The sequence below is a fragment of the Mastigoproctus giganteus genome, chromosome 8 (genome assembly GCF_048544385.1).
Source record: "Mastigoproctus giganteus isolate SK-2022 chromosome 8, ASM4854438v1, whole genome shotgun sequence".
Classification (NCBI taxonomy): Eukaryota; Metazoa; Arthropoda; class Arachnida; order Uropygi; family Thelyphonidae; genus Mastigoproctus; species Mastigoproctus giganteus.
In genome coordinates, this window is record NC_143582.1 from 197,414,866 (window position 1) to 197,703,223 (window position 288,358).

A 288,358-nucleotide genomic window follows, 5' to 3' on the forward strand; every position below is an offset into this window, starting at 1 on the left:
CAATAACAGTGTGATGCTCCATATTATTCGAGGGTCATACAGGATTGGCTTGCAGGTAATGATAAAGTTGGAGTCATAAGCTTAAAGCCTGGTCCCCAACCCTGTTGCAGTGCTGGATTAAGTTGCAGCCAAAACAACCTCCTTCCAAACCAGTGCTAACAGTTGCTCTGCAAGAGTGAAGGCAAATTACAGTTGGCACCTCCAAGATTAAATTTTTATTTTTTGAACCTAAACAAAAGGTGTTAGAACCTATAATACTTAATATTTCTCATAGGCTAAAATATACTTTTTGACATTAGACTTGAATTTCTACAGATTGTAATTTTTGGGAAATACATGTGAAGGAAGGGTGTAAAAAGGAAAAAGTGGTGCTGTGAGTTTGGTGTTGCACAATTAATTGATGCTACTGCTTGTTGCATATGTTTGGTTTGGCTTGGAAGAGAGTGGAGGAATAGATCTTAATTCAAAAAACGGCCTGTGGAGGTCTAGAAAAGGCATGCAGCAGAAACAATGTCTGACATTGGAGAGACTGGGTAAGTAATTAATCCAATCACCCTCTTTAGAATGGAGGCTAGAAACTTGAGGGAGGTGAAGGGTACTATCTCAGATGTGGGAACAATGTTCCATGGTAGGGGCAGTTTGAGATTTCTATACAGTGAATAGTTGTTTTAGAAGAAAATTGCTGGAAGCAAAAAAGAAAATTGAGCTTTTCTGATGAACAGGGAAAACTGAGATAACTGAACCTTGAGGGACACCAGCATTAGTGGAGAAAAAACAGTCTGCAGTACGTTAAAAAAGAAAACTGGGTGCTGAGTTTTCTTTCTGATGGGAACTTGCTTAGAAAACCTTCATGCCAAATACATCCTTGCAATGGAATCAAATGATGATGAGTAATTATAGACCGGTTAGCTTGACTTATGATCCAGGGAAAATAATAGAGTTACTAGTTAAGGAAATAAGCAGGGCCATATCTAGGAAGCCAATTATACTGCAATCACAGCATGGATTTGTTAAAGATAAGCTTTATCTTACCAATGTGGTTGGACACTATCATGCAGTCACAAAGGAACTGGAGGCACAAAAATAATTTTTACAATATATACTTAGATTTCAGAAAAGATTTGATACTGGTGCATATAAAAGATTTCTGTACAAATTGGAGCAGAATAGCATTAAGGGCAAGTTGTTGCTATGGGTAAAACAATTGAGAGAGAGAAGACAGCCACTGTTCTTCTTAGACTAATGTCCTTCATTGGGCACTTTTCTTGGATTAATGTTATTAGGCAAGTTCCTCTGGGCTCAGTGCTGGCCTCACTTATACTTTTGGTTCAATATGGTCTAAGCTGCTAAAGTGCCTAAAACCCTACAAACAACCATCCATTGTTTTCAGTACTGATATTGAAGGCATATCAGGTATATAATGTCTAAGATTGTAGATGATACAAAGTTTGGCAGTGTGGTTAATGACAGTAATCAGGACATTGCTGTTGGATATCAGGCACATCAGAAACTTAGGCCATATGGTGCCGTTTATAAGAATTAGCATTAGCAGTGACAAATAATGCAAGAAAGCAAGCTTATACAGCATCAGCCAAAAAAAAAAAAAAAAATGCCTCTCACTTATTCATTCCCTCCAATAGTTTCTCTTGTTCTTCCTTGAATTGCTTTAAGTTATCAACTTCAACATCAGATGGAAGTTTGTTCCAGCAACCAACCACCTGCTGACTACAGGCAACCTTCTGCACATCAATTCTGCAACCCTTCTTCCTCAATGGAATTTGTGCCCCCTTGTGTGTGTTGGCTGAGCAAAAGGAAGAATTCCATTCAAAGCCTTAAAAACACCCCAATCAAATCACCCTGCAGGTACCTAGTCTCCACATGCTGCAATTTGCAAAACTGAAGCCATTCTTGGTAAGAACACCCCTTTGTTTCCTTCACGAATCTTGTTGCTCTTCTCTGTACTCGTTCCAGCAGCTCCACATTCTTCCTAAAATGAGACCTCTGAGATGTATGCAGTATCTAAGATGTGGACTGATTATTGCCTTATACAATGAGATAATTGTTTTCTTAGTAGTTCGACTAGTGCATTCTTCCAGAGATGGAAAAGTACCACAGAGAAGACAGTTGAAGAGATTTAACAGGATGTTAGGATAAGTTTCTCCGAACTTCTTAATGACAGTATTCTCCAGCAAGTCAGGTCCGGGACATTTTTGGACATTGATTTTATTTAAAGCTGTTTGAAGCTCTTGTTGAATAAACAGGTCAGTATCCACAGTGGAGGAGTATTGAAGATTGGGGGTTCTTGTTATGGATTGAGTGGGAGAGTGTTGAGTGATCATCCTAAGGGAAAAGTTTATCCAGAATCATTGTGACAGTATCATGCCAAGTCGTGGTTTCAGAGTCATTGGTCACTATGGAGTTGTAAATATTGGTTGGCACTTTATCTCTGCTAAGTTTATAGAGTAGTTCCCATGGGTTCGAGTTGCCCACAGTGGAGACGAAAGACTGCCAGGTAGCGATTTTTTGCTTTGAGATTTCAAGATTATACTGTTGTTTTATGGTTCTGTATTCATTTATGAATCTTTGTACTCATTGGGAGGCCGAGAGCGTTGTCTTTGATACAGTTTCCTTGCCCTGTGAACACATATTCTTAAAACCGTTAGATGGGGATTCCACCAGGGAACATGAGTTTTTGGAGCTATTCTCTTAGTCGAGCGTTCAGTTGCTCGTAGTAAGGCAGTTTGGATATAGAAGGCTTGTTCTTCGGCATTAAGCTGATTAAATGAATATAAAATTTCATCATGGAAGTCATGTTTAACTGATTCCGAGAACAGTGGCCATTTTATATGCTTTATAGCAAATCTAAAGTCCTGAGGAGGTAACCTCCGATTCTGAAAATTTGTGGTTGGTTTAAATGAAATTGCACGGTGGTCGCTACATGTTAGATCCTCAGTCCAGTTTGATATTTTGTTAGTGATGTTTGCAGTTGTGAGAGTCAGGTCAATGTTAGACTCACCATTTACTGTGAAGAAGGTACTGGGTTGATTGGATTTTTTTAGGATGTGCAGGTTATGTGCTAGTATGAAGTTCTGCAGTTGTCGTCCTCTGACCGTGGAGTTGTATGCTCAGATGATAAGTTCTAGAGGCCTAATGGGTCGGGCAATAATTTTGGTGTTAATTTTAATTTGGATGTGTGGGACTTCCAGTCAGTGGAACATGCCCATGCCCCACCAGAGGGAAATGGGGGGTAGCAGGAGGGGAAGAAGACAGCGAGCCATCTTTCCCCCTGCCAAGGAATAGGAGTGAAAGCAGGCTGGTCGAGGTATCCAGCCCAGATCGCCATATGGCTAGGTGGTAGCAATGTGCAGCAGTCATTTCTCTGAGTCTTTGCATGGTAGTCTTGTCTTGATCAGGTTGTCAAATGCATGTGCTGGACGAAGTTGTCTAATCGGATTGTCACAGTGTGATTTTTTTATTTTTTTTATTTAGTCACATCCAGTTATCCATGTCATGTTCGTGTGTTGAATGAGATTGTCAAGTCAGGTGGATACCGCTGTGATGGGGTTGTCACGTCAGTTTGTCATAGAGATTACCACTTCAGGCAGACTACGTTGTGATGTTTGATTCCATAGTTGTTTTACCCTGGTCAAGTCCAGTTCATCATCTGGGTAGATTTCTGTGCTGGTGTAGACTTTCTGCTGGTCTGCACGGCATCGTTGTTTAATGCAGTGGCTGAGGCTGTGGCAGTGTCTTTCTTGTCAAGAGGTCATGGGCTAACAGCGCGAACGCCTTGTATGTGTCAACTTCAGTTATGGCGAGGTCTTGATTACGGAGGTTAAGATGTGTCCTAGTGATGAACCTCATATAGTGGGCAACTGTACAATCGGTGCTCCCACGTTTCACGTTCACAATAGAGGCAGAAAGGCGTTTCACTCAGTCGAAATGCTTGTAGTTTGTCTCTAATGGTCCGTGTCCCATTAGCAGGTAAGTGGTGTAAAGTCCTGGTGAGAGCCATGGCAGATAACCCAAATATACTGGCCGTATGTTGGATAGAAATCTGGTTATTGCACCTTTGCTGGAGGTCTCCCAGCGGGCCTGCCAAGTTTGTTCCAGGTAAGCGGAAAGAGTTCCTTTCTACTTTGGGATCATTTGTCAGGTCTATGGCGTAGTCGACGCATGTTGCCGTTCTGCCTTTTGTCAGTTGATAGAGTAGCCCATGCTTAACAATCTCCAGGTCCAGGGGGAGGGATCCCGTTAGGGCGTGGAGTGCTTGGGTACTTTCAGTGTTATATGCTCTCGAGATGGTTATGAGTATGTGTCGCTGCATAGTCTCCACTTTTTTGCACTGGTGGCCTTGCGATACCATATTCCAGCAGCATATGTAATTTTCGCTAGTAGGAAAATAACTATAATAGAGGCTGAGGATTTTTTCCTCCTCAAGCCCCCATTCCTTGCATATGATTTGTGCAAAAAACGTGGAGTATCCTCATTTTCTTCCGTAAGTACACTACGTGGTGTAAAGCTCAGGTTCTTGTCTAATACGACTTCAAGGTGCTTTAGTTCGTTAATAAGCTTAATTATATTACCGTGTATCTGGATTTGAGGGGATCGTCTTGTATCTAGGGTTCCTTTTAATAATATAGATCTTGTCTTCGAGGATGAGATCTTCAAGTTATTGCTGTTAGCTCAGCACTCTAGAGTTTCTCTTCCTCTGGTGCGGTGTTCTCCAGTTGCACCCTAGACCCTCCAGGCAGTATCAGGAGCAAATCGTCCGCATAGGCTACCGGGATGACGTCGCCTACTTCCAGATCAAAAAGCCGTCTAAAACCAGGTTCCATAGGAATGGACCCAGGACAGCCCTGTCAGCATCCTCTGAATACTTCGCTTGTTACTGAAGCATACAGTGCTCTGACTGTCACTAACCTATTCAGCCGACCGGGAGTGCCTGCCTGGCAATCTAAAGGTCATGGGTTCGATTCCTGCCTGGGGCTTGGATCAAAGTACTGCAAAAACCTTGGGAGGTGCATTATGGCCACAGAAGCCTATGTGCCAACAAATACTACCAAAAAAAAAAATCTAACCTATTCGACAGGTAGAATTTTATGACAATACAGATTTGACGGAAGGTTGGCCTTCGCAGTCGGGCCAGGATACTTGGCCACCACAGTGGTAGATGTCAGAGTGCCCGGCACATGACTGACTGGACCCAGGGTATCCCAGCAGAACATTGCCCAAAGCATGACACCGCTGCCACTGGCCTGTTTTCATCCCACGGTGCATTCAGGCACCATCACTTCCCTAGGTAAATGACTCACATGTACCCGGCCGTCCACATGGTGCTAAAAAAAAAAAACAAAACTTATTTTTAGGCCACCCGAATAATTAAATTCAACTGCCATGCTGTGTCTTATATCTGTTAATTGCGTGTGGTCTATGGTCGATTTGTCTGTTTTGCTGTACGGAAAACCTTGCTGTCTATGCCTGAGACTGATTAACTCAGCCACGGAGAGAAAAAAGCCCATTAAAGTTCCTCATGTCGTCGACGGATTTGAACCCGGGCCTTGTCTACCAATTGTGGGGAGGACGGTGACGATACCACTGTGCTACCCACGCAGACGTTCACATGGTGCAACAGGAAACGCAATTCATCGGACCAGACTACATTCTTCCAATCACTCAGGGTCCAGTTTCGATGCTCGCGTGCCGATTGTTGGCGCTGTCGCTGGTGAACCGTATTTAGCATGGGCACGCAGAGGGGCCTGCAGCTACGCAGCCCCATTTTCAGCAGGGTTTGATGTACTGTTTATTGTGACACATTACTCCCATCACCAGCATTCCAATTACCAGCGAGTTGTGCCACAATTGCCCATCTGTTGCCACATACCATCCGGGCAATCTTCGTTCACCTCGAGCATGGATGAGCCATGGTCGTCCAACATCTCGCCGACAGTTCGTGGATTTCCCCTCCTCGGACCACTTTCGGTAGGTACTTACGGCTTACTATGAGCATCCCATCAGCTGTGCCGTTTCGGATATGCTCTGACCCAGTCGTCTGGCCATTACAATTTGGCCTTTGACAAACTTGCTTAAGTCCGCTGCCTTTCTCATCTGAAGAACAAGAGTAACACTGATTAACGGACCTCAGTATCAGGTGTTTTTTATGTCCCGACCTGCGCAGGCGTCGTAGTTCACCCGCAGTTGCTTCGATTTTCATAACCACTCGCTGGTCAACGTTTTGGCTCATCGTTTGGGAACCACTGACTTAAGGAAAGGTTCGTGCAATTGCATCATGATTTTTCGTAAGTGAATTACCAAATTGGTAAAACGGCATCGTTTTTATCATATCTTATATTGTGAAAACCTTCACAACGAGTTGCCTGATAATGCACTACCTTGAATAAGTACGCTTCACCAGTGGAGAAGATTACTGTTACTTAATCTCGGTGGATACCACTACCCAGACGGCCGTTCCAAAGCTATTTGGCCTATCATCGGTCGGTGGGTAGGTAGGTACCCTGGTGTTGCAATAGCGACAACCCAGTTATGAAGTATTACTCCACAATATGAGATATGCCAAATGTTGTCTAACAGTTTAAATTGAAAGGATTTAGCACGGCTATAGCCTCAACCTACATAAAAATTCACTTATGAAAAGTAGTGCAATTGTATCATGTTTTTTCGTAAGTCATCATCATCAGCCATTTTCAATCCACTGCAGGATGAAGGCCTCTCCAGCAACTTTCCAGTTCCTTCTGTTTTGAGTACTGGCCATCCATTTACTACCCAAAAGCTCATGAATTTCATCTATCCATCTCCGCCTTTGTCTTCCAGGTTTTCTTCTAGCTCCTCTTGGGTACCATTCTGTTATTTTCTTAGTCCATCTGTCATCATGTCTTCGAGCTATGTGTCCTGCCCAAGACCATTTTAGTTCTTTAGTTTTGATAAGAATGTCCTTTACTTGAGTTTGCTGCCTAATCCATGTGTTTCCCTTCTTATCTAACAGTCTGATTCCCAATATAATTCGTTCCATTCTTCGCTGTGTAGTTCTCAGCTTCTCTTCCATTCTTTTGGTGAGTGCCCAAGTTTCACTTCCATAAGTCATGGTGGGGAGTATACATTGATTCATTATTTTACGTTTCAGACAAACTGGGATATTGCTCTTCGGTATGTGACTATATTTCCTGAATGCTATCCATCCAAAATTTATTCTTCTCTTGACTTCCAGCCATTTATCATTATTACAGCTAATAACTTGTCCCAGATAAGTATATGACTCCTCCTTTTCAATTACTGCTCCTTCAATCATTATTTCCCTTTCTGTGGCATACTTGTTCATCATTACTTTTGTTTTAGCCATATTCATCTTTAGTCCAAAATCCTTACTACTAACTGTGCATAACTGATTAAGATTTTCCTCTAATTCTTTGGGATCGTGGCTTATGACCACAATGTCATTTGCAAATCGTAAATGGTTTAGGTACTCTCCGTTCACATTGACTCCTTTCTGCGACCAGTCTAATCTTCTGAAAGCTTCCTCAAGGGCAGCAGTAAACAACTTTGGAGATATTGTGTCTCCTTGTCGAACTCCTTTCTCGATTTTAAATTTGCTACTGTCTTTGTCTAGTCTAATAAAGGAGGTAGCACTCTCATATATTTTCTTCAAAATCACAATATATATGGTGTATCTATGCCTTGTCTTTCCAGTGCCCGAAACATTGCCTTATGCTGTATGGAGTCAAATGCCTTTTCATAATCCACAAATGCCAGGCATAATGGTGTTTTATATTCATTTGCTTTCTCCATTAGCTGTGATATTACGTGAAGGTGATCCATAGTTGAGAATCCTATCCTAAAGCCAGCTTGCTCTTTCGGTTGATTCTCATCAAGTATTCTTTCTAATCTGTTAGTAATGACCCTTGTTAACAACTTGTAGATGTGGGATAACAAGTTAATTGGTCTATTATTTCCAATTTCTGATTTATCTCCTTTCTTATGCAGCAAAACTATGATTGCATTATTCCACTGCTTAGGCGTCACACCTTTTCTAATGCACTTTGTGAAGATCCTTGCCAGTTTTTGTGTTATGTCTCTTCCTCCCAATTTTAACAACTCTACAGTAACTTCATCTTCCCACGGGGCTTTCCGATTCTTCATTTTCTGCAATGCATGTTCTACCTCATCAGGAAGAATATCGGGTACGTCGTATGTGTTGCTACTTTGCAATCCATCTTCCCCACTGCTGGTATCATTCCCTCGCTCCTTGTATAATTCTCTATAGTGGTCTTCTGCTATTTGAATTATGTCTTCTCTGCTGTTTATAAGTACACCATTGCTATTCTTCAGTTTCAGTATCATTTGTCTTTCTGTATTACTGCTCATGGCTGCGGATTTAAATCCTTTGTTTTCCCTTAATGCTTGTTCTACATTTCTTGTGTTAAATCTTCTTATGTCCTCTCTGAGTCTCTTTCTAATGGCTTTGCATAACTCAGTATACTCAATTTTTTCCTTGTCAGTGTTTTTCTTGCTCTTCATTTGTCGTTTTCGTAAGTGCTATTTACCAAATAGGTAAATGGTATCGTTAGCGCAATTGCATCAAACATGATGTAATTTCACTAACCTTTTGGATCGAAATTATTATACTAATGTGTTTGAAAATACTTAAATAATGCATAATAAGTAATATATTCATTCTTCAAGTAAAAAGGCCAAACGGATATGGACATGGAAGGGCCGGGCCCTCTTGGAAATACTAGTGAACTTGATTTCATACCGATAAAAAATAAAAAGATGTTCACTGACTGCTTAGTTTTGAACCATTTTAATGTTGGAAGTGGCCGTCGGTTACTCAGAGCAAAAATCAAGCCGATTAAAATGAAGAAGATAGACACCGACTAACTATTGAAAAATCGTCAAAACTTTGAAGTAGAATAGTCCAATCATTTTCGTGTGCTGCAACACCTTCCTGATACAGATATTTCATCCGATAATGACAAAGTCATTGAGACTATTGTAGATACTGCCTGAGCTCTTGCATATATTGTTAAACAAGAAAAAGCAACCTGAATATCAAAAGAAACAATTGCAATGTTGAAAAGGCGACTCGAAATTAAGAAAAGTGGTAACTTAAACTCAAGGTGGAATATGTAGAAATGTGCAAGACCATAGGAAAGCACATAAAGAAGAAAAGCACGAGTTCACTGTTGATCTGGTCAGAAGAACACTAGAAGAAAATCAAGGGTTAAAGAAAACAAAACGAAAAATGGTTACACACAAGAGACAAATGCTTGCTTTGAAGCTTCAGGATAACACAACGATTAAAACCCAACAACAAATACTAAAAGGAGTGGAAGAATGTTTTATATAAATCTTTATATGGGTAAAGGAAACTGACGTGTAAGTTCATGATTTCTACACGCAGCCATCTACTAAGTAACTAGGAATTGGCATCATTAAAAAACTGGAACTAACACCTGATGCAGAAACTGTAGCAGAAATTTTGGGTTAAGAAGTAGAAGATGCTATAAAATCAATGAGAAATGGCAAAGAATCAGTACCTGGTAAAGTCGCTGTTGAAATCTGGAGGCCAGCTGGCATGTAAAGCTTTACCCAAAGTATTTTCAAAATGCCTCCTGCTTAACAAAGTATATGGGGCATGTTGCCATTCTACATCACAATAAAGGTGATATGGCAGACTTTAAAAAACTACCGACCAATCAGCATATTGCTAGTGGTCTACAAGGTTTTCCCACAGCTTGCATCAATATTCTTCAATCAACATATGAAAAGACGACCGCTTCAAAACGGGTCAATAATAATAAAGTTCAGATAAACATAGAAAAGGGCGTCCTGTTTAGAAAAAAAAATATTTCCAAATTAAATTGGGAATAAGGGACTCAAGATAAATCGAGATTACCTGAATCACTTGCCAATTGCAGATGATATGATGCTCTTTGCCAATGATCCGGAAGAATTACAGCCAAACATGGTAATGTGGGGTCCAGGGGTGGCTCCTTTTGTTTTTGTTCCGCGATATCATATTGTATGCCGGTGCCATCTGGCATTTTCTGACACTTCAATCCTCTCGAGGAGCTCTCTGGATATTAGGAGGCCACCGCAGATAAAAATCCGCGGAACAACCATAAAGCGAAAAATCGAACAAAAATATCTCGGAATAGTCCTGGATAAGAACATGTCATTCACCCTACATCTGAATTACCTACGTACCAAAATAAGGAATTACTCAGCTTTGATTTCCAGATTTAACAGAAGGTACTGGGGATTGAAGAAGAGGACACTCCCTTTTCTAAAGGTTATTTTCATTCCGTCTCTCTCTCTCTCATATGCCGCAGGTGTGTGGTACAACAAAGCAATCACTGCAGTAAACAGGAGAAAACTAGACACCATACAGCGGTCTATCCTGACTATCTCCAAAGCATGTTGTACGGTTAGCACCCATGCTCCAGGTGACTCTATTGTCAGGGAAACGGGGAACATGCTTTGTAAAAAGGATAGGTGGAACAGGACCAGGGTATGTCTGCCAGGGGCAAAGGTTGATGACGTTGTAGAGCAGATATCATCTTTTAAGGGCACAAAAGGTGATACAGTTGTACACGTTGGCACTAATGATATCAAGAGTAGGAGACCTACTCTTGCAGAATTGCTTAACAAGTACAGGTCACTGTTGAAAAAAAGCCATGAAATAGGGTTGATTTTGAAAGTGTCTGCAATTCTGCCCAGACACGATAGGAGGGAGTATATGATGAGAGCCTTGTCGATCAATTCGGCCCTGGAAAGATTGTGCAAGGCTCAAGGGGTAGAAGTTTTTTCAGCCTGGACTGTACTTGTTAACAGGAGAGATTGCTTCTACACGGATGGGATACACTTAGCAGAGGTGAAAGAGATTCTTGCACTGCTTCTATTGGAATGAGCAGAAGCCTGAAAAACAAGATGCAGGATATTTCAGAGACTGCTGGGAGTCATTGCAGTACAAGTAAACACATGGGTTGTGTTAGGGTAACTAAGAATAGAAATAGGAGCATGTATCCTTGCGTGTACACCAATGCTAGGAGTTTAGTAAATAAATTTGATGAATTTGAGGTATTGCATTGTTGGGATATCAGAGACGTGGTGTCACACAGATATAAGGAATGCAGAACTGGAATTTGGGGAGTACAACGTCTACAGAAAGGATAGACTGGATAAGAAGGTAGGAGGGTTATGCTATTAGTTAAGAAATACATAAAATCCAAGGAAGTGAAGCCAGTGGACATCGCTGGACAGTGCAGTGTCGAGTCAGGTTGGTGTGACATAAGCATTGGGAGATCAAAATTGAGAGTAGGAGTGTGCTATAGGCCTAATGACTCTGATGAGTATAATAAGAAACTGTACAGGGAAATAGAGTGGGCCAGTAAATCAGAGAGTCTTATAATGGGAGATTTTAATTTCCCAGATATTGACTGGAATTTGGGGGCTGGTCACTCACACACTAGCAAGGCTTTTGTGGATTTATTGGATGATTGTTTTCTACATCAGCATGTTCGGGAGGCAACTAGAGGGAGGAATACTCTTGATTTGATTATCAGCAGTGATTCTTCATGCATTAAGAATCTGCAGATAAATGAACCACTAGGTGTCAGTGATCACAATGTGCTTAAGTAGGATTTACTCAAAGAGGTAACTACCATTAGGGGTAAAGGGAAGGGTTATTGCTTTCGTAAAGGCGACTACGATGGACTGAGACAGTATTTAAATTCTATACAGTGGGACCAACTGATGATGTTACCAACAGCAAATGCAAAATGGGAAACATTCAAAGAACTTATCTTGGAAGCTACTAGGCTTTACATACCAACTAAGAAATATTGTTCAAGGTTTAGGCCTAAATGGATATCAGATGAACTAATGAGGCATATGGCAGAGAAGAAAAATGCATGGGATACATATAAATTAACACTTGACACAGAAGCCTATGGCAGATATAAGCTGGTCTGTAATCAGGTCACAAAGGAGGTTAGACAGGCGAAGGCAGATTATGAGAAATCTTTGGCAAGGGATGCAAAGAAAAACAGCAAAGAGTCCTTTACTTATGTAAACTCTAGAAGGAAGGGGATGAATCAGATTGGTCCACTTGATATCGATGGGTCAACTGTTGATGATTCTGCTCAGGTAGCTAACAAACTAAATGAATATTTTGCATCGACATTCACACATGAGGAGTTATTTAGCGAGGGGAATGCCAGAGGTGTAATCAACTCTAGCAGTAAGCTAGAGAATCTTGTAATAACTGAGAGTAAAGTGGAGGAGAAATTGTTGAAGATAAACACAAGAAAGGCACCCGGGGTGGATGGGATCTATCCAGTTATATTAAAGGAGGCAGCAGAGGAAGAAGCAAACCCTTAGCCATAATTATGAGAGCTTCCCTGGACTCAGGGGGAGGTACCCATAGACTGTAGATGTGCAAATGTGGCCCCAATTCACAAAGGAGGATCAAAGGCTGACACAAGTAATTATAGACCTGTGAGTTTAACTCCTGTTCCATGAAAATTAATGGAGGCTCTAGTTAAAGAAGCACTGTAGGATCATTTAGACAAGACTTCAGTTATAGATCGGACACAGCATGGTTTTGTTAAGGGGAAGTCTTGCCTGACCAATTTGATTGGATACTATGATCCAGTCACAAAGGAACTGGATGCATGGAATAACTTTGATATTATATACTTGGATCTTATAAAGGCTTTTGATACTGTTGCACATGGAAGACTGCTGCACAAATTGGAGCAGTGTGACATCGGAGGCAAATTGCTGCTGTGGATAAAGGGGTGGCTGAGGGGGAGAAGACAGAGAGTGGTAATCAATGGACACTGCTCATCGTGGACTAGTGTTATTAGTGGAGTCCCTGAGGGCTCAGTGTTGGGTCCATTATTGTTTTCTGTATTTATAAATGATATTGATGATGGTATATCAAGCTTAATGTCGAAGTTTGCGGACGATACAAAGGTAGGCAGGGTTGTCAAGAACACTACTGACACTATGCTGCTGCAACAGGATCTGGAAGGGTTGAGCAGATGGGCTGAGAGGTGGCAAATGAAGTTTAACATTGACAAATGTAAAGTACTACACATGGGAAACAGCAACCCCAGAGCAACGTATCAACTCTGTGGTACTACACTGACAGTGGTAGAGAATGAAAAGGACCTGGGGGTAATTGTGCAGGCAGATATGAAGTTCTCTGAGCAGTACAGACGAGCTGCAAGTGTAGCTCATGGTGTATTGTCAATGATATATAGGAATTTTTCTAGCAGGGTTAAGGAGGTGATTATTCCCTTGTATAAGGCAATGTTCAGGCCACACCTAGAGTACTGTATACAGGTTTGGAGGCCTCATTTCAAGAAGGATGAAGAGCTGCTGGAACGAGTACAGAGAACGGCAACAAGATTAGCGAATGGAACAAAGGGGTGCTCTTACGAAGAAAGGCTTAAGTTTTGCAAATTACAGTGTCTGGAGACTAGGCACCAGCGAGGTGATCTGATGGAGGTGTATAAAGCCTTGAATGGTTTGACCATGCTCAATGCTGATGGGATTCTTCCTCTCGCTTAGAATAATCACCTGAGAGGGCATAAATTCAAATTGAGGAAAGACAGATGTAGGATAGACGTGAGGAAATTTGCTGGCCAGCGGGTGGTTGGTTGGTGGAACAGACTTCCATCCCTTGTCGTGGAAGTTTATAGCCTAAATAAGTTTAAGGCTCAGCGGGACAGGTATTTCGAATGAACAGAGGGGTGAAGTGGAAGTGGTTTTTTTTTTTTTTTTTTTTGACTGATGCTGCATAAGCTTGCTTTCTTGCATCAAATGCCTCTACTAGTGCTAATGCTAATGCTAATGCTAATCTTCTGAAGTCAGGTCCTCGTTGGTTCCCTTTCCCTGGACCTGGAAATTGTGGGCTGTGGGCTGCTTTATCAACTGTCCAAAGGGAGAGCGGCCACCTACATTGACTTCAGCACCGATTCAGCAAACAACACAAGTGCTGAAAAGAGGCATCTAATGACACACTTGTTGCAAACCTGTGAGGCCCGATGGTCCGACTCCCACAGAGGAGCCATAACACGGAAATTCTAACCGGATGTACATGAATGAAATTCTTCCCGGATGAATAGCTGAAGTGGAAAGAGACGAAGTCATGATATCTAGAATAGAAGACGAGTAGAAGAAGACCCTAAGAGAATTCGAAGGAATGGACCCCATAAGAACCTATGTGATACCTAAGCAGAGGCCAAATAAAATCCTGTGGAGAGTAACAGTCCACTTCAATCGGCAAATAATGCCACATTACCTTGACAACAATGGTACAACGCTGCAGGCTATCCACACAGCCGTATACTGTGCTGCCATAGCAACTACGAGGATTAATTTAAAAGAAACGAGAGACCAGCAGCAGAAGAACCGAAAACAGAAGGAACCACCAGCTTGGGAAAGAAGACTTCAGCAGAAGGTTGAAGAATTAAGAGTCAAGATAGGTCAGTTTACCCATTACCAACAGGGTAATAGAACTAAGAAATTGATTGGAAAAGTGAAGAGCACCTCAAGAGAGACAGCGTCCACAGCAAACACGAGACCACCAATCACAGAATAGGAGAATACTTGGACACACTGAAGCAGAATCTCCTCGCACTCAGCAAGAGACTATGCAGATAAAAAGAGATCTCCCAGAGGAAAATAAACAATCGAATCCTCGATGAGGACCAAAGAGCCTTCTACAGGAAACTGGGTGAAGATGAGAAAGCAGGAAATGGACCACCCGAGAAGAAGACGTTCGAGGAGTTCTGGGGAAACATCTGGAGCAGTGAAGTAAAACACAACAACAGACCACCCTGGATAGAAGTAGAACGAAAGAAAACCAAGGACATACCAGAGATGAGAGAGTGGGAGATTCGAGAAGAAAAAGTAAAACAGTCGATCAGGAACACCCACTACTGGCGAAACGCAGGAATTGATAACATCCACAATTACTGGTACAAGAAGCTCACCTGCACACACAAGCACCTAGCAGAGCAATTCACTCGAATGATAAGGCACCCGGAGACAATCCCGAAGTTTTTCACCGAAGGAGTCACATATCTGAAGCCTAAAGACGAAACAAGAAACCCAGCGAAATACAGGCCAATCACCTGCCTCCCAGCGATGTACAAGATCCTGACCATCTGCATAACGAAGAAGATATCAGACCACATAGAGAGTCAGAACGTAATGGTCGAAGAGCAGAAAGAATGCAAGCGTAGGAGCAAAGGATGCAAGGAGCAATTAACCATAGAAGCCGGAGTTATGGAGCAAACCTACAAGAAGCACCGCAATCTATACATGGCTTACATCGATTACCGCAAGGCCGTCGACTCCGTACCTCGTAGCTGGCTAATAGAGACCCTGAAGATCTACAAGGTCAATCCGATAGTAACAAACTTTCTAGGAGCAACAATGGCGAAATGAAGTACCACCATTAAGGTCGAGAACATCACAACCACGCCAATCCCCATTAGAAGAGGAATCTTTCAGGGAGATGCTCTGAGCCCTCCGTGGTTCTGTCTAGCACTCAACCAGCTATCCACCATGTTTAACGGCAGCAAGTATGGATATAATCTTTAAGAAGGAAGAAAGAACCTGTACACCCTCACCCACCTGATGTACATGGATGACATCAAGCTCTATGCGGCAACCGAGAAGCAACTCCAGCAACTACTACGAATCACTGAAGAAAGACAAAAATATTCGCCGCTTTATGGGCTACTAGGCATGAACTGGTAGGAATTAGGGATCCTCAGCTAGCGACCAAGTACATTTTAATGTGTGTCCTGCCAATTGCAATGTATGCCTCTCAAATCTGGTCTTCAGCTCCAGATTCACATTATAAGTCCGTCCTTGGGATCGAGTACTGGTTCTTGCGATGGCTTAACAGAGTTGCTGGCCACCCTTTTACTATCTCAAGGGCCATTCTCTACTCAAACCTTAACATCACACCCTGGATGCAGCGGACAATTAACAGGAACATACACACTCTCGCAGAAATGCTCACAGGCAGAGTGGATGCTCCAGTCCTGGATAATATTCTAGTTAAACCGCGTGCCACTGCTAGACGTTGCGGAGAACTAAATAATCCACTGCGTTCAGTCCTGAACAATCTTAGTAGCCTGCAAAGATTCTTCCCATCAAATGCAGCGAGAATATTTAACTCACTACAGATAGATGCCGAAAAACTGTGTGAGGATGCAACATACCGGAAAGAGATCTTCCAGGATTCGTACAGACTTACCGAAATATGAATCGGCTGCAAAGTACTAAAGAATTGTGAATAAAAGTGAAGCTTTCTGCTTTAAGAACAATAATAATCTGTTGACTGTAAAAATATACCTTCTGTAACAGTTATGGTAATATGTAAGTTATATGTGGAATTATTAATGAATTGTAAATATATGAGCTGTATAATGTTTGTACACAATCATAAATGTGTAAATACTGTATGTATTAAACATAAAATGTGTATATAATATTTCGGGACGAGACTACGTGTTCAGTATATGTAACCCACTGCACGTAGTATCTCGTGCCCTGATATGTACTTAGCACCCTCCTGGCACTTTGCCGTCCCGGGGTGGTTTCCTTATGGAAATAAACAGATAATAATAATAATAATAATAATAAAAAATCAGCAAGGACATCAGGATGGAATTTGGTCTAGACAAATGCAAGACCCGCACACTGCACCAGGGAAAATTAGTTGGCGATAACTACCAGCTGCTGACTGGTAAAGAGATGGAAGCTATGACAGAAGGAGAGACCTACTAATACCTAGGGATGATGCAGGCTCAGCAGTTGGAGCACAAAGAAATCAAGAAGTGCCTGACCGAAAAATGTCATCAGAGACTCAGAAGCCTGCTGAGAGCAAAATTGAATGGAGGGTACATAGTTTAAGCCAGAAACACCTATGTAGCTCCAGTACTAACATACACCTTTGGGGCATAAATTGGACTAACACCAAGCTAGAAGATATCATGCGAAAGACAAGGACAATGATGACCAAGAGTCGCAAACACCACCCGAAATCAGCAGTGGAGAGACTAATAATAGCTCGGAAAGAGGGAGGAAGGGGCCTGATAGACCTGATAGAGCAACAGAAAGCAGCGACAGTTAACCTGAAGAACTACTTCGAGAACAACTCAGCACAGCACCACTCCCCCAGGCCGTAAGGAAGATAGATAAGTAGTATACCCCACTCAACCTAAGCGAGGAACACCCACCCACCCACCCACCCAGACGGCACAAGAAACGAGGTTAGAAAGATGGGCAAAGAAGACACTCCATGGCAGACACTACAATGACCTCCATCAAGATCATATTGATAACACTGCTTTCAATGCATGGTTCATAAGCGGAATGCTCTTCCCCAAGACTGAAGGATTCATGCTGGCCATCCAAGACCAGGTAATCAACACCAGAAACTATAGAAAATACATCGCAAAGGAGCCCGGAATGTCAGATGACACATGTCGACGATGCCACATGGCCTCAGAAACGATCCAACACATCACCGCGGGTTGCAAGGTGATCACTCAGACTGAGTACACTCATAGACACGACCAGGTAGCCAGGATAATACATCAGAAGCTAGGGAAGAAATACCAGTTGACCAAAGAAAGTGTTCCATACTACAATTACGAACCCTAGGCAGTGCTAGAGACCCGAACCCACAAGCTGTACTGGAACTACGCCATAATAACGGATAAGAGCATCCCCTACAACAGACCAGACATAACCCTTGTGGACAAAATGGAAAAGGCTACCTGCCTGATTGACATAGTGGTGCCAAACACTAGCAATGTCCAGAAAACCCATGAGGAAAAAAATAGGAAGTACACGAACCTGAGACATGAAATCAAGGAGATGTGGCATATTCAAGAAGTATCTACCATCCTGATCATCGTGTCACCCACCGGTATGGTGCCAAAGACTCTACATAGCAGCAATAGGTCTCCCAGAGAACACCTACAAGGAACTCCAGAAAGTCGCAATCCTGAACACCTATAAGATAGTCAGAGATTTCCTCGACCAACAGTAACACCAGACATTGCAACCACCCTGTGTACTTGGTAGCAGTACCCGTCATGGAGTGGAATCCCCCAATCAGGAAGAAATAATATAAGAGAAACAATAATAATAATAATAATGTGCCATGCCACACCACCTGAATTGTTCGAGACTGGTTTGCGGAACATGAGGAAGAATTCCAGGTATTGCCCTGGCCTCCAAATTCCCTAGACATATCAATCCCATTGAGTATCTGTGGTTTGTGTTGGAACAGCAACTCCGATCTACGGCTTCACAACTACAGACCTTCAGGAGTTAAAGGAACTTCTGGTTACATGTTAGTACCAGATACGACAAGACACATTTAAAAATCTTGTAGCATCCATGCCTCGCAGAGTATGAGCTGTTTTGGCTGCAGGTGGAGAACCAACATCATATTAGGTAGGTGGTCATAATGATTTGTGTGTGTGTGTGTGTGTGTGTGTGTGTGTGTGTGTGTGCCCTTAGTTTTCTGAAAGAAAATTCAAAGTTTTATGTTTAAAAGAACTCAACTTTATTTTTATTATTATCATTAGCCGTATGGTTCAAGAAAGCCTGAGGTTTATGCTGCACCAAAAATTTCCGAATTACCCCGAGAGAGAGAGAGAGAGAGAGAGAGAGAGAGAGAGAGAGAGAGAGAGAGAGAGAGAGAGAGAGAGAGAGGAATCACCAAGAAAAAGAAGAATGATGATATTCAGCTCAGAACCCTGGGTGTGCCAAGCCCATACTCACCAGATGTGAGCCCATGTGGTTAAAAATTAGTCCATGAGCCATAGTTATTTTTACATAAATGTATAATAATAACTTTATCTATCATCAATTTGCTATAAATAGAATGAATAATTTGACCAGACAAGTTCCAGATGATCGTTTCGTGGACCCCTTGAACTGGTCTACGACCCCCAATGGTCCGCTTACCCCATTTGGGAATCTCTGTGGTACGTAAATCTTTACGTAGTTGAGGCTAAATCCTTGCCAAATTCTTTCAATAATTTCTATCATAAAGTCTTCCTGTTTGCCATTGTAATGCCATCGTGTAATTTAAATTATAGAATAAAATTTCGAAATATTAAAAAATATATATACAGTATATCATAGATACATGCTATTTATTTTTATTATTTTTTTCTTTTTGAATTCATTTACATGTACCATATTCTTTTCACTCTAGATCCCAGTAACTGTGTTGCTTATGACAGATAATCAGGTGTATTATGATGTTATTAGAAATGAGATTGTTATTTTGTTTATAATCGTTTCGTAACTTTGAAGTATATATAATTTTTTTAGTTTAGTTTTAAATCGGCTTTAAAACTTAAGTATTGCTTAAAATATTTTAGTGTTATGTGAAATACGAAACGAACCGTGTATAGTAACACCATTTTTTGCGTTTTGGAAGTAGTCTGTACTGATTATTCTTTGTTCTGTACATGATTGTGTACTGAGAATATAGCTATTGCGTACGCGTAGTTAATCAGTTTAAGAGTTGTCTATTTGGTTGTGTCGTAACCTTTGAGATAAACAGTTAAAAATTATTTGAAGAAGAAAATTGTTAATATGTCCGGCCGTGCCCAACTATTTGTGGGTCGTCTTCCTTTGGATGTGAGAGAAAGAGAAGTAGAACAAGTGTTTGAGAGATATGGTCGACTTCTGCGATGTGATGTTAAATATGGTAAGTACGTTTCCTCATATTTAATTCAGAAAATTAATTTATTTATGCACATATTGCTAGATTATATAGATAATCTTCTAACTGTTTGTGCACATACTGTTGGAATATACAGAGAATCTTCTGTCTGTTTTAGGAAAGCAGTCAGGGAGAAGTGAGTATGATTTCAGTTGATCAGAGTTAATCCTAGCTGTCCGTTAGTATACTTATTATAATTTAGTAATTTTTATTTTTTCAGAAATAATAAAATGATGCGATTCTTTATGACGAAATTTGTAATTTGCTTTGTTTCGTGATATTTTTTGTATAATAAACGAATATTTATTTGATTTTACATGTTCAGCTTTTTTTTTTTTCAATCATGTTTTATTTTGATTATCTCATTTCATAATTATGCACTTTGCATAGGTATGAAATGGAGCAGTGCTGATGTAGTGAAATTAAAATATAAAGTGAAATTAAAAGAGAAACAATTGCCATCACTAACACAGTAGAACAAAAATTCCAGATTCCAATTAAAGGAACATGAAAAGTTTCCAAAATATGCAACTTACAAAAGTTAAGCTAGTTAGATATATTGCATCATATTATATATATATATTTATATATATGCATATATATATATATATATGTATATTGTAATAAATATGATAGATAAAAATATGTATATATATATATATATTTATTTATTTGTATACACACAACATTGTAATTATGGCACAGATCAATGAAAATGGGATAAAAGCAAGTAAAATCAAATTATTATAAAACCATAAATACTATGATAGTCAAGATTATTTTAAAGTAATAGCATTGTATGACTGATCAAAATAATTTTAACAGCCATATGGCTATGGCTGTTGGCCATTTTTCTTTCTAAGAATTCTATTGCTTATTATTATTATTATTATTTTTTTTTTTTTAGAAGCAGCTTGTTGCTTCAGGTTATATATATGCAGCTTTTATTCAACATGTCTATCAATAACAAAAATTGTGTTAGGATGTATTCCAATGTATTTTTAGCATGTCATGAATTTGCTATTTTATTTGGTATATTTTATTTCATTTTCTTCAAAAGTGAAGAAAATGTTTCAAAAATTTGTATGTTGGTGTCATGCAGTAGCATCACAGTACCTATTTCAAAAATGGAAATATAAGTATCTGACTTCTTAAAAAGTTTATATACCAGACATGTTATGTTTTGAAGAAAAAAAAAAAAAAAGAGAGCTCCTTGTTTAAAAGATAAGTAGATTATAAACAGAAATCACAGAAATGTGCCCGTGTGAATCTATGAAAATGAATGAGCTTCGGATTACATGTATGCTGCCAGATGTGTTGACAAAGCTGGTTGCAAGATGGCTAGTTCCATCTATTCTCACAATTATAAAATGATAGATGTACGTGCACAGCATCTTCTATTCATATTTATAGATGATTGCATAGCATCATGTGTTAATCATGTTTTAAATATATAATTTCCATTTAATTTGTAAGCATGATGTGGTGTATGCTTCATCTCTGATTTTTTTTTAAGTTCTTTTGTACTCTAAAGGCAGATTTATACTAAGAACAGGACATTTCATATTACTGTGTACTGACAAAAATCTTACTGTTAGTTCATATAGTCTAGCAACACAACAGTGTGCAGTGATGTACTAGACATCACTGCATCTAGGGAGTATTTATTCAGTTTTTTTGCAAATTGTTGCTGAAGTAAAGAACAAATGCAAATGGGACTTATTTTTGAATAGAATATCCAAAAATATTTGACTCAACTGACACGAGTATGCTTAACATTAATAATATGGAACTAAAAGTGCACCAAATAATTCATACAGATAAAGGCAATAAAATATATAATGATTATTATATATTGATACCAAAATACAGCAATGAAGCTTTTAAAGCCAGTTGCCTCCTTTATCAACAGTTGCTTATAGTAAATGAGAGGTCTGCAAATACTATGGGAAGGGGCATTGTTTGTGTTTGGAGAGCAAATGGTTTTGATTGTTTTATTGCATTTATGTTTTAGTTACTTTATCATTTGGTATATTTTATTTCATTTTAAGGTAAAATTCAGTTAAGGGTCCATCCTCCAAAATGGCAGTGAGGAGAAGAGGGGGAAAGCAGTGATTGTCTAGTGTGACTGCACTCACTGCTTTCCCCCTATTTTCCTTGACTGCACATTACAGGTGAATGTCACATGACATTGCATTACGTCTGAGCTGAGTATTCATTATATTTTTGAATAATTATGTATTTTCTTAATTGATGTGCAGTATTTAATTTAGTGTTCATGCTGTCTGTTGCCATAGCCACTGCACAGATATGCAAATTATTCTCTTTTGAATGTTGGTCATGTGATCCTTGTGTTGCTGTGTATCATTGGCGGACAGTGAATACTACACTAAAAATCCATTCAAGAAGTTTTTGTGTTGCCAGTACAAGTGCAGTAACATGTTGTGCTGTGTCTTTAGTGTGAATCTGCTTAAAAACTGTTCTGTTTGCCCAGAGATAATTTGAAATATCTTTCAAGAAATTTTTTTTGTCACAGGTGTGTCTCTATTAAAAATTCAAGAAATCTCATTAAATAGGACCGAAATGACATGACTAGGTGCAACTAGTGCCTGCTTACGATTAATCACAATTTTTCAGTTAAAGTTCCATTAATTTATTAACAGTTCATCTGTCAAATGAAACAAAGTCAAGACCTAATACTGTTTTTAAAAGATATTCTTGTGTGGTACATTAAGAGTATTCTTTGGGAAAGCATTGAACTGTGTGTTGAAGTTAGTAATTATCATTTTTATCCTTCTGATTTTGTGTTCCTGAACCTGTAGTCGTAGTTATAGAGCAGATTAATGATAATTCCTTTAAGTAAATCTGACATGTTTTGGGAGATCTGTGCTTTATTTCATCAGTGTTGGTAGTTTATTAAAAGAGATATTGGTTATTAATCAAGTTGATACATTAATAGCATTTATAGTTAAATCATGCTTTAATGGACTATGTGGAGTTAAGATCTGTCTGCAAAATCTGATTTTCTCGTTAAAGTTGAAAGAAATACATCATCATCAGAGTTACTAGAATATTATGAAAAAGTTCTGCATTATGAAATAGAAATACTGTACTTTATACTTAACTGTTTGGAGTAGAAGAGCTTCAAATTTTGCTCTGTATATATGACAATGGAAATGCTGACTAAAGCTTATTCATTCTGAAGAGCTCTTGACTACCTTTGCAAAAGATTAAGATGACTCCTGCTGATGTCTGGTGTGCTCAACAGGTAATAGCAGGAAATGTGAAGAAAAATCATGGCCCTCTACTTTATTGTGAAAATATTTTAAATGATGGTAAATATTGTCAGAGTGAGGCATTTATCATCATCAGGGCCAGTATGGATGGAAAGCTTGATTTAGTGGATGCTATTCATTATAACCAAAGCCCATTAAAGCAAGGGTTTAATGTACCTTCAGTAAACAGTAGTGTTTAATAATTAGCAATAAATGTACCCGAGTACATTTTCACACAGATGAGTACCAGCTGTGTGAAAGTCTGCTGAGAAAGTGACCAGTCGTGGGAACTGTGTTAAGATTAATCATGTGGATTCCTGTAAATCTAGTTCAAGGGTTGTGTCATGTTGGGAATTCTATCAGTTTCTAAAGTTTGCAGTCAATCAATGAAATTGAAAAAACACTTCCAGGGTAATAAGGATAATTGCCAACTATAACTTGCATTTGAGTGCTTTTCCATGGAATTCATTTAATCAAGAGCACAAGCACGTTATGCTTTTAAAAGTGATACATTACTTGGTGTTTTTTTAATTTATTTATTGAACCATTTCAGTTGTATAACAATGAATTTTTAAAATAAATGGCTTATATTCAACTGCAATGAACTGTGGCCACATTATGCTTGTGTATATAATACAGCTCATTTTTACTTATCTGTAAAAATGAGCTGTATTATATACACAAGCATAATGGGAAATTCTTCAAGTTTCTGAATCCAAGGTTTCTCTACCAATAACACTATGTAACAAATTTTCAACAAAGTTCTAATAACACTATGTAACAAATTTTCAACAAAGTTCTGTTTATCTGCATTTCTTGTTTTATTAATTTGAGTATGCTGATTCCAAGCATGACACTAGTTTTTGCATCAGTGGTTTGCCTGGAAATGGAAGAAAAGTGAATATGCAATAATATCTATCAGATTTATTAAGATTGTTTAACTGCTGTACAGAATAGAATATTAACCTTTGCAAATTTGTAATTTTTTTTTTTTTTTTTTTTTTAGCTTGGTGCAAGTAAACAACAAATTAAGAACAAATTAACAACATTAATTAAAATCTGAATTAACAACAAATTAATTCAAATTTTAATTAATCTGAGGAGGGTCTCCTCCTTAAATTAATTTTAAAAAATCCCTTTAAAGTATATGTTTTTGTCTTTTGTATTCAGTGTGATCATCCTGAACAAAAAACCAGATATAGTCTTCCATCATAGCTTCATCCCACCTTTCTTTGTACTGTTTTTTATTCACTTGTATATCCTCATGGAATCTCCTCTCATGCTTTTCGCTAACTATGCAGAGTAATGGAGATTGATTGACATTCTGCATCTTATTTTTCAGTAATTGTCAGTCGGTTCTTTTTTATAATTTTCATTCTGAATGTTATCAAGAAAGCTATTTGCTACAAGGCGAAATGGTTTTCTTGGTAAAGGAATTTTTTGTTTTCTAGTCCTTGTGAAGCCAACATCTGCTTTACTTTAATGTTTGTATTGATGATTTATTGTAAACTCCTCTGACCTGGTGGTCATGCCGGAGTATAAACAAGAACATTTTTTTTTTTTTTTTTTTTTTTTAACTGGTGGACCAATAAATATATCACCTTTCACTCTTGCACCAGACAATCTTGGAAACATTGATTGTATATGCTTGATGATACGCTGCATTAAGGAATTGTTTGGCCAGTCCTACCCTCATATGGAATGGTGGAAGTAAGACTATTTCTTGGAACTACAAGATTGTTTACTGCATGTTGTATGCCAAGGGACAACCTAATTCTGGAAGACTATTCTCTTTTCAGTAGTGCTATCCCACAGGCAAGCATCCTATTTACACTGGTCTTATGTGATCCTCTGTTAACACACGCTTAACATTTTCTTAATATGAGCGGTGCGTACTGTTTTGAAGCAACACAGTTTTCAAAATTTTATTCAGCACCTCTGAAAAGATGCCACTCTTTTGTCATCTTCTTTCCATACCAGTTTCTTTATAAAGGCCAATCAAATAAAACAAAAACACAGAAATTCTGCACCTTGTAAAAACATGCATAAGTGATTACTACTATCAATACTATCTGGTTAAACCCAAAGCCCCTCACTAAACCATCTAATTCTTGCTGATTAGGAAATGTGGCATATTACTTGAACAGGCATATCCCATATATTTATGAAGAATTACAATATTTTGTTTCTTATATCAATTATTTCTTGGTCACAGCTCAAGGAACAAGTTCCCCCTGCCAATGAATTTTTTTTAACAGCAAGAGGTAGGGAGAAAGTAGTAGAAAATGAGACAGTGCAGAATAATTGGGCATCTTGTGTTAGTTCTCTCCCTCCCTTCCCATTTTAATCTCTCTATTGGATGAGCATTGCCATGGCAGAAAATATTTTTGCAAATAGAATCTATTTCATGTTGAGGGTCGTGTCAGGTAGCCCAGATAATCTAAGTGATGATTTAACATACAAGATCAGATTCCTAAAGCTCTGTAGATCACAGGATAAAAGGTGGAAAGTCTATATACACCTTTCAGCATCTCATCTTGTTAGTCATCACTGAGGGGCGGCATTGCATTTTATGTTTAGAAGAGTTGTGTATTCATAGTAAAAACAGTTCCTTTTGATGGCTTTGTAATTTTAGGGATTGTCTTATAAAGGACTTCTCAGCAGTGAACTTTGATTTGCAGTAGCCTTGTCACTTATAAAAAGTCTGCATAAGTGTTACTATCAAGCTGAAGTTGTAATCCCCCAGCTTACACAATTAATTTGTTCCAGAGATTTCTGTGTAAGTTAAAAATTGGGGAAGTCCAACAGTGCCTAAATGCAATATGTTTTTTGACATGCTTAAATGCAGTATGTTTTTTGACATGTACGTTCATTCCAGTGGATAGTTAAAGCTAAAAAAAAGTAGTGCTTATAAAAGCAAAATAGTATACAGTAAACCAAGGGTGGGCAACTTTTTTCGTCAGCGGGCCGAATGAAATTTTCGTATCATGATGCGGGCCGGAATAGATTGAACGATTTAATAAAAAAAATCAGAACCTAAAAAATGTTATATTACTTGAATTACCAAATTATTAAGATATTTTTAAAAAAAAAATATCTGAATGTCCAATTATCATTGAAAATGTGGCATTCGGCATCAATTTTCTTTTTTTTTTTAATTGGCTCATTTTATGGGCTATAAATTATATTAAATTAAAAATTGTAATAATTAGAAAAGGCATAAAACATAAAATATCTAGCACCAATATTATTTTTTTCAATAAGAAGTCAAACCCAAAGGAACTTCGTTCGATCGATGCTACAATAATAATTAGGAAATAACTCTTTGACGCTGCGTAGAATCACTTGGTTACTGTTGTACTGGCCGCGATTCCCGATTGAACCGAATTAAGCCAAACGTTTACGGCGGTGTAGTCAGGTATGGATTTTATATATTTATGCATTTACCGAGGGGGCCGGATTCAACATCGTCGCAGGCCGGATGTTGCCCACCCCTGCAGTAAACCCTCGATTTAACGGACTAATAGGGGAGAAGGGGTGTCCGTTAAATCGGATGTAACCTGGAGGGCATTTTTTATTGTTCTTAATCTAAAAAAAAAAAAGCTTTAATACAATATAGTGTACTGTACAATATAAAATTATGTTGCAATTTGACCTTTGATTTATGGATATTCGAAACTTTTTTTTACGCTGTAAATTTCACAAACATGTGCTACTGAGACGCCTTGTTCTAATTTCTCAGTTAGCTAATTTCTAAGCCACATTTAAGTTCACATGCTTTCTTTTAACTCCTCTATCACTTGATGCCATTTTAAATTGTAAGAATTGCAAAATTATTTAATAAATAAAGTCAGAAATCACAGAAACACTGTATACAACCTGACCACACGATAGCTTAAATTAGACTGTTGTTTGTTTGTTTGTTATTTGGTTTTTAGGAGCATTAGCAACTAAGGCCATATTGTTCCGGGGATATGTGGTGGTCATTCCCTGACCTTTCCGCATCCTCCGTATTTGGTGGTGACGGGCTCGAACCCCGGTCTAAATCAAGAAGCGTGTGATACGCACTGCTGCTTCTTCCCACTTGGCTACGGAGGCGCCAGTCAGACTGAGACCGAAACAAAGTGAGTCGGTAGACCTGCAGTTTAGTGTCCTGAGCACCGTTCAGCTCGCAAGTCACTGCCTGCTCTTATCTGTAATCTGGGAAAACAGCTATTTGAACACGTTTTCAGAAAGAATACAAAACAATTTCCTGAATTTGATTATAAAAATAAAAGTAGGTAATTATCAAAACAATAATGGAAATAGGTAATTATTATTAATTAAAAATTAATAATAACACTGAAGTTTTGTATAACTTAAAAAAAAATATGGTCGAGATTAATATGTACATTACTGTATTATTATTTGTCCGGTCCGTTATATCGAGGGCTTACTGTAGTCATAAAGCATTATAATAGATAAAGCCTTTATACTCAGAAATAATGACAACAGAAGTTGAAGTACCTAAACTGTTTTAAGTTAAAAAAAAAAGTGTGTATGGATCCCTGTAACCTTCGAACACATGTAAGTTGGGGACTTGCTGTACAATAAATATAGATTATTTGAAGTCATTAAAGTATACTGATAAAAGGATAAAAGTTAAAATATAGAGTGTGTACTATAAGATTAAGAACCCATGAAATCTTTATAACAAATTCTATATATGTTCTTCATGTTCTCTATATATAGAAATATATAGAGAACATGCTGAGCTTATCTCAGACTGAAATAGACCCAGCAGTTAATGTGGGTACTGCAAGTGTCATTGGCGCCTCCGTAGTCAGGTGGGAAGGAGCAGCAGTGCATAGCACATGCTTCTTGATTAGACCGGAGTTCGAGCCCGTCATCACCAAATACGGAGGATGCGGAAAGGTCAGGGAATGACCACCGCATATTCTGGAGCAATATGGCCTTAGTTGCTAATGCTCCTAAAAACCAAACAACAAACAAGCAAGTGTCATCAGCCAATATCAAACACATTTATCCCTTCAGAACTCTAATTCTATGAGGCTTATTTCTGAATATTTTCTCCTTCAAATAATGCTCATTAGGAAAAACTTTAGAGGGGTTAAATAATGGTGACTTCGGCTTATAAGTCATACAGTATAATTTCCAGTCTGTAAGTATTTTTCATTGTTTGAGAATTGTTGGTACATCAGTAACGTTGGTCATAGTACACTGCTTTATATAGTTCCCCAGTTCATATGGTTTATTATGTATTATTCCTGTACAGTTGTGCTAACTGACTGATTTGCACATTGTGTGTCCAGGTCTGTGGATATTGTTTTTTGAAACTTTTATCGTATGAGCATTAGATTTATTTAAAATAGTCTGGTATGTCTCTTGTGTTTTCTTATATTTCCAACATTTATGGAGATATTGTACAAGAAGGGTATAATCTCATTTATGACATGTTCATCAGATCAGACATTGCATAGTCTAACATCTGTCTGTTAGATTTGATACATCCATTCACTGCTCGACACAAGGTTGCTGTTAGGGCTACTTGGTGTCTGGTGATGAAACCTACAAGTTTCGAAACCAGTCCCAACAATGCTTTGAATTTTTGATGATTAATGGATTCACCTAAATGGGTGATGTTATTCAATTAAAAATGATATTAGTTGCTTTAAGTTGATTACATGGACAGTTATAGTAATTTCTAAAGAGCACGTGCCTTAGTGCTCTCATTGTCACTAGAGAGTCTCCCCTGACATTTGACTGCAAAAGTTAATGCAAAAGAAGTGTTGTTTTTCCAAATATTACAGTAACCACCTGCTTTTGAAACAGTTCCCCTTTTATTAATTATATATTTTATGGCTCTTTGGCACAGGACTTTTTTATGCTAAATATACTTTGGTATGGAGATATTGACTGTGGGTTTCTCTATTTATGATGTACTCTATGTACACTCAAAAAGTGATGTTAAAATAATGATTTAAAATAGTTAATATACCATATTTTCCAACAATAAAACATACCAGACTATAAGGTGCACCCATGTTTTAAAAACAAAAATTTGGTCACATTTTGTATATTTTATTGCACATATTTGGAATTCTGTAGATTCTCAGTTGCTTACTGAACAAAATGCCAGTGTAGAATGAAACTTTCACTTTGTCATAAAATACCAAACACTTTGTTGGTACTGTTAGACTCATTACATAATGTTATGGTCTGAACTTCCACTTTCTTCAATTGTCATCAGTCTCATTTAGGGCATTGCTAGCTAAGTCTACATTCTTGAAAGACATCAACTCTCTCTCTCTCTCTCTGTGTTTCACCGACTCCCACAAAATTTTCATTATCACTCACTCACATACACTATTGAGATTATCTAGGAAATAAACTCACACACCGACCATTGAACAAAATTTACTGTAACTAAAATTTTTACAAATAGTATAAAAACAAATTATTTACAATAAACTAATAATTGTATATTGCGGAATACTAAAAACTGTAATAAAAGATCGTTTACCATAAAATAAGCTAAAAATATAAAATTAAAAGCGCTAAAAACCTGGAGCTTTCGAGAGCGTCAGCTCTCTTCTTTGTTTCCCCCACATAACACTCCCCGGATTGCGGGGAGTGTTATGTGGGGGAAACAAAACGACAACTTAGGGATCGTCTGGGGGAACATTTAAATGCCATAAGAACCACTGATTACAGTAAGTCTGCCGTGGCCGAACATTTTTGGGAGAAGCAGCATCAAATCTCCCCAGAGGACGCTATTATTTTGGATCGTGCACATGGATACTGGGAGCGTAAATGGCTCTAGGGTTTATGGATTGGTTCATCCAGTAAGAATACCATGAATAGAGATAGAGGCATGCGTATTCATCCTATTTTTGAAACTATTGTATTAAGTTCGGATGAACGATTTTATTTGCCACGTACCCTAGACATTTCCGCTTCCGGTTCTGACCATGTGCCGATTGAATCACGTGTGGAGGTACCGTGAACCTGCTATTTAAGGAGATGTTGCAGAAAGTCATATTACTGTTGAAGAAGAGAGCTGACGCTCTCGAAAGCTCCAGGTTTTTAGCGCTTTTAATTTTATATTTTTAGCTTATTTTATGGTAAACGATCTTTTATTACAGTTTTTAGTATTCCGCAATATACAATTATTAGTTTATTGTAAATAATTTGTTTTTATACTATTTGTAAAAATTTTAGTTACAGTAAATTTTGTTCAATGGTCGGTGTATGAGTTTATTTCCTAGATATAGGATAGACGTGCGGAAGTTTGCCTTTAGCCGGCGGGTGGTTGGTTGGTGGAACAGACTTCCATCCCTTGTAGTGGAAGTTGATAGCCTAAATAAGTTTAAGGCTCAGCTGGACAGGTATTTTGAACGAACAGAGGGGTGAAGTGGAAGTGGGTTTTTTTTTTTTTTTTGGCTGATGCTGCATAAGCTTGCTTTCTTGCATCAAATGCCTCTGCTAATGCTAATATGAGTTTTCCTGACCTCAGAGGCCTCTTTCAGGATACTATTGAGATTGTTAGTCATTTCATTTTGCCCTTATGATGTTGAATCGTGATTTGGTACAGTCTTCTTGCATTAATGCTTTTTAGTCATTTGTTAAATGAGATGTTCATTAGAAGCAGTTGGTTACAGTCTTCTGGAATTACAGCAACTTAGCAGTCATTCTTTTTGCTGCTTCTACTGTATGATCTGAACTGATTCCATACTAGATAAACAATTAGCTTTTTCTAAAGGCCCCTTGGATGTTTTGACTATACTTTCTCTAGTCATAGCTAGAGTTTAAATCATCTCTGCATGCACATAGTATTCCTTATGAGGCATTTGGTGTTAATAAACACACAAATGCGGGAATTTATTATTCAAACAACAAATATTCACTATTTGATTCCTGTGCATCCATGACCATTTGCAAATATCAATCAAAGTTTATTAAAACTGAGGCCAGTATTTCCTTGTAAATGTCTTCCACAGAGCTGTGATTTCACCTTTCAGTTCTTTGATGGTAGTGGATTATTCTTGTAGGTAGTGTCCTTCCACATTAACTTCCGTACCTTGAGCCAGAACAAGTTGCCTTGAAGGAGTTTCAGGTGGTGTTTCATATTAACTGTGTCATCTAGGAAGACTGGTCTGATAATTCCAGCTGATGAAATTATTCATTGAATACATTGTTCATGATGCAAAGCATCTCCATGACTTCATTGGGTTCTCAGTACATATGTGTATGTTGTTTATTGATGTATTAAGAGGGAATCATGCTTTCTCAGTGTAATGTATGTGGTGAATATTCTTACACCTTGTCACAAGACTAGACTGTTCATGTTTCTTTATCTTGCAGTTGATCTTTCTGGACATTTTCTTTGGCCAAATTGCATGCTTCACTGCCAAAGTGATAAAACCTTTTCACACAAAAAGTGTACTACTCAGGTGTGTACTCCATCTTGCTTACTGAATTTTCCCACTAGGAAGCATCGCTAACTAGTAAAAAAAAAAAAAAAAAAAAACCCTCTTGTATTGCATGTTTAATGACACCAAACCGATAAATGTACATTTTTGATGATCATTTTTGATAAATGTGGATTTTTGATGAATATATATATGGTATTAGTAGTAGCAAAGAAGCAAGTTTACACATTCACACACGCACACAAACACACAAGTTTGTATATATACACTGAAAGGACAGAATTCGTTGAATACCTGGTTCCTGGGCAACGTGACACTCTCACTACAATATAAATCCACTGCTTGGCAGGTATATTGCATTCATGTAAATGGTAATTTGATGTCAGTATGGATAAACGTCATGAGTTAACCGACTGAAAGAGGAATGATAGTGGGTGCCCAAGGCATGGGTCATTCTATTGTGGAGGTGGTACAGAAATTGCACCACCCCCATTCAACAGTATCGGGAATACGGTATTTCCGGAATAACATCTCATCATGGACAGCGCTGTGGGCGGAGAAAGGTGGTGGATGAACGTGGCCGTTGACATCTGTCTCGCATTGTTTGCCAACCGGAGAGTGACAGTGGCACAAATCACTGTTGACTTCAACGGGGAAGGGAAGTTATGTACCCATCATGTCAACAAGGAACTGTTCAGGAAGGTGGATGGTCGGTAATGGTCTGGGGCGTGTTCAACTGTCACACATTGGGACCTCTGGTAAGTCTAGATGCATCTCTGAACAGTCCTGGCCCTGGTCGTGCCCATCGTTGCAGACCATCTGCATCCCTTCATGGTCATGTGCATGCACAGGGCAATGGACTCTTCCAGCAAAAGAGTGCTCCTCCCCACAGAGCCGTGGCGACTAGAAAATGGTTTGAAGAGCATTCCGCAGATTTTGCCACTGTGGAATGGCCTCCCCGTTCACCGGACATGAACCTATGGAGCATCTCTGAGATGCTGTGGAAAGGTCCGTTCGAGCTTTGGATCCTCCACCCAGGAATGCAATGGAATTATGGACAGCCTTGCTGCAAGCATGGATGGAAATATCTGCGGAACGCTTTCATGAACTAGTGGACTCGATGCCTCGCCGAGTGACTGCCCTCATTCAGGCAGAAGGTGAGCCTACCGATTACTAGGTAGGTATCCCATGATTTCTGTCCACTTAGTGTATAAACTGAAGCATTGGAAAGCAGTGGGCTTTCTCTTAATTGTGACTTTAAATGAGTCGTTACCTTTGTGGGCTATTTCTTTTAAGAGGTAGCTACAATTTAAACTACTATGTTACTCTGTGATATGTTACCTTCATAAAGAGGATCACATTCCAGAACTTATACTGGACCCTTGATCACATGCATAACTCCACTCATTGGTCACTATGTCCAGGCAAGTAAGAGAAGGGAGATGACTCCGGATTCTTCAATCAGAGAGACCAAGTAATCACTTCTCTTATATTTGTGTACATGGACTTCAAACGCAGAATAAAAAAAAGTTATGAATTAATATTTTGTTTCTGAAAAGAGGCATCTATATCCTTTCCCACATTTCTGTTGTTTATTATCTTGTCTTTAAATTTTCTTATATATATAGTTTCTTTAAGTTTTTGTTTGATAACACTCCCCTCCCCAAACAATTTTGAAATTTTTATTAAAGCAAAAGAACACCCATAAGCATCTTCAGCAATCTCGGATTTCCTGGATTCTCCTTTTCTACACGTTTACAATGCTCTTCCACCCTCATTTCACATAAACTTTCCGTCTCTTCTTCTAATGAGGGAAATTTCATTGCCTAAAAAACTACCACTTTTGATTATTTTCAAAAATTTGAGTCTACTTTTTTTTTTCTTTTTTTTTATGAAAATTTTCCAAACACGAGAGGTATTAGAACCTATAGTACTTAGTACCGTGTTTGAGTTGGAGGTTGAGAAGATGAAAGAAGATATTTGTTGACATTAGACTTGAACTTCTTAGACTGTAATTTTCAGGAAATACGAATGAAGGAAGGTTATTCCAGAAAATGGCAGTTGAATGAATAAACGAGGAAGATGAAAAGTTGGACAGTAAATAGATGTTGGCTGGTGGCGGGACGTTCGGACTGTTTTGAAAGGGAGAGTGGGAATTATAGATGCCAATTCAGAAGAACAGTGTCCATAGAAGTATCTGTAGAAAAGGCATGCATCAGAAACAATACGTCTGAGAGACAGAGAACAGAGAGACTCTGTTAGAGATGAATCTTTAATTAACCAACTGCCCTCTTCTGAATGGAATGTAGAAGCCTGTTTTCCTCTCAGTTATCAGAAAATCATTCAGCTCCTTATTAGTGCTTGATAAACTTCTGGCATCTGCCTCCTTAAAGAATTTCTTGTGTGTGAATGTAGATGCAAAATACCTATTTAGCCTGTCAGCAACCCAAACAGATTCATCAACAGTTAAACCATACAACACCACTGCTGCAGATGTGAGAACAATATTCCATGGTAGGATGGATTTGTGATTTGTACCGAGCAAACAGCTGTTTGGAAGAAAAGTAACGCCGAGAGCAAAAGAGAAAACAGTTTTTTAGATGCAGAGGAAGCAATATTTATAATTTGCTTGTACCAAGAGAGATTAGAAGTCAGTGTAATCCCCAAAAGAGATATATCATCTTGCCTAAAAATTGGAGTGTCATCAAACATAAGCATAGGACCAGAGGAATCCTTTTTGCAGGATATAAGACAGAACTGAGTTTTAGAAGGATTGAAATCAACTAAGTCGTGTTTCCCCACTGCAGAATTACCTGGAGATTGGTATTTAAGGAACTGGTAGCGGATATTCGAGAAGTTGAAGCTGATTGAGCAGGGCGAGGTTGCTCAAACTGGAAAGTGGAATGCAATGTGCTAGCATCAGCAAAACTATGGATAGGATTTCCGGTCAATGGAAGACGGTCATTAATATACAAGAGGAAAAGAGTGGGAGAAAAAAACTGAACTTTGAGAGACACCAGCATTAGTGGAGAAGATGGAAGCTTGTTTAGAAGACCTTTGTGCCAAACACGATCAAAAGCCTTTGAGATGTCAAGAGCAACTGCTTGTGCTTCACCGAACTTTTCCATTGAATTTGTCCATAAATGGGTAACATAAGCCAGAATATCACCAGTGGATCGACACTGACTGAATCCATACTGGCAATCGTTGATCAGATGGAAGGTTTCTAGGTAGTTTAAGAGTTGGCGGTTAATTGATTTCTCCATTACTTTAGAAAGTGTAGAAGTAATTGGATGGGAGGTATTTGTCACCCTTTTTACGAACTGGCTGGTTATGAGCAAATTTCCAAGCAGAAAGAAAAACACCTTTGTAATAAGAAAGTGAAAAAAAGGTGGCCAAGAACAGGAGTAAGTTCAGGAGCACAGATTTTGAGAACAAGTGGAGAAATACCATTAGAACCTGGAGCTTTCTTAGCATCAAGATTCGTCATAATCCTTTTGAAGGAAGACCACAGGAGGAATTGAAGGAGTGTGTTGAGAATGGTGGGAGGTGTTTTACCAAGCTCATTAATACATGAGTTGGGAGTATTAGTATTAGCCACATGGTGCAAGGAAGCACATGGCCTATGCTGCACCAGCCAAAAAAAAAAATAATAATAAAATAAAATATTAAAAAATAAAATAATAATAAAAAATTAAAAAAAAAAAATAATAACAGAAAAGGAAATAGCCTATACGCTTCCCTCCTCCTGTAGGTAATTATCCAGCTGACCTTTGATTTTTCCCCAAGCTGTCAGCCTTCTATCACCCATGTAGGTAACTTATTCCAGTAATTTATAACTCACTGACTAAAATAAAATTTCTTGCAATCCAGTCTAAATATCTCCCCCCATAACTTGAAATTATGTCCCCTCATTCTAGAATCATTTATAACTGAAAATTTCGACCTCATTTATTTTACTTATGCCTCTTAGAGCCATAAACACTTCAATCGCCTAGTTTCCAAGCTGTGCAACCCACATATTTGAAGTCTTCTCTCATATGGACACCCATTTGCTGATCTCACCAGGCGAGTTACCTGTCTTTGGACCCTTTCAAGAAGCACAATGTCTTTCTTTAGGGGTGGTCTCCATACCTGAACACAATATTCCTAGTGTGGTCTAACAGTAGCCTTATATAATGGGATTATGACGTCCTTATCTCTACTTTTAAGGCATTTTTCACTATGCTTATACATGTATTGTCTTCACCACATCTGTCTGTCCATTGGCCTGCATGTAACTTGACTCTCAATGGATTTTCATGAAATTTTATATTTGGATGTTTTGTTGTTGAGCCATTACAAATTTCATTAAAATGGACAAATTTAAATCCCGAAATTATTATTTCTTTTTTCTGTACAAATTGTATGGTAAAAGAAATTAACAGATTAAATTTAGTTTAATTGCAGTATTGTTAGCTTCAGGCAGTAGTTCACACTTTGTGTGTATTATTGTGTAAGACTCTTGAAGAGGTATGTGTGTATATATATATATATATATCTCTGAATACATCATAAATAGTTAGACTGATAAACTTATCAGCGAAAATATCTAAAATTTTCAAATATTTCCTTGTTAATTTCAAAAATATGTGGTTTCAGTTTCAATCTCAAGGATTTCCACTTACAGTCTGCCAAGCCCCATTTACTCTTTCTGATAGAAACAGATTTATTAGTTATTCAACCACTACTGATTTCAGTTGTCTAAATCAGCGTTTCTCAACCTTTATGCTGTGTGACCCAACGTATTTGTAATTGTACCGCGACCCAAATGTTTATAATATAAAATTTTTAAAAACCTGGTAGACTGGAATCACTGTATATTACATAAATAAATAAAATTATGCATATTTGACAATAACTTCTACATGTGAAAAGTAATGTTCAGTACATTTTTGCTGAGAGTGGTTCAGATGAATTTCAATTTATTACGAATACTTCAGTTTCATTTTTTATTATTTAAATTCAATTAAGGAAAAATGTAAGACTAACGATTTTAAAAAACTAAAAAAACTAGAAATTTAATATAGCGAAATACAAAATATGCTAATATCATTGAACGCATATTGCAATGGACCGCGGGCAGTGTACCACACTAACTACATAACAGGACGGTAAAGTAAATAAACATGTACATAAAAAAATAATTCTTGCCTTTGAACTGTTTGAACTAGTCGCGATCATGTTGTTTGTTTCACGCTGAGACCATTTCACTTCAGTTTTAAACTTTTAGGTTAGAAAATTAATTTGTCTTTCTGTCATAAGATTGAATATCAACGGATGATACTCTGGCATGATACAATTTGTATCGTGCTCTGGGCTTCTCGCTTCAGCACAAGGTAGCAGCTATCATTTCACGACCTATTAAAAATTTAACGCGACCCAATATTAGGTCATCTGTTGCCTCTATCATTCTCCCAATTCCACTATTCACTTAACTTTTTGACTTCCTTTCTTAACTCTACTTTCTCCAGCCCAACTTTCCTAACAGTGGGATAATTTTCCTTGGTGATTTTAACATTCCCAACTCCAGCTGGCTTCCGTTTTCTAGTTACATGGACCCTGCTGGTCGAGATGCTGAGGCTTTTGCAATTACTAATGACCTTGCACAGATTGTTTGTTTGCCTACCAGAATACCAGACAATCCTAACTACACAGTGAACGCCTGATCTTTTTCTCACAAACAACCCTTCCAAGTTCACAGTCAGTGAGTGGTCCTCAATACACCTCAGATTCAACTTGGTGATGATCTCTTCTTCAGTGGAGCCTTCTCTAGTGGTCATTTTAAACCTCTTGTCTGTCATTACAAGAATGCAAAATGGGATGATCTGCAAAATTTGTTCTTTTTTCCTTTGTTTGAATCACTCTTTTAAATTTTCTGATGTTAATTTTTTCTCATATGGTGTCAGTGAAATTATTCTTATAGGGATAAAATCCTTTATTCCACACTCCACTTTAAAATCTCATCCTTTATCTAAACCTTGTTTTTTCAATAAATGTGCTAAGGCTGTTCAATATAAGAATATTGTATATCACAATTGGCTTGTATCTAAATCTCCAGCTTCATTTTCTGCCTACACCAAACAAGGCTTGCAACAATTTTAAGGCAATTATTAATCAGTCCAAACTAGATTTTGAACAGGTCAGGCTAAGAGTAGAAAACTTGCTTCCTGTCCAAATGGTAGTCCAGCATTCTTGTCACTTGCCAAAGCTATTGGCTAGAGACAAGAATGTCCATGCAACTTTTGCCCATCTCTGTCAAAACCAGGTGGTATTATTGCCACTTCAGCCAAAGATAAAGCTGACTTGCTAGCATCCTACTTTTCTTCTAACTGATGATCTTGGTAAACCTCCTGCCATTCCCAGTATTCTCTATGCCTCCTGTGGTCTTCTGTTAAAACGACGTCAGAAGAATTTTGAACAATCTTCATGCCCAGAAAGTTCTACGTTCTGATGGTTATTTCTCCACTTGTTCTCAAAACTTATGCTCCTAAGTTTACTCCTGTTTTGTGTCAGCTTTTTACATTTTCTTATTCCATTGGCATTTTCCCTTCTGCTTGAATGTTTGCTCATATCCAGCCAGTTCCTAAAAAGGGTGACAAATCCCTCCCATCCAGTTATTGTCCCATTGCACTTCTACTTTTTCTAAAGTAATGGAGAAATCCATTAACCGCAACTCTTAAATTCTCTAGAAACTTTCCATCTGATCAATGATCACCAATGTGGATTCTAGCAGTGTCGACTGATCTATAGACAAATTCATTGGAAAAGTTTGGTGAAATTCAATCGGTTGTTCTTGATATTTCAAACGTTTCTGATCATGGTTGGCGTAAAAGTCTTCTAAATAACCTTCCATCTTATGGTTTGCCCAACTTTTTTTTTTTTTTTTTATTCTTTTTGATTACTAACTGCAGACAATGGTAGACATCTGGGTGTTCTAACTTCCCCACTTGTGCTGGTGTTCCCCAAGGTTCAGTTTTTTCTCACAATCTTTTCCTCTTGTGTATTAATGACTTTCGATTGATCGGAAATCCTATCCATAATTTTGCTGATGGTAGCATGTTGCATTCCACCTTCCAATTTGAGAAACCTGTCCTGCACAAACAGCTTCAACTTTTTGAATATCCACTACCAATTCCTAAAAATGTCAATCTCCAGTTTGGCAAAGATAACTTAGTTAATTTCAATCATTCTAAAACTTAGTCATGTCTATATCTTGCTAAAAGAATTCTTCTACTCCTATGCTATCTTTGATGACACTCAGATTTCTCACATATCTCTATTTGGGATTACCCTGATTTCTAATCTCTCTTGCCATAAGCACATCACAAATATTTCTTCTTCTGCATCTAAAAAAACTGGATTTTTGCTCTCGGTCGGCATTACTTTTCTTCTAAGCTACTTACTCTGTACAAATCTCATATCTGACCTACCATGAAATATTTTTCCTGCATCTGGGACAGTGCCCCCCCCCCCTCTCTCACACACACAAGGCGCCTCCGTAGCCAGGTGGGAAGGAGCAGCAGTGCGTAGCACACGCTTCTTGATTAGACCAGGGTTCGAGCCCGTCACCACCAAATACGGAGGATGCGGAAAGGTCAAGGGAATGACCACCGCATATCCCGGAGCAATATGGCCTTAGTTGCTAATGCTCCTAAAAACCAAATAACAAACATCTCTCACACACACACTCAGGCCTTTAGACTATTTAGAAGAGGGCAATTAGGTTAATTAATGCATTTCCAACAAATTTCTCTTCTCTCTTTCACATAGACATTCTGTTTCTGCTTCATGTCTTTTCTGTAAATACGTCCATGGGCTGTTCTGAATTGGCTTCTATAATTCCCCCTCTCTCTTTCAAACTAGTCTGAATGTGTGCCACAACTTGTCAGCATCCTGTTTACTGTATAATTTCAAACTCACAGAACCAACTTTTCTTCATTCTCATTTATGCCTTCAACTTCTGGTTTCAGGAACAATGTCCCTTCACACATATTTCTTGAAAATTACAATCTACAGAAATTGAAGTCAACAAGTACCTTCTTTCATCTTCACAGCCTTTACCCACACACTGTACCTGTTACTACTATAGGTTCCAATACCTTTTGTGTTTGGGTTTTTATTTAAAAAAATTCAAAGAATATAAAACTACGCAGTCTTCCATTAAGTTATAATTTTAGTAATTAGTTGACAAGGATTTAACTATACAGTATTTACTTTTTACTTCTATTAATCATAGAAAAAGAGAAAAAATTCATTAATTTTAGAAAACAAAATTGAATGTGCCTGAAATGTAATGCACTGCATACATTAATTAACTTGTTACATATTTTCATGGTTTTTTTTCTCCTTTTTTTATTTATAGTGTCAGTCGTCAATGCTTTTTTTTGAATTTCCCTTTCTGTATTTCATTGTGTTTTTAAGAGTTCCTCAACAAATTTTTGTGGATTTCTAAACTGATTACTCTACATATTAGTGTCTTTAAAAATTAAATAAAATCTTAAAAGATAAGACAATAAATAGAAATGTGTGGAGGGATATAAATGCAACTTTTTTGGTTACAGAATATAAATTTAGATTAAAAATTAATTTTTTTCTTTACTTGGTGTTTAAAATTCATGTACATAAATATGAGAACTAATCTTTAGATGTTAGGATAGGTTACTCGATCTCTACAATTGACTAATTGGCTATTTGCTTTCCTATGATGTCATCTCCCTTATTTTACTTGCACAGACCTCCTAACAACTGAGAGAAGTTGTGCATGCAATCAAGGGACTGGTGTAGGTTCTGAAATGTGATCTTTATAAAGGTAAATGTTGTGGAGTACCAATGGTTTCAATTATAATTATCTTTTAGTGTGTGTTCTCTTTCAACATCAAGGTTTGTTTAATGAACAGCTTTATTGTACATAAAATTGTACATTTATGTTATCAGCTAGCCACATGACACTGATATTCTGAAATGACCCTATCCCCATATGCAGTTCTGAGAAAATGATTGAAGATTGTAACCTATCCAGAGTTATATTGTGGATGATAAATAATGGAAATATGAGGTTAGAAAGATACAAAAAAGAATAACTCTTTTAAGCTTTCTGTATTATTAATTTATATATTTTAGTTTTCAAGTGTCTCTTCTGTGCCATTTAGTATTAAAATCTCACTGTGTTAAAATGACACTATTAAAGTTTAGAATCACACACAATGGGTTTACCTGGAATAAAATTTAAATATAGTGGACTGAATCATTGTAGCCATTTATTAATAAACATCAGGATGGTGGTCCTTTTGTTATTTAAGAAGCTAGGATTTGTACAGACTAATAGTTTCTGATATTGGTAACTTATGAATACAGATTGTTAATCTATTATGACAGTGAGTGAACTTTTGAGTACTAATTTTAAAAAACGCATGCTTCTCAGTTCAGAGGCACTATTTCATTTTGCCAAAATATTTTTCATGCTATTCTAAGCATTTAATAGAGGTGCTTCTCTTAGATCCCAAAAGTCTCATTCAATGTACCTTCAGTTGTAATTCAGTTTGGCTGGGGTCTTATTTAAAAAAAATGCTTGGCAAATATATATTTAGCAAAACAAAATAGTGCCTCTGAATTGATGGCACTGTGTTCTTGAAAATAATTTCATGCAAATTTCACATGCCATAATTTGATTGTCAGTCTGTACTTACACAAAGTTATTAAGGACTGCAGTCCTTTTTATATGCAGTGTCACCAATTCTTCATTTACAGAAGACCAGTGTCACTTTCAAGATACTTAGAATTTTTCAAACATAAAAAACAGAAGTGCTTATCTTACACTTTCCCCCAATTAATGACTACTGTGGTTCCAGTGGTTTGGTCCACTGTTTTTTTAGCAAGTTTTTTTTTTGTTTTGTTTTGTTTGTTTCAGTTTTATTGTACTATAGTATGGTAAGCCTATTGTGTGTTTTTTAACCTTCATAATATCATTTTAACATTTTGAGGTCTTTAACAATAAATTTCATTTTAGAAGAGGAGCTCCTTAAAATATCAAGTTTTCTTTGAGAACTAACATGCAAAAATACAAGGTTAATGCCAGTTTTCATATCTGCTTAATGTGCTTATTCATCTGATGTGAAAACTTAGTCATTTCCTCTTTAGTGATTTATGGATGCTCTCAGTAATCAGCCACTCACAGTGGAATCTGTGGTTCCCCATCCAGTTCAACTGACTTCCCATTTTTATTTCTTTTTCTGTGCATAATTTTCAGAACACGCAACTTTTTAATGTGAAGTACAAATAACGCTAATTAAACCACATGAACTGCCATCAAGCAAATTTTGTGTACAGAATGTTATAGTTTACAATAAGTAAGCTAAACTTATTAGAAATTTTTCTGGATTCTTTATTGAATCCTGTCATCAGGCTTAATTAAAAAAGAATGAAAGCTGCAACAAACTGTATGGAGAGGGGTTCCACAGGAACAATCTTGGTTCTATTGCTAATTATCAGTTCCCTATCCATTACTTAACAAAAACAAAGCAAAATTGTAGAATATTAAATGGTATCAATTTCTCAGCTAAACAGAATTTGATTAAATATTCTGTGTTGTTTTATATTCCTGGGCAGCATTTGAAAAATAGGTGATAACTTTAAAATACACAATATATTGTGAAATGTCATGTATGGGTATGTAACAATTATTTATTACTCTAAAAAACATTGTTATTATTATAGTTCAAGTATTAATACAGAAATTGTTCAATGAAATATTTTGTTCAGAGTTCAGATTTTTTTATCAGTTAAATACTATGATTATTTGATGGTGCATGTTTTGAACACACTTAATTTAAATCAGAGAAATTAAACTCTTACTAAATTGTGATGTATGAAAAAAACAGTTACAACTTTCATAACGTTAGGATTCATAGACAATAGCTATAACCTTGGTGGGGGTGAACATTAAATAGAGAAGTAATAAATTGTGGCTAAATTTTCAAATGTCAGTCCTTCAATTACTACTAAATGCGGGTAATATATTAGCAGTTTTGTAGATGTTTTTACATTCTTCACCTTTTATAAAAATAAAAATAGTATTTGAAATTTTTCAAGAGAAAAAAAAAGTGAAAGATAAGCTTTTGGGATGATGATTGATAATAATACAAGTCATTGTCAAAACAAAGACTATAATAAGAATAATTTCAACATTGTCTCTTTTTTTTTTTAGAAAAGAAAGAAAAGCAATATCGCACTACTTTTTATGTTATACTCTAACTCTATTTCGCCGACCGGGCTAGCCGGGTGGGTAAAGTGCGTGCCTGGCAACCCAAAGGTCGCGGGTTTGAATCCCGCCTCAGGCTTGGATCAAAGTACTGCAAAACCCTTGGGAGGTGCATTATGGCCACAGAAGCCGATGCGCCAACAACTACCAAAAAAAAAAAAAAAAAAAAACTCTAATATTTCTCCTAGAATTAGAGATCATTATTATAAATTATACAATATTATAATAGTAAAATTAAGCTTAAATTCATATGTTTTTTAATCAATAAAATACAAGTTTTTTTAATATTTCCTAGTTTTTTTTTTTTTTACCTAGAAGAAATTCGTGGAATTGCCTATCCATGAAACAAACAATTAATTTCAAGAAATCTGAATTCATCAGACTGGAGGAATTCTACAAGGCCTCTTGGCCCTGAGTGCCAGGCATTTCCTAGTGATCACAATTCCAAGTGACACTTGGGATTTATAGATAGATGTATATAGTTTGAACTTGAGTATGCTTAAAATGTTAATTAACTTTGTAAAGAAACTCTTTGAAAGATTGTTTCGGTGAGCTGGACACAAGAAGCAAAATACAGTGAGAAATATTAAAAATTAGTGCTGTTTACATCTGGGATGCAAGCTGGAATGAAGTTAAGCGGAATACAATACCAAATGCACGGAAATTGATATTAAATTATGACAATGTTCTGATTGGTTTAGATGTAATCAGAGATGAAGTGTCAAAATCTGTTGCACAATTATGGCAAAAGTGGTATTAATTTGGTATGTAATTTGGCTAGAAGAACATGAAGCTGTTTATCATATAGTAATGGAAGAAGAAATAGCAAAAGCAATTTTTGGGGGGAAGGGGGGATCTGTATATGAAGCAGGAAATTAATAAGTTAAATTACTTGAAGCCAGAAGCTACATGAATACTATTATTAAATTGTTAATTCTGATGAGAAATTCCGAAATTATTTTTACGCTCTAAGGGATTTTAAAAGACATTATGAAACAATGTAATGAGACCTTTACTCAATAGAAAATTTCAGATTTCTTCAAATCAGATAATACACCTTAGAAGGAAACATTTGCACATGATAATCTGTAGATAATTTTAAAAAAATTACAATTTTTTTTTATTTGATTTGAACTCTTAATATTCAGTTTTTTTTAACATTTTTTTAAAAGTACTTTTCCTTTCATCACATTTGTGTTCCAGTACCATCTATATTAACATATATTTATGGATGAAGAAATTTGCTGTTTTTATGAACTATTTTCTTCAAAAAAGATGATATAATTAGGGAGGGGATCCTAATCTGAATATGGTTAAATTGATAGTTAACATTTAACACACAAAAAAAAATTTATTGTTTAAAAAGTTGTATTATTAATGTTCTATATAATTTGAATTCTTCATATTCAGTTTTGTTTTTACATCTTATTTTATTTTTTTATTTTTTTTTTATTTTCATCATATTTGTGTCCTAAATTGTACCAACTAAATTGATAATATTTTGCTGGTTGTGAAAAAAAATGCATATTTTCATGAACTGTGACTCGATAATTTTACATATACAGTAGTTATATTCAATAATTTGGACCCCTTCCCCCTACAACTCCAAATTACTGAGTTTTTACTGTTATAATTCTGTTTGGCACTCATACTAGATTTTGTTCCAAATAGAGGGTTGGGCTGCCAAGAATTAAAGAAAATCTTAGCTAAGGATATTGTGATAGCCAAGGAGAGGCTATCATAAAATGCACTTTGCCAGTAACAACATCTCCCCCTCTCCATACACACACACGTATTGGCTCAGATATACCAATATAAATCTCATGGATCTGCCTGCGCAGCAAAAATATCACCTTAGAAACCAGTATGGGTCAGATATCAGGACTTGTTGATTCTGAACATGGTGGTTGGTTGCTACACAATTCAATTTTCTGTACATGCAGGTGAGACTCATCTGGACCTTCCAAAATGCATTACAGCAGATATTATTTAGAAATGGAAGACTGTTAAATGACATCTCAGTGAAAAAAGATCTGAACAGATGCAGAAATTCACAGAATGTGTTTGATGAGTAGTAAAGAAGGTAGTTTGTGTTATCTGTGGTAAAGAGCAGATCAAGAGGCCACAGGAATAACATTCTCAGTACAGCAGCTATCTGTAGGGAGCTTACCTAGCCTTGAATTCATTGATGGGGCAACTGCTTACAAGCCTAAAACTATGGTCACCAATGTTAAACAATGTTGGTGTGGTGTTATTCCCAGTGTGCATGATGTACTCTAGAACATAGCTGAAAAAATGTGCATAAAGTGCTAATGCCTCAAACTTTGTTTAGACCATGAATATGGATTCTAGAACAGTGACAGAAGCCAATAATGATCGACAAAACTCATTACACGTTTTATTTTGATGATGAATAATATCATTGTATTTTATTCAACCCATTTAGAAATAATGTTTCGGTGTGGGCAACAGCAGCAAGGCATTGTTAGTCAGTAAAACTATACTTACATGCATAAACACTACCCAGGCTACAGGTTTGTACAGTATTGTGTGGTGTGCATGTAAATGTGGTTTTATTGATTTGTAGCACTTTGTTGCCATTATTGGTCATTCTGAGACATTATTTCTGAACAAGGTAAAACTGAATTTCGGCTGACGAAGCTATCTAAATGCACACCTTTTTTAGGAACCACTAAGTGGAACTTTCTTTATTACTTAAAATTTTTTTTTTTTTTTTTTGTAGTTTTTGATTTAAAATCAGTAGTGTAGTTGTGATTCTCTGATTAAGTTGGTGAATTTGTTTGTTACTTGGTGTTTGTAATTACTAATAAAATCACAGTTGACCTGCTGTCTTTGTGTTTTATCGATAAGAATGTTAAAATTTTGCCACCATCGATATAAGCAATACTTGTAGGTTGTCTGCATAGTTTTGTAGCAGTGTAATTAATGTTATAAGAGGCCTACAAATGTGTTTTAATGTGACTTTATCATGAGTATGTAATGTAATCTAAAAGAGCATTGTTTGTACTGCTGATAAATAATCTGGATTAATGTGGTGTTATTCTTTTTGATCTCTTAGTTTGGTGTTTTTTAATTAAATTTAGGCTAAAATCATGCCTCAGAGTAGAGCAGCAAAGCTTAGGGCTCAAAGTAGCAGGAATGCTTTAATTTTGGGAAGAACTTCTGAAGGCAGTTCTGCCAATCAACATGTTGTGCGCTTTTTGTGAAGCTACCTCTAGCAGGGTATGACACAGCCATAAGGGATGCCTCCGTGTGTGGTCATTGCAAAGAGCATGAGGAGGTTTAAGTGCAAACTTGACTTTTTGATAGGATTATATGAGGGCTTGAAGAATGGAGTTGATGTCCTTGAAGGATTAAATGAGGAAGACCTATCAAGCACTCAACTGCTCAGCCCAAAGCTTGAGCTCATGTATCAGCATCAAACAACACAAAGACATCCTGCATGGCAGATTTCCACAGGAATTAGCTATAGTTTGTGAATCAATTGTCAGGGAAGTGGGAAATATATTCTGCAAAAAGAACAGGTGGAATAGGACCAGGGTATGTCTGCCAGGAAACAAAAGTAGATGATGTTTAAGCAGCTATCATTTTTTTAAGGGCACAAAAGGTGATATTGTGCACATTATTGGGCACAAGTGATATTAACAGTTGGAGATCTGAGGCCTTATTAACAAGTATAGGCCAGTGTTGGGAAAACAACTCAAGTTAGATTGAATGTGTTAGATAGACTAATCCTGCATGGACATGATAGGAGTACACGATGAGAGTCTTGTCAATCAACCTGAAGAGACTATGGAAAGTTCATGAGGTAGAATTTTTCTGTATGGTGTGTGCTTGTTAGCAGGAGCGACTGTTTATAGAGAGATGGGATATGCTTTTAAATAGAAGCACAAGAATATTTGTTGTGGCAGTGTTAGGTGAATCGGAAAACAGACTAATGGATTAGCTGCAGGCAGAGGTGAAATGCTTATTGTACATGTTTTATTAGAACATGTAGCAGCCTATAAAGCAAGGCGTCAAATATTTGAAGACCTGAGGTCCTCATGGAACAATGCTAGGAGCATGGTAAATAAATTCTGAATTTGAAGTACTGATCAAATCAAATGATGACATTGTAGCGATATCAGAGACATCGTGCCACTCAGATATATGGAATTCAGAATTTGCATATGGAAGTAAAATGTGTACAGACAGGACAGAAGGAGGAGGGGGAACTAGGCACCTGCAAGGAGGTCTGATTGAGCTGTTTAAGACCTTGAATGATAGTAAGCTTACTGCCAACGGAATCGTTCCTCTTGCCCAGACTACACACAAGAGGGAAATAAATGAAAATTGAGGAAGGATGGTTGCACGTGGGATGTGTGGAAATATACCAGCAGCCAGAGGGTGGTTGAGTGTTGAAACAAACTCCCATCTCGTGTTGTGGAGATGCGTAGTTCGAATAAATTCAAGGAGGAACTAGAATTAGGGGGGGGGGGCTGGACGGGTGAAATGGGAAGTGTTGGATTTTTTTTTTTTTTTTTTTTTTGCTGAGGTATAAGTTTGCTTTCTTGCATCATTTTGCCACTACTACTAAAATAATGTTTTCATTCATGGTTATGTGATAGCAATATGAAATTTTGTTGCCAAATCAAAGTGGTATTATTACCTGTACATCTCAATATTGATATGATTATTAGGATGAGCCATTTTGCTAGTGTTCTTAATGGCTTGTCCATGATTTGAAATAAACATTTTCTTTTTCACTTTGATATTTTGTTCAAATAATCAACAACTTGTGTGGAAGCAGAGCTGTCTTATATTTTCCATTATTAAAGGTGCTATTGAACGTGTGTGTGTGTATATATATATGTCCATAATCCTACCCTCCCTTGATTTTGCATATACAAAGACATATCTTAACAAAGAATGAAGTTAATAATATTAACCAGAATTAAATTAATTTTTAATTAAAAATTGTATAATTTTTTCATGCTTGCTAAGTTAAACAGTTTGGCTACCTAGCTATATGGTGGATAAATGAGTTTAATGTGTTGCTGTAATTTTTTTGATGCATATAATTAAATCCTTCTGCATTCATGTATTTTCTTTATCAGATTTAAATGAGAATATATGCAGCATACTATCTGCAATAGTTTCAGTATATTTTTGAAATAACGATTAGCTTCACTTTAACTTTATTTTAACATTTAAAAAAATATAACATACGTATCGGTTAGTGCAAAAGCATCATTTTAACGTAGCCATCTACCAAAGTAGTTAAATTAATTAATAAAATTGGCATCGTTTTGGTTATATCTCATATTGTGAATGCCTTCACTACGAGTTTCCATGGTATTGCACTACCTCGAATAAGTAACACTTCACCAGTGGAGAAGACTACTGTTACTTATTCTCGGCAGATACCACCACCAAGAAGTAACTAGTCTTCTCCACTGGTGAAGTGTTACTTATTCGAGGTAGTGCAATACCATGGAAACTCGTAGTGAAGGCATTCACAATATGAGATATAACCAAAACGATGCCAATTTTATTAATTAATTTAACTACTTTGGTAGATGGCTACGTTAAAATGATGCTTTTGCACTAACCTATATATTAGTCATTCTACCTCATAGCTTGAAGCCTCTGCCCTTAAATATTTTATAAAAATATAATATGCAACAGGCGCCTCCATAGCCAGGTGGGCAGGAGCAGTAGTGTATAGCACACGCTTTTTGATTAGACCGGGGTTCGAGCCCGTACCCACCAAATACGGAGGATGCGGCAGGTCAGGGAATGACCATTGCATATTCCCAGCCCGAACAAAGGGTGAGGGTTGGCGTCAGGAAGGGCATCCGGCCGTAAAAATTGCATGCCAAAACAATAAAAACGCTGACCCCATATAATAATGGGAAAAAGGCGAGGACAAAAAAAAAATAAATAATATGCAACAGCAGTGATTATGATTTTTCTATGTCCATACTTTTCCCTTATTAATAGCAGTCAGTGATGTAGTACTGAAGAAGTAGTACAATTCACAGTTATTGTCAGTCTGAGAGATATTTTAAATTTTGCTTATTCCTCTATAGTCTCATGGCTCATTTCATGTAATGGTTGTTCCCATAATGATGCTTTTGAAGTGATTACTACAATATTATACTATGCAAAAATATCCAAGAAGCAAGAAGACTGAACTGTAAGAATAGATGCCTACACTTTTGTGTAGGCATCTATTCTTATAGTTCACAGTCTTCTTGCTTCTTCCTCATTTTTACAAATTTGATCAGTTGAAATAATAACCTAGTTTTCCTCAGAAAAACAACAAAATCATATACAAAACTCACAGTACCATTTATCAAATGTGCTATGACAAAAGCAGAATACTTCTGATAGCTTTTTATTTTCATGTTAACATAAACACCAAATCTGATTGTCTACAGAGCTGTCATTCTTCATATACGATGGCTCTTTCAGCCACTAATATTCTTGCTTTTATTCTTTCTTTAATTAGCATTTTAATAAGAGCTTGTCATACTGTATCTTTGTCACAAGTTACACTAATCCTTTGAAAGGTATAGAATACTAATTGTAAAACAATTCTATGTTCAGTTTTGTTGCTACAAGATTGAGTTGTAGTGAATGAAGCAGTCATCAAAAATACTAGGGAACAAAAGAAATTCTTTGGGTGCCAGTAGCTTATTAGCAGTGCACCCAGCCATCAGGCATGTAATAGGTCATTTTTACTCTTTTTAAAGATTTCTTGAATTACTAATAGAGAAACTGGGGCAAAAACATTTTTGAAGATGTATTATGGTTGTGCTGGTTGATAGTATAGTTTTTAGAGCACGAAAGAGCAAAAAAAACAATTTTTTTAAATGGCTACAAGCCATTTAAACACTACAAGCCAATGTGAGAATACTGAACTGACATTGTGTCAGGAATATTAGTTTAGTATTCTGAAAAAAATGTGAAGTTTCTAAAAAAAGTGTTTTTTTCTGGTAACTGCATTTTTGGTCTCTAATTTTGGAGTCCCTAGACAGCCACATCTGCATGCTGATGTTTAAATCCATCACTGATAAGTAAATCTATTGCTGCAGTATGCTTGATAGCATCAGAATCACACTGGATCAATAATATTCTCATTGAGCATTTATTTAAGTAGAAAAAAAGGAATAATTATCCTTCCTGATTAATATTAATAAGTATCAGCATTATGGTGAGGGAATAAGGCAGTTTTTAAAGTTAAAAACCATTCTTAGAATATTGATTCATTCATATCTTGCAGACTGAATAAATATAAAAACAATATAATGGTAGAAATAATTTTACAGATATTTAAATTATTATACAAACACTCCAGTGATGTTATGGAAACATTTTTTAATAATTAATAGTAAATTTTGGCAATGTGATGGAGATGAGTTACGAACAGTTATGATGCTTCTCCCTGTGTGCTTCCATTGAGGTTCTGTATTTATGGAATGGTGTACAGTAATTCTTTTTTTTTTTTTTTTTTTTTTGTTAAATTTTACCCAAAATTGTTTATGTTCAAACTATCAAACAATTTACGACTTGTGTATATGACTTCTGTTTAAAATTACATCTGTCAGATAATATTTATATATAATCCATTGCAATAAGTGTATGGTAGTGAATATAAATATAGCGATTACTGATACATTTTATTTTGGCATGATTTACATGCATTGGGAACAATAAATAGATTAAAATACATAAAGGTATTTTTGCAGTCTCCCATCAGCAGTTGCATTTTTTTTTAATATAATTTATTCAAAATTTTCAAGCAATTTTAATTTGACTTGGCTTAGTGAATATAGCAGATCGAGATGGCTCTCACTTTAAGGAAAGAGTTTAGGAATGTAGTTATGAGAAGCATCAGTGTACAATTATCCTATTCTTCATTCTGCACCACAAAGAAAATAAATTAGTGATTTTTAAATAATTTTACAGGATCAAGTGCTTATTGTTTTAACAAAGTGTTTGGAAGGATTAAAGCACACTCTCAGTTAAGCCAGATTAACTTTTTGGCAAATTTTTGTTGAATCTTGTATCTATTAGACATTCATTACATTGTGCTCATTTCTATAAGTGGATATAAAAGGAAGAATTTCTGAATATACAGTAGAGTGTCGAATGTCAATAATCTGAGTGAGCCAGCATTTTTATTTTTTTATTCTGGTGCCATAAAATAATTGCAGTAAGTGTCAGTTACTGTGATCATGTTTGTGAATTGAATTTTGATTCTATTAAACGGTAATTGTAATAAGCAAAAAACGGAGGAATATTATCCACAGGCTATAAAAATGAAGATATAAAGCACAAATTTATACTTTTATTTTACCTTTAATTAACAAAATAAAAATATGTGAAAATCAGAAGAATATTTGCTATCCACAGGTTAGCAAAATAAAAATAAATTTACGCTTACGTACATAGCTTAATTAATATACATACAGTACTAACTAACCATAACACTTTGTAATCTGATATTTCTGTTCACTGACTTTTTTTTTTTTTTTTTTTTTTTTTGAGCCGTAAAACGAAAACAGTAAAAAAAAAGATAAGCATTAATCACAAAGAACACAGCATGCAGAAATTGCAACTAACTTGATATGTGCAAGTGAGATAAGGAGTAAAATGTTTACTAAGTTTAGATATAGAAATGAAGGGATTCTGAACATTTACAGAGTTTTTTTTATTTTACCATACCGAAGTTATGGTCTTCTTCATCATTTAAAAGGAAGCAGAAATTTAACAATTAAATCGAAAATTAAGATTTTAAACAGACTTTCGAAGGAAGAAAACAGGTCTTCATTAGCAAGGCTTTATGATGTTGGAAAGTCAACATAACAGAAATTAAAAACAACAAGGGAAAAAATTTTAAAAGTTTGTGTCGAAACTTGATTCAGATGATAGGGGAAAAAAGGAAAAACTATGAGAACAGCTAATGACCCATCCATTGAAGATGCTGTTTGTCCTTGTTGTAGTTGGGTTCTGGGAGCATCAGCAACTCGGGTGCTGGATCAAAAACCCGAGTTTTAGGGTGAAAAACCACGCTGCTCTCGCCTGAGACTGACTAACTCTGCCACGTGGTGAAAGAGGCCCCTAAAAATTCTTTCCGTCATTGATGGGACTCAAACTCAGGTCTTTTACAGGGTGGGGAGGATGGTGATTCTACCAACTGCGCTATCCATGAGGGCTAGGTACGAGCAACAGACTGAATACTGGCCAACTCAAGTACTCTTGCTGAAAAGAGTGAGAGATCTGGTAGCAAAGAAACAAAATGGTGCAGCAAAAAATAAGTAATTATTTTCGTTAAAGGCCTGTACATATGTGTTATTGTGACTGGAAGTTCTATTTGTTTTATTTGTTTTGTTACTTATGAATAAAAATACCTAAACACAACTCAGTGTTTTTATTTCTAAACTTACTAAACCTTATTTTTTTTTTAGTCTCCAGAACTGTATTTTTGATAAGTTCAAAAATCGGAAGTCCGAACTACCCCAAGTCCCAATTAGTTCAGATTATCGACGCTCTACTGTATTTTATTTCAGTGTCACAAAATGATTATCCATGTGGTCCAGCATTTGCCATAACAATCAGTGGTTATTAGAAATTTCAGAAATATGGATCTAGAACAGTCAGGGATGGCATGTGTGTCGTTTGTGGTGTGCACCAATCTTGTCATGTGCCTCTGATTGTATAAAATAACATAAAAACAATGTAAATAAGTTAATAATGTAAAGTGTTGTTACAGTTACTTTTTTGATAATGTAAAAAATTATACAACCATTACAAAAAATTAGCGATTAAGCTAAGGTAAACAGCAGTTTCCAAAGTGGGTATCACATTACGACTCAAAGGTACTCAAATTTTTTGCATTATACAACATTGTTTTCACTCACTATCTTTACTGCACATACTGATTTCACTTAGCTTTGGTTCTAATTTTAATGGAGTTGTACTTACATTTCTTGACAAGATCGGACATCTTCACTCTCTTTTGTTAACATATTTTTGCATAAAACTAAGAAAGTTGCATACCATTGTATTTACTATAATGATAAGGAACAAAAAGTGTGGTGGGGGGAATACAAAATTCTGGATGCAGTGTCAAATTATTTTCGACAAGTGCTTAGTGTGTTGGTGTCAAAAAAGTTTCGAGCGCAGTAATGTGCAGTTTAAATTCCACTTTTATTGCCAGAAAATGATTGTTTCATCACATGGAAACTTTATTTTACTGGCTCATATTTACTTTTAGTATTAATTTAGCTCATGTAAGTAGGGGTGCTAATGGCCTTCTCACGACAATGTTTCTATGAGGATACAAACATTTATTTTGTTAACTTATATTAAATTTCTTTTATAAACATAAAAATTGCTTTAATTTTTTTTTATTATGAGCACTTAGCATAAAATTCCTTTGCATAATTAGCAAAAACATTTGGTGATACCAGCACAGATCATTGGGGGGTACTGATCTGGTAGCTTCTGGATGTCCTAGGTGGCTTGCAATGCCTTTCCAACATAATGTGTGGCTTACTGCAGGAAAAGGTTGGCCATCCTTGGCTTATACCAATGGGTTGAAGAGGATTTCAATCTGAAACTAGAAGTCTACAAATTCTTGGTTGTTGCATATGATTACTGGAATGCAAGTTGACCAAACTGGAGATGTTTTGGTTATATATGAATGCCAGTTAGTTACATATTGTTGATGGTACCATCAATGCAAAAAAAGGGGGGGGGAGATTTAGCTAGAATTGTTTTCTAGTGATAATTTTGTTTATCAAGATAAAATGCATTGTGTTTAATCAGTGGTTAATAATGAAGTGTCAACTGAATTCAAATTGCATGCACAACTTGTTGCAGAAAATATCAGCCAATATTAAGAAAGTGTCATATCAGGAAAGTGGACAGACTGAGGGCATTCTTCACATTTGGCTTTGTATTATGCCACTTGCTCTCTACTGTCTTTGGGTAGTACAGATAAAAATAACCTGCACTAATCTCAATTATACATTCTGTGCTTTCAGCTGATTTTTGTATTCCTTTTCTTCAAATAGGCCTTGAGAGTTAGGAAAAATAACTCACAGCTACAATAAATACACCAACCCATACATATGTACAAAGACTAATAAAATTAAATTAAACACATGATAAAGTTTTATTTTTAATATAAAAATAGAATATACTGATAAAACTATGGATTTAAAAATGATAAAATTAAAAATATATGAATACAGGCTGGCCTCGATTAACGCGATTAATTCGTCCCGCGAGTGCATCGCGCAAAACGGAAGCGTGTTAATCGAATATAATAATCAATAGGGAAAATTATAATTGGTCCTTGACCTTCTGGAATGTCCATAAAGAATTTTAAAAATATCTTTTAAATAACTTTTTAACTGTATACAATGTAAAAGATAATGAAAATAATTATGGAATTAAATGTTTATTGCATAAAACAGCGGTTCCCAAACTGTGCGCCGTGGAATATTTTAAATTTTCGAGGGAAACACAGCGATACTCGACATCTGTTGGACACCGCGCGAACTATTAGCTCGAGGTAGTTCACAGTTTCAGCATTTCTTAAGTTATTTGGGCATAACTACTAAACGGAACTGTTAGGTATTTATTTTGGTCTGGGTGCACCATGAAAAAATTACTGAGACACTAAGGGCGCCGTGAACCGAGAAAGTTTGGGAACCTCTGACAAATACACAATGAAGAAATGACTGTTGCGGAAATATTTGAACAGTGTTGACTTTCTCTTTTCATCAATCAGTTTCCGATAGCCAACAACAATCTTCTCTGGATCCTGGCGAAATAAATATAGCAGAGAACCTCAAACCTTTTCTTTGAGGTTCTCTGCGATACGAAAGATTTCATCTAATTCTTTTACCGTTATTTCCTTTGCGGTAACATTTTCATCTAAATGCAAGTCTGCATTGACTTTATTAGCGGGAGACAAACGAGTAACAGGTCTTCTTCCAATGGTTGATGGAACACACCGAGGCGGGCAGCAGGCAGATGTTTGTTTATTGCCCATCCGACGCACGGTAAGCTTAACGCACGATTCAAATCTTTTTCAACTATCGCATTAAAAAAAAAAAAAAAAAATCACGTTAACTGGAAATTTGCATCGTGTAAAGTGAAAAGTGGTACAATTTTTCAAATAGCGTTAACTGAAAATCGCGTTAATCGAACTTGCGTTATGCGAGGCCTGGCTGTATTACAGAGTTAAAAGGATAAAACAACACTGATTCTTTCAAAGGCAACTGACTCCTTTGTCAACAGTGGAACCTTAACAGCCTTGGAACATCCTTAAATAATACTAGCAGGATCATGGCTCTCTGGCTGTATTACTGGAGGAGCATGGGAGCCAGAAATAGCTCAAGAGCTTACTAATTTGTTCTTCAGAACATAACACCATTAATAGAGATAGGGGAATCTGTATTCATTTCCTCTTCGAGACTCCTGGGCCATTTCTGGTCTCAGTGCATGTGTGGAAGATAATTCTCATGCCCCTGTAGTAACGTGTACTGATATCCATGATCCTGCTGGTATTATTTAAAGATGTACCATGGCTGTAAAGTTTTGTTGTTGACAAAGGAGATGGTTTCTTTTGAAATACATTTCCCCTCATCTGTTCTGCATTTTTTTTTTTTTTTTTTTTTTATATGTATCCTTGTTTGTCATCTGAGAACGAATAAAGTTGCTCACTGCATTCAACCATTTTAAAGCCTTAAAATTGTATTTCAGTTAGTTTTCCCTGTAGGTGTTGTTGTTTTTATCGCTTTTGACTCCATAATATTCATGTATTTTTAATTTTACTTATTTATTATTTTTTTGTTTTTAATTCCCTTGTTTTATCTGTATATTCTATTTTTATGTTAAATATGTAGTTTTATCCTGTGTTTAATTATTTTTGTTTTATTCAAGTCTCATATATATGGTTTGGTGTATTTATTATAGTTATGAGTTGTATTCATATTGGCAAAACTGATGCAAGGAAGTGCTTACACAAAAAAATATATATATATATATATATATATATATATATATATATATACTAGGTGAAGCTTATTACAAAAATCAGGTATTCTCTGTTTGAAAAGACATTTTCCCCTATCTGATCTGCAGTTTTTTTTTATGTATCCTTGTTTATGTCATCTGAGAAAGAATAAAATTGCTCACAGCATTCAACCCTTTTAAAGCCTTAAAATCACATTTCAGTTAATTTTTCATGTAGGTGTTGCAAATTTATAGTACTCAGCCTCTCTTGGTAAGAATATCCTTTTTGTATCCCAGATAACCTTGTTTTTTGTCGATGACCTTCTAACAGATCTACATTCTTATGGTGTTTCCAAGCTTTATGTAGTATGCCTAACCATTGCTTTATACATAATAAAGGATAATGGGCTAATTACCTTTCTATCCTTGCTGGCAAAGTTTCTATATATCATTAACAGAACCTCATGAACTTGTTATCATTGCATAGGGCATCATCATCCTAGCCACCTATTTGCACTGCTTGGAGAACTTGTACTATACAGTTGCTTCTCGGTTTTTTTTCATTATCAGCTACCTTGAGTTTGGTATTACCCAAATGTTATATCATTTGGAATCACCATTGCACAAGTGTGGTACATTGCATTTCTCAACGTTAAACCTTAATTGCCATTTACCTAGTTTATCTAGATCTTGTTGAAGTAGCACACCCTGATTAATATCATTAACCATTCTTTTCCACCCTTGTGTCATCAGGAAACATAGGTATTAAGCTTAGGCACTAATATTATAAACACTAACTGCTAACACTATACTTAGTGGGTTAGCCCATGAAAAGCAGTGGTCATTTATAGCTAATCTCTGTCTGCTAGAGTTTTAAGCATTTGGCAACTCCTATTGGATTAACATATGCGTAGTTTCTCTGATAATTGGGGAACACAACTGACTGTCTGTTCTTCGTTGGTAAAAGGTTTTAAATTAAAGATGGCAAAATGTACAATCTGGGAGTGGCCATGATCACCAAGTTGTGATTTGTGATATGGCTAGAGGAATTTAGCAGCTACTATGACAAGCCTGTAAATTTGAGTTATAAATTTGTATCCTTGAAATACAAGATGTTTGGTTTCACCATGATATGTATCATAACAAGGTATGTCTTGTTTGACATCACAGAAAGAGCTAAAGTAGTTTTATGTAAGTAGTCAGTACCCAAACAACTGGCACATAAAAGAGGAGCCAGTCAGATAATCCCTTCAGAGAGCTACCCACAAACTTATGGAAGATTGCTGCTGCTATATCACAGCATGTATTTTGTCTGAGTTTTCATTTGGATTTCTGTGGGAATTATGCAGATTCTGGATTTAGGTTCTTCTATAAAGCATACTTTATCCACAAAATCACAGCTAAAAAAATCTGGCTGGCAGAAGACTCATTGTAGAAGATTATTAGCTTATATCATTGCCTTCTCCCCCACTTCACACAAGGATGTAGTGAATTCTTGTGGAAGATCTATTATACAGGGTGTCTCAAAAATATTGGTACAGACATTTAGGGGAGGGAGGTAGGTAACATCTAAAGGAATGTGAATCGCATAGGAACCCATAACCGGAAACGTCATGGGGAAAGTAGTAGCAGAGGAACAAGAAGCAGAAATGACACAAGACAGTAATTAGTGGCAAACATTTATTTGACATAATATTAACAATGGAGTACGAGATGGATGCATTTCATGATGTCACAACAGATGCTCGAAGGTTCCACAACGAGATGCGATGTATGCATCACACCGACGCAGCATGAATTGGCAGACACAGTCGAACACACCTGGAGTTTCTTTGACAGTAGCAGCAGCGCAGACAAATCTCGCCACGAGATCCATTTCTGTCTCCACAGGCGATTCATACACGATAGATTTGAGGGCCACCCCCACAGAAAGAAATCAAGGCTTGATAAATCAGGTGAGCATGGGGGCCAGGCAACGGGTCTACCACAGCCAATCCATCGACGCCCAAAACGCCTGTTCAAATGGTCACGAACACACCTTCCATAATGGGCAGGCGCCCCGTCATGTTGAAACCAAACGTTGCGTCTCATATTTGCTGGAACATTGTCAAGTAACCCTGGTAGAACTTGTTCAAGAAAGATCCGATATTTAGTGGAGTTCATGCGGGATGATAACAGGTATGGGTCGACTAAGCAGTCACCGACCATACCTGCACACACATTTATTGTGAAGCGATGTTGTGCTGCATGGGGGCGCACACTGTGTTGATTGTCGTGAGCCCACACATGAGCATTGTGCCAATTGAACAAGCCTTCCCGAGTGAAATAAGCCTCATCCATGAATAAAACATAGGCTGGAAAATTCAAGTCTTGAACACTTTCTTGGAGAAACCACTGTGCAAAAGCCACACGCGCAGGATGATCTTGGGGTAGCAGTAACTGAACCCTTTGGAGATGAAAGGGGTGTAAGGAATCGTCGTGCCAGACTCGCCTAGGGCAGAGGCAACGGCACATGTACTGGTAGTAGGATTATTCTGGACGGCATTCAACACACTTTCTTCCATGGCGGGAGTTCGCGTTGAACGTGGTCTGCCCGCACTACTCCTGTTACCTCTAAATGACCCATAATTGCACAAATTTTGATGCACACGCGCAAACAAACGATGGTCCGGTACATGTCTGTCTGGGAAGCGTTCTCCATAAATTCGTTGAGCGGCTCGTCCATTGCCCTCTGCTAATCCATACACTAGGTGCATGTCTGCCAGCTCACAGTTCATATATCGATGCGTGCTCTTCATGCGGCGGCTACTGCTTGAATGAGTAAATCAGAAATTTTCCCTCTCGCGAACTGATGAACAGTGCCGTGTGTCGACTTACGGTGACATTTCCGGTTATGGGTTCCTATGCGATTCACATTCCATTAGATGTTACCTACCTCCCCTAAATGTTTGTACCAATATTTTTGAGACACCCTGTATATACACATGCACAAAAGATGGGGGGGGGATTACATTATATACTGTAACATGGTGTGCATGCATGCATATATTTGTGCTTAGCTTGTTACAGATGCACTTCTGCATCTAAATGGCTATGATTGATTTACCAGTTCTGTTCACACTAAGAGATGTGCAAACTGGCACATAACTATGGCATATTTTTGTACACTTCCTCAGGTGAATTGCTTTGACACTAATAATCATATGCTTTGATACTTTTTTGTACACCTCATAATCAGCCACTTTTATATTCTGTGCTCTCCTGCACACAACAACAGCAGTATAGCTGGTTATGATTATAGGGAGGGGGAGAAAATAGTTTTGATTCAGTTTGGTTATATGGACTATAATTTTTTATAGAGTTAGTATACAAATTATCTATTTGGTGATCCATATTGAGTAGACATTTTACCCAGATATTTCCTGAGTTATTCCATCAAAGGAATGTATTTAATTAAGAACTGTTAATAGTGAAAACATTTCAGTTATTTAAGGGTTTTTTTTTCAATCCCAAATTGTTTTTAATATTAATAAAATTTGGACACGCACACGCCTTATTTTGTAATTTAAGTATAACATTATATTTAAATGAATTTTACACTTGCACAACTGTATAATCTGCACCTTATTAGAATTTAATTTGGAAATCAGGGCTGTTAATTTTCACAAAATTTTCAACCAATTCTGTTTTTTTGCCAGAACTCACAGGTTGTTTATATATTGTGATGTTATATAAAAGGTTTATAATTTTAATTGTTTTTTGCTATTATATCATTTTATTTTGTTGTTTTATTGTACCTAGAAAAATTATTTGTCATATAATCTTGAAATCAAATCACAATAGAAACCTTCATAATAAAAAAAAAATTCCAACCAAGTTTCAAGTTTTTTTTTTTCTTTCTTTTTATTTTCTGTTTTTTTTTTTTTTTTGTTCAAGATTAATTTTTAGCTAAAATTAAGATGATTTTGATCCTTAAGTATGGGTATGGGGTTCATAGTAACATTTTATTTTAAGCTCTTGCACTCTTTACCCACTGGAAACTTATCTTTACAGAAGTATTTTTGTCCAAATTTCTCTATTAAAAATTCAGAAAATCTGCACTGAATATAGTAAAAATGAGTTCAGATACAACTGTTACTGTAGGAATGCCTGTTTATGGGTTAAATCTTTGTTTAGCATTTAAACTGTTTAATGTTAAATTAAAATACAGAATTTTTTAGGTAACCTTTTATTTCAGTAAAATGCTTTTTGAAACTTAAAAAGCATAATGGCAGGTGACAAGCAAAATTAAATGCATGCATACGCATATAAATTCTCAAGTTCAACTAGTGCCTGCAGGCACACCTTACTTAAAGGTTAATGGTTTGTATAGCATTTGAATGTTTAATGTTCAGAATTATAGGAGTTGTTTTATGTAACCATTTATTTCATTAATATATTTTTGCAACTTAAAAAAATGTAATGACAAGTGAAAAACAAAATTAAAAGCATGAGTATAGCATTTGAACACTTAATATTAAAATACAGAATTTGGTTTAGGTAACCATTTCAGTAAAATATTTTTTGATACTTTAAAAAAATCTGGTGATGTACAAATTCTCATTGACTCATCCAGAATAACAATTATTCGAGGTTTTACTATAATGTTTAAAAATTTTCTTCTCAGCAGTATGGGATAACTTTGCTAGTATGCACATCAGAGGTTATTATGTTTTTTTGTGTGTGTTATTATGTTTTTTGTGCATAATTTTACTAAATTGACTTCGGTGGTGAACAGCATGAACTCTAAAATAAAAAAATTATTTTTGTTTTAAATATAAACAGTTGATGAATTGATTTAAGATGCTAAATATTGATTCTCTGTTTTTCAATTTCTGTGTTAAATAATATAATTTCATGATTCTATGTCTCTAGTGGGGAGAGATTCTATAGGAGGTTAGAGGGTTTTAACTGCCCTCTAATATTCTATATACCTGTTATTCACAATTTGTAATATCAGCTGTTTACATAAACAGTATATTTTACATAAACAGTGAATGACTATCAAATGACCTTGACTCACCTATAGAAATTCTCTCTACTGTATTGCTTTGTGTTTTGGTTAGATTAACTAGCACATTATGTAGTTTATAAAAAAAAACTTACAGCTTGTAACATTGTCTATGCTGCAGTACAGTGAAATATTGTTACAGTAAACTTTAGAGACTTTGTGGATGTTCAGGTGAAATTTAATTGCAGTTACTAAGTACTATGTATTACAGATAATTGTAAAATCTATAACAGATTTGCGTGAAGGAAGCTTGTTGGAACTTTAATAGACTAGGACATTGGCCAATAAGTTTCAGAATTCACCATGAACAAATGTAGTACACACACACTACTAAATTATCAGTTTAGCAGTATGATTTTGTATGGTATATACCTTTGTTGCAGGCTACAAAATGTATATATCACAGTATTGATAAGGTGATTAAAGGATTAGGCAAAAAACATTCAGTATGTAAGTGTTGAGGCTTATGTTCAGAATTTAATTTACAGTCAAAGGAACTTTTTATCTCTTCTATTTACATGAGGAAACTTGACAGGAAATAAATTTGATTTAATATATATTTTTTTATTTGTTTTTAACTTTATTATTACATGGAGCTTTTCTCAAATTTGTTGAAGCAGTAAAATGCTACCTCTGAAATCTGTTTTTGCGGACTACATCACATGTGAAAAGTTCATATGTTTTGCTGATGTAGACTGGAAATATAAATTTCATTCACTAATTGGTGAACCCAAGAAATGAACGAGGCACTAAGATAAAAGTACAACAATCACTGAAGTAGCTGGTCTTGCTGTTTTTGTGGTTTTATTTTATTTGGTTTAAATTGACAGACTCAGTATGGAATATGTTAATTAATATAATCAAATTTTAAAATTACTTTCTTGATTTTAATTCATATGTTCCTTTGTTTTTGAGCTTTGATATAGTAAGCCTTACAGCATAATATAATGGTTAAGTTATATTCATTGATAGGGATTCCATCTAACAATAAGATTCAATGAATTAATCAATTTTGAATAAGTGCAAACAATGAACTATAATGATTATATAAACTCATCAGTATAGAATTATGGTTTGTAATATGTTATGAAAGTTTTTCAAGGTCATGATGCCAGAAATAATATATTAAAAATGGACTAAAGTCCTCTGTGTTTAAACCAGCTAATTACACTTCATCAGAATATGAACATGACAATATGATGATCAAATCAAAAGGCCATGCTAAACCCAATTAAAATTTGAAAAATCAGTTGCTTGGCTTGTAATGTTTCTTCTCCCTACCCCAATATTCCAGGTCCTCACGGTATTTCTCCACTTGTTCTCAAAATCTGTGCTTCAGATCTTATTCCTGTTTTGTATTGCCTTTTTATACTTTCTTATTCTACTGGTGTTTTTCTTTCTGCTTGGAAATTTGCTCATATACAGCCATTTCCTAAAAGAGTGACAAATCACGACCATCCAGTTATCATTATACTTACTTCTACTCTTTCTAAAGTAATGGAAAAGACCATTAACTGCCAATATGAAATCGTTCAGTGTTGATCCACTGGTGAGAAAACTGGCTTATGTTTCTTATCAGTGAACAAATTCAGTGGAAATGTTTGGTGAAACTGAAGCAATCGATCTTGACATTTCAAAGGCTTATGATTAATCGTACTTGGCATAAAGTGCTTCTAAATAAGCTTTCTGATGGTTTCCTCAACTGATTTTGTAATTGGATCTCTCTCTCCCTCTGACTGCTCACTTCAGATGATAGCAGATGGCTGTCTTCTAACTTCTCCAATAATGCCAGTGTTCCCCAAGGTTCAGTTTATTCTCCCCATATTTTTCTCTCTTCTATATTGATGTCTTTCTATTGACTGGAAATCCAATCCATAGTTTTGCTGATGATAGTACATTGCATTCCACTTTCCAATTTGAGAAATCTTGTCCTGCATAAACAGCTTCAACTTCTTGAATATCCACTAACAATTCCTTAAGTGTTGAACTCCAGGTAATGTTCCAATCGGGCCAAGAAAACTTAGTTAATTTCAATCCTTCTAAAAACATAGTTCTCTTTTATACCTAACAAAAAGGATCCTTCTGTAACTGGGCTGTCTTCAGTGATACTTGGATTTCTAGACATGATCACATGTCTCTGTTAGGGATTACCCTGACCTAATTTCTCTTGGCATAAGCACATCACAAATATTGCTTCTTTTGGTTTTCTCTTTTGCTCATGGCATTACTTTTTTTTATGAACAGCTGCTCACTCTACAAATCTCAAATCTGCTCTACCATTGAATATTACTTGCATGTACACTAATACAAAGAGCATTGTAAATGAATTTGAAGTACTGATTATGTCATCAAATGCAAACATTGTACGAATAGCAGAAACATGGTGTCAGTCGGATAAAACTGATGCTGAATTTGAATATGGAGAGTACAGTATATACAGGAAGGACAGACAGGAGAGGTGGAGGGGATATGCTATTGATTAAGAAGCATTTTAAATCTAATGCAGTGCATCCATTTGACATAGTTGAAAAGTGCAATGTTAAGTCAGTTTGGTGTGGTATAACCACTGGGAAAACAAAATCGAGAGTAGGACTGTGTTATAGATCTAATTGACTGTGATGGGTACACCAAACAACTATACAGAGAAATAGTGGGCCAGAAAATCAGAATGTCTCATAATGGAGGATTTTAACTTTCTAGATGTTGACTGGAATTTGTGGGTTGGTCACACACAGACTAGCAAGATTTGTAGGTTTCTTGTGTAGACATGTTGTCTACAGCAACATGTTAGAGAGTCAACAAGAGGAAGCAATACTCTTGATCTGGTTATCAGCAGTGATTCTTCATTCATTAACAATCCACTAGGTGGATTGTTAATGTGTAAAAAATCCACTAGGTGGCAGCTACATAGTGTACTAATGTAGAATTTAATTAAAGACATAACTACCATCAAGGATAAAGGGAAAGGCTCTTGCTTTTGTAATGGAGACTACATGGGTCAGAGACAGTTTTTAAATGCTGTGCAGTGGAACCAACTGACGATGTTGCCAACATTCAGTTCTAAATGGGAAGCATTCAAGGAAGTAATCAAAGCAGCTGCTGGCTTTTCATACTTATGAAGAAATACTGTTCAAGGCTTAGACCTAAATGGATGTCAGATGAACTATTACACATGGCAGAGAAGAAAAGTGGAATGGGAGTCATTTAAATTATCAGGTGATACAAAAGCCTATGGTAGATATATAACTTAGTCTGTTATCAAGTCACAAAGAAGGTTATGCAAGCAAAAGAAGACTCTTCAAAGAATGCAAAGAAAAACAGAAAAGACTCCTCTGCCTATATTAACAGTAGAAGGAGGGGATCGAATCATATTGGGCCGCTTGAGGTCTATGGGGTAACCGTTGATGACCCTGCTCAGGTTGCAGATTGAATAGGTATTTTTGCATCTATATTCACATATGAGGAATTCTTTAGGGAAGGGATTGCCAGAAGTCTATCAAACTCTAAAACCGTGATAACTGAAAGGAAAATGGAGGAGAAATTGTTGAGGATGGACATAAAAAAGGAACCTGGGGCAGATGCAGTCTATCCAGTTATATTAAGGAAAGCAGCAAATGAGGTAAGCAAATCCTTCTCCATAATTATGAGAGCTTCCTTGGATTCTGGGAAAGTTCCTAAGGACTGAAGGTGTGAAAATATATCCCCATTTCATAAAGGGGGATCAAAAGGCAATATGAGTAATTAAAAACCTGTTAGCTTAATGTCTGTTCCAGGGAAAACAATGGAATCACTGGTTAAAGAAGTAATGCAGGACCAACTGGGCAGGCATGTATATAGCAATCACAGCATGGATTTGTTAATGGGTGGTCTTCTCTAACCATTCTGATAGGTTATTATGATCAAGGAACTGGGTGTAAAAAATAATTTTGACATCATATACTTGGATTTCAGGAAGGCTTTTAATACTGTTGCACATAAAAGACTGCTTTACAAACCTGAGCAATGTGGCATTAAGGGCAAGTTGCTGCTATGGATAAAGGGATGGTTAAGTGGAAGAAGACAAAGAGAGGTTATCAGTTGGCACTGTTCTTCTAGAACTGATGTTATTATTGTAGTTTTCCAGGGTTCAGCACTATGTCCATTGCTGTTTTCAATATTTATCAATGATATTGATGAAGGTACATCAGGCTTACTGTCTAAGTTTGCAAATGATACCAAGTTTAGCAGGGTGGTTGATGACAGTCATCAGGGTGAGCTGCAGCAAGTTCTATGAAAATTGAGTCAATGGTCTGGGAAATGGCAGTTGAAGTTTAACATTGACAAATGCAGAACCCCAGAGTAACTTATTAACTGTGTGCTACTACACTCAGGATAGTGGAGAATGAGAAAGGCCTGTGGGTAATCATGCAGTTAGACATGAAATTCTCTGAGCAGTGTAGAGACATGCTGTCAGGATAGCTCATGGGGTTTTGCCAATGATATACTTTTCTAGCAGGGATAAGGAGGTGATTATCCTTTTTTATAAGGCCATGGTTAGGCCCCATATTGACATCCTTCCTAATATTCCCCATATCGACATCTTTCCTAAAGTGAGGCCCCAGACCTGTATACAGGTCTGGGGCCTCACTTTAGGAAAGATGTCGATCTGCTGGAATGGGTGTGGGGAATGGCTGCCTGACTGATGAAGGGAATAAAAGGGTGTCTTACCTACAAAGACTTCAGTGTTGCAAATTGCAGCATTTCAAGATCTGTCATAAATTCAAGTTGTAGAAGGATGGTTGAAGGATAGATATGCGGAAGTTCGCCTTCATCCAATGGGTGGTTGATTGTTGTTGTTGTTGTAGAAGTGGATGGGTTGAATAAATTTGAGGAAGAACAAGACAAATACTTGGACAGTACTGATGGGTGAGCTAAGTTTTTTTTTTTTTTTTTTTGGCTGATGTAGTATGTAAGCTTGCTCCCTTGCATCATTACTACTATTACTATTATACCTGGGTTGGTGCCCCCCTAACCTCTTTCAAGCTTCTTGACTCCAGTCAAAAGATGGCAATTAGGTTAATTTTGATCCATCTCTTACAAAGTCTCTCCACTCTGTCTCTTAGATGTTTTGTTTCTGTTGTATGCCTTTTCTAGATACGTCTATGGATGCTGTTTTTCTGAATTTGCTTCTATAATTCTCCTTCTCTCTTCCAAACCAGTCTGAACATGTGCCACAACCAGTCAGCGTCCATTTCCTGTCCTACTTCAAACTCACAGAACTAACTTTTCTACTTCCTCATTTATCCCTTCCACGTCCGTATTCTGGAACAACCTCCCTTTAAATGTATTTTCTGAAAATTAGTCTACAGTATTTGAAATCTAACGTCAACAAGTATCTTTTTCACCTTCTCAACTTTCAGCCTATGCATGGTACTAAGTATTATAGGTTCTAATGCATCTCGTGTTTGTGGTTTTCGTAAAAACTCAGGCACGCGAGAATCATAATTGCTTCTATGCAAATTTATTGATATATTATGACATTTATTGTAACCTAATTTGTAGATAATTCATTATTTTCAACATGTCAAGGGAGAGACAGACTGAATGGAAATTTTACCAGAGTGGGAACAGCACTTCAGCTTAGTTTCGAATCCTCCCACTGTTCCTGTTCTGTTTTGATCTGTGTTGACTTTGTAATCAGCTAATTTGCATATAATTGATTATTGATCATTTGATTATTTCCGCCACTAAATGGAAGTTATTTGTAAAGGAATAGATGTGGGGAAACATCATGGAAAAAATGATCTTGATTACAGACTATAGGAAAAAGTTGAAAGTAAGGAAAACAGAATAATTAAGAAACAAAAAAGGTAACATACTCATGGAATATCTTCATATTTTTCATAGATAGAAAATAAAGCTTGAAGAATTGTGTGAAGGAAAACACTGGAGGAGAGAATGCCCTAGAGCCAGAGGCAATGCTTGAAAAAAAGAGTTAGGGATGATCATCTTCAGAGCAGAATTTGACAAGGCTTTAACTGAATTAAATATTGGTAAAGCACCAGAATGGGACAGCATACCCTCAGAGCTCCCTAAAACCTTGGTTCAAGTAGCCAAATTGCAACTATTTAAAGTTATGAAAATTAGTGAGAAAATAACCACTTCAGCCTACATAGAGTGTAATTTGTCTTTGATTTCTTAAAAGATTACAGATTATTCTGAGACATTTTGTGGTACTTCCTCTAACACCATCATCCTCACATTGGTATAGAAAGCTGATAGTTTAATAGGGAAGAAATGATGCTGGAAGTACACAAAACTTCTGAGAATAATCTCTAACCCTTAAGGCTTTTAATGGATTGAGTAAGCTAAATGCTCTACATTTCCGGCCTCTTGCTGGCAATGCACACAGAAAAAGCAGTGAATAACATTAACTGGAATATGATGTTTCAATCCTGAAAAAAAGTAGATCTTAATTTTAAGGATAGAAGAATAATACTCTATTTATACAAATATTAAACAGCAATAATTAAAATAAAAGATGAAATTAGTAGGCAAAGATAAGAAAGAATATCCTTTCTCCAGTACTATTTACATTGAAGAGGCAACCAAGAAACTGAAGGGGAAGATGGACAGTGGCATGAAATTTAATGGAGAACCAATTAATCTGCTTCAATTTGCTAATGACATAGTGGCCATAGCTGATATTAAATAATATCTGCAGATAGTTCTGAGGAAAATGAACATAATTCTAAAAACGGAATACAATCTGAAACTAAACATGAAAAAAAAAAAAAACAGCAGCGATGAATTGCAGCAGGAAGCCCGATAGAGCAGTAAATAATAGGAAAATAGAACAATTAGAATCCTATAAACCTGGGTGTGGTGGATGGGGCTTGTGCGAGTCCCATGTTAAATTTTTGGGGATTGTCCTGTCCCCTTGTTAAAAAATTAGTTTGATAAAATTTAACAGATTATTTTAGTCGGTGAAAACTTTTGGAGTGAGCCTTTGTTAACAAATTAGCAACACATCCTGCCTATAAGTATTTGGGGAACAAGATGATAGATGGATGAGCAGATGAGAAATTATCAAGATTAAAACTAATGAGAACTAGCTTCTGTTGGTAAAAAGCAGCTCTTAACATTTAACAGAGAAGTATACAATCAAGAAAGAAATTATAAAGAGCTGTGTCCAGGTCTCACATCATATAATGGATGTGAGACCTGGACTGAAGGAGTTGTGGAGAGGAGAAGCCTAGAGGCATTTGAGATGTGGTGCTGTAGGAGACTACTGAAGATCCCATGGGTTGAAAATGAGGGAGTACTAGTATGGGCCAACAAAGAAAGAGGAAGGTGAAGGCTCCCATTTATAAACATCAACTCTTAGTCTGAAATGAAGAGGTTGGCAGGAAGATGAAATGAATGGAGGACTGCATCTGATCAACCCGCAGATTGAACTACAAGAAGCAGCAGCAGCTTTCAAATGAATGTCTCCAAACATGTTCTGGAGTAGTTGCATGGGACATTAGCAATATGCACTGTGTCATTGCATTTTTGAAAATATGCATTATTTTCAAAAATGCAATGACAGTCATTAATTAACTTGAAAATGAAAAATAAAAATGAATTAACTTAAAAATTAAAAAAAGTCATTAAAAATGATGAGTCATTAATTAACCTAACTGAAAATATTAATTTTCAGCAAAACTAAAATATATTTTTTGAAAATAAAGGTGTCAAACACAGTTTTAAAATTTTTTTTTTAAACTTAAAAATCTACATAGAATAAGTATTACAATCCATAAAGAAAAGATGAAATATTGGTATTGTTCAAGCAGAATTTAAAAAAAAAAACACCTAAAACATTTTTCAAAGATTAAAAGGAAAATAGGCACTTGTCAGGTGACAAGTGCCTATTTATCAAAAAAAAAACATATCCTTTTTTTTTGATAAATATAACCATTTTTGAGAGAGAATTTTTAACATGATTTTATTTCAAAATAAATATATGATAAAGTCAAAATACTTTTAAATGAACTAAATGATACAATCTGGTATGCTCATAAATTAATAACATTTAAATTTACTTGGATAAGAAATATCAGATATAAGTAAACTGTATGTAGGAAATAATGCTTGCATTATTCCTTGCATCATTTTGCTGATATTAAATAATATCAAATTGAAAAAAGAAGGAAAAATAGTTCAATATTTGATACTGATATTAATATTTTTATGAATTGATTTAACACCCTGGGAATTCTGTTCCTGGAATTTCCACATTCCTTAACAGTTTTTCATGTTAGTTGGTAGAGTGATACAGCAGATTCAGTAATGGACATGTTGTCTACACATTTTCTTTGCTCCATCAAGTGCAGACTTGTTGCCCATAGAAGCAGTAGAGGACATGGGTAGCTAACGAGTTGCCTCTTTATTGCAATAAAACTGCTTTCCAAGCAGTTTTATTGCAATAAAGAGGTTGTTATTCCATTTACTCTCCCACCCTTAACCTTTAGTATAGCTTGGTCTTCCTTTGGGTTATGGTTGAATTAAAAATCGTTCCTTATAGTATTAGCCAAGATGCCAGGTAATCAAATAGAATGAAAATTGAAAGAAATAGTAGAAGAGATAAAATTTTTAGAAAACCATAGTGAAAAAAAAAGCAGCAGAGATTTCTGGAATATTATTATTAGCCATAAGGTGCAAGGAAGCCTTAGGCTTATGCTGCACCAGCCAAAAGAAAAAAAAAATTTGAATTACCCGGGGAGAGAGAGAGAGAGAGAGAGAGAGAGAGAGAACACAAGAGTCAGAAGTAGAAGGGAATCACCAAGAAAGAGAAGAATGATGATATCCAGCTCAGGACCCTGGGTGTGCCAAGCCCATACTCACCAGATGTGAGCCCCTGGAATAAGCAAAGTCATCAATGAAAAGAAAAGTAGAATGTCTTGAGCAGGTTGTAAATGAAAACAGTGAGAAAAAAACTCAATGATGAAGCAAGACTGCTATTTTTATTCTATGAAATGAGTGTTAAATTCTCGTAGTTCAACTTTTGTAATTTTAATAGCAGCCCTCCAGTTTACAGAAGAATTTCAAGTAAAAAATTATGATGCATTAGCTGGAAGGGTAGTCAAATTTAAGAAGGAAAATAAAATCTACATATCTAGTTTGGAGAACAGTAAATAGGTGTGGATGTGTAGTGCATTATTCATTAACTGACTGAATATTGTAAATGAAATGAGACAAGATGGAAATTTTAATTAATTTTGGACAACTATCCAGCCACCCGAAAACTGATTCACTTGTCAAGTATTGCACAGAGCTTGGAATGGATGGGAACACTTTAGAACACTATTCTGGTTCATCAAATTCATCACTATATGTGTTAACTGACTTGTGTTCATTCCATAAAGTTTTCTATCTCTAGCCCTGGTAAATGAAATATTTTACAATTTACGTTAAAATTATTTTCAACTTTTTTTACACATATTTTCTAAAAATTACAATCTGCTGAAATTCCAGTTAATGTCAACAAGTATCTTTTGTCTTCTCAACCTTCAACACATGCACGGTATATAAGTAATATATATATATATATATATATATATATATATTTTTTTTTTTTTATGAAAACCCTAAACATGAGAGGTATTAGAACCTGTAGTACTTAATACTGTGTTTGGGTTGGGGGTTGAGAAGATGTTTGTTGACATTAGACTTGAACTTTTGTAGACTGTAATTTTCAGGAAATACATATGAAGGGAGGTTGTTTCAGAAAACTTCAGTTGAATGAATAAATGAGGAAGATGAAAAGTTGGTTCTCTGAGTTTGAAGTTGGACAGTAATGGATGTTGACTGGTGATGGCACGTGTTCAGACTATTTTGAAAGAGAGAGCAGGAATTATAGAAGCCAATTCAGAAGAACAGTGCCCATGGAAGTATCTGTAGAAAAGGCATACAGCAGAGACAGCAAGTGGAGAGGCTCTGTTGGAGATGAGTCATTAATTAACTTAACTGCCTTCTTCTGAATGTAATCTAGAAGCCTGAGAGAGGTTTTGGGGGCACTGCCCCAGATGTGGGAACAATATTCCATGGTAGGGTGGATTTGCAATTTTCACAGAGTGAACAGCTGTTTGGAAGAAAAGTAACGCCGAGAGCGAAAGAGAAAACCAAGTTTTTTAGATGCAGAGGAAGCAATATTTGTAATGTGCTTGTGCCAAGAGAGATTAGAAGTCAGGGTAATCCCCAAAAGAGATATATCAACTTGCCTAGAAAACGGAGTGTCACCCAAAGATAAGCATAGGAACAGAAGAATCCTTTTTTTGCAAGATATAAGACAAGACTGGGTTTTAGAAGGATTGAAATCAACTAAGTTGTCTTTGCCCCACTGGAGAATTACCTGGAGATCGGCATTTAAGGAATTTATAGCAGATATTTGAGAAGTTGAAGCTGATTGAACAGGCAGGGTTTCTCAAAATGGAAAGTGGAATGCAATGTGCTATCATCAGCGAAACTATGGTTTGGATTTCCAGTCAATAGGAGAAGGTCATTAATATAAAAGAGTAAAAGAGTGGGAGAAAGCCTATGGGATGTCAAGAGCAACTGCTTGTATTTCACCGAACTTTTCCATTGAATTTGTCCATAAATGGGTAACATAAGCCAGAATATCACCAGTGGATCGACACTCACGCAATCCTTCTGTCTGATCAATGATCAGACAGAAGGATTCTAGGTAGTTAAGAGTTGGCGGTTAATTGATTTCTCCATGACTTTACAAAGAGTAGAAGTAATTGCAATGGGACGATAATTGGATGGGGGGGATTTGTCACCCTTTTTAGGAACTGGCTGGATATGAGCAAATTTCCAAGCAGAAGGAAAAACACCTTTAGAATAAGAAAGTGAAAAAAGGCGGCAAAGAATAGGAGTAAGTTCAGGAGCACAGGTTTTGAGAACAAGTGGGGAAATACCATCAGGACCTGGAGCTTTCTTTGCATCAAGTTTTGTCAAAATCCTTCTCACATCCTTTTGAAGGAAGACCACAGGAAGCATTGAATGGAGTGTGTTGGGAATGGTGGGAGGTGTTTTACCAAGATCATTAATACATGAGTTTGAAGAAAAATTGGATGCTTGCAGGTCAGCTTTATCCTTGGCTGAAGTGACAATAGAACCATCTGGTTTTGACAGAGGTGGGAGCAGAGATGGGCAAAAGTTGCGGCCAATAGCTTTGGCAAGAGACCAGAATGGTCAGGTAACATTAGGGCAAGAAGAAAGTTTTCTACTCTTGGCCTGTTCAAAATCTAGTTTGGACTGATTAATAACTGCTTTACAATTGTTGCAAGCTTTTGTGTAGGCAGAAAATGAAACTGAAGAATTGGAAACAAACCAATTATGATTTCCAACATTCTTCTCTTGAACAGCCTTAGCAAATTTATTGGAAAATGAAGGTTTAGATAAAGGACGAGATTTTAAAGTGGAGTGTGGGATAAAGGATTCTATTCCTACAAGAATAATTTCACTGACACGATCGGAGCAAATGTTGACATTGGAAGTTTTGAAACAGTAATCCGACCAAGGAAAAGAAGAAAAGAAATCACATGGGTCACCCATTTGGCATTCTTTGTAATGCCAAACAACACGAGGTTGGGAATAGCCATGAGATAAAGGCTGGAGCTTTGGAGAAGAGACAATCACCAAGTTGTGATCTGAGGTGCCTAATGGAACACTCACTTCGACTGTGTACTTCAAAGGGTTGTTTGTGAGAAAAAGATCAAGCGTATTGGCTGTATGGTTAGGATTGTCCAGTATTCTTGTAGGTAAATGAACAATCTGTGCAAGGTCATTACTAATTGCAAAAGCCTCAGCATCTCGACCAGCTGGGTCGGTGTGACTAGAAAACTGAAGCCAGTTGGAATTGTGAACATTAAAATCACCAAGGAAAATTACCAAACTGTTAGGAAAGTTTGACTGGATAAAGTCAAGTTGCAAAGAGAGGAAGTCAAAACCAGAAAAAATCGAAAAGAGGAGATTCCAAATTACCAAGTCTCTGTCAGGGAATATCGGAATGGACATCTGCACAAGTACCACCTTTGAGGTGAAAAAAAACATACGACAAATAATTTGGGCAACTAAGATGAGTAGTAGTCGAATCAATCGATAACTGAGATTCTGTCAGAAAAGGTACATGGGGTTTTTTAGACTGCAAGTGGAAATTGACATCATTGAGATTAGAATTGAGACCACGTATATTTGTGAAATGAACTAGGAAGTGGTTTGGAGGTTTAGATCTTTTTGCAGATAAGCTTACTCTATTAGTTTGACAATTCATGGTGTATTCAATAGTAAGAAAGTGGGGGGGGGGTCAATGCTGTATGAAGTAGTGAAATTTTTGGACATGGTATACACATTGTAAGAATATACTCAGATCCTTGACATAACGTGGCCTCGACAATGCCTCCCTGCATACATACTACTCGGACTCCTTCCAGTCACTATCTGGCAGAGTAGAGGTAGTAAGATTATACACTAGCCGATCCGGAAGCCTCCTAAATAGTTACCAATAGGTTCGGTCTGGTGTACTAACTAGCGGCTGGCATGCAAACACCGTTTTAGAGCTGTACCCTCGAAATGTAAAGAAGATTGGATCTCGCCACGATGTCCATCATAACCTCAAAAGTCATCAGTCATATTGCATGATGGAAATGCCGCCTCCGTAGCCAGGCGGGAAGGAGCAGCAGTGCGTAGCACACGCTTCTTGATTAGAACATGGTTCGAGCCCGTCACCACCAAATACAGAGAATGCGGAAAGGTCAGGGAATGACCACCGCATATCCCCGGAGCAATATGGCCTTAGTTGCTAATGTTCCTAAAAAAAAAAAAAAAACCAAGCTCTTAAAAACCAAATAACAACAACAGCATGATGGAAGAGATGCAAAGGGTGACTGGAACTTAGCTCTGGAGACTAAACATGGGTTCCACAACTTCAAGCCTCCAATAAGCAAAGTGGTGGTATTGCACTGGTTGATGAGAGTCATCTATCACCTAGTATTAACTTGTAACACAGAGGGGCGGCATTACTCCATGTGGTGTGGGTGCCACACACTGACCCCTGCTTACGTTGGTTCACACCTGAGTGGTCACCCACAGTGTGCTTGTGCATGGGGATTATACCCAGGATTATTAAAAGTCCCACCATCGTGAAGGTGCAAGCAGAGGATATGATATGGCTGTCACAGACTTCGCTGAAAATGGGTCCACTTGACTTGAGTGTCACCCGAATATCAGTTCCATCAGCGTTTTAGACCCCCAGATAGCAAGTACAACTTGTCTGGCATATCTGAGAGAATGCTGTGACAACCTCAAGGACCCAAATGTAGGTTTAAATATAGGTTTTAATACCTTTCATGTTTGGGGCTTTCATAAAAAAAATCAAAAAACCTGAATGCAAATTAATGTTCTGAAGTTGTTTGATGGAAACATAGTAAAGAATTTAAGGCATTCAGTAAGAAACTGCTGTTAATTCAATTTCCAGGAACTGCGAATGTACTGGATGCCATGCTGTGGATTCCAGGTGCATATGATAAACCAAAAAACAATTAGACTGGTCAACTCACATTTTGTCACATGAAGATTTCTTGGTAATTCTTGTGTATTTTCTGTTGCTGAATTCAAAAGCAAACAGAAAATAAGTGTGCGGAAGTTTCTTCAGTCAGCATGTGGTCGATTGTTGGAACAAACTGCTGTCTGTTGTTGTGGAGTTGGTTAGTCAATAAATTCATGGATGAACAAATTATCCTATACATTATTGGAAGGCATGGACAGCGATGTGCAAGGCGTTTTTTTTATTTTTGCCAATGCCTTATAAGCTTGCTTTCTTGCATTATCTTCCACTACTGAAATCAAGCATATACAGCATCAGCTGTATTTGCTTGATTATCAGCCTAAAAAACAAAACACACTTCCCATTTCATTTATCCATTACCTCCAAAGTTTCTCTGGTTCTTTCTTGAATTAATTTAAGCTATTGACTTCCACAATGACAGAAGGAAGTTTATTCCAGCAATCAACCACTTGCTGGCTAAAGGCATATTTCCCCACATATATTCTACAACTGCCTTTCCTCAATTTGAATTTATGTCCTCTCAGGTTCGTAATCTGAGCAAGAGGAAGAATTGCATTAGCATTGAGCTTGTTCAAACCATTCAAAGCCTTAAACACCTCAGTCAGATCACCTCCGCAGGTACCTAGTCTCCAGATGCCGAAGTGAATCCTTTCTTGATTAGAGCACCGCTTTGTTTCTCCCACCAATCTTGTCCTTCTCTGTACTTGATCCAGCAGCTCTACATCCTTCCTAAAATGAGGTCTCCAGATTTTTATGCAGTACTCAAGGTGTGGCCTGACCATTGCCTTATACAAAGGGATAATCACTGCCTTACCCATTCTAGCAGAATTCCTGTATATCATTGACAAAACCCCATGAGCTGCCCTGGCAGCCTGTCTGCACTGCTCAGAGAACTTCATATCTGATTGTAGAATACCCCCAGGTCTTTTTAATTCTCCACTAACTCGAGTGTAGTACTACACAGTTTGGTATGTTACTCTGGGGTTACTGCTACCCATATGCAGTACTTTTCATTGGTCAATGTTGAACTTCAGTTGCCACTTCTCAGCCCATCTGCTTAAATTTTCTAGATCCTGTTTCAGTAGGTTACTGTCATTAATAACCCTGCCATCCTTTGTGTAATCTTTAAACTTGGGCAATAAGCCTGATTGATTGGACATTAAGCTTTCACCAATATCATTTTAAAAAAATAGAAAACAACAATGGGCCCAACCCGGAACCCTGGGGGACTGCTCTAATAACATTAGTCCACAAACAGCAGTGTCCATTGATTACTACTCTGTCTTCTCCCACTCAACTATCCCTTCATCCATAGCAGCAAGTTGCCCTTAATGCCACACTATTCAAATTTGTACAGTAGTCTTTTATGTGCAACAGTATGAAAAGATTTTCTCAAATCCAGGTATATGATATCAAAATTATTTTTTGCATCCAGTTGCTTTGTGACAACATCATAGTATCCAACCAAATTGGCCACATAAGATTTTCTCTTAACAAACCCATGCTGCATTTGAAGTATAGCAGCCTTGTCTAGATAATCCTGCATTACTTCTTTAACCAGTGGCTCCATTATTTTCCCTGGTACAGAAGTTAAACTAGCAGGTCTGTAATTACTTTTCACCCTTTGATTCCTCTTTGTGAATTGGGGATAATTTCTATTTAAGTGTATTCCATCTCTGTAGAAGCAGTCTCTCCTTAAAAAGTGCAGGTCACACTGAGAAAAATTCTACCCCATAAGCCTTGCATAATCTGTCCTGGACTGAATTGATTGACAATGCTCTCATCATCTCTTTCAAAGTCTGAGCACACTTTGAAATTTATTCGTAACTTGTGACTTTTTTTTTCAACATTGACCTGTATTTGTTAAGTAAGTCCACAGATCTGCTATTACTGTTTAGTACCGTTGAAAATTTCTAAATCAGGGGTTCCCAACTTTGTTTACCTTCCGACCTATTTAAAAAATGCATTTTTTCCTCATCAACCCCCTCATCCAAAAAATACATTTTAATTTTGGATTGATGTATGGATTGTTGGCAGCCGTTAATTGTCGTTACTTGCAGCAAAATACATATGTATCATGAGAAATGATACAAATGATTGTGGCCCCGAGTGCCAAGCGATAGTTCCCAAGCGATCTTTATAGTGCGTTTTCTAGCGTTTTTCCTAGAGTGAGTACTAGTGTTTTCATAAACCCTCCACCGCTCGCAACGTCACTGCTGACCGCTCGCAACGTTACTGCTTCCCTCACTGAGCAACGTCACTGCTTCAACGCTAGCAACGTTACTGCTAACCCCGCTTGCAACGTTACTGCTATCGCTAGCAACGTACTGCTCTCCTATTCTTCTGATCGCTTGGCCACTAGTTGGCACCGCTCCTGCCTCCACGTGGCGGGGTCGGAAACCTGGGAGAAGGAAGCTCCTCTCCCGGGGCGAAAAGGAGCAACAATGGATTGCGATGACTATCCACCACTAGAGCCAACAGGCTCTCAACATGTTGACACCCGTAGAAGGGAACATGATCCAAGTCTCTCAAAAAGAATGAGAACAGATTCTAGCAAACCAGAACCACCAGCTTTTCTGATAATGCATTCACTATCGAATCAACCAGTAAGCAAATTGTCTCCCTTTGTCATTCAAAGATGTCTTGAAAACTCAGCAGGAACACCAAAAATGGTAAAAAGACTCCAGTCAGGAGATCTATTAATTGAAACCACGCAGGCAAGACACTCTGAACTGTTATTGAAACTTTCAACTATAAGCGGAATCCCAATTAAAGTCACCCCGCATAATACACTGAACTCCTCCAAAGGAGTTATAAGTGAGTGGGATTTACTAAACGTCACCGAAGAGGAAATAGTTACGGAATTACAAGAACAAAAAGTAACACAAGCAAGGCGAATCATGATCAGGAAGGACGACAAACTAGTTCCAACACGAAATATCATATTGACCTTTAGTACACCAAATTTACCAAACTCAGTGAAAGCAGGCTACCTCCACTGCCGAGTCCGGGCATACATTCCAAATCCCTTAAGGTGTTTCAAATGCCAAAAATTTGGACATTCTCAAACAACGTGCAGAGGAGAAATTACATGTCCTAATTGTGGTTCGAAAAATCATTCTCAAACAGATTGTACTGCAAAATCTCCAGAGTGCCCAAACTGTAAGAATGATCACCCAGCTTATTCAAAATCATGTGATCTGTGGAAAATGGAAAAAAAGATACAGAAGTTTAAGATTGAAAACAAAGTATCATATCAAGAAGCAAGAAGACAAGTCAAGGTAACAATGCCAAAACGCAGCTATGCTACTGCTACCCAAAACTGTCAAGCTGTTGCTATCCAAACAGAAGTGTCAATCCCTCCTAACACTTCCATTGCAGAATGGGCACGATCTGTACTTTTGACAAATCAGCCCGCTAACAAACCTGTTTCAATCGACGAAATAAACAATACTCCACTCTCAGTTCCATCTAAAATTACGTCAATTGATAAATTACAAAGGAAACCACAAAGACAACGCGCCACTGAATTGCAACAACCTAATTCAAGCAGCATGGACAGCGAAGCTGTAAATGCACAAGAGGAAACAATCCTTGATCTTCATGCAGAAGATGACATGGAAACTGGATGTTCATCTACTGGTACCGATGAGGTAGAAGGGAGTACAGAATACGGACGCCCTTTTTTTCCAAGAAAGGATAAGATAAAACATGATCGTCAAAAGCAAAATGCTCCATCTTACAAGAAACAGACAGAATCATCTTCCCTCTCTAAAACCAAATAATGATGTACATCGCACAATGGAATTGCAGAGGTTTACGCAGCAATACCGATGATATATATGACTTGATCTCGCAATATAATCCGGTAGCCTTTTGCTTGCAAGAGACTTACTTAAATCCAAAGGTAACTTATTCAATTAAACATTTTACAGTCTATAGAAAAGATAGAATTAGTTCAAGCCATGCACATGGTGGAGTTGCAATTTTAGTGAATTGTAAATTTCCAGCAAGAAACATTCCTCTTCAGACCCACTTAGAAGCCGTTGCAGTTCGTGTAGCAATGGGAAAAACAATAACTCTTGTCTCCCTGTACCTTCCACCTAACAATATTTACACGTTTCAAGAATTAGAAGATCTTATAAAACAAATACCATCTCCTTTTTGTCTTCTTGGTGACCTAAATGCACATCATCCGCTATGGGGATCTGCTCACATGGATAATAGAGGGCACTTGCTAGAAAAGCTCATAGACCAAGTGAACCTAACTTTGCTAAACACTGGTCAAAACACCTACACTCATCTCTCCACGGGATGTATGTCAGCAATTGACTTGTCTATTTGTTCCCCTGAGTTACTTCCTATTATTGATTGGACGGTTTTAAATGATCTGCACAACAGTGATCACTTCCCAATAATATGCAGAATCCAAACAACGCAGACACCTTGCCCTGATCATCGGGTATTATGGAAATTTTCTAAAGCAGATTGGGAAAAGTTCTCTGTCTCCATCTCCTTTGATAGCCAATTGATACAACTAGGGTCCATTGATGATGTCACCGAGCACATTACCAAACAAATAATAGCAGCAGCTTCCAAAGCAATACCAACGTTTTCTGCTTCCAAACATAGAAACCTGAAACACTGGTGGAATGATGCTTGTACCATAGCGAAAAAAGAAAAAAATAAAGCCTGGAATCTGTTCCGTAAGTTTCCAACCACCGACAACCTGATTCAGTTTAAAAGGCTTAAGGCAAAAGCACGGCAAATTAGAAGACAAGCCAAAAAAGAATCATGGATACAGTTTGCATCTTCTATCACAAAAGACACTAGCAGTAAAATTATTTGGAAAAAAATTCGACAACTAAATGGCAAATTTTTACCGGTTTCTGCTCCAATTTTAACCAAGAACGGACAAGAAATATCTTCACCACAAGAAATAGCCAACGCGCTTGCAGAGACTTTCTCTGAAACTTCAGCCACTACAGCTTATGATATTTCCTTCCTACAAACTAAAGCCATTGCAGAAAAATATAAGATAAATTTCCAAACTACCCAGTCTCTAGCCTATAATCAACCTTTTCGTGTTTTTGAACTCCAAACAGCACTAAACAGATCGCCAAATAGCGCTGCCGGAGCTGATGGAATCTATTATGTAATGATGAAACATCTAAACAATATAGCTCTGAATTTGCTAATAACATTCTTTAATCGCATCTTCCTTGAAGGTGTATATCCCTCTACCTGGCATCACTCCGTTATTCTAGCCTTTCCCAAACCAGGAAAAGATCAATCACTCACACAAAATTATCGACCAGTCTCCCTCACCAGTTGTCTAGGTAAAACTCTAGAAAAGATGATACACAGGCGACTTACCTGGGTTCTTGAAACTGAAAAGCTGCTAAACAACAATCAATTTGGTTTCCGACAAAACAGGTCCACTTTAGATCTCATGGTGAAAGCAGAGACTAACATTCGTAATGCTTATGTGAAAAACGAACACCTTGTAATGGTAAGTTTGGACATTGAAAAGGCTTTTGACACAACCTGGAGGTATGGCATATTGCGAGAACTTTATTCCCTAGGATTGCGGGGACATTTACCGAAATTTATTCAAAACTTTCTCCAAAACAGAACATTTCAGGTTCGTTATCAAACAGTGCTTTCTCGTATTTATACCCAAGAAGAAGGTGTCCCACAAGGGTCAATACTTAGCGCTACTCTTTTTTCACTCAAGCTGAACTCTATAACCCACAACATTCCCAATACTGTCGAATTATACATGTACGCTGATGATCTCACTCTATCTTGCAGTTCAAAAAATATTCATACTATTGAAAGACAGCTGCAACTCTCCATAAATAAGCTAGAAACATGGACACAGAAGAACGGATATCGTATGTCAGAACAAAAAACTGTTGCAATTCACTTCTGCAAAAAACGTAAGCTGCATCCGGAACCGGAGCTTCGGCTACAGAACCACCTGATACCACTCACCAGTAACCTTCGATTCCTAGGTTTAATGTTGGACACCAAACTTAACTTTGTTTCTCACATAACATATCTCCGAACTGTATGTTTAAAGAAATTAAATATTCTTCGGTCCATTTCTGCCATGAAATGGGGTGCCGACAGATACTCTCTGCTACATCTGTATCGTGCTCTTATCAGGTCACGATTAGATTATGGAGCTGTTGTCTATGACTCTGCTAGGAAAAGTGCACTAAGCAGACTGAACACCATCCAACATAGTGCCCTTCGTACTTCGCTAGGAGCCTTTAGAACATCCCCTGTCCAGAGTCTGTATGTAGAGGCGTACGAACCTCCACTTCACCTTAGAAGGAAAATGCTACTCCTTAATTATGGAGCCAAAATTCAAAGCCTTCCAGCCCATCCTGTTCGACCATTGCTTCTCAACCCTGATTGGATCACGTTCTACAACAGCAAAGTTACAGAAAATAGACCCACTGGTATTCGATTAAAAGAATTGATACATGCCTGGGACATAAACTTTGACAATATGCTTCAAGAGAATGATGTACCTAATCCACCCTGGTCTGTAACTCTCCCTCACTGTGATAAATATTTTCAGCAATGGGGAAAGAAATCCCTGCCAGATGAAAGTATTAAACAGCTCCATAAAGGACATGCCCTCAATAATGCTCAACGCTGTATAATATATACAGATGGTTCGAAAACAGACTCTTCTGTTGGTGCTGCAGCTGTTTTTCCCTCTTTTACAATTTCTATATCACTACCAGTTGAGTGTAGCAGTTACACTGAAGAATTATATGCAATAAAATTAGCCCTAGAAAATATAAACACTTCCTATAATACTAGCAGTATAATATACACAGACTCCAGGAGTGCAGTGTCTGCTTTCGACAATAATCTTTCAATATCGCATCCCATCATAAAACAAATTCTTTCCTGCTTAAACCACCTACGAAGTAAGAATCATAAAGTGTTATTTTGCTGGATTCCAGGGCACTCTGGTATCACAGGTAACGAGAGAGCAGATCAGGCAGCCAAACAACCAATCAGTGCAATACCATCACATTACCAAGTACCATACATAGATTATTTGCAGCGCATTAAAAAAATCTATACAATCCAGTGGTCTGAAATCTGGAGGTCACAAACGAACAACAAATTGCTTGAAATCAAAGAGGAACCAGCACTATGGAAATCTAGCTTAAGGAAAAACAGACAAGAAGAGGTTGTGCTAGCAAGATTACGCATAGGGCATACGCATCCAACCCATGTATATCTACTGAAGCAGGATGTCCCACCTCAATGCACTCATTGTGCTTTACCACTTACTGTGAAGCATATACTCATAGATTGTAAGCAGTATTCCTACTTCCGAAGGACTAGTTTTCTTTCACTCTCACAAATGAAAGAGCCTCTATCACTTGCTCATATTATTGGAAACAATGCGAATTTAAATGAACTTTTTACTTTTCTTAAGCAGATACAAATATATGATTTTCTATGATTAAAAACTGGAATGAAATATTATATGAAAACATGTTATAGGAACAGGCACATTTTGGCCTTAGTTGCCCTTGTGCCCAAAATACCAATACCAATACCAATACAAATGATTGTTTGCTGGATTATGGTTCTGCCACCTAGTGGTAAAATTAGCATTCCAAATTGTAAACCCGAAAATTAGCAAGGTCAGTGTTTATAGTTATATTTTTAAATGCTATATTATTGTATTCTTTATATTTATTATATAATTTGCCTGCAGACCTCTCTTTCAAGACAATTGACCACCAGGGGGTCAGTATCAACTATGTTGGGAATCTCTATTCTGAACAAACTTTTTAATTTGTTAGAGTTACTATTTCTGCAAAGTTAAGATTGATTTAGAAAATTTGAAAATATAAATATGGTAGTGTGGTGGCCAACAGGGTTCACCTATTTCTTTTTTATTTCTGTAAAAAAATTGATTTTCAAAAAAATCTCTTGCAGTGTACTGATGCTTGACCTCTTCTTAATTAATCACTATACTTGTTATTTGTATTTTTAGTGAAAATTTTAAATATGACAATATTGTGTTATTTATATTTATTTTCAGAATAGCAAAAAAAACTTAACTTTCATAGAAAAACACTATACTTAAGTGTTTTTTTATGACAAAAATGTAACCATGAAACTATTTTCTTGTTTATAAGACCATTCAAGTTGTAAAAATTCAATAGCGACTTGCTACTCTTTTGCCAGTTTCACTGAATAATTCTGCATAAATTGCACATCACTTCTAAACTACTCAGATAAATCTTTCTGCTGTATATTTAAGAAGCTAGATGGAGGGAGACCCTAATCTTAAAATATAAATTAACCTATAATTGGTTGCACCACTTTTTTGAAGCTCACTTGCATTTGAATGACTACAGTAAAATCTCTCTCTCCCCCCCCCTCTTTTTTGCACACACACACACACACACACACACACACACACACACACACACACACACACACACACACACACGAACTCTTACTCGGTTTATGGAAATTCGACTTTACATAAATTTTTTCCGGCCGGTGCAAACTTAAAACAAATTGTGGAAACATTTTGCATCCTGTAGGAATAAATGGAGGTATCATGAAAATATCATAATGTGAACCCAATAACTTTTCTTCTTCTTTTTTTTTTTTTTTTTTTTTTGTAATTTGTTCCAAGTCCTTGGAAGTTGAAAATTTCGCTATATTACTAAGCTATTTATCTCTCTAAAATGTCATATTTATAATGGAAATTGCAGTACCATTTCATATGTTCCTGTTATAAGAATCAATTGTGAATGCCTTTGTGATATTTCTATAAAGCACATTTCTGGAGGTCACTACCATAAAACAATAAAAACAATTTGCACTTTCCAGTTTATTGGGCTTTTTTGTTAGTGCATCTCATTATTAACAGGTAGTAAACTTGATCTTATTGCATTTGCGATAATACCGATAACTGCAATTGTGTGGGTTTTTACGCTATTAAAAATGGTGAAATGTGTTCCCCTTCACTGAAATCTTCAATCATATAAAAAAAACAAATTTTCAGTAACTTCTCTTATTCCTATTTACGTATTACAATGATGAAGGGAAAGCGACCAACGAAAAGTGCAAGTTGTGGTAGTGCCAGGAAACAAAACAAAATTGATTTAGAAATGAAAATGAAAATGATTAAGAAGCAAGACAAAGTTTGTCATCTATTGCAAGTGAATTAGGTCTCACTGCTTCAACAATGAATGCTATTTTAAGGGACAGTGCTCGTATAAAAGAACATGTCAAAAGATCAACGCACTTAAGATCAACACTGATCACAAAACAGCATTCAGATGCTATATCGAAGATGGAACAACTGTTAATAATATGGATGGGAAATCAGATTCAGAAGCGAGTGTCCCTGAGTCTAATGACCATTCAAGCAAAAGCAACAATTATTTATAAAGATATTAAGGATAAGTACAACAAACCCCAACCCAAGTTCGTGGCAAGCAACGGGTGGTTTAATAGGTTCAGGCATCACGCTGGTTTCCACAATGTTAAAGTATGCAGTAAAGTCACCAATGCTGATTCTGCAGCTGAGAGAAATTTTGTGATGTGTTGGAAAAAAATATTGATGAAGGCAGCTATTCAACGCAGCAAATTTTGAACGTTGACGACACTGTTCGGTATTGGAAGAAAATGCTGGATCAAACATACAGTACATTGCCAAGGAGGAAAATACAATGCCAGGTTTTAGGGCGTCAAAAGATAGGGCCATTCTCTTGCTTGGGGCTAATGCAGCAGAGATTACTGATTAAAACCACTGTTTGTGTACCATTCTGGAAATCCTTGTGCATTTAAGGGCATCAATAAAGCCGCCCTACCTGTGCATTTCCCATTGAACCAGAGAGTATGGATAACAATATCTTTCTTTGAGGATTGGTTTAAATGCTGTTTCATTCCTGAGGTTGAAAAATATTGTAAAGACAACAACGTTCCTTTCAAGATTTTTCTTCTATTAGATAATGCCTCCGGACATCGAATTGAAACGATTTCTAGATGATTTCAATTCGAACGTGAGAGTCATATTTCTACCGACAAACACGACTTCACTCATCCAACCCATGTATCAGGGTCTAATTTCAAATTTAAAAGCATACTATTTACGCACAACATTTGCTTAGGCATTGCCTGCAGTAGGACGATGAGAAAAATTTTACGTTAAGAGACTTGGAAATTTTACAGTATTTACCATGCCATCTTAAACGTTAATAAGGCCTAGGCAGAAATTACTAAAAGTTGTTTAAATGGCGCACGGAAGAAAAGAAAATATGCCCATGGCTTATAAAAGGCTTTGAAAGATTTGAAAAAGATGAATTATATGAAGAGATTACAGATAAGATTGTAACGGTTGCAGAGCTACTTCAGTTGGAGGTTGATGCCAAAGACGTGGAGGAGTTAATAGAGGAAGAAGAGAAGGAATTATCTAACGAAGAACTTATTGACTTGCAGGCAGCGATAGCGAAAGAAAAAAATGCTGACGAAGCTCAAGATGAACCAAATGAGGAGCCGAGACGCTTCATCACCAGAGAGATGGCAATGGCATTTCGTGAAATTGCATCCGCAGTGGCGAGGTTTAGATAGATCCTGACAGTGAACAATTCTTAAAAGTTAACAGAGGGGTGAATGATATTCTTGGTACAAAGAAATCTGCGATGAAAAGAAAAAAGCCATTGTACAGTCATCCATTAATATGTTCTTTCGTAAGGTTGAGCGGCTGACCCCTTCTAAATGTCCATAGCTCTCATCCTCCGCAGCGGCGTACTTATCAGCTGAAGAAATCAATTCTGGCAATGATGCTCAAGAGGTAAAACTTACTGTTGTTATGCCTGTTTCCTCTCTTTTTTTTTTTTTTTTTTTTGTAATTTTATAAATTTGAATTTTTTTTTAATTGTACACTTTTGTAATTTTTCCTGCACAAAAATTGAATAAATAATTTTATTTACATGTTTGTTGAACATTTCTTTTTTGATTCAATCAATTCAGCAAGCACAGTTGCGAGTGCTGCACAAGTATGAGGGAAATTCCGACTTATGTAGGGTTCTCCGGAACGCAACCCTTACATCAGTTATGTTTGTTGTTTGGTTTTTAGGAGCATTAGCAACTAAGGCCATATTGCTCCGAGGATATGCGGTGGTCATTCCCTGACCTTTCTGCATCCTCCGTATTTTGTAGTCACGGGGCTCGAATCCTAGTCTAATCAAGAAGCGTGTGCTACGCACTGCTGCTTCTGGCTACAGAGGCACCCCCCTTACATAGGTCGGGGAGTTCCTGTATATATATACAGGATCATGCAAAGTTACTTGGGGGCCTGGACGCAAACGGGGTTAAGGGACCTCGTTTATTTATATTGAGATTTTGATGGCTCCCTCAATTGGGGCTCTGTGGTGGCACATCCAATGCACCCCCCATTTGCATGGCCCTGTTTATATATTTGTGTATATATATATATTGTAAATATATATCTATATATATTATCAGTGTGATTTACACTAATGCACACAACAGTGGTTTACAAACTAATTCACTAAAACATTTCTTCACTTTGTTCACCACTAGTTTTCTGAAACACATGCACCTTTTAAAATATGATAATGCTTGCTTGGTGCGGGATTTACTTAGTAGAGAATTTTTTGGAGTACACATGGCAAGAATGTACCCGGCTCCTTGACATAACATGGCCACGACAATACCCCCTGACAGGGCCATGCAAATGGGGGGTGCATTGGATGTGCCATCACAGAGCCATAATTGGGGGAGCATCAAAATCTCAACATAAATAAACAAGGCCCCTTAACTCTATTTGCATCCGGGCCCCCAAGTACTTTTGCACGACCCTGTATATATGTGTTTGTTATTTGGTAGCATTAGCGACTAAGGCCATATTGCTCCGGAGATATGCGGTGGTCATTCTCTGACCTTTCCACACCCTCCGTATTTGGTGGTCACAGGCTCGAGCCTCTGTCTAATCAAGAAGCGTGTGCTATGCACTTTTGCTCCTGGCTACAGAGATGCCTTATACACACACACACACGCGCGCACACACACAGGAACTCCCCGACTTATGTAAGGGTTGCGTTCCAGAGAACGCTGTGTAATTCGGAGCTCACATCTGGTGAGTATGGGCTTGGCACACCCAGGGTCCTGAGCTGGATATCATCATTATTCTCTTTCTTGGTGATTCCTTTCTACTTCTCTCTCTCTCTCTCTCTCTCTCTCTGGGTAACTCGGGAATTTTTTTTTTTTTGGCTGGTGCAGAATAAGCCTCAGGCTTCCTTGTACCATATGGCTAATAATAATAATAATGTTTATAGAGAACTCTGTCAAAAGTTCTATAACCTTCCAGAAATATCCCGACCTTTCTTCTGCACATAACAATATTCTAAATCATTCTCGAATGTTGTAGAAAGCTCTCAAATGTTCCAGTGGGGGAAATAGATGCAAAAGATGAGTAAACCTGCTGCAGGTCTTGATTTTTGGTCATTAGCCAATGATATTTAAAAACTGAGGGTGTTAAGAACATATCTGAATTTTTTTGCATATTTCCTAAGAGAATCTCTGTTAGGAAATATGCAAAAAAAAACTTCATGTCAGATTGTACCATCTGAATTACAAGGAGATACATAAGAACAACCTTCTTATGTATTTCCTGAAAATTGCAATCTACAGAATGTGAAGTCTATTTTCAACAAGTATCTTCTGTCTTCTCTATCCTACCTGGTAATTTAGGCTTCAGTAACCCTTGGTGTTTGAAAGAAATAAATAAATGAAATGCTTTACTAGAATGTTTTTTGTTTGAATTCCTGTTAGGTTTATTTGCTGCAGTTGAACTAGTAGCCATCATCATTTTGCCATAAAGTAGTGTCTAAATAGTACCGCTCTGTATTTCTAAGCAGTTCTTTTAAGTTAGTTTTTCCTGAACTGTTTTTCAAAGCCATGTTTTAATGTTTAGTCGTTCATTAAACCAATCCTTAACCATTTCTGAATGACTTTTCCTTCTGTGATGTGGGTGCATTGAAATGTCTCTCTCTAAATGAAAAATGACATACTCCGTAGTAATTTTTTCTCCGTGCACTCAACTTACATTACCTCTAGACTAATGCAATGACATTAATGCAACACTACTCATTATTCTTAGTACTGTTGCTCCTAAAGTACATCTGCTAAATATGGTTCCTTTATTTGTTATTGGTGCCCAACTGCCAGTTTGGTAATAAACTTGACCATGACTATACATTTTCAGTGTGTTCATGCAGCACATTCTCATGTTACTGCATGAGATATTTATTTTTAATGTTAATTTAGAAATGCCATGCATTTAGTAGTTTAACAGTAGTGTATAAAGAGGCTTATAGGCATTATTCATTTGGGGCACCTGAACTCAGACTACATTTGGAATACCATGTTCAAGTATGAAAACCTCACTGAAAAAAGACATTGAGCTTCTTAAAAGGGTCCAAAGATGGGCAGCATGCATGATGAGATTGGTCAAAGGGCAACCATATGAAGAAAGACTGATTATGTGGCCTACAGTTCTTGATAGTCAGGTGCTCTAGAAGTGACCTGATTGAGGTTTCTAAGGTTCTGAGAGGGGTTAGCGAAAATGAATGAGGGAAAAATTTTGACTGTTATAGAGAATTCCAGAACTCTGGAGCATAAATTCAAATTACAGGGAAAGAGGTTTAGACTAGATTGTAGGAAGTTTTTTTTTCTCTTAGCCAGTGAGTGAGTTGTTGACTGCTGGAACAAGTTATCTTTGCAGGTAGTTGAGGCTGACAGTTTGAATAAATTCAAAGATTAACTGGATAGTTGCCTATAGGTGGAAAGAAAATAATTTGTATTTTCTTATCTACTTGTATCTCTCCCCCTCCTCCAGCCATCGCAGTAAAAGCCTGTAGCTTCCTTGCACTATATGGCTATTACTACTATTGTAACACATTCCTTGAGCAACAATTTTCCATGTCATTGACTGTTGACATTGAGTCAGTTGCAATTAGTGGATAAGAAGTTCACTTAACACTGGGTTGAAAATTAAATTGGCTACTTTTTTCCCTACAAGTTTTCTTGGCTACAGCAATTGCCGTTGTTTGTCTCCACCTGTTTTACAGCTTTTTACTATAGAGTATCAGATGCTGCAGCCTTTGCTAATCAGTTCAGGCAGACTGCCTTCTTATTTCCTCTGTCAGTTGCATTTTGTAGGTAGAAGTCAATGGCTTGAATAATAAAGGATGTAAAAATTTTAAAAATAAAATTTTTACATCTTTTATCAGAAAACAGAAAGGTTGTAAAAATTTTATTTTTACATCCTTTCTGTTGAATTTGCAGTATTAATCAGAGATATTGTCAGATTTAATGTGAATAATCAGTTGAATTAAGGCCATCTTTGATTTCATGATGATTTAATTCATGCTTCTCTCTCTCTCACATTAATGTTGCCTAATTAATGCTTAAGTGGGTGCATAGTATACATTCAACAAAAACATTTATTTTAAAATAAAAATGTCTGTTAGTGATAACCAGTCTGTATAGTTAAAATTTGAGAAGTATACTCATAAAAAAATTAAATCTTACATTGTTTTTTGTAGTACTAGTATCAGCATCAATCATGTGATGCAAAGAAGCTCAAACTTTTGATGCTGAAGCTAAAAATATAAATAAATAAAATAAACTGCTTAACGACCACCCCTTCTTTATGTAGGTATATACATCCAGCTAACCTTTTGAATTTTGCCAAGCCATCAGTCTCTACAACCTATGGAGGCAACTTATTCCAGTAATTAACAACTTGCTGGTTAAAAGAAAACTTCCCACAATGCAGTCTAACCCCCCCCCCTCCCATAACTTGAATTTATGGACACTGGAATCATTTATAACATTGAAAATTTTGCCCTCATATATATCTTTATATACCCCCTAGAATACTAGTTACCGAGCTCCATAGCCCACATACTCAGTATTTTCCTCATGGATGTCATTTGCCTAATCTCAGCCGGAACATTGCCCGTCTTTAACCCATTATCATTGTATTGATGTGTGTGTGTACTAACATAATTATTTTTTGGTACAATTAAATTTATTAAATAATTAAAAGCAATAAAGAACAAACAGTTGCTTTTATTTCTAATTGTTTTTATTCTCTCTCTCTCTCTCTCTCTCTCTCTCTCTCTCGTTTATGAAGAACGACATTCAGCATAAACCATGTCACTTACCCTGAGCCAACAAAAATGGCTATCATGAATAGTGCTGTTTCATTATTTATATTTAAAAAAAAAAAATATATATATATAAATAAATAAATAAAACTGTAAAAATAATAAGGTAGGAGAAAGAAAGGAAAATAAAAATAAAAGATGATCACGAGCGTAAGTGGCTGCATAATTAATACCCACCAACACGTTATGTTACATATGGATTTAAAAAAAAAAATGAGCAAAGAAACAAATAAATAAATAACAAAGACAGAAGTGGACATGGAGCATATGTAATAGGAATAAGTGTCGAAAAAATAAAGAAAAATGTTAAATATAGGGCAAATATAGCCAAAATAATAAAATTTAGACCGGCACCACTTGACTGCACCGAGGCCAAAAAGGTGTGAAATATCACTAAAATGACACAATAAACCAACCACAAAAGAAAATAGATATGACAAACAAATCAAGGAACAAGAACAGATGACCGTTACATCCAATCTTGTCAGAGGGCCCTTGGATACAACAACTGTGAAGATTACTGCATTTCAAATGTAATGCAAATTACTGCAACAGACAGAGAATTTTTTTTATATAATAAGTAATATTGTGGCAATATGGAAAAAAAGAGTGAAGAAATGAATGAATAAATAAATAAGGACAGAAGTAGAAAAGGAAGCCAAGTGGGAGGAATAGGTATCTAAAAAATTTTGAAAACCTTAAATATAAGGCCAATACAGCCTTATAAGAAGTGAAAGTAGAGGGAAGCATGAGCATTTGGTCATCATCTGTTCATTATTTTTACTTTTTTTCACAAATATCACTATATATATTAATATACACTGAGTGATCACCACCTACCTAATATTGGCCTCCGTAGCCGAGTGGTTGGGAGTGCGGTAGCACACGCTCTTTGAGTAGACCGGGGTTCAAGCCCCTGACTGCTAAATACAGTCGATCTGCCAACCCACACTGGACCAGCGTGGCAGATTATGGTCCATTTCCCTCATCTTGAATTGTTGAGGAGGCTTCCATCCTGCAGTGGGTTGATAATGGCTGCACTTTACCCTTTTACCTAATACTTCGTAGGTCCTTCTTTGGTCGTCATTACAGCAGCTATCCAACGTGGTGCTGATTCACCAAGATGTTGGAATGGTTCGGGAGGTATGGCCAACCAAGCTGTGTGTAATGTGGTCAGCAAAGCAGGTATGGAGGTGATTGGTGTATCCAGACACCTATGCCTTTCCATAACGTCCCACAAGTGCTCTGTGGCATTGATATCGAGGGAGTTTGGAGGCCAATCGATATGCTGGAAGTCAGAACTGTGTTCCTCAAACCATCGTGCACAACAAGTACCCCATGGCTCGGCGCATTGTCATCTTCGAAGACATCATTGCCATTCAGGAAAAGGTGTAACATAGCGGGGTGTACACAGCAAGCAGTTGACGATAGCAGAGACCACTGATATGTTGTTCCACATGCACCAGGGGTCCAAGTTCCTGCCAGTGAAATATGCCCCACGCCATACAACTGCCTCCACCAGCCTGCACTTTTGATGTCATGCATGATGGATGAAGAGCCTCATGTCGTTGACGTCAAATCCGTACATGACCATCCACGGTGTGGAGTAAATAACATGACACATCCGACCAGCACACCTTCCAGTATTCTAATGTCCAACTTACATGCTCTTTGCACCAGGTGAGTCTTTTACACCAATGAACCTTGGTTAGGAGAGGATCCGTAGGGTAGTGGCAGTCTGCTGGTATAGCCCATACGTGTGAGCATGCGACACATGGTCATGCCAGATATTGTTCTGGATTGGCTCATGTTGTTATATTGGGTAGTCACCTGTTTAACAGTGCTGCGTCTGTTCGCCTGTATGAGTCGGTGGACCCGGCGCTCACTTCTAACATCAGCCTTTCGCTGAAGTTTGCAGTTTTGCCATCGGGTCATTGTTTGACCATTTTGACACCAGTTCTGGTACACTTTAACAACGACGGCTCTCGAGCTGCCACAATCTGTCCTTTATCAAAGTCCGATAAATCCTTCCTTTTACCCATCATGCTCGGAATTTTACTACCTACTGAACCACTGACACCTTATCTATGCTATTTAGGTCAGCCTCAATGGTCAACAGGCTGCATTCAGTTTTCATAGGGGTGGTCATAATTCAATTATCACTCAGTGTATATAGACTGTCTTCTCTCTAAGTTATTATATATATATATATATATATATATATATATATATATATGTGTGTGTATTAGAGGGACCAGATGTCCTGATTTTAAGCAATTTATCCTGGTATTCCACAAGTTCCATATTGAAATGCATAAATTCTCCAGTTTTCCAAAATTTTTAAACAATGGTGTGCCCAGTGGTTTTACTCCATTTGCAGAAACTCATTTCCATTCTCAAACTAGATTTATCAAATATGACTCCATAAAAGGCATTTCTTGTGTTGGAAAAAAACCACTTATGCACCAAGAGCTGATTCTAAGAGGATAAGTATGACAGCTGGACATATTTCCCTTCCTTTCTTTCTAATCTATAAATGATTTTAGTGGTGCAGAATGAGTGCACCTGCTGTGCCATCATGCAGAGCACCTTGCTATCAGAAGTGGAATTCGATGTGGACAGTTTTTGAAGTATTGAAGGCATATTTTCTTGTAGCAGAAACTATGCTGAAATTTATTGAAAAATTGTAAAAAAAATTTGTGAGATATTATCAAAATATGATTGAGTTGGTTGCAGGGATGGTTGCGTGGTTTTTTTTTCTGTCCAACAAACCAGTTGGAGAATACATACAATTACAGACACAGTATACTAACATCTTATTGCCGTACTGCTTTGGCACTTAACTCACTTATAACCCTAATCCTTTTATAGTTGATAGTCATTGCATTTTCTAAAGTTGGTATCTAAAGAGTAGGCCTAGGAAATAGGAAAAAAAATGGCTTTTGTTGTTTGCTATTTTGGTACATAATCAAAATGTTGAAAGTATTGTTTTGGAAATTCAGGAATAATTATTATAATTAACACACCCTAGCTCTGCCATACCGGTGTCAAATTCTCAAATTATATTTGAGAAATATCTATGATTCATTAAAAGATTTTGTAATTACAACTGTCATTCGAATTAAAAACTATATTTTCTTGAAAAATTAATTTCCTTCGAATATACGTAGTTTTTACACATCACATAAATTAAAGTATGTGATAAATTTAAATAGCATAATATGCTATGTAAATTTATTGTAAAAAGATTTTTATTGACTTCTTTCTTCCCTTATCAAAAATTTGATTAAGGAAGAAAGAAGGTTCGATAAAATATGAGTGAGGTTTTGATGGATTTATTTTATGATAAGCCTTTGGTGGATTTATTTTATGATAAACTTAAACCATCTTTTTTTTCTTTTTTAAATTTTTGTTATCTATTCAGAGCACACATTACTTAAACATGACAAAATTCTCAACCCCCCCCCCCCCCCCTTTAATTCATTTTTTGCTGACTGGGCATTGGTATCTTATCTGGTTACTCAAATATATATAGGTTTTTCATAATTATATTTTTATATCTTTGTTAAAATTGGAACAAGCAGCGGCCTTGAAAGCAAGTTGCTGAGGATTTCAAGGACTGCTTGGAGTAATCGAGAAATGAGTAAATACAAATGGTGTGTTAGGGTAGCTAAAGAGTAAGAAAAGGTGCATGTATGTCAATGCTATGAGCATAGTAAATAAATTTGATGAATTTGAAGTGCTGGTCAAGATATCAAATTCAAATATTGTTGGGATATCAGAGATGTAGTATCAATCAGATATAAGGGATGCAGAATTTGAATATGGGGGTACAATAATGTATACAGAAAGGACAAAATGTCAAAACGTGTTTATTTCATGGCAGTCTCCAGTGTTTCCCCCATTAGCTGCTGTTGCATCTGTATGAGGCATGTGCCAGTGCTGGCAGTGTGGGTGCGTAGGTTGGTGTGTTTGTTCTGTTGTGTTGTTTGCTGGCTCCCGGCGTCTTTGTAGGCATGGGGCATAGAAAGAGCTTGTTCACTGCCTCCCAACTCTAGCCACGTGGAGGTGCGCCAGGGTCCACATTGCACTGATGGTATACCCCATGGGGAGGAGCCTCTCCCTGGGTCCCGGAAAAGGGGAAAGTGAAAGGAAAATTGTATGTCAGTGGGAGAAGTCAGGTTTCGGAGAGGGGAGGAGGTAAAGATTTAGGCAGTAGGGAATAGAAGAGAGAGGGGCATACCATGAGAAAAGTAGTTAGGACAGTGAAACCCCTTTAGTTCCGATCAGGATTCTTTGGCTTGGCGTTGTGCTTTGTCATTGTTGGTGAGTGTCCAAATTGGTGTCTGTCTGCTTCCGGGTTTTATATATATATATATATATATATATATATATATATACACATTTGTAAGGATTCTTTGCCTGCATTTCAAGAGGCCCTCTGCAAAGTCAGTGAACGAGGTGCATCTCTGGGGAGTCGATGAGATTTTTGATATTATGTGGTTTTTCCCAGTGCCAAGCCAGACCACTCCCTTTTCCACTCATCCTTCATTTCTTGGATTATTCTCTTGCCTTCTCTAGTTGACATGTTCAGGTTTATTGTGTAGTCTCCATTTCTTGTGGAGATGCTCTTCCTTCTGTAGTATTGAAGATGGTGGAAGGCTACTCCATGCTGAATAGGTAGCTTACTGCAGATGACGTGGAGTACAATTGTGGACAGTGTTCTGCAGGCCCTCGAGATTGCAAGCAGGAAAAACCTTTGTGTCTGCAGTGGGTGTTTCTCTTCACAAGGGCTTGGTGAGTTTGTTGCCCCAGGCACATTCGGCATAGCAAGCAAAGGGATGCATTTGTAATACAGTCTGAGGGTTGAAGGCTTGTTGCCCCAGAATGCCCTAGTAATCCTGATTAGTTTTCCTGTAGCCTGTTTAATCTTTTTTACTATATACGTTTTTAATATATTGCCGTGTGGGATGAAGCTCAACTTTGCCGTCCAGCAAAATTATATTTATATGTGGTCTCCATCTTGATAGCCTGATCATTGACTTTGATCGTTGGTGGTGTGTTTAGAGTTTTTCTAAGTAGTACTTGCTTCATTTTGGGAATAGAGGTGTTAAACCTGGGAACAGAGAACCAGCTGAAAAGGTGGTCCAAGATATCTTTTGCCTGGTCCTCCAATTCTCTCCTTGAGCTGCCAAGAAGCAGGACAGCCAAATCATCTGTGTAGACAACTTTAGTGACATTTTCCTGTCCCTTCCCTTCAGCCACCTGTCAAAGACCGCATTCCAGCAGAGAGGGCCTATAACGGATTCCTGAGGGCAGCCTCTGGTGACTGTGCAGGTCCCTGAGGTTACAGCGAGAGACCTTTCCTTGGAGTAGCTAGTAATTAATCCATAAATCTGGGCCAGACACCGGCCTCCCCAAATCTGGATTCTTTAACAGGATTTTAAGGTTCAAGGTTTTCGGGAAGCATCCATCTTGTAGACATGTATTTAGAAGGTTTTGGAAGAGTTGGGGCCTCACAGACCAGATTCTCTTCAACACCTTCACCAGGTCATGGCCCGGGGCATTTTCTGTTCTTCATTGATTTCACCGCTGCTTCAACTTCTTGGGGACTGACTGGTTCCTCCTCTGTTTGGCCCTATATGCCAGGTTGTTTCTTCTGATTTCAGTTTGTTGAGGGGTCTCTGATTGAATTTAGTCTTCATGTATGATTTCATCTAGGATGGCATTAATTGATTCCACCCAGAGAGGGTCTCTTCACCTCTAGAAGTGCATTATAGAGTAGTCTTTCCCTTCAGGGTGTACTTTTCCAGTAATGATTTCATAGGCAATGCTTGGGGTATTGCCAAGGATCAGAATCTTCAGAGTTCTTAACAAACTTAACCCAGGATGCTTTCTTCTCTTTGTATATTGTGTTGTGGTACTCTCCTCTCTTTTTTTTACCTTCTGGTTTTTATAAATGTCTTGCATTCGGGTTGTCTCCTCCAGTGATCTGTTTCTTCTTTTGGCTTTTTGATGATGGGATACATCATCAGTAATCTACTCTACTTGTATAATGCACTACCTGAGCAACAGCTCATCCATGCTTAAAATCTTTAATCTATAATTTTATCCTTAATTGACCCTTTTCAGTGCTCCCCCCCACAAGTCAACTTCCGGGGACACGTCACTGCCCCTGTCTTGGGGAGGCTGATCTCTCTAGCTATCAGTAAACTTGTTTAATGGCAAACATAAAGCATTTATCTGCAAACGATTATGATTCTTGTTAGCAGACTCAACTATAAATATTTTTGTATTTTCTAATTTTATAATTCTTTCATATTTTTTTCCTTTTCTATTTACTACATAAAATCTAAGGCAATGCATCCAGTTGACGTGGGTGGCCAGTGAAATGTTGAGTCAGTTTTGATGTGACACAAGCATTGGGAAAACAAAAATGAGATTAGGTTTGTGTTTTAGGCCTAATGACTAATGAGCACAATGCAGAGCTGTACAGAGAAACAGTGGGCCAGTAAATCAGAATGTTTTATAATGGGGAATTTTCCAGAAATTGACTGGAACTTGTGAGTTGGTTAATCACAGATTTATTGAATGACTGTTTTCTACAGCAGCATGTTAAAGAGGCAACAAGAGGAAGTAATACTCTTGATCTGATTATCATCAATAATTATTCATGCATTAAGAATCTGCCAACAAAAGGACCAATTGGTGGCAGTGAATACAGTGTATTGATTTGGGATTTACTTGAAGATATAACTACCATCAAGGGTAAAGGGGGGGGATTTTGCTTTTGTAAAGGTGACTACAGTGATCTCAGATGGATTTTAAATTCTATACAGTGGGACCAACAGCAAATTTTAAATGGGAAGTGTAGTTTCTGCCAGATGCACACCCTCCCGTCCTCTTGAAATAACTGGAAATGGGATTCATCAGACCAGGAGACTCAACTCCAATCATCCAAGGTCCAGTAGGTAATTAATCATAGAAGCTACCAGCCTTTTCATACCAAGAAATACTCTTCAAGGTATAGGCCTAAATGGATGTCAGATGAACTGATGAGACTCGTGGCAGAGAAGGAAAATGCATGCAATGCATATAAATTATCGAGTGACACAGAAGCCCACAGTAGATATATACTAGTCTATAATCAAGTCATAAAGGAGATTAGGCAAGCGAAGGAAGATTAAGAGAAATCTTTGGCGAAGGATGCAAAAAAAAAAAAAAAAAACCAGCAAAGATTTCTTTACGTATGTAAACACCAGAAGGAAGGGGATGAATTGTGGTGGACAAACTGAATGAGTATTTTGCATCTGAATTCACAAATGACAATTTCTTTAGGCAAGGAGATGCTGGAAGTTTATCAAACTCTAACAGGGAGCTAAATGATTTCATAACTGCAAGGAAGGTGAAAGAGAAATTGTTGAATTTGAACATAAGAAAGTCACCTGGGGTGGATGGTATCTTTCCAATTATATTAACAGAAGCAACAAAAGAATTAAGAAAACTCTTAGCCATAGTTATGAGACCATCCTTGGATTCGGGGGAGGTCCCCGCAGACGAGGATATCCCCAATTCACAAAGGGTGACATTAGTGATTACAGACCTGTTAGTTTACCCTCTGTTCCAGGGAAAATAATGGAGTCACTGGTAAAAGAAGTAATGCAGGATCATCTAGATAAGACTGCAATTATACTTCAAACACAGCATGGATTTGTTAAGGGGAAATCTTGTCTAACTAGTTTCATTGGATACTACGATGTGGTCACAAAGGAACTGGATACAAAAAATAATTTTGATATATGTTTGGATTTCAGGAAAGCTTTTGATACTGTTGAACATAAAGACTGCTGTATAAATTGGAATGGTGTGGCATTAAAGGCAAGTTGCTGCTATGGATAAGGGGATGATTGAGTGGGAGAAAACAGAGTAGTAACCAGGGGACAATGCTGTTTGTAGAATAATGTTATTAGTGGAGGCCCCCAGGGTTCAGTTTTGGGCCTAGTTTTTTCTATATTTATCAATGATATTGATAAAGACATATCAAGTCCAAGTTTGCAGATGATACAAAGGTTGGCAGGGTGGTTAATGACAGTGTGTAGAAAAGTTAGGCAGATGGGCTGAGAAATGGCAATTGAAGTTTAACATTGACAAATGCAAAGTACTGCTTATGGATAGCAGTAACCTGCAGAGTAACGTACCAATATCAACTGTGCTGTTCTGCATTTAGTTTATTAGAAATTGAAAAAGACCTGGACGTAATTGTATAATCAGAAATGAAGTTCTCTGAGCAGTGCAGACAGGCTGCCAGAACAGCTCATGGGGTTTTGTCATCGATATACAGGAATTTTGCTAGCAAGGACAAGGAGGTGATTATCCTATTGTATAGGGCAATGGTCGTGCCATGCCTTGAGTATTGTGCACAGGTCTGGAGGCCTCATTTTAGGAAGGGTGTAGAGTTGCTTGAGCGAGTACAGAGAAGGGCAACAAGGTTGGTGGGGGAAACAAAGGGGCCCCTCTCACCAAGAAAGGCTTTTTAAGTTCTGCAATTTGCAGCGTCTGGAGATTAGTCACCTGTGAGGTGATCTGCTTGAGGTGTATAATGGCTTGGTTGGGTTGACCAGGCTCAGTTCTAATGGGATTCTTCTTCCTTGTGCTCACATTATGAACTCGAGGGGACATAAATTCAAATTGAGGAAAGACAGTTGTAGCATAGATGTGTGGAAATTTGACTTTAGCCAGTGGGTAGTTGATTGCTGGAACAGACTTCCATCTGCCGCTGTTGATAGCTTAAATTCAAGGAGGAACTAGGCAAAGTGTTGGAAAGAATGAATAGGTGAAATAGGTGGGGGGTTTTTTTTTTGTTTTTTTTTTTGCCGATGCTGTATAAGCTTACTTCCTTGTATCATTTTCTCCTTCTAATGCTAAAATAACAGATGGCATTGCACTATTTTAAACTATTGATAACCTTATTTCAAAAAGTTGGATATACAATGTACATCAATGCTTATTTCACTTGTTCCATTTACAGTGTTGGCATTAATTATTAGCACAAATTTACCTAGCAGATTGGTTCAAACTGTGTTGCAATGATTTTGGCATTTGAAATGAAAAATTTCCAAGTGGGTTGATTTGAACTTTACTTATGTAAGAAATTTTTAATGCTTCCTTCTTCAGTTCTGTTTTATTTCAAAACTGTGTCCAACATGGAAGTTAGTGAGAGATAAAAATCGTTACTCATTAATATAACTTATTAACTTAGCCTACAACTGGTGTTTTTTTTTTTTTTTTTTTTAGGGATCATAGATATGAATATTTAATAATAGTAATCAATCAGTTTAATACTTTTTGAAATATAAATTTTTATTGAATACTGAAAGTATATAAAATCTTTTAGATAAAATGATTACCTATTATTGCAAATTTTCCATTCAGTTCAATTTAAACACACATTTATTGATAATGATGCTCACTTTTAGTTATGTCAGTTGTCATGTTATTTATTTATTTATTTTTTTTTTTTCAACATGAACATGGAATTTCATTTAAAGTGCACCAGCTGTTTCCTTGTGATTTTTAGATTATGCAGAAAGCTTTTTTGTTCTTTTTTTTCCTGAACTTTCAAGATCTAATCAAAATTGATATCTGAGATGTGGCTATTAAATTATGAGACTTTCTGTAAAATAAATATAATGAAATATTTTGTCCCTTACAAGTTATCCCCTTCAAAATAATTTTCTTGTTTGCACACACGCCATATTTTTCTTCCAAGCACAAACATTTCTTGAAGTCATCTTCTGTAAACACTTTGGTAACTTTTTTTTTTTTTTATGTGTTTGGACTGGAAATGGATTTCCTTGGGTACACTTCAGTTTAGGGAAGATAAAAAAGTGTCAAGGACTAGGTCTAGTGAGTTGGGTGCATGTTTGCACAGGTGGGGATTTGTGTTTTGGCCAGAAACTGGCAAAAACAGTGTTGTGCACTGGAAATGTCTTGATGGAACGTACAACCATCCTTCCACAATTCAGGTCTCTTCCTTCAAATTTTTTCATGCAGCCTTGTTTGAACTTCATTGTAGCATGTGTGACTGACAGTCTAATTTGGTGGGAACCTATTCAGCCACAATAATTTTAATATTGAAAAAAAAAACAAGCAGCATGGTTTTCATTTTTGATTTTGTTTTTTTGGTTTGAGGGTTGTTTTGTCTTATATTGCATTAATTATCTTTTAATTTCTGGGTCACTGGACAGCCAACTGGATCTTCTGTTTTTTTTTTTTTTTTTTTTTAAATTTTTGGCACCATCTAGGCACACTTTTCTTATACCTAAATTTCAGTTAAAATTTGTCAGTTTGTGTCTTCAAAAACATAAGGTAATGAGAACCTGCATCACTGCGAAGCAAATGAGCATGTTGGAATGTGACTTCACAGACAACTAGGGAAAGGTTCGAGGTCAACTGCTGTGCTTTGTTTTACAGGTGGCATTTGGTGTGTAGTGGCTGTGTGTGCAGTCTCATTATTTGATAGTCACACCTTGTAAAGTTTACAGGTAAGATTTTATGATCCCCAGCTTTAAATTTTGCATGAAGTTGCCCCCTCTCCCATGTTTTTCTGAAAATAGCAATTTAGTTTCATCTTTTCTCTGAAACTTGATTTACTACTTGGAAAAGAACATTTCAGTACCCTGGTCAGTTTGTTCAGCATATTAGAAAAGCTACCTATGAGTCTTCATTCTCATGAATGCCCACTAGAACTTGCTGCTACAACTTACAAGAATAAAAGAAATTATTTTTCTTTTGTACACAGAACTTATAGATCCATTTGGTAGTTAATGTTGGAGAGTAATAGTTATTGAAAACAATTAATCAAATATATACATAAGCAAATCAACAATATATTAATATATTGATAATGGAATGCTGTACATGTAGTTTACCTAATACCAACAATCAAATGGGTAGAAAATTTTAAAATGCTACTTTTTTTTTTTTTTTTTTTTGTAACATTTGTAGACAAACAAAAAAAAAAAAAAATGATTATTTTACTGGTGAAATAATGAGCACTTCAACCTGTGTGAAATGTAATCTCCCCTTAATTTCTTAAAGGATTGCAGATTATTCTCAAACATTTAATGGTATTCTTGTACCACTTCTTCAGTGACTGTAAAGATAGCAGAACTATTAAATTATGGTGACTTCATTTACATACAGTTGTTAATTTGAATGCATTTCTCCTTGTTAACTAATTTCACCAATTTTCATTTCTTGATATACATGCACGCCATTACGCTAAAAGAATATTTTAAATGATTATTAGCAAATATTAAATTGTATACTACACAATTAACCCTCTTATAAAGTCACGCTTTGCTGTTTTGACCCTTGCAATTTTTAGTTGTTTTGCACTCTTCAGTCACCTCTGTTTTATGAAGCTGAAACTCAACAATGAAGGAAAAAGTGCTTTTTATATATACATATATAAATATATGTATTGTAAAGATTAAAAGGAGCAGTATGAAAAAAGAAAATTGAAATTGATTATGGACAAAGGTAACTGATAGTCAGAAAGGACCTAACGACCATAATAGTATTATAAGTAAGTAAATAACAGTAGTAGAGATAAAAGAAGTAAGTAAAAAGTATGAAAGAAGGGCAGAGAAAAAAAAAAATCAATAATACATATATTGAAATAAGTCATTATTATTATACATGATTATATTGTCATATATCGCACAATCCTGTTGTCGTTTTCAAGTGTCAGCCACCAGAATTGCCCAACAAGACAATAATAAACACTAGAAAGTGAACAGTAAACACTGTTCACTTTCCTAAAATTATCATTTTTTTCCCCACACTCTGGGCTGTTAGTGTAATACAAGGGCAGGAGTTTCTATCTTAATTACCTACCTAATCTTGCCTCCAGTTAGCTAAGCTTCTATGCTGTTGCTTATACATATATCTGCCATTAGCCTTTATCTACTCCCAATAATAATTTTTGTTTTAGTTTCTCTGTTCATTTTTGTTTCATTGTTCATTTATGTTTATATCTATTTTGGGGTCTTCTGTCATGTCAGCCTTAAATTACATGCTGGTGGTCTATATATCCTCCCTTATAAATTTAATAAATTTACATTATTTCATATATATATATATATTTTTTTTTTTTCAATACTATATTTAGATGTAATTCTATTTTGCCATGGTATGTTAGAAACGGGTGACGCTATATTGTCGTCTTGTTGGGCAATTCTGGTGGTTTACACACGAAAGTGACACCAGTATTGTGCAACGTACAATATAATCATGTATAGATAACGAAAATATATTTGTTATACTGAAATTTCATTATAATAAAATGCAATAAAAATGTCAGAATGACAGTTTTACCAGAGCCGATTCCATTTTTACATTCTTTGGTGTCTTATGGCACAATACTGACATTGCAAAAACAGTTTGTAATAGCAGCTGCACTTAATGTCCTCCATACTGCACTTAACATTGCCGTAGTCTCAAATATTTATGATTTAGGTCACAGCCCACTGAAATATTGGCCACTACACTATTCACTGCACTAGCCATGATCTGTGGTGCACCTTTGCATTGTGGATTTCTGATTCAGTGACTGCAAAATGGACATGCGGTTAAGTGGAAAGAACATAATTTTAATGTGTTCACAGCCTTGTGTGCCAAACAACCAATTAAAAGCAGAATCTTCCTGTTTTCATTAGCAGATATATCATCAAAATCTTGTTATTGAAAAATCACTGTCGTTCAAACTTTTGTGTTATGGCACTATTCACACGGCAGATGCATATTTTTTAAACACTACAGTCTTTTGTCACTCCCAGTAGTCATTGTTTTTGTTTGTGCCATTTGAACCTGTGTACCTTTTGCCCTTGAATGCAAGTGTCTTACTGAATATGTAAGAAAATGCTGTTTTGTCAATGTTATACATTTTTTCCAGAGTATATTTTCTGAAATGCAACTTTCAGTTGCCCCTTTCTTTCCATGAAAATGCAGTATCCTTTCTTTGCCACAAATTTCTTTATGGCAGATGGTTTAATGTTTTCTAGATATGTACAGCCAACCGATATTTGCCTTAAATTCAGTTATGCCCTATGACTGTATGAATGATCATGCTTTGTTTTGCTCACACAGCATGGCACCATTCACTATTCAATGTTCTTAGAGCTTGTGTCAAAAATGACTTTTATGCTGCTTGGTCAACTTCTTCAGTGTTTACAGTGCAAATTTTTTTCCTCCGTGGTCCATTGAAATCAGTTTTTCCCAGTTTTCTTCTCTTTGTCTTTGAGAAATATAATGCTGATTTATTGTTTCTCTTCTTTCTAGCAACTTCTTGTTTTCATCTAAGGAAAACTGCTTGCACTCTTTTTCTTCTTTCAGAAACAGAAGGTACTAGCATAACATGAACTAACTGTTGTTGAATGATAACAAGTATGGTTTGTTTTCCAGATGCAGTTCCAATAATCTGTCTTATTGGAACCTCTAAAAGAACTGTTTCTCTAGGTGCCTCTGTAGCCAGGTGGGCAGGAGCAGCAGTGCGTAGCACACGCTTCTTGATTAGACCAGGGTTTGAGCCCGTGACCACCAGATGCGGAAAGGTCAGGGAATGACCACCGCATATCCCCAGAGCAATATGGCCTTAGTTGCTAATGCTCCTAAAAACCAAATAACAACAACAGAACTGTTTCTTTCCAGCATTTGTAAACTGCATACATCCTTTGCCACTTTGCCAGCCAATCTGACTTACTAAGGTTTTCTTTTTACAGATTTTATTATAATGATTATATTTTTCCTTGGCAGGATGAATTCTTTTTGCACTATTTTTGTTATAATGATATTTGTAAAAATGAAAGTTTTACAAACTGGCAGAGGAGGGGTAGTGATTTTGTTATTTGAACATGTCTTTATGTTGGCATTCATTATACCAATATTTCACTATATACACTTTTTTTTAAAATTTATTTAATGTTTCATTGATCTAGTCACAAAATTTCAAGGAAAATTATCACTTGGCATCTGGATTATTGACTAGAATAAACTGCAAAATCGAAAATTGCCCCACCTTAGATAACATGCAGAAGAAAAACTTGCACACTGCTAATAACATTGTTTTTTGGAAACTATTATTTTCTTGAACTAGTAATAGAATTTCAAAGGAACATGTTAGTTTGAGACTGCTGTAAGCTTTAAAAAACCAGTCAAATCAAAACTAAATGGAGTGTGAGTGTGAATGTATGTACATTTTCCTATAACTACTTCAGTTGTGGACAAGAAGTTTTAGTACTGTTGCATGCTAGTTAAATATTACTGACAGAAAGCGGATAAAGAAATTTTTGTAAATGCCATTACCAACTGTAGTAAATATTCTAAAAATCTTTGTGGCTACTTTAGTAATATATTTCTGTATTACTAGCTGTGTAATAAATGTCATTGGGAATAAACACTACCATTTAGCCCTTTTGTGAGTGAGTTCCTAGATGTGTGTAGACTATGCGGTGAGTTCTGAGGAAGTTCCTGGGCCAGTGAAGTTTCCAGATGCAGTTGTGCTACAGGTAGTCAGTTTCTATGTCAGTGTGCTTTGTGGAGTGTTTCCTGTGGAATTTTGAAAGTTTTGTGAAAATTAATACTTTATGCATAAATTTTTAAATATTAATTTGTTCTTATTTTGATTTAATTATCCCACATTAGAATAAATTATTGTCAAAATTCAAATTAGAATAAAAAAAAAAACACAAAAAAATAAAAGTGTTACTGTGTTTGATACAGTAATATCCCCTTCATCCATTTATGCATCATATGATTAGGCTTCTGGTTTTGTATGGCGATTTCGGACAACAGACAGGTACAAGCTGTGATTCAAGCTTTTACTCTGTGATCTTCACAGCTGTTTTCCTGCTTCCATCTGTTATAAATTGTGTCTGAAATTACCAGGAAATGCAGATAAGATACGGCAACATATGAAAATTTCTAGACAATTTGCTTATAAATAGACATCTGAAATTACCTTGAAACGTACACCGATGAGCTAAAACATTGACCACCGAGTCGTTATGCAAATCGAAGCAACTGCAGGTAAACTATGGCATGGGTCGGGATACTGTATAAAAAAACACCTGATGCTGAGCTCTGTTATTCTTGTTCTTCAGATGGGAAAGGCATCGGACTTAAGCGAGTTTGACAAAGGCCAAATTTTATTGGCCAGACGACTGGGTCAAAGCATATCCGAAACGGCATTGCTTGTGGGGTGCTCACGGTCAGCCATGGTTAGTACCTACTGAAAATGGTCCGAGGAGGGGGAACCCATTAACCGCCGGCAAGGTGTTGGATGACCACGGCTCATCGATGCTCGAGGTGAGTGAAGGCTCTCCCGGACAGTACTTGGCAACCGTGGTGCAACTCGCCGGTAATTGGAATGCTGGTAAAGTGTGTTTGGTGTCAAGTGGCACCAGGGGTTTCCCCCATCTCCGCCCTACATCAAACCCTGCTGAAAATGAGGCTGCATGGCCGCAGGCCACTCCGAGTGCCCATGCTAACCACGGTTCACCGACGACAGCACCTACAATGGGAATGCAAACATCAAAACTGGACCTTGAGTGATTGGAAGAAGGTCTTCTGGTCCAATGAATCACATTTCCTGTTGCACCATGTGGATGGCCGGGTACATGTGCATCATTTACCTGGGGAAGTGATGGCACCTGGATGCACTGTGGGACAAAAACAAGCTGGTGGCGGCGGTTTCGTGCTTTGGGCGATGTTCTACTGGGATACTCTGGCTCCAATCATCCATGTGCCAGGCACTCTGACATCTACCACCTACCTAAACATCATTCCTGACCAGGTACACCCTTTCATGGCAACGGCCTTCCTATCTGGTGATGCCATCTTTCAGCAGGATAATGTGCCATGCCACACCGCTTGGATTGTTCGAGACTGGTTCGCGGAACATGAGGAAGAATTCCAGGTATTTCCCTGGCCTCCAGATTCCCTAGACATCAGTCCCATCGAGTATCTGTGATTTGTGTTGGAACAGCAACTCTGATCTGCGGCATCTCAACCACAGACCTTACAGGAGTTAAAGGATTTGCTCGTTATGTGTTGGTACCAGATACCGCAAAACACATTTAGAAATCTTGTAGTTTCCATGCATTGTCCTATATTCATCCAACAGATGGTCAGGTCATGTGTGTTTAATATTGTTATTCCCCACATGAATAATAATTCTTTCTTTATCTCCCATAAAATCTGACAATCTGTTGGTAACATCGTCAGTTGTTGCTCCTGACAAATACTGTGTTTGGACCACCTATCTTTATTATAAAAAATGTTACCATTTTTTTTTGACAATATAGTCTCCCAATAAAACTAGATCACCTTTAACCACAGTTATATTGCTTTGACTTTCATTTTAAAGTTGTGCTGCACTGTACCAAAATTGTCAGTTTGATAAAAACTTTGTCACACACAAAAATCACATTGCTCTGTGGTGTACCTCATTTTGTTTGCTAAGGTGTATTGCCAACTGATTAAAAAAAAAAAAAATCCAATGTTAAATGGCACTGAACTCAAAAAAACAGGCATTCAAGAATGGTTTCGTTTCTTGACAACTTTAGACAACTTTTTTCATTAAAAAAAAAAAAAAGAAAAGAAAATTGCTGTGCTGAATTCAAAAGTTAGTATAGGTAGCAAATATATAGGTAGTATTAGTATAGTAGCAAATGATGCAAGAAAGCAAGCTTATACATCTTCAGCCAGAAGAAAAATCCTATTTCATCTCACCATTCCCTCCAGTAGTTTGCTAGTTCATTTCTTAAATGAATTCAAACTATCCACTTCTGCAGTGATGGATAGATAGTTTGAATAAATGGTTGATTGATTGCTGGAAGCTTGTTCAAGCAATCAACCAACTGAGGACAAACTTTTTCACATCTATTCAGCAACCATCCCTCCTTGGTTTGAATTTATGCCCTCTCATGTGCATAGTTTGAGCAAGGGAAAGAATCTCGTCAGCATTGAATTTGCTCAAGCCATTCAAAGTCTTAAACACATGCATCAAATCACTTTGCAGGTGTCTAGTCTCTGGACTTTGCAATTTTTAGATCTGAAGCCTTTCTTGGTAAAAGCACCCCTTTGTTCCCCTCACCAGTCTCATTGCCCTCGCTATACCCATTCCAGCAGCTCTACATCCTTCCTAAAATGAAGCCTACGAACTTGTATGCAGTAATCAAGATGTAGACTGTCCATTGCCTTATACAATGGGATAATCATATCCTTATCCCTACTAGCAAAATTCCTATATAAAGTGGCATAACCCTATGAGCTGTCCTGGTAGTCTGTCTGCACTGCTCTGAGAAATTCATATATGACCACTATTACCCCCACTTCCTTTTCATTTTCCACTACACTGAATGTAATACCATGCTGTACGTCGCTCTGGGACTACTGCTACCCTTATGTAGTACCTTGCATTTGTCAACATTAAACTTTAAATGCCATTTTTCAGTCCATCTGCTTAATTTTTCTAGATCTTATTGGAGCAGCATACCTTCATTACCGTCATTAACCACACAACCAACCTTTGTGTCATCTGCAGCCTTATACATTAAACCCGATATATTTTCATCAATATCATTAAAAAATACGGAAAACAATGGGCCCATCACCAAACCCCGTGGAAGTCCCCCAATAACATTAGTCCGTGAAGAGCGGTGTCCATTGATAAATGCTCTCACTCAACCATCCCTTTATCCATAGGCAGTAACTTGCCTTTAATGCTACACTCGTCCAATTTATACAGCAGTCGTTTTCGTCCAACAGTATCAAAAACTTTCCTGAAATCCAAGTACAGGTAACTCTCGTATAACATGGTAATTTGGTTCCTACAAAATCTCATGTAATGCGAGATCGTGCTATGTGGGACTAAGAACCAGTACAAAAAGGGGGGGGGTTATGTTCCAGAAGCTAACAAAAATGCACTTTTTTTATATATATATATATATATATAACTATCAGAAACTTAATTTTTATAGTAATAGTAAACTTGATATTTTAACTTTATTTTTATATAATAGTAGTAACTTAAATAGTAATAACTGAAGAAACGTCTTGCCTTACAAATTGTAATACTTATATGTCAGATAATGTACGTTCATTTAATTTTCTTCCTGTGATCTTTGCTAAACACAGTCTCTTCTGCAGCATCTAGATTTTGTGTACCTTCTGTTCTCTTTAAAAGTCACGAACTGCATGCTTCGAAGTCAATTTTTTATGGTCTCAAACAAGCACAAGTTCAATAGCACAGAACCCAGTGGTCTCCCAACAAAATACACTGGACCTCCGTTTTAAAGATACAAAGCACAAATTTAACTTTCTAACCTCACCAATTAACAAAGTTAAATGATACATGAAAATCTGAAGAATATTTTCCAGTTAGAAAAATAAATTTATGCTTAATTAAAGGTACTGTAATATGTACATACTAATTGATATTTCTGTTCAGACTTTTTTTTTGTTGTTGTTGTTGTAAAATTTAAAACAGCAAAAATGATGAGCAATTAATAACAAAGAACAGGGCACACACAAGTTGCAACAAACATGACATGCACAAGTGAGATATGGAGTAATAAGTTTTTGAAAATTGATTTATGTTTTTTTATATGATTGAATATTTCATGGAAGGAGAAACACATTTCATCATAATAATGTGAAAACCCTCAGAATTCCAGCTATCGGTATGATAGCAAATTCAAGAAGATCGAGTTTACTACCCATTTATAATTGATTACAAAAGACCAATAAACCGGAAACTGCAAATTGTTTTATGGTAGTGACCTCCAGAAGTGTGCTTTAGAAAAATATGAAGGCGATAATGACTAGCGAGTCAACAGCAGGGATTCACAAAAAGCAATGGAAACGCTGAAAATTACATATAACATAATAGCAGGATTTTCTGAGCACAAAAGTTCAAAAGCACCATGTTATGCGAGATTTCCTGCACTTCTGAAACCGTGTTGTGCGAGGATTGCCACAATTTTTCAACCGTGTTATAGTGAAGCTCTGTTGTAGAAGTACTGTGTTATACAGGGGTTGCCTGTATATGATATGAAAATATTTTTTGCATCCAGTACCCTTGTCACTACATCATAGTATCCAATCAAATTGGCCAGACAAGATCTCCCCTTAACAAACCTTACTGTGACTGAAGTGTAACTGCACTACTGTCTAGATGGTTCTGCATAACTTCTTTAACCAGTGATTCCATTAACTTTCCTTCGACAGAAGTTGATCTAACAGGTCTGTAATTAGTAATTTCACACTTTTTTTTAATCCCCCTTTATGAACCAGGGATAAATATGCATATCTTCATTCCACAAGGACCTTCGGTGAATCCAGAGATGCCCTAATAATTATGTCTAAGGGTATGCTTACCTCCTCCTGCTGCTTCCTTTACTATAATTTCTTAGAGCCCATTCACTCAGATGCATTTTGTATATTTAACTTTGATAGTTTCTCTTCCAATTTCCTCTTAATTATTACAAAAAGGAATTAAGGAAACCCCCTGTTAGAGTTTGAACTTCTGGCAGCATCCGTTTCCCTAAAGAATTCCTCAGTTGTGGATGTCAGTGCAAAATACGTACTCACTTTATCAGCAACCTGAGCAGATCATCAACAGTTAAACCATTCATATCAAATGGATATCAATGTGATTCATCCCCATTTGTCTAGTGCAGGAGTGGTGAACCCAAGGTGCATGTTCAGATTTTTTGGCCACTTGGAATTCAGAGTGCCCCAAAAAATTTCAAACATTGAAACAACATTTTACATTTTTTATGAAGAATTTTATTTTAATAACTTTATTAAAGTACCTTTGAAATAATGTATTTTATATCATTCTTTTTTTTGTTACCCTTTTGTCAAGTAAAACGTATATAAGAAAAATAAAGCTATGCTGTGCAAAATTCTGAGGGGCATGTGAGGAGGTTAGTTTTTTAAAATATTTAGCCAATTTTGGCATGCACCCTTGAAAAGGTTCACAACCCCTGTTGTAGTGTTTACATAAGTAAAGAAGACTGCTGTTTTTCTTTGTGTTCTATGCCAAAGATTTTTCATGATCTGCCAGAGAATCTCTTAATCCTTAAGAAATCTTTTGTTTAAGATTTCTGGTAATCCTAGCTTCTTTTGTGACTCGATTGTACACTACTTTATATCTACCATAGGCCTTTATGTCACCTGATAATTTATATGGATCCCATGCATTTTTCATCTGTCTCTCACATGTCTCATTATATTGACGTCTCTTTAGGTCTAAGCCTTAAACAGCATTTCTTAGTTGTTATGAAAAGCCTAGTAGATTCTATGATTATTTCCCTGAATGGTTCCCTTTTAGAATTTGTTGTTGGTAACATTATTAGTTGGTCACACTGTATAGAATTTAAAAACTCTGTCTGAGACCACTGTGGGCTCCTATATGAAAGGGAAAACCCTTCCCTTTATATTTGATGGCAGTCACATCTTTATGTAAATCTCTCACCAGTATACTCTGATCACTGCTAGCTAGTGGTTTTTTTATCTGCAGTTTCTTAATCCATGAAGTGTCACTAATCAGATCAAGAATATTACACACTCTTGTTGTCTCTCTAATATGCTGCCATAGAAAACAGCCATTCAATAAAGCCACAAACATCTTGCTAGTGTGTGAGTGACCAACACAAATTGCAGTCAGTATCTGTTAAGTTCAAATTCTCCTTTATATGACATTCTGATGTTTCTTTCCATTTCTCTGTATAATTATTCATTGTACTCAATCATTGATTGAGTACAATGAATAATTATGATTGCTCCACAAACATCAAGCAAGCAGGATCTTGACTAGGTCTATAAGCTACTTATAGTAAATAATTTAATATAACTATTAGTCAATAAAGCGGCTAAATATAGCTAAAAAACTTACGTTTGCCGGAGCTGCAAAACTTGTAAAACACGTGGATTGGATACCCTTACCGATACTAAGTAACAATCTACAAAATCATAAGTTAAAATTTAAACTCTAAATTATTTAACGGCAAAGACCTCATGCTACGAGGTAGAATGACTAACATGTAGGTTAGTCATTCTACCGTCTGGGTGTGGTAGTATCCGCTGAGAATAAAGAACAGTAGTCTTCTGCACTGGTGAAGTGTTATTTATTCGAGGTAGTACAATACCATGGCATCTTGTGAAGGCATTCACAATATGAGATATAACCAAAATAATACCAATTTAATTAATTAATTTAACTACTTTGGTAGATGGCTATGTTAAAATGATGCTATTGCACTCACCTACATGTTAAAATTTAAACTAAGTATCGTAACTAGGAATATAAAGCTACTTTAGAAAATAAGTTAATATGCCAATTTAAGTTAATAAAACAGAAAAAACTTATTTTCCGGAGCCGTAAAAACTTCGCCTGCACAAGGCTACTCTCTTTCCCAAACATTAAATATGGAAAGCAGGCATCCTTGCCTCACTCCTCTCCCTATTTTTGCTGTTTCTGTCAATTCTCCGTTTAATCTGATAATGGCATTTTGTCTTTTATACAAGTCAAATATTAGCCTAATTAATCTTTGTGGACATCCCATGTTTTCTAGTAGAGGAAAAAGCTCATTCCAAATTACCGTGTCAAATGTTTTTGCGTAGTCAATAAAGCACACATACAGATTCCTGCCACTGTTTATCATTCTTTTGCCTAAGAATCTTAAAGTTCCTATTGCTTCTTTTGTAGATAAGTTCTTTCTGAACCCACATTGTGTATCCTCTAAAAAGTATTAGATGTGTAATTCTATTTGTATTTTATTTTATTTTTTTGATTTTTAAGAGAATTTTTGATGCATGTGATAGGCTGATGGTCCTGTAGTCTTTGCGTTTCGTTAGTTCAGATTTTTTTGGTATTGGTACTATGACAGTTGTACAATGTTTTTCTGGCCATTTTCCTTTACTATATGTTTTCAAAATCAATCCAAATAGTAATTTAGCATTAGCAGAGGCATATGATGCAAGAAAGCAAGCTTTATGCAGCATCAGCCAACAAAAAAAAAAAAACACTTCCATTTCACCCCTCCGTTAGTTCGAAATACCTGTCCAGCTGAGCCTTAAATTTATTTAGGCTATCAACTTCCACAACAATGGATGGAAGTCTGTTCCGCCAACCAACTTCCTGCTGGCTAAAGGCAAATTTCCGCACATCTATCCTACAGCTGTCTTTCCTAAATCTGAATTTATGCCCTGAGAGGGCATAAATTCAGATTTAGGAAAAGAATTAGGTGATTATTCTGGGCAAGAGGAAGAATCCCATCAGCATTGAGCATGCTCAAACCATTCAAGGCTTTATACATCTCTATCAGATCACCTCGCTGGTGCCTAGCTTCCAGACACTGTAATTTGCAAAACTTAAGCCTTTCTTCGTAAGAGCAACCCTTTGTTCCATTCATTAATCTTGTTGCCCTTCTCTGTACTCATTCCAGCAGCTCTAAATCCTTCTTGAAATGAGGCCTCCAGACCTGTATATAGTACTCAAGGTGTGGCCTGACCATTGCCTTATACAAAGGAATAATCACCTCCTTATCCCTGCTAGAAAAATTCCTGTATATCATTGACAAGACACCATGAGCTACTCTTGCCGCCCATCTGCACTGCTCAGAAAACTTCATATCTGCCTGCACAATTACCCACAGGTCTTTTTCATTCTCTACCACTGCCAGTGTAGTACCACAGAGTTGATATGTTGCTGATGAGCAGTGCAGACGGGCTGCAAGAGTAGCTCATGGTGTATTGTCAGTGATATATAGGAATTTTTCCAGCAGGGATAAGGAGGTGATTATTCCCTTGTATAAGGCAATGGTCCGGCCACACCTAGAATACTGTATACAGGTCTGGAGGCCTCATTTCAAGAAGGATGTAGAGCTGCTGGAACGAGTACAGAGAAGGGCAACAAGATTAGTGAATGGAACAAAGGGGTGCTCTTACGAAGAAAGGCTTAAGTTTTGCAAATTACAGTGTCTGGAGACTAGGCACCAGCGAGGTGATCTGATGGAGGTGTATAAAGCCTTGAATGGTTTGAGCATGCTCAATGCTGATGGGATTCTTCCTCTAGCTCAGAATAATCACCTGAGAGGGCATAAATTCAAATTGAGGAAAGACAGATGTAGGATAGACGTGCGGAAATTTGCCTTTAGCCAGCGGGTGGTTGGTTGGTGGAACAGACTTCCATCCCTTGTAGTGGAAGTTGATAGCCTAAATAAGTTTAAGGCTCAGCTGGACAGGTATTTTGAACGAACAGAGGGGTGAAGTGGAAGTGGGTTTTTTTTTTTTTTTTTTTTTTTTTGGCGGATGCTGCATAAGCTTGCTTTCTTGCATCAAATGCCTCTACTAATGCTAATGCTCTGGGGTTGCTGTTTCCCCTATGTAGTACTTTACATTTGTCAATGTTAAACTTCTTTTGCCACCTCTCAACCTTTCCAGATACTGTTGCAGCAGCATAGCGTTACTAGTGTCCTTAACAACCCTGCCAACCTTTGTATCGTCTGCAAACTTGCGAGCTTGATATACCATCATCAATGTCATTTATAAATACAGAAAACAATAATGGACCCAACACTGAACCCTGAGGGACTCCACTAATAACATTAGTCCACGATGAGCAGTGTCCATTGATTACCACTCTGTCTTCTCCCCCCTCAACCATCCCTTTATCCATAGCAGCAAATTGCCTCCAATGCCACACTGCTCCAATTTGTGCAGCAGTCTTCCATGTGCAACAGTATTAAAATCCTTTCTAAGATCCAAATATATGATATCAAAGTTGTTCCCTGCATGCAGTTCTTTTGTGACTGCATCATAGTATCCAATCAAATTGGTCAGGCAAGACTTTCCCTTAACAAAACCATGCTGTATCCGAGCTATAACTGAAGTCTTGTCTAGATGATCCTGCAGTGCTTCCATTAATTTTCATGGAACAGGAGTTAAACTCACAGGTCTATAATTACTTGTGTCAGCCTTTAATCCTCCTTTGTGAATTGGGGCCACATTTGCACATCTACAGTCTATGGGTACATCCCCCTGAGTCCAGGGAAGCTCTCATAATTATGGCTAAGGGTTTGCTTACTTCTTTTGCTGCCTCCTTTTTTATAACTGGATAGATCCCATCCACCCCAAGTGCCTTTCTTGTGTTTATCTTCAACAATTTCTCCTCCACTTTACTTTCAGTTATTACAAGATTATCTAGCTTACTGCCAGAGTTGAATACACCTCTGGCATTCCCCTCGCTGATTAACTCCTCATGTGTGAATGTCGATGGAAAATATTCATTTAGTTTGTTAGCTACCTGAGCAGGATCATCAACAGTTGAACGATCGATATCAAGTGGACCAATCTGATTCATCCCCTTCCTTCTAGAGTTTACACAAGTAAAGAACTCTTTGCATCCTTTGCCAAAGATTTCTCATAATCTGCCTTTGCCTGCCTAACCTCCTTTGTAACTTGGTTACAGACCAGCTTATATCTGTCATAGGCTTCTGTGTCACATGTTAATTTATATGTATCCCATGCATGTTTCTTCTCTGCCATATGTCTCATTAGTTCGTCTGACATCCATTTAGGCCTAAACCTTGAACAATATTTCTTAGTTGGTATGTAAAGCCTAGTAGCTTCCAAGATAAGTTCTTTGAATGCTTCCCATTTTGAAGTTGTTGTTGGTAACATCATCAGTTGGTCCCACTGTATAGAATTTAAATACTGTCTCAGACCATCGTAGTCGCCTTTACGAAAGCAAAAACCCTTCCCTTTACCCCTTATGGTAGTTACCTCTTTGAGTGAATCCCACTTTAGCACACTGTGATCACTGCCACCTAGTGGTTCCTTTATTTGCAGATTCTTAATGCATGAAGAATCACTACTGATAATCAGATCAAGAGGATTTCTCCCTCTAGTTGCCTCCTGAACATGCTGATGTAGAAAACCATCATCCAATAAATCCACAAAAGCCTTGCTAGTGTGTGTGATAGACCAACCCACAAATTCCAGTCAATATCTGGAAAATTAAAATCCCCCATTATAAGACTCTCTGATTTACTGGCCTACTCTATTTCTCTGTACAGTTTCTTATTATACTCATCAGAGTCATTAGGCCTATAGCACACTCCTACTCTCAATTTTGATCTCCCAATGCTTATGTCACACCAAACTGACTCGACACTGCACTGTCCAGCAATGTCGACTGGCTTCACTTCCTTGGATTTTATGTGTTTCTTAACTAATAGCATAACCCCTCCTCCCTTCCTATCCTGTCTATCATTTCTGTACACATTGTACTTCCCAAATTCTAGTTCTGCATTCCTTATATCTGTGTGACACCACGTCTCTGATATCCCAACAATATCTGCCTTTGATGTTTTGAGCAATACCCCAAATTCATCAAATTTATTTACCAAACTCCTAGCATTGGTGTACATAGAAGTATACATGCACCTGTTCCTATTCTTGCTACCTTAACACAACCCATGTGTTTACTTTTACTGCAATGACTCCCAGCAGTCTCTGAAATATCCTGCATCTTGTTTTTCAGGCTGCTGCTCATTCCGATAGAAGCAGTGCAACAATCACTTTCACCTCTGCCAGTGGCTACTGTTAATCTATTAGTCCTTGTATCCCCCCAATCTAGCAGTTTTCCGACCCACCTAACACTGCCTCGATAGCATCAGCAAATATTCTTGCACCCTTTCTATTTAAGTGTATCCCATCCCTGTAGAAGTAGTCTCTCCTGTTAACAAGTACAGACCAGGCTGAAAAAAATTTACCCCTTGAGCCTTGCACAATCTTTCTAGGGCCGAATTGGTCGACAAGGCTCTCATCATATACTTCCTCCTGTCGTGTCTGGGCAGAATTGCAGACACTTTCAAATTCAATCCTAATTCACAGTTGTTTTTCAACAGTGACCTGTACTTGTTAAGTAATTCTGCCGGTCTCCTACTCTTAATATCATTAGTGCCAACGTGTACAACTGTATCACCTTTTGTGCTCTTAAAAGATATTTGCTCTACAACGTCATCAACCTTTGACCCTGGCAGACATACCCTGGTCCTGTTTCACCTATCCTTTTTACAAAGCATGTTCCCCGTTTCCCTGACAATAGAGTCACCAACAAGTACTAGTTCCTGTGGGACCAGATTTGCTTGACTTGATCTCCACTGTTCTTTATTAATTCTTCTGTAATATTATCTATACCAGGAGCTTTGTTGTTAGTAAGTAATTTTAAAGCTAGCTCAAATTCTTCTTTTAATATTTGATCTTGATTTAAATTTTGTTCTCCTTTCTCATCATATTTCCAAGTGTACCTACATGGTTCCATGTATAAATCCTCTGTGTACTTTCTCCACTTCTCTTGTTGTTCTTTTGCATCGAGAATGGCATTATCTTTTTCATTCCTGATTGCTCTGGAGCGAATTCCAATTCATTTTCTTGTTATTTCTTTAATTTTCTTGTAGGCCCTATCTGTTTGTCCATTTTGCATTAAGGTTTCGATTTCTTGCCATTGTTCTGTCCACCATTTATCTTTTGCTTTTCTGCTCTGTATTAATTTCATTCCACGGTAATTATTTTTCCCATCTTTTGTTTTCATAATTTTGAAGATTCTTCTTTGGTCCATCATTCGAAGGATGTCTTCTGTTATCCATGGTTTTCTTTTCGCCGTGTTTCCATTTCCCAGAAATTTATGAGCTGCTTTGTTTATAGTTTCTTTAATGTTATTCCACATCTGGTCAATATTGTTTATCATACTTCCCTTATTTACCTCATGACAGCTGTTTGTAGTATTCTAGAACAGTATTCTTATTTATTCATTCTTTAGTTTTTCTAGGTTCCACTTATTATTTATTTTCTTTCCATTCATTTTTTTCTTTAGCTTTAGTTCTGTTATCATTTTCACCATTGAATGGTCACTGTCCAACATGTGCTTCTGTAAAAGACATGACTTGTTTTACCTGATTGCGGTATCTTTGTTTCACCAGAATGTAGTCTAACTGATATCTATGAGAATCTCCAAGATTTTTCCATGTATACCTGCATCGTAATGCCGCCTGAAACCAAGCGTTGGCGACTACAAATCTTTCTTGACTACAGAAATCAATTAGTCGTTGTCCCCTCATATTTCTTGCTCCTAGCCTGAAATCTCCAACAATATTTCCTTCTCTTTTGTCTCCCACAACTGCATTCCAGTCTCCCATTATAATTATATTATCATATGATTTTGTTTTTCTCAGAAGTTCTTCCAATTGTTCGTAGATCTCTTCTACTGTGTCTTCATTGCTGTTTGATGTAGGCATGTAAACTTGTATTATAACAATATCAACTGGAGCTGCTGTAAGACGGGTCATTATAATCCTGTTATTTCCACATCTGTGAAGCATGATGAAAAACATTTTGACATAGTAATTGCAGTGCCTCCCTGACCTTTATCACTTTCTGAATCTATTATTTCATATTCTCCACTGAGGAATTCTCCTGCATCTTTCCAACGGGTTTCAGCAAGTCCAAGGACATCTAGTTTATTCCTTTTCATCTCTTTTAACATTCTCTAATTTTCCAATCTGTAGCATAGTGCGTACATTCCATGTTCCAATTCTAAAACAGGGATTTCGTTTGCTGACTTGCCTGGAAAGCCCTGCTACTTTCCCTGCCGGGCCCAGTATCACATTGCCTATATGCATTGTTGACCCCAGAATTGCTAGTTACTCTAATTCCTCTTTGACTGCTCATCATTCTTGGTTTTCTTGGGAAAAGAAAAAGTAATAGGGTGGTTTCTCCTTGCTTTCCCTGCAGGTAGTAACCTTCACTGTCTAAGGCTGTGGTTGCTGTCGTTGGCTTTTAAGAAGCTCTTCTGCCACCAGACCTAGGTCTCCCAACCTACCTTGTTGGCGACCACTGCGCAAGCCCAGTTATATAGCGTGTTGAATATGGCCTTGCAAAGTCTCCTGTCTCTTGGTAGCACCTGACCTAGTTTCCCGCTGGGGTTATAACCCAACCTTCCGCTAGGTTGCTCAGGTCCAGGGTTCACCATTATGGGGGTGAGAGTGGGATGGAGAGGATAGGTGATTTTCTAGAGAAATCATGTGTTGCGCATGCACACCCCTTTGAACTCCACACTAAACTAATATACTTAAATTCAATAATAACACCATGCGTCATTTAAGCAGCAGTAATATGTATTACGCTTGTAAAGTTATATCTTAATTCCGATGGATAATAAAATTAGCTATTAATGCCAAATAACGTATTTTGAACTTTCCGGACATTTATCACAATTAATCACCAGAATTTCCATAACAAGCACTACGGTACAAGTTACATGATACGATATTCATGCCAAATCACTGATACAAAGGTTCCACCAGTATTAAGTCGTATCTGAAAAAATCTCTAGCTAAATTTAAAACATTATTATTATTATTAGCCATATGGTGCAAGAAAATCTGAGGCTTATACTGCACCAGCCAAAAAAAAAAAAAAAAAAAAATTCTGAATTACCCCGAGAGAGAAGTAGAAAGGAATTACCAGGAAAGAGAAGAATGATGAATAGAATACAACTTAATATGCTAAATAGGCCTATAGAACAGCAAAATTTTTTCAATAAACTTATCTGTTCTCAGAAGTTCAAAATTCCTTGACTCTGAATTATTTTGATAAACAGTTTTTGTTTTGTTTTAGAAATTGTAAAATCTTAACTATAACTTTATATCAATTTTAGAAGTCGTCTTGAAGTTAGGAGCGAATTTGAAAGTGTCTGCAATTTGGCCCTGGAGAGAATGTGCAAGGCTCATGGGGTAGAATTTTTCTCAGTGTGGTCTATGCTTGTTAACAGGAGAGACTGTTTTTACGGAGATGGGATAGAATTAAATAGAAGGGGGTGCAAGAATATTTGCCGAATCTATTGAGGCAGTAATACGTGGGTCTGAAACTGCTAGCCTGGGGGGATGCACAGCCTAATGGATTAACTAGAGCTGCAGGCAGAGGTGAAGGGGATTCTTAAACTGCTACAATTGGAATGAGCAGCAGCCTGGAATTCAAGGTATTGCAGAATTTCAAGACCTGCTGTGGGTCAACACAGAACCAGTGAATTTAACCCAGGGGCTCACATCTGGTGAGTATGGGCTTGGCACACCCAGGGTCCTGAGCTGGATATCATCATTCTTCTCTTTCTTGGTGATTCCTTTCTCTCTCTCTCTCTCTCTCTCTCTCTCTCTCTCTCTCTCTCTCTCTCTCTCTCTCTCTCTCTCCCCCTCTCTCTCTCTCTCAGGGTAACCCAGGAATTTTTTTTTTTGGCTGGTGCAGCATAAGCCTCAGGCTTCCTTGGACCATATTGCTAATAATAATAATAATAATAATAATATATTGGCTATGTAAGGGTAACTAAGAGTAAGAACATGTGCATGTACAATAGTACTAGGAGCATTGTAAATAAATTTGATGTATTTGAAGTACTGAATAAGTCATCAAATGCAGACAGTGTATGGATAGTGGAGACATGGTGTCAGTCACACAGTGATGCTGAATTTGAATAGTGGGAGTACAATGTATACAGAAAGGATAGGCAGAACATGAGAGGTAGAGGGGTTATCCCCTTACTTAAGAAGCATATTAAATCTAATGCAGTGTATCCAGTAAAATTGGGTGATCAGTGCAATATTGAATTAGTCTAGTGTGATATGAGCACTGGGAAAACAAAATTGAGAGTAGTAGTGTGTTATAAGCTTAATGACTGTAATGGGTATACCAAACAGCTATACAGAGAAATAGAGTGGCCATTAAATAGAAATGTCTTATAATGGGGGATTTTAACTTTCCAGATGTTGACTGGAATTTGTGGGTTGGTCACTCCACATTGGCAGGACCTCTGTAGATTTCTTGGATGAGTGTTTTCTACAGCAGCATGTTTGAGAGGCAACCAGAGGGAGTAATACTTTTGATCTGATTATCAGCAGTGATTATTCATGCATTAATAATCTGTATCTGCAGATAAATGAACCACTAGGTGACAGTGATCACAGTGTGCTTATGTGGGATTTAATTAAAGACGTAACTACTGTAATGCTAGGGAGAGCGTGCTAGCATGGCTTGGCCCTATTCAACATTCTGCCCTAAGGATAGCTATAGGCGCTTATAGAACTTTGCCGATTCAAAGTCTTTTCATTGACGCTCATGAACTTCCCCTAAGCCTCAGGAGAAAGATGTTACTTCTCAACTATACGACTAAAGTCCAAAGTCTACCTACCCATCCCATCAGACCGATAATTAATGACCTTCAGTTCACAATGTACTATAGAAATAAACCCAGGGCAGTTCAACCTACTGCAATCATATTTCAGGCATTATTACAATCTTGGAATATACATTTTGACAAAGTTCTTTTAAGATCCAAACAGTCCGGATCCCCCATGGTCTTATAAAACCATCATGTGACAGTTATTTCCTAAACTGGGGAAAACACTCTGTTACCAATGTCAACATACAACAACTCCACATTGCCCACACAAAATTATCTGCATTTTGCAAAAATATATACCGAGGGGTCAAAATCTGAAAGTGAGCCGGGTGCCGCAGCCGTCTTCCCTCATAAAACCTTCTCTGTATCACTTCCCAATGAATGCAGCAGCTATACAGCTGAATTATACGCCATGAAACTTGCAATAGAAAATACTCTCCATCTGTCCATCCATAAAAGCATGATATATACGGACTCCCAGAGTGCACTTATGGCTTTACAGAACATTTCTTTTCAAACACATCCTTTAATAAAAATTATAAAATCCAAACTGATGCATATCCAAGAACTCCAGTGAGTGGTCATTTTCTGCTGGATTCCAGGCCATGCTGGGATACCAGAAACAAATGTGCGGACTATGCCGCTAAATATCCATCCAACAGAGAATCATCACAGTATTATGTTCCATACCTTGACTACAAAAGTAATATACGAAGACTGTGTAGGGAACAGTGGACAATTCAATGGCAAGCCCAAATGCATATTAAACTCCTCCAAATAAAATCTGAACTGCAGTTATGGTCCTCCGGCTTCCGTGTAAACAGAAGGGAGGAAGTAATCTTAACCAGAGCACAAATTGTCCACAGTCAACTTACCCACCTTTATCGCCTCACAGGTAATGATCCTCTGAAATGCACACACAGTGCAACTCTCCTCTTACTATGAAACATATTCTTGTTGAGTGTACTTTATACACCACTGCCTGCCAAATCTCATTTAGCTTTTTTCCAAATCTTAAAGAATCCCTGACACTCTACCATATCATAGGTAACGGTGCTAATCTGCTAGAATTTTTCCACTTTATTAAACAGATAAAATTATATCACAGTTTTTGACTGGTGTCATAACAGTTACTATGCACGTGTAACATTCATAACGTTGATTAGTGCAATATGGCCTAAGTTGCCCTTGCACCAAAATACAACTACTGTAAAGGGAAAGGCTTTTGCTTTCTTAAGAGTGACTACAGTAGTCTCAAAGTTTTAAATTCTGTGCAATGGGACCAACTGATGATGTTACCCACAGCAAATTCTAAATGGGAAACATTCAGAGAAGTAATCAAAGCAGCTACTGGCTTTTCATACTAATAAAGATTGTTCAAGGCTCTAAATGGATGTCAGATGAACTATTGAGACACATGGCACAGAAGAAAAGTGCATGGGATGCATATAAATTATCAGGTGAAACAGTCCTCCATTGTAGATATAAATTAGCCTGTAATCAAGTTACAAAGTGGTTTATGCAAACTAAGGCAGATTATGAGAAGCCTCTGGCAAAGAATACCAAGAAAAGCAGTAAACCCTACTGTGCTTATGAACAGTAGAAGGAAGGGGTTGAATCACATTGGGCCTCATGATATCTGTGGGTTAACTATTGATGACCCTGCTCAGTTTGCTAACAAATTGAATAGATATTTTGCATCTACATTCACACATGAGGAAGGGATGCCAAAAGTTTATCAAACTCCAATGGGGAGCTAAATAACTTTGTTGATAACTGAAAGAAGAATGGAAGAGAAATTGTTGAAGCTGAACATGAAAAAGGCATCTGGGCTGCATGGGATCTATCCAATCATATTAAGGGAGGCAGCAAAGGAGGTGAGCAAACCCTTAGCCATAATTATGAAAGCATCTTTGGATTCAGGGGGGGAGATATCTGTGGACTGGAGATGGGCAAATGTATTCCCAATTAATAAATGGGGATTGGGAGGTGACACGAGTAATTGAAAACTTGTCATTGTGGCATCCATTCCAGGGAAAGTAATGAAGTAACTGGTTAAAGAAGTAATGCAGGTCTGTCTTGACTGGAATGCAATTATATTGCAGTCACAGCATGGATTTGTTAAGGGGCAGTTTTATTTAACCAGTTATTTAGGTTACTATGATGCAGTGACTAAGGAACTAGATGTAAAAAATAATTTTCATATCATATACTAGGATTTCAGGAAGGCTTTTCATACTGTTGCACATAAAAGACTGCCATATAGACTTGTTGCAGTGTGGCATTAAGGGCAAGTTACTGCTTTGGATACAGGGATAGTTAAGTGGAAGATAGAGAGAGAGTGGTTTTCAATGGTCAGTGCTCTTCATGGACTAATATTAGCAGTGGAGTCCCATTTCAGTGCTGGGCCCATTCTTGTTTTCAGTATTTATTAATGATATTGATGTCAAAGTTTAGAAGTGATATAAAGGTTGGCAGGCAGAATGGTTAACAACAGTAATGACTGTATGCTACTGTAATAAGATTTAGAAAAATTAGGTTGATGGGCTGAGAAATGGCAGTTGGAGTTTAACATTGACAAATGCAAAGACTGCATATGGGTAGTAATAGCAGTAATCCTTGATTAATGTACCATCTGTGGTACTACACTGAGGGTAGAGGAAATGAAAAAGAGCTGGTGGTAATTGTGCGATCAGATATGAAATTCTCTGATTGGTGCAGACATGCTGCCAGAACAGCTAATGTGTTTTGGCAATGATATACAGAAACTTTGCTATCAGGGATAATGAGGTGATTATCCCTTTGTTCAAGGCCATGGTTAGGCTGTATCCAGTGGCAGATTAAAGATAGTTGGGACCCCCCAAAAAATAATAATTAAAAAAAAAAAAGAATAAAAAATAAATAAAAGTTAGGTGGCAAATAAATGAAATTTTGTACTTTTGAATTTTTTGCTTAAATTAATTAATCAAGATTTTTATGATGTTTACCGAAAACATTAATCTATTTTAGAACACTATAGGAAAATGTCTTGGCTTGGGGGCCCCCCAAAGCCTGGGCCCCTAGGCACATGCCTCATTGCCTTAATGGGTAATCTTCCACTGGCTGTATCTAGAGTATTGTATGCATGTCTGGAGGAAGGATGTAGAACTTCTCTGTACTTATTTCAGCAGTTCTACATCCTCACTTTAGGAAGTGAGGATGTAGAACTGCTGAGAATTCTACATCCTTCCTAAAGTGAGGATGTAGAACTGCTGGAATGATACAGAGAAGGGAAACCAGATTTGTGAAGTTAACAAAATGGTGCTCTTACTAGAAAGGCTTCAGATCTGCAAATTGCAGTGCCTAGAGACGAGGCTCTTGTGAGGTTATACGATTGACGTGTTTAAGACCTTGAATAAATTTAGTAAGCTGAATGTGAATGGCATTCTTTCTCTTGCTGAGACTACACACGAGTGGGCATAAATTTAAGTTGAGGAAGGATGGTTGCAGAATAGATATGCGGAAGTTTGCCTTCAGCCAGTGAATTGTTGATTGCTGAATAGGTTTTTATCTGTTATTTTCCCGATGCTACATAATTTGCTTTCTTGCATCATTTACTAATACTACCTTTAATTTAGCTTTTAAAGTTCACGGGGAAAATACAACAAAAAAAAAAAAAAAAAGTCTATTCACATAAACAATTATCAAAAAAGTAAGCAACTTAAGTGCTAAGGCAATTTAATTGAAACATTTTTGTGCAGTGTTTCAAAATTGTAAGAATCAAAACTTTAAAATTTTTCTGTAAGCATATATTTCAAAAGCCTTTATTTCTGATATATTATAAAGTAATTATAATTTACAAAAAACTGAAATAAACCTCTAAAAGGGAAACACAGCAGCTGTTCGAAGTCAGCTCTATTTTGTTCAGTGTGAAAAATTAATATCATGATTCTCTAAGATGTCTTCTTGATTCTATACTTAATGGTTTCAGAAACTTCCAAAATGTGATTTCTCTGTTTGCTTTGCATGATAATGCCATAGAATAAACCATGTATTTCATTGACATTATCTGCTAAATGTTGTTTTCTCTCTTTTAAGCTGCTATGTCATTCAAACGTGGTAGTATGATATTGAGAATCCTCTTTGTTGATGTGAACTACAATTCTTTGGTACGTGTTATCCTTTTAGGACTATTCTTGATGGTTTCAGCAGATTCTCAAATATGATTTTTCGGTTTATCTTGTGCAGTAATACTTGTAAAGAAAATTGACCCCATTGTACGAGATCATTCCGACCAATCCATCAGTATGCCCTGTATTTAAAAATTCAGAATTACCATTGGAAAAGTGGGCTGGTGCACCATTTTGCATAAACTATAAACTATCTCCTCTGCTGATTTTGAAGGAGTGTATGTCTTCCAGTATTTTCCAAAAAACATTTCTTCAGAATATATATATATATATATATATATATATATGCCATTCCAGAAAGCCCTGATAGTTAAAAAAATAAGGATGTCCCCAAAAACACCACACAAACATTAAAGGTAGAGGTATGATAATGCCTCTGATAAACAATTGTTTGGGGATTTTTGTCACTCCACATGTAAGTGTTTGCAGAGGGAATCCCTTTTTTGTAAAACATGATTCGTCTGTTAACCGGCACATGGCAGAGAAATTGAGGATTGTACGCACAGTACAAAATGAGCCACTGGTAAAAGTTTCTGCTTTATTCATATCTTGTGGCATCAATTCTTGTACAGGCATACTGTGAAATGCATATAGCTACTGTCCACGTAATGTTCTCTGTATATTTTCATATCAGTGTTGGTGTGTACCTTTTGTTCTGTTTAAAGCACATTTTACACAGTTATATTTTTATGATAAAAAATTTGAACATAAAAAAGTTATAGTTTGAAAAAATATTTACTCCCTGTCGACCATATTGTCCCTCCTTTTCAATAACAGAACTTGGGCATTTTTAGTGACCTAATGTAACTAATTTTTTTTTTTTTTTTTTAAATCAAATAATGTCTGAGTAGGTGAGTCTGTTATTCATTAAAAACTCAGAGGCACTTTGTGGCTGATTTTGGATCTGTTTAGATAATTCTTCAGAGAACACACAGCCTCAATTATCGACCTTTGTGTTGAGTGAAAAATAATCAGTATTTGTGAATATTGAACGAAACAGACAGCCAAGCAGTGTTTGGAAGTAAAACTTCCAGTTGAAAAGTTAAACTTTTGTTACATGTATTATAACAATCCTATTATTAGGCTGCATTGGCCAAAAGCAGCAGCCAAGTAAAAAAATTGGTACTGTTTTAAACATGGGTATTGAAATATTTGAAGAAAGCTTTACCGTGTCTGACAGCAAAGCTATGAATCTAGAGTTGGCTACAGCCTAAAAAGTTTGCCTGATATTGATTAAACTATATTTAGTTTATTCGAAGTCTATATGAACATGCTGCTGGTCAGCAACAGAAGTACAGCCCCTTTGGAATTCACAAGAACTGATGTTCCCGAAGGTATTGACTTTTATGGTTTCCTGCGTTCGTTTTATTTCATTTATTGTGGATGTTGCACTGATCCTTTGGTGAGTTTATGTCCATGTATGATTTTATGACATTCATATGAAATAGCATAGATTACTTTTTTTTGTAACTTACCTCATGATCATAAAGTTAAATTTGGTAAAGCGTTGGAAAAAATTAAAAACACATGAACTAAATAACTTAAACCTAAATTCCCTGGGGAAAAAAAGTGCATTTCTTCTCTACAGTTTGTCATCAATAGAAACTAAAACCATTAAAATATGTGAGAATATATATATATATAGAAAAGAAACCAACGTTGGACTCTTACATTAATGTCATTATTTGGTTCAAATGATGTGTGTTGTGTATGAGGACTTTGTTTTAGAGTAAATTCAGTTCCCATTACGCATGAAGTGGACGAGTTGGGTATCTATATGAACTTCTAGTTGTACAGTAGACTTTCAAAATAATGGTGCCTTCGGAGATTCAAGGTGCCATTATTTCGATTTTTCCGTTATCTAGAAAGTTTTATTTTTAATATATTTAATGCAGAAATAATGAGGCTAAATAAGAAATAGAGAGATTAAGAATGAAATTTTATTAACTGCACATAAAAAACAAACATGTTGACAATCCAATGTTATATTCTGCTATTAATACACTCCTGCTTATGCCCCGTTCTATTTTATTTATTATATCAAGTTTAGTCTGCATGGGTAGCACAGTGATATCGTCACTGTCCTCCCCACACTGGATGGAAAAGGCCCGGGTTTGAATCCCGTCGATGAAGCGAGGAGCTTTTTTTTTTTTTTTTTTTTTTTTTTGCACCATGGCTGAGTTAGGCGGTCTGGGGTGTAGATAGAATGGTTTTTTCCCCATAAACTCCTCTGCATCTAAAAAACTTGGTTTTCTCTTTCGCTCTCGGCGATACTTTTCTTCCAAACAGCTGCTCACTCTGTACAAAACGCAAATCCGCCCTACCATGGAATATTGTTCCCACATCTGGAGTAGTGCCTTCAAAACCTCTCTCAGGCTTATTGATTCCGTTCAGAAGAGGGCAGTTAGGTTAATTAATGATTCATCTCTAACAGAGTCTCTCCACTCACTGTCTCATAGACGTACTGTTTCTGCTGCATGGCTCTTCTACAGATATTTCCGTGGGCACTGTTCTTCTGAATTGGGTTCTATAATTCCTCTTCTCTCTTTCAAAACAGTCCGAACATGTGCCACCATCAGCCAACATCCATTTACTGTCCAACTTCAAACTCACAGAACCAACTTTTCATCTTCCTCGTTTATTCATTCAGCTGCTGTTTTCTGGAACAACCTTCATACGTATTTCCTGAAAATTACAATCTACAGAAGTCCAATGTCAACAAATACCTTCTTTCGTCTTCTCAACCTTCAACCCAAGCACAGTACTAAGTACTATAGGTTCTAATACCTCTCGTGTTTGGGGTTTACATTAAAAAAAAAAAAACGGGGGTTTTTCATCCAGCAAAACAGGCAGATCGACCAGAGAACACGCGCAATTTACAGACACAATACACGTGGGTATATGAATTAACTTTCCGGGTGACCCTAATGTAATAGTTTGGATCATATGAAGTTTGTCACTAAGCTATAATGTTCTTCTTTTCTTCTCTGTATTAGGTTTATTAACTTTAGGAGCCACAGTGAAGGATTTTTAATTTAAAATAAATGTATCCCAGTATAATCCGCGATATTGGTACAGGATTCACTTTTTAAATGGCAAACATAAACAAATACAGTAATCACGTGACTTGCCATTTTATTTTTTTGCCACTACAAGTTATCTGTGTTATATGTAAATATCCGAACTCAATGCAGTAATTCGATTGTTCCATTATTTTGACAGTCTACTGTAATCCTAAATCTAAATCAACTAATTATTTCCACAAAAGTACCTTCAGTAAAATTTTTTTTTACTTTTGGTATAGCCATCTTCATCATTTGGAGGATCATTACAACACCAAAAATTTCAAAATTGTTAATTAACCCACAACCAGTCATTCTGATGTTTTTTGATGATTAAAACCTGTTATGAACACAGCTTATTAAAAATCCATTTTTTATATTAAAAGCATTTTTATTTTTTGTTATTTTTTTTAAAAAATTAAACCCTCTCTACAGCATTTCAGACATGCTTTTTGTCACCTCTCTTATTCGGGAGTTATGGATTTACATTTCACTTTCCAACATCACTCAGCAAGCAAAATGTAAATTGAAAATTTAATCAGCTTTGTGCTGGCTAATTTTTCAGTAACATAAAGCCAGAAAGAAGTCATTGCCATAAATATAACACCAGCATGCTTCAATAATTGGATGCAAGAGATGCTGCTGATTTTAAATTCTCATTTTGCATCATATGCATATAATTATCTAGATTAGGCTTAACTTAATCCTACAATTTTGCTGTTTGCACAGTAAGATAACTGACAGTGATTTCTGGAATTATCAGTAGGGAAAACAAAGGAAACGTCTTGAAAGGCATTGGGAGTTTAATTTCTGTGGACTGAGTAAACAAAGAGCATGACATTGCCGAAATCTTGTGGGGTCTTGAGGTCCCTGTACACCCAACTCTGGGTTAATTTAATTTTACTTCTCTTTTATTTCTAGACTTGATAATGAACTTTTAATAATGAAGTTGATTTTGAAATGTCATTATTATAGCAATGTCACAATGGTTCAGTACAGAGCCTTCTTCATTTACTTATTAGTAAATTAGTCATCAAGTGTAATAGAAATTGAATGATGTCCAGTAAATCTCACGGTGAAGGTAAAGAATGCTAACATGAGAACTTCGGAAAACTTACCGGACAAACTGGTTACCGCTACTGCAGTTTCACCCTTAATTCTCGGTAAACAGACAATGAATATTATCGGTAGTGGCAGTAGAAGTCAATTACGAGGTATTGATTAGGTTTTTTTTTTTTCGTTATTGAGGTTCATGAGTGTAATGCCTTTGTGCTGAAATTTACTTACAGGTACATACTGCTTCAGCCTTAGAGTGTTTATCCCCCTCTTCCCACTGTTTAAAATAGGAAAACAACTTCTGCTGCCGCTACTGTCAACACGCACTGTCTGTAGAAGTCATTTTCCTATTTTAAAACAGCAGGAGTTGGGGGGGGGGGTAAACACTCTAAGACAGACAGTTTGGAGGGTGTACCCGTAAGTAAATTTCAGTCACAAAAACTCCAATAATCTGCTTTTAATAATGAGAAAAAATTAATCAATACATCATTATTGACTTCTACTGCCACTACCGATAACACGGACCATCTGTTTACCGAGAATGCAGGTAGAAACTGTGGTAGTGGGAAACCAGTTTGCCGTGGTTCACGTGTTGGCTTTTTTTTACCTTAGCCAATCTCACAATTTAAGTTGAAACCTTACTTGAGAGTTAAGTGTCAATCTGTGTTCTCCCCAGAAATTTTTGCCGACTGGGTGCCATTATGAAATAGCCGAGTGGGGAAGTGTAATACTTGGCAATATTATAAAATTTTCTTTTATTTAATGTGTCAGGTTCCAGTCCCTTTCGAAGTGTAACTGTAATGTTGTATTAGTTTTGTGGTATAATTGGTGTTTTTTTACACCTTCTATTTGCGCAGTAGACCGCAACAAAACTTAACTAATTTTTTTGTAAACCATTTACTAAAAATTAAGAATGAATAAAATAATCTGGCAATTATTACAAAGTCCTCCGTTTCAGTTTTGATTATTTTAAATTACATGCAAGTACTGGAAGCTGTGCAGTAACTTCCTGAAGTAGCATATTTCTCAAAGTGAATAAAAGTTGGTGGTATCTTTTATTAGTTGCTCTCATTGACCACTATCTATTCTTATTCCAACTGCACATCATATAAAGATTGAAAATGAGAGTTTTATTATTTATGTGACACCAAAAATTACTTAAATTAACTCAGTTCCTGAGTATTACATTCTGAATCTTAAAAAAGGGAAGGAGATTGGAAAAAAATGACATGAAGTTTGAATAACAGTAGCTTGTCAGTTATGATTAGGAGCAAGCAGTGAGAGACACATTGTAGAGTGGATGGATTGAAAAAGGTAGGAAGCATATTGCTTAGACAGGTTATGACAAATCCCTGGTGCCCCAATGGAAGTGAGAATACATATAAGTTTTGCTCCCTCTATAGAAAATAAATTATGCATACATGCATATAAACTTTTTGTAAACTGAATGTACATAAATTTTAAATAAAGTACAGTCAGGATGAGTTCATTCTCATAAATGATGTACCATTAGGAGAGGCCATGTTTAAGCTTATGCACGCATTATCATCCTCATTATCCATAGGTTATCATCTAGTTCAAGTATGGAATCCTTATTTGTCCAAATGACATTGGCCTTCCCATTTCCATTCCCTTCCTTTCCTTCTCATGAGTCACTGACTGCCATTGTGAAATGAACAAGCTATAACTATCAGAAACATAAGTATGAATCAGGGGATCATTCAAGGTTGTTGTTATTTGGTTTTTAGGAGCATTAGCAACTAAGGCCGTATTGCTCCGGGAATATGCAGTGGTCATTCCCTGACTTTTCCGCATCCTCCGTATTTGGTGGTGACGGGATCGAACCCCTGTCTAATCAAGAAGCGTGTGCTATGCACTGCTGCTCCTTCCCACCTGGCTACGGAGGTGCCGGATCATTCAAGTATGATTGGAGTCACCTATACTGAGTTCACTTAAATTAAGATCCTTTTGTGCTATGGTCACATTTATACATTTGCATTAATATGATTAATACATTTGCCACTATGAAAATTCCCCCCCCCCCCACCACTTAAGGCCATATAAGCAATGTTGCCATCTGTCTCCCAGATGAGAGATAAACTGTTTCTTTTGCCCCATGTGTAAACATTGCATAATTTTTTTAGAGAGTTGATGATTGTTATATTTTACTTCAAGCAGAGCTATTACAGCATTAGTCTTCAAAAATTCAGAAATTTTAAAAATCTGGCATGGGTTAAGTCCTGATTTTTCTATATTTATGGGTTCTGATGTATATTTGGTCTTGATGGAATTAAGTCATTGTAGCATACCTGCCATCTCTTCTGATTTAGTTGCAAGCTGATAATTGGATGTGTCTTCCAGTTTTCCAATAAGTTTAGTTTTCTTCTGATTTTTGGTTATGTTTGTGTTATTTTTCAAGTACATAGATATGCAATTTTTTTCAATTGTGCACTTACTGAATATAATGATATGCATTTAGAAGCTGACATTAGGCTTCTTTAGCTTAAGTGTATTGATCACATACTGGTTTGTGTTTACTTTCCTTTTGGGTAATAGTGGCATAATGTTCTATGCAAGTATTTAACCATTTATCCAGTAATAAAAAATTCTTCATTTTAGCTTGAAGAAAGAATTATTTACTTTTCATGTTAAGTGTTCATTATCATTGCTTTGCGTGGTTGAAAAGAACCTTCGGCCTTAGCTTATTTGGGTCAAGATTTAACGTGGAGAGGAAGCAGTAGTTTCCAATTCAAATAATAGTATCAGATGAGAAAAGCAAGTATTATTTTCAAGAATTAAAAAAAAAAAAAAAAAGTTATTTATTCTCTGGCATGACCAGCAGGTCAGAGGATTTTACAATAAATCATGAATGCATTTATTAATCATATTTATTAGTCATGGGCTTCGGGCTTAGACCTCGGTGCACCCAAAGAGCATGTACTGCTGTACTCATGCTCCGCCGACCGGGATAGCCGGGTGGGTAAAGTGCCTGCTTGGAAACCCAAAGGTCGCGGGTTCAAATCACGCCCCGAGCTTGGATCAGAGTACTGCAAAAAAACCTTGGAAGGTGGATTATGGCCGCAGACGCCGATGCACCAACAACTAACTAAAAAACAAACTCATGCTCCTGGCTACTCGACTATGTCTAAGTACATATATGAATTTTTTCCCTGTATTTTGATTCCAGAAAAAGAAAGTAGTTGTGCATTATGCAGTTTTTGCTGATGTGACGTTAATATGTCAGGAAAAGTGATACTGCTTGCTATATTTAAGTGCATAAAACATGTTTGTGTGTATATATTTTTGTTGTGGCAGCACCTGGAACATTAGTTCAACTCTGTCTTGTTTCACTATGCAGATACAATGCGCTGTAAAAGGCCAAGCACATGAGTAGTTTGTGTAAATTTACATGTCATGTAGTATTTTCCTGGCCACATGGGAAACCTTACACCCAAAAGAGATAGAGAAAACTCTGGAGGCCCAAGCCAGTGATTAAAAAAAATAATAATAAAATAAATTAAAAAAAAAAAAACACATCGGAAATGGTCTCATAAAACATTTGTAATATATCAGTTGTCAGGAAGAAGAAAAACATACAATATTTTTTATATTATTTTGTATTCTCTTCTTGTCACATTATAAGTTATGGCAGGTAGTTTATTTATTTATTTGATATTTTTTAATATTAACTTTTATTGTTAGCTTTTATCAAATTTTTTATTGTTAAAGAAAGTTAGATTACTATAAATATTTGGTTAGTTTGTGCAAATAATACCGTGCTAAGTTATGTTTTTCTGTCTTGGCTGTCTTACGATAGTTTTGCCCCCCCCCCCCCACAATGCTTAGACATGCCCTTTAGAAATGACTGTGTTTATCCACGAGTCAACTTGAATTAACAAATATTGTGTTTAATTAAATAACATTGCCCATTAGGTGGATCTGTCATTCATTAACTTCAAAGAACCATTTAATTCATTTTGGACCTTTTTAGGTTCACTCATCAAGTAGGTAGCTTGATGAGTGAACCTAAGCAGGTATAGTATTATTTTCTCAGACTATTTGAATACTTGCATTGAAATGGGCCTATTAGCTGGCAAGTGACCAATTTGGGTCACTCACCAGATAATAGGTCTAAAATTGGTTACAACAGTGCTTTTGAATTTTTAATGAATAACAAATTTATCTAGTGGGTGATGTTATTCAGTTAAAAACAATATTTATCCCTTAAGATCGACTTGTGGATAAATGTAGTTATTTAAGAAGCTTTGTTAGTCGTTGGAGGAACAAAAAAAAAAACGTCTTTCAGTTTTTGGTTTCTAAAAGTTGGTTAATATGTATCTTTTCTTTATAAGACTTTGTGATCTCATTCAGAAATACTTGTGTTCTTTTTAAAATACCATATATATACATGATAATTTTAATTAAAATGGTTCTTTTGTCTGTCTGTAAATGGAAAATTAGTACTTTGCAATATGGAATAGATCTCTAGACCATATGGAAATGAAAGGTACAAAAATGTTAATGATTATTATATTCTTAATAAAAAATATTAATGATTATTAAGAGTATTATCATTCCAAGGAGGGAATCCAAGTATTGTGAATGAGGGGCAGGGGCACTGTTGAGTCCATGTTGCTGGGTGTATTCTTGTTATGTTTATGGCATACCTATCATTATCATCAGCCATTTTCAATCCACTGCAGGATGAAGGCCTCTCCATCAACTTTCCAGTTCCTTCTGTTTTGAGCACTGGCCATCCATTTACTACCCACAAACTCATGAATTTCATCTATCCATCTCCGCCTTTGTCTTCCAGGTTTTCTTCTAACTCCTCTTGGGTACAATTCTGTTATTTTCTTAGTCCATCTGTCATCATGTCTTCGAGCTGTGTCCTGCACAAGACCGTTTTAGTTCTCTAGTTTTGATAAGAATGTCCTTTACTTGAGTTTGCTGCCTAATCCATGTGTTTCTCTTCTTATCTAACAGTCTGATTCACAATATAATTCGTTCCATTCTTCGCTGTGTAGTTCTTAGCTTCTCTTCCATTGTTTTGGTGAGTGCCCAAGTTTCACTTCCATAAGTCATGGTGGGGAGTATACATTGGTTCATTATTTTACGTTTCAGACAAACTGTGATATTGCTCTTCAGTATGTGACTATATTTCCTGAATGCTATCCATCCAAAATTTATTCTTCTCTTGACTTCCAGCCATTTATCATTATTACAGCTAATAACTTGTCCCAGATAAGTATATGACTCCACCTTTTCAATTACTGCTCCTCCAATCATTATTTCTTTTTCTGTGTCATACTTGTTCATCATTACTTTTGTTTTAGCGATATTCATCTTTAGTCCAAAATCCTTACTACTAACTGTGCATAACTGATTAAGATTTTCCTCTAATTCTTTGGGATCGTGGCTTATGACCACAATGTCATCTGCAAATCGTAGATGGTTTTGGTACTCTCTGTTCACATTGACTCCTTTCTGCGACCAGTCTAATCTTCTGAAAGCTTCCTCAAGGGCAGCAGTAAACAGCTTTGGAGATATTGTGTCTCCTTGTCGAACTCCTTTCTCAATTTTAAATTTGCTACTGTCTTTGTCTAGTCTAATAAAGGAGGTAGCACTCTCATATATTTTCTTCAAAATCATAATATGTGGGGTATCTATGCCTTGTCTTTCCAGTGCCCGAAACATTACCTTATGCTGTATGGAGTCAAATGCCTTTTCATAATCCACAAATGCCAGGCATAATGGTGTTTTATATTCATTTGCTTTCTCCATTAGCTGTGATATTACATGAAGGTGATCCATAGTTGAGAATCCTGTCCTAAAGCCAGCTTGCTCTTTTGGTTGATTCTCATCAAGTATTCTTTCTAATCTGTTAGTAATGACCCTTGTGAACAACTTGTAGATGTGGGATAACAAGCTAATTGGTCTATAATTTCCAATTTATGATTTATCTCCTTTCTTATGCAGCAAAACTATGATTGCATTATTCCACTGCTTAGGCGTCACACCTTTTCTAATGCACTTGTGAAGAGCCTTGCCAGTTTTTGTGTTATGTCTCTTCCTCCCAGTTTTAACAACTCTACAGTAACTTCATCTTTCCCCGGGGCTTTCTGATTCTTCATTTTCTTCAATGCATGTTCTATCTCATCAGGAAGAATATCAGGTATGTCGTATGTGTTGCTAATTTGCAATCCATCTTCCCCACTGCTGGCATCATTCCCTCGCTCCTTGTATAATTCTCTATAGTAGCCTTCTGCCATTTGAATTATGCCTTCTCTGCTGTTTATAAGTACATCATCGCTATTGTTCAGTTTCAGTATCATTTGTCTTTCTGTATTACTGCTCGTGGCTGCTAATTTAAATCCTTTGTTTTCCCTTAATGCTTGTTCTACTTTTCTTGTGTTAAATCTTGTTGTGTCCTCTCTGAGTCTCTTTCTAATGGCTTTGCATAACTCAGTATACTCAATTTTTTCCTTGTCAGTGTTTATCTTGCTCTTCATTTTTTGCCTTCGGTTCATCATAATAAGTGTTTCTTGACTAATTTTTTCTTCTTTGGATTTCTTTTTCCCTATAGGTTTCTTGGGCTTTATCACTTTCAGAAAGTTGTAATATTCCTCGTCGATATCTTGGTCCTGAGCAGTCTGCAGAAGCTCAAACTTGTTCTTAAATTCCAGTACATACTGCTTTTTCTCCTCTTCTGTTATCTCAAAGACCTTTGTATTATTTACTCAAGTCAGTTTTTTCCTTTCCTTTCCTACATCTATATCAAGTGTACATCTTACCATTCTGTGATCACTTCCAACATTTACCTTATTCAGGACGGTAACATCATTCACAATATATCTTCTGTTAGTGAGGATGAAATCAATTTCATTAGTTGTTAATCCATTTGGACTCATCCATGTCCACTTTCTGTTCAGCCTTTTCTTGAAAAAAGTGTTCATTACTGACAATCCTTGAGATTCTGCAAATTCCACAAGTCTTTCACCTCTTTTATTTCTTTCACCAATTCCAAAATTTCCTATAGTTCTCCTTTCTGCACTGTTGTCTTTTTCCAACCTTAGCATTGAAGTCCCCCCCATAATAATAGTGTAGTGGGTTTTCTGCTCATCTAGAAGACTCTCAATTTCGGTGTACATTGCTTCAACCTCTTCATCATCATGGCTCGATGTTGGTGCATAAATCATTATAATCTTTAGCTTGTACCTCTTAGAAATCTTGAGTATTAGTCTTGACACCCTTGGTGATGTACTTTTGAATTCCAAAATGTCGTTTTTTAAATCTTTATGGACCAGAAACCCAACTCCACCTTCACTCCTTTCACTGTTTCCATTCGTGTACAGCAGATTTCCACTTGATAAACTAATAAGTGATTCATTTCTTCTTGTTTAAGCCAAACCGATGATATTCCAATTTACATTTTCTAATTCCTTTTCCAGCTCTAATATCCTGTCTTCACCGATGAGTGATCTTACGTTATAACAGACCAAGTTCAGTTTCCATGCATGGCAGCTTGGTCGTACCCAGAGATTCTTAGCACCCTCTGCTTCCACTCTCATCCTCTCTCTGCCATAAGAGGGGGAGTGAAAGCTGCTGGGGACTGAGGGCCATTTGTTTTGTTGTGCTGTCATATGCTGGAGGGTTTGGTCTTTTCCTCTTCACGCTGACCAGGCGTCTTGAAGAGAGCCACTCCACACGTTCGTTGCCACCTAAGTGACGTAACAGGGCTTATCATCGAGAAGGTGTGCATGAGTGGATTTTAGGGAGGCAGGCCAACCGGACTTCTCCTAAATCTTCTGTAATAGAGAGATATTGGATCCATCAGTGTTTTAGGCTGAGTGTCTGATAACACACAGTACACTTGTTCTAATTTATAGGTATACCCTCTAAGCCATACCTATAAATTTCATTAATTCATTCATGATGGTTCCACCATTTTTACCTGATCTCTAAAAAAGATCTGAACTTCCCAAAATTTTTCTCATTCATTTGAGAAAGTTATCTCATTCAAATATACATAGTCTCAGTTCCATTCTCAGTGACGTTCATTTCCACCTACAGTCTGTCAAGCCTCACTGTTTTCGGACAAAATCTCAATTATTAGTTGTCTCTCACACCACTTATCTCATTTGCCCTGATTATTATTCACTATGATTCCTTTCAGTTTAGAGGTGGTTCTTGTTCATTTGTCTGCTCTGATATTCCTTCTCAGAGACTTCCTAATCTGAAATTTTTTTTTTATTTCTTCTGGCTTAATCTCAGAAATTTTTGACTTTCTTCAAAACTTTTTGAAACTCTTACTTTGTGTAGTGTAACTTTTCTAACAGTGAAGTAATTTTCATGATAACAATTGCTAACACATAGCCACCAAATTTCCAGGTTTATGACTGAGAATCTATCTTTTCACTTGATTTGACTCCCTCTTTTCTGTTAAACCCCTGTATGATAGTTTGTAAAATAAATTTTTTTGCCATCTCTTTGCAATAACATAGTTCTCTCTCTCTCTCTCTCTCTCTCTCTCTTAAGAGGGAAAAAAAAAAACGATATTAAACAAATTTTACAAAATTCTGCCAATTTGTCTTCAGATTATTGACAAATTTGCTGTTAGCTGTGATAGTCTATGCTCATGAGCCAAAACGTTATGACCACCTACCTAGCATGTTGAGCTGCCTTTTGCTATGATAACTGCTTGCACCTGGTGTGGTATAAACTCCACAAGACTGCAGAATTTGTCCTCATGTATCTTGGACTAACTGGATGGAAGGACATCTTGAAGTTCAGCAACAGAGCGAGGCACTGGTGTGGACTGGCTGATGCTGTGTTCCATTGCATTCGACAAATGTCCTATGGGATTGATGTTAGGTGAATTTGGTGGCCAAGGGAGCACACAAAATGCTTGGATATGATCTCTAGGGGAAAAAAAGAAGAGAAGAAAAAACTGTTATTTGCAAAGAGGTGGAGAGAAATTATTTTACAAACTATCTTTCAGTAGTGTAACAAAAAATGGTTTGAACCATTCTGCACAATGTAAGCCTTGTGACAAGGGATATTGTCTTGTTGCAAGTCCAGTACCATCTGGATACATAGTCACCATATAGGGCAAAACTTGGTCCAAAACAATGCTGAGGTAGGATCTGACAGTGAGGGTGTGTTGGTTACGGTGGAGGTAACCTAGTGATTACATTTGGTGATTATCGGCTTGGCACACCCAGGGTTATGAGCTGGATATCATCATTCTTCTCTTTCTTGGCATTTCCATTCTCTCTCTCTCTCTCTTAGGGTAACTCAGAAATATTTTTTTGCCTGGTGCAGCAAAAGCCTCAGGCTTCCTTGCATCATATGGCTAATAATGATAATGATGTCCAGGAAAACATCGCCCACTGCTACCAGCCTGTTTTTGTCATTCATCACACCAGCCAACTCCTTTCCAGTCATCCAATGTCCAGGAGTGGTGCTCCTGTGTCCAATTACAGCCGGAGGTTTTGATGATGGTAAGGCAACATGGTCACATGAATAGGTCACCTACTCTGTAGACCTGTTTGCTGGATGGTGTGCTTGGAAATGTTTCTCTTTATGCATTGGTTGTAATTTTTCACTTAGTGATCGTGAGCCATCTGTTGTCGCAGACAGCACATGCCAACTGCCATTCACCTCGACTATCAAACAGTGATGGGCTCCACATCCTGGCACGTTTGTTCGTGTTTGTCCCTCTTCTAATAGATGTGCTAAGACTGTTCAAAACAAATGTTGCATATTGCAGTTAATTGTATGCAAATCTCCAGCTTCGTTTTCTGCTTATACTAAAGCTTGAAATAGTTATAAAACTCATTATTTTTCATTATTCTATAATATTTGCTCAGATCATGTCAGTGAAATTATTCTTGTAGATATGAAATCCTTTAAACCTCATTCTACTCAAATCTTATCACATCTTGGTTTCCATTAAATGTGCTAAGATTGTTCACAACAAAACATGTAGCATATTGCAATTGGCTTGTATGCAAATCTCCAGCTTCTTCCTGCTTATGCTAATATGTTCGTTAGTTGTAGAAATCATTATTGATCTTAGTTGAAAACTACACTGCAACTTCGGTATTATGAGGGTAGTGGCACACAACTATAACACCTGTGTTATAAGTGAAGTGCATTATAGCCAAAAATTAACCAGTTTTTTTCGACCTTTTTTACATGAATAAACAATGACAAGATGACTTATTAAATGAACAAATTTCATTTCATGCATTATTTATTTATTTTTTTTAAATTTTATTTTGCTCTTTATTTTATTAATATACATGAGAAAAAGGGTGGAAAAATCCACTCCTCTTCCTCGTGTATATTAATGGCTTTCTACCACTGACTGGAAATCCTGTCCATAATTTTGCCGATGATAGCATTCTACATTCCACCTTGCAGTTTGAGAAAACTTGCTCTTTGCAATCAGTTTCAGATCCTTGGATGTCTGACACCAGTTTCTTAAATGCCAATATTCATTCCACTGATGACTTAATAGTGGCATGAAGAAAATTTTAAATTATTGCATTTTTTTGAAATTATTGAAACCCCAGTCCCTTTTAAAACTCAGGACTGGTTTTTTTTTAAAAAAAGGGGGAAGTCTATTGCTCCTATGCTTATCTTTGATTACACTCAGATTTCTAGACAAAATAAAATATTTGTATTTGGGATTATGCTTAACTTCCATTCCCTTTTGACATAAGCACATTACAATTGGTGCGTGCGCTCAATGAATAAAAAAAATGTGTGGATGGGTTCTTTTTTATTCTCTGGATTACGTTTCTTCTACACAACTACTAAATGTACTAATCTCAAATATGCTCTACCATAGAATATTGTTCCCATATCTGTGGTGGTACCCTCAAAACTTCTTGCAAGCTCCCCAACTCTTTTCATAAGAAAACAGTAAGGTTAATTAATGACCATCTCTTACAGACCCCAACTTCCTTTCTGATAGACATTCTGTTTCTGAAGTGTGGCTTTTATATATAATCTTCTAGTCACTGTTAATGCAAATTTGTATTTGTAATTCCAGTGCTCTCTTAGAAACCAATCTGAATACCTGCCTTAGCTTATCAATGTCCAACTCCAAACTCACATAGCCAACTCTCAACTCGCACAGTACCAAGTACTATAAGTTCCAATACCTTTCGTGTTTGGAATTTTCATTAAAAAAAAAAATTGGCTGTGTTAGTGCATCCATTGATGCATCTGGTTGTACTTGCTGACACAGGGAACAATTAATTTGATCAAGTTACATGGGGTTCTGAAGATAATTCTCATTGTAAAAGCAATTTTTATTGCTGATGTGTTGAGTATGTATTGCAGCATGGTCAACTGTTGTCTGAAGTGTATGATGAAGAATTTCAACAAGCCTTGTGATGCTTTTCTTCAGGTCAGACAACTTATTGCCTTGATAGCCTAGAAGTTGCAGGAGGGGTGCACTGGTAAAATACCTGGAAATTCTGGTCATTGTTAAATGTGGCTCAAAGCAACTGTTTTACTTACTGAGCGGTGAATGTGGTGGAACTCCAGCTTGCATAAGAACATTTGTGTAGAAACATCCTCTCTTAAAGAACAGGAATTGTATGGTGTCAGATCACAATAATGGTCATCTGTAATGGTACGTTTCAGGACTACGTGCTTGAGCCTCCTCGAAAAGAAACATTCCATTCCCAAACCAAAAACGGTAACATATGGGAATAATATTTCCTTATACTTGCTATCTCTTAGTTGGAAATGTGCCTCATTGGTTTATGTGCTGTTGAGGGAATATGTGCATTGTTAGGATCACTTAACTGTTGCAGCACACACATCTTATATAAAAACATTGCTAGGGAATAACTAGATGCCAGTAAATAGATGTCTCAATAATTAATGTCTCAACACTGTTCTGTCACTAATAGAAAAGTGTTTGTCAGCATCCTCTGCAAGAAGCAGAGAAAGCAACTGTTCCTTCAAATTTTCTCATTATTTTGCACATTTCTGTTCTTCGATACAGTGGGGGGGGGTTACCTTTACCTTACCTGTGCTTTGGCGAGTTACTTCTAAAGCACAGGTATGGCATTACTGTTATTTAGGTAAAAGAGCTCTATGACTAAATCCTAATCTTACATTGCACTGCTTTGTGTATTTTTAGCAACTAATACATGTGCATCACTAGTTATGTCATGAGATTTCTTTACATTCAGACTGAATGCGGTTCCGATTGTATTCTGGTGTCACTTTATTTAATTAATTAATTATTTTATTAATTAATTATTTTATTTATTTTATTATTATTATTTATTTATTTATTTTTTTTTTTTGTCTTTCATTTCTGCATAGTCTAGATCAGCGTTTCCCAAACTGTGTTCCGTGAGATGTGAACGAGTGTTTTGCGAAAATTTGTAATTGATAATATAAAAAATAATAATAATTTTTAACATTATTTTTTTTTCGGTTAATAATATACTGGTATAGACTAATAATGAAACAGACCGCGGAACACTATTTTGGCAGGCTTTGGGTAGAAAAGTATGTGTAGATGTAATGCCACCTACGAAAAAGTAGCAATGTAGTGGTCTAATATGCCATTCATATGCGATTTATCTCGGAGTATGTGGGTTGAAGGAGAGGGGGAAGCGAATCGATATCATAACTAAACTCACTTCCTTGTATAAATTTTTTTGATAATCAGTATTTCGAAATATTATTATTAAAATAAATGACCATGGATTTGTGGTTGAGAAAAGGAACTTTAAAATGAGAAGCAAGTACTTCTAGTATTGCAACTGTAGTCGATGAAAACGAACACAGTATTGTGTTCGAACACAACAATTGCAGCCTTTTGTTCCCCAAAAATCCGAAGTGAGAAAACAGGAACCAATTAATAAAAGATGAAAATGAAAGTATGATGGCAGTGTGAATTTCGGCTTTACGTATGTTGGAAATAAAGATGCTCCTCGTGCATAGTGCGTTGTATGTAATAAAATATTAGCAAATAGTTCTTTGGCTTCTGCTAAACTTGTGTTTTGTAAGTGTGCTGTAAATATATTGCGAGATGAAAAGTATTCCGAGACTAAAAAAAGTTTGGGAAATGCAGGTCTAGATCACCGATTGCAATTCTTTTCCATTCTACATAACAAAAATATAATTTTTGCTTGCCATGGGGGTGAAAACCTAAAATTAATAATTAGTTGTTACTATTATAAAAAAAAAAAAAAAGGTAACGATACCTGAAAGTTTCTAATGACAGCTTTGTGTTGTATGATTTGTTGTACATAATTACACTATTGTTTTCACTGTCTTAATTTGGGAAGCCATAAAATACAGTTGGCTTCAAAATAAGAAATTCTTTTTTTATAATTTAAAGTACACTGCTCTATCATTAATATCTGGATACCTGCCTTTCGACAAAAAAGGAGCTTTTATTGTGTTATTTAATATTTTGGACTGAAACCTTTTGCTTTTGTGACGGCCTTCACTCTTCTTCGTCATACTCTCAACCAGCTTTTTATAAATGTTAGGGTATATGTTCCTCCACTATGCCTTTAATGCAGTCACCAGTTCGGCCTTGTTCTTTCGGCGTTCTCGACATGCACGTGTCCAGTACATCCCAAAGATGCTCAGTAGGGTTCAGAGCAGAACTCTGGGCTGACCAATCCAACTTTTCTACACCCATGTCCTCAAACCACTCTGTTACGACCTGAGCAGTATGCCATGGCATTGTGCATTGTCTTACTGATACAGGTATGGGCCTTCCCCAAAGTATTGCCATAATGTTGGAAAGTGCATAATTGTCCAGGATGTCCTGGTATTGCACAGCATTCATGGTTTTTGTTGATAACGGCTAATGGGCCTGAGCCAAATCATGAAAAGCAACCTCATACCATGACACTGCCCCCACCAAACTTCATTGTTGGGAGTATGCAGTCAGGAAGGAACTGTTCCCCTGGCATTCGCCACACCCAGGAATGCCCATTAGACGGTAGAGTGCAAACCTCGACCATTTGTCCATGGGACTGTTTTCCACTGCTCTATAGTCCAGGATTTGCATTCCTTACACCATGTTAATCAGCATCTAGCATTTGTTGAGGTGATCAGTGGCTTGTAAGCAGCTGCGTGACCATTGTAACCCATATCATGGAGTGTCCTTCATATTGTACTAGTGCTGACATTAGTCCCAATATTCTCACAGAGGGTTTGTGTGACTCGAGACAATGGCAATTATGACTTGGTACACAGTTTTTTGCAGAATTGTCCCATTCTCTTAGTTTTCAGGGTTTACCAGGCTGTGTTTTTTTTTTTTTTTTTTTTTTTTGGCAGATTCAATCCATTTGCATATGACGTCACTAACCGTTGACCTAGGGATCCCCAGAGTGACTGCAGTGTCTCGTACAGAACCGGTTGCTTATGTAGCATCCTACTATCATTCCATGTTGGAAGTCTGTTAATTCTGTTGAACGTGTCATTTTGCATTTGTCTGTTCGAAGCCCAGTGTGCATATTTTTAGCAGGTTCTGTGACGTGTTGCATGCATAGGACCTGTTTACCCATCCTTGGAGGGGTGTACAGATATTAATGGTAGGGCAGTGTATTTGTAGGTGGCTGTGTGGTCACATTTTCCTATACATGGTACACATGCCATTGGTTCACCATCCCTGGTCTAGATGGTGTCTTTATGCCTTGTTTTCCTTGGCCAAGATTTGGATTTGTGTGTATTTTATGTACCACATATTACAGCAATACCCCACTTAGCACGGCTTCAAACAGCGCGGTTTTCAATTAAGTTTAAGTCAAAAATTTACTGTACATATTAAAACTCATTCAATAGCCTAGACAAGTACTATACATATATGCTGTGGTGCCAACCCTGTTGTCTACCATGCACATGTAACAATAGCTCCTTTTGGGCAGTCAGCTGCAATGTGCAACAGTGTTCAGTATTCTTAATTCCATCCTGGCGAGACGACATGATAGTTTTTCAAACTTTTCATTTCAAAATTTATTTTTTACCCCTTTCGATGCAGTTGAAAATATATCTACATCTTGACTAGAAATCACTGCCAACAACATGCATTCTGTTTTGGCAGAATTTTTTCCCCATTTGGTAAATGATTTCACTGGTTTTGAATCGCAAGTTCAGATAATTGCCGAAGACATTGTGAAGGTCGGAAAAGACTTGTGATTGGAAACTTTGGACACTGCCAATGTATGTGACTGCGTTGACTCACGTGCGACTTAGATGATGCAACTCTCCTTGAAATTGACGAGTAAACTGCATATGCAGAAGAGGAAAACAATTCTGAAGTGGATAACACTGAAGTGCCACAAAAACAATTTTCAACAGAAGAGCTGGAGAAAGTTTTTTGGGGGGTTGACATGGCCTGTGAGGCGATTACGAATGGAGATCCCGAATGTTGAATGTAGCATCAAGGTACAGCAAATTTTACAAGATGGGATTCAATGCTACAGAGACTTGTATGCCGAGAAAAAGAAGAGATGGCTTCACTAGACTTCATTATTGAAATACCTAAATAAACAACTGCTTTTTTAAAGCTTTTTTCTTATCTCTCATGATGTTACCTTTTCATTAATAAAATTTTTGCAGTATATTTTTTTTAATTTCATATACTTTTAATTGGCTATCAAGTGCAAATTGTTTATAGACTTTTTGTCTGGTATGCATTTAATTAAAACCCATTATAACGGTTTCACATAACACAGAATAGTTTCGGTACCAATTATCAGTGCTATGCGAGGTATTGCTGCATATTAACATATTTATTTTCAGTTCCATCTCTGGGAAGCTTATGGTTTGCCACTTAAGGTGCCCAGAGTAACACACTTTTATAACTCTTATAACATTTATAACCCTGTATGGTATAGAACTTTGAAAATTTGGTGGGTTACATTTAAAAATATTCATTTTTCTCAGTATTTTGAGATTGTTGAAAAATATGGTAGAGGGTATGTAAACAGAAACCAATCTCATTTTCTATATTTGTATTGTTTCTGGCAGTTTGTTTGAAATTTAAGCATCCCTCTTGTGCTGTACAGAATAGTTCGTCATAAACACACACACACACACACACACACGCATTTGGAATTTTATCACATTATAATGATTTATTTCCAAGCTCCGGCCATACAAACTATTCTTTCAATTCTACATTTCAAATGTAGAATTGAAAGAAAGGATGGCTCTTGTGATTTTAATACAAAAAATTTATTGGCATCTTAAATCAGTTTGTTTTTAATTGATAGCTTATTCATTGTCAACTAAGTCATCACAAAAATTTCTTATGAGTTTATTATTACCACTGAAAGGTTTAAGGTCCTTCTTTCCTTCCCAGTACAGGTAGCCCATGATTTACGGCAGGGTTAGGTTCCTGGGAGGACAGGCTTAAATGGAAGCAGTGCAAATGGAACCTTTTATATCATGGAATCAATGGGAAATCATAGGGTTAGGTTATGTTTTGGACACCAAAAATTTTACCTACCCTTTTCAATACTCGAGTATTTAAAGCTCAGAAATAAACTTTTTAGATTAAAAATGTGTTTTATTTTTAACCTATATAAATATAATAGTATGTACATGAAAAAACAAAAATTAATACATACATAAAACATTCTGACAGTGGCATAATAATAAATTTTTAGTTGGCTGTTGAAGGTCTTTGTTGATGGTCTTCTGTTGACTGTCGACCTTGTTTGATGATTTTCTGTTGACTGCTCTGGTTGAGAAGATTGTCTTTTTTTGAAGAAAGGATGAAGTGTTGATTTGCCTGGATTTCTTCCTCTTTTCTTTAAGAATTTCAAAATAAGGGCTCAGGGTTGATGTGACACTCCTCTCCCAGTTGTGAACACTGTCAGAGAGCTCATTAGTGAGGGACTCTATGCTTGCAAGAATCCATTGTAGATCACTGGTCTTCATAATTTTTAGAGGAGAGTCTTCTTCTTTCTCTTCCTCCTGCTGTTGGCAGTAGAAGTACTGCAGCTAAGGTCTTCATTTGAAAGGGTCTGCATGGCTTTTCCAGAGGAGCTCATTTATATCTTCAACTGTAACTTTTTTTTTTTTTTTTAAGTATCAACAAAATCGAAAATGCAAACATTAATTACAATAAATAAATGCTAAATGTTTATAAATACAGCATTTTAAGCCATGCATGTAGCTATATTATTATTATTATTATTATTATTATTATTATTAGCCACATGGTACAAGGAAGCCTGAGGCTTATGCTGCACCAGCCAAAAAAAATAAATTCCTGAGTTACCCCCCCCCTCCCGTGTGTGTGTGTGTGTGTGTGTGTGTGTGTGTGTGTGTGTGTGTGTGTGTGTGTGTGTGTGTGTGTGTGTGTGTGTGTGTTAGAGAGAGAGAAAGAGAGAGAAGTAGAAAGGCATCACCAAGAAGGAGAAGAATGATGATATCCAGCTCAGGACCCTGGGTTTGCCAAGCCCATACTCACCAGATGTGAGCCCCCGGGGATAAATAATACAGTACTACTGTTCATTCATTTGTTTGTTTCGGCAGAGATATGGAGGGAGGTCCAACTCCTAAAGAATTCTATATTTTAGATGCAATCAAAATGAAATGAGCCTGGGACAAAATTACAGAGAGAAACATGAAATGTGTTTGGAATAAACTCTCTCATCAGGTTATTGATAACTTTGAAGGATTTCAAGAACCAGCCCAGCAGAGACGTTACAAAATATAAAACAGAAGCAGTAGTAAATCATCAGCCATTTTCAATCCACTGCAGGAAAGGCCTCTCCAGCAACTTTCCAGTTCCTTATGTTTTGAACACTGGCCATCCATTTACTACCCACAAACTCATGAATTTCATCTATCCATCTCCGCTTTTGTCTTCCAGGTTTTCTTCTAGCTCCTCTTGGGTACCATTCTGTAATTTCTTAGTCCATCTATCATCATGTCTTCAAGCTGTGTGTCCTGCCCAAGACCATTTTAGTTCTTTAGTTTTGATAAGAATGTCCTTTACTTGAGTTTGCTGCCTAATCCATGTGTTTCTCTTCTTATCTAATAGTCTGATTCCCAATATAATTCGCTCCATTCTTCACTGTGTAGTTCTCAGCTTCTCTTCCATTGTTTTGGTGAGTGCCCAAGTTTTACTTCCATAAGTCATGGTGGGGAGTATACATTGGTTCATTATTTTACGTTTCAGACAAACTGGGATGTTGCTCTTCAGTATGTGACTATATTTCCTGAATGCTATCCATCCAAAATTTATTCTTCTCTTGACTTCCAGCCATTTATCATTATTACAGCTAATAACTTGTCCCAGATAAGTATATGACTCCACCTTTTCAATTACTGCTCCTCCAATCATTATTTCCCTTTCTGTGGCATACTTGTTCATCATTACTTTCGTTTTAGCCACATTCAAATATGTGGGGTATCTATGCCTTGTCTTTCCAGTGCCCGAAACATTGCTTTATACTGTATGGAGTCAAATGCCTTTTCATAACCCACAAATGCCAGGCATAATGGTGTTTTATATTCATTTGCTTTCTCCATTAGCTGTGATATTACGTGAAGGTGATCCATAGTTGAGAATCCTGTCCTAAAGCCAGCTTGCTCTTTTGGTTGATTCTCATCAAGTATTCTTTCTAATCTGTTAGTAATGACCCTTGTGAACAACTTGTAGATGTGGGATAACAAGCTAATTGGTCTATAATTTCCAATTTCTTATTTATCTCCTTTCTTATGCAGCAAAACTATGATTGCATTATTCCACTGCTTAGGCGTCACACCTTTTGTAATGCACTTTGTGAAGAGCCTTGCCAGTTTTTGTGTTATTTCTCTTCCTCCCAATTTTAACAACTCTACAGTAACTTCATCTTCCCTCGGGGCTTTCTGATTCTTCATTTTCTTCAGTGCATGTTCTACCTCATCAGGAAAAATATCGGATATGTTGTATGCGTTACTAATTTGAAATCCATCATTCCCTTGCTCCTTGTATAATTCTCTATAGTAGTCTTCTGCTATTTGAATTATGCCTTCTCTGCTGTTTATAAGTACACCTTTGCTATTCTTCAGTTTCAGTATCATTTGTCTTTCTGTATTACTGCTCATGGCTGCTGATTTAAATCCTTTGTTTTCCCTTAATGCTTGTTCTACTTTTCTTGTGTTAAATCTTCTGTTAAGCAGTAGTAAATGTTGCTAACCAATTACAGCTTGAGGTTTCTACAACTGACTGATCTGCTTCAACTACACAATAGAGCTCACAAAGAAGACTTCATTGAATTGGCAAAATGTAAAGAGGCTGAGGAGGAGGAAGGCTGATGAAGTTTAAATCTCAAAGGCAATTGAGATTTTCGAGTCACAATATTAAATTTCGAGTGCACTAGAAAAATTGCTACAGATTTAAAAAATGCTTATGCATGCTATCGTGAAATTTATAAAGAAAAGAAAAGACTGTCTTGGAAACAAAAGACTCTTGAAGCATTTCTGAAAAAGAAGATGACTCCTTTTGCTTTCAACAAACCAACAACGAGTACTGAACCAGCAATGAGTGATGAAGAATAAACATTCTTTAACATTTGTATGACCCAATACAATATCAATTTTATTATATTTTACTTGATTTTAAAGGCTGTTTTCATTTCTTAGGATAAATAAATCATTGTTTAAGCATAAACTATTGTTTTGTTGACCTTTACTTAACATTACTATGGTTAGATTTCATTGTTGAGAATGTAACCCCTATTATTTAACATTACATCTGTGGCAAATAAATTCCCGCTTTACAAGCATGTGCTAGGAACGAATTAACTCATAAAGTCGGGAACTACCTGTAACTTTAAGAGGCTCTCTTGACTTCACTTGTAGGATATCCAGGGGCATTGTCCAAAAGAAGAATAGCTTTGGTTGGTAAATTTCTGTCATTGCAGAATTTGAGAACAATAGGGCAAAAATAGTTGGTGTGCTAATCCAAGAAGGCAACATGGCTTTGTTTAAGCCTTTCATAACGCATGGTGTTTCAGAGCTGTACACCAACATTGACTTCAATTTTAAATTGCCTGACACTTTTGCTCCCAACAAAAAGCCTGTCTTTTGATGCTTTACACCCAGGAGCCAACTTTTCTTCATGGGCAGTGAAGGTCCTTAAGGGTAACTTTTTCCAATAAAGGCCCATTGTATCAACCTTGAAGATGAGATCTGAAGGATATTCACTCTCCTCTACTATGGCCTGAAACTCTGCAGGGAATACGACAGCTGCCGCAGCATCTGCACTTGCTGTCTCACCGGTAATTTTCACACTTGCTGCATTTGGTTCTTGCTTTAAATCTCATGAACCAGCCCTTGCTAGCCAAAAATATTTCATTGCACTGACATCCTTCAATAATTGACTTAGCCTTTTCAGTTATTGCAGCTTGGGTCAAGGGAATGTTTTTTTGGTTCAATTCATTGACCCGAAGTGTCAGCAATTGCTCCTTTTTTTTTTCTAAAAGTTTACTTCTGCTACAACTGACTTGTGTAGCCCTTACTCTGTTAACACTTTGCATCGATCATTTTATTTTATCAGCATTCTTCATATATGTAGTAATAGTCGATGGAGCCATATTCATATCCCTAGACACTTTCACCAGCTTCCATCCTCTGAATAACCTCCATCTTATTTTCCAATGTGATAGACTGACATGCCTTTTTCACGCTTTCATATGCACTAGGATTCATTGAACTTCTTTTAACAGACATGGCTTCTCTTTATTCTATTAAATTAAAATCTTTAAAACATGATTGATAAAAACTTCACACATCTTCACACATTATTAATTATTATTTAATTTATTAATAGCACAATTATTTTAAAAAAATGTTAGTGTGATAAATTTCCAACATGTAAATGGCGTAAACAATCACCAACTGAATGCTTCACTTCATGGACCTTTACCACTTGCATCCTCCAGTGGCTACTTTGAAGGTGGGAAGCTTTCTCGTCTCTGATTGGTTGATACGGATGCGCTGATCGGCTCAGATTGTTCTTGATCGTGTTAATAGTACATGTATAGTAAGATGCCGATAAATTTTGTGACAAAAAACTTTTAATTTATAAAAAAATTGCAAAACTAAATAAATAAAAATAAAAATGGCCTTGTGGTTAGTGACTGGCACTATTGTGAATCGGCACAAAACAAGGGCTACCTGTATTCCCTTATATATCAAATCAGTGTTAATAAGCAGGTGATATTTGTTTTTCTTAAAATGTAATCGTACATTGAAAAGACTTGGAGTGTGTATGGTTTTTTTTTTTTTTTTTTTTTGTCAGCAATTTACCTAGTTACATTCGTTACACCTCCATGTATTTAAACAAAAACAATTAATAATAATCTCATAGAAACTTAATTTTCCAATTCTTAATGAAATGATACTCTTTCAGGTGTGTATGGATCATCCCGGAAGAGGGGATCCAATTCAAGTAAGTAATTACATAGACCTCTGCTTAAATTTAACTTAAGGTAAGGATGGTATCAGTGTTCATGCTGTTTATCACCAGTTGATTGTGTATGAGAACAGTGGGTGGGAAAATATGCAATGCTTGAGAAGAAAATTTAAACATTTACTGTAAAACCTCAAGTTTTTAGATCATTTAGATAGTGTAGTTGAGACATACAATTTCCACTGGTTTAACTTAAATTTTTATAAACTTATTTTAAATAATTAAAATTATTTAAAATAAATTATCTAGGAATGCTTGACGAATCAGTTTTTAGTTTGACTGGAAGATTTTTATGGCATTTCCAGTTATTTAATTCATATGACATTGATTGTAATTTAAGTTTCACTGGAGGTTCACATAATAATTACCTATGTAAGATATTTTGTTATTTAATAAGGTTTTACAAAACGTTCAAAGTCTGTTTAGAATTAGTGCTGTTTTTATTTTTTTAATAGATATTCATTATATTGGTAAAACAGATTTTAATCCCTGGCTGTTGTGGTCAGTTAGTATTAGCTTTAGCCATTAGGCTGATTACTAGCAAATTATTTATATAAATAAATTAATTAAAATAAATATCCATAGAACAATTTTTTTTTTTTTTTTTTTAAATCAGTTGTCAGGTACTGAGGTATTGGACATAATAAAGAATTTGAAATGGCACGATAAAAATGGTTTCACAGAGATAGATATAATTGTAGCTAGTAGCACTTCCCTTGGAAGGAAATCAAAAGTTTCCATAAATTTGTCCATTCAGAATCGATTTTTGTAGTCCAGTTCATTCATGCTGAAAGAGGTGATGCACAATATGTAATGTCCAATAATGATATTATATTGGAATTCTTTATTAGCTGAGAGTAGTGATTTATTTCAGAATTTAAAGTCCGTAAAAAAAAAAAAAAATGATTATGTCGAATGATAAAAATAAAGTTTACAGTCACGGAAGAGAAATTTTGTCATGTAATGAAATTTTGTGAAAAGGAAGTCAAAACGAAAATCCTGCGGTCCTCTTCAGAGCTATGAATTAACTTTTGTAATGACTGAATTGTCTGCAGGAGGCATGCATTACAAATATAAATTTCAATACAGTTATTAAATCTTGATAAATTTTATTTCCTAATTGTAAGTTTAAATTATTGTTAGAGTGAAAATGGAAATAACTACTGTACCTATAAAATAAGGAAATCCTCGGATACAACTGAATTGAGGCGTAGATTACAAGTCGCATGTTTTTTTTTTTTTTTTTGTTTCTATGCATAGATTGCTGTCATGGGAGTTTTTTTTTTTTTTTTTTTAAATGAAAGCACCAAACATGAAAGATATCAAAACCTATAATACTTAGTACCATGTATGGGTTGAGGGAAATGGGGAGGGAGTGGATGCCAGAAACTTTGCTCTGGAGACTAAACATGGGTTTCACCACTTCAGGCCTCCAATAAGCAAAATGGTGGTATTGCACTGGTTGATGATAGTCATCTACCACCTAGAAAATTTTGGCAAGTGTTATAGCTGTAATAATCAAAAAAAAAAAAATAATAATAAAAAATATGTCATTTACTTACTACTCAAAGGACGTCACAAAAGTGCTATATATATATATAGATATATACACTTTGTGTATCTATTTATACATACTAATAAAGCAAGGTAAAAAAGATAATTCTGAGCAATCAGACATTCTAATACTGTAGAGTCCTGAATATTTGAGTTGGATGGGCAATAAATTTGCTTTGGTAATTGAAACATCTAATATTCTGAAAAATGCAAGAAAAATGAAGTTTAAAACAAGACAGAAACATCCATTTACTATTATTGTTAGTAGTTGCAAATCATGCAAGAAAGCAAGTTTATACAGTATGAGGAGGGAAAAAAAAAAAAAGTTCCCATATCATTTTCCATCTCTTAGCGCAACCTTTTGTTCCCCTCTCTAATCCTGTTGCTCCATTCTTTACCCTTTCAACAATTCTACCTCCTTAAAATGTACTTTCAGACCTATATATGCAGTACTGAAGATGTCGGCTAACAATTGCCTTACACTACAAGATAATCACTTCCTTATCCCTGCTGGCAAAATTCCTGTATATAATTCACAAAACCACGTAAGCTATCCTAGCAGCTTATCTTCACTGCTCAGAGAACTTCATATCAAACTGTGCCATTGCCCCCAGGTCTTGATCATTCTCTGCTACCCTAAAGGTGATACTACATAGTTGGTATATGTTATTCTGGGATTACAAATTGCAAGGTACGCCTACCCATTATGCAATACCTTGCATTTGTTAATGTTAAACTTCAGTTGCCTAATTCTTCTAGATGTTGCTGTGGTAGCATATCCTGATTACTATCATATATCTTGCCAACCTTTGTATCATCTGCAAACTTAGACATTAAACCTGATATGCCGTCATCAGTATTATTAATAAACATAGAAAGCAACAGTGGGCCTAGCACTGAACCTTGGGGAGCTCCACTAATAGCAGTAGTCCAAGAAAAGCAGTGCCCATTGATGACCACACTTCATCTTCTCCCACTCGGCCTTACAGTCACTTCATCCTGATCCTGAGCTAAAGATCATTTATCAACAACAGTAACTGTCTCTGAATGCTACACTGCTCCAATTTGTACAGTAATCTTTTATGTGGAACAGTGTCAAAAGGTTTTCTGAAATTATTTTTTGCATCTGGTTCCTTTATTGTCCTTTCACAAATCCATGCTGTGACTGCAGTGTATAACTGCATTCCTGTTTGGATAGTCCTGTATTACTTCTTTAACCAGTGGCTCCATTATTTTTCCTAGAAAAGAGGCCAGCTAGCCGATCAGTAATTACTCACGTTGCCATTTGATCCCCTTTGTGAATTGGGGATAAATTTTCGCATCTCTATCCAAGAATCCAAGTGTGTTTCATAATTATGGCTAATCATTTTCTGATTTCCTTTGCTGTCTCTCTTAATATAATTGGTAGATCCCATCTGCCCCAGGTACCCTTTTTACATTTGGATTTGGCAATTTGTCTTCCACTTTCCTCTCAGTTATATCAGAATCATTTAGCTCCTCATTAGAATTTGATATTTCTGGCATCCCCATCTTTAAAAAAATTCTTCTTGTTCAAATGTAAATATAAAATGTATTGAATTTGTCAGCAACCTGACTAGGATCATCAGGACCATATTCTTTGAGACTTTTCATAATTTGCATAGCAGCCTAAGCAGGATCATCAACTTGTAAGCCATTCGTGTCTAGTGAATCACTGTGATTCATCCCCTTCTGAGTGTTTATATAAGTAAAGAAGTTTTTGCTGCTTTTCTTTGTATTCTTTGCTTGAGACTTGTCATAATCTGTCTTAGCTTGCCCAACTTCCTTTGTGGCTTGATTGCAGATTAGATTATATCTACTATAGGCTTCTGTATCACCTAATAATTTATAAAAATCCTGTCTTTTCACTTCTCTGCCATGAGTCTCATCAGTTCATCCGACATCCATTTAGGTCTCAGCCTTGAACAGTATCTCCTAGTTGGTGAAAAAAAAACTTAAGTAGCTTCTATAATATTATACTTCCTTGAATGCTTTCTGTTTATAACTTGCTGTTGGTAACATTGTCAGTTGGTTCCACTCCATAGGATTTAAAAACTTCAATGAGTCAACTAAAAGCCTTTGCCCTCAAGTAGTTACATCTGTAAGTAAACTTAAATTCTCCCATTTCTAAACATTCTGATTTACTGGCTCATTCTGTTTTTCTGTACAGTTGTTCATTAGGCCTATAATGCACTCCTAATTTTTGTTTTCCCAATTCTTGTGTCATAACAAACTGACTCAGTATTGCACTGTCTATTCACATCAGCTGGGTGCTTAGCTTTTATGTGCTTCTTAACTAAGAGCATATCCCCCCCTCCTTTTGTTGCTTTCTATACAGGTTGTACTCTCCATATTCAAACTTTGTAAGTTAGTGGCACCATGTCTCCGATAGCTCTACAGTTTCCACATTTTATGACTTACCCAGTACTAAAAATTCATCAGTTTTATTTACTGTTCCTAGCATTAGTATACAAGTATACTTGCACCTGTTTTCACTCTTATTATCTCTGACCTCATGGGCTGTGTTAGAGAGAACACAGTCTACGAGGACCCTCAACAGGACTTGAAACCCCGACACCTTGCTTTCCAGGCTGCTGCATGTTTTAACAGAAGCAGTGCAGAATCACTTACTTTCCCTTCTAGTCCTGGATACTATCAAGGCAGTGTAAGGCCTTACATTGCCTTGATAGTATCCCATTCCTGTAAAAAAAAAAAAAGTCTTACCTGTTTACAAGCAGAGACCATGCTGGGAAAATTACTGTACTGAAAGCCTTTCACAGCTGCAGTTTGACAGGGCTCTCATGTACTTCCTGCTTTTGTATCTGGGGAGAATTGCAGACACTTCCAGATTTAATCCTAACTTGTGACTTTTTCTTTTAGCTGAGGACTTACTTAACATTGCCTTGTACTTGTTAAGTAAATCCTCAAATATCCTACTCTTTATATCATTAGTGCCAATGCCAACTTTTACCGCATGCAGACTTGCACTAGTCTTATTCCATTTATTTACTCCATTACTGTATTCATATTTATAAGTGTACTGCAGCATGAGAAAATTTAATATGAACATGTAATTTTTTGAAATGGAAAATGAAGTTTGCTTATGAAATGACCCAAGAAGAGGTGACTGATTCTCTTGAAAGGAGGACAGAGTTAACAGTTCAGGAAATTGTGGAAAGAGAACATTGTTTGATCCTCAGAATGATGGCTGATGTGTTGAATATGAATAAAGAGATGATTCGTCAAATTCTGCATGAAGATTTAGGGAAAAGGAGTGTCTGTGCAAAATTTGCACAGCACGTCTTCATGGATGAGCAGAAGCAGTGAAGAGTGACATCTTGCAAAGACTATCCAGACTTGTTAAGACAACCCTAATTTCTTTGACTGCATGAAATGTAATAAGTGTTGGGTATTTGAGTATGATCCACAGGTAAAGTGCAAAGCATCAGAGCATGCAGTGATTTCAAAATCAACAGCAAGGCCCATGAAAGTTTTGCTTACAGAAGTCCAGGATGAAGGCAATACTGATCATGTTTTTCGATAAACATGGTATGATTCACAAGGAATTTGTGTCTGAAGGGGAGAGAGTCAGTGCTGCGTTGTATGTACAGGTGCTTCAAAGACTATTGAAGCACATTTCCCAGGTGAGGCTGCAATTTCAAGAGGAAAGGCAGCTGGTTACACAACAATGCCCTTGCCACACTTGTTGTGACGATATTTCTGATGAGCTATGGCATTCTAGAGATCAACCCCCCCCCCCACCCTACTCTCCTGGTTCAGCACTAACAAACACTTCCCTCTTTTCAAGGGTGAAAAACTACCCTCTTCAGGAAAGATTTCAGGATGCTGAGCACTTAAAGAAAAACGTAATCCCAAACTGAACATGATCTCTTTGGATGCCTTTGCTGGCTCTTTTCAGAAACTTTTAAAATTGTGCCATAAGTGATTATCTGATTATCAGCAGTGATTATTCATGCATTAAAAATCTGCAGATAAAGGAACCACTGGTAGCAGTGATCACAGTGCACTGGTGTGGAATTTATTAAATATTTTATTTTCGTTAGGGCAACTACAGTGGTCTCAGACAGTTCTTAAAATCTATACAGTGCGGACCACCTGATGATGTTACCAACAGCAAATTCTAAATGGGAGAAATTCAAGAAATTAATCTTGGAAGATGCAAGGCTTTTCATTCAAACTAAGAAATACTGTTTAAGGTTTAGGCCTAAATGGATGTCAGATGAGTTATTGAGACTCATCGCAGAGAAGAAAAATGCATGGGATGCATATAAATTATCAGGCAACACAGAAGCCTGTGTTAGATATAAACTAGTCTGTAATCAAGTCACAAAGGAGGTTAGCAAGCGAAGGCAGATTATGAGAAATCATTGGCAAAGGATGCCAAGATGTCATGTCACAGCTCTGCAAGGAGTGCCCCATGACATTTTGTAACCGAGTAAATGGCACTCACATTCTGCGAGATTGTAGCTGTAGTGGCATGATTTGAGATGGATCCCGGTGCCATATGTTTTACTGCAATTCTTCCTGATCTTTAGCAAAGAGAATGATATCATCTACAAATCATAAGCGAATCAGGTAATCTCCATTTATCTTGAGTCCTTTGTTATCCCAATTTAGCTTGTAAAAAAATTTCTTCTAAAAAGGAAGAAAAGAGTTTTGGGGAGATTGTGTCTCCTAGTCGGATGATTTTTCTATGTTGATCTGAATTTTATCGTTGTTGACCCATATTGATGCAGTTGCCTTTTCATATATTGATTGGAAGATATTGACATAAGAGCTCTGTGTACACCTTGGTTGATTAAGGCACTGATTATTGATCGTTTTGTGACCGAGTCAAATGCTTTTTCATAGTTGATGAAGGTTAAAATGTAAGGTTGTGATCCATTGTACTGAAGCTGCTTCCAAAACCTGCTTTTTCTTTGGCTTGTGCCACATGAAGTATTGTACCTATTCTTCTTGAAAGTATCTTTGTCAATTTGCAATTGTTTCTTTTGATATTCTGGTTGGTTTTTCTTGTTTTACTATCTGCCTTGTCACCTTTTTTTTTGTTCAGTAGGATGGCTTTGCATTTTTCCATGTTACAAGTACTTTGTCAAGTAGAAGGCATTTTGAAAATAGTCTGGCTAGAGCTTCGTATACTGGCTGGCTTTCAACATTTCAATGGTGACTTTATTGAGTCCTGCTGCTTTGCCATTTTTCATTGATTTTATAGCATCTTCTACTTCTACCAAAATTTCCGGTAGCTTCTGCATCTGGTGTTCAATGGTGTCCTTTATTCTTATAAAGATTTGAATAAATTTCTTCCACTTGTTTTAGTATTTGTTGTGCCATCCTCAAGCTTCAAATCAGACTTTTGACTCTTGTATGTAGCCATTTTTCATTTCCTTTCTTTAGCCCTTGATTTTCTTCTAGTGTTCTTCTGAGGAGATCATTGTTGAACTTGGGCATTTCTTCTCTTATATGCTTTCTTATGGTCCTGCATGTGTACATATTCTACCTTGTTTCTTATGTAACCAGTTTGCTTCATTTCTCATCACTTTTTCATCATGGCAATTGTTTCCTTTGATATATTGATTGGCTTTTCTTGTTTTTCAGTAGGTGCAAGGGCACAAGCAGTGTCTACAATACTCAATGACTTTGTCATTATTGGTTGAAATATCTGTGTCAGGAAGGCCTTGCAGCACACACAGCTTTGACGATTTTTCAATGGTTGGTTAGTATTGATTTTCTTAACTTTAGTTGACTTGATAAATTTATTTCATTCTTTCTTGCAATCAATTTTGATTGCAAGGTAACCGATGGTTGCATCCAACATTAAGATGGTTCAAGACAGCAGTCAGTGAACATCATTTTATTGTTTTTCAGTATGAAGTCAATTTCATTAGTATTTCAAGAGGGCTCTTCCATGTCCATTTTTGTTGGGCTTGTTTCTTGAAGAATGGGTTCATGATAAATTTTGTTCTCCCGTGAATTTGATTAATAGATTTCTTCTGTCATTCCTTTTTCCAGTTCCATATGAGCTAACAGATCTTTCCCCATTTTGGATCTTACCAATTCTCACATTGAAATCTCCCATTACAGTTTTATTGTGGTAGTTATCCTGCTTGTAAAGGCACAATACACCTTCATAAGATTCTTCAACTTCATCATCACTGTGGCTATTTGTATTAGTAATAGCCACATGGTGCAAGGAAGCCTATGGCTTATGTTGCACCAGCCAAAAAAAGAAAAGAAAAAAATATATATATTCAAGCTTAAGCTCCTACAAGTAGCCACAGTGATGATAAAGTTGAAGAATCTTACGAGGATTTATTGTTTCATAATGGACGGTATGGTGGAATTGGGTTCCAGATTCTTTCTGTAATACTTCCTACTTTTATGGTTGAATCTGTCTTTTGTTGATCAGGAACCCAATTTCACCATACTGTCCATTATTTATTCCTTTGTAGTACAGTGAATGTTCATATTCTAGTTTGACCAAATCTTCACATTTTTCTTCGAATATCACATAAACCGATGATGTCCCAATTAATGTTTTTCAGCTCTTGTAATAGTTCTTCTAGGCATGAATCTGTACTCATAGACCAAATGTTAAGCATTCCAATGTGTCCAAAGGCAGCCTGATCAGCCTGGTAATTCTTAGCAACCTTTGCGATTCAGCCAGTCTTCCTGCTGCCGTAGATAGTAGCTTGCAGGCCTTTGGGGATTAAGGGCCATTTATTTTGTTGGGAAGCCATATTTTGAATTACAAATGAAAAATAAAAATGTGGGTGACATGATTTGTAGTATTTCTGCATATAAATATCAATTTTTGGCAATGGCTAAGGATCTCGAAGAAAAAAAAAAATTGATCATTTGCAAAAAAAATATCCTGTTTTTGGATTTAATAGTGAAAAATATGTTTCTGAAATTGAGAAAGTTGTGGATGATTTTGAAACCAGATTCAGTGATTTTAAGACAATTGAAGACATTGTTTAATATATTTCTTATCCAATTAATGTTGGGTTAATGTCCATTTAATGTAAATTGTAGAAAAAAATCGCTGAGATTTTTCACATGGAGAAAATATTACTTGAAAATGAAATTACATTTCGAAACGATATCTTTCTAAAAGCCAGATCATCAGAAGAAGACTTAGAAATATGTTTGCAGAGAAAAGTACACAAATGTAAAAAAATGCAGTGAACTCTTAAATTCCTGTTTTGGTTTCACATATATATGCGAGTCGGCCTTTTCGTATTTGAAACTAACAAAGACGACGAATTGCCATACTCTTACGGACTTGCATACAGAAGATTCTTTACGGTTGGCCTTATCACAGTATATCCCCAATTTTGAAAGCTTGGCATATGACACGAAGACACAAACATCACAAAAATTAAAAATTTTATTACATATGAATTTAAAATAAGAATTCTGAATTGTATTTAATTTTAAAATTTATAAACATCATTTTTCAATGTGTGTTGATTAACTTTTTAAACCATGTGCAATGAAATTCTTGAGATGGTAGATCGCGGCACATTTTGAAGAAAACAAGTAGATCCCATCACAAATTAAGTTGGCCACCCCCTGCTCTATATCATTGATAACATCCCATGAGCTGCCCTGGCAGCCTGCCCTGCTCAGAAAACTTCATATCTGACTGCACAGTTGGTATGTTACTCTGGGTACATTACTTTATGTTAGAAACAGAAGACACTATATTGTCGTTTTGTTGTGCAATTCTTGTGGTTGACACTTGAAGAGATGCTAGAATTGTGCGATATGCATCAGTATAATTATATATAAGTATTTATTTCTATATAGTGTTTGAAACATTAATTTTTTTCTGCCTTTTTTTTGTAGCTAGCCTACTCTCTCTCATCTTTCCTTTTTATTTTTCCCTTTTTACTTTTATTGTTTATTATTTTTCTATAGATTATATAAATGTTGATCATTGGGTGCTTTCTATCAGTGGCCCTTGTGCATAAAATTTTTATCTCCCCTTTATTTTCCCCACTGTTTCCTCTTTCCTTTTCATATAATTTTATTGTTATTTATATAGTAATCCTTTGCCAATGATTTGAGATCACTGAGGTAGTGTGTGTGTGTGTGTGTGTGTGTGTGTGTGTGTGTGTGTGTGTGTGTGTGTGTGTGTGTGTGTGTGTGTGTCCCCTCCTTAAGGGTGCTAGAGAAAGGACACGACAGTCATTGCTTGGATGGGTCTAGTGTGTATTGGAGAGGGCAATGATTTGTTTACTCTCTCCCACTGGGTCCCAAACTTTTGTCACTTGAGTCATACTTGGATTTAAAAAGGTGCTATATTTTCAGAACATTTTAAGTTCTGTCAAACCAAGGTGCTAAGACAGTTTGGAAACTATGGCAGTACTCTGCATAATGGAGTCATCAATATTATATGTAGTGTTTCTACCTCTGTTGATTTTAGTGCCTTTAATTAACTTGCATGTTTTTCCTAGACGTATTGCAGACTTTTTTGTTTGTTTGTAAAGCTTTTATGGTTGAGAAGTGTGTGGAGAAATGTATTTCACTATATCAAATTAAAGTGTGGCCTAAGAGAATAATTGAGATTTTGTGAATATATTGTTCATCACCTTGTTCTTACCTTTTTTTCTTGTTGTGTTTTCAACATCATCATAATTTTCAAGTTGTATAAATGAAGGAAAATAACATTTATTGTGTTTTTTTTAAATCATATATTTTATTGTATTATTTATTATTTTCCCTCTTAACCCATTTTCCTTGCACCTTAGCCCTGTCAAACACAGTGCTTCTGAGGAACATACGCCCACTTTTGGCAAAGGATTACCCCACCCCCCACCCACACACACACACACACACACACACACACACACAATGTTGCCAGAGTGTCCAGATCCCTGGGATTTGGGAGAAATGAATGAATGATACCTGCTATCTATGTGTCAGAAATAGGTATAAACACAACTGATGAGTTAAACAGATATGAGCTTTCTTTTAGACTTTACAATACTGTTGGTCTGGGTTTGGAGTGAAGTTTATTATTTTTTTTTATTTTTTGTAAAAAAAATTACTGATTGTTTTAATAAAATACTTTGTTTTTTCCTGTCATGGTCCTATAAAAATAATCTCGATAAAAGCTACTTGCTGCAACATATTTTCTTTAAATAGTATGGTTATCACTATAAATGACCAGTTAGGTTGGGGGGAAAAAAATTTAAAATAACTACAGTAGACTCAATTCTTCAGAAGAAATAGAAAAATACATAGAATCTATTACAGATAGTGTTTGTTTACATTTTTGCAATGTTCCTTGTAGACACAACCCTTGAAATTTTTAGAAACACCCCCATCTTTGCTTACTGCCTGTTAAGCTCCTAGTCATATTTCAGTAATCTTTCAGTTTTATTGCTCAGAGCCATAATCTTGCACCTGGGAAAAATAAAAATTTTGAAACTCATTGCCCTCATAACATTATAAATTTAACAATGAATTGATAAAGAATGAAATATTAAAAATGGGTGTCGTGCTCACTCATTTTCAAATTTACAACAGTGGCAATAAATAAATATTATTTTTAAATCCCATGGGTTTGAATCCCTTTGTGATGCATCTGGGAAAAGTACCTCACTCACCCCCACCTATTTACAATATTTTTACTACTCTGTAGTTAATTTTAACACTTCTCAGTTTTTTTTATTTGAATCTGTGTGTGCACGTGCATCACCAAATTAAAATGGAAAATGATTTTTCTATTGAATCAAATGAATCAGCTTATCAACAGATTTTGAAAACTAGTCTCTATGTGACTACATTTAACAGCAACGGATGCCATTCTCAGTGAGGTGATGCTGTTTTGAAATTTGACTGGCACTATTCACAGGGAAGGAAATCAAGAAAAAATGGAAACTTTTTTTATCTGATTGTGAATATTTTCTCAGTCACTCCAGATAATTATGAGTCTACTCCAATTGTTTTTATAAGAAATTTTATTTTTGCCAAAAAAAAAAAAATTAAGTAGACAAAATACATTTAAGATAAATGAAAAAATAAAATAAAATAAAATGTAACTATCATATCACTATTGGAATTGATATTTTGTTTTCAGAGTGCTTAAAAAAAACTGAAAAAAAAAGAAGATTGTACTTGATAAACCACCATTGTCTATGCTTGCAAAAGCCAAAAGCAAAGACATTTTCTGAATTGAGATTCAGGGATTTATAAAATTGATATATGGACAGTTCTCATGTCACAAATCCTTGATATAACGAATCGTTTTCACTGACACCTTTCCCTTCTGTATTAAGAATAGATCATAAATGTTGTCCTGGAAAATCTAAATAAAGAAAAAGATGATTAAAAAATGTGTAAAATAGGGTTCACAATATGGAGATAAGGAGCATATTGAAGTTAGCTCAGAGTTTGTTTGTAGCAATTTAGGAAAGGATAAAATTCTGAAGGAAATTCAGAATGCAACTGTCAACTGACATCAACAGCAATAAAGAATTATAATTCAGATGTTACTGAAATTGAAAAATTTTGCTTATTTCATATTCGGAAGTATGTTTCCTTGAGTTCAGAAGTGAAGAGGGTGCTTTTAGCCTTTAAAAAGTTATTAATCAGTGTAATGGCATAACACTGATAGAAGAGGATTTTTGTGCAAGCACCAGATAGTTTGACTCTTTCTTAAAATGATATCGGCTCCACAGAGCTGAAAAGGATCACTGAAGAGCAAGTGTTCAATGTTGATGAGACTGGGCTATCTGGAAGAAGATGCATTCCAAGGCCTACATTGCTCAGTGACTCTTCTACTAGGAGGCAATATCAGTGAGTGACTTCACACTTAAACCTCTGCTCACTACCTGGCTGAGAACCCATGGGCATTAAAAGGTTATATAAAAGGTATGCTTCCAGTAATTTGTAAATGACCTCTTCACTTTTTTCACTGGTTTGCTGAACACTTGTGTCTGCTGTTAAAGATTATTAGGTGAATAAGCTGGAATTGAAAGCATTGCTGCTATACAGATTCTCCTGGACATCCCAACTCTTTTATTGATCTTGATCACTTGAAGGTTGTTTTTATCTTCCCACACAACCTGTGGGGTTGTGTACATCCTGCAGCCCGTGGACCAAGGAATTGTCCATGTGCTGCAAGTTAAGGGTATTTATAAAGGCAATTTTTTTTTTTTTTTAATTTGGCTATTTTGTAGTATTTCAAGAACAAATAAACATAATTTTACTTATGTTAATATAAGACTTTTATTTTCTTTTAATGAAAATATTATGCGAGAGGAAAAGGAGGGCTGGACAAAGAACCTGGTGGAGAAAATTACCAACCTAATGGGAATTCTGGAGTAATTGAGTGTCTTGTACATAATGAAGATTATTACATATGCACAATAATCTACGAGCACTGACATCAAAAGCTGGACACACTTTTTCTATACTTTGTTTTTTTTTCTCTCCTATTACACACTTTCTTCTCAGTCATCACAAAATCATCTAGCTGCCTGTTGAAAATGCTACATAACAGAAAAAAAAAAAATTAAAAAACAAAGAATATTTCTTAACATTAAGAACACGGACCCATCAGAAATATAATTTATAAATGAGTATTTGTTGTGAATTTAAAAGAATTCATAATAAATATTCATATTTGAATCACCAGAGTTCCTAGAGTAGTGGTTCCCAACTGGTGTACTGTGTTGCTTTACAATTGTGCTGCAAGGTTAAGAACCACTCCACTGCATTCAGTTGCAGTCACTATTTAAGTGTGCTGTGAATATGCATCTCTTAACTTCAAGTGTGACTTGAATCACAAAAGATTGGGAACCACTGGTCTTAGGAGCAACAGGACATGGTCTCTAAAAGTAGGCGTTTGGGGTCATTTGTCTGGCCTTTTCTTTCCTCTCACATATTTCTTAGTAGCATGATACTTGCGTCGAATGGGGTTTGACATTTCAGAATTCATTTGTAAAAGCTAGACACTTCCATATTCCATTCTGTGCTGCTCCAACAAGATCTAGAGAAATTAGGCAGATGGGCTGTGAAGTGGAAGAAGTTCAACGTTGGCAGATGCAAGGTTGCATGTGGGTAGCAGTAATCCTAGATTAACATATCAGTTGTGTAGTACTACTACACTCAGGGTAGTGGAAAATGAAAATTACCTAGGAGTAATTGTGCAGTCAGATACGAAATTTTCTAAACAGTGTAGTCATGCTTCCAGGACAGATCATGGGATTTTCGTAATTTTGCTAGCAGAAATAAGGAGGTGCTTATCCCATTGCATAAAGCAAGATTAGAGCAGGCACATCTTGAGTACTGCATATATGTCTGGAGGCATCGTTTTACGAAGGATGGAATCTACTGGAATGGGTGCAAAGAAGGGCAATGAGATTGGTGAGGGGAACAAACTTGAAACTAAGGCTTTGAAGCCTTATTTTACCAAGAAAGGCATCTGCAAATTGCAGCATCCGGAGACTAGGCACCTGTAATGTGATATGATTGAAGTGTTTAAGGCTTTGAATGGAGTGAGCAAGCTCAGTGCTGATTGCATTCTTCCTCTTACTCAGACTGCACAGGGGGGCATAAACTCTAATTGAGGAAGTATGGCTGTGGGATAGACATGCAGAAATTTTCCTGCAGCCAGCAAATAGTTGATTGTTGGAAGAAACATCTATCTGCTGTTTTGGAAGTGGGTAGTTTGAATAAATTCAAGGAAGAACTAGTCAGACTATTGGATGATAGGTGATACAGGATGTTTTTTTTATGCTGTATAAGCTTGCATTCTTGCATTATTTGCCATTGTTAATACTAATACTATTTCAAGAACAGATAAATTAATTTTTCTTACATTAGCATAATATCATTATTCTCATTTAATGAATTGTATTCTGGAACCAGTTAATTTGTTGTGATAGATTACCTGTAATGGTATATTGAACACTGAGTACTCAGTACTCGGTCTTCAGTGAGAGCAGAATCTTAATAAGATGAATATTTTTCCAATAAGTTATTAAAAGTAATTCAGAATTTAAGTTTTTATTAACTTCATGTTCTACATTTCTTTTACAGTGGAAATTCTATTAACAAGTAAATATTAAAAAATGATTACGTCACTTTAACAAATCTTTTTTCTTTTAGGAACTGGAATGGCCTATGCATTTGTGGATTATGATGACAGAAGAGATGCTGAGGTGAGTATTTCTTAATTGTGAGTAATTTTAACACTAACAGATTTATAATTTGCATGAATTTTAATTCATTACTTTGCTTTCAATTCTATTATACTACCTAGGAATATTTTCTATATCTTACATTATATAAATTAAACCTTTTATTTTATATACCTAAGATAATTCTAAAAATTAGTTTCAACTTTAAAGATAACACTGCAGATTAATTAATTTTGATGCTTATTAATAATTGGTTTTGACTATTCTGGGACTGCCCAAATCAGAGAACAAGGAGAATCCGAACTGTTCCTCCGATCCTCTGCCATGCTGCTCCATGAGCCAGCGTGCCCATTTTCCAGTGTTTCCTAACTAAAGAAAGCCTTGCCATTCAGATCCTTACAACTGTTCCAATCTATCAGTTCCGAAAGTTGTTTCGTCCCCATCCAACTGTTCCGAATGGTCTCATAAGCTCAGATAGCCTCTTGATCCATTGCCCAGCCGGCCAAGAAAGAGACAGTTGCCTGAGCCGGCCTATTAAATCTGTCTGCCTCTGGTAATTTTGTGGCCCCTCTCATCAGCCATTTGGCAGCAGAAAAATGACCAACAGGAATTTGGTACAGATCTGTATTGTACATTCTTGTAGTAAGTAGCAGATCTCATTAAGTAAAATGCAGGGTTTGAAAAAAATAAATGCACATGTGTACTGATTAGTTACGATTAGCTTTTCTAATATACCTATATGTGTTTGATTTAATCATGTGAACTAAAAATATAATTCGAAAAGGTTATAAATTTTTCAACCCCTGCAGTTTTTTTAAGAGATAGTTATTTATATTTTTTATGAATTTTATAAACCTATGGAGTTTCTTTCAATATAGCAGAATCACAAAAAAAAAAAAAAAAAAAATGATTTAGTAAACATATCAACTTGAATTTACAAAGAGAAAGTTACTTCATTCCAAAACAAAAAAAAAAAAAAAAAAAAAAAAATGACTTGCATTTAATTTTACAGTCAATTTTTTACATGTTGTTTAAAAATATTTTTATAAAGAACTTATTTTCAATTTATGACCAGCCATATACACAACAGAAATAGAAAAAGAATGTTGTGCTTTCAGCAATGAGAGCTTGAAACTTCAAAGTTTTTTTCAGTTTTGATATATGCTAAATTTATAAATTGGGTTTTTAAGAAATTTATCCCAATAATAGAAGTGTTGATTCACTTTTATTTATTAATAGGAAATTTATGAATTTAGCAATTTCTAGTAAATTGTTTTCATTTAATAAATAGTTTGTGTCATTTTATCAGAGAAGTTTTCTGTTTCTTGAAAAAAAAACAGTCTGACTGTTTAAGGACATTTATTTTTAAATAAAATTGAGTTTATCAGATGTATTATGCAGAGAGATTATTGACAATAACTTAATATAGTTGAGAAAAAAAAAATCTTAGCAAACCAGCTTGTGGAAATTGCATTTGATTTGGTAGCAATTGGCATTTATTGCATATTTCAAATGCTGCAAGCATATTATACAGGAACTCCCCGGCTTACATAAGTTTTGCGGTCTGCGGAACACTACATAAGTTGGAATTTCCCCCATGCATGTGCAGCACTCGCAACTGTGCTCGCTGAATTGATTGAATCAAAAAATAAATGTTCACTGAACATGTGAATAGAATTATATATTGTATTCAATTTTTTATATCATGCGCAGGAAAAATTACAAAAAAAAGAGGAGATAGGCATAATGGCAGTAAGTTTAACCTCTCGAGCATCATTGTCGGAATCAACATCTTTAGCTGATAAGTACGCTGCTGCAGAGGTTGAGGGCTGTGGAGATTTAAAAGGGGTCGGCTGCTCAATCTTATGAAAGAACATATTAATGGATGACTGGACAGTGGCTTTTTTCTTTTCATCATAGATTTCTTTGTAGCAAGCAAGTAATCGCCCCTCTTAACTTTTAAGAATCATTCGCTGTCAGTATCCATCTCAAACCTTGCCGTTGCTGATGCAATTTCATACAATGTCATTGCCATCTCTCTGGTGATTAAGCATCTCGGCTGCTCATTTGGTTCATCTTGAGCTTCGTCAGCATTTTCTTCTTTCACTATCACTGCCTGCAATTCAATAAGTTCTTTGTTAGATAATTCCTTCTCTTCTTCCTCTATTAAATCCTCCACGTCTTTGGCATCAACTTCCAACTGAAGTAGTTCTGCAACTTTTACAATCTTATCTGTAACCTCTTCATATGATTCATCTTTTTCAAATCTTTTGAAGCCTTTTAAGTGCTGTGGGCATATTTTCTTTCATGCACCATTTAAACAACTTTTAGTAATTTCCACCCAGGCCTTATTAATGTTTAAGATGGCGTGGTAAATATTGTAAGATTTCCAAAAGTCTCTTAACATAAAATTTTTCTCATCGTCTACTGCAGACAATGCCCGAGCAAATATTGTATAAAATGGTATGCTTTTAAATTCGAAATAACACCCTGATCCATAGGTTGAATGAGTGAAGTTGTGTTTGGTGGTAGAAATATGACTCACGTTCAAATTGAAATCATCTAGATGTGTAGGATGTCCAGGAGCATTATCTAATAGAAACAAAATCTTGAAAGGAATTTCATTGTCTTTACAATATTTTTCAACCTTGGGAACAAGCATCATTCGAAGCAGTCCTCAAAGAGAGATATCCATTGTTATCCGTGCTCTCGGGTTCCAACGGAAATGCACGGGTAGGGTGGCTTTATTGATGCCATTAAATGCATGAGAATTTCCAGAATGGTACACAAGCAGTGGTATTCTGTAATCTCCCACTCTATTAGCCCCAAGCAAGAGCATACCCTATCTTTTGAAGCCTTGAAACCTGGCATTGTATTTTCCTCTTTGGCAATGTACTGTATGTTCGATCCGGCCTATGTTTCCAATACAGAGCAGTCTCGTCAATGTTCAAAATCTGCTGCGTTGAATGGCCGCCTTCATCGATAATTTTTTCCAACACATCACAAAATTTCTCTGCAGCTGCAGAATCGGCACTGGTGACTTCACTCCATACTTTGACGTGGAAACCAGTGCAATGCTTGAACCTATTAATCCACCCGTTGCTTGCCACGAACTTGGGTTGGGTTGGGGTTCACCTTAATATCTTTATAAATGCTTGTTGCTTTTGCTTGAATGGTCATTAGACTCAGGGGCACTTGCTTCTGAATCTGATTTTCCATCCATATTATTAACAGCTTTTCCATCTTCGATATATCACCTGAATGCTGTTTTGTGATCACTGTTGATCTTAAGTGCATTGATCCTTTGACATATTCTTTTATACACGCACTGCCCTTTAAAATAGTATTCACTGTTGAAGCAGCGAGACCTAATTCCCTTGCAATAGATGACAAACTTTGTCCTGCTTCATACTTAATCATTTTCATCTACAATTATAAATCAATTTTGTTTCGTTTCTTGGCACTACCACCACTTGCACTTTTCGTTGGTCACTTTCTCTTCATCATAGGAATGAAGAGAAGTTTCTGAAAGTTTGTTTTTTATATGATTGAAGATTTCAGTGAACGGGAACACATTTCACCATAATAGCGTAAAAACCCACACAATTGCAGTATTATCGCAGTATGCAATAAGATCAAGTTTACTACGCGTTTATAATTAGATGCACTAACAATAAAGCCCAGTAAACTGTGCAAATTGTTTTTAGCATTAGTAGAGGCATTTGATGCAAGAAAGCAAGCTTATGCAGCATCAGCCAAAAAAAAAAAAAAAAAAAAAAAAACACTTCCACTTCACCCCTCTGTTCGTTCAAAATACCTGTCCAGCTGAGCCTTAAACTTATTTACGCTATCAACTTCCACGACAAGGGATGGAAGTCTGTTCCACCAACCAACCACCTGCTGGCTGAAGGCAAATTTCCGCACGTCTATCCTACATCTGTCTTTCCTCAATTTGAATTTATGCCCTCTCAGGTGATTATTCTGAGCGAGAGGAAGAATCCCATCAGCATTGAGCATGCTCAAACCATTCAAGACTTTATACACCTCTATCAGATCACCTCGCTGGTGCCTAGTCTCCAGACACTGTAATTTGCAAAACTTAAGCCTTTCTTCATAAGAGCACCCCTTTGTTCCATTCACTAATCTTGTTGCCCTTCTCTGTACTCGTTCCAGCAGCTCTACATCCTTCTTGAAATGAGGCCTCCAAACCTGTATACAGTACTCTAGGTGTGGCCTGACCATTGCCTTATACAAGGGAATAATCACCTCCTTATCCCTGCTAGAAAAATTCCTATATATCATTGACAATACACCATGAGCTACTCTTGCAGCCCGCCTGCACTGCTCAGAGAACTTCATATCTGCTCTGCACAACCACCCCCAGGTCCCTTTCATTCTCTACCACTGTCAGTGTAGTACCACAGATATGATACGTTGCTCTGGGGTTGCTGTTTCCCATGTGTAGTACTTTACATTTGTCAATGTTAAACTTCATTTGCCACCTCTCAGCCCATCTGCTCAACCTTTCCAGATCCTGTTGCAGCAGCATAGTGTCAGTAGTGTCCTTGACAACCCTGCCTACCTTGTATCGTCTGCAAACTTCGACATTAAGCTTGATATACCATCATCAATATCATTTATAAATACAGAAAACAATAATGGACCCAATACTGAACCCTGAGGGACTCCACTAATAACATTAGTCCACGACGAGCAGTGGCCATTGATTACCACTCTCTGTCTTCCCCCCCCCCCCCCAGCCACCCCTTTATCCACAGCAGCAATTTCCCTCCAATGCCACACTGCTCCAATTTGTGCAGCAGTCTTCCGTGTGCAACAGTATCAAAAGCCTTTCTAAGATCCAAGTATATAATATCAAAGTTATTCCCTGCATCCAGTTCCTTTGTGACTGCATCATAGTATCCAATCAAATTGGTCAGGCAAGACTTCCCCTTAAGAAAACCATGCTGTGTCCGAGCTATAACTGAAGTCTTGTCTAAATGATCCTGCAGTGCTTCTTTAACTAGTGCCTCCATTAATTTTCCTGGAACAGAAGTTAAACTCACAGGTCTATAATTACTTGTGTCAGCCTTTGATTCTCCTTTGTGAATTGGGGTCACATTTGCACATCTACAGTCTGTGGGTACCTCCCCTGAGTCCAAGGAAGCTCTCATAATTATGGCTAAGGGTTTGCTTACTTCCTCTGCTGCCTCCTTTAATATAACTAGATAGATCCCATCCACCCCGGGTGCCTTTCTTGTGTTTATCTTCAACAATTTCTCCTCCACTTTACTCTCAGTTATTACAAGATTCTCTAGCTTACTGCTAGAGTTGAATACACCTCTGGCTTTCCCCTCGCTAAATAACTCCTCATGTGTGAATGTCGATGTAAAATATTCATTTAGGTTGTTAGCTACCTGAGCAGGATCATCAACAGTTGACCCATCGATATCAAGTGGACCAATCTGATTCATCCCCTTCCTTCTAGAGTTTACATAAGTAAAGAACTCTTTGCTGTTTTTCTTTGCATCCCTTGCCAAAGATTTCTCGTAATCTGCCTTCGCCTGCCTAACCGTCTTGGTAACTTGGTTACAGATCAACTTGTATCTATCATAAGCTTCTGTGTCATGTGTTAATTTGTATGTATCCCATGCATGTTTCTTCTCTGCCATATGCCTCCGTTCATCTGACATCCATTTAGGTTTTATGGTAGTGAAACCAGAAACGTGTTTTAGAGAAATATCACAAAGCCGTTCAGAATTGATTCTTATAACGGAACATGATAGCGATGAAATGTAGTGCAATTTCCATTATAAAAATTACCTTTTAGAGAAATAAATAGCTTAGCAATATAGTGAAATTTTGAACATCCAAGGACTTGGAACAAATTACAAAAAAAAGCTGTGTTTGGGTTCACATTATGATATTTTAACGATACCTCCATTTATTCCTACAGAATGTAAAATACGTTTCCATGATTTTTTTTAAGTTTGTACCGGCCGGCAAAAACTTACGTAAAGTTGAATTTACATAGGCCTGAGAGTTCCTGTAGTTTAATTGTATTCACAGTAATTACAAATGCCTAATTAAAGATAATGTTGGTTAATAGAATATTTCATGTAATATTCTTATATGAAAAAGCTAGATAATTGCCAAGAAAAACAATTGGTCTTTTTTTTTTTTTTTCCCTGGTTATTCTGCGCGCGCGCACACACACACACACACACACACACACACACACACACACACACACACACACACACACACACACACACACTTTCCTCTTCAAGTGCTGAACTTATTATTCACCTTTTCAGAATGATATCAAAGTTTAACAAGCCATTTCTGAAGTAATTTACTTGGCATTGTAAAGTATCATGTGCGCATATTATGTAATTATATCATAAAACTGCCTTGGTGAATGCATTTCCTTTAACTGAATTTCACCGTCAACTACCAATTGGTAGGATTCAACTAGTAGTTGAAGGTGCTTCACATTGTTAGAGTTACATGAATAATTCTTTTGTGCTGTTAAAGTGATGTAATCCTGTGGCAGTGAGTAAATACCAGTGATGAGGATTTTTAACTGTGGGATCAGCTGCCCATCAACCTTGGTGAAAGATCTTAAATAGATATGAAAATTTTCACGAACACGAATGGAAAAAGGCCATTTTTGAATACTTTAGGCGATGAGAGAGGATTGGTATTTATACTGGTTGAAGAACATTTTGTTTATAAATATGGCTTCTTTCTTGTTCCATAAATTATAACCACTTCACTATCTCATTTATAAATTCTGATTATATTCATGGTTACTGTTCAAACAATAACCATGAATACAGAATACATTTTAGAATATTTCTTCACTCATTCTTCTCTGGAAGTACTGTAATCATTTGTATTTGGTGATAATACTTTCACACTTTCCAGACTGGATCATAATTTCTGGCTGCAATCTCAGGTCAGATTTTTTTTATCAAAAACTGCATTTGTGCATGATACTGCCCATCTTGTTAACTTTAAAGTACACTCTGTGTAGTACCTAATGTAGAAATATTGGGCTGTGAATTATTCCACAATGGCACATAACATTTAATAGACTTTTGGATTAATCGTATACAGTAGTTTCGACATCAACATTTTGTGTTTTCTAATTTTTTGTATGTTTTAATTCATTTAAAAGGCACAATCTGAAAATTCACTCAGATTGTGGTTTAATATGATTTGTAACCACTCTTACTGTTCTCTCTCTCTCTCTCTCTCTCTCTCTCTCTCTCTCTCTCTCTCTCTCTCTCTCTCTCTACTCTCTCTCTCTCTCACTCACTCACACGTTGGAGATTTCATATCCTCACTTTGTTGGTGTGGGTAATGCCATAAAAGCTTGTGCTAAATCATAGACTTCATTCATTTCAGTGCTTTGTAGATGCTTGTTTTTATGATCACATATTTATTTTCACAACCGAAGTGTACTTTCCGGTGTTACATGAAATAGCACAGATGTAGCACATATCTGCTAATAGTCACATCTGGGAAAAGGAGGGGGAAAGAGAATTGGTTTTTATACTAACTTGAAACCAATTAGTTTCAAACTCTTTTCAAAACAGGTACATGAAGTGTAAAGAAATAATAAATTCAGATTGTGTCTTGAACTTCTTCCTACCATAAACTGGTATAAAGAAATAATAATATTATATTGCAGTTTTGAAGACTAAATGCACAAGGCATAATATGTTATGTGTTGAGATTAACTGTACAATGCGTGATCACTGAATTATGACCACTCCTATGAAAACTGAATGCGACCCATTGACCATGTGAGGTACAAGAGTGTGGAGTTAGTCAACCTGCGCAGCATAGATAAGGTGTCAGTGGTTCAGTAGGTAGTAAAATTCCTAATGTGATGGATGAAAGGAAGGATTTATTGGACTTTGATAAAGAACAGATTGTGGGTGTTCAATGAGCTGGTGCCTTGATTTCCCAAACAGCTGAACTGGTGGGGTGTTCGAGAGCTGCTGTGGTTAAAGAACACCCACAATCTGTTCTTTGATAAAGAACAGATTGTGGGTGTTCGACGAGCCGGTGCCTTGATTTCCCAAACAGCTGAACTGGTGGGGTGTTCGAGAGCTGCCGTGATAAAACAACGACCCAGCAGCAAAACTGCAACAGTCAGCAAAAGGTTGATGTTAGAGGTGAGCGTCGGGTCCGATGACTCGTACAGGCAAATAGGTGCAGCACTGTTGAAGAGTTGACTACCCAATACAACATGGGCCAACCCGGAACAATATCTGGCATGACCATGTGTCGCACACAAGTTGGACGTTAGAAAACTGGAAGAAGGTGTGCTGGTCGGATGAGTCGCATTATTTACTCCACACCGTGGATGGTCGTGTACGGATTTGGTGTCAACAACAACATGAGGCTCTTGACCCATCATGCATGGTATCAACAATGTATCAGTGGTCTCCACTATCATCAACTGCTTGCTGACTGTGTATGCCCCGCTATGTTACACTTTTTTCCGAACGATGATGGTGTCTTCCAAGATGACAATCCGCCAAGCCATCAGCACTTATTGTCCAGGAATGGTTTGAGGAACACAGTTCTGGCTTCCAGAATATCGATTGGCCTTTGAACTAACCACGATATCGATCCCATAGAGCACTTGTGGGACACTATGGAAAAGCATATCAGGGGTTTGAATACACCAATCACCTGCCGACCGGGCTAGCCAGATAGGTAAAGTGCATGCCTAGCAACCCAAAGGTCACGGGTTTGATTCCTGCCTCGGGCTTGGATCAGAGTAAAATGCAAAAACTTTGGGAGGTGCATTATGGCCATAGAAGCTGATGCGCCAACAACTAACAAGAAAAAAAAAAAAAAAAAACCACCAATCACCTCCATACCTGCATTGCTGACTGCATTACACACAACTTGGTTGGCCATACCTCCCGATGTACTGAGGGCAAAAGGAGGACCTACGAAGTATTAGGTAGGTGGTAATAATTCAGTGATCACTCAGTGTATAATATATTGGTGTAAATACACCATGGTTTACCAATAAATTTAACTACATAAGTAGTGTAACGGCCTCATTTGCTTATATCGCATATTGTGGCTACCTTCACGAGATACCGGGTATTGCACTACTTTGAATAAATAACGCTTCTGTAGTAGAAGAGACTACTGTTATTTATTCTCAGTGGGCAGGTACCCTGGCATGTCTGCATTATCAGGCATATGCCGGTCCTATTCCATCTATCCTTTTTACAAAATATGTTTCCCATTTTCTATGAGAGAGTCATTGACAATAGCTACTTACTATGGAACTAGCAATTTTGCTGTGTGGGATTTCTTTGTGTCGTGGGATGCACAAGTGTAGTTTCCAGCTTTGTGCTGGGCAGCTGAGTGCTTGATGGGCAACACTTTTTTAATTTCTTTTGAGAGCATCAACCATTTTCCTCAAGCCCTCATATAAGCCCATTAGAACACTGAATTGGTGCTTCTCGCACTCTGTTACAAAAGCACGCAAAAACATACCCTTTGTCCATCATGTCGTATTCTACTCCAATAATTCAGCAAAAGGGTGACAAGAAGCACACTGTGTTTCTTTTAAATATTTATTGTCCCAATAGAAGCATTGCAAAAATCAACTTTCACCTCTGCTGCTGTTCAGCAAATACAGCAATATTTGGAAGAATTTACCTGGCTACTACTGTCTGCACACCATCTCATGATACATTAAAGTTGCAAAAAAGCAAAAACTAAATGAAGATGGGAAAGATATTTCTGTTTTTTGTTTACTTGATTTTATTTTACATTTTTTTATTATTTCTTAACATAGTGGTATGCCAAAGTGTAGCAGAAATGGTACCTTACACGTGCCCAACTTTTTAATTTCTGGAAAATGGTTTGGGTCTTTTTACTTCTGCTTAAACAATGCTTGTATTTCATCTTCTTTTAATAAATTTATTGCATGTAATTCTAATAAAAAATTAAACTTCAAAAAAACATACAATGCATTTTACATCTTTTATTTAAAAATATATATAAATTCTGCAGAAAATTCCAAAAAAAAAAAAAAAAAGAAACCACTTCCAAATAAAATATAAACATGAGCGAAGACTGATGTCTCTTCCATTTTCCAGTTTAAGAGACCATTAAGCATGAAATTAAAGGGCGCCTCCGTAGCCAGGTGGGCAGGAGCAGCAGTGTGTAGCACACGCTTCTTGATTAGACTGGGGTTCGAGCCCGTGCCCACCAAATATGGAGGATGCGGAAAGGCAAGGAATGACCACCGCATATCCCTGGAGCAATATGGCCTTAGTTGCTTAATGCACCTATAAAAAAAAAAAAAGATTCAAACATGCACATACATGCACGTATGTTTCAGTTTGTGAATATAAATATTATTAAAAAATAAAAACGTCTTATATATAATCATTACTGTTACTTCTGTTTTCAAATTTATTTCAAATTTTGCAGCAAGCAAAATTTGAAATTATGTATGTTGCCTCCTGCAGAGTAACAATCCCATTGAGAGAATATTGAGTTTTGTACCCTCATCCTTAACTATATGAAAACAATAATAAATCTTTCAAAAACAGCTAGGGTAAGAATTGTATACTAGTGGGAGAAGAAAAACAAGTAACCGGAAACTATAAACAAACAAAATATTTGTATAAACTATAAATAAACAGTGTCAGTGCTTGTCTGGTACCATGGCAATCTTCCAATTGCTGGGCAAAAAGCCAAATCATTACAAATACATTGGCAAGTCATCTGACAGGGTTCTTGTTTGGAATTTCAATACAAAAACTAAAAAGAAATCATTTCGAACATAGTAAAAGTTTTACTGTATTTAGGAAGATAGAAAAATTCCAGATTATTGATAGTGATAAACTCAAACCCACAAACATAACACTGGAATGTTATTTTTGAGTGTGGTAGGTCACCTCTCAGGTGACTTACAACAGCTACTGGATTTGAGCTTTAAAAATGAGAAAAGAGCTTCTTAAGTTGTGTATATTGTTTCAAATTTCTACCATTTTTTTGCTTTTCCTTATGTAGTAATCCACATTTTCTCTACCCTAGCTGTCTCCCTCTTTCTTTTACACATGTATTTGTGCTTTTCTCAGGTATTTCAGGATTTAAAATTCCATACAGTGCATCTTTTGAATAGTGCGACTACTCTGGGGCAGGAATAACACTCACATTATAAGATAGTCTAATTATAACAAAACATCATAATTAACAACAAATCAATCCATTTTGTTTTAATTTACCCAAAATATTACGGTAAATATAAATTCTAACAAAAAAATTTAATTAGGAAAAAAATTAGTGATTATTTCTGTTGTTTGTGGGGAGACATGGTTTCATCTGCATTATTTTGCAGCTGGACTGAATTTGTTTTTCAGATTGCATCCACTACAGCAGGGGTGGCCAACGAGTCAATCACGGATTTAATTTCGGTCGATCACGACGAATTTTAAATACACAGTCATCCCCCTCGATTTGTGCACCTTGTGCAATGAAATTTTTGAGGTGATAGATCGCGGCACATTTTGAAGGAAAAAAGTAGATCGCATCAGAAATTAAGTTGGTCACTCCTGCACTACAGTTTTTTTAATTTGTATGCAGTGGCAGATTCAGGATAGGGGCACCGGGGCACGTGCCTTGTTTGTGCACAAGCAAGGCACGTGCCCCTCCTGTCATTTTTTTCTGGATTTGCCACTGTTTGTATGATTTATGTTTGATATACACAGGAAGGGCACATTTTACAACAAACAGTAATTTGTGTGAAATGATCAAAAGAATTTGTATGTGATTATCATGCTTGCTAACTGTCTATCTCTAATATTGCATTTCTATCACTGAACTGTATGCCACAGTGTTGAAAGGTACAACTAAAACATGGATTGTAATTACAGGTCCAACTTAAGAATTGTAAATTCCATTTCTCCAAAACTGTCTTCCATTAAAGGTGGTTTTCCTTCTCAGTCTGTAGAGATGCGGTATTAACCACCCAAATGCCTTTGTAGGCTGTAGTTAGAAGGAAAAATAATTGATATGGCTTGAGTGATTGGTATTGAACAAGTAGTGATATAGATGAAATTTATTGTTTTTGCTTTCTTCATTACTCTCTACGAAGGGAATCATGATTTTATTATATCCATGTAATAGGTTTTGTTTCCTATATTTAGATATTAAATGTTATCAATTTCTTTAGAGTAAAATTTTGAGGAAAAAAAACCACTTACTTGAAATTTTGGAAAATGGAATTCTATTGTATTTTTAAATTGCCTCTGCAAACAAATCTTTAACTGCCATAGGAGAAAAGTTGCCATAGCAATTGCCAAGGTTACACGGTTTCATTTGGTCTTTGACCTCAGAAAAGGCTATTGCATGATTAATTACTTATACATGTGACTTTTCTGATTTCTCTGATTCATGGAATTGGTAACCATGTGATGGGAAATTACTAAAATAGTGAATTTAATTTTAAATTATTTTTACACTTGTCTGTAAAAATATTTAAAAAAAGAAAAAAATCCTTAGCGGCCATTTATATGCAACACAATCCTTTTCAAAAGGGGTAGGGGGGTAGGGACCTGCAACAAAGCTATTTTATATAAATAAAATATAGAAGTGAGATATTTGTTCATTTACTGATCAGCTAACATTATTATGTATAACTTCTTTATGATTGTATACTAGTGGCAGAATGAAGCACAAGTTATAATGTGATAGACATTTATGCAAGAACTAAAAAAAAAATTAAGTGAAAAAACTATATTTCAGTTTTATATTAATTAAAAGTATTAGTAAATTAATAAGAGGAGTTTACTTCAATATAGTACGTGGAACACTTCCGTATGATACCCTCCAGAAATTAAAACGGAAAAAACGAAAAAATCGGCAACTAACCGGTCCATTAAAGTAAAATATAAATTTAGTAAAATATAAAGTAAGGAAGGAAGATCGTTTTGAATATTTTCGTTATTCTTTTAATTGCGTTAATTTGAATTTTAATTGTTTTGAATTGATTTTGAATTGTGTTAAATTGATTATTTAATTATTTATATTTTACTTTATTTATATTTTACTTTAATGGACCGGTTAGTTGCCGATTTTTTCGTTTTTTCCGTTTTAATTTCTGGAGGGTATCATACGGAAGTGTTCCACGTACTATATTGAAGTAAACTCCTCTTATTAATTTACTAATATTATTATCAACGTAGAACATATTGAGTATTTCAGCTCTGATTCATACTAATTAATTAAAAGTGAAATGCATTTTTTATCATTTGGTTGATTTTAGTAAGTGGCTTGATGATTTAGGTTCATACATAAATAATAATAATTTTGCATTAAATATTCTTAATTTAATGATTCAATTACCAACTAATTTAGATTTTCTATTTGAGGTGCAAATTCTCATTCTTCTATCTGTGGTGCATAACTCACATATTTCCTTTCCATGGTATAACCCTCTCCGCATTTACACTCTGTGTTGTGTGCTGTAGTGTTCATATAAATATTCTATATGGCCACTGATGAAAAAAAAAGATTGGTGAACACTGTTCTAGATATTGTTCTTGAACAGAGTGAAGTGGGAAAAGTATAGCAGTGTCAGTTTAGAATGGGAAATAATTTATCTCTATGAAATTGCGGTTTCTCACTTAATTTCCATTTTGTTTGAGGGTTAAAAAAATCACTTTTTTTTCCTTTATTATTTAAATAAAAGATTAAATTCAGTAAGATCAAATATCTGTTTCTAAATCACAACCTAAAAAAAAATTAAATTTTTATTTTTTTTTAAGAAAATTTCTCTAGCATAATCCGTATTGAATTTTTTTATGTTTATTTTTTTCCCCTTCTGCAATATGTTTGGTTGGTTAATATTGTCATTTAAATTTTCTTCGCTTTGTTTTTAAGCATTCTTTTTCGTTATTGAAAATGTTTTGAGGTAAATGTTTTTTAAACTTAGTGCCGGATTTTTATATTGAAATGTTTAATTTATCCCCCTTTTTATTTTTATTGTTAATAGTTTAATTTTTTTATTTAATTTTTTTTAAAAAATCATATCTGATTCTGATATTTTCGCATTGTTTAGTTTTTGTGGTAGAATACATAGCAGATTCTTGAAACATTTTCATATATAGGAGACAGCCACCAACCACAAGAATACACATATTCTAAATATGTTCTTATTGCCAGTTCGAGTTTTTCAACCTCAAAAGTTCTGCACTCTACCAGTAAAGAATATTGAAATTTCTGTGACAATCAAGTATTGAAGAATTCTTTCCAGACATCCTGAACAAGAATACACCTATTCTGTAAACTGTTTTTGTTGCCAATTCAAGTTCCCTCATCCTTCAGCTTTCTGAACACCACCTGTAAGGGATGTAAAATTTCTATTTCAGTCCAGGACAGAAGAATTCCATGCAGTTATGGTATCCTACTGAAAAAAATAATAAATTAAAATAAAATAGGATTCCTACCATAATTGCTCTTCTTGTAACTTTTGTCATTCCTAAATTACCATCTTCATCCAGTAAATGGCATTCAAACAAAATGAAATCTGAATATGTAGAACGGCTGAATAGGAAATAAATATCACTGTAAAATGGCTAGAATATGGAATAAATGCTAGTAAAATTATATCTTAAGTGAGAAGGATAAGGAATCACAAAGTGCTGCAGCTGCTGAATCAAACAAAAAAAAAACCAAACATTTTAATGCTGCTCACAAAGTAAGTATACAGTTTTGAAGTCCTAGATTTCACAAAACACCAGAATGAATAATTATGATTGGTGGTAATGCATGTTTTTAATTCATGCATAATGTGATGGTGGTGCAAAGTGACATCACGTGGCAAACATGTTAACATGGGATATTTGTTAGATTAAAAAGTAGTAGTTTTGTAGCACTTTACTGATTTAATTTGATTTTAGATTATTTATTGCCATAATGTAATGAATGGGGAAAATGCAGTGTGAGATTTTCATCCCAATTAACAAAATTTATATTGTTTGCTACACTCAAGAACATCATAAATTTAAACTATTATCAAGTTACCTTTACCTTATTTATTTATCTTTCTAACTAAAATAAACATAAATTAGTACATAAGCCTCATATTGGCTATAGAATGAACTACAAATCTCACATTTGTGTCTTTCTTATAAATAGATTGGCAAACAGAACAAGTGAGCTTGTTCACTCAGCACAAAATGTTAATATAATGGTATTACTGTTTTGTAAAGTGGGGCAGTTGTAACAGGTTCTCTTATTATTGTGCTTCTTTTCTTGATATTAACAGTTTTATGAACACATTCACATTGCTGTGCAAATCACATTTATTCTTTCTGATTGGTGCATTTTTGCGAAATTTGTAAGGTGAATTTCCACTGAGGTAATGGACGATGCAAAACGCTGGCATCCATGCATGATTGATCTTGTCTCTGTCACTATCAGTCCTTGCAATATTCAGAAAGTAAAATAACAGATAGTTTCTCTTTTTTTTTTTTTTTTTTATTGTGTATTAATAAACACCTGTATATTTTTGCATATAACTATGTTGCATATAGAACTATGCACTTGGTGTGGTTTTGGGCTTAAATTCACCCCTAGTCATATTTGCTGTTTAAGTTGACCTTTTTTTACAGCCATCTTTTAGCCATGCATTAAGAATCACTGTCTATTTTTTAATTTTATTATTTCTGCTCTTTATTTTATATTGTGACATTTTATTACACTTCAGGATAACCTCTAAAGAGAGTGATAAATGTATACTTTTACTCCCTTATGTAGCAGATTACAAAACCAAACCTACAGGGATGGGTGATGATATGACATCACTCGAATACATTGGTGGGTTTGATTATGTAACTGTGCCATTGCCTGTTTGGTACTGTCCTGCTAATTGATTTCTTCCTGATCAACCTCAATATGAGAGCTAATTTGTTATTATAAATTGAGTTTTGAAAGTTTATCTTCAAGAACTAAAACAACCACAAAAATATGGCATCAGACAAATTCCATTTAACTGCTTTTGTCTGATGTGAAGGAGGTTAACAAAATTCTTCAGTTTTAGAAGGTGAGCAACAATATATATTTGAGAAATATATACATAATAATTTTGGAAATATTTCAGAATTAATTTATTTTTCTAGCCTTAGGCAAGTAACTTTAATTAAAGCTTAAAATATTGTATTCATTGTATAGGTGAACCTTAAAATTTTAGACTTTTTTATTGCTTCAAAGGTCAACTTATATGCCAGAATATATGGTAATTAAAGATAATCAGTCAGTCAGGAAAAAAATTGTAGTGACTCACCAGTAATTCTCTCTCTAAGTTCAATATTATGAAGGGATGGTGACCGTTCCTTATTTTATTATTTTTATTATTATTTTTTTTCCTGTGGGGAAATGTAACTGGACTGGACTTGTTTTTCTCTATGTTTGAAGCACATCATTAGAGAAGTTTTATGTTGCCTTTTTGCATAGTAAGAAACTTCTTGATCATTTTCATAAAAATTACAAAATACATAAATAAATAAAGCTTGTAATGTGTAGTTCATTCAATACATGCCTGTTTAGAATAACCACTTTTGAATAAAAATGATAATTGTTTAAATGTAATAAAAATCTGTTATTGCTATCAAATACAGTTGATAAATAATTAGTGGCGAGGCAGTCTTTATTGCAGCAGGAGAATTATATGACACAATATAAGGTTGGAACTTACCCATTACGGTTCATGGTATTACTTGCCATGGGCTGTAATGGACAAGTTTAGGCTGCAATTTATGCATTGCTGCATTTTGATCATATTTGTATATCAGCTATAATAGTATTATGTGTTGGTAGTACGATATCACTTGTCAGAAAGAAAGCTGAGTTTGTTCTTATATTATTATTATAAAATAAAACTGATGTACAAAGTGCTAGAGAGAAATATATTTCAGTATCTGTTTACTGAGTTACCAAGCAAAACATGCTGGTTTTGTAATAAATAATTAAAATGCCTTCCTACAGTGCTTCTTACATAAAGTACAACTTGTCTGAAGAGTGGGAAGTATGATAAAACAGCCTCCCCGTACACCAGTAAAACAGGCAAAGGAATAGATAATAGCACTCGAAAGGTGGATTGCTCTTACAGATGAGATTAAATTCTATTGTATTGAGAATTTATATTAAACAAGCTTGCTTGTTCCATTAATCATCTTATAAGAGATGCATGAAAATGGAGCTCTAAATAGTAAAATAAGTTTATTTTTCATAATTATATTTTACTCTCAGCTTTTGAAAATTATAGCAAAAGCTGAATTTTGTTGTGATGACATTTTCTAGATTGAAAAGGTTTATACTGCAGAATCAACAGAATGTTGTCTTAATAGTAATTTTGGTAATAGTAACTAACAAAAATGCTTCACTTTGAATATATTATTACTCTTAGTGCTGTTTCATAAGTCAGGGTGGGACAATATAGGATGGATCATTTAGATCTAACATTTTATGATAAATTATGTGAATTTAAAAATATGACAAATTTCTGTTATGTTAAAGTGAAGGTTCAGTCAAAAAACATCTTAAACGGCTTGCTTAAATTGCGTATCTTTTATTTTTGGAATATTCTGGCAAACCACTATACATCGTTCATTACTGTCACAGTCTCATTAATGGTCTAGTGATGTGATGCAACTTGCAGAGGTAACACATCGTACTACAATTTTCTCATAATATATCCCTCTTTGGTACTTTTCTTCAGGATTTCCTTTGGTCCAAATCTTCAGTTTTGTTTTCTGACATCACCCATAACACTAGAATGGGCTTCCTGTTCTAATTAATTATCTTTTGCATATATTTATCATGAAACCAGCACCACAAATTTGTGGTAGTTTCTTATATTGGCCTGAATTTCTGAACAGGCTTGAAAATCTTTGTGAAGTATATATCCAACATATATTCTGTTGAAGTTGCTTTCAGTTGAATAGTAACTAATCTTAAAACTTTATCCTGTTGCTGCAGTTATTTCAGCAATTGTTTTATGTTCTTACTGTTTAATGTTTCATGCTTTGATGGACAAATACTGCCTTCATCTTTGAACAGTGAGAAAATGGTGTTACAAGGCCAAGAATTCTCCATCAAAATTGCAGCAAAAGTATTCAGATTTGTTTCTTGTCCAAAATGTTTTAAAAAAATAGTCAGATATAAGTGGTCCATCCTGCATATTAAAAAATTAGCAACTAGCATCTAAATTAATTAGACTAATCAGAGAAAAATGAAATACCGAAAATTATCTCCATTACTAGATGGGGAAATTTCTTTCTCAGTAAAAAATGCCTATCTTTTGGATGTTGGATGAGGTGCATGTCCTGATTCCTGGTTCTGCAAATTTGCTGTCTATATTGTGTCACTTTTCTCCTTTCACAAAAAATACCTAGATCCCACTACCTCAATTGGAAAAGTGCTAACTTTGCTATTATAAAAGGATGAGGTGTGGCCTGTGGATTCACTTATTTCTTTTAATTATAACCCAAAAATGGCTTGAAAGAGTATGTTCATTCATTTGTATTGATTAATGTTGTTTTGTTTGTTTGTTGTTTGGTTTTTAGGAGCATTAGCAACTAAGGCCATATTGCTCCTGGAATATGCGGTGGGTCACGGGCCGGTGGTCACGGGCTTGAACCCCAGTCTAATCAAGAAACGTGTGCTACGCACTGCCGCTCCTGCCCACCTGGCTACGGAGGCACCCCTGTTGATTAATGGTTCCTTTATTAAGTTGATTTTTGGAATATGAAAGATTTATGGAGAAGAAAATAGGAACTGTATCTAGGTTTTAAAGGAGAAATGAAAATGACAAAAACTGCATGAATTATGCCAACAAATGGGTTAAATTTTATGGATGAAGTTTTATACCACTATTCAAATATATTCAGATTTATATTGGAAAGATTGAGGAATAGATACAGGAATGGAAAATTTCAGTTCTTGTTTTGGCTGAGTTAATATCTAGTACATATTTATATAAACATCAAATTGCAAAAAATGGACATAAGGTTCTGTTTTTTTATTTGAATACAACATCTATACTGGGGAATATCACAGATGACAGAACTTAATTCTGTATTCCTAGTGAAGGTGATGGCTCCTTGTTCTTCAAATAAGGATTTATTTGAATATTTACTCATTAATATGAATGGGTGAGGTGGAGAAGAAGGGAAAAAAAGAAAGAAAAATTCTGTTTTCAACAAATTTCAGGCATTATACAAGTAGTAATAAATTGTTAAGCTAAGTAACAACTTTTTAGTTATTTTGTGACAACTTCGACTATATATGTTTTCGTTATAAGACACAAGAGAAACATTTTTGAGTAGTAGTGTCTAAGCAGGGATGGCCAACAAGATTTGATCAGCCATTTAATATCAAGAAATAAAACTATGCTTAAAAACCAAGTTGGATCTTCTGTATTCTGAAACATTTTTCAGAAGAAAATTATGGACTTAGGGGTTACAAAATTTACCATGCATATGATATCCGAATTTGATACTCATTTTAAAACAAGGTTGCAGTCTCTTTAAATGTGAGACAGAACTACAACCTTAAGATTTTTAGTGGAGAACTTTATTTGAATTCTATATTTTTTTTATTAATTTTTATCATTATCCAGATCTCTTATGTGTAAGAGTACAGTGAGTGTACACATCATGTAGTAGTACAAATCAATTCTGAGCTGTTAACCTTCTATTCGCTACTTTTGATATAGTGGTGTCCTATTATCATATATATCTTACTTAAGTTTTTAGCCCTGGCCAGATCAAGCACCTCCCCCACCCCTGATTGCCAGCTTGACATTGATCCGTTTTCTTGGTTTGCCTCAGAGTCTTCTATTCATTTTTGTTTCAAATATCTATTTAGCTATATCTGCGTACTCCTATCCTTTCTTTATGCCCAGACAGTAGCATTTCTGGCAAATTGTCTTTCCTAAGCATTTTTCCTTAGTGGAGGATTGAGTACTTAAGTTCTTTTGACACTACTTATAATTGTGGGTCCACTTCCTATCATGACGATGTTTGTGGAATTAAAGACATCAGTTGACACAGATGACAAACCCCCCAGCCTTGTTTTCATCAAAACATCTGAGGTGGAAGCTGGTTACAAAACTGGTGCACAGTTTGACAAAAGCCTTGGCACAATGATTGAACTGATGTGTATATATAGTATTGCTTGTTTGCAATTATAAATCATTTCCCCCCTCACTGTAACTGGGTAAATTATCTTAGTAATACTCTCCACCTTTCAACTAAAAATATTTGACTATTTCCAGTATGAAGTATGCTGCATTGAGAACAAAAGCACTTTGTTTTAATGGAATAGCAATGATTTATTAGACATTTACAAGTAGGGAAAAGAGTGTCATTATTATCCTATGGTGAAACTAACTTGGAATATTGTGTTCAGATCAGGGGCTGTCAAAAAAAAAAAAAAACTATTTAGAGGGGGTTCAAAGAAGGGCAAGCAGATTGGTAATGGGTGCTTAAGTTCACCATATGAGGAATGGCTTAGAAGGCATGGTCCCCACTGCTTGGAAACTAGATATTTTGCCGGGGGGGGGGGTGATGTATGAGGTACTAAAGGGCATCAATAAGCATTTTATAGATAAATGTAATGAACTACCTCCTATGGTGGCCAAAGTTTGGTAGTATTCAAGAGGTGGAACTAGATGGACACTTTCTGACATTGGGAATAATATAAATGAGTGAGGAATTATTCATTATTTATTTATTTATTTATTTTTTTTTTTTTTTTTCTGGCTGAAGCAAAATAAGCTTACTTACTTCCTTTATCCATTATAATACTACTCTTGCATGAAGAGTTCGTAAAAGTACATTCCACATCTAAGATTCTTTGAAAAGAAGTGGGCAGTATATGAAAGAAATGGGGGATTTTTAACCATTTCTAATGCAGTTTGGTGTGCAAAATCATAGCTGAAAAATGCACAACTGTGATTTTAAATTGATAGAATATAATACTATATGGACTGTTCCAATATGTGATATACTGCTATTTTTGAACAGTAACCATTTACCGAAATGGATTTCCTGTGGACACTTCAAATAGAACATTCATATATCTGTATTGCCAAAGAAGAAAAAGAATGGGAAGGATTGGGTGGATGTGTGTGGGTTACACTGGGCTCAAGCACATGGGAAGCTATCTCATGGTAGCCCATTGGTATATAAATATTTTATAAATGAAAAGTATATGATTATAATCTGATTTTTAGTTCACTTTGAGGATAATATCAGGATTGGTTAGCTATTGAAAAAATCCAAACTGTAGTCATTTGAATAGCGAGTGACAAGGGCATTTGGGGCTGTGGTAAGGCCCAGTATGACTACTTGCGACTCCATCAAAAAATTGATTTTTCTGTTCTAATTTGTGATATGGGAAACACGTTACTGTGGAGGTGTGTATTTGCTTGAGGTTTTGTGCAAGCAGGTAGCAGCTCTGTGATAATTATATTGGAGTTTTTACATGTTTAAAGAGGTTTCATGTCATGATCTCATAGGCTTAAGTAATGCATTTGCAATCATAGTAAACAAAGCCCGATTGTTACTTTAGATATTTTTAATGCAAAGGTTTTTGGGGCAGCATCATTGTAACACTTTATGGTCATTACTGTTTAACGGAAAGAAGGAAAAAACATGGAAGTTATTCTCATGCAGTTGCATTAGTAAATTTTTAAAAGTTAGAAATCTGTGAACAGTCATGCCACAATTTACAAAAGTTTAAAGAAAAAAATGAGAAAAATGAAATCAGCTTTATCCTAGTAATGAGTTTTAAGCTCAACATGTGCCTCAGATGTACAGTAAACTTCTGATTATCCATGTGAGTATTAACCATACTTGAATTTTGATTTTTTTTTTTTCTTTTAATTTTCATTACCTAATGAATTTATTAAAGGTTTATGAAACTGCACATTGTCATACATACTTGGGATTTCTCTACAACCCTTCCAATTATGTTTCAACTAGCCTATTTTTGAGTTTTATGATGTCTTCCAGGTAGCCAAGGGTAAGTTGCATCCTATGTGTTTTTGAGGGATATGGTGATTTAGAGTAAAACAAAGAATATTACTGTACTTTTCAGAAAAATTGTAATCGCAATAATAATCTGTAATCAATTTTATGAATTCTGTTTCAAATTTAAAATTAATATTAGGAGAAAATATGCAGCAAAAATCAAAGTAAATAAATAAAAACCACTTTACAGTATATTGTAAATTTTAAGTGATGTTTACAGCACTATAAAAGGAATGTGAGAATGTAACTTCACTCGTGAATAGTTCAGTAGATAAAATCTGTTTTACACGAATTGGCAATGTGCAGTTCCATGTACATGCATGTGTACTAGTATATTAAATGAATTATTATTATTATTATTATTATTATTATTATTATTAGCTATATGGTGCAAAGAAGCCTGAGGCTTATGCTGCACCATATAGATAATAATAATAATTCATTTGATATACTAGTATTTGCCTATACTATGACCAAAAGTGGTTTATTCTCCAAAAAATCTCCCAATAATCTGCCTTGTTAAAACAATTTTGGTAACTATTTCTTTGTCCCATTGTGGAAACTGTGTGCTTAGGCAAACCTGATCTGAGTTTGGAAAGTCTAGAAAAGGATATACCTCTTTAATACAGAGAGTATGTAACATAGCATCATATTGATTGATTCACAATACAATTTTTGGCATTCATTTTTACTGATCATTAATAAAATACTATAAACACTGTGTGAATGCATTTATACCCACATGATTGATCATCAGCTAGGTGGCATTCTCACTGGTACTGTAAACATTGCTTTCTGCACTTAAGTTGACAGATTTATAAAGAATTATAAAACTTTATTTATAAAATAAATTATATGTTTATACTCTGGAATGGAGCTTAGGATTTTGCAACTGTAGCAGTTTAGAAATATTTTTGCTCTATTTGGCAAGACATGGATTTAAACACAGTACATAACTCTGCACTTGACTGCTTAGCTATGGATACTTAAGAAGTTCTGCTTATGTTTGCCTAAAATGTATTCTGTAAATTAAAGGCAAATCGACCAAAGCAAATTGAGTAACAAAATCATTGTTCATACTGCATTAACAGGTTTTTGGCTTCTACCATTAAAAGAATGAAAGTTTCAAGGACAGAAAACAGGATTGTTTTTCAAAATTAAAGAGGAGTGGCCACTACACTGGGTAATGACTGCCCTATCTTCAGAAACCAATGAATTCACATTACCATCTTATAATAACTTGCATTCTGAAAGTCCAAATTTAGGCAAAGTGGGAGAAAATTGTAACAGCAGTGTAACAAAAACAAGCTAATTAATTGATGGACACAGAACAGGGGAAATCAAAAAGAAGTTTTCTGAAGGTTATGCCATAGGGATACACATTTCTTGACATGAAGTAGAAAACTGTATTGTAGTTTATATTAATTTCATTTAATTAAGTTTAAGTATTTATTGTAGTATATATTATATACACATACAGTATGTTATAGATAGATATATGTTATTAGTATTGGGGTTCATTCTGTTATGTTTAAAATCCAAAATTCTACAAGTTAAAAATAAAATAATCCTGGGCTATCTATATTTTTGATGATTCTTGTGACTTCTTGCTGGAGAGGGTTTCATTAATTATGTAGAAGTAATTTGGATCTGCAATCATCAAATTGAGAGCATCAAGAATAATAGAAAATTAATGACACTTTGGTTAATTTGGACAAGAGGAACTAAAATCACCATACAAGAAGCAGTACTTATTAGTTATTAGAACAGACAAAAAATCACATGGGAAAAATGAACAGTTCCATCCTACACTTTCCTCACTGTCCAGTTTGTTCCAAGGAGTTCACTGTGCAAGCAGCTTTTCCACAAATAGTTTATTTTCAAAGACTACATCCTGGTTATTGTGTGAAAAGACTAACTCAAGTAAGTGTCTTAACCATAAATGATTGAACCTAACAGTGTAATTACATAAGTGACATAGGAATGTGTAATTAGTACTTATTTATTGTTTGTCATTTTACTTATATTGTAAGTATATTGTTGCATTAAAAATAGATATTTCCCATTTTTTAAATGTATATTATTAAAAACTAGGTATATATTAGATGAAGTACTAAAAATTTTATATTATAAAATCACAATTTGCCACCAATACTCAGTATGACGATCCTGTCAGATAGATCTCTAGAATTTTTTTTTTATCTTCATTTTATTGTCCTTTAATATTTGGATTTTTTTTTTAAATTTTATCTTTTCCCCATTATGCATAATATGGACTTCAATAATATCCACCTAGGTTTTAGTATAATATGTAATGCACAATAAAGTCCATTGACAATTATGCTTTAAGTATAGAATTTGTGAAAATTTCAAATGTTCAGAAATCTGGCTGGGTGGCTAAGGTGCCAGATCCTGGCTTGCTTCAAGGTAAAGAAAAAATAAGGTTATAAGAACCAGCTAACTTCAAGTTAATGAAGCTAGAATGAGGATATACAGAAGATATGAGGTTTAAAAAAAAATGATATATGGAGATTTTCCCAAGTGGAAAAAAAAGTTCCCCATGGAAAAAATAATATGTTAATATTAATTCCTTTCTTTAAGCAGAGCAGTTGACAGCACACACTGCCCTACTAAAACTAGAATCAAAATGACTATCAGACTGTGTTTTGAGTTCTGTGGTTTCAAGATTTTGTATTATATGAAAGCACTCAAAACAGTCAATAGTGATGTCATAATAAAAAGACTGTCACTGATTAGGAAATTATTATGGAAAGCTAGTTGGTATGTTAATATTAAAAAAGCACATTTAATGTTGCTTGCATTCTTTGTCAACCATTAAAATTAGTGTAAGAACAACTGCAGTCAAAATTGGATTGAATCAACAGTAGTATTTCCATCAGTGACTGTAGGTAGTGTGGCAGGAAGGATGTTATTGCAGTTAATTTAACGCTTTCACTGCTGCCTGAGTTATGTAGCATTCCCGCAATACTGATGAATTTAGATTATATTTGAGATTGCCATTTGGTGGTATGAGTGGATTAGTAGCAGGGTCAGACTGGACAGGAGAGGCCTCCCTTAAAAATAAGTGTTTTTGCTTGGATATATAAGTGAGAGCAGCAATGGCCTTAAAGATTTTCCCTGGTATCTTCCTAGTCCAGCTGACAAGAAACTTGTGGTTGCTATTTGATGGTATCAACAGATTAGTAACACCATCAGACTGGAAAGAAAAAGTCTGTCCAAATAAAGTTATTTTTGTTTGGATCGAGTGTACAAATGAAGTTAGAAAGGCCCCACAGGAAGCTGAAGTGCTCAGATTTATCTCAGTATTTTCCTGGCACAGCCCAACCTTGATTAGTAGTAAACTTGAGGATGTTATTTGTTTGGTTTGTCAGTGAAAGCATTGGAGATATTTCTGCATGCTGAATCCAAAAGCAGCTGTTATTTGTCTTTGTATAAAGGTCTTCCAGTTCTTCATTAGCAAGTTTGGTTTTTGCACGTACCTCTTAGTTTTTGATGTCAGCAGCTTGCAATATCTATTTTTCTTATAGAATCAATCAATTTTGATGAAAAATAGTCAAGCCATGTGATAGATCATTTTCCACACTAGTAGTTTACAAAACAGTGCAGCCAACGATGACAGAATTGATACTACCATATTAAATGTTGATTATATATGGAACATTGATTGGTATAAGAATCATGGAAGTATTAAGGCTGACATGATGGTATCGGGGTTGAAATTTTTAAAAGTAGTCATGACCTCTTCCGAAACACACACTTGTCTCATGTTACTTCCCCTCTAATGTGTAGGTTTAAGAATGGGGGTTAATTGCATACAATTCTAGGAATAGCATCATATGGTATATCAAACACAAAATAACAAAACATGGCAATGTTATGGAAAAACTTCAATATATATATATTTTGAAAAATATACATTGTCCTTCCAGTTTAGTAGAGTATCTATCATTCCAATATATGTGGACCTCTTGTCATGGGCAAATGAAAGCCAGTAACATTGCTGAATTACATGGTACAAGAGACCTATAAGAACAACTGGTTTGCCTCATGAAGTTGTTGATCGTTTGAGAAATGTGTATTACGTAATATACATTTTTCAGGGTCATTTCAAGAATATTTGAAATTAATGTTCCTGTTTATGTACAAATTACCTTAACTTTCCAGTATATGCTTCCATCTGTTATCTTTGTTTCTAACTAATGGTAGATATGAAAAAAAAAAAGTAACAGAGGCTCAATTTTTTTTTATTTGTATTTGATTTTTGATTCTGATGTTGGGCAGTTAAATCAAGTAAGAATAAATTAATATTGAAATACATTTAGGTAGAAATTTTTCATTTTGTATATTTTCAAAATGCCACAAAGAGAAAGTCACTGCACAGAGTCCTTTACCGTCAGAAAACTCATCCTCTAGTGCCTACATGAATTTGTAAAAACTCACTCCTCATGGTGAAGCTGGGGAAGATTAGGCAACATGTGGGTAAGCAGTACCCAGGCAGTCTCTAGATCCTTCATTCAGTGGCTCTGATAGATGAACAAAAAAAAAAGCCAACAGATGTCTAGCCTACTATGAACACAAAAATCAGAAGGCAAGGTTGCATACAAGGAGTTAAAAAGAGTAGGCCTGTGTTAGTAGTGTTGGATTGCAGGAGATTATTTCAAAACAGTAGTTGAAATCAAATAAAATCCACTGAAGACTGAGGATTTAAATTTAAGGCTTAGGCAGGCTTATGTTTTAACTTAGAGACAAAAATCCATGCTTTTGCCTGTTGCTAATATCTCTAAAACAAAGAATGCATGCACATTTAAAAATCTGACACACTGTTTTGAACTTACTGGCTCCTTATCAGCTGGTTTGTGATCTCTATTATTAAATATATGCCCAAGTGTGAATAATGTATTTTGTGTAAGTGAACAACCACTTACATAGCCTTCACTGGAACAGAAAGATTACCTTAATTAGATTTAAATCGAACACAGTAAAGAATATAAATTTTCATTTGATTTCAGCTACTTGCTTTGCACTATTATGTGTATCAGTTAGTTGCAGGTACACATAATAGTGCACCGGGAACAAAATAAATTATTCACGTATTGTCATATATTCAATTTTCACTAATAGAGACCCCCACCAACTGATGAGAAGCTAGTAAGCTTTGAAACAGCTATCCTTGGTAGTGGTTCAGATTTTTAAATGTATAGTGGATTCACCTTTTCAAGTGATGCTATACAATTTTGAAAGATAGTAGTAATTTAGTCAGAACCATGAATAACATGGTTTTTGTCTCTAAGTTATAAGCCTTAAGTTATAATGCCTCAGTCTTATAATATCTTATTTGGCACAGCTTCAGTGGGAGCAGAAAGATTCCCATGATTGAGAATGAATGCAGTAAAGTGTGCATATTATTTCATACCACCAGCATCTTATTATTATTTTATTATTATTAGCTATATGGTGCAAGGAAGCCTGAGGCTTTTGCTGCACTTGCCAAAAAAAAAAAAAAAAAATTCCTGGGTTACCCAGAGAGAGAGAGAGAGAGAGAGAGAGAGAGAAGGGAATCATCAAGAAAGAGAAGAATGATGATATCCAGCTCAGGACCCTGGGTGTGCCAAGCCCATACTCACCAGATGTGAGCCCCTGGGGTTATGTGTGAGAAATAGACAAACCTATTAGGGGTTTTGGGAATGGTGGCCAGTAATCTCTGGATCACTGGAAATTTGAAGTAGTCAGGCCTAAGAGGTGCATTATGGCCAAAATGTGCCTTTTACTGTGGAGCAGTACAAAGCAGATTTAAAAGTGGCCATGTAGTTTTATCATTTTCAGATAACTGAATAACCCTGCTAAGTTGGCATCATCTCCAGTAATGTGATTTAATTGTAGCAGCTCTTGTAATTTAGACAGTGATCAGAAAGAGTGATTCTGGCTGCATCGTTATGAGCACATTCAAGAAGAATATACCTTACAGTAAGCATGAAGTGACAGTGTAAATAGTGTGGGGGATCCTCCCCTTGCAGTAAATATAGGTTAAGTAGCTGTGTCCAATTCTCCAATTCTTGCTCTAGACACTACAACCTCTTTACTGTTTAACTGGGAGTTGGATTTCCATATATGTGGATTCTTCTTTATTTGAAAGCACTTATTATTTGTTTGGGCATGTAACATTTGAGTCCACTGTTGAGTATATGTCTGTCATATGATTTGGTTTAGTCAGTAAAAGGAATCTGAATGAAGGTTATGGAGAATGTCAGAAAGGTGCCTTGCTGCTTCTCTGCGCATTTGTTTCCCAGTATTTTAGCATGACCAGGAATCCAGCACATGAGATGTTTTTGAGAATTATTTTGCAGGGCTGTCACTGCATTTAATGAGTCTGTAGAGATTGTGGTCTGTAAAATGGAGAGGTTAAGCCATCTTTATTGTGTACAATTCAGCAGTATACACGGTGCTTTCCAGTGCTAGAAAGATGAGTTATTAGAACCACTAGTGATTGTGCTTTTATGTGGCAACTGTTTTAATGGTACATCATGGGTCCTCACTATTCTGTGGGTAACAGTTGGGCTTATAACCTAATCACCTTCAAAGTACAGTAAAGTGTCAATAATCCCGAGCCAGCATTTATGTTTTTTATGCTGGTGCCTTAAAATAATTACAGTAAGGGCCAGTTACTGCGATCAACTTTGTGAATTAAATTTTGATTCTATTAAATGGCAATTCTGATAAGCGAAAATCAGAGAAATGTTTCTGCAAGTTATAAAAATGAAGATATAAAGCACAAATTTATACTTTTTTTCCTTACCAATCAACCCCTTCCCGGAACATTTTTTTCCTGAAAATGTGCCATAGTGGATCAACTTTTTTTATTTTACAGAATAAAAATGCATCATGCAAATACTCATTGTATAGTTTTTTGTGTTTTTTATAAATTTTTTAGTAGAAAATACATGAGAGCAAATAACCCATTTGGGCTATCCTGAGTTATCTCGTGTATGCCAAAAAGTTTGCAAATTATACAGATTTTTTTAATAAATTAGAGCTTGAGCTAAAAGAAAGGAACAGAAAAACTCTTCACTACTCATATAAATAAATTTTAAAAATCAAGTAGAATAAATAAATAAATTTTCTGTTTATACTCAGGCACGACATCCAAGTCAGTAGACTTTACAATAAATTGTCAATACAAATATTTATCGTATTTAGTAATGACGGGCTTGAACCCTGGTCTACTCAAGGAACGCGTGCTATGCGCTCTTGCTCCTGACCACTCGTCTACGTCAGGCCTGCACAAGCAGTAACCTCCCACCCTAAGCAATAATCGTGAACTAACTACATTCTGATACACTGCCGCCGCCGCAAGTGGATAGGTGAGGTAAGCGTCACTTATGGGCTCCGCCTGTAAGTGACGCTCAAGTTCAAGAGGGCGCCGAAGTATTTTTTGATATAGTCTTCTAATTGGTTAATGCTTATCAGTATTCAGCATTTAGGACAGCAAATTTTATTTTGCTTACTGGCGACACATAGGAATGCATGATACTGTTCTGACATTGCTGTACAATAAGTAAAATGAAAGTCAGTTGTCTGCTGCCAGACATAAGAAAATCCCAAGAAATCTGGGGATTTATCTGGCCTGAGAAAATACGTTTCAGTCCTAAATTTGAAGATATTATTGTTTGCTTCTTGTATTATTTTATCCTGAGATATTTCGTGTAGTTCCAAATAACTTTTAAAACTAAAAATGAGATATCTCCGGATAATCCTTGAAGGGGTTAACAAAATTAAGTGATACTTGAAAATCGGAAAAATATTATGCACAGATTAGTAAAATAAAAATAAATTCACGCTTACTTACATAGCCTAATTAATATACATACAGTACTAACTAAACATAACACTTTGTAATCTGATATTTCTGTTCACTGACATTTTGGGGGAGGGTTGTAAAAGCTAAAACAGTAAAAAATGACAAGCATCAATCAATAACAAACATGGCATACAGAAATTGCATTTTACATGATGTAAGTGAGATATGGAGTAAAAAAGATTCTGAACAGAGTTTTATTTTACTGTATTGTAGTTTTCTTCGTCTTTTAAAGGAAGGCGAAATTTTTAGCAATTGAATAGATTGAGATTTTAAACAGACTTTCAAGGGGAGAAAGCAGTTCTTTGTTAGCAAAGTTTTACGAGGTTGGAAAGTCAACCCTAACAGACATTAAAAACAACAAGGAAAAATTTTTAAAGTTTGTATCGAAACTTGATTCAGATGATCGCACCAAAAAAAAAAAAAAAAACCCTGTGAGAACTGCTAATGACCCGTACCTCGAAAATGCCATTTGTTTGTGGTTCACACATAGGTGAAGTTTAGGAGAAGCCATATCTGGACCTTTGTTGTGGGAAAAGGCAGTGGATTTTAACAAAAAAATTAGGCAGTCCCTCAGATTTTAAAGCCAATGTTTTTATTTATAAACATACTAAACATTTTTTTAGTCTCCAGAACAGTATTTATTAAGTTCAGAAGTCCGAAGTAACCCCAGTCTCTATTAGTTTGGACTATTGACACTCTACTGTGCTTTAATTCTGCACAGACACTTGCTCCATCGGTCTTCCAAAGCTATGAAACATTCTTTAAAACCATGTGTTTTTTTTAGCTAGCACATGTAGAGTTGCTTCAGCGTTTTCTTTGACATCATCCACCGTAGCAAAACAGCAACCCCGACGCCCCATTTTCAGTGTAGGGAACAGCCAGAAGTTGGACAATGAAAGTCGGTGTAAGGAGACTGCTGCATGACTTTTTTTTTTTTTTTTTTTTTGCAGCCAAGAACTATTGAACTCCCATTTTTGAGGTCATCTTCACATCACATTCTCACACAAATGTATCAAAATCTGAACATAGTAAGCAGCAGTATTGTTTTTCCCCTTGGTTGCAAATTTGTGGCACTGCCCTTATCACTAAAAAAAAATAAAAATAAAAAATTCAGCATGACTTTGACATTGGAGTTTGTCACACAAGACTTCTTGGGTCTTAGGATCATAGGTAAACACCTAGGTCTCATCCCTAATGATCACTTTTCTTCAGAAGCTCAGATCCTGCATTTTTAACAAATCACTTTTAATGGCCTTCTGAAGTCCATTTGATCATCCGACGGCAAGCATGGAACAAATTTTGCACACACGATGCATCCTTCAATTACCCTTCATTCCAGTATATTGTGTTATCTCCAATATATATTAAAGCAAATTTAAATGCAGCTGTTTTAACATTGTCACTTGATTGGTTGATAAAGAACCTTGTGTTAGAATTGTGTACTGAGTCTACAAATAGTCCAACTTCATGAGCAAACTCAGCAACAGCCATTTGCCTATCATTTCACATGAGTTCCTTCACTTTTGTGATGTTGAAGGGTATCTACTGCGAGGTTCTTCATCTTCTATTGTTTCCTGTCTATTTTTAAACCGATTAAACCGCCAATAAATTGTTAATGGTTTAAATACATTAATCATTTAAATTAAATACCAGAATGTGATTCTGGGAAATTTTGAAAATGTACTACATATAATGCATAAAGAACAATTCATTAATAAGCAAGCATTCAGTTTATTCTGTTATACTTGTCAAGTTTCACACGTTTGTTAAAATTTTGTTCTCTTTTAGCATCAAAATTCTTCATAAACTGGTACTGTATATATTATTTATATATATATATATACAGTATATAAATACAAATTAAAAAAAACCTTTCACTTGTATGTTTGATCACTAACTCAACACTCCTGGGCTTTTATCTGTACTATCATATATACATGTTTATTTAATATTACAAAGCATGGTATTAATAGTTGCACTCCCACAGGCTACATCTTTAGTCTTTCTGTAACTTCACTTAACACATTTACAATATCTGCCTAAAGCATTCATGATTTCGTTTGATATGGACACGTTTTCTTCAGCTAATGATATAAATGGGCTTGAAAAAATAAACTGAAGTTCACTAAACTTGAATATGACAGTTTCAAGAAATTCTCTATTCTTATACTCTGGTAAAAGGGACACATGTAGAGAAGGAATGGACATGCATTTTACAGGATAAATCTATACATGCTGCATAGCCCTTGCAGAGCTGTTATGGCAAGAACAGGTGGATCCCAGCAATGCACAAAATGTGTAGACTGCATTATTACTTTTGAGAAACTGGAATGCAGATTCAATTACCCTTCATTCCAGTATATTGTGTTATCTCCAATATATATTAAAGCAAATTTGAATGCAGCTGTTTTAACATTGTCACTTGATTGGTTGATAAAGAACACAAGCATCATCTGAAAGCTACTGCTGTTTGTCAGTGTGTATGCATTCATTTATGCCCAAAATGGAAAGTCTTAACTACTTTTTATGTAATCCTTTTTGACCCCATTGTTTACTGGCTCATTGAACATTGACTCAGTTCATATTTGAATGTAGCTGTTGTAGTGAATATTGTCACTTAATTGGTTTACAAAGGATGCAAGTAGCAACTGAAAGCTTACAATGCCTTGTTCATTTTAGGTGTTCTCTACCTTTTATATTACTCACTTTATGTTAGAAGTACCAACTTTTGAAATATTCATATTCAAAATAGTTTGCCATTATAAACAGTTTCCTATTTGGTGATAGCATTTTCACTATGATTTCATGATTTTTGTGATAGTGAATATGATACATTTGCAGTAAGCCCATTGACTTGCATTGGTTATATCTCTGATAACAGGAAGTGATGTTGAAAAAAGAATGCAAGGCACTTGAATGTAGGATTGGGGGGAGTGGATTCACATTGACTATCTTTTAGAACTGCTGCCATTACAAATAATTTTGAAAATTTAGTCATCCCTTTACCAATATTAAGATGACTGGGTAGCTAAGATTTGTTGAACTTTGTTTACAAAACTAAAATACAGTTCATGTATTTCAGATTAACAGGGTTTTGTGCTCTTTTTTTTTTTTTTTTTTTTTGAGGGCAGTATTTTCAAGTTGAAAAGTCAAAGTTTTGTTGTATTCTGACATTCAACATCTCAAAAAAAAATTTATCACATGAAATGAACAGAACTTTTATGCTCAATAATGTCACTAAATATAACTTTCTCTCGGTAGATCACAAAATACAAATTAAACTCTTGAAAGGAAATAGTTTCTATCCATTTGATAAATATTCTCATAATTCAGATTGTTGTTTTGCATCTTAACAATGGTACCATAGCAGGTGGTGAAGTGTCATGTTTTCTGAGGATTTTCAGTATTTAATTCTCAATGACATTATGAATACTTCCACTGTTTTCTTGTTTTTAATCTGTACAGCTTATAAACATAACTATATTCAAGTCAGCTTGTCTTCAGATTTTTCTGTGAAAATAAGAAAGTTTATCATTATTTAAAAAAAAAATGAAATAATGATTTTAATTTTGGAATGATTGTACTAATGAGACTTTTTCAATGATCTAACAGGATGCCATAAGATATGAGAATGGTCGAGAAATTCGTGGACATAGCATTGTTGTAGAATGGGCAAGAGGACCTTCATATAGACCAGCTGTGAGTATTTAATTTTATTCATCCCCAGTAAACAACACAAATACATTAATCATTCAGCATGACACCATTATCCTATGTATTCTAATTGATAATCATAGCTCAGATGACTACAGGTGACCCCCGCTTAACACTGATAATGCGTTCCGGAAAAACAGAGCACTAAGTGAATCCGCGCTAAGCGAGCGCCGCATTCCCATAAGGTAACATATGTATTTGTGAGTTGCAGTCGGTGCCATAGGATATTTCCTAATCAATAATAAACGGCAGTGAAAAGATACACAAATGTCGGTCAAAATATTTAATATTCAAATATTTGTACATATAAAATATTCTGCATTACATACTTATATAATTATATGGTAACTAGTTATGTATCAAAATTAAACTTAACATTCCAATTAAAATCATGAATTTAATTGATGAATTTAATTATGAAAAATGTGTCGATTTTGGGTTGAACTTTGGCCCTCTTCCAAATAAACTAAAAGGGGTATTAATTTTAAATCCCCGCAGCGTTACCACCAACAATAAAGTCAACCGATCCTTCGCCGCTTTGAAACCTGGCATGTTTTTTTCTTCTTTCAATATGAAACTTCTTTTAGGCATTCGTTTCCACAAAAGTCCTGCTTCATCTATGTTAAAAACTTGTTGAGAAGTATAACACATAATGCCCTTACTAGTTTTAAATGGTTCCATTTTTTTTTTTTTAGGTGAGTTTTCTTCAGATCATCATATAGGCTAATATCTCTCTCTCTCTCTCTCTTTTATTATTTATAATATTTAACTTAACTGAATTCTGCATTGGATATTATCTTCAATAAAATTAGTTAGTCTTTCTATTTCAATCCTAATAGCCGGCCTAGCCCTTGTTGCTTGCAGTGGAACAGCTATCTTTCCCACTGCTAAAATTAATTCTCTATTTTTTTTTTTATAATTGTTCTTACAGTTAAACTTGCAAGTCCTAAATTATGGCACACATCTGCTTGTCTTTGACCGGAATCGATTCGCTTCAAAATGTCTAATTTAATTTTCAAATTCAGTCTTTTTCTTACATTTGTAGTCTTCGTACTGCTCCCAGACGTTGTTGCTTTTTCATTCTTATCGGCCATTCTCTTCGAAAATGTAACTGCGTTGGTTGCATTAATTAGAATACAATGTTCAAGTAAACTGTCCGTTATGCACGATGTCTAATACTGTACTGAGTGATGACTAGACTTCAGATAAATGCATATAACGCAAATATTACAAGCAGTATACTTGATCATTTTTTAAAATGTTGATCTCGGAATACGTAACAAGTCACTGTACTGCAATTAAATTAGCGTGCGAGAAAATTTCACTGAGCGTGGGAATATTTCTCAATTCTGCGTGGGAAACGTTTTAACCGTATTTTTTATATTCATTTTCATGCTATCGACTACATCAAATGAAACGATTTTGTTAAATATGCCAAAAATGCAATCTGTAAAAAAGCGTTATAGTAATCTGTGACAGTGTAATAGTCAGATAGTGGTTATAATATAAGAACAGCGTTATAGCGAATCAGCATAAAGCGAACCATGTTATAACGGGGGCCTGCTGTACTCTTTTCTTTGTTTCTGATGTAAAGTGTTCTAATCTCAAATTAAAACTTTGTGCATTTGTATTTGAGTGAATGAAGAAATGGGTGCTTGTTCTAGAGACAAATAAAACTAGGAGCTTGTCAGGAACCCAAGTAATTACTGATATGCATACTACTTTTGTTCGGGAAATTCAGTTTTATTGTAAGACTCCATTGTCAGGGAAACGGGTAACATTCTTTGTAATAAAGATAGGTGTACTAAAACCAGGGTGTTTCTGGCAGGAGCAGTAATTAATGAAGTCACCAATAGATTTTCAGATTTGAGGGATGGAGTAAAGAGAGTAATATTTCTCTGGGGACTAATGATATTAACCTAATGATACAAACACAACCTAACAGTTTGTTCGATAAATATAGGACCATGCTGAAAAAATGCTGTGAGTTAGGTAAAAATGTGCATGTCTTCAATTCTGCCCAAGCATGGCTGAGACTGTAGGTAGAAGGGAATCTATGTAAGAATTGAGGTTCCCCAAGGATTAGTTCTGAGATCACTGTTGTTTTTGAGTTTCTTAAATGATACTGAAGAAGGAATGCAGGCATGGTGTCAAGATTAGCTGAGTAGTTAATGATCAGTGCCAAGTAGCATTCAGGGATGATGCGAAAAGTGGCAACTGTTTTTAATGCAGCAAAATTGAAGGTCTTATACTTGAGAATAGCAACCAGAAAATAACTTACACACTTGGTGATATGGCAGCAACCTCGAGACCACATAAACTAGTGTTACTTTTGCACGACCAAAAGTCTGGGAAATTCAAGCATAAAGTAGAGTATACCACCATACCTTCTGCTCTAAGGCCACTCCTCACAATGGTACAATGCCGGCATCAAAGCCACCAGAAGCTTTTGGACTTGATTCTGATTCGGGATCGGAAAAGGAGTCTCCAGAAGATGCAGAACCCAGAATGAGTAAAGATCCAGACTTTTCAACTCTTGATACTGCAAAGCTGCATCGAGTCACTCAGGCAGAATTAAATGATTTGCTCAGAGATTTGGACTTCTTCAAAGCCAAGGCTCAATTACTAGGATCACAGCTTTAGCGGTGGAATCTTCTTGAAAAGGATGTCAAGGTGTCTTTATAGGAAGGGGCAATCTAACATAAAAACCTATTACTCCATGATGGTGCTTTGGTTTATTGTAACAATGTCCAGGAATTAATGAAAGAGTTACATCTGGAGCATGTCCCCAAGCAGTGGAGACTTTTCATTGATTCATCCAAAATCAGTTTGAAAGCAGTTTTACTCCCTAATGGAAATACGTATGCATCTATACCTTCGGCCCATGCAGTTCACATGTAGGAAATGTGTTAGAACCTATAGGTTTTTTTGCAAATAACATGCTATTGAGAATACAAATGGAATATCTGTGTTGTCCTAAAAGTGATAGCTTTGCTGACTGGTTTGCAAAGTGGGTACACTAAATACTGCTGCTTTTTATGTGAGTGGGACAGCTAAGCGAAGGATTGCCACAGGGTAAAAAAATGGCCAGACCATTCAGAAACTACCCAAGGCCAGAAAAATGTAGCACATCCTCCTTTGGTGGATAAGTCAAAAATTTATTTATTTCTATTGCACATCAAGTTGGATTTTCTTGTTTGAGGCAAAAGTTTCCTCGAATCAGTGAGGCCAAGATAAAAGAGATAATTTTTGTGGGTTCTCAAATCAAACTGCTATTTCAAGATGAGTAAGAAAGAGCCTGGAAGGCAAATTGCCGGAATTTTTTATACAATAAGAAACCACAAAATTACAGTAAAAATTGTGGATGGGCTAAATTTAGCATACAGAGAGTTGGGATTCATTAAAGCTTCATTTTCTACATTTTCCCATTTAGACTTAACTTGGGGGTGGCCTCCGATGAACACTGCGAAAGGTTTCACCAAAATATTTCTCAGTTGGAAAAGAGAATACGGGGAAATGGTCCAAATATGTTGGCAGACTTCTGTTGGAACCTTGAATGGAGACCCCAGTGGATGATTATAAAAGGCAAAAAAATGACAAAATTAGTATTTTGTTATCAGATAATCATTTTTGGTAAATAGAATAAGGTTACGTAGTTACCATATTTGATTTCAGCAATATCATATCTACAATAACCACCCTGAATTTTAACAGGGAGTGAAAATGTTTTTTTTTTTTTTGTTTTTTTTTTTTTTCCGACCAGCATAGTTGAAGGTATTTACAAAGTAACAGTGCTCAAGGTAGATTTCCTTTGCAATATTGTTACTGTTGCTGATGGCTGTTATAGCAACTTTGGAAAAAATTCTCTTTAATACAATATTCAATTTAATACTACAATATTAGAGCTGCATGAAAGTATGGAATGTTCTCATAATAATAAAATAAAATAAATTTTCTGTTTATACTCCGGCACGACAACCAAGTCAGTAGAGTTCACAATAAATCGTCGATACAAATATTTATCGTATTTAGTAGTCACGGGCTTTAACCCTGGTCCACTCAAGGAATGCGTGCTATGTATGCACTCTCGCTCATGACCACTTGGCTACGTCAGGCCTTTTGCTTTGGAACAAAAAAGTTCAGGTGACATCTGAAGAATACAGTGAAAGAAACAAAACTGTGACCTATTTTGGGCTAAAAATTGGAGAGAGGGGGTGAGGTATACATTATTATGTAAGAGAATCAAACTGATCCACATATTTCAGTGTCACAGTGAAAATATTTATGAGTACTTGCTGTGGAACATTTGTAAAAGTTGTAATTAAGAGTTACACATATCCGGACAAATTTGTGGAATATCAGACATGGTATTATCATTCAGATATAAGGGATTTAGAATTTCTTATGAACTTGCAAATATAAGGGTCATTCCTATGTGCTTTGTGGCACTGGAACAAGTAGGCTGTGCTTTTTAGTAAATGAATTTCATCTGTGAAGAGCCATTAGTCAATTAACACCGGCATCTGTTGTTTATAGCATTCTAACATTAACAGATTCATTCGAATGAGATTCAGTATCTGCACCACTTGTATAGAATTTTTTATTTCTATTCAATGCATCAGCTTCAACATACTGTCCGTCCCCTGTACCTTTTTCAATCCTGAAGTCCCAGGCTATGAATCCATTATAACAACCCTTTAGGGTAAAATTTTATAGGAAAACACTTTATGCACAAAATTTTATCAGTAGACACACTCTTAAGGGTGATGTTTTGTTTTTCACAAACTAAAGAATTCAAATTTGGAAAGCATATTCCTCAAAATTTTTTACCCTCATTGTAAAAAATACTGAACTAGATAAAAATAACTTCAACATAAGCAAAGAATATATGAAAGTGTGAACCAAGTATGCAGCTTTTGTAGCACTCTCTTGACATTGTGATTGATACCATGGAAAATCTCGGCCCTCATGAAATAGTCTGTTGTTTCATTCGTTGTGTGCTGATAAAACTCAGTTCATTTCTTGTGCTATTCCTTTTACAGCACTCATTTGTTGACTGCAATTGAATGGTTGCATATATGCATTGAGGCACAAAAATTGCATTTCATTTGAGCAGTGATCATATTGAGAAGCACATAAAATCTAAGGCAGTGCAGTGTTGAGTCAGTTTGTGTTTGGTATGACATAAACACCTGGGAAACAAAAATGAGGAGTATATTATAGGCTTAATGATTGTGATGAGTATAACAAACAGCTGTACAAAGAAATAAAGTGGGGCCTTAAGTCAGAATGTGTTGTTATGGGGGACTATCTTTGACTAGATCCTGGGGTTGGATACTCACACAGTAGCAAGAATTTTGTGGATTTGTTGGATTATTGTTGTTCAACAGGGAAAGCAATAGGCTTGATCTGATTATCAGCAGTGACTCTTCATGCATTAAGAAGCAGTAGGTAAAAGATCCACAATGTGCAGTAATCACAACATTGGATTTATTTAAAGATGTAACTATAATCAAAGGCAAGGGAAGGGCTTTTGCTTTCATAAAGGTGACTACAGTAGTCTTGGACAGTTTTTAAATTCTGTGCAGTAGGACAGACTGGTGAAATTACCAACACCAAATTGTAAATGGGGAGCATTCAGGAATGAATAGTAGAAGCCACTAGGCTTTTTATACGAAGAGACACTGTTCAAGGCTTAGACCTAATGGATGTCAGATGAACTGATGAGATTTGTGGCAGAGGGAAAAAAAACAAAAAAAAAAAAAAAAAAAAAAACATGAGCATATTTAAATTATTAGGTGATACAGAATGCTTACAGCAGATATAAACTAGTCTGCAATTAAGTCACAAAAGAGGTTAGGCAAGTTAAGGCAGATTATGAGACTGTCAAAGAACGCAACGAACAGAAGCAAAGATGTCATTGGTCTGCTAGGTATGACTGGTTTAATTGTTGATGATCCTGCTCAGTTGCTCACAAACTAAATAGGTATTTTGCATCTGCATTCATACATGAAGTATTTTTTTAGAGGTGAGGAACTGTCAAATTCTAACAGGGAACTGAATGATTGATAACCAAGAGGAAAGTGAAAGAGAAATTGTTGAAGCTAAAGATGAAAAAGGCACTTGGGACAGATGGGCTCTATCCAGTCGTACTAAAGGAGCCAGAAATAGAGCTAATAAACCCTTAGTCATGATTATGAGAGCATTCTTGGATTCAGGTTCTTAACTTTCTCGGGAGATTTCTGTAGTACTCTCCAATGATGCTGTTGCCTTTTGTATAATAATCTGTAAGAAAATACCTTTATAGTCCCAGATGACTGATAATGTGACCTTGGCAAACAGCTGAACTTGTTGAACCTTGACTTTTATTGGGGTTGGTGATGAATGTTTCCATTTTTTGCTCATCTCTTGTATCATAGTAATGTACACAGCATTTGTCCTTCATCACAATTCAGTCTAAAAAATCAACATTCTCTCTGCAAAGTCCCAACAGTTGTGCCGGACACCCTTTCCTGTGGAGTTTTTGAGGTATTACCAGCAATCTCAGAATAAGTTGGGCTCCCACCTTAGAAATATGCAGGAATGCATGCATTGTGGTGCAGATAGATCCATGGCTAATGCTCACTTCATTTACTTTAAAATTTATAGTCAATGTCTGTCTGAGATGAGATTTGCCGCCTCCGTAGCCAGGTGGGCAGGAGCAATAGTGCATAGCACACGCTTCTTGATTAGACCAAGATTCGAGCCTGTGACCACCAAATATGGAGGGTGCGGAAGGTCAGGGAATGACCACCGCATATCCTCAGCCCGAACAAAGGGTGAGGGTTGGCGTCAGGAAGGCCATCCGGCCGTAAAAATTGCATGCCAAAATAATGGAAACGCTGACCCCATATAATAATGGGGAAAAAACGTTACAATAGAGCATCAAATGATGCCGGGCGTCATCATGTATTAGACAGTGAAGAACATGCACAAGGTTGGTGAACGTTAAATGGAAGGAACACATGGGTTACTGGGCAGAATCAGACACTTGCTGTTGACAATGTAGAGTGTATGTGGGATGCATTGCAAGACAACTGCCTCCATACCGTTCAGTTTGTAAATATTTTAGTCCTGCTCTTTCGGGTGCAACAATATTCCTCATGCATTATGGAACCCCGAGCAAAAGGCACTTTTCCTAAGTGACCTATATAAATGTATGTAAATAATTACATAGTGATATTTATTCGAGAGGGATGTGGGTCACGTGGTACAAGTGGGTGGGGCAATTACACTGCTTCAAATGCACAGGTAAATAATTACATAGGTCATTTCCTGTTTAGATATTGATCAGTGGATTTCGACAAGTGTGTCTTTTTCATAGAAAAGACTTGGACTTACTCCATCATACCTATACATGTTGCGTAGAAAAGTGTGCATGGGGTTGGCGAGCAAATCAAGCAGAGGGCAAAGCTCCCTAGTTTACATTAGTTTTGAAAATCAGCATGGGAGAGTGTGGCCCATTTAAAAAGATTCATGAACTTCCAAATTCCTCTAAAGAAACATGCCTCCAAAAGGGTTGTGATCATCTCCTAAACAAGTGAGCTTAAATTAGAAATGCTTTGTTAACAGTTTGAAATATATAATTCAAAACGTATTTAGTAAATGCTTAAATTATATAATCATACTTTTCTCTAAATATACTGTAGGTAAATGCCGAATGCTATAGGTGCCGCCGTACTGGTCACTGGGCCAGAGATTGTCCTGAACTTGAACGAGATCGCTATAATGCAAGAAGATATGTTTCTGATTCAAGATCCAGACCAAGAAGATATAAGTAAGTGTCAAAGTTATAATTTGCAATCAAAGCATTAAACTAGTTTGCTTCTCCCATGATTTGTTTTAATTCTAAATAGTAAGTGAACATTTTTTGTTTACATAAAAAAAAAAGTAATGCTGGTATAGTTTCAGAAGGATTGATAGCTTGAATAAGAAATTCAGTTCATTCATTATTCCATACTTTGTAATACTAATTGCAATCTACAGAATTGATTGTGATTAGTATTATAATAATTGCATATTAATATTTGAAGTCCGATAACTGAATCATTACTAATATTAATTAATGATTTGGTAAATTTAAATGGAAGCTACTGATAGTTTAATTTTTACACACACACACATGCACGCACGCTCGCTCGCTCTCTCTCTCTCTCATGCGCGCGCACACACACTGACAGTGAAAACATTATGACCACTTACATAATAATGGATATACCTTCTCTTGCTGTCAGTACCACTGCTACATGGTGAGGCATGTACTCTATAAGGCCTCTGAACGTTGCAGAAAGTATGTACCACGTCTGCAGTATTACTTCCTGTAGATCTGTGGTGAAGGATCCAAATGCCAGATCTGTTCATCTACATAATCCCACAGATGTTCAGTGGGATTCATATCTTTTGAATTCAGCAGCCATGGTGCCACCTGGAAGTAACTTTTGTGTTCAGTGAACCAGTCTCGGATAATATCAGCAACAGCAGAATGCATTATCCTGCTTGGAAACACCTGTGCCATTCAGTGAGACATGAAGGGCGTGCAGTCTAGAGGTATGCGGGCTCCACGAGATTCCCTGGATCAAAGCACTGCCGCCACCTGCCTGTATCTGTTAACATTGGGGTGATTCCTCTTCACAGTTTGTTGCTGTGGAAAGGGCAACTTTTTGACAGTTGTCAGTTGTGCCATTCGTGCCATTCAATGCAAACTTTGGGCATTTTGGTGATGGGTGCCTTAATTGAGTCCTACTCCAGTGATCCACACAGAAGGGTTTGTTGGATGGTCTTGGAAACACTGCTAGTCATCCCCTGGTTAAAGCCTATAGTCAGTTCTGCCATTCTCCATCTATCGAGGAGACATGGGCCAGTTACTGCTGCTCTATTCACTCTAGGAACACCTTAACTACAACACTTCGTGAACAGCGCACAATATTCACATTTCTGTAATACTGCCACCCTTCAACTCCTGGTATGTGAATTACTCCCACTCTCATCTTTGCTTCCAACTAACTGACACAATGCAGGTTCTACTAGCTCGTTTAACTTCTAAACTTGCGAATGCTTTTGATAAGAACATGAGCCCCATCACCTGTTCTATCTTTCCTAACCTTCCTATCAGGGTGTGCTATGTGTGGTGCCCACCCACAGAATTGCAATGTCACCGATATTATATTTTTACTCCCCCCCTTCAAAAACCCCTGATTATTGTTGGCTTCATGTAATTCCTAAAATTAAATCCAGTATACATTTCACAAAGAGAAGTTTCAGCACGTAAACATCATATCATATTCGCATTAATGACCAAGGTGTGCTGTCACAAATACATACCTTTTGATGAGCCCTCTAAACAGACATACTTAGCCTTCCAGTTGTTTTAAACAGTCCAGAAGGCGTGGCAGGGTGTGTGCTGAGACAACAGCACCCAGAAGTAGTTAGTGGTTGTGATTGGCTATTGTGTGAAGCAATCCAATTCAACTTTGTCACTTGTCGTGAGTTGCTGTTTTTGTTTTCTGAGTTTCGTCTGTTTTGCGTTCATAAAGTGTGCACCGACGTGTTTATGACACTGATTTAGACAAATTTTTAATATATATTTATGATTTTTTTAGATATAATTTTTAACTTTTTTTTGTTCATATTTACAGTGTTGACGATGTACTGAATGTCCCATTTTCTGCCAGAGCTTTTGCAGATGGTATGAACATAGTCATCGAAGGCAAGCCTAATCCTCCTCATCCAAATTTACTATGCAAGCACAAAGATGCAAAAACTGAGTTCATGAGACATTTCTCTGTTTCCCAATACGATTGGGAAACAGAGAAATGTCTCATGAACTCAGTTTTTGCATCTTTGTGCTTGCATAGTAAATTTGGATGAGGAGGATTAGGCTTGCCTTCGATGACTGTTGACGAATGACTTCGATGACGAATACTGTTGGCCTTTATTATTCTCCAAGGAGAAATGTGTTTGGAATAAGTACATGTAGTCTGATCTTAATCCTTTAACCGCAGTGCAAAAACATGAGTGCTCCCAACCATGTGTTCAGTCATTTTTAAATCTTAAGCTGTTTGAAAACAAAGAATTGACACTCTCATTGACAGCCAAAGAAAAATTGAAATTAACCATCATTATGAAGAAGTAAAGAAAAATAGAGACATTTTAAAAAGATTAATTGATGCTGTATGTTATTTGGCTAAGCAAGAGCTTCCTCTGAGAGGTCATGATGAGTCTGAAGATTCAGCTAAGGAGGGAATTATATAGAATTTTTAAATGTGCTCTGGGAGTATGATCCTCTTTTAGACAGTCATTTAAAGGCTTTGATTGTATTTCGAGGAAATTCTTCCACAGTACAAAATGATATCATTAATGCTATATCTGATGTGATTAAAGATGCTATAAAGAAAGAAATTTCTTCTGCTACATTTGTGACCGTTCTTCTGGATGAAACTGCTGATGTCATGTCAAAATTGCAGCTATCAACTGTTTTCCGTTTTGTCCATAATGGGCAAACACGATAGGTTCATTGGATTTACAGACATAAGTGATGATAGAACATTTAGTAGTTTTTATAAACATGTTGTAAACAGAGTTGAGGAATTTAATATTAAGGACAAGTTGGTCGGCCAAACTTATATGGTGCCTGTGTTCATGAGTGGGTGTATTAATGGGTTGCAGTGTAAACTTTAGCAATATTTAGAATTGCTATGCCTACATTTTGAACTTATTTCTGAAGCAAAGCCTCTCGAATATTGAGGAATTTAGATTTTTTTTTCCAAACTATCAATGGATCGGCAGCATATTTTTCTCAATCATTGAAAAGAGTAAATGCTTTGCAAGATTTTGTTGCTAAAAAATTAGCCTCCGTCGCACCAACAAGATGGAACTTTACTTCCCGTTTAAAAACACAGTAAAACGTCACAGAATTCAACTTACTGAATTTTCTGAACACATTGTGGAGAAATCTGGGGAATGGGATGTAGATGCTGTAATCAAAGCTTGTGGTTTTTTGTATTTCTTGCAAGATTTTCAAACAATTTTGTTACTAGAAATTTTTTCTTTTTTATTTGGCTATACTGATGTCTTGAATAATATATTGCAAACTTCATCATGTGACATATTGTACTGTTATGAAAAGGTGCATGATACTGTGAAACAGCTTAGGAATGACAAGGAACATGGATTTGATGATATTTGGGTTTCTGCAGAGGAAGAGCATACGGTTGAGGAGACGAATCCTAAAAGATGAAAAGGATTTGAAGAAGAGAAGAGTGCGTGCCTTCGATTATTAGTAATGGTGACATGGTGCAAGGAAGCCTATGGCTTATGCTGCACCAGCCAAAAAATAATAATAAATAAATAAATAATAAAATAAAATAACAAAAAAAATCTTAAAAAAATAATAAGAATAAAAACAAATTAATAAGAGAAAAGAAAATGGACAATCTATGCATTTCCCTCCTCCCTTAGGTAAATATTCAGTTGACCTTTGAATTTCCCCAGACTGTCAGCCTCTACCACCCATGTAGTTAACTTATTCCAGTAATTTATAACTCACTGGCTAAAATAAAACTTCCTGCAATCCAGTCTAAACAACTCCCCCCCCCCCCTCCTTAACTGAAATTATGGCCCCTAGTTCTAGAATCATTTATAACCGTGAAAATTTGTCCTTATTCATTTTGCTTATGCCTCTCAGAGCAACCCACATATTCGAAGTCTTTTTTCATATGGACCCCCTTTTGCTGAACTCACCAGAGGCAAGTTACCCATCTTTGGACCCTTTCAAGAAGAACATTCTTTCTTTAGGAGCAGTCTACATACTTGAACACAGTATTCCAATTGTGGTCTAACAATAGCCTTATATAATGGTATTATGACATCCTTATCTCTACAAGCGATTGTTCGATAAATCATCGATAGGACACCACTGACCCTCCTTGCAACCAGTCTAAAATGCTTGGAGACTTCATATCTGACCGTATCGTAATGCCCAAGTCCCTTTCCTCCGCTACCTGTTTTAGTTCAACTCCGCCAAGTGTATAAATTATTTTGGGGTTACTGTTCCCCAGGTATAATACTTTACACTTTGTTCGATTAAAGCATAGCTGCCATTTTTCTGACCATCTCTGAAGTCAATCTAGGTCATTCTGAAGAAGCTCTGCTTGGCGGCAATCATTAACTACTCTACCAATCTTTACATCATCTACAAATTTAGACATCACGCCCTCTATCCCTTCATCGATGTCATTTATGAAAACCAAAAACAACAGTGTTCCTAATACTGATCCTTGGGGAACTCCACTTCTTACATCAACCCAATCTGAGGGATAACCATTTATCACAACCCTCTGCCTCCTGCCCTGAAGTCACCCTGCTATCCATCTAAGGATTTTCCCTGTGATTCTAGCCTATAAAGTAACCGCTTATGTGGGACTGAGTCAAATGCTTTGCTGAAATCAAAATAAACAACGTTGAAATTATTCCCTGAGTCCAGCTCTTGAGTGAGCCTGTGAAAATAGCTAATCAGATTAGTTAAATATGATTTTCCCTTTACAAAACCATGCTGAGTATCCTCCAGAATTCCATTTCTATCTAAGTGAATTCACCCTTGATCATTGTCCTTGACCATGATTTTCCCTACTACTGACTGACCGGCTTGTAATTTCCCACTTCACTCTTAGAACTGCCCTTATGTATTGGAGATACATTGGAACTTTTCCAATCCAACGGAATCACTGCCGAGTCCAGTGATGCTATCATTATTATCCTCAATGGTTCAATGCAGTCATTTGCTGCCTCCCTTAAGATTATAGGGTAAATGCCATCAACCCCAGGAGCCTTACTGGCCTGTAGACTTAAGTTTTTTCATTACATAAACGTGTGAAATTTCAACTTCACTCCAATAATTTCTCATTGGCGTGAAGGGTTTTCCTTCTGTAAATGTCGATGCAAAATAACTGTTGAGTTCTTCCGCAACTTCAGCTGGGGTATCTAATACTATCCCACATCCATTAAATAAGGGTCCGATCTGGTTTGACCTTCTCTTCTTTGCATTTATATAAGTGAAGAATTCCTTATCCTCCCTCTTTGCCAGTAATTTCTCATAATCTGCCTTTGCCGGCCTAACCCTTTCAGTGGCATTGTGACAGATCTATTTGTAGCTGTTGTGGGCTTCAGTACTTTTTATTGCTCTGTAACTTTTCCATGCCTCTTTTTCTGCTCAAGCAATTGGGCAACTTCATTATTCATCCCATTTGGAATCCTCCTCGTGGAGTATTTTTTTAAAGGTATACCATAATTCAATTGTATTTGTTCTCTGTGAGATATCTACCCAGTTAATACTGGCCATGTAGCACCTTAAGGCATTGTAATTTGGTGCCTCTGTAGCCAGATGGGCAGGAGCAACAGTGCGTAGCACACGCTTCTTGATTAGACCGGGGTTCGAGCCCGTGACCACCAAATACTGTGGATGCGGAAAAGTCAGGAAATGACCACCACATATCCCCGGAGCAATATGCCTTTGTTGCTAATGCTCCTAAAAACCAAATAATAACAACAACAGCATTGTAATTTCCTTTCCTGAAATTATAACCCATTCCTTTGCCTTTAACTACTTCTACCTCTCTCTCTTCATCATCCACTGTAGAATTCCGTGATCACTTCCTGCTACTGGTTCCTGTACTGTCAGTCCTATTATGTCATCTGGTTCATGGATGATGATGAGGTCTAGAGCAGTGGTTTTCAACCTTTTTTTAATAACGGCACCCCCCTAAGTAATTTTACTTAAAAAGGGAGTAAAGCATACATCAGAGGCAACAAAAAGCATTTTCCTCTACATGACGCTTGAGATATAAACTTAAGTGAGAATAATAATTTAAAAAAAAAAAAAAAAAAAATTGCCAGCAGCATGGCAAGACAGAAGAGCAAAAAATTTTGAAATTATACGTAACGATCAAACCAACAATGATGGAAGAGAATAAAATTATTGCAGCCGAAACTCTCGAAGATAACTTAGAAAGTCCAAATACAACGATAATAAAATATAATCAATTAAATTTTGAATAGCCAATTAAATGAAATTTAACGGTGCCCCCTCTGACGTGTGAAATATCACGAGCAGAGATGTGAACAACTACAATAAAATAAAACAAAAACAGAAATAGACTGACCATTATGCCCCATCTCAACAGAGGACCACAAGGCCAATAATGGTCAAGGAATCGCTGCATTTCGATCGCTAGACAAATCGCTGCAAAGGCGAATCGATCGAAAGATCGGTCTGCCATCCGATCCTCAGATTGAACTGCCAATGCAGAGGACTTGAATAGCGGTGGTCCTGATGCAGCGAAAATTAAAAATAGGACAGATACAAGCACTCAAATGCAAAGCCACACCACTGACAAAAGTAATCTTAACCAGATTATATAGGCAAAACGTGAACTATATATATATATATATATATATATATATATATATTGAACTATATATATATATATATACATATATGAAGTAAAACATGAACTATATATATGATATTAATTACAATAATATAATTTTATTCTTTATACAGAGGTACTAAGTAAACATCACTTATAGATCACGACAAAATTAAAAAGTTACTGTACACCTTTTTATAATGAATTAAAAAATAATAAGTTTAAGTAACTTAAACCCAAATTACATGGCACCCCTGGAATGTTGTTGCGGCACCCCGGTTGAAAACCACTTGTCTAGAATATTCTTTTCCCTAGTACTTTCCCTGACATGTCGATACAAATAGCAATCATCTAATTGATTTAAAAATTTTGTCCCCCATGTGAGGTTTCCTTTCCATTTGCTCCAATCAATTAGAGGCAAATTGAAATCACCCAATGGACTTACTGATCCATTCCATTTGCATATAGAGGCTCTCATCATCTTCACAATCACCTGGGTAGATTACTCCCACTCTCATTATACCTTTGCTTCCAACTATTTCACACCATACAGATTCTAGCATGCGAAACGTCTGAATCCTTGAAAGCTTTCATCGCATTCAGGCATACTTTTGATAAGAAGCATGACCCCATCATACCTTCTATCTTCCCTGTCCTACCTAAATACATTATATATACCGTACTGCAACTCCTCATCCCTTATCTCCAGATGGCACCATGTTTCTATAAGCTCTTTTATGTCAGCATTACTTGTCCTAACCAGCAGTTCAAATTCACTCATTTTATTGACGATACTTCTGACATTACTGTATAAATAATTAAGACTTAAGTGTTCTTGTATAGTTAACTACCCTGACACACCCCTTAAACTTATTTAAGGGGTGAAGGATCTTCCCTGGCATTTGCTACCCACTCATTTGAAACGTTTTTGTCCTTAGAACAAAAAATACTCTTGAGTATGTGCAAGAGTTAATTTTACCAATACTATCAGATAAACATGTATCTATATTACCCTTGTCGCCCCAAACTAGGAGTTTCCCTGAATCTTTAAGGTATCCTGAATAATACTTGCAAAAACTTTTGCGCCACCTTTGATTAAATATATTCCATTTCTACAAAACAGATTCCTTCTACGTACAAGTGCAGGCCACGCTGATAGAAATTTTCCCCCAAAAGCCTTATAGAGTCCATCAAGTCTTAAGTTAGTCCACAAGGCTTTCTGCATATAATCCCTCCTATCTTGCCTGGGCAGAATTGCAGACACATAGACATTGTGTCTAACTCCAACATTTCTTCAGTATGCTCCTATATTTGTGTAACAAATCGTCAGATCGTGTATGCTTATACCAGGAAATAGTCAACCGCATGTGCTTGGAGATGAAGAAAGATACTCTCCACTTTTGAAACTTGAATTTTTTCAACTCCTTTGTAGCAAAATATATGATCAGTATCCAAAAACTTTTCCTGGTGATATTCTAGAAAAATCAAATGGATTTATACGGACAAGTTTTTGACTACGTTTGCTTGAAAAATGAACTAATGGTACTCTTTTTCTTTTGCTGAATTTGCAAGGAAACCAGCGCATCACCTATTAAAATTCATGCAAGAAAATCAGCTTCGGGTTGCATTCAAGGAAATTTATAAATTAGCAGAATTTATCTTGATGATTCCGGATTCTTCTGCTACAGTCAAGTGTTTTCTTTTTCAGCTATGAAGAGAATACATATGTGTTATAGAGGAACACAAATGCAGGAAAGGTTATGTGGCCTAGGTTTACTCGCCATCGAAAAGACATTGCTGGTGGGACTGAAGAAAAGACCTTCATTTTATGATGATGTGCTAACACAATTCCTAAGGCAAAGCAGGAGTTTGGAACTGATGTATAAATAAATAAGTAAAATGAGTTTTTTAAGCCTTTCTTTGATTCAATCCTGAAAAATCCTCTTGCTCGGATTACAAACCAGAGGGGGCATGGATTCAAACTGAAGAAAGACAGTTATAGAATAGATGTGTGGAAGTTTGCCTTTAGCCAGCTGGTAGTTGATAGCTGGAACAAACATCCATCCGTTGTTGTGGAAGTTGATAGCTTAAATAAATACAAGGAAGAATTGGACAAACATTTGGAATGAATGGATCAGTGAAGTGGGAAGGGGTTTTTTTTTTTTTTTTTGGATGATGCTGTATAAGCTTGCTTTCGTGCATCATGTGCCTCTACTAATGCTAATGCTTAAAAATCATATTTTCCCAAGTGATTACTTTTTCAGATTTTTGTGCATATTATATGGTTGTACTTAAAAGTCGTAACAAAATACGGATAATTCATTCCTCACTCTAGTATTTGCCAATGATATTCTAATCTTCTCACTATGAAGCAATAGGAAGGAGCGTATGATGAGAGCCTTGTCAATCAATTCGGGATTGCAGCAAGGCTCATGGTGTCTAATTTTTCTACAAGCTCTTTGTTAACAAGCGTGGTCTGTGTTTGTTAACAGGAGAGATTGCTTCTTTAGGGATGGGATACATTTAAATAGAAGGGGTGCAAGAGTGTTTGCTGATGCTATCAAAGCAGCGTTAGGTTGGTTGGAAAACTACTAGCTTGGGGGGGATTCACACACTAAAGGGTTAAATGTAGCCACAGGCTACATGGTGGGGTGCTTGGGGTTTCAAGGACTGGTGAGAGACGTCATGAAACAAATAAATATATGGGCTGTGAAGGTGATTCTTGCACTGCTTCTATTAGAATGAGCAGTGACCTGGTTAGTGGGGTGCTGGGGGTTTCAAGGACTGGTGGGAGACATCATGAAACAAATAAATACATGGGCTGTGTTAGGGTAACTAAGAATAAAAGTAGGTGTATGTATACTTGCATGTACACCAATTCTAGAAGTGTAGTAAATAAATTTGATGAAATACTGGTCAAGACATCTAAGGTGGATATTGTTGGGATATTAGAGATGTGGTGTCACAAATATTAGGAATGCAGAATTGGAATTTGTGGAGTGCAATGTGTACAGAAAAGATAGGAAGGGAGGAGGGGTTATGCTGTTAATTAATAAAACATAAAATCTAAGGAAGTGCATCCAGTTGACATAGATGGACAGTGCAATGTTGAGTCAGTTTGGTGTGGACAATTGTATGAAGAAATAGAATGGGGCAGTAAATTAGATGGTGTTATAATGGGGAATTTTAACTTTCCAGATATCGACTGGAATTTGTGGGTTGGTCACTCACACACTAGCAAGGCTTTTGTGGATTTATTGGATGATTGTTTTTTACAGCAGCATGTCCAAGAGGGAGTAATACTCTTGATCTGGTTATCAACAGTGATTATTCGTGCATTAAGAATTTGCAGATAAAGTAACCAGTAGATGGCAGTGATTGCAGTATACTGATGCAGGATTTACTTAAAGATATAATTACCATCAGGGGGTAAAGGGAATGGTTTTTACTTCTGTAAAGGTGACTACAGTGGTCTCAGACAGTTTTTAAATTCTGTACAGTGGGACCAACTGACAGAAAATTCTAAGTGGGAAGCATTAAAGGAATTAATCATGGAAGCTACTAGGCTTTTCATACCGATTAAGAAATATTTCTCTAGGTTTAGGCCTAAATGGATGTCAGGTGAACTAATGAGACTTGTGGCAGAAGAAAAATGCATGGGATGCATATAAAGTATCAGGCTACACACAGAAGCCTATGAGAGATATAAGCTGGTCTGTAATCAAGTCTCAAAGGAGGTTAGGAATAGAGTAAAAAAATATGTGGCGGTCCTAACATCTTGAAACTTTATTAGACAGTTGGACAGACAACTTTAGTAGTCAAGACCTGCTAATTTTCATAAAATCAGACAATTGCTAATAATTTATTGTAATTTTTCCTTGTAGAGGATCTGCGATCTCATTATGGATTTAAAATAAACTTTGTGGATTTTTTGAAAGGGGCTATTTTTGGAAATTTTAAAGGAATATTATATATTTTATTTTAAGGCAGAAGAATACTCTTGCCTGGGGTTTTCTTCAGGGACGACATTCAGGTGTTGAAATTGCAATTATATAGGAGGACAAAATCCTAAATCCTTGCATAGGGAGTAATTGTAGGCATAAAGGGAGATGATGTCCTAAAGCCTGATGGAGGCTTTTCGTTAATATCATCTTCAAAGGAGGGTAAATACGTGTCGAGGCAGTCTTTTATAGCCCGGGCATGTTCCGTTCCATTGCTGTATTTTAAAAGCGTGGTGGGGGGTTGAGTCGGAAAAGGTGAAGTAGGGTGGGGGAAAGGAAAAATTTCCTGCCTCACCGTATCACACTTGTAGTTTGGGAATTTGGAAATTGTAGATGTTTTTTTTTTTTTTTTGGCGAAAAAAAGGTAAGAAAGGGGTTTCACTTGGAATTCCAGGTGCGTGACTACCTGTCCCCATTAGTAGAGGTCCTGGATTTGGGATGGGGGTTATTGTGTTCTGTTGCTAAAGTTGAACTTATAGGATATTGGTTTTAGGTCCCATTCTTCAGAGGTTATTATTGGTCTATGTATGTTTATTGATCTGTTTGTTGATCTCATTGCTAGTGTCTCACTGGTTTATAATTTCAATTTTGTGTCTTGTTTGTCAATTATTATCGCGTTTTCGAAGGAGGGGTAATGTCCTGTGTCTAAGTGGTGAGCTACCAATTCGAAACTATTTTTTTTTTTTTTCTCGTTTGGTCTCTTTTTTTTTTCTTTGTTATTTGCAGCTACTTTTAAACTGCTTTTATGTTTTTGGATTTTTGTATGTAGCGATGTTCTCGTGCTACCTATATATATGCAATCACAATCCATTGCGCAGGGGATTGCATAAACCACGTTTGTTTGCTGTTTGAAATCTATTGTTTTTTTTTTTTTTTTTTTTTTTTTGTTGATAGCTGAGCTTTTTAGGTATGTCCATAGTTTCTTGGAGTTGCCAAAGGCTAGATTTACTCTGGAATCTTTGAAGATTTTTTTCAATGGTTGTTGGTACATTCCAATGTACAGGAACCCTATCCATTGTTTTTTTTTTTTTTTTTTGGCACTACAATAAATTATTGCATTTGTCCTATTTTACGAAAATTAGCAGGTCTCGACTACTCAAGTTATCTGTCCAACAGGAAGTTAGGTAAGTGACGGCAGATTACGAGAAATCTTTGGCAGGAGATGCTAAGAAAAACAGCGAGAACTTCTTTAGTTATATAAACTCTAGAAGAAAGGGGATGAATCAGATTGGCCCACTTGATATTGATGGTTCGACTGTTGATGATCCTGCTTGGATAGCTGACAATCTGAATGAGTATTTTGCATCTACATTCACACATGAGGAGTTATTAAGGGAGGAGAATGCCAGAAGTTTATCAAACTGTTTAACAGTCAGCTTAATGATTTTGTAATAACTGAGAGCAAAGTGGAGGAGAAATTGTTGAAGTTAAAGATATAAGAAAGGCACCTGGGGTGGATGGAATCTATCCAGTTATATTAAAGGAGGCGGCAAAGGAAGTAAGAAAACCCTTAGCCATAATTATGAGAGCATTACTGGAGATATCAAATGTATCCCCAATTCACAAAGGGTGACATGAGTAATTACAGACCAATTAGTTTAACTTCTGTTCCGGGTAAAATAATGGAGTCACTGGTTAAAGATGCATTGCAGGATCATCTAGACAAGACTGCAGCAAAAATTCAGACAAGGCATGGGTTTGTTAAGGGAAAGTCTTGTCTGAAAAATTCGATTGGATACTGTGATGTGGTTACAAAGGAACTGGATGCAAAAAATTATTTTGATATCATATACTTGGATTTCAGGAAAGCTTTTGACACCGTTGCACATGAAAGATTACTGTACAAATTGGAACAGTATGATGTTAAGGGTAAGTTGCTACAATGGATAAAAGGGTGGTTGAGTGTATTAGAAGACAAGTGTTGATCAATGGATGCTGCTCTTCGGGGACTGATGTTATTAGTGGAGTCCCACAGGGTTTGGTGTTAGGTCCACTGTTGTTTTGTATATTTATCAATGATATTGTTGAAGGTATATCAGGCTTAATGTTGAAGTTTGCAGATTGCTAGGGTTTGTTAATGGCAGTATGCTTCTACAACAGGATCTAGAAAATTTGGGCAGATGGGCTGAGAAGTGGCAACTGAAGTTTAACATTAACAAATGCAAAGTACTGCATATGTGTAGAAGTAACCCCAGAGAAACGTACTAACTGTGTGGTACTACACTTTGCTAGAGCAGGTCATGGCGTATTATCAATGATATACAGGAATTTTGCTAGCAGGGAAATGGAGGTGATTATCCCTTTGTGTAGGGCAGTGGTCTGGCCACGCCTTGAGTACTGCGTACAGGTGTGGAGGCCTCATTTTAGGAAGGATGTAGAGTTGCTTGAGCATGTACAGAGAAAGGCAACACGATTGGTGATGGGAGTGAAGGGGGTCCTCTTACCAAGAAAGGCTTAATTAAGGTCTGCAAATTGTAGCGGCCGTAGACTAGGCACCTGTGAGGTGATCTGATTGAGGTGTATTAGGCCTTAAATGGGTTGAGGATGCTGAATTCTGATGGGCTTCTTCCGCTTGCTCGGATTATGAACCTGAGGGGGTATAAATTCAAATTGAGGAAAGACAATTGTAGAATAGATGTGCGGAAATTTGCATTTAGCCAGTGGGTGGTTAGTTGCTGGAACAACTTCCATCTGTCGTTATGGAAGTTGGTAGCTTAAATAAATTCAAGGAGGAGCTGGACAAACATTTAGAGGGAATGGATGTGTGAAGGTTTTTTTTATTTTTTATTATTATTATTTATTTATTTATTTATTTATTATTATTTTTTTTTTTGGCTGGTACTACGTAAGCTCATATGTTTGTTTTCTTGCATCAGATTCCTCTGTTACTACTACCACCACCACCACCCTCTGTGCTTCTCACATAAACAGCACACATGACACGTCTATTGTTTATTTGATGGGGAACCTTTGTTGTCCATATTTATGGATTGTATAGTTGGTAAATTATTCAAAATTAATTACATTGAACCAATGAAGAGTGCTGCTGCACTATGCACTCTTAAAACTTTCACACGTTGATAAAAATGCAATCATACATTCAAATTAACAGGTGAATTTTGTATTGCAGGTTGCATAAAACAAACTCCCCCCCCCCCCAACTAAAGTGCACCTAACCTTAATGGGCACGTGAAGCCACTGCTTCCTATACACATTGTACATACCATAGACCCTTAAAAGTTATTTAAACTTATTTCTCTATCATTACCTTCTCTCTCTCTCTCTCTCTCTCTCTCTCTCTCTCTCTCTCTCTCTCTCTCTCTCTCTCTCACTCATTTTCTCATTCTCTCTTTCCCACATCAGTGCCAGAGCTTGCACGTCATACATCAGTGCTCGAATGTCACACAACACAGCAGCAACCCCCAAGGCAGAATGCGCTGGTCCCAAAGGAACTAGTTGTTGTCGGTGATTCTATTGTCAGGGAAACGGGGAACATATTGTGTAAAAAGGATAGGTGGAACAGGACCGGGGTATGTTGATGACGTTGTAGAGCAGATATCTTTTAAGGGCACAAAGGGTGATATTGTTGTACACGTTGGCACTAATGATATTAAAAGTAGGAGACCGGCGGAATTACTTAACAAATACGGGTCAATGTAAGAAGAAAAAAAAAAAAAAAGCCACGAGTTAAGGTTCAATTTGAAAGTGTATGTAATTCTGCCCAGACTCGATAGGAGGGAGTATATGATGAGAGCCTTGCCGATCAATTCGGCCCTGGAGAGATTGTGCAAGGGATAGAATTTTTCTCAGCCTGGTCTGTTCTTGTTAACAAGAGAGACTGCATCTACGGGGATGGAATACACTTAAATAGAAAGGGTGAAAGAATATTTGCTGATGCTATTGAGGCAGAGTTAGATGGGTCGGAAAAACTGCCAGCTTGGGGGAAACATGGACTAATAGATTAACAGTAGCCACTGGCAGAGGTGAAAGAGATTCTTGCACTGCTTCTATTGAAATGCAATTGGGCAGTAGTCTGGAAAGCAAGGCAATGGGGATTTCCAGGACTGCTGTGTAGTGTTAAGATAACTAAGAGTAGAAACAGGTGCATGTATACCAATGCTAGGAGTATAGTTAATAAATTTGATAAACTTGAAGTGCTAGTCAAGGCATCAAAGGCAATTATTGGAATATCAGAGATGTGGTGTCACACAGAAATAAGCAGTGCAGAATTGGAATTTGGGGAGTACAATGTGTACAGAAAGGATAGACAGGACGGGAAGGGAGGAGGTGTTATGCTGTTAGTTAAGAAACATAAAATCTATGGAAGTGCATCCAATTGATGTTGGTGGACAATTCAATGTTGAGTCTGTTCGGTGTGACATAATCACTGGGAAAGGAGAAATGAGAGTAGGTGTGTGTTATAGGCCTAATTAATCTGATGAGTATAATGAGCAATTGTGCAGAGAAATAGAATGGGCCAGTAAATCAGAGTGTCTTATAATAGGGGATTTTAATTTCCCAGAGATTGACTGGAATTTGTGGATTGTCACTCACACATTAGCAAGGCTTTTGTGGATTTATTGGATGATTGTTTTTTTTAAAGCAGCATGTTCGGGAGGCAACTAGAGGGAGTAATACTTTTGATCTGATTATCAGTAGTGATTCTTCATGCATTAAGAATCTACAGATAAAGAAACCACTAGGTGGCAGTGATCATAGTGTACTGAAGTGGAATTTACTCAAAGAGGTAACTACCATCAGGGATAAAGGGAAGGGTTTTTGCTTTCGTAAAGGTGACTGCGGTGGTCTGAGACAGTATTTAAATTCTATATGGTGGGACTAACTGATGATGCTACCAACAGCAAATTCAAAATGGGAAGTATTCAGAGTAATAATCTTGGAAGCTGTTAGGCTTTTCATACCAACTAAGAAATATTGTTCAAGATTTAGGCCTAAACGGATGTCAGATGAACTAATGGGCATGTGGCAGAGAAGAAAAATGCATGGGTTACATATAAATTAACAGGTGACACAGAAGCCTATGATAAATATAAGCTGGTCTGTAACCAAGTCACAAAGGAGGTTTCGCAGGCAAAGGCAGATTCCGAGAAATCTTTGGCAAAGGATGCAAAGGAAAACAGCAAAGAATTCTTTACTTATGTAAACTCTAAAAGGATGGGGATGAATCAGATTGGTCTACTTGATATCGATGGTTTAACTCTTGATGATCATGCTCAGGTAGCTATCACACTAAATGAATATTTTGCATCTACATTCACACATGAGGGGTTATTCAGGAATGGGAATGCCAGAGGTGTATTAAACTCTGGCAGTAAGCTAGATAATCTTGTAATAACTGAGAGTAAAGTGGAGGAGAAATTGTTGAAGAAAGGCACCTAGGAAGTAAGCAAACCCTTAGCCATAATTATGAGAGCTTCTTTGCACTCAGAGGAGGCACCCATGTTATGGAAATGTGCAAATGTGACCCTAATCCACAAAGGAGGATCAAAGGGAGACACATGTAATTGCCTGTTAATTTAACTTCTGTTCCAGGGAAATGAATGGAGGCACTGGTTAAAGAAGCATTGCAGGATCATCTAGACCAGACTTCAGCTGTAGCTCGGACACAGCATCAGTTTGTTAAGGGGAAGTCTTGTCTGACCAATTTGATTGGATACTATGATGTAGTCACAAAGGAACTGGATGCAAAAATAATTCTGATATCATAAATTTGGATCTTAGAAAGGCTTTTAATACTGTTGAACATGAAAGACTGCTGCACAAATTGGAGCAGTGTAGCATTGGAGGCAAATTGCTGCTATGGATAAAGGGATGGTTGAGTGCGAAAAGACAGTGGTAATCAGTGGACACTGCTCCTCGTGGACTAATGTTATTATTGGGGTCCCCCAGATTTCAGTTTTGGGTCCATTGTTGTTTTCTATATTCATTAATGATATTGATGATGGTATATTAGACTTAATGTTCAAGTTTGCAGACGATACAAAGGTCGGCAGGGTTGTTAATGACACTAATGACAGTGTGCTGCTGCAACAAGATCTAGAAAAGTTGAGCAGATTGGCTGAGAGGTGGCAACTGAAGTTTAACATTGACAAATGTAAAAGTACTGCATATGGGAAGCAGTAACACCAGAGAAACGTATCAACAGTGGTACGACACTGACAGTGGTAGAGAATGAAAAGGACCTTGGGGTAATTGCGCAGGCAGATATAAAGTTTTCTGAGCAGTGCAGATGGTCTGCAAGAGTAGCTCATGGTGTCTTGTCAATGGTATACAGGAATTTTTCTAGCAGGGATAAGGAGATGATTATCCCCTTGTATAAGGCAATGGTCAGGCTACACCTTGAGTACTGTATACAGGCCTTGAGGCCTCATTTTAAGAAGGGTGTAGAAATGTTGGAATGAGGTTGCTCTTACGAAGAAAGGCTTAAGTTTTGCAAATTACAGTGTCTGGAGACTAGGCACCTGCGGGGTGATCTGATTGAGGTGTATAAAGCCTTGAATGGTTTGAGCATGCTCAATGCTGATTGGATTCTTCCTCTTGCTCAGAATAATCGCCTGAGGGGGCACAAATTCAAATTAAGGAAAGACAGTTGTAGAATAGATGTGTGGAAGTTTGCCTATAGCCAGCGGCTGGTTGACTCCTGGAACAAACTTCCATCCGTCATTGTAGAAGTTGATAGCTTAAATTGATTCAAGGCAGAACTGGATAAACATTTGGAGCAAGAGAATGGGTTAAATGTGAGCCCGTGGGTGCTCCCACGGGCTCACATCCTGAGCTGGATATCATATTTCTTGGTAATTCCCTTCTATTTCTGACTCCCCCCCCCCTCTCTCTCTCTCTCTCTCTCTCTCTCTCTCTCTCTCTCTCTCTCTCTCTCTCCTCTCTCTCTCTCTCTCTCTCTCTCTCTCTCTCTCTCTCAGGGGTAACTCAGATTTTTTTTTTTTTTCAGCTGGTGCAGCAAAAGCCTCAGGCTTCCTTGCACCATATGGCTAATTATAATAATAAATGAGAATGGGGTGTGGTGGTGTTTTTTTTTTTTTTTCGGCTGATGCTATATAAGCTTGCTTTCTTGCATCATGTCCCCATGCTAATGCTAATTTGAAAACATTATCTTCAAAACATCTTAGCAATATCAACTGTTGCATTAACAAACTAGAACTCTTGAGATGTCTGCAATATTACTTTGACCCATATCATCAGATAAACTTTGTAAAAATATTCCAGTGGTATTAAAAGCCAAATTTCAAGGGGTTATTTCTGACAAGACGCTGACGTTCCTAGGACATATCTGTCAGCTGAGAACAAGATGTTAACATGCCCATAACTTGGTTATGGTTCCCATGTGTATTCACTTGATAGTGTACTGTGGTAGTTAGATCCAGCATGTCATGATGCCATTTTATTTCCCACTGCAAATTTCCACTAATGCATTTCATACATTCCTGTCCAAATCCTTGACATCAAAACAAATGAACTCTGAACACACAAACTCTCTCTCTCTCTCTCTCTCTCTCTCTCTCTCTCTCTCTCTCTCTCTCTCTCTCTCTCTCACTGGCTGACATGAGCAGTCGGCCACAATGGAACAATCTTCAGCATCCATTGGACTTCCAACTTTACCCTCTGGTATTTGAATTTCAGACTTATGAAATGAGCTGAACATGACAGTTGACAATGTTGCCCAATCGCTTAGTCAATTCCTTCTGCTATAGCTTACCCTACTCCCACCTTATTTCTACCTCAAGACCTGTGGGAAGGCTGTCACACACAAGTCTGTCTTCCAACAACTCTTCATAGAACATTGAGCAAAATATTCTTACTTCTTTCCAGTCTAGATTGGTGGCTCAAAGTCAGAATCATTTGTGGGATCAGCTGTTAGTCTTCCATAGGAACAGGGCTGTCACTAGGGGTGTGCAAGTGAAGCACTTGTCACAGGCGCCACTTAAAATAGGTGTTGTTAGATGCGCTACTGCATATATATGTGTGTTAAGATATGATATGAATTGGGCACCTTTACAAGATTTTGCTTCGGGCACCACAAATGCTAGTGCCTGCCCTGCTCATGCCTGTTAGTCCCCTATACAGACTACAGGCAAATAATACACCAAAAGATACACTCCCAATGGTAGGATTCATGGAATAGACAGACTGTGAATAAATTATATCGTATAAAGCCTGTAATTGAACTTTGGCAGCCTAGTCTGTGCAGGAATCATAAGGATGAAGTTGTTCTTGCCCAGACCCGCATAGGACATAGTCATTTGACTGATTCGTTTTTGCTGAGGGCTGATGACCCTCCTATGTGTGAGTCCTGTGGCACAATTTTATCGATCAGACCCATTTTAATTGATTGTCCAGATTTTAGCAATATCCGTTTTACCGCTTTTAATCATCTGACTGAGCCGTATACACTCAGTCAGATTTTATTTGACAATGACAATGTGTCTGCTGTTTTTAGCTATTTAAAATTTACATGTTATTGTTATTCTTTATTGATTTATCTTTTTTACATTTTATACCTTTGTTATTTTATATCTTGACATGGTGACCTAAGTAATTAGGTCAGTGAAATTAAAAATTTTTATATATCACCTGGTTTTGGCGCATTATAGCCTTAGTTGCGAATGCACCAATAAAACCCAAGAACCAACCAACCAGCCTGCCCTGTTCGGAAAATGGTAACCAGCTAGATTCCACAAGATGATAAAACTAGCCCAGGATTACATTAAAGATAGCCATTACCAAAAATATATGATAAATATTAACTTTTTCAAGTGTATTACAGGTTTTATTAATGGGGAAGTGTAATCCTCGTCCAGTCCAGTCCTGTCCTGTCCTGTGTTGAGCAGATACTATATTCTCTTTGAATCTGAATTTGACATCCACTTCTATATTTCAGGATATTGCCATATCAGCAATATCACTAGATATTGCTGCCAAATCAGCACACTCCTTAATGCAACTTTTGCTTATCAGTCTTGTATGCATACTACAGGCAAGTAATATCTAAAAACTATACCTACTCCCATGACAAGATACTTGGCGTGAACAGGCTCAAAACAACTTAACTAGGTTAAGTCTGTAAGCAGTCAGCGGCAGTCCAGTCTACAAAGTCTGAAGAGAGGAAGTTCTTGATCAGTTCCACATATGACAAATTCATCTATACACTCATCTGCTGTGGGCATGTGATCCGCTTATGTGTGAGAACTGCAGCAGTACACTGAGTAGACAGAAATCGTGGGATGGCTACCTAGTAATGGGTAGGTCCACCTTTTGCCCGAACAGGGGCAGTCACACGGTGAGGCATTGAGTCCACTAGTTCGCGAAAGCATTCCCCTGTTATTTCCCTCCATGCTTATTGCACACCTATCCATAATTCTGTCACATTCCTGGGTGGAAAATCCGAAGCTCGAACGGACCTTTCTTCGGCATCCCAAAGATGCTCCATGGGGTTAATGAACAGGGAGGCCATTTCGTAGTGATAAAATCTGCAGAATACTCTTTGAGCCATGTTATAGTCACCGGGGCTCTGTGGGGAGGCACGGTAACCATGAAGGGATGCAGATGGTCTGCATGGATGGACACATAACCTTGGACAGTTCAGAAATGCGTCTAGATGTACCAGAGGTCCCAACGGGTGTTAGCTAAACACCCAGACCATTACTAATTGTCCACTTGCCTGAACAGTTCTTTGTTGACATGTGCATATCTTCGTGCGATTTGTGCCAGATACGCACCCTCCTGTCTGCTCGAAATAACTGGAAACGGGACTTGTCAGACCAGGAGACCCGTCTCCAAAGTCCTGTGTCATGGTATTAGCAATGGGACTCTGGTGGGTCCCATAACTTATTGCATCTAATGATCGGCTGATGGTCTTGGTGGAGACGTTTCTGGCACCTCCCTCGTTAAAGTGGGCAAACCAAACCAAACCAAATTATGATATTAGGGTCCCCCTTAAATGATTACATCTACCCATATATTTTATTTGTCTGTAAATTGCATGTGTTCTCTGGTTGATTTGTCTGTTTTGCTGGATGAAAAAACCCCAAATTCTGGTGGGGGGGGACCTTGCTATCTACGGCTGAGACCAACTAACTCAGCCACAAAGTGAAAAAAGCCCAAAGTTCCTCGTGTCAACGACAGGATTCGAACCTGGTCCTTTTCCACCAAGTGTGGGGAGAATGGTGACGATGCCACTGTCGCTCTCCGGTTGACTTAAACAATGTGAGAGAGATGTTGGCAGCCACGTTCATCCACCACCTTTCTCCCCCCACATTGTTGTCCCCGATGAAATGTGGCACCTCCGTGGCCAGGTGGGCAGGAGCAGCAGTGCATAGCACACGCTTCTTGATTAGACCGGGGTTCAAGCCCGTGCCCACCAAATACGGAGGATGCAGAAAGGTCAGGGAATGACCACCGCATGTCCCCGGAGCAATATGGCCTTAGTTGCTAATGCTCCTAAAAACCAGATAACAAATAATGATGAGATGTTATTCCGGAAATGGCATATTCCCAGTACGCTCTTGATACTGTCAAACGGGGATAGTGCAATTTCTGTATCACCTCCACAATAGTGACCCGTCGGGCACCCACTGTCATCCCTCTTTCAAGTCAGTTAACTCACAACGGTTATCTATACTGACATAGAATTACTGTCTACATGAATGCAGTGATGCAGTGTACCTATATACCTGCCAAGTGGTGGGTTCATCCACTAGCAAGAGCGGTGGCAGCATCAGGTTGCCCAGGAACCAGGTATCTCATGGACAGCACCACCCTATGTTAACCATTCATCATATTTTTTCTTTTTTTTTTTTATGGAATGCCCTATTTTTACAAATGTGCATTTATGTCTAATGGCTTATAATAGTCTGACAGGGACAACATATCTGATTTTTTTTTTTTTTTTTTTACAATTCATTGATTTATATACATATATTCGAATTAATCCTTTTGTGCATCTATATATATTTGAATATATTTACTCCATAGTTTAGTAACATATAAACAGATTATAAACATTGTAATCTGTTTATATGTTACTAAACATTTATTGATGTTTTATTTTGACATGGCACATTATGATCTAAGCTTACAATGCATCATTAAGCACTATATTAGAAGAGAATTTCTTAGGCAGTTCAGCATCATCCACTAGCTATTCAGGAACCTATTCTCATTACGATTCAGCCATCAACAAACTGTTAGTCTAAGAAATGTATTGTTTATATAAGCAGTAGGTCCACAAATTATGTAATGGGATGTGAGAGAGGAGTGCAACTAACAAATGATCTTCAACCACCTCCAAAATTTCTCTCTATTTACTTCAGAATTTTCAGCCCACACAGTATGAAAATTGACAGTGAATATACACTTGTAAAGATGCAAACTGTGTGAATTTTCACACTAACCAATTTGCTCAATGCCCCCCCCCCCCAAAAAATGCCCACAACAACCAACCTTTAGTACTGAATAACTGCAGCATTTTAGAGAGAGAGTGAGAGGGGAGAATTTTTTCCCTCCTGAAATGTTCAAAAACTTTGACCTTCCCTTTGTCTGTATAGCTGTAAATGTGTATACTATTTAAGAACCTCTCAAAGGTAAATATTTATCAGGAAATTGAATTTAATAATTATTTTTAGTAGGCGCAGCTATAGTAGAAGTAGGAGTCGCTCTAAGGGAAGGGAAAGACGACGAAGCCGTAGTCGAGATAGGCACCAAAAGAGTAGAAGCCATAGTATGGAACGCCATAACAAACGTCAAAGCAAGAGTAGGTCACAGTCTAGATCTGTTTCCCATTCTAGATCCAGGTAACTTTATTACAGATAAATTATTGTGTTTTAAAAATTAATATACTTTATTTAGTTGATCTCGATTAATACACTTTGTTATTTAGTTGATCTCGATAGTCACCTCATCGCTAAGACTGAAATATTAAGGAAAACTGGGAAACTAAATATAATTTTTTAAGAAAATGGTTGTTTTTAAAAAAGGAAAAGGATTTTTTAAGAAAAAGATCTTTCTTTTAGAAAGATCGATATACAGCATTATATGCTCTAAGTTTTTAAATGGAAATATGGGATGTGGGAAATATAGAGGCAATTGAAAACATTGAAAGACGTATTGAGTATCTGATAATGTTGGCATGGGTTCATTAAATTCTAATTAGATTATATCAGTCCCTCAGGCATCTGTTATCCAGTTAGACTGGATAGTGCTGGACAGTAATCTCCTAATATCCAAGATCAGTGGTCTGGGTGTTTAAGAACATCTTCAACAAAGCTTTAGCCAAAAACAAAGCCCAGTTTACAAATCTTTGTTCATAAAGATAAGGTGGGTTCTTTGCCAGCACCAAGAACAAATGGTTTTTTGCATGGTCAGAGTCAGTAGTTGGGGTGCTCTCCTCCTTAGCTAGGAATCAGTTCTGAAAGTGAAAGTATGCGTATTTCCCCACACAGGAAACACAAACTGCACGTTAACCAAAACAGAATCATTCTGTTGCACAACAACATGAGTTCTAAGATTCAGCATATCAGACATATGGTTGGGAAAGTCCTTCCTCACTCACTATAATTTATCTGACAAATTTCTCACCAGTTTATAATTTATTCAGGTCTCTTCGGCACTTTCTTAGTGGCAAGACAATTTGAAATTACAATGTTATCAAAATTGTTATCTTAGAATTCTTTGCATCATCCCTGAAAATAGGTCAGATTAAATTAAATAAAATAACAGTTAAAAAGAATTAAAAACACTTTTTAAACAGGGTCAATTAAAAACAGACATTTTCATCCCAATAATAAATATTATGTATATCATACTTAACACTGAATTGTATTAATTCTAAAATATATAAAAATATTCAATAATTTCAAAATTGTATCCATACTTTATGTTTATTTTTTGTATAATATTCAGTTGATAGGACTGATTCAGTACACCTAGAGTTGGAAATTACTTTAAAGATATATGCTAAAGACTTGCCTTTTTTATATATCTGAAGGAAGGAACTGTCTATATCATAAAAGAAATACAAAATTTTAAAAACTTGTGAAGTTATGAATTTTGATCCCCAATCCAATACCACACCCCCCTCTTTTTTCAAAAAAAAAAAAAAAAAACCACGCCACCCTTTTATTTTAAATAACACTATTAAAAGAGGTGCAAACCAAGAATTTGTTTTTTATTTGAAATGCCAAAAGACGTCTACTAAAGACGTACCTGTCCTCAACTCAGACGTTAAATTTTGACATTGTTTTCTAGAACTGGCTAGTCTCAGGAAAGAGGTAAAAGGTTTAAGTGGTTTGTATGGCAACAGATGAAGAAGTATCTTTGTGCATGTGCTTAAATGACTGATAAACAGAGATTGAATATGACTGCTTTTCATTTATTAGCATTAGTAGAGGCATTTGATGCAAGAAAGCAAGCTTATGCGGCATCAGCCAAAAAAAAAAAAAATAATAATAATAAATAAATAAATAAAAAATAACCACTTCCACTTCACCCCTCTGTTCGTTCGAAATATCTGTCCAGCTGAGGCTTAAACTTATTTAGGCTATCAACTTCCACGACAAGGGATGGAAATCTATTCCACCAACCAGTCACCCGCTGGCTAAAGGCAAATTTCCTCACGTCTATCCTACATCTGTCTTTTCTCAATTTGAATTTATGCCCTCTCAGGTGATTATTCTGAGCAAGAGGAAGAATCCCATCAGCATTGAGCATGCTCAAACCATTCAAGGCTTTATACACCTCTATCAGATCACCTCGCTGGTGCCTAGTCTCCAGACACTGTGATTTGCAAAATTTAAGCCTTTCTTCGTAAGAGCACCCCTTTGTTCCATTCACTAATCTTGTTGCCCTTCTCTGTATTCGTTCCAGCAGCTCTGCATCCTTCTTGAAATGAGGCCTCCAGACCTGTATACAGTACTCTAGGTGTGGCCTCACCATTGCCTTATACAAGGGAATAATCACCTCCTTATCCCTGCTAGAAAAATTCCTATATATCATTGACAATACACCATGAGCTACTCTTGCAGCCCGTCTGCGCTGCTCAGAGAACTTCATATCTGCCTGCACAACCACTCCCAGGTCCCTTTCATTCTCTACCACTGTCAGTGTAGTACCACAGAGTTGATACGTTGCTCTGGGATTGCTGTTTCCCATGTGTAGTACTTTACATTTGTCAATGTTAAACTTCATTTGCCACCTCTCAGCCCATCTGCTCAACCTTTCCAGATCCTGTTGCAGTAGCATAGTGTCAGTAGTGTCCTTGACAACCCTGCCAACCTTCGTATCGTCTGCAAACTTGGACATTAAGCTGGATATACCATCATCAATATCATTTATAAATACAGAAAACAATAATGGACCCAATACTGAGCCCTGAGGGACTCCACTAATAACATTAGTCCACGATGAGCAGTGTCCATTGATTACCACTCACTGTCTTCTCCCCGTCAATCACCAATTTATCCATAGCAGCAGTTTGCCTCCAATGCCACAGTGCTCCAATTTGTGCAGCAGTCTTCCATGTGCAACAGTATCAAAAGCCTTTCTAAGATCCAAGTATATAATATCAAAGTTATTCCCTGCATCCAGTTCTTTTGTGACTGCATCATAGTATCCAATCAAATTGTTCAGGCAAGACTTCCCCTTAACAAAACCATGCTGTGTACGAGCTATAATTGAAGTCTTGTCTAGATGATCCTGCAGTGCTTCTTTAACCAGTGCCTCCATTAATTTTCCAGGAACAGAAGTTAAACTAACAGGTCTATAATTACTTGTGTTGCCCTTTGATCCTCCTTTGTGAATTGGGGTCACATTTGCACATCTCCAGTCCATGGGTACTTCCCCTGAGTCCAAGGAAGCTCTCATAATTATGGCTAAGGGTTTGCTTACTTCCTTTGCTGCCTCCTTTAATATAACTAGATAGATCCCAACCACCCCAGGTGCCTTTCTTGTATTTATATTCAACAATTTCTTCTCCACTTTACTCTCAGTTATTACAAGATTTTCTAGCTTACTGCCAGAGTTGAATACACCTCTGGCATTCCCCTCGCTGAATAACTCCTCATGTGTGAATGTCGATGCAAAATATTCATTCAGTTTGTTAGCTACCTGAGCAGAAACATCAACAGTTGACCCATCGATATCAAGTGGACCAATCTGATTCATCCCCTTCCTTCTAGAGTTTTCATAAGAAAAGAACTCTTTGCTGTTTTTCTTTGCATCCCTTGCCAAAGATTTCTCATAATCTGCCTTCGCCTGCCTAACCTCCTTTGTAACTTGGTTACAGATCAGCTTTAATCTATCATAGGCTTCTGTGTCACGTGTTAATTTGTATGTATCCCATGCATTTTTCTTCTCTCCTGCCATATATCTCATTAGTTCATCTGACATCCACTTAGGCCTAAACCTTGAACAATATTTCTTAGTTGGTATGTAAAGCCTAGTAGCTTCCAAGATAAGTTCTTTGAATGCTTCCCATTTTCAATTTGCTGTTGGTAACATCATCAGTTGGTCCCACTGTATAGAATTTAAATACAGTAAACCCCCGCTATTCACGGGGGTTACGTTCCTGAGAAATGCCGCGCATACTGAGTTATGGCTCCCATAGTAGTAAAAGGTTTCCTTTCCAAAGTATGAAATATATAAGAAAAACTAGTCTAAAATTTTGTCTATGTATGTATTATATGTACCTTCATAATATGACTATGTACATAGACAGTACATAGTGAAATGCAAGAATATGTCATCAAAATGAAAATAAGAAACAATTTAATATTAAATGTAATATTTATTAGAAATATCAAACAAATCTTTCAAACCAGCGCCTTTTCTAGCTAAAAAACTTATCCCGCCAGTGCCATCACCAGTTTCGCTAAACTGTTGATAAATGAGTTTTGAGTTCGGTCTTCTATCCACAGATTTAAAGCTTTTTCCATTTTTTCTAATTTAACTTCACGAGTACAGAGCACAATTTTTGAAGCAATTAGCGCGTTTTCATGGACACTACGTCGGATTTTTTCTTCCGATTTTTTGATTGATCGTATCGTTGACTCATTGATTTTATAATGTTTTGCCACTGAGGAGACACTTTCACCATTAGAAATTTTATCTAATAACTCAGTTTTATTCACTGTCATCACCTTCTTTGATCTTTTCACATTTCCCTTGTTATTCGTAGCCATATTTTTGTACGGGTTAGAAAGAACTTGTCCACAATAAAGTCACTTTCTTCCATTAACACACTCGAAAAACTCTATTTTACGCTGCAAAACGGTAGATTTATCACTTTTGTAGCATATAAATTGATAAATTTATTCAATTTATAAGCATATAAATTAAAAGCAAGCGACGAAACCTTCCATGACAAGAGCATAACACATATTGAACAAGGATTGGCAAGAAACATCCATGCTTGCAATTTTGTGACCCCTCTCCCCCCCACCCACCGAGCGCTGTTTTGACCAGTGAAGATAATTTAAGCCATGCCCGTGTTTTTTATGGCGGAAAATGTTCACGGCGCTTTAAAATTCACGTTTTTTTTTTTTTTTTTTTTTTAGGTTTCATTTTGTATTAAATCAGTGACCGCGAATAGCGGGGTTTACTGTACTGTCTCAGTCCATCGTAGTCGCCTTTACGAAAGCAATAACCCTTCCCTTTACCCCTAATGGAAGTTACCTCTTTGAGTAAATTTCACTTCAGCACACTGTGATCACTGCCACCTAGTGGTTCGTTTACCTGCAGATTCCTAATGCATGAAAAATCACTGCTGATAATCAAATCAAGAGTATTCCTCCCTCTAGTTGCCTCCTGAACATGCTGATGCAGAAAACAATCATCCAATAAATCCACAAAAGCCTTGCTAGTGTGTGAGTGACCAGCCCCCAAATTCCAGTCAATATCTGGGAAATTAAAATCCCCCATTATAAGACTCTCTGATTTACTGGCCCACTCTATTTCTCCGTACAGTTTCTTATTATACTCATCAGAGTCATTAGGCCTATAGCACACTCCTACTCTCAATTTTGATCTCCCAATGCTTATGTCACACCAAACTGACTCGACACTGCACTGTCCAGCAATGTCGACTGGCTTCACTTCCTTGGATTTTATGTATTTCTTAACTAATAGCATAACCCCTCCTCCCTTCCTATCCTGTCTATCCTTTCTGTAGACATTGTACTCCCCAAATTCCAGTTCTGCATTCCTAATATCTGCCTTTGGTGTTCTGAGCAATACCTCAAATTCATCAAATTTATTTACCAGACACCTAGCATTGGTGTACACGCAAGTATACATGCACCTATTTCTATTCTTAGCTACCCTAACACAACCTATCTGTTTACTTGTACTTCAATGACTACCAGCAGTCTCTGAAACATCCTGCATCTTGTTTTCCAGGCTTCTGCTGATTTGAATAGAAGCAGTGCAAGAATCACTTTCACCTCTGCCAGTGGCTACTGTTAATCTATTAGTCCTTGTATCCCCCCAATCTAGCAGTTTTCCGACCCACCTAACATTGCCTCGATAGCATCAGCAAACATTCTTGCACCCTTTCTATTTAAGTGTATCCCATCCCTGTAGAAGCAGTCTCTCCTGTTAACAAGTACAGACCAGGCTGAAAAAAATTCTAGCCCTATGGAGTTGCGGTGTAGCCTGATCTTATACAGTTTTGGAAATTAATAATTTATCAAATGCAAATTTATGATTCAGAGCAGGGGGTACTGTGCCAGTATGGTAGCTCCAGGACAATTGGAAAAATTTGTATTGTAACCTTTGCCCCACTGTGCATCTAGTGGAAACTTGTTATGAAGACCTGCACATAGTATAAGAAATGCTATATACTAAGTCATGTTTTTGGAATGCATTAATTGGTCTATGGAAGGATTGAACTTTAAAAATAGCTTCTAATTTATAAACAAGTTTAGCAACAATTTTATATTCAATATTTTTAAAGAACTGGAAAAGAGCATTATATCACTCATCAATATAGGGGATTCAATTTAAACATTTTGATAATATATTGATTGAAGCAGATTCTGCTGGTTTATAACGGGATTCAGTATTAACTCTTATGGCTGAGGTCCGACTTGTAGGGTAGTTTGTGGGTAAATCTTTTGGTAGAATTTGGGTCACATTGACCAAAGCTGCCTCAGCTGTACAATATTTGTCTGCATTAAAAATTGATTGAATAGAATCAACCTCTTTAAAGGGATGGTAACTGGCATGATGTAGCAATGTATTCATGGGTTTCTGATAAATTTTGAAGATTAATGATATTTCAATTCTAATCAATGTAAGATTTGGAAAAATAAAGGATCACTGTGATTCTTCCTCCAGAGAGAATTTACAGTGTCTTCATTTTATTCTGTCTACTCTTCTCTCAAAAGAGGGCATCTCTTGACTTGGGGCTATTTTTCAGACTTGCCATATTAAAAAAAAAAAAAAAAATCTTGCATCATATCTTTTATTCTGGTATTTGAAACAAGAGGTACCCATTTGGTTAATTTAATATTATTATTAATATTATGGGGGCATGTAGTATAGGATTGGAAGTGTTCAAAATTCATAATGTCTTAAATTAAGTTTTGTAAGTTGTGTTTGTATTATATAAGAAGTGCCTTGAAATACAAAAAAGGCAAATCTTTCATATAACTTTAAAATATGTTTGGAGATAATTTTGACATTACTGAATAATAAAAGTTGTGTGTTATAATTTGCCCTTCAGATTTATTATATGCGGATGAAATGAGAGGAATGTCTGTAAAAGGATTCCAGTTGTAATGATTTATAATCTGAATATTTATACAGTGACTGCTCATTAAGTAAATATACTGTTTACATTGTCCAGTTCACTTCACTAAAGTACTCCTTTACAGTTACTATAAAAATATCTGGCTAATAAATTCATAAATGGATTGATTTATTTATGAATGAATTGGCTCCAATGATAAATTATTTGGTATAATTTTTAATTATACATTTTGTTATCTACATTCTTTTGCATGTTGTAGGTCTGCAAGCAAAGAAGTAGAGCAAAAGCGAAAAAGATTGAAAACCTCTCGCAGTAAAAGCCGTGAACAGAGTGCAAGCAAATCTCCAACTCCAGCTCGTAGTCAAAGTAGAAGCAAAAGCCGAAGTCGTTCTGCTAGTTGGGACAGAGAGAAAGATGATAGACACAGTAAATCACCTCACCGGAGTGTTAGCCCTCCTGAAAGAACCGATGATAAGGTACGTTTGATAGCATATAAAATAAAACTCAACAAACCTTTTAAAAACTGATTTTCGTGTTTCATATATTACAGAAGTGTAAGAGAGGTGATCGTAAGTTTTATATTTTAATTAAAATTTTTTAAATGATAATGTTTAATAATTTATATATTTACCTTTTGATTTAGATCAAACATGAAGATAATGATGAAAATGGAGGAGATGCAGATAGGCGAAGTCATAGTCGTAGCCCCAGTGGCAGTCCAGAGAAGCATTACAGCTCAAGGGAGAGCAGAAGTCGTAGTAGGAGTGAAGATAGGAAGATAGGAGCAGACACAGAAAGAAATGAAGATAGTGATAGAGAGAGAAGTGTCAGCCGCAGCAGGAGCAGGAGTAAATCTCGTTAACTATAGAAACAAAAAAACTTACTTGTAATCCATTTTTGTCAGCCATCCTTGTAGTTTTTTCAGATAGTGATATTTTCAAAATCTCTATTGTTTTTACCATCAAGTCATTAAAAATAAATCTATATTAAAACACATCATCCATTATTTCTTTGCCATTGCAATTGAATACATAAAAGTAGATAGCTGCTTTAAAAATTACAAATGTACTAACCTTCATATTCATACATTTTCATTGAAGACTTAGCATGTATGTTTGAAAATAAAGTTCTTAAAATGAAATGTGTATTCCATTCTTGCAAGCTGAAATGTTCATTTGGTAGTCGTTTAACCAGTGTTTTAATATTAAAATAAAAAACTCCAATATTTGTTATAGCAGTGGTGCTCAATCTTTTATGCTGAATAGCCATTGTAGGTTTTGTGAGACAATACACTGAAGAAGTAAAACCAGGACAAATTAGAGACAAATTTATAAAAAGCTGTGGAAATATAATTTTATATCGCTGGCTTTTCTGTGGAAAACCCTCATTTTATCGGGTGTTAATTTTATTTCATAAAATAGTGCATAATATATCTGGTATTTTAATTTTGCTTCAAGTAAAATTATCAGTCAGTTAACTAAGAACTGGTAAATTAATGTATTTCCCCATGTATAAGACGCACCTTTTTTCAAGAAATTTGAGGTCTAAAAACTGGGTGCATCTTATACAGTGGTTGTAGATTTTTTTTTTTTCTTGCATTTCGCGCTTGTTGTCTGCGTGCATTGTTTCGCACTTGTTACCGGTATATTGGGTTATGTTTTGCCATGTTCTCCCAGAAATGGCTCAGAAAAGATTTTCGTACAGCTGAATTCAAGTTAAAAGGGATCCAGTTTGCAAAAGTGAATGGAAATTGTGCTGCTGAACGTAAGTTTTGTCCTCCTCCAACTGAGAAAACAATCAGACTGGCTACAGGAAGAAGAAACCCTACTGAAAACGCCACGGCAGAAGAAGGCCATTAGATGCAAGTCAGCAAAATGGCTGATTAAGAGAGGGAATTGAAGATATTGATTGAGGAGCAAAGGGCAATTGGAATTCCTGTGTCCACAAAGATGGTTCAGCATGAGGCAAGAAGAATTGCTGATGAAAAAGAAGTTACTGATTTTAAAGGAGGACACAATTGACGCTTCAGGTTCATGAAACGGAATGGAATAAGCATGCCTACACGCACCAGACTCGCCCAAAAGATGCCTGAAAGTTGCAAATATTTACGAAGTCCCCCTTCAATTTGATGTCCCAAGTAACAACTGTTGATAAGAAGGGGGTGAAAACTAACTGTGAAGACAAGTGGACATGAGAAGAGCCATTATACAGTTGTTCTAGCTTGTGCCGACGGAACCAAGCTGCCTCCTTTGCTGATTTTCAAACGCAAAACAATGCCAAAAGACATTCCTTGAGGAGTGATTGTCCATGTTTATGACAAGGGTTGGATGGATCAGGATGGGATGAACATCTGGTTTGAGAAAGTTTGGAGCAGGAGACCAGGTGGGCTCTTACGCAAACCTGTCCTATTGGTGCTTGATCAGTTCAGGGCACACATAACAAAAAATACAAAAAAGATTGCTGTAGAGCAAAAAACAAAACTTGCTGTCATACCTGGAGGCTTGACATCCCAGCTCCAACCACTTGATGTCAGCATTAACAAACCCTTCAAAGCTGCCATGAGAGACGAATGGAACCAATGGATGAAGTCTTCTGCGGACAATTTGACGCCAGTAGGAAGAGTGAAGAAACCAACTATAGCAGAAGTTTGTTCCTAGGTGAAAAGATCCTGGGATATTATCAAGATTGAGATCATTATCACGTCATTTAAGAAGTGTGGCATTTCAAATGCCATAGATGGAACTGAGGACGAGGCAATATATGGAGTAATTGGTCATCGGACACAGATGAGGACAAGCTAATGGATGGGAGTTTTTAGTGATGAGTTGTATGAATTTTATGATGAATAAAACTTGAGTTCAATAACTTTATGTAATACATTTTTTTTTTCAAATTTCGGCCCCCAAAATTAAGGTGCGTCTTATACATGGGGAAATACGGTATGTTCTTCATAAGGAAAAACTTAACTACAGGAAGTTACTATGATGTTCATGAACATAGCATTTATGATTCAACATAAAAACAAAAAACATGTGCTTATCCTTTTTGCTTTTTGGCATGAAAACTCGAGTAAAAAATGTATCAGTTGTTGTAACCAGTGACGTGCATCATTTTCAACCTGCATATTGTCAGAAAAAGATTTGCCACAGCTGTTCAAGTGAACCAAGCAAGTGGAAACCACACAGTGGTCAAGTAGGGATGATGTAGAGTTCCCACCCAAAATCAATAATCTCTTGATTTGTGTGCATTGTGCAAAAGTTGTACATCACTTCTCAATTACCTGTGCTGCAGTTTTGCAAATTGAGTCCCTAAGTTTGTACTTTTTATAATAAAATTTACAATATGATGCTGTATTCACAGTATTTCAAACATTTTGAAAATGCACAAAAAAAATCATATAGTTACCGTTACCTTCCTTCACTGGTACATGTTTTGATTTAGGTTGAATGGTAGTTCTGTGACTCGTCAATTCCATTGAGTTTACTCAATCCATTCAAGGCCTTTTACACCTAAATGAGATTTCCTTGTAAGTGCCTGGTCTCCAGACTGCAATTTGCAGAACCAGAGCCTTTCTTGGTAAGAGCACGCTTTTGTTTCCCTCACCAATGTGAGTGTCCTCTTTTGTACAAAAGGATAATCACCTTATCTCTGCTAGCAAAGTTTCTGTATGTCACCAACAAAACCCTGGCAGACAGTCTGCACTGTTCAGAGAACTTCATATCCAATTGCACAATTACCCCAGGTCTTTTTTTTTTTTTTTTTTTTTTTGTTCTCTCTCATTTTCCACAAGTGCCGAACCTTGCATTTGTCAATGTTAAACTTTCAACCATTTCTGAGCTCATTGGCCTAATTTTTCTAGATCTTGTTGCAGTAGCTTGCTTTGATTACTGTCATTAACTTTCCTGCCATCCTTTGTGTCATCTGCAGCTTATGCATTAAGCCTGATATAACTTTGTCAATATCAATAGTGGACCCAACAGTAAACCCTGGTGGACTCACTAATACATTAGTTCACGAAGAGTGGTGCCCATTGATAACCACTCTGTCTTCTACCACTTAACCATCTGTTTCTAGTGGTATGAACTAGTTCTTATCCATAGCAATAACTTGCCCTTAATGCCACATTGCTCCAGTTTATATGCCTTCATGGACAGCACAGTTGGTAAAATTACCGTCCTCTCCACGCCTGGTGGAAAAGCCAAATTTAATTTCTGTCTGTGATGTGAGGAATTTTTATGGGCCTTTTTCACAACATGGCAGAGTTATCTAAGTATATGGTATCAAAATTATTTTTGGTACCCAGTTCCTTTGTTACTGCATCATAGTATCCAATCAAATTCTCCACACAGGACTGCCCCATAATAAATCTATGCTGTGACTCCTCCATTTTGATCACTGTAATCATGTCATTGTTTGATCCTTTGTGAATTGGAAATATATTTGCATATGTATAGTCCATAGGGACCTCCTCTGAATTCGAGAATGCTCTCATAGTTATGTCTAAAAGTTTGCTGCCTCTCTTGATGAAATTGGTTAGATCCCATCCACCTCAGGCACCTTTTTAGCGTCCAACAATTTCTTTTCCATTTTCCTTTGATTTATCAGTCATTTAGCTCCCTGTTAAGGCCCTCGTGGGTAGCAAAGTTGGTAGAATTGCCGTCCTACCCACACGGTGGAAAAGACCTGGGTTTGAGTTCCGTCGATGACGAATTTTCGTGGGCATTTTTTTCACAACGTGGCTGAGTTAGTCTCAAGCAAGGGTAGGTTATTTTTTCCCTGGAAACTGGTTTTTTGTTCAGAAAACAAAATCAACCTCAGAACACTCAATTCACAGACAGTATATACAGAGCAACATGGCCTCAGTTGCTGCACCTAAAACCCTAATACATCAACAACAATCCCCGTTAAGAGTTTTACTTCTGGCATCCCCTTGTGTGAATGTAAATGCAAAATACCTATTCAGTTTGTCAGCAACCTTAGCAGGGTCATCAAGAGTTAACACCAGTGACACTGTGATTCAACCCCTTCTACTGTTAATAAGTATAGAAGTGTTTGCTGTTGTTCTTTGTCAGCAATTTGTAATCTACCTTGGTGTGCCTAACCTTAGTGACTTGATTACAGACCAGTTCATTTCACATCCATTTAGGATGTGAGAATATTAACCCCTTGAACAATATCACAAACGATGTTGACTGGATGTTCACCGCATTAGATTTAATATGCAAACTTACATTTTCTTGAGTGGTATGAAAAGCCTAGTAGCTTCCATAATTATTTCCTTGAGAATGTTCATTTTGGGTTTGTTGTAGGCACATCATCAGTTGGTCCCACTGCATAACTGTTGGAGATTACTGTAGTCGCCCTTAAGCAAAAGCATTTCTCTTTACCCTTGTAGTTGTAAGTAAATTCCACATCAGACACAACACAGCCACCAGTGCATATTACCTGTAGATTTTTAGTGCATGAAAGAATTTCTGCTGATAACCAGATCAAGGGTACTTTTTTTTTTTTTTTTTTTTATTGCCTATCTAACAAGCTACTGTAGGAAACAGTCCCCAAAATTTTTCTGGTGTGAGTGACAAACCACAATTTTCAATCAAGTCAACATCTGGAAAGTTAAAATTCTCCATTATAAGACATTCTGATTTGCTGGTCTACTCTGTATAGTATGTTATATTCATCACAGTCATTAGACCTGTAGCACAGCCCTACAATTATTTTTATTCATAAAAGCATATGCCTAACTAAGAGCATAGCCCCTCCCATCATGTCTGTCCTTCCTATATGCATCGTACTCCTTATTCAAATTCAGCATCTCTAATGCCTGAGTGAGTGTGTCTAATGTCCCTACAGTGTATGCATTTGATGACTTAATTAGTACAGTACTTCAAATTCATGAAATTTAATTTGTGACTAGCATAATTATGCATACAAGTGCACATCCACCTGTTCTTACTCCTATTTACCCTAATACCACCCATGTATTACTTTTTCTGTGATAACCTACAGCAATGCTTGCAATCCCCAACACCTTGCTTTCCAGGCTGTATGTTCCAATGAAATTAATGCAAGAATCACTTTCATCTCTGCATGTAGAGGTGAAAGTGATTCACATCTGTGTATCCCCCTGAGCTACCAGTTTTCTATCACTGCCTCAATGCCCTCAACTCTTCTAAGTGTATGCCATCCCTGTAAAAATTGTCTGTTAAAAAGCACACCATGCTAAGAAAAATTCTACCTCATGAGTCTTGCACGTTCTCTCCATGGTTGAATTGATTAACAAGGCTCTCAATGTGTACTCCCGCCTATTTGTCGTGATTTTAATCAAGATCTTTTCAGAAATAAATTCGTTGGTTTTTTTCACTTCCTTGTCTAATGTGGAGGCATCAGAGAGGATGTCTGGTCAGGGACTGCAGACACTTCAAAATGCAATTCTAACACTTTCCCCCTTAACATTACCCTGTACTGAAGTAAGTTCTCAGATATAATTTTAACCTCAGTGCCAGTCAAGGAAAAATGGATTGATTTTGAAGAACCTGTTAGAAAAGTTAGGGCCATGTTCACCTGATAGCAAAACAGTAGTGCTACTGGAATATTTTCATGCAGAGAGGGAGCAGAATTATCTTAGAGGACATTGTTAGATATATTTTTAGTCATGAGTTGGAAGTGAAAATTTTGACAATAGCTTTAGCAAAGATTTAGACTCCACTGATACGATTGCAGCAGATAGCGATCGATAAATTTGCATTTCAAACCAGCTGTGCATTCCTGTATAGTAGAAGTGCTCTTTGGCAAAAGTTTAGGTTAACAATACTGAAAAAGCATTTGAATTGCCAATGTAACAGGCACAAGTGGCAGGTTATGCCACTCATGCCTGTAAGGTGCCTGCTGCACCTGTATCTTACAACAGTTTTATAATTAATTCTACCCAATGTGCACCACATCACATTTTCAAATATATTCCTGCAACTTCTAAGCACCATGATGGAGTATAACGTCAGAACACACTCAATTCTGGTTGTACATTGATATGATTTTTTTTCGCCTTTTGAAAATTTGAGTTTTTACAACTATTTGATTTGCCGTCATGAGAAAAAGGTCCGAGTTTGCATTCTGTCAATGATGCAAGAAATTTTTGAGCTTTTTTTTTTTTTTTTAACATGGCTGAGTTGGTCAGTCTCATAAAATAAAACTGAAATTTTTTATCCAGATGACACGACTAACATGGAAGAATTGTTACTTTGTTACTTGGACAAACTGGATTAACAAAGAAATAATTGGGGAGGGGTAGGAAAAGTGGGTGAAGGTGCTCAAGTTGTGGGGAGTCTGTTGGGAAGGTGGAAGAGTTGTAGCCAGTGGGGAGGGACATAGACTATAATATTCATGATATTGGAGATGATCTGGTATGAGTTAAGAGTTGGTCTTTGTATTGCTGTAGAAAGTCACCTTGCTGCCATGTTGCAGTAACTGCTGATTGCTAAATTTCGTGAATAGCTAATTTACCTTTCTGTTTTAAGTCCCCAAGAGAGGAGTTGTAACGGATGGATTTACTACCTTTAATGTACTAAATTTCTGTTTAATGTCTCCAACCTGCAGTGAACTGCTTTAATTGAGGTGTTTTAAAATAGAAAAAACTGTTAAATTAAATATTGATAAAACTCTAAATGTGATTAGCTATTTGAGGAATAGCTTGTCCTAACAGTTTTTTCTGCCAGCCTATTGTAAATTCCATGAGCAAACATAATTGCAGCATTCCAGATAGGACAGGTTTCGTGGTATAGCCTACGAATCACTTTCAGAAGCACTACATTGAAAGTCTATTTTGTTGGAAGTAAGATAATAGGAGACAACTTTCAGCTTGTTTGGGGACGATGGTTTTTAATGAAATAGCAGGTGGTCTTCATTAGTGAACCTAAAATATCAAATTATTAATAATTGCCACAATGAAAATAAGGTAAAACTTTCATTCCCATATTAGTTGAAATGGCAACTAGCTTCAGCACCCCTGCCTTCTTGCGCCCCTTCTATTAAACTGTCATTGGTCAATTCAAGGTGGCTGGCAGTTTAAAGAATAAACCATGATCAGGACTTCTGTGCCTAAACAAGCAGGACTTTATGGTCATGTAGAATTCCTAAAAGCCCTATTCAAACTGGAAAATCAAAAGAAACAGATGGCTTGGGCTAAGAGCCAAGAACACTAGATATCCAAAGAGTGAAAAAATGCACATGGATTGATGAACCCAAATTTGAAAATTTTGGATCCAAGTGTATAGTTTATTTGAGATGGTCAACTGAAAAAATGAAGTAGTGCCATGTTGTTTAATGTCTACAGTATCTGTTGTTTTTTTTTGTTTGTTTGTTTGTTTGTTGTTTGTGGCATCGTCAAAATTGAAGGAATCTTAAGAAAAGAAGGCTGTAAACTGGAAATCCCCTGGACTTTGACTTTGTGGAAGAAAATTTAATATTAAGACCCGAAGCACTGCTCTTAGTTGGGCAGGAACTTTCTTGCAACGAAACAACAGAATATTGCAATTATTTTGTGGCCACCTAAATCGCCCAACTTAAACCCAACAGAGCTTTAATGGATTCGTCTGGACTGTCAAGTCTGTGAAGTCTGCACATCTTCACAAATTTATGGGAAACCTTGCAGACCGCTTGGAATAATGTTAGTCAAGACATTATCATAAAATTAATTGCCAGAAGGCCAGGTCTGTAAAGTAGTGATAAGATCTCCTTGAGGATATGGTGATGAAAAATCCTCAAAAAAACTATACTTTTAATTTATACTAAGATTAATATTTAACAATTATACTTTTTCTCATAGATGAAAAAGTATAGTTGTTAATTTTAATAATTTCAATATATATTATTTTTTAATTTTTTGCTGTAAATTTTCAACGCTTAATACAAAATCTTAAAATATTACATAATGTGTTTTTTTTTTTTGTATTATGCCTTACATTTTCATAGCTAATTTAAAAAATATTAACAAAATTTCTTGTTATAGGCCGTTGTTCCAATCCTTCAGCCAGGATGTATACTAAAAAAAATCCCAAAAAATTTCTTAGATTGCTAAGGGGATTCAAATTCTAACCTTTACCCGGTGTTGGAGGGAGTTGATTTTAACCATAACCATACGCGAGGAGTAAAAACACCAAGTTTTTGTTTGCATCCGGTTGTGCTTTTGCGGTGAAACTGTTTTTTTTTTTTTTTTTTTTTATTTGCATGCTCTCATTTTTTCGGGAAAATTCCCAGAAACTTAATCCTGACTGTTATTATAGTCACGATTTAAGTTTCTGGAAATTTTTTCCAAACAAATGATAGCATAGGTACAAAAATAACTGTTGTATTTTTAAGCAATTTCATATTAAGCACAAAATAAAAATATATGTAAAGTATGAATGAGTAGTTTTATTTTGCTAGTTTCCTGCAAAACAAATATAGACCTCGTGGATTGCACAGTTGATATAATTACTGTCTTCCCCTGCTGTGTTACGAGAAGAGATACACAACGCCATACCACGGCCGTCGACCGGGTGGAAAAGACCTGAGTTTGAGTCCTGTCGTTGAGGTGAAGAATTTTTCACAAAAATTTTTCACCTCCATGAGAATTCATTGATAGGTTCCTAAAACTGGCTAGCAACTTGCCAGACCTTGCAACATGGCGCCTTGTCCTATTTATAGACACCGGAATTATCTGGATATACTGTCATCATGAAGGGTGTGTACTTATACTTAGTCGGCGACGAAATGAAAGTACGGTTTTTTTTTTTTTCGGGCACATCAGTAATTTAGACCATATTGCTTCGTACTTAATATGCCTGTAAATTGCATGTGTTCTTTGGTCGATTTGCTCTTTAACTGGAAGAAAAACCTGAATTTCCAGGAGAAAAAACCATGCTACTCTTGCTTTTGACTGACTGAGCCACGTTATGAAAAAGGCCCATAAAAATTTCTCGCGTCATTTACGGGATTTAAACTCAGTTAAGCTTTTCCATCGATCCGTTGATTAACGGTGATCAGAGGATTCATGCCAACAAAGCAATCTCCAAACCATTGCACCACGGCCTCCAGCCTGCTGAACTAACAGTGCATCTAGGTGTCATGGCCTCGTGTTGCTTTCTCCAAATGCAGATACGCCCATCAGCATGGTAGAGTTAAAACAGGATTCGTCAAACAAGGCGACAGATTTCCACATGTTGGTAGTGACGTGCCCATACGAGGCTCAGTTTCTTGTGTCTTGAAGTGAGCATAGGAAACCCTGACGGCGTTCGACTACCATAGCGTATACAAGCTAATGTCCAGTGCACAGTTCATGTGGATATTGGTCTTGTTATTCCTACGTTGTATTGGGCCGTTGCGTTACGTCGCTGCTGTGTTACGAGACGAGATACACAACGCTCACCGCGGGCGTCGATCGCACATGGTTGTCCCAAGTGCGACCTTTGGCTAGTTTGACCACTGTTCAGCTCGTAATAGTAGACGTGTGGTACAAGAGAACAGGAGCACTTAATCATGTTGGCTGTTATCTACATACTGGTGCACGTTTTATTCTCACAATCATCTCAACTTGATTTCGGAAGGATCTCGATGCAGACTCGTTCTTCCTCACAGACACTAAATACTTGATCACGATGTGTGCCATCTACAATCTTATATTAGCCTCCCCGACTTTAAGCCTCACTTGTCACAGACCAGTTCGTTCCTACACAAGGGGTTATTACTAATGGAAAGCCAACTCAATGTACGTTAGCACAGTGTTTAGTATGAACATTGGGCACTTTTCTGGCGTAGTAACCTATAAATTAATAGATAATATAAAAACATAATGAAAATTTTTGATATCTACTAATACTTTTAAGAATTATCGACGTTCCCTCTGAACGTCAGATTCCCAGTCCTGTGAGTCCCAAATTCATAAAAGGCAAACTATATTTTTCATTTCAATTTTTATTTCATGTTTTTAATTTCCCAACCAGAGAATGAAATGAAAACTCTTTTTCCATAAATTGCATAAATTAGTTTTGGTCTAATAAAAAAAATGCAATACACGAAGATTTTTAATACAATGTCCACTTTTTTTTTTTGCCCACTCACCCTGGTTTGTTTTCCATCCTGTGTAAATCCCTTTTTTCTACCCTTCAACATGTAATATAAGGTTGGACTAAGCAACAGTTTGAAATATTAACATAAGCTGCGTTTATGTTTTTTCAGTCATAACAGACTGGACACGCTTTTATCCCTCCAGTTAAGGAAAGAACCAGCGCCCTGAGGGTTTCACATTCACAGTATTTTCTAAATTTCAGAGGCAGCTGGATGGGAGACTTCTGGCAGTGGATATTGTACAGGTAAGTTTTCTTTTTACCCTGATTTCATAAAAATCCTGATTCCCTTGGATATTTTGCCATATACACTCCCGCTTAAAAGTTTGGAATCACAGCGTATAACAAACGTTTTATTATTTTTTTAATTAGCTGTGGCAATGTAAGGTTTAATATAAAAAAACAACACACTACAAAGTGTTTTAAGATTTTTTATTGAATGCCACACCAACGTGGCATTCTTCTGTTTAATTTTATAATAGTGTGTTGACTGACATTATTCTAAGCGAAGTGCAAAGTTTCTCGTTGAAAATAATCAGACTTCATGGACTTGTTGATCTAAATGATTCCATAAAAGCGCTATTGGGTTTAGGTCAGGCGATTGGGGTAGCCACATATTAATTTGCAATACCCCCTCCCGTTGTTTAGTTGAAAGAAAATCTCTGCACAGCTTAGAACTAGCGTCCTTCTTTGTCTTGTAATATAAAATGTCTTCCACAGAATCGTAGTCCAGAGGATACTGCATTATGTTCAAAAATGTTTTATATCCTTCTTTTCTTATTCTTAATATTCCTTCAATTCTGAAGATGTCATCCACTCTAAAAAACAAAAAAAAAAAAAAAAAACAAAAGCAACCTCAAATCATGATGGAATCACCACCGTGCTTAACTGTAGGCACTGAATAATGTGGTACCATTTTTTATTCAGTTGATCTCCTCACTCACATAAACTCTATACCACAGGGGCTCACATCTTGTCAGTATGGGCTTGGCTCACTCTAGGTCCTGAGCTGGATATCATCATTCTTCTCTTTCTTGTTGATTCCCTTCTACTTCTGACTCTTGCTCTCCCGCTCTCTCAGGGTAACTCAGAATTTTATTATTATTTTTTTTTTTTTTTGGCTGGTGCAGCATAAGCCTTAGGCTTCCTTGCACCTTAGGCTAATAATAATTAAAAAAATAATAAGGAAATAAATGTTTGAATTCAAAAGTTTCAAATTTGGATTCATCCGTCCTCAGTACTTTTTCTTCTCTTTAATTGTCTATTAGGACTGACGTAGCCGAGAGGTCAGGAGCGAGAGTGCATAGCACGCGTTCCTTGAGGGACCGGGGTTCAAGCCCGTGAGTACTAAATACGATAAATATTTGTATTGACGATTTATTATAAACTCTACTGATTTGGTTGTCGTGCCGGAGTATAAACAGAAAAATTTATTTAATGTAGATGGCTCTTAGCCTAAGCCAACCGTTTCTTTCAATTTCCCAGTTTTAATAAGGGTTTTCGCACCGCTAAGCTACCATGAAGCCTTGATTGTTTAACACGAAGTTTTAAAGTGGATGTAGACATGGAAGTTTCTCTGTTCCTATTAAACTCAACTTGGATATCAGGTGCAGTAAATAGTCGATTGCATTTAGAAATCAGTGTTATGCTCGTGGTTTATACTTTAAACAGCCAGTCTCCTTGAATCGTCGAATGGTAGTTTGTACTCCTTGAAATGAAACCACTAGTTTTTTCCCAGTTTTTCTAATGGAATAACTTTCTTTATACAGAGTTATAGTTGCAGTTCCTTTTTAAACACTCAGTTCATAATTCTTGCCATCTTTAGCACGAAACACAAAAACCTTACAACAAGCGCTCTTAATGAATGACGGATGTTCAATTTTATAAGTTACAGCTCTACTCCTTAATTCGTATTATTGCAAAACACTCTAGAATCATCTGTTGTTTTAGTTGAGTTTTAGGAGCATCAGGAACTAAGGCCATATTGCTCCGTGTATACTGTCTGTAAATTGCGTGTGTTCTGTGGTCGATTTTCTATTTTGCTGGACGAAAAACCAGAGTTTCCGGGAGAAAAAACCATGCTACCCTCACCTGAGACCGACTAACTGAGCTAAGTTGTGAGAAAAGCCCATAAAAATTCCTCACGTCATCGACGGGACTCGAACTCAGGTCTTATCCACCAGGTGTGGAGAGGACATTGATTCTACGAACAGCGCCACCCACGAGGGCTATCTAGAATCATCTATAATATCGAAACAATACCTCCATTCTCTAGATAATTCTGGAACTATCTACATCGTTCTACCACATTCAAGGATCTTGTACAGTATTCTACCTCGTTTAGGAGTCTTTTACACCTTTCTGGAATTTCTTAAATATTTTTATTAAAATATTTTCTATTTTAGAAAATATTTTAATAAAAATTGGTAAACAAGTTGGTCCTATTTTAATAAAAACATTAACAGTTAAAAAAAATTAAAAGTGAATCCCAAGTTTTAGGCGGGAGTGTGCATTTTTTTTTTCTCAATTGAAAGTTTATTGTGTTTGAGCTTTGAATTGGGTTTTTGAATTTGAGCTTTACTGTGTGTTTGAGCTTTGAATTGGGTAACTCTAAAATTGTCTGTAAATTGCACGTGGTTTGGGGCAGTATCATTGTTTTCTTCACGAAATACACTAGGTGATCACTAAATTATGACCATCTACCTAATACTTGGTGAGTCCTCCTTTTGCAATCAGTACAGCAGCTATCCGACGTGGCATTGATTCAACAAGATGTCTCACTCGTTCGGGAGGTAGGGTCAACTAAACTGTGTGCAATGCGGTCAGCAGTGCAGGTATGGAGGTGATTGGTGTATCCAGACACCTGATATGCCTTTCCATAATCTCCCACAAGTGCTCTATGGGATTGATATCGGGGGAGTTCGGAGGCCAATCGATATGCTGGAAGTCATAACTGTGTTCCTCAATCCATTCCTGCACATCAAGTGCCCGATGACTCGGCGCATTGTCACCTTGGAAGACACCATCGCCATTCGGGAAAAGTGTAACATAGAGGGGTGTACACAGTCAGCAAGCAGTTGACGATAGCGGAGACCACTGATACGTTGTTCCACATGCACCAGGGGTCTAAGTGTCTGCCAGTGAAACATGCCCCACGCCATACAACCGCCTCACCGGCCTGCACTTTTGATATCATGCATGGTGGATGAAGAGCCTCATGTTGTTGATGTCAAATCCGCACACGTCCATCCACGGTGTGGAGTAAATAACGTGACTCATTCGACCAGCACACCTTCCAGTCTTCTAATGTCCAACTTGCATGCTCTTTGCACCAGGCGAGTCTTTTATGCCGATGAACCTTGGTTAGGAGAGGATGCAGTAGGGGTCGTCTGCTGGTATAGCCCATACGTGCGACGCATGGTCGTGCCAGATATTTTTCCGCGGGGGGGGGCCCATTTTGTATTGGGTAGTTAACTCTTCAACAGTGCTGCGACTGTTCGCCTGTACGAGTCGTCGAATCCGGCACTCACCTCTAACATCAACCTTTCGCTGACCTTTGCAGTTTTCCGTCGGGTCGTAGTTTGACTATTTTTACGCCAGTCCTAGTACACTTTAACAACTGCGGATCTCGAACACCCTACCAGTTCAGCCGTTTGGGAAATCGAGGCACCAACTCGTCGAGTACCCACAATCTGTCCTTTATCAAAGTTCGATAAATTCTTCCTTTTACTCATCACGCTCGGAATTTTACTACCTACTGAACCACTGACACCTTATCTATGCTACATACAAATGTAGGTCGACTAACTGCGCATTATGGTACCCCACGTGGTCAACGGGTCGCATTCAGTTTTCATAGGGTGGTCATAATTCAGTGATCACTCAGTGTATATGAACTGTTGGAGAAAATATCCATACAACCAGTTGTACCAATCGATTACCAAAGCTGAGAAATGTTTCCAACTAGTACGGAGGACTTTTGGGCTTTTTTAAGACATAATAGCTCGTTTGCCTGGTTTTTCATCCCACTAAACGTTATATCAGCAATTTACAGACATGGTGCACTGATTGCTTAACACGTTAGTTTCCTCGGCAAAAAGAACTGCAAAACAATCCAAGCAACATATTTCACGCCAAATATAGTTAAAGGGAGAACTAAGAGCATTTACACTCAGTGGCCACTTTATTAGATTCACCAACTCTTGCACAGTAGCACAATGGTTATCACCATCTCGGCACAGTGTGGAAAAGGTACTTTTATGATTTTTTTTTTTTTTTTCACAGCTGAGTCAGTTGGTCTCAGGAAAGTCTAGCAAGGCTTTTTCTCACGGAATTCTGGGTTATTTCGTTTAATGAAACAAGCAGACTGACCAGAGAATGCGCAATTTATGGACATAACAAACATGGCTGATGAGTTTGTTCTCTCGGATAATATAAAATATTTATTTTTATTTTAGGTACACCAACTATTTTCTTGAAATGGAGTGCTCCTTCAATAACAGCATCCGTTACTCAAGACGTTTATCATGTGATAATAAAGTAGATGTGCAGATACGTAGGGATGCTTTATATGTGCAATTCAGTACGTGAATGGGAAAGACGAAAGATTTAACTGAGTTTGAACGAGAAATGGCAATTGGCGCCTGACGCGCCAGTATGGGCAGCTGGTAACTGCAACTCTGTTGGGATTTTAACTAAAGACTGTCTCAGTTGTATCGAGAGTGGGCTGATGCTGCATAAGCTTGCTTTCTTGCATCAAATGCCTCTACTAATGCTAATGCTAATGCTAATGCTAACACGAGCATATGGAAGTTAAATAAATCAAGCACTCGGCCAGCTACAGAATCGGGCCACACTGCACCAACTATCTATCTCGGGTGAAAAAACAAAGTCCATCCTGTTGAAAGGAAAGTTTCAAACCTGCAGACCCCCAGTCAGCAAGATAAACAACATACCAATCCAGCCATGTGGTGAAGTTAAATACCTAGGCCTCCACATAGATGCAAACCTCACCTTTCATCCTCATCTGCAGCACCGCGCCATTAAAATAAGAAAATATGCAGCCATGATCAGAAGAATAAGCCGGGCTGACTGGGGTCTGAAGCACAAGGCCCTCTCTCTAATTTACAAAGCGGTATTCGTACCGATTGTCTGCTATGAAGTCTCCATATGGTGCACAAGAGGGGAACAGGCGTAAGCTTTTTCAATCCAGCGATGCCCAGTAATAAGATACGATGTTTCCAGACTAATTGTAAACCATGAGCTAACCTTCTTCGACATCACAAAGGAGACATCCGGTGGAAATTTCTGATTACAGTGCCAACAGTTGAATTGTCCCACCTTGTTTGCCAGACATTTATTAGCTCTTTAAAGCATCGAGCTTTTTCCCTTTTATTGTCATCATTCAGCGATAGGTCTATATCTATGATGGAGGTAGGTATTCCTTTTTTGAGCCTGAAACATAATCCTCTAAATATCACATAAAGGTCTAATGGCAGAGTCCCAGCAATAACCTGAATTGCCACAGTGGACACCGTTCGGCAGATGCGATCTGTTGCTAGTAGCATAGCCCTCTGGATTGAGTTGAGTTTTTGCTTCATTTTTACGATTACCACTCTGTGGAACCAAGCTCCGGCCGCGAATAAGACTATGTGAAGGAATACCGCTTTATAGTAGAGGAGCAGGGTCCTCCTGGACAGGCCCCACTAATTTCTTGAAATTCTAATGATGGAGGCTGTAAACTTCCTGGTTTTTTCACGAAGGTGTTGTAGGTGAGGTAGGAATGATAGCCTGTGGTCTATGATCACGCCCAAAACCCTGGCCTGCACGACCAGGGGTAGCTGGATATCATTAATTTTGACCTGGGGGTGGCCTTCTTATGTCAAGTTTGGTTATTAAAAAATGTCATCTTTGTTTTGGTGGGATTAATCTGAAGTTTGTTGGTTGCCATCCAGGAGGTGAGACTATCAAGAACTTTCTGCGCTCTCAGTTCTAGGACCGATCTTGAATGACCTGAGATGATGACAGTCAAATCATCGGCAAATGCATTGACTTTTAGTATGCTCAAATGATTTGTGTAGCCAGTTTTGAAGCACCATATTCCAGACCAGAGGTCCCAGAACCGACCCCTGTGGAAACCCCCGGTAAAGGGGCCTGTGGATCTGTTGGCATTTAGATTTTACGATGATAGATCGCTCTGAAAAGTAGTTTCGGATTAACCAATAAAGAAATTCTGCCAATCTGAGGCGTTCCAGGACGCTTTCCCACCACACGTTGTCGAAGGCCCCCTCAAAATCAATGAACAAGGCCATTTCGTACTTGTAATTGGACATCTCCAGATGCAGGACCAGGTCTGAGAGGGCTTCCTCACAGGACCTACCTGGGGTAAATCCATATTGTGCAGGCGAGATCAGATTCCGAGAAAGAAACAGATTTTTAATGCGCAGAGTTATTAACCGTTCTAGGGTTTTTCCCATGTTGGCCAGAAGTGCTCTGGGTCCGAAGGATCTCGGCTATGTAATTGGTTTATTGGGCTTGGCGATGAGACGGAGTAGCGCAGCCTTCTAGATTTGTGGGAAACAAGAGTGAGAGAGACATTTGTCGTATAACAGTAGCAGGAGCTCAGGTTTAATTTTATGTAGTGTAATGATGAAAGCATAGTCCACTATGTCCAGTCCTGGGCATTTTTTGATTTTAATTTTCTTAAGAACTGCTTCAAGTTCCGGTTTCGTGAATGGGTCAGTTTGCACTGACATTTGGTATTTTTCATTGTCTCTTCTGATTTTACTGTGTTCTGGAAGGTCTTCCAGGGGGTTATCATCAGAAAAAAGTTTGTTGAGAATGGCGTTGATTGAGTCAGCCCAGTTACAGGTTTCCTGCTGACCAGATTTGATTGTTCCAAAGATGTCAGTTGCGAGAGTCTTGTCTCGTGCTAACTTGTATAGCCAATCCCCATGGATTTGTATTTCCTGATTCATTTACAAAGTTGGACCAGGTCTCTTTCTTTCTTTTTGCCATTTCCCTGGTATATGTATTTTTCTTATTTATGTAGTCTCTACAGGGTGTCTCCAAAATATTGGTAAAAACGTTTAGGGGAGGTAGGTAACATCTAAAGGAATGTGAATCGCAAAGGAACCCATAACCGGAAACGTCACCGCAAGTGGTAGACAGCACTGTTCATCAGTTCGCGAGAGGGAAAATTTCAGGTTTACTCATTCCAGCAGTAGTCGCCGCACGAAGAGCATGCATCGATATATGAACTGTGAGCTGGCAGATATGAACCTAGTGTATGGATTAGCAGAGGGCTATGGACGAGCCGCTCAACGAATTTATGGAGAACGCTTCCCAGACAGACAGACATGTACCGGACCACCGTTTGTTTGCGCGTGTGCATCAAAATTTGTGCGATTATGGGTCATTTAGAGGTAACAGGAGTTGTGCGGACAGACCACGTTCGACACGAACTCCCGCCATGGAAGAAAGTGTGTTGAATGCCGTCCAGAATAATCCTACTACCAGCACATGTGCCGTTGCCTCTGCCTTAGGAGTGTCTCGTTGCAGTGTACAGCGTGTCTGGCACGACGATTCCTTACACCCCGTTCATCTCCAAAGGGTTCAGTTACTGCTCCCCCAAGATCATCCTGCACGTGCGGCTTTTGCGCAGTTGTTTCTCCAATTAAGTGTTCAAGACTTGAATTTTCCAGCCTATGTTTTGGTCACGGATGAGGCTTATTTCAATCGGGAAGGCTTATTCAATCAGTACAATGCTCATGTGTGGGCTCACAACAACCCACACCGTGTGTGCCCCCATGCGGCACAACATCGCTTCGCAATAAATGTGTGGGCAGGTATGGTCGGTGACTGCTTAGTCAGCCCATACCTGTTACCATCCCGCATGAACTCCGCTAAATATCGGATCTTTCTTGAACAAATTCTACCAGGGTTACTTGACGATGTTCCAGCAAATGTGAGACGCAACATTTGGTTTCAACATGACGGGGTGCCTGCCCATTATGGAAGGTGTGTTCGTGACCATTTGAACAGGCGTTTTGGACGTCGATGGATTGGCCGTGGTGGACTCGTTGCCTGTCCCCCACGCTCACCTGATTTATCGAGCCTTGATTTCTTTCTGTTGGGGGGGCCTGAAATGTATCGTGTATGAATCGCCTGTGGAGACGGAAACGGATCTCGTGGCCAGACTCGTCTGCGCTGCTGTTACTGTCAAAGAAACTCCAGGTGTGTTCGACCATGTCCGCCAATCCATGCTGCGTCTGTGTAACGCATGCATCGCGTCTCATGGTGGAACCTTCGAGCACCTGTTGTAACATCATGAAATACATCCATCTCGTACTCCATTGTTAATATTACATCAAATAAATGTTTGCCACTAATTACTGTCTTGTGTCATTTCTGCTTGGTGTGCTTCTGCTACTACTTTCCCGTGACGTTTCCTGTTATGGGTTCCTATGCGATTCACATTCCTTTAGATGTTACCTACCTCCCCTAAACGTTTGTACCAATATTTTTGAGACGCCCTGTATAGAGCCGGATGACATCAGGAGCTGGCCAGTCTCTGTGGGTCTGATATTGTTTTCGCGCTCTGTGGACATCTCTCCTTAGACTGGTCAATTCTGTTGTCCACCAAGCACAGGGTCTGGTGCAAACTCTCTTCTTACTTGCCGACCTATAAGATGCCTTGGTTATGGCGATTTGGATGGTTTCTGTCAGTTCTTCAGGCGAAAGCGCTGTGAGATGGTAGGAGTCTGATTCTGGAAAGTCCTGTTTAATGGATTCTACAAATGTTGCCCAATCTACCTTTTTAATGGAGAATCGGACAAAGCCAGGCTGTTGTTCATGGAGAGGGACTGGCGGTTGGTTATTAGTAATGTGGAAATATATAACCCTGTGGTCACTAAGCATCCAGTCTGGGATGGTTGTCCAGTTCTGTATATGTGTTCGGAGATCATTGGTAGTAATGGTTATATCAATATTTGACTGTCCTATTGAACTGCAATATGTTTGTAGTTGGTTTGGTAGATTCTAGATGGTTAGGTTCCTGGTGACGATAAGGTCTTCCAGCAGCAGTCTTCGGAGATCAGGAACTGGGCTGTGCCAGAAATGGAACTTATCATTAACGTCAGCCGTAATTAGGATGTTCTTTGAGCCTAAAAAGTCTAATGTATGATCAAGATAGTTAAGGGATTCCTCGAACTGTCCAGAGGGCGGACAGTAGAGGGATATTAAGTAGAAAGACATTGAGTGGTGCCTGATTTGAATGCAGGTTGCAAACCTCGTGCAGAGCCCATGAACCACCAGGACATCCAGTTTCTCATTTAGAACAATTATACAAGTTTTTGTGTCTGTATTGGTTGGCTGTATGTTTCTTGCTTGGGTTCAGTACCCTGTGATTTTATTGGTATTGCTAGCGGGGATTTTGGTTGCATATGGCTCCTGAATTGCAATAATATCAATCTTGTTATCTTCAGCTGCTTTTCGGATTTCATCTGCCACCACACGTGATTGTTCTCCCTTAATTTGCATGACTCTCAGTGTTTGGGATATTCTGCTTAGATGTTTAGTTGGTTGATTGATGAGCTGAATATCTGGAGTTTGATGGTCAGCCAACTGGGGAGTAGGACAGAGGGTTTTAGGCATCCGCGGTCCTAAGTCGTGCCAGTTCTAGTGCTTTTTGGTATTCCGGGCAGGCTGCATCTCTAACAGAATGATTATAGTCATGTCGTTTTCTTTTGCAATTAATGCAGCTGCTCTGCTCATCCTTGCTGGGGAATTCGGCATGCACGTGACCGCTTCGGGCACAGTGACCACATGTTGGTGATGTGTAGGTGCAATGCATTGAAGTATGTCCAAACCCCAGGCAAAGGAAACATTTTGTCACCACAGTGAAGGGCCTAAATTTATGGGAGCTGCATCCAAGGAAAATTCTGTCAAGGGACATCAGGCACTGGAACAGGTTTGGTGCAGTGTGATGACTCGGTGCGTTACTGATCCCTGTTTAGCTTTGGTATTAAACCTAACTATGATTTCACTACGAACCTCGTCAATGGTTTGTCCTAAATCGGCAAGATACTTGAAGAACAGATCCTCCAACATTTCTTCTCCAACATAAAACAATGGATGGGTTAGCTAGTTTTGGAGGGAGTCGATGAAATTCCTGAAGATTGCAGGCTGTTGGCTGCTGAGATGGTCACTAAATCATCTTTGGAGATCGTCTCCAGTAAGACTCCACGGTTCCGGATGGGCCTAAGTGCTTTGACCTTCACAGTCTTAAAATCTGTCTTCAGAGTTTGTTGTACTAGATCTTTAATTTCTGTACTGGTCTTGAGTTCACATCCCTCCAAAGCTCGTAGGAGAAGAATGTGCTGTGGTTTCGAGTTATCTCCTTATTGGTGATGGGTCTAGGCTGTGAGATCGATTTTTGGGGTGTTGCAACACTTGCATAGGTTTTAACAGGAACTGGGCTGGGACCAGCATCTTTCTCCAGTTCCGCGGTTTCTTCCTGCGGTAAAGGAAGCCTAGAAAACGTGTCCAGAACTTTCTCAAGTATTGTCGTCCTTGACTTTAGCTCTTCATTTACTGCCTCGAGCTTCTCATTATCAATAAGGAGGGCAGTTGTGATCGTCTCTAGGATGGCCCATAGCTTTTTTATATAATTTCCTGCGGCCTTGGTGAATCTGTTATTATCATTGTTAAGAAAAGTGATGATATTTTTATGGAGTAATGAAATAATCTGATGGATTGAAGTTGATTCGGTCTCATTCCCTTGCACATTGGAGCCTGGAAGAGCCGGAATTGCCAGCCTGCTAGTAGCAGGAATTTCTGAGGCAATGGTTTGATCAAGTAAGGATGGTGGTGGAAGGTAAGTTGGTGCATTAGAAGCAGATGTTAAAGTTTGTATTTCCATGGGGGGGGGGGCAGGACATCAGCCTGGGCAATTGAGGAGGAGGGAAAGAAAACAGCTGTATGTGGAGGAGCTGGGGATGGTGAGGAGGCAGCACGGGCAAGTGATTCCAGGATGGAGACTGCTACAGGGGTTGAGATGCTGGAATCTAGTTTGGAGGAAATTGACTCGTCAGGATCTCTGGATGACGACCTCTTATGTTCACCAACTGGGGATGGAGAGGAGCGTAGAGGACGGTTCTTAGATCTTCTGTTACTCTTCTTTTTTCTGGGTGAAGTTCGGCTGATTGATTTAAGAGGGGGAAGGTTAAGATCCTCCGTTTCCTCCTCTCCAGAGGAGGAAACGGAGGAAAAATAGCTGCATATAATAATTAGTCTAATTAACCCACTATCATAAATTGGTGACATCAGACAGGGCCGGTTTTGGGCTGTTAGCCGCCTGCGTGCTAGAAATATTTGGCCTCCCCTATCAATGCAGATAGAGAGTAGATTCATAACCTAATGGGAGCCTACTAGTATGTTTTCATGACAGTTCTATATAGTGGACAGTTGTAAAAATATTTGATATACAGTATTTATTTTAAATTTATTCAAATCAAAAATGTACAAGATATCAAGCAGACGTAACAAAATGAACCCATAAAGTCAGAACTGCACTCTTCTTGCTTTCTTATTTGCCAATTCATAAATAACATCTGATAATTTTAAACTTTCACACAATTCCTTTTCTATAGCTAACAGTCCTAGATCATTAAACCTTTCTTGAGTCATTGACGTTCTTAAATATGTTTTTATAAGTTTGAGTTTCGAAAAACTCCTTTCACCTGATGAAAAAAATTCTCAAAGCTATAAACAGATTAGGAAATGATGACATCAAGTTATTTTTTGTAACATATGTCAAGTTTTTTAACGAGTCTGCAATTACACTGCTCAAAATTCTATATGTAATCAGCTCATTGAAGAGCTGAAGACCATCAATATCCTTAATACTTGAAATATCCTTGAAATTTAAATACATTATTATATTCATTTAGATTTTTAAACCTTTCCTGAATGGAATTTAAGGCTGCATCAATAATTGTTAGATAAAATTGTATTCTAAACAATTCTTTTGGATTTATGATTTCTTCATCGGGACTTTTATAATCAAAATGGCGAACTTTAGTTGTACTTCTTACAACTGGAAATTCTACCACTACATTTACTTCTGCAGCTAAAACTTTTGCATCCCTAATACATTTATTAAATGCCTCATCAGATCTGGCTGCACTTAGAAATTTAACAAGCTCGTTCAAAACATTAAGAGATTCGTTTATGTTGGATTGAGGGCACTGCAACATTTTACTCACAACATCATCAATTTTGACAGACTATCGTTCCATATAACGACTGAGCAAATGAACTTGAACGACGCAACCTGATCAACCTGATCTAACAAACATTGAACTGTATGTTTTGTTTTCATGTCTCTGCAATTATCATCTATTATGTCATTTAAACTTTTTAAGACTTAATTGCAATCTGAGAGGTCGCACTGCTTTTATTCTACTCTCCCATCTTGCATCACTTAAGATTTCAGTGTTAATCTAGTGATATTACGATTTAGTATATCCCATCTGTAAGGGGATGCAGAAAAAAAACGTGTACAATTCTTGAACAATGTTAAAATAAATTAACTGTTTCAAATGCTGCTTTGGCAGCATCATTTACAACTAAATTCAATGAATGAGATGCACAAGGTACAAAAGGGGCTCTAGGATTTATATTCCTAATTTTGTTCTGCAAGCCACTACGCTTACCACATATTTTCTCCGTCATCATACCCGCACATCCACGCACATCTTGAATATCTAATTCATAATCTGTTAAGAGTTCGCTTAAAAGATAATCACATAAACCTTCCCCTGTAGTATCTGATACTGGATAAAACCCAAGAAATAATTGGTAAATGAGTGGCTAAATGTCGCCGATCTGAAACCCCCTGACTATCTGTTACTTTGTTTTGCTTTAAAGGAAACAACTTGCAACAAAAGTTCTTTGAACTTTTGCACCATTAGGTAATATTGTGACGCAGAAAATGATCTTCCATCGTTATCTTTAGGAAATTTCATGTTTTGGGGCGTTACAGGTCCCTTCTGAATTATGAGTTCTAATAACCGATTATTAAACCTTTCTGTGTGGGTACCCTAAATTAAATTGCACTAAATTAAAATAAATAAGCGCAAAATGAAAACACGTACCTGTTATGTTTATTCTTGATCAGCACAAGCTCTAATCTCACACGACAGTTTCTTAGATTACATTTATGATTTATGCACCCGTTGTCCATCCACATACTTCTCACCTCACTGCTCACTCGGTACTAACGAATTTTTTGCTGTGAAAATGTTGACAACGGTCAACAAGAGAATCGATGTTTGGGTGAATATTGAAATTAATAACGTTCGTGCGCGTTTTTCTCTTTATTTAAAGTACACTATCGGCCACCCTAGGGATCTGGCCGCCGGCGTGCATGCACGCACTGCACACCTACTAGAACCGGCCCTGACATCAGAGTCGTTAGTTCAAACTTCCGGCTTTGAGTATAGCTTCTTCGGGCCTTAGTAAGTTGACCAGTGGCCGTTCTCCTTTACGGTCACGTGATTTGCTGTTGTTTGGGACAGAGGGCTTTCTCCCACCCGGGGAAGAAATGGCCGTAACTGAACTGAATTTTCCGTGCGAAAAGGGAACGTCCCCCAAAATCACTAAAAGCGTTGACAGTTCAACGTGCAAAATAAATCAGCATGTAGCAAATAAACTAAGCCATTCATTTTAGCACAATCAGTCAAAAATAACACTCCATTTACACCGAAATAAAGTTCTAAAATTAGAATAAAAACAATGGCAAGTCTTATATGGCGTCGCTACTATGAACGATCCGAGAGAAGCAAGACAAAATACCAAACCAAAGGTATTCTCTTTGACTTGAATTTATCTCAGAAACTGAAGTTTGAACCACTTTGCAAATCACACTTTGAAGAGCACATAATCCCTGTACTCACTGCTGCACACTTTGTCCTCTACCAGCCCCACAAGAAAAGCATTCCCACCCAACTACTGGATCTGCATCAGGACTTTGCAAACGACCACAAGCAATAAAAAAGGTGTATCGCCAACCACTTACAGCTTTTATGGTACGATTCCTGGAATGCGACAAATAAAGGAGAAATAACTAAGAGGTTCTTCCCCAAAATCGGTCTTACCTATCCCAAGCCTCCTTCCTGGTATTCACTTGGACTGCAGGAAACCTTTCTGCTTACTGGGCACAGCCCATTCCAGCAAAAGTTAACAACGCTCGGTATATAGTATAGTGTATAGTGTGTTCGTGTCTAACGGCACCAGCCGACCGGGCTAGCCAGGGGGGTAAAGTGCCTGCTTGGCAACCCAAAGGTCGCGAGTTCGAATCCCGCCTCGGGCTTGGATCAAAGTACTGCAAAAACCTTGGGAGGTGCATTATGGCCACAGAAGCCGATGCGTCAACAACTAAAATAAAAAAAAAATCTAACGGCACCAGGGGTTTCCCCCATCTCCGCGTTGCTTTCATTGTAGGTGTACCAGTTCACTGGGAAGGCCAGAGATTTAAAAGTGTATGGATTTTGTAAGTGTAGTGTTGTGTATTGTTGTTCTTCTGGCCATTTAGCCGCTAGACCCCTGCTGGGGCCCAACGTTGTCCACACTATGCCTCGTGGAGGCAGGCCAGGTACCCAGTAATTTTAAGTTTTCACTCTGGCAGGTCCTGCCACCTAATTTCCTGAGATTTCAGTGGCAAGGACCTATAAAAAAAAATTAAAAAAAAAAAATAATAATAATAATTATAAAAAAAATAAAAATAATAAAAAAATAATAATAAATAAATAAATAAAATAAAATAAATAAATAAAAATAAATAAATAAAATAATTTAATAGTATTGGGAAGTAGTCACTGAAAGGTAGGCCGAAAGGGGTTTTCGTATGCATTTGGAATTTTGACAATTTTTTTTTTTTTTTTTATAATTTTGACATCGTATGGGGCATTCGCTAGTGCTTAGGCAGAGTAGGGGGAAGATTGAAGACAGGGGGGAGTCAGAAATATGGAGCCAATAGGGAAGGCGACCCCAGGTCAAAGTTTTAAATTTAGACTATGTGGGGTTACGCTGTGAAAGTGAACAGAGTAGGGAAGAGACTGAAGGCTAGGGGGGAGGAATAGGAAGTAAGGGGTCGATAGAGGAGGTGACCCTTGCGGTCAGTGGGGCAGGCCCATGTCCCACCAGGAAGAAAAGGAAGGCGAGGAGGGGAAGAGACAGTGAAACCATCTCCTTCCCTCCCCAGGGAAGTGGAAAGAAAGTACCGTGCAAGAGAGCACAGGTATAGCCTGTGGCGTTGGCAGCAGAGCTGCAATGAGGTCAAGTCCATGGTAGGTCTTCTATTTGAGTTCTACTTCTCCTAAAGAGATGTCAACTTCTAGGGTTGTAGGTCATTCCTGGGACAAGTCCTGTCTTTGCAGTTCAGGTTGTTGAGGTTGTGCTTGCATCAAGTCTATCATCAAGTTTTTCGGATTTAATCTTCTTTCATTTAAAGAGGAGAAATGCTGGTTGGTGATAAGTTTTGTCTTTGTGTTGTCATGGTTGAGTGGCATTTCCTCTTTTCCTCAGTGTATGGCAATTTGCATCCTTCTTCTCGCGAAGAGGTCCTGGGCGAATCGTGACAATGCTTTATAATCCTCTTCGGTTTCAAGGAGGAGAAATTCTTGTCCTCTTGGAAGATATCTCACTTTTGCAATTAGAATATATCTTAGGTCTTCATGTATGGGACAGTCAAACATAAGATGGTTCCAGTCTTCTATTTCTCCACAAGTGCAATTTGGGTTGTCTGTGAGTCTGAAGCCAGCGAGCTTTGCATTGAAGGGGCCATGCCCTGTTATTAAGTACGTTGTATGAAGTCTTGGGAAGAACCATGATGGTGATTTCGGGTATACTCTATTTGTGTGTGGAAAAAACTTGTGGGTGATCTCTCCTTTGGTGGTACCAGCCCATCTGTTTTGCCACTCCTGTAGCAGGTGGTTCTGTAAGCGTACTTTTTCTTCCTTCCTATTATTAGTGGGATCAGTTGTAAAATTCAGGAAGGTAACTGGAACTCCTTTGGAAAGGTAATAGAGCATTCCAGTTCTAACGATTTCTAGGTCTAATGGGAGCGTTCCTGCTATTACTTGTAAGGCTGGTGTACTCACTGTACTGCAGGCGCGGGTTATGGCGCGGAGGATGGATCGCTGGGTAGAATCCAGCATTCTTCTATTCACTACTAGTGTGGTCTTATCGTACCATATGGCCGAAGCATATGAGATTGCTGGGATGAAAACTGTCTTATGATAGAGTGCTAGCGTTCTCTTGTTGAGGCCCCAGTCTCTACGTAAGACCCTGGCCACCAGGGCTGATTAGTTCCTGATCTTCGTTCTTTCAACGCTCGGTATCGAGAACAACCCTTACTACCACTGTGGAGATGAGAAGTCCTGGGCCCACCTCATTTACAAGTGCTCCTGATATGATGATCACCGCCTACGACTCATCACAGAGATACAATCCAACTTCTGCCATCAGGAACATATCCTCATAAACGATGAAGCATCTTATACAACCTTCACACGATTTGCACAGGCAGTTCTTAACACCAGACGGGTTTATCACATCCATGACAGGCCTGACTGGAACGTTCTCCCACCATTGCAAACTCCATTGGTAGAATAAACGCTAGCACCTACAAAGTGCAGGAAATTATAGCAACCAAACTATCATGCAAGCCCCACTCCGGGGGTAGGGATTATACTGGCACTCTCTTGTGGGTGCGGGATCTACGCTTCTGGCACTCTGTTGAGTGCGGAATATTCCTACAGAGCGCACGGGAGCACCTGCTCCCTTGACTTTAATTCCCAATATCCTCTCCCCACTTCGCATTAAATCACTGGGTGGTCCCCTTCACCTTTATCCACTCTTGTTCTTTAACCCATATTCTGACCCACTCTACTTTATTTCCTCTTCAACAAATTATTTTTTTTTAACTTGGCGTCTCTCTAGAACGTAGTCATTAGGGTCCCTGCGGCCAAAGGTCAGAAGAACAACAGAACCCAACACTAACACTACACCCATTTGTGGAATTTACAGAGTTCTGTTTACTTCACACCTGAAATGATGGCGCAGTTGTGGAAAACCACCGGTGGCGACCCAACCCAAAACACTATGCTACTATGCCACTGTGGTCCAACAACCAAATAACATCCAGCTACAGCGATCCCGTGGTCAAAAACAGCTCATAGATGGAAGGGTCCAACGGAGGCTGCAAGACTTGTGCAAGGTAGTGGAAAGGGAACTATCAGCCGAATACAGTAACCCAGTACAACCGTGGTAACCGAAGAGGCAGTTCAGAACATCAGACTCATCCTACATTGTCACAGATGGAGTACTGCAGCTAACGACCCATGGGCTTATAAGACCAAACTTATAAGCCCATGTGTATTATGTCTATTAACTGCGCGTGTTCTCTTTTCGATTTGGCTTTTTGCTGGGGGAAAAACCCGAATTTCAGGGAGAGAGAACCTTGCTCTCCACGCCTAAGGCCGATTAACTCAGCCACGAGTGAAAAAAGCCAATAAAAGTTCCTTGCATCATTGACGGGATTCGAACCGAGACCTTTTCCACTCAGTGTCGGGAGGACCGTGATTATAACCACTGTGGTACCCTCGCAGACGGAGTGTGGAGGATAGGAAAAACATAGCTTCATGTAATGAATCTCCGTTCCTGTTGAACGGAGATTCATTGATGGGAGAGATGGAAGAAACATTGATGGGAAGACCACAGTCTGGGAAAATAGCATGAGTCCATGGACCAATCCTAGCAGGTGTCAACAATTCAGGCTGGTAGGGTAGTGGCAGTCAGTCTAATGACGTTGGGGTATTTTCGTAGTGAAAATTAGTCCTCTTGAATACCAGTGGAGCAACATTTGGATGCTCCAAGTTATTTGTAACTGTTTCCAGCCTGTGGCATCCTTGTCATGTCTTCAGTGTATCCATCTGGGAATGGGTTCTCACAACAGGGTAATGCGTCATGTGACAAGAAGTGTACAACTGGTTTCAGGAACAGGAGACTGAATTCAGAAGAATGCAGTGTCCTGGCACTTCACCAGATCTCAACTTGAGTGAGAACTTGTGGGATGAGTTAGAACGATTTCTTCAGAGTATAGATTTGCAACCATCCAATTTGCAGCAAGTGTGGAAAGCAGTTCGATTAGAATAGTTTAGCATCCGCATTCTTTGGATATTGAGTCCATGTAGCGAAGGAATCTAGGCTCTTCTGATGGCGAAAGAGCGGGACCTACTTGCTTTTAGGTAGCTGCATAACATTGTGACCATTCTGTGTACGTTTTTCATCAATAAATTTTAAACATCTTTATTGTAAAGTTAATCCATGACATTTTGTCAATGAAAATCAGTTTTAACAGTTGTATCGACATGTTTCACTTATTTAACTAATACTATGATTGATTTGGTTGTATTATTTACAATAATACTTATTCGAGACATATGGAGAATTGCAACTTTATTAAAAACTAAATACAAAGCAAAAGGGTATTGCAATTAAAAAATAACAAACACCATAAAGATAATGGGAGAAATTTAAACAGACAAATCAATTACTTGTTCACAATTTAATGTACAAATTTCAACTTCACATACAAAGAAAATGATTATATTGTAAAATCTCCTGGTACTTTGCAAACATGGTGAAAACCCTTTACTTTGATACACTCATTGACCAAAAATTAGAAACCTTTATCGGGACCACCTTTGACCCGAATTATAGCCCGTACCCCTTGTGGCATAGACTCCACTAGGTGTCAGAAGAGCTCTAGCTCCATACTGACGATATTTCTCAACTGCTGTATTGTTGGTAGACAACTGCGAAGTCTAAATGCCCTTTCCAACATACCCAGACACTCAACTGAACTCAAATCTGTCTGGAAAAGAAGACGAGCATGGTAGATGCTAGAAATCATGGAAATTTTTCGGGAACAAATCACATACAGTTTTCCCACGGTGGATAGTTTGTGGTCTTAATGTATAATTCATCATAATCAGGGTGAAAATGAAACATTACAGGGTGACGTTGGTGCGATAAGAGAAAAAGATTTCATTGAAGGAGACACGACCTTCTAAAGGCATGAACGGACCCAGTTCGTATCAACAGAACGTATCCGATACAGTGATACCACATCCACCCGCTTGAGTGATGAACACGAGATAGTCTAGATGCATGTCTTTCCCATGATCGAATTGAGTAAGAAGCCCCAGGAAATCGTACAGTATTTATTTGATACCAAGGAACTGTGATCATACCATATGACAACTTATATTTGCATATAATAAGTTTAATTATCTGTTTAAAAAGTTTATAATCTTTTGGCCACTGACTGCGTTGTTATGATGGTATGACAAAGAAACCTTCAAACTATCAGACTTTGCTGATTGGAATTCTTTCACCATTGTCAAATGAGTGTTCAAATACTTTTGAGTGTATACTGTAGTTTTGTTGGTGGGGCTCTTATTTTAATTAAGGTATCGCAAAATTAAGTAAAATATGGATACAAATTAAAAGTGCAAATTGCACGTGTCACTAAGCTTTTATAAGCTTTTATATAAAAGGAAAAACATTAGTTATTTTATATATAACTTGGAGTAACTCCTCTATAAGCAACACTGATGGGTTGTGGTTATAGAGTGGTTGATTTTCATCACTGGCCTAAAACCACATCTCATCTGTTAGGACCTTTTTTAGCTGCTTACAGATGGGATGATTTTAGCTGCTTTCGTGGTCTAAAGTATAATGATTACAACAAGAGATAATGTCAATTAAACAAAATTAAAATATATACATAATCTTATCAAAAGTAATGGGACACGTGTATTCAAAACAACGTTTATTAAGAAAAACAATATCGGGATGGGCCACCTTCGGCCCTTAATGACTGCCAGAATACGTCATGGAAGTTTTCTTTACCAATTTCTGGTAAAAAGCATTTAGCTCCCTTCTTCTCTCAAAACCCTCGTGAGTTTCAACAATGCAGAGACCCTCGTGGGTTGGTTGGATCACCGTCCTCTCCGCATCTGGAAAAGCTGAGTTCGAGGGACTCGAACTCAGTCCCGTCGATGACGTGAGGAATTTTTATGGGCCTTTTTCACAACGTGGCTGAGTTAGTCGGTCTCAGGCGAGAGCAGCGTAGTTTTTCTCCCTCCCAGAAACTCCAGTTTTTCTTCCAGCAGACAGAAAATCGATCACAGAACGCACGCAATTTACAGACAATATACACGGAGCAACATGGCCTTAGTCGCCGATGCTCCTAAAACCCTACAACAACAACAACACAAGGGATTTCTTGAGCTAATCCCGGTCTGTGTTCTAATTCATCCCTCAGGAACTCCAATGGCTTGTTTCGAACTCTGTGATGACATTATTCTGATGCCAATGAACCCACAAAGTCATGCTCAGTGAAAGCATTATTGTGTTGAAAGTCGTTGGGACCGGTTCCATAAAACTGTCACCGTGGGACACAACACTATCAACCTGAAAGTAGAGCACGGATTTTAGTTCCACGTTGCATCCATTAGAGCAACTAAACCTGTGAGACGTCAGTGTGTTATATCTGTAATTGTGCAAATTCTTCGAACTAAGGTCAACTGTAGAATACGCCGATGTTCGGGCACAATACACTGACGCCTCATTGCTTTGGTTTCCTTGGCACGAAATTAAAACAACAAACAAGCCACGCACTATGACCAGTGGATCAAGGCTATACAATGTGAAACACCCACACCATAACATCGCTTTACAACAAATTCTGACCTGAACAGCTCACTGTGCTTTATCCAACGCAAATACATTCATTGGATGTTCAGAAATGCTGCGCATTAATAATTGCGTATTCATCTATATCTGAAGTCCATTAATTCTTTTCCACGAACCGTAGAAGTATTAACCACCTGTCTACTAAGTTTTGCAGATTTTCACTGGCGATACACTTTTCTCCTGTCACAGGGATGTCCCATTACTTTTGAAAGGTTAGTGCATTTCTAATAAGTTAAACAAGATGGAACAGTTGACTTAGTTGAATATCAACAGTCCACAAATATGAAACTAAAGCAAACATTGGCACTAATGTAGATGTAGAGATGACTTTTTTTGGATCAGTCCACGGATCTCTTCTTCTTCAGAAGATATCACGCCATCCGTGTTCGATGAAGAGAGATGAATGCGCAAGAAATGCAAGATCCTTTAACTAACCCAGGAGTACGCGCTCATGCCATTTGTAGTCCAGAAGTCACACTCGGTTTTATGATACGTGTCAACCAGAGTGGTATTACTATAAAGAAGCGCCAGATTATTAAAAAATTTCACCCTCTGTGGCACTTGAACATCTTTGCCTTCAGATCTCACAAAACTCATCACCAATGTTCGGATGAAGTCTCCAAAGGCTTTGTCTTCATCGGCAGGACTTTTCATGAATAGGTCTAGACGGTCGAAGAATGCCACGACGTCCCATAGGTGGAAACTGTAGGTGGCATCGTAGTCAAATAGACGTACCTGAAAGATAAATTATTAGATTGATGTTCTAAAATTTTCACTGATAATGGTTTAAATTGGCAATAAAACATTTGTATGCTACTAGGGAAGAAATATTTAATTTAAGGAAAAATAATTATATATGGTCTGGGCATTTCAAAAGTTTCCTGTCAGGTAGATTCAATATTGCGCGAATGTACTCCCGTTAATAAATAAATAAAAAAAATAATAATAATTCGAAATTTGACCACCAGGAGCTAAGCATTATATCCACGCCAATGAACAAACAGGCTTTTGCTGTTTTTTTAAGAAAGGAATGGCTCTGGGATCAGATAATTCAAGGGTTTCTCGTCAAGATTAAAAAGCCTAAAGCCTTTGAGTAGCTCAGTTGGTAGGATCACCGTTCGCCTCACACCGGGTGTAAAACACCTGAGTTCGAGTCCCGTCGATGACAGGAGGAATTTTTATGGCACCAGCAAGTAAGCACTACTTGCTCAGGAGGAATTTTTATGGGCCTTTTTCACAACCTAATGAGAGTTAACTCGCGTGAACTCTCGTTAGGTAAGCACTACTTGCTGGTGTCGCCATACAGGAAACTTCTGAAATGCCCTTCCTGTAATATACAACCTAATATTGATATATTACCCTTTAGAGCTCCAGTTACCCCTCCAATTACTCTTCAACAGTTAGAACTCCAGTTGAAAACCAAGAGCAACTTTGGGTTTTTTATGGCAGAGGTGCTGCTCACTAGCGTCAAGGTCGTTTGCAATTGATTTTTCATCGTGGGCACAGTACATTACTGCAGGTAATGTATTGTGCCCACGATGAAGTCTTTCTGAGAAGGGATCATAGTGTGTCATCAGATCATCAGAGGCACGCCAAGGCTAGTTTTTGTCCGGGTGCCGCCCCATATATGTGTAAAATTTCATATTAGGAAGTATAACGGCAGTCGCAAGCGGTGGTGGTACATTTGCTTTATGTGTCACGCAATGTCTTCTTGGCACTATGGAAGCAGTTTCAGGAGACAGGAACCATTACAAGAAGAGCTGGCCAAGGTCACCCGAGGACTATGTCAACTAGAACAGACCGCTGTCTGTTCTAACAGCAAGACAGAACCCTACGATGTCATCAACTATCTCTTGAGGTTGCTGTGGCCACAGGTGAAAACATTTCCAACGGACTCTGTTAAGAAGGCTCAATTCAAGTGGACTCAACGCAAGGAAGTCAGTCGTTTGTATCCCATTAACCCCAAACCACCGCAGAGCTCGGCGAAACTGGTGCCATGAACACATGACTTGGAGTCCTGACAAATGGGATACATTTCTGTCCTCTGATGAGTCCCATTTTAGCCTACAAACAGATTCTAGTCGTTATTTCATCTGTAGACGAGGAATGCGGTACCATCCCTCCATTACGGTGGAGGCGGTGTTCTCGTGTGGAACAGAATAATGATTAACGGCCGCACCCCTCTCCATCTTTTTGATAGGGTACCGTAACTGCACAGAGGTACCGAGAACAGATCCTCGAACCCTATGTGCCACTTTTTAGGGGTACAGTTGGCCCAGATTTTCTTTTTACGCATGACAACGCGCTGCACATAGAGCTCAAGTGGTGGAGGAACACCTTGAAACTGATGATATTCAACGACTGCCATGGCCAGCACGATCACAAGACTTAAATCCTATCGAACATGTGTGGGACGCCCTTGGACGTCGCATTGCCCGCCGACAGTGAACTCCTCGGTCACTCGGTGAGGTAACCTCAATGCTATAAGGACCCTAGGACACTGAAATCACTTTTGTAAAAAAATGTAAACCAGTGTATAAAATTAACTGAAAATCTTAATCATTTGCAACACGTAAAGATTTAGGTCTTACCGGCCTTGAAGGACGTGAAGTAAGTATATAGCGGTAAACAGGAGATTCAAAAGTGGCTGCCATTTGCCTTACAAGCTTGTTCACTGGACACGTCTGTCGGACATCTGACACCATGGTTGTATAGAGAAGTTCAGGGGTTACAGAAATACCTAAAGAATTCAGAACCAAGATTTATTATATATTTGGCGTACTATTACTTAATTACAGATTAATTATCTAAATGTTTAATAAACTTAATTCAGTAGTAATATGTATGAATTAAGTGAAAAGACGGATACCTCAGAGTTACAACGAAATTGATCTTATTAAAAAAGGTCTGTCTAATGAGAGAATTACAAGAAATGTGGAGATCCAAAGCTGCTTGCTTTTTAATTTCTTTCGATCTCCAAAAGGTACCAAAAGGAAAGTGTTCTTTGGAGAGTTATTTGGTGAGGAAAAGATCGAGAGTGTTAGGATTATCTGATATTCCAGCATGTAAATGACCAGTTTGTTTTAGGTCATTAATGGCATCAATGCGTACCTCAGCATCTTTGCCAATCGTTTAAGACAACTGGGAAAAGGAAGTCGATTAGTGTTATGGACATTAACATCACCACCAAGGAAAATTACTATTTAGAAAGTTATTTGAAAGGTAATTATCTCCCGGTTTAGATTAGAAAAAGTAAAGAAGTTATGGGGAAAAAAGTCAGAAAGTTCCACATCATTTGGAGAATGATCGATGGAATAAGTGAATTGTACAGAATTGTGTAAAGGGATTTTGAGCTAAACAGGACGAAAACAGGAATAATCTAGATTAAGATGTTTCCAACAAGAAATATGAGAGAACAGTGCGCATGGGAATATCTGCAGAAAGGCATGCTTCAGAACTAGCAGATCTTGCAAGAGAAAGTAAAGTGCTTTAGCGACAATGGGAACCATTTACTGACCTCACTGGTCCATTTTCAGATTTGCAGAGGATTTGGACATTCCATCTGATTATACTTACAGTGTTAAATTGAAGGTATAAGCAGATGATTTAATTGCTGTACAACGACTGAACTTTTCTGATGTTCTTCACACAAAACTGCGTTATCTGAATATCAGACTCATTAGTGGTTTATACTTTTACTCCTCTTCCTCTAACAAAAAATATGCGCAAGAAATTTTGGTGGTTTACCTGGGAAGAGAGATGCGTTGTACAGTTCGATGACCATTCTGCTAATCCGAGGTCCAAAACTATCCAAGCTTGTGGTGACGTATTTCTTGTACTGGTTCCATGTCCATGATTCCAGATTATCGGGACCAGGCCAGAAATCCACAGCCTGGGCAGCAGTTCCTATTTTTAAAGACAAAGATATGTAAATTCCATTACAGAAACTTAATATTATAATTATATCGAAAATGGGGGCCCAAATATGCACACGCTATTGCTAAGAAACTTCGAGTATTTTAATGTCCTCGAGGAATACTCACCTACCAGTACTGGAATGTCGATACCTTGCCTTGACTCAAAGATTTCTGAAGGAATTACTTTCAAGAGATCCCCTGAAAGAGAGAAAAGGAAAGGAAAGTTAAATGTACAATGAAGACAAACATCAGTGCGGAAAACCTCCTGGAGGATAATCAATTACCATTCTGTGAAACGCAAGGGGAAATGTCTTTTATAAGGACGGACCGGAAATTTAATGGTCACCCATGTGCAGTGATTGCATAAAAGGTAAACAGCATAGACAAGCCACGACAGTATTTAAGAGACCGGCAACCCAATGGTTGGCTTCAGTTATAGTTAAGGAGTTAAAACCCTCGAAGTTTATACTCAATACTAGTTAAGCAAATAAACTGCAAAATTAGTCCCCGAAATCACCTCATATATGACTGCAATATGTATTTTGTAAACATAACTTACCATCCACTGAAATCATTTGTTCAGAGTAAATTCCCTGAATGGGAAGATCCGTTTGGTCTCTTATTCTGAAAGACGGATCATCCTTCCCCAAGAAGGTGCCGATCACTTCCTTGGCGGTCATTTTCCTGAGGCACTTGGCATCGCGACATCCACTTCTCTGCTGAAAGAAGGCACGATTGTACTTGGACACGTCTATGAGGGTGTGGTTTAAGATATCAGTGGGGCCGATCAGCCAAGCGCTTCTAAAGAGTCCTTCGGCCACTGGGGATGCCATCATGACCACTATAGAAGCAGCACCTGCGTCTGCACCAAATACAGTTACCTGGATGGGGAAAGGAAAGAGGTGGAAACACAAAACGTCTCAAATGAGTAAGCAACCGAAAAATCTGTCTGCAATGATATTTAATTAATATTATAATTAAGTTAATTAAAACAATATACAATACTGTAGCTACACTAGCACTTGGAGAAACAAAATTGTAATCAGCACACATGGGAGTCTTTGGTTTTTTATTCTTTAAAAAAAAATAGTTCTCATCAGAGGGCGGGCATAGTGATTAATTTATCTAAAATAACACAGCTGAATTTTTCACCAATCTTTATTGAATCAAGTGTTTACCATTATTTTCTAATAAACAATCAAGATTGGGTGTTTTTCGTCACAGATTTCGAAATTTCCTTGGAAATATTCACCATCTCCTGACGGATTGCGTCTTTCAAATCTGAAAGAGTTGAAGGGAAATCTCAGTAAAGACGATGTTTCAGATATCCCCAGAACCAAAAGTCTGCTGGAGCTGGGTCATGGTCTTGCAAGCCAAGGATTTGATAAATGACAATTGATTTCAAAGGGAAACGTGTAGAGGCCTACCTTTAAAGCTTTATGTACCGTGCTCCAGGGGATACCAGACACACGAGATGTATGGCGAGCCCTGGGTAATCTCAAAGAATTTGACTGGACTTGTTGCACTTCGTCAATTCTTGGAATAACTTCCTGTGATGCCTCAGGTTTCCGAATTAATTTTTAAAAGTGGGAAATAACTTTCTAACCATCCTTATAATTTGTAATACTGCCAACTGTTAACATTATGTAATTTGTGAATAGCTCCTTTAAGCCAGTATTGACAATTTGACAAGTCTCTCGAGAAAGTGGCATTACCGTATGCTTTGTCAGAACACAGCAGTTCACATCGTCATACCAAATCTGCTGAAATAACAAACTTTATTCACTGGGAACACGTTGTTGGCTGATCAATACCACCAAAGATTCCTGCTTGCCTCCTTTGTTGGTGATCACTATAGCTATGCCTGGTGAATCGAGATTACGTGAAGGCAACTTTGTCAACATTTAATCTAATTATAATTAGCTTCCGTTGGGTTAATTAGAAACATCTTTGAGTATTATGCTTCAAGTTTAGTTTAATTCGATTATTATCAACACCTTTTAGGAGAATGCACTGGGTGAGTGGATCAGAGGGAAGAGTGCCACATCTGTCCCACTGTAAACCCCCGAAAGCGCATTTGTCTGTACATCGTGCGTTCTCTGGTCTGCATCTTCTCGCGGGCAGCATTGTAATTATAATCACCTCCTTCCCACACCGGGTGGAAGAGACCAGGTGAATCTCGTCAATGATGAGAGGAACTTTTATAGGCTTTTTTCACTTCATGGCTGATCTGGTTGGTCTCAGACGAGGTTAACAAGGTTCCCCCCCCCCCATTGGAAACTCGGGTTTTTCGTCGGGTGTGTTCTCTGATCGGTTTACCAAAACAGGCAAACCGACCACAGAACACACGCAATTAGGTAAGGCATTTCAGAATTTACAATTCCTTGTACCTTATCACAATGGATAGCCGAACCGGATTCCACTCCTATCAGCAAAAAATAGGAAGTTACGGTTACATACAAGAAACAGCACCGTATTTAGCAGTCATGCAGGCTTGAATCATGGTCACTCACAGCAAGTGTTTTATGTACCCTCGTGTCTGACCACTCAGCTAGGCTGGGATCTAAAGTACGGTTACAGTAAATTCGAAAACACCAATACCGAAGAGTGAAGGATTGGGAAGGCGTTGCTTGGTTGGACGAATCCTAGTTCCTGCTGTTTCATGCTGATGGGAGGAAGGCATATGAAGGGAAAGTAGCATAATTTCGCTATATTCTGATATGGTGAAAGTAGCATGAATCCAAGGACCCATCCTGCTAGTTCTACATGAGAATCTGGTGGTAGCGGTGAAATGGTGTTGCGAGTATTTTCACTATACACACTGAGCCCTTGGAAACCAGTGGAGCAACATTTGGATACCACAGACTATCTGGAAACTGTTTCCGACCAGGCTCATTCCTTCAGTGCATCTCTCTGTGAATGGGTTCTTACAACAGAATTGGGTTTCGATTTTATTAGCAACTAAAGTCGTAATGCACCCTTCCAACAGGACAATACGCCATATCGCCATATGGACGATACGCCATATCGCTATTAGACAGAACTTGTTTCAGGAACATGAGAGTGAATTCAGCCTATTTCGGTGGCCTTCCTAATTAACAGATCTCAATACAATTGAACATCTGTTGTATGGAACTAACATTTCGGAATAGAGATGCATAAATCTAATTTGGAATAATTGTGTGAAGTGTTTGAGTCAACATGGAACAACATCCATCGTGGTACGCTTTCGAAACCTCGTTGAGTCTACTTGCCAAATCCAGGCTGTCTGAGGGCTAAAGGGGTACCATTGGCTATCAGATAGGTGAACCTAATAAAGTGGCTGCTCAAGGTACTTTTCAATTTAGAAAATACACATATCGCGTATTATGATTTCGGTAGAGTAATCAAATATAGGCATTGAGAATGATCATCCCGAATAAGTTTTGCTTGGTTAATGGATTTTTCAGTCGTATTAACTTCTCGAACTTGAAATAACTTCGCGACCAAGCAATAATGGGCTGGATTCGGTTCATATATATTCTCTTTTTTGTTTTTTCTGTGCGCATAATTGACTCGGTTTATGTTAAAAAAAAAAAAAAGCGACGCATATGTCTTTTATTAGCAGAAAAGAAATGAATTTGCAAGAATAACAGTGGAATGTTGACTACATTTGTTATGGCCTCCATACTTTACTTCTCTTCGTTCATTCTCATTTCTCTTTCTTTCTCATTTCTCTAATGCGAACCCTCTTTCCATTTCCCTGATAACCATCATCTTCGTGCACACAAATCGCGTTCTTTCCATAAAAACAAATGCCACTGATTTAATTTTCCGCTTCACGACACACAACGAAATTCTAAGGCGAATTACACACCATCCCCTTGACGGCTGACAGGCCTGATATGAGACGACATCAAAGGAATCCATGTAATCGATTTACTGGACAATCTTATTATCAGCGCTTCATTCTGCATATGTCTTATATGAGAAAGTAATATGTAATATTTATAAAGTGAAAATATAGATTGATATATCGATTGAATACGTAAGAAGAGACAGCAATTTAATCGAAATACTCACTTTATTCGGATCGCCTCCGAAGCAGACGATAGTTTCTTTTACCCACTGAAGCGCCATCTGCTGGTCCCATATTCCATAGTTGCCCAACGAGTCGGTAACGCTGTTGTCCACCAGAACGTCGAGAGCCATGAATCCTATCGTGTAAAGCCGATAATTCATCGATACGAAAACTGTGTTAAGACCCTTTGCTAAGCGTCCAGATGGACTCAGTCCAGGTTGATGTCCGCTTCCAAATTGTAGGAATCCTCCGTGAATCCACACCATCACCTCCAGACCTGCCTGGGGAAAATAGTACGTGGTAATAATGGTCGGCAATCAAGGAAATTTAGATGTTAATTGAAAGGCAGGGTAAGGGGAAAGTTAGTTGGGTGTTGCCTTTATTAATATGAAATATTTAGAGTTTATAACTTTTATGGAACGATATGAATTAAAGGGACAAGTCAAGGAATCCCATACACTACAATTTCAGTTGAACTAGAATGTGTGCGTGATATTGAGTTGTCCTGATTCTTAAAGTGAATCCTGCAACCTTCAAACAATGAGGTCAGTGACATCATCAAGAACAGCTTGAAATGCATCCACTATCTCTAAGGGGATGCACAGTTTTCCTGATCGCGAAACTATTGTTCACAAATCAAGCGACAACCCTCACTGCATTCTCTCTCTCTTTTAAACTCCTCTGACCCTATGTGGCCATCCTGGAGTATAAAAAGAGAATTTTATCAACTTTATACGTAGGTTACCAAATATAATCTAAAGACTATAAGTGGACAGTGTATTATTCGGTTGCCAACGTGCCATAATAATCTCATGTTTCAATACTTCAGCTTTGAAGAGATCTACAGTACCATTTATGGACGAATCACAACACTGGAATTTAAGACATTGAGAGTTCACCTCTGTTGATCACTATGAAATAATTCTGCTTTCTGACCTCTTCTTATTTGGCTTAAGATTATAATGAACAAATAAAATACTGAAATCTGGAATCGAATCTAATCTGACTACAGGTAGTCATATTAGAGATACACAAGTAGTGGTTTCGCCCATAACCCTGAAGTCGAAATGTCAATATTTTCAGATGACAAGCTCAAAAAACTTTCATTTTGAAGAAACAGATCAACGAATAACTGCTGAACCAAAATAAATGTCAGGGTTGAGATATTTTTGTTTCTTTTTAACTTGCTGTCGTGAAAATCAAACAATAATGCATCTGCGCAGTTTCCCCTTTTGCACTGCCCTTAAACAATCTAATTTCTAAAATTCCTCTTGCATGCCTAATAATAAATATTCTAGAGCAGCTAATACACGATGTTCCCTTACCGAGGTGTCCAGCGTCGGTGTCCACACGTTCAGGAACAGACAGTCTTCTTGGCCCTCGAACTGTTTTGTGTAAGGATTCTGTTGAAAACAAGGCGGGCCAAAATTTTTTGCTCTGTCTCTGCGATGCCCATCGCACCACGACTTGTCCGACCACAAAGGCACTGGTCTCCGCCACCTTAAATCTCCAACTGGAGGATATGCGTATGGAATACCCTTTGAGAGAAGAGATATTGAATCCAACTGTAATATAAATAAAAACAATCATACATATGCAATTTTTTAAAAATAAATCAACGGTCTTAGTTGCTGAGGATATAAAAAGAGTAACTCTGGGGTTCCCGTATACATTCATTCCGATTTAATCGCTCTCTTTCCCATTTGCCCTATCATCGACATTCAACTCTGATAAACTTTGGATCATAACAACAATTTCAGTGAACTTACCGAAAATTCGCTTCATCTTCGGTCGTAATTCTGCTACTTGCTCACTGCGACTTCGGTAGATTACCGGACACAAAGGATCTGACCCTGAAGAGCTCCAACCTACAGCCTTCCAAATGCACAGACTCCTTATGGATTCTTCTTCTTCTTCTTGTGCATTATCTTTTAAATGGTTAAATTTAGTTGATTTGTTTATTAAAGTGGAACCATCCTTGGGATCCAACCATTTAACTGATGCTTTCATTTAAGAATTTTATTAGGCGACAATTGGTTTCCAGATGGTGACCAATTGTCACCTAATTTCTTTGCAAGGCAATTCTGGGCAGTATTTTAAAAGTTAACTGGGAGCACTCCAGTGGTCAAGCGACTCATGTTGCGTACAGTGGCCCAGGGAAGTTGCCCATACTTTAAAATGTATGACGCAGTTTTCGAAGCCTTTTTATCAAGACTGTGTACCAAAATTCAGTTATATTCAATGATAAAAATACAGCAAATTAAGATAGCGAATTTTAGGATTAAATTTCGCCATTTTTTTCATAATTAGAATAATGTGTATTTATAGAAAGAATGAATCAAAATGGCGAAATTACTTAAAATTCCTTAAACGTCACAAACTTCCTGTTCGCCGAATTTAAATTCCTTCGACGTCAAGGATCTTGGCAATACAAAATTGAGTACAATTATACATAAACAAAAATACAAATACAAATGCAATATTTTACAGCTTATCAATAAAATTCGTTCGAAGGATAATTGCATCTTTCGTCAGGAGATGGCGCTAGTGGTCACGTTACATCCAATGATCCACTAGTGATTATTTTATTTCAGTTTGTTTTCCAGATTTATACTAGAAATATTTGCAAAGCATGGTTGGTTTTTCGGTAATAGACGCTCTAGGTTATTTTGCACATAATATGTCCAGTTGTCGTATTTTTTTATATATATTATGAGTTATTAAATTTTAAATTAAGTAAAAATAATTTCTAGATATCGTTTTCAAAGACCATGTACTGTACTATATTATCAAGAAGGCAAATTGAAAAAGTTTACAATCTGGAATGCACAGTAATAAAACTTCTTAATTTTAATAAATCATTTAAACAAAAATCACCATAATAAATAAAAATAATCATATTAATGAATGATTTATTAAATCATTCTTAATAAACCATAAATCATAGAATAAATCATTTCAAAAGATGTTTTTGATCGCCGATAGATGGAGCGCGATGCCTATTTCAAATGAAACTTTTTAAACTGATATCGTAGAGGGAAAATAATCTAACAAACCCGGTAATCTCTGAAATAATGTAAATCATTAATTAAATTATGTGAAAATACATATTTCACGTCTGCTGTTCATAAGAGTAATAACAGCAATCATAAGTTTATCATGATACAGTCCAAAAGACAACAGGAACCACAACCAGGGCCGTGCAAATGGAGGGATGCAATGGACCATAGCCCCTGATCTAAGAAACCCTAATCGAGGGAGCCATCACAGTCTCAACATAAATAAACGTGGTCCCTTAATCCCTTTAGCATCCGTGCCCCCAAACACCTTTGCACAACTTTGACCACAACCATCTTGTTAGAAGACTTGTACAATTCACCACGTGCGTGACCTTCAACCGCCCTCGCGTAATCGGCTGTGTTAAAACGGTACAGCCGTAACTGCGAATTTTTTGGAAGTGCCGTAAGTTCGTTTGGAACGTTATTTCGCTCTTCGTGCGAAGTGTCAAAATGATTACCTGCGAGAATTTCCAGAGGGTGTAGTGTCAATCAAATCCACGATAAGCGTTGATTTAACGTTTTCGGGAGACAGGAAACGTTAACGAGAGAGAGAGAGATGTATAGTGCGCCTTCAGTGTTTGCAAATGAAAAAGCTTCAATTTATGAAACTTATTTTACGGCACGTGACACTTAAATCGTCACTGGTGCTTGACCTTGACTAAAATCACAAATCATACAACAGGTGTTTGTGTTCACAGCTTCAAAGATTATAGCTTCAGAAATACGAACCAAACCAGGAATAAAATCAGAGGATAATTCGAGTTTTGAAAGAGAAATATTGTTGGCCATGCCTGTGAGGATTGTTTGTAATCAGTGAAGGTGGATTTATCATCGAACTCCTTCTAGATGGTTTTTCACATTTATAGACTCTCGAGAAGATATTCAAATTGCGGTGCCTTTTTCCCAAAAACAAAATGGCATAAGACCAATTAAATGAAGAAAAGAGGCGAAGTCCACAAACAGGCATCTTAAATGTGTCTCAGAGACCGGCTCAAGTGTTTCCCTGTCTTTGCAGAACGCTTAGAAACCATGCATTACTCATAAGAGTTCGTTCGCAGCATCCGTACCAGATTATCATTTCATAAATAAAAGTTCATTATAAAGTCTTAGCAGATCGCAGGCAGGAAATTACGTCATAAAAAATTCAACTAAATAAATTGGATGTTAGCAGACTTCTTTGGCTCCAGCTGTTTCTCTTCGTCTTGGGAATGAAAAGAATGCAGCCTCCCGAAGATAATTAGGAAGGTAAGCCATCGAGGATAGCAAGAATCGGCGCAGATAATTCAGTTAAATATATCATTAATGAGTATTCTACAGGGCAGAAATGAAGAACTTCATTTTCTATTAATTAGATTATTTTTTGGAGGAATTAGGTTTCAAAGGCAATTCAATGATCATCTGTGTTCTTACCAAGAGTAAATTTACGCAGCGCTAATTTTTCGTTCTTTCCAGAATCACATTTTGCTCCTACGTCACCGACCACTACATAAAAAGCCTCTAATTATAAATCCAAATAATGTAATACCAGAATCATTATTTGATTATAAAAACGTAAATATAACGTAGGTTTGAGCAAGTTAATTATACAAGTAAAATAATCATCACCAGTTAATATTTTTAGTTAATTGCGTATAATTAGGCTCGAAAATCCGAATCTCGTAAATCCGAAGCAACAGGGCCGGATATTAGTTGTGTAATAGGAGGAATCATAAAAAAAAAGTTTATTTTATTATTTTGATTTATATTTTCACATGGGCAAACAATATGGGCTGATTCCCCATCGCGAAAAAGTTTGGCAGTACACAACCAAATCTTTAAATTTACATAAACTCATTGACTCTTTAAGGGTAGGTGCATTGCCTTACAACCATCTGCAATTATCTTTCTTAATATCCTCTTGTTTGCGCATTCTACAATTACAAAAAGCAGAAATGCCTCCACCATTAAGTTTCCTCAGCCCTGTTAGTCCTTAAACACCTCAACAAGATTCCCACGCAGACGCAAAAGTTTCAAACTTTGTAGTTAATAGGACTGGAGTCTTCTCCTCTAAGGATATCTCTCGGCATCTACAGCTAGTCTTGTTGTACCTTTTCAAGCAAGACTCGATATCTTTTTTGAAGTGATGTTTCCAAGAAGTGGTCTGGAATGGAACAAAGCTTGGTGGAATTCTAATTGGAATCGAATATTATTTATAATAAATAATATTGCTTAACTTTTTGTAAATCCGGGTAGGTTGGTGGCTACTTTTCCTCTCATACATTTGCATGCCTGTATCGGATATAACGTCACAAATACTTCTCGCCTTCCAGAGATCGTAGTAAATTCCATTGGTCTTCCACCAGATCTTCCCATCTTAACACTATGCGGTAACTAATTTATTCAGTTCCCCACATTCTCTTTTTAATTCATTATTCTTGGAACGAATATTGGGACATTTCAGCCCCCTGGCAGCTTCTTCTTCCACCCGTTCCTAATTAATTCCTAATTACATTTCATCTTTGCTAAACGTTCATCGTCTGCCTTAAAAACTCTCCACTGCAACGTTTTTAACTAGTCTGTCTCTCCTGTTCTCTTCAACTCGTAATCTGCGTCAGCTAAAAATTTTTACTTCAGATATTTGGTCTGTTGACAGAATGAATTCCTTAATTAAAATTACTGCCGATCGGGCCTTTCTCTTTTACGGATTCTTTGCACCGCTGTTTCCAGAATTACGGCGAGGAACGCAACAGCTTGTCGGTCGCCTGGTTTAACACATAATGTTGCCGTACAAGTTACTAAAGGTGGCTACTCGCGCTGATAAATGATTCGGATAATTACGCTGGAAGTTCTCTTTGAAGACCAAATCGTTATCAGCCCAGATCTCAATAACCTGTTGAGGATCTTTCTGCTAATCGAGTGGGCTTTTTTAAATTACTTTCGCAATACAGGGGGCATTACCAAAAGACGCAGCTGTTTTGAATGTCTGTATTTTTTTTGTGTTCCACTGGAATTGGTGGGTTTGGTGTTATGAAACGCGTAACACATAGAAGTTTATTATTCGAGATAAAATATTCAGTAACGTGAATAGATGTTGGTTGAAATTTAACATAACTGCAGCGAGTCTTCAGAAATTTCCTCCATAGCACCTGTGACTTCACTTTTCAGTTCTTAATCGACATGTGGACTGTTCCTGTAGTCATTTCCTTCGGGGAATGATCACAGGCTGTTCATAGACAAAATTAGTAAGGCTTAATTAGTTTGATTTGTTTTCAGGTAAAATGAGTTAGCCCTCGTGGGTAGCACAGTTGGTAGAATCGTTATCCTCTCCACACTGGGTGGAAGACACTTGAGTTCGAGTCCCGTCGATGACTTGAGGAAATTTTATAGGCCTTTTTCACAACGTGGCCAAGTTAGTCGGTCTCAGGCGATGGTAGCATAGTTTTTTCTCCAGGAAATTGAGTCTTAGTTGCTAATGTTCCTAAAACCCTACTGCAACAACAACAACATCAGTTAGAGTAACACAGAACCGTTGAGAAACACTGATCGGACGATTAAATCTGATAAATTGCTCACCACATTGTACATTTAGATATCTTTAGGGGTTATTGCTACCCCATACTCAAATGATCCGTTTATTTACAGACATTCTGTTCCTGTTTATTAAGATGGAAGTGCGTTTCTTTTTGAACCATATGTAGTGAATAAACTTTTATGTCGTTGACAAAATGAATTACAAAAGAAAAATCGCCTTTTTCAACCTCAAATGGGGATTGTGTATTTGAATTTTATAAGGAAACAGTTTTAAGTCTTGTCGACCAATTGATATTTGTTTTAAACTCAGCTGTTACAACGAAGGCTAAGAATAATAGCTTTGCAAAAGTGCAATTTTCAGGCGTCCTCCCGGACTTCTTTCTGGGAAAAACGCACTTCTTGTTGTTTATGACAGAGCCAGACTGTTCAAACATAAACCCCGAAATTGTTTATGTTTCTGGACTTTTCTACAATCAAATCTCGCTTTAAGCTCACGCTGCTCAGTAGTGTACTCCATCTTTTCTTGATGACCTTGTGTACGACTACAAGCCATAAAACTATGGTTACGATAAATACAGTATTACGGTAAGATATCTTTGCAATATGGACAGAAAGAAACAGAACTCCTCATAGGGGTGGCTTTGGTACTCAAGCACGGGTTGCATCAGCAAATATTTCGATTAGTTTCTCGAAAAGCTCGTTAGAGAGAGGATAAGTGGGCCAATCACGCATTTACCATAAGGATACTGTCCACGTCATCTCCAATGTCTCCATATCACCTTTCAATAGACATAATAACTTCCAGAACCTTTGGCCATTGTCCCAATTTGCTTTCAGAGCATCTACTACAAGATGCAGTATAATTATGTCAAAGTAATTGATATACCAAGCATCGAGATGCTTCTGGTTGTCATGTAACCGAGTTTGGGATAAGTGGAACAATTAATTAAGTCGCGAATGAATTCACTGTTTAGAAATTAAACATTAATTTCTCAGCTGCATCAACTGAATTGCTTTCTGGCTAATCGATATTGTAACAGCCTTATGGCGAAAATGGAATCAATATTTACTCGTACAGTTCAAAGCAATTTAATTAATGGCGATAGCTTAAATCCGAAAGTTCACCTCCTCTATCCGGTCGTGTTTTACTAAATAACAAACTGCAGATTCATCTAATCAGAATTAAATGTAAAGGAGACAAACTCTTAGTTTTAATGGTGAAATGAGGATTAAGACATTCTTCCTTCAAAGGGTATTTTTTGCGCTGCGCTCTCCTGCCAGCAAAAGACAAAGGGTGATGACTCAGCGAGATAAATTCCCCTTGAAATTTGGAAAATATACATTCCCCTACCATTAATATCCAAACGCCCCTCATTTGACCTACCCTAGCACCACATGTCAGACACATATAAAGATGCTCACAGGGCTTCGAAGAGAGAGAGAAGTACGACTGTGAATGCAAATTGCCACGGTCGACGGAGTTAACAGACTTCCAGCGTGGAATGATAATCGGGCGCTAATTAAGCAATCGTCATTCAATGGTATTGAAGGACGATTGATTGGTGATGTGGTGTGCAAATGGAATTGGACCTGAAACTGTCTGAAATGACCCAGAAAAGTCCCAAAGCTGATGAAACGTGAAAGCAGTGGTCTGCAACGAATCGTCCTCTCGGAACTCAGGTCGACATTGTCGCAGCACACTTAGGCTCTCAGTGAGACACTGAGACACATCAACAGCAGTAAAATGTGCAGGATGCAGTTAAATATGGGTTTCCAAGGTCGTGCAGTCGACCACAATCCTGGCCAGTCCTCCCCCTGCTGACGTAATGTGTTTCTATTGTGGCATGGCGTGGGATATGCTGACACCGGCTACAGCTGCTCTGGCTGGTGTGGGAATACACACAGAGAACCCCCCCCCCTAAGTGCGATCTCCTCCCACATAGGGCAACCTGGCGGATTCTACCACCACAAACTTTTCACTCCTCCTTGAGATCCTTCGCTGTTGAGGATGGGCTCCTACCACAGGGTTGCCCTTCTATCCCTTTAACTTCCTATTTATAGGTGGAGTACACATCCTAATCTTCTTGCTCTGTTCCCTCCCTCTTCACTTCTGCTTTTAGCGTGTTTTTTTATTCGGTGCCTGGCAAGCTAAGGCACAGCCCAGGATTCTCCCCCGCCAGAGAACCCTTTCCTACTCTACCCTGCTGCCTCTCCGAGGAAGTGGACGGAAATGCAGGGTCTCACTAGGGGCCCAGCCGGCTAAATGCCGGAGGAACAACAGACCACCATAACCAAATATTACATAACGCAAACTTACACTAAAACCTACTCTGTCCCTGGTATTTACAGAATTTGTATTGCGTTATAGAATATACCTCGCGGTTTGTAGAGGATACCCCTGGTGCTGCTGGACAATAAGCACTATACACTATTAATGGTAAGGACAGCACATTTTCATGCTTTTATTGCCTAATCATTTTGATTAGTCTTTACAACTCACCTTGAACGCGAATACTCCATCTTCCACGTCTCCTATTAATTTTCCACAAGGTGTATCCACGAACACGTCGTTGTCCATGATGCCCTCAGAAAACAACATGCTGGCAAACATTGACGGAGTAGTTCTGTCACTCCACGAACTCGGAATCGTCGTCACACAAGTTACCACCACCAAAGCTGCCAATAATCCGACGAAGAAGGCGGTGAGTGTTTTCCATAGTCTGCACTTGTTGCCATTCACGTGGACATCAAGGCGGAGGTCATCTTGTTCCGGACAGAGGTCTTCCTCAATGTCTACTTGCTTATACGGTCGATGCCCACCCAACAGGAGCGACATTGTGGCTCGAAGCGTCTTCACATGACACGGGATTGGTTGACCTTCAAAAATATAAAGAAATAACCTCAGTTATCTGCTTATTTTACATACACTGGCTTAGCAAAACGTCAAAGAACGCAATTAGTAAATAGGAGTGCATTGTCGTCTTATGCTAGTCCATTCTGAGTTGGGGAAACACTTCCTGTATACTGAGGTACTTATTCTTTGCGCCATTCCTAATCTCGAGAGCCGTCGTGTGTAGCACAGTTAGTATATCCACCGTCCTCCCCACACCAGGTGGAAAAGACCTGAATGCGAATCTCGTCAATGACGCGAGGAATTTTTATGGGCCTGTAAATTGCGTGTGTTTGCTTTTTGAAAAGCAAACGCACGCAATTTACAGGCATATATATACGGTGCCATATGGCTCAAGGTGCTGATGCGCCTAAAGAAACAACCAATCATAATCTCAAAAGTTGCAACTCAAATACAAAGACTAAAGAGTCAAGGAGATCGAATGTACTGTATTTAGAGTGCTCTTCGAACTAACCGTTGTTCTACGCCCAATGAATCCCAAAGATTCATTGGGCATAGAGCAACAGTTATGGATCAACGGAATGCAACGTTAGATTTGAATACAACCGAGAGTGAACACAGTTCTCAAAGTTGATGATTGTAGCAGTATCCTTACCAGAAAAACACTCCTCGCAACGGAATACCCCCATATAGAGACCTGGTTAGGGAACACGATGTAATGGACATACATTTTATCTCTCGATTTCTTCAGGACACGAAGGCCTGATCCAGCGTGTCAACCACGATTCTCAACCTTTTTGTGACAGAGTAGCCCTCGTACATATATATTCTCGTATATACACGAGCATATTCCGTTATTAGCAGACGATCATATTGTAATCGTCAGCTGACTGCGACGATTACGAATTGGGAAGGTTTCGGATTAACATCGATGAGCCGTTCCGATGATAGATGTCCAATGTGTAAGACTCAATTTGCTAATACTTTAGATTTGAAAATACTTATTGGGCATAGAGCAACGGTTTGATTTCGCTTGCCAATCAATGGAATGGGTTTTCATTTCTTATTTGATCCGATCATGGAGAAGAATTTCAGATTCTCAGAAAGTTGTTATTGTTGGAGGACGTTTATCAGAAGTCACAATTGAGAAAATAAAGGAAACCACTGGTGTTGACAGCAACCATTTCAAAGTATATAATGAGTGGAAGACAAAAGGAAAGTGCAACTCTAAAAGGAAGAAATGCGGTAAGAAGTCAGTACTCAAAGAAGGAGGCCACAGGAATTTAAAGGGAATTGTGCTTCACAATAGAAGGTCCAGTGTGCAGCAAATGACTGAAAAATTCAATTTGCTCAAAGGAAGACCCATTTACAACCGAATTATACGGTAGGCGTTGAAGAATCTGGGATTTGGTTGTCAGGTACTTATGCGAAAGCCACTTTTTTCTGTAAAAAAATCGAAAGATTCGACTGGAGTGGTTCCACAAACCTCAAAACTAGACTAGGTGAAAAGATCATGTGATCTGACGAGTCTCTAATTTTTTTTGCAACAGTGGTAGGGTGAAAGTGTGGTTTGAACCTCACGAAGTCTTGCATCCAAACTGTCTCGTATCCACCACTCAAGCGGTTGAGAGCGGTATCATGGTATTGTGAATGTTCTGTTGGTGCGGGCTGGGTCAGCTCCAATGAATATCCTTCTGTCGTATCTGATGAACTTCATCCTGCAGTGCTTCATTTTTACCCGGATTACGATGGATTCTTTCAAGACGATAACGAACTAAGCAGCATGCGAAAATTGTATCTGAATGGTTCGAGGAATATTCCTAATGGTAGTAGTATCATAGCTGACACATATCCTGATGAAAAAATGGTTTTAAATTCTTCAATATCTTAACGCTGTTAAGATATTGAAGAATTTAAATCGGAGTTTAAACCAGTGGTTGAGCTTTGGAGAGTTCATTTCCCATGTCAGCTACCACATCAGATTTTTGCATGCTCTGTCCAACAAACAATTCATAACATCCACTCACTTCTTGTAAAAACGACATCAGGGAGTAATAATCACCCATCTCTTAACGATTTTCCAATAGTTGCTTTTCTAATAATGGCAACAGGACATCCAATACTCCTCCGTAGCCAGATCAACAGCGTCATTGAAATTAATTATAAGCATTTAACGTCCGTCTTCGTATAATCTATCAGAATTCTTAAGTCTCGAATCTTCCCTTAAGAAGACAAGGATGGATTGGACAAGTTACAGATTTGGTCTTGCATCTTGGGTCGTTAAAACTGTTTTCTTGAGTTTTAATGAATTACGAGAGAAATCGACTTTTCATAAGGATACGGTTAATTACACACGTGACATCGCCGGTTAATTGCGGCTTTTGGTTTGTCGTAATCACTTTGCTAACGTTATTAGTTGTCTGCCATTCTTTTCACGAGCTACAAAACAACACTGGAAATTCGCTACGTTTCAAGCATGCCAAAAGATCGCAAAATGATCTGTATATGATTCTAACCATTTTGGAAAACACTTTATAAACTTAAATTTTATTTAGGCGGGTGCAATTCGTGGATGTCTAGCATGGTGATGACGAGCGAACATCAGATTGGTCGTATTCCAGTTAGGATATCCAGCAACAGGGCACATCGAACGCGACATCAATTTCCGGACGAAATTTCAGATCATTATACGAAAAGCAGATTCTGTTCAGAGAGTAATCTCATCCTGGTACAACCCTCTGTGGATGTAAATATCCGATTTTCCTACAGCAGAACACCAGGAGTGTCAAAAACAAACTAGATGGTCTACTTTCCTGCGTAGAGTACGACTTCATTATTCTGATTGAAACCTGACTCAGAGATGAAATGGAAATTGCTGCCTTCACCTGAAATCTTCGTTATCACGCGCTGGCTGCTAATAGAATTGGGAGACGAGGTGGCGGTGTAGCAATCTGACAAAGGAGCTCACTCCCCCTAATTAAGGCATGCACTTACTCAGGAGGCGGCACAAAGCAGTTCTCGGAATCTACCGAATTGCTGGTTTGTCGATCTTTGTGTGTGTGTGTGTGCAGTTTATTTCCCTCCATAGGTTTCTGAGGATTGTGTCCTCAATCTGACAGCGTGGCTGTCATCCACAATCAATCATCGTCAAAAGCTCATCATCTTCGAAAAATTTAACCTTCCACTGGCAGCCACAAAGAAGCTCCTAGATACACTGTCGTTGAACATGTCGGAAATGGGCATTGGTCTTATTGATGTTCCTCCCTCACATGGCGATGCCACCCTTCAGCGCATCTTCTCAAACTGTTCAGTAAAGGGAACCCTGACCATAACTGGGAACTTCCTCCCATCCGATCACGATCTATTCACTGCCATAATATCACTACAGGCACTTAAGGATGAACATACACCAGTAAAAGCTACAAACACTGTCAGGAGAGTATACAGTCCAAAATACATCAACATTGGAAAAGTTACTACCCTTTCCCAACTTTACTCATGGAACATACTGGCAGAGCTTAACATCAACGAGGCTGCCTACTG

The 288,358-nt window shown here is 37.1% G+C and overlaps 2 protein-coding genes across 7 annotated transcripts; one reads left to right on the forward strand and one right to left on the reverse strand.

Moving 5' to 3' along the window:
* Positions 1 to 19,496: 19,496 nt before the first annotated feature.
* On the forward strand, positions 19,497 to 236,508 carry LOC150082152 (uncharacterized). Of its 6 annotated transcripts, XM_090379139.1 has the most exons (9): positions 19,497 to 19,783; positions 19,917 to 19,934; positions 149,756 to 149,794; positions 164,531 to 164,583; positions 198,145 to 198,231; positions 205,935 to 206,062; positions 228,370 to 228,537; positions 235,750 to 235,966; positions 236,134 to 236,508. In XM_090379139.1, exons 1-9 carry the CDS (start codon positions 19,669 to 19,671, stop codon positions 236,350 to 236,352), a joined length of 1,044 nt encoding a protein of 347 aa, XP_090235265.1. In that variant the 5' UTR covers positions 19,497 to 19,668; the 3' UTR covers positions 236,353 to 236,508. The 6 variants fall into 6 exon arrangements, with proteins under 6 accessions (XP_090235265.1, XP_090235267.1, XP_090235266.1 ...); XM_090379141.1 differs by lacking the exon at positions 149,756 to 149,794; XM_090379140.1 differs by lacking the exon at positions 19,917 to 19,934.
* Positions 236,509 to 267,519: 31,011 nt separating this feature from the next.
* Positions 267,520 to 284,818, reverse strand: LOC150082153 (uncharacterized). Its single transcript, XM_090380438.1, has 8 exons — positions 284,465 to 284,818; positions 276,721 to 276,933; positions 275,398 to 275,676; positions 271,895 to 272,216; positions 271,462 to 271,533; positions 271,166 to 271,324; positions 270,010 to 270,158; positions 267,520 to 268,153 (listed from the first exon to the last, which is right to left on the reverse strand). Exons 1-8 carry the CDS (start codon positions 284,798 to 284,800, stop codon positions 267,845 to 267,847), a joined length of 1,839 nt encoding a protein of 612 aa, XP_090236564.1. The 5' UTR covers positions 284,801 to 284,818; the 3' UTR covers positions 267,520 to 267,844.
* Between the last annotated feature and the right edge of the window lie 3,540 nt (positions 284,819 to 288,358).

Coding starts and splice junctions, on each gene's coding strand:
- LOC150082152 (XM_090379139.1), top strand. CDS start 19,669: ATGTCCGGCCGTGCCCAACTATTTGTGGGTCGTCTTCCTTTGGATGTG. Junction 206,063..228,369: donor TCCAGACCAAGAAGATATAA/GTAAGTGTCAAA, acceptor AATTATTTTTAG/TAGGCGCAGCTATAGTAGAA. Junction 235,967..236,133: donor CTGAAAGAACCGATGATAAG/GTACGTTTGATA, acceptor CTTTTGATTTAG/ATCAAACATGAAGATAATGA.
- LOC150082153 (XM_090380438.1), bottom strand. CDS start 284,800: ATGTCGCTCCTGTTGGGTGGGCATCGACCGTATAAGCAAGTAGACATT. Junction 272,217..275,397: donor TCGGAGGCGATCCGAATAAA/GTGAGTATTTCG, acceptor TTCCCCATCCAG/GTAACTGTATTTGGTGCAGA. Junction 268,154..270,009: donor CTTCACGTCCTTCAAGGCCG/GTAAGACCTAAA, acceptor TTTATCTTTCAG/GTACGTCTATTTGACTACGA.